At 42.0% G+C, this 249,632-nt stretch overlaps 1 protein-coding gene across 2 annotated transcripts; it reads left to right on the top strand.

Moving 5' to 3' along the window:
* Nucleotides 1–11,562: 11,562 nt before the first annotated feature.
* On the top strand, nucleotides 11,563–173,848 carry SUCLG2 (succinate-CoA ligase GDP-forming subunit beta). 2 transcript variants are annotated; one of them, XM_006265758.3, is made up of 11 exons: nucleotides 11,563–11,655; nucleotides 42,101–42,242; nucleotides 86,786–86,885; nucleotides 86,990–87,080; nucleotides 92,293–92,445; nucleotides 93,001–93,090; nucleotides 96,375–96,471; nucleotides 103,444–103,605; nucleotides 105,642–105,784; nucleotides 161,236–161,356; nucleotides 172,359–173,848. In XM_006265758.3, exons 1-11 carry the CDS (start codon nucleotides 11,602–11,604, stop codon nucleotides 172,472–172,474), a joined length of 1,269 nt encoding a protein of 422 aa, XP_006265820.3. In that variant the 5' UTR covers nucleotides 11,563–11,601; the 3' UTR covers nucleotides 172,475–173,848. The 2 variants fall into 2 exon arrangements, with proteins under 2 accessions (XP_006265820.3, XP_019355289.1); XM_019499744.2 differs by lacking the exon at nucleotides 11,563–11,655 and adding an exon at nucleotides 37,101–37,119.
* The last annotated feature ends 75,784 nt before the right edge of the window (nucleotides 173,849–249,632 follow it).

Raw genomic sequence — 249,632 nt, 5'->3', positions numbered from 1 at the left:
TGGGGCATGGAAGCCAGGTTCAACGTAGTGGACCTAGGCTGTGAGGCACCCAGATAGATAAGAGGGGGTGAAGCTGGAAAGCAGACACCCCAACAAGTGTGTGTTGGCCTTGAAGTGGCCTAATGAGGTGATAATGAGTAACACCTACAAGGCATGGGTGTGGCTAAAGGGGCAGAAGGAGGCCATGGATTTAGCCTTTGTGGCAAGAGACCTTACGGTCTGGATGAGCCCAGAAGGTTTGCTTAGCTCTCAAGAGGTACGACTGGGAACCGTGGGGTCCAAGAGAGCTGAACTATTGGAAAGAAGGGCAAGGGCATAACCTGGGACTCGGGGGCAGCCTCCTTTTTCATACTGTTGCAGTGCACTACGGTGCCCTGCTCCTTTAAAGAGCTGAAACTACTAGGGGAAGAGCCCTAGCAGTGAGGTGGAAGCCCCAGCTGCCGGTTACCAGGGCAGCCAGAACAAGCTAGTGGCCCACACCTGTCAGCAGTCAGCTGACCAGAAGCGGCAGGGCCTGGCTCATATATAGACCCCAGCAGCTACGGGGGGAAGGAGCTCTCCCAGAGCAAGCAAAGGGGAGAGGCTGGACTGCACGAGCAGCTCCTAATACTGTTGTGGGATGAAGTATTCCCCCGTGGGGTTTAAATGACGTTATAGCTGGGTGGCTTGAATTTATGTTACAGCCCAGGGGCTTATGTTTCATTTATTGTTGTATAAGACCGGTGGTTTGGGTGAGGCTATTAGGGGAAGGAGGAGGCCTCATAGGGGACCCACAGCAGCGTAGGGGACCCCAGCGCCAGAGAGAGCGCAGCACTTGGGGTGCACTGACCCCGAGTACCAGTGAGGCGCAGAGCCAGACTGGGCTGCGGAGGGCCCAGGGAGGACAAGGGGGCCAAATTACAAGGCCCAGACCAAGTAATGTTGGTACCATCTGCGAGGCTTGGGGTGTAGTAAAGGGGTGGTTGGAGCCACACAGAGCCCATAAGGCTAGGGTGCCCCAAAACACCCATTGTGACATCTGTCTTGGAGCGGGATCCACCAGGGGTCCAGAAACCCACAGGGTCCAGAGAGTCAATCAAGACCATGTCCAAGAGGACTGAAAGGCAGCCTCTCTATCATTCATACCATCAAAGATGTGGCAGGTGAGAATAGAGGGTGCCCATTGGGCCAACTTGGCAAGGTAGGGGGGCCTTGGAAAGACCACGGCCATCCTGCAGGACCCCATCCTGTGACACATACATTAGTTGGTGACATCAAGGCATAGCAGGCAAGAGAAAAGGAAGGGTACCCAGGGAGCCTGAGTAGGTCAGGAGCCGCATGGCTGCCAGGGGGTGACACGGCCACCTCTGGGAGCGCAATCCTGTTACAATCTACCTAAGCACAGAGTTGATAGATTAAAGTCTCATAAAGTTGCACCAAAATAAGGTTGTTACTTAGTACTATATATTATATGGCCCTTTTTGTTCAACGGTATTTGTTAAAGGGGAAAGTAACCAGTCTGCCTGCAGTGTCCTGAATAATCTATTTCTGCAGAAGCTGTCTTGGGAGTGGACAGCTGCTCTTTCGGTCAGAGTTGCTGCAGAGGCCAGTTTGCAGGCACCATTCAAACAGCAGTTATATTACCAGCCTGTCAGTATTCTTCCTGGCCTTTCAGCACTCCTGGGAAGTGATGCTTGCAAATTTTTCATGCAGCACAAATTCTAGCTGGTTGTTTGGGTTATTTGCTAAGGCAAAATCTTCCTTGACTAACTTGGTAATGGACTACACCCGTCTATCCATTTGTATGTCACAGGTATCAGACCTCTAAAAATCACCTGCATGCATTTTGATAGGACAGCCCCACCAGCCTGAAATATCCCCTCTTATTTCCACTCTGGGATCTCTGAAATATTTATGTCCTCAGTTGAAAGCCAGTTACAGAGCCCTGGCAAGTTAAAGAAGCTGTTTAAACAAACACCCTCCCCTTCTTGCTGTATCAGCAACAGGCTACCCATCGGTAGTAATATATAAATATACAAACATATAAACCAACTTACTATGATGTGATTTGTGATGTGCTGTTACTTTTATAAATGTTCACTTGCTACCCTTGGACAGCTAGTCTCAAAATTGAGCAGGAATGACATATCAGAAAATGGAACCAGCTGCAAACGGTGCCCTAGTGACACAGAAGTCTCATGGGGGTGGCGGGGAGTTGTTTCTAATAATCTGTCTAGCTCTATCTATCTATCTAGATAGATAGATAGATGGATCATTGCAAGTACTTCCAAAGCACAGGTTATGGACACCCAGGCTCTGCTGACAGATGTGCAGCAAGGCACCCAAAAGAAACGCCTTCTGAGATGAAGAGGAAAGGTACAAAACTACTGGAGAAAGAGTAGGACCATTGAAACTGGCTGTCATGGCAGGAGACGGAGCAAAAGCAGCAGTTTGGGGACTAAACAGACCACAAAGAGGGAGCAGGACCAGGACCTGGTGGGGCACCTAGAGCTTTGAGTACAAGAATCTGTGTTGGTTTTGGTACGGGCACTGGTGATGGCCTCTGAGTGGATTGGTGCAGACATTAACAATGTACTCTATGGAGGGCCAACCTCTCAATGGTAGCACATTCAAGCATAAGTGGAATGCTATTTTACACCTCTCCACCACTCCAGGGTCTCAATATTATAGCATTAGAGGTTTGCCCTGCTCATCCATCTTCTGCATGCTACCAGGAACCACAGACAGTGCAGGAGTTCGAATAAGTTGTATGGAACAAGCATGAGCTCTGTCTTGGCATCACTGAGAAATCAAACGATCCCCTTTCACTCCTTGCCTGAGTGATACTACCCAACCCCATGCTTCAAGAGAAAGGAGGCATAAAAATGAATAGGGATGGGGAGTGCACGCAGCAGATATCCCCATCACTGCTGCCACTTGTGCTCTTATGCATTTGAGGTTTCTCCAACAGCACATTTTAGTTTGAATCCTGCTTTACATTTTGCCATGATTTGTACACTGCTGTAGAGTGAAATAATTGCTTGTGGCTGGTGTGATCTCACGTTTAAGATTTTCATTGCTCGCATTTGTGAGTTTAATGAAGCTCTGTGTGTGTTGAACCACTTGATTCTGTCCTATCCATTGAAATGAATGGGGAAAACAGTGGATTAAGTGAAATATTTTATTGAAATACAGAAACTCAGCCAGCCATCTACACAATCCACAGAAATGGCAGCCCCTGACCCCAAACTAACTAGCATAGAACACTGCATTTAAATCAATATTTCGCATGGCAGAAAAAAACCACAATGTGCTATGCATCAAAATCTGGAACATTCATCAGAGACAAATACCCCATGCATATTAGCAGCCCTGCACTCTAGAGGTTTCAAGAAATAATTAAACAAGGCAACTCCGAGCCCAGTGACAAATCAGGACAACTTGCAATAATGTCTCACCCACCCCATAAATGAACAAATAAGTTAGAAGATGCTTACTCATTCATATCTTATATGTGACACATATGGCATCCCTAATTTCCATAGCTTTCTTGGTTATGGGAGTACTTTTCACTTGCATGAATCAGTCATAGAATAATCCAGCAGCCCCCAGATTGCACTCTACGCAAAAAAGCTCCCACTTCTTGCTTTGCACAGCACATGAGACCACAATTTCAACTACAGTGTTTATCATTGGTAGGCAGACGATTTTGGAAGAGCACCATCTTGTCTTCAGTTTTAAACCACCATATAAATAAGTATACACCACTGTTCTGCTCTGTTCTGACAGTGCTAAAGGCATTACTTCATGTTCTAGGTGATCCTGTAAAGCCCACTGTTGCCCCTAGAGCAGATCTGGGGCTCTGAGGATTTCTTTTGACAGCCCCTGTTCTCAGGCAAAACCAGTCCTTCAATGGAGTAAATGCAAAAGCCAACTTTATTACAATTCTCCAGTTATGAATATTGCTAGCAAATAAAGAACACAATATATACCTTGATATACTTTCAAGATTTAAGCAGAAATAAGCAGTCTTATTGCCATTTAGAATCTCTACCTCTGAAAATCTTAAGAAATTCTAGCAGGTGGCCAGCTTGTTGGAGACATCTTACCTAAATTGGGAGATTGAGGCATTGGGAGAGGCACTGGATCTTCATTATGTCTGCAGACTGGAACCTCTGGAAAAGATGCCAAAGGAACACATCTCAGAGCCCTGACCTTTTTATCTCCTTCCTCAAACAAAGGCTTACAATATTACTTGATGCAAACTTCAAGAGATGTGGCCAGAAAGGAGACATTCCTGTGTTGTCCTGTTGATGGAGCTAGAATACAGTGTGACCTGGAACACTTAATCAGTATTTGATGTTTTTAGACTGGCTAGTCTTTTCAAAAAGTTGTCCTTCCCTGTGACTCATTTCCTTTTATGTTACTTCCCTTAACCTCGGCTCATTTATACTAACATGGCCTAACTTGAACTTAACACAGCTAAAGATCCACTAAACTACTATAATGCCAGCTAGAAGGATCCCAGCTCAACACAAAGGTCTACACCAGGTAAAGCCCTGTGAATCGTGGCATGGGACAGGACATATACAACCTCCAACACATACCCTGACCAACTTTCCAACTAACTTCTACCCCAGAAAATTGTTTTATTTCAAGTTTGGCTTGTAAGGTCTTAAAATATAAAGTTTAGGACCATTTTGCACTATCCACTCTTCAGCTGCTTATTTGACAAATCATATGTCCTTTATACAATGTTTGGGTTGAATACTAAATTGAATCACTCAGCGCATACACTTTAGAAACTGCCCTTTCATCACAACACTATTTGCTGCTACTCTATTTACCTTTGCTCCCAGTTTCTCTTTACTCTGTTAGACATTTTTTCCCTTGAATTTAGGTTGTCTATATTTTAAAATGGCTTCTTAAAAGTCTTTGAGGGGATACAGGCACATTTTATCAGAGGCTCACCCAGCCTCTGAGAAGTCATTTTCCTCCGCTGTATCCCACAGTTTAGATCTTAACATCTTTTTGTATTCACAGTCCTGCATTGTCTCTGACAGAAGTTCAATAAAATTGTCTTTCTACCAACAATATCTAGGGTGCTCAACATAGTAGAAACTGAGTGTTATAGACCAAAAGTCATTCTCTGCTGAAAATCTTTAATTCCTCTCTCTGCTTTATTATATGCCAGACCTTTGGCAAGGGATAGTAATACATCTCTTTTATAAATAAATATACTGCTTTGACCATTTTCAGCCAATTAATTTATGTCATAATAATTGTTCATGTTTCCTTTCATATACAGGCACACAGCTGGATACCAAGATAGTGAAGTTATTACTCCCTATGGTACAGCCTTTCTTGCTGCAAATGTACATGCACAAAAAGTGGTTCACTTCCATCCTTTTCTTCATATTTAATCATAAAGGGGAAAAAAAAACTTTTCACACCTCCAGTCATTATTACCAAAGTCAAAGCGATCATAAAACCTAGCAATACAGACATCACTGTGGTACCTGTAGCCCCAGTGTGGCTGACTATGGCAGCAGGAACAAAGATTGTTGTTGTGTTTTGCTGTGTTGTAGTGCTTCATTATACACAGCTCTTTGAGAGAATACAAGGGAAGATGCTGAAATTTGGAGAAGGGGAAGCCAAAATGATATGCTTCCTAGGAGGGTGCTAAAACACTGGAGCAGGTTACCCAGAGAAGTGGTGGAAGCTCCATCCTTGGTGGTTTTTCAAGATCCAACTAGACAAAGCCTTGGCTGGGATGATTTAGCTGGGGCTGGTCCTGCTCTAAGCAAGGGGTTAGAGTAGATGTGACCTCCTGAGGTCTCTTCCCACCCTCATTTTCTATGATTTCAATGTGTACTGATAACCTTTCTGCAGTGGCAGGTAATAACCATACGATAATTGACTACATAGGCAGCTGGTAGGGGGCACACGGGGGTGCACGTGCCCCCCCTGATGGGGCCGGTGCCCCCTCTGACGGCTGACACTGATGCTGTCGGTAGGGCTGGTGCCTACCCTAACAGGGTCGGTGGCTTCTGAGGGTGTCTCCCCAGATTCAGGAGGCACCAGTCACTCATGATTGACTAAAGACAGAGCAAGCAAAATCTATCCTGCCAACCTCAGAAGCTTCTGCTCATCTGGTATTTGTTTCCGTGAACCACTCTCCTTTACCCAAGTGCTTCCTTCTTTCTATATGAAAACGATCGTGAAACGTGTTTGCCGCTGGCAGCAGGGGACTGCACAGGACCCAGGAGGTTCCTTCCAGTGTTATGTTCCAATCTTCTTGCTTCTCATTCTCTATTTCCACCCCTCCTTTTGCTTCCCATCTTTTTACTGTACTGGTGTTTACCTCGATCTATTATTTCATGCACTCACCACTGCATCTGACTGGATGCCATGACCGTTTCTTATCGAGGGCTGGACGATGCTGGAATGTGTGGGAAGAGGTGGGCGTAGGATCTGGAGAGAAGCTCAGTCTCTGATGAGTGAACTATTAGCATTGGGCACTTAGGGGCCAACAGCACTATCAATCCCTTCAGGCTCTGACCTTGTTCTCCCATCTCTGCCTACTCAGCCACCCAAGCTAGGCCCATGAAGGAGTTGAGTTTTCGTATCCTGGTTTCTCTCACACATTTTGCCTGCTTCTGGCACCATGTCTGAAATGGGTGGTATTGTCCAGTTGTCTAAGTGCTCTTCATCCTCCACAATTACAGCATGCAGTTGCAAGAGTCCTACATAACCACTATTCCCCTGAAACTTTTCTAACTTTGTCCCCTTGAAATGCCTTTGTTTGCTAATGATTTCTTTCTTGGGTTAATGACGTTCTCTATTAGCCTTTTCATTCTGGCTTTGACCTCAAGTACCACTAGCTCTCTGTCCTTGCCTTACTTCTCACATTGATAGTAGCAAGTTTTTTGGCAGGGCTTACCATAAAGTCCCACCAGAGCATGGCTTAGCATTATCATCTCTTCCACATATATAGTTAAAAAGTCGGCACAAGGAAAAGGGTGTGGAAATTAATTGCTTTTGGTGTTGTGTGTTTGACACAAATGTAATCACAAGCTAGACAGTAAGTTCCTGGCATACTATTGTCTAAAATACCTGGAGAAAGGAGGAAAATTACTCACAAATTAGAGCGGTTATATTGTCCGTGATCACAATGAAAGCAAAAAGGGCAAAATCTGCTCATTTTACTCAGAAGGATCCCATCCAAGTCAATGGAACTGATAACGTGAATAAGGAAAGCAGCTTTTTGCCTAATTCTCCTTCATTCTAAATTAGAGAACAATGTTACCCATAAAAATCTAAATGCTTTTTGCTTAACTGCTGTAAAAATGATTTTATTCCTGACATGTATCAGCATGAATTCAGATAAGTTATTTGGAAAAATTATTAAAGGAAGAAAGAAAATTCCATTCAGCTCTGCTGGCTATAATGAGTTTGTATTTGTCAAATGATTTTATGTTTAAATGAAAAGTTAATGATAAACAACCTTTTTGAACTGCTGGATACATCATTCATGTGCTGGGTCTGACAGACATCTTTAATGAAAAATGGTTTGGGAGGTAGGTCATCTATGTGGATATGAGAAAGAGTGTGTTATTACACGTTACCAAGTCCTGCCACAGTAAAGAAAAAGAAATGCAAGAACACTTAAAATTATGCCAGTTGACGATATAAGGTAACTTTTTGAAAAGTATTTTAGTATTAAAATTGCCAGCCATTGGGACTGAACAATCATTTGTATACCAATGCCTTCCAGCATGTTTCTGTAAATCTTTTTTAATTTCAAAACTGTCAGTGGCTGTTCTACACTAAACAAATCCCAGCTGCAGCAGCAAAAGCTCTGCATAAAGTCTGCGTGCCTGGTGCATGCTGAAGGAGATGTGGAGAAGGCCAAGAACAGTTTCCTGAAGTGCTATATGCATAGGACAGCTGCAGGAAGCAAGCTTAGAGAGCTGGAGGGACTGCATGCAGCAAAATAGGGACTTTGACCTCAATCCTGAAACTTGAGTTTACACTAATTCCTTTGCTGTCTCCCCACCTAAGTAGACATTACAGGATGTGGCTATATGAAAAAAGCACAATATGCTCCCTGTCACAACTGAGGCCGCTGGGAGCTGAGATATAGCCCCAACCAGGAAGGGTCTGTTGCTTCCATAGGCACCGAACAGTAACACCAAGTGCATTACACAGAGGTAATGCTGACCACGTTGAGTGCCACATCAGAATTTTTGTTGCATTGGGTTGGGTGGGGGGAGATGGGGGTTCCTATACCTTCTCTTCCCTGCCTATGCCCTGCGTAGAAATCAGTTCTTTGTGTCCAAAATTGGATATTCAACGTTTTTGTTGCTTGCTAAATTTAAACCAGCGGTGTCAAACTCATTTGTGGGCTGGATGAAGGTTGCTGGGCCAGTCTGTGGGCCGGACTGTGACCATGCACGAGAGCTAGCATGCCAGGTTGGTCTGGTGGGGTGCGACATGCAGCGCACACCCTGTGCTGTGTTCAGTGCATGCAGGCAGTCCAACCCTGTATCCTGCATGTAGCACGTGCCAGCCCTGCTCTGGGGCTTTTGCTGCATGTGGTGGGCAGGATGGACTTAGCGGCATGGGCACTGAATGTTGCACAGGGGACTGGCATGGGGTCTGTGCTGTATTTGGAGCCTGACCAACCAGACCAGCTTGCATGCTGGCTCTGCACGGCCTGATCTGGACTGGCCCTAGAGTCCATGTTCAGGGCTAGGCCGGCACAGGTGTGCCCTAGACCAACCCCCTGTGCTGTGTGCAGCACCAGGTCCAGCCCATGCACCAGACAGACCTGCTCCACATGCTGCACATGGATTGGTCTGAGACTCATGGGCCAGCTCCTAGAGCTCCATGGGCCAGATCTGACCTGCAGGTCATATGCTTGACACCCTTGATCTAAACAATTGAAAGCATACAATGTAGAGATACCTTCATTATTTTTGTGAGCCAGTGAAAGTGCTTCTCATCAAATATCAAATGTTATTGGAGCATGCAACCCACACATGTTGTCTGAAAGCTTATATACCTACTACATATACGTATAAGATTACCAGCCAATATCATTTGGGTGGCTGGATAACGGTACGCTCACTAATCCACAATCAGGAAACTGAATCTGAAATTATATTTCTTCAAGCATAGTACTGAAGGCTGTGCACAATCTGGTATAAGAAAAGGCCTCCATTCATTTTTATGTTAACTCTGAGTGCCATGCATTACAATATAATACCAGCATCTTCAGAATCTTTATTGAAACACATTATTTAACTTAAATATGGGTGGCAGGAACAAAAGTGTTCAATTTAGTATTTGTCAGTACTTGTATTTTTATGAAGTTGTAGAATTTTTGTAAGGGATGTGTAATTTTTCTTTTTTTGTTAATGGGACTCCACTGAAACCCTGATTTTTTTTTCCACCAAGCTTTTTTTTCTGTAGGAACATGCCATCTTTGTCGATGGGCCTTTGGCATTCACAGCAGAGGTCTCCTTTTCCTCTCATCAAATTCTAGCATAAGGAGAATAGGATTTGAAATCCTTCCTTCATCCCACTATTTACAGAGATTGAGTCATAAAAACAGGGATGATAATATTTACTTATTATCTCAGAAGGTACCTAATAGTTGTATATCTTTTTGAAGTCCTAAAATGAAAGGATGAGCTTTGGTGATGTGTATCAGAAAGAAAATACTACTGCTGTGAAAGGAGCCGCTGAGATAATAGATATGGGGGTTTTGCTGTACAGAGGAAGAGTTTTAGGCTCAGCACATTTCTCTGCACAAGGAATATCCTGGTTGTAACACAGTGGCATGATTTAGTATCATCGAAAATTAGGGTTGGAAGGGATCTCTCCGGTGACATCTAGTCCAGCCCTCTACACAAAACCGGACCGACCCCAACTATACCATACCAGCCAACCCTCTGTCTACCTGGGTGTGAGGTGTAGGATTTGCATCTTCCATCCAATTAGAGAACTAGGTCAATTCTCTTCTTAAAATCTGTAGTGGGGATATTAATCTCAGCTCCGGTGGCCTGCCTCTCTCTGTAGTCAGGGCTGATATTTTTAGTGAGGTCTAGAGGTTGCGTATGCCTCGCTGTAATGCTTAGTGTAAAGAGCTTGATTTTCAGAGGGTTGGTCATGAGGAGGGACTGAAAATCAGGGATCTCAAACAGGCGTCTCAGCAATGGAGCCACTCCATATCTGCACCCTGGAATCGCTTTCAGTGCTTACGCTTCGCCTTGGGACTGCAAAAAAAGGCTTTGAGCAGCCATTCTCAATCAGGGCACCCTGGGGTGCTTTGAGAGCTGGTCAAGGGTGCTGCGAGGTGCCACACGGTGTGAGCCTAATGGGGTGTGTAAACGTGATGCGTGAGATAAAGTCCTGAGATTTCAAACAGGAATCCACAGCGCTAGAAAGCATTTTGCCTCGTGATGGTCTGAGTTCTCGGCCACAGCAAACCTCTGCTAGTATTTTTCTGGAGTCAAAAAAACCCAACTGAGTGGAAGCAAAGAGGTGGCCTTGTGCATCCGTCTGGGGGTGCCCAGCACCGGTCAGCGGGGTGCACGGCATTGATTTGAGGTGGGGGTGCCTGGGCTATATCCGTGTGGAGGTATGGCATCTATAGAGCACCCTGGCACCTATAGGGGGATTCCTGGCACCTATTGGGGAGCCTGGCACCTATAGGGGGATGCCTGGCATCTATCCCAGTGAGCGCCTGGCATCTGTAAGGGAGCCTGACATCTCTCCAGGGGTGCTTGCAGTTATCTGGGGGGCACCTGCTGCTGGCATCTATAGGGGGGAGACCTATCATCTATCTGGGGGAGCACCTGGCATCTATAGGGGACGGGGCAGCATCTCTCTGGGGGCACTTGGAAGCAATATGGGGGGGGTGTGTGTGGGGGGGTGCCTGGCCTCTATAGGGGAACCTGACACCTCTCTGGGGGCGCTTGCAGCGATCTAAGGGGAGCCTGGCATCTATAGGGGGATACCCAGCATCTATCTGGGGGAGTGCCTGGCCTCTATAGGGGAGCCTGACACCTCTCCGGGGGTGCTTGCAGCTTTCTAGGGGGCACCTGCCCTCTATAGTGGAGCCTGGCCTCTAGATAGGGGCATACCCGGCATCAACTGATGAGTGCCTGGCATCTATAGGGGAGCCCAGGATCTCTCTGGGGGCACTTCGCAGCAATATGGGGGGGGGTGCCTGACATCTATAGGGGGATACCCAGCATCTATCTGGGGGAGTGCCTGGCCTCTATAGGGGAGCCTGTCACCTCTCCGGGGGTGCTTGCAGCTATCTAGGGGGCACCTGGCCTCTATAGGGGGGCCTGGCCTCTATAGGGGCATGCCCAGCATCTATTGATGAATGCCTGGCATCTATAGGGGTGCCCGGCATCTCTCTGGGGGCGCTTGGCAGCAATATGGGGGGGGGGGTGCCTGACATCTCTAGGGGAATACCCGGCACCTCTCTGGAGGTGTGTGGCAGCAGTGCGGAGGCTGCCGACACGTGTGCGGGACATACCCGGCATCTGTGTGGGCGCGGCCTGCGCGCGGGGCTGAGGCGGGGCCGGGCCGGGCCGAGCGAAGATGGCGGCGCCCAGGGCGTGCGCGGTGCGGGGCTGCGCGCTGCTGCGCGGGGCGGTGAGTGGCCGGGGCGCGGGGAGGGGTGCGGGCCGCGGGTAGCGGTTCGCCCCGCAATGCGGGCAGGCACGTACCGGGTGGCTCTGCGCTGCCCACACGCGTCAAGCAGGCCGCGGGCCGGGGGCGGCGCCATGCTCGCGCTCCCGCTCCGGCTCCGGCCCCAGGCAGCGTGGCGTGGCCCGGTCCTGAGGGACCTCGGTCGCCCACGCCCGTGCCCCCTCACCAACGGCGCCGCGGTGAACGCGCGCGCAATTTACACCGCCGTAGCCACATTGCGGCTTAACTCGGGTGACAAGCCATCTTCCCATGGTTTAGTCTGGGGTAATTTATTTCCCTTCTCTCACCCCGTCTTCACTCATAGCTTTCTTAATGCGAATGTAAAAATGCGTTAATACTGCTTAGTCTCATTTTGTGAATCTTTATTTGACCTGGGGGGTGGGGAGTTATACTTTAATTAAAACGGCTATTAACGGCTCAAAATAGCGGAAGAACTCGGTGTAGTATGTAATACGACTGATGGCGTTTCACGTTACGATGTTTTGCACTTATGATTTTTATCAATCGACGCCCTGCTTCGTCAGTTGCGACTTGACGACGCTGGATCCGACGTGACGCGACGCGACGCGACGCCGGCGAGCGAGTTCGCGGCGTCGCTCGTCTCCCTGGAGAGCGTCTGTCCGAATTTCCTCTTTAAGAAAGCGGACGAGACGCCACAAAATCGCACGGCCAGGCCTCCCGAGGGGACTCCAGCCAGGAGCTCTGCAAAAAGTCCGGCAGAGTCACCTCAGAGAAGTCTTTCCAAATCAATACGATAGCTATTTACACTATAAATGCATTAACGTAGATATAGGACTCCTCTATAATTGATCGAGTACAAAATTCCTGGTGATTTTTGGTGAAAATAGGGTATCGGGTTTTGGTTCGGGAGCCAATCCCCCGTTTATAACGTCGTTTCTTATGAGAAAATCGTCTCCGGGTTACAACGTTGTGACATAAGCCGCGGTTTTCGGGAACCGATTGTGTCGTAAGTCCCGAGGACTGCCGGTATGTACCAAATTTTACATTAGGAATAAAGAAAATTGAAATAGAAAGACCACTTAACCTTGCTGTTAACATTTGGTGTTTGCAGGAATGCATTAAAAATAACTAACCCCCTAGTTATCAAGATGTTATTTGAGCGCTGTGATAAGAAAGGCAATATATTTGTGGTTACGTTATTATGCCTGAGGCCGTTTGATTTGGGGAAACTGAGTTTTCCTCTTGGTTATGGGAATACAACTCCTGTAGGCTCCAGTGAGAGGTGTATTTGTTTAAAATTAAGGTTGTGATTAGGCCTGTGGAGCAAGGCTTGCCGGAGGAGGTCAATAATTGCCATTTTGCACAAGTCTTAGTGATATTAGGAAACAGAATTAATGGGCCTTCCTTTTCAGCCTTTAACAGACACAAAACTTCCATCAAAGTTCATGGGAATGCTGTATTCACCAGGGCAGCAAGGTGAAGCTCAAGATCTAAAAATAATGATAAATTGGCCAGATGTATTTTGGACTGATTTGCAGCCAGCCACTTTATTTCACCTTTTTTATCCGTTCGGCAACTGCACAGGAATTTTTATTGGTTCACACTTCTGAGTGTGAGCATTTTCCCAACTTGCAGCAGTCTACTCGAGTGAACAAAGCATGTTGGTAGTCAGTTCTGCACCGCTTGTTAAAACAGTACTGTGAGTTTTATTTCAGCTAAAGCATATTACTGGCACTGAACTTGTCCCTGGAAAAGAAGTAGTAGGTCTGTGTCTTCTAGGAACATCCTTTAATTAGAGGGGAGCTTTCATATTGTTCACTGTTGACTGTGTTGTAAAGCTAGAAATATTGGTTCCAAACTATATCTACTTTCTTTTCTAGTTAATTGGGATGCGATGGTGTGTATCTTATTTGACTATTGGATATAAATTGGTTTGCAAGGACATGCTTTTCATAACAGAGGTTATGGAAGTGCGGTCGATATTCATTTCAAGAGAGTGCTCAGAGCTGTACAAAACACAGCTGAAGATGTCATCCTGCCATGGGGTGCTTGCAATATAGGACCATTATTTTTCAATAAAAACTGTAAAAGCAGCCCCTGCATTTATTCCATTGAAATGATTGGGCATAGACTCAAATAGTCAAGATATTTACATGCCTTATACCTGAAATTAATGGGCATAGACTTAAATAGTCAAGATATTGACATGTCTAATACCGATTGTTGTAGGTTGCTCCAATACCTATTGTTGTAGGTTACTCATTAACCAAAGATATTATACCTGTGCATTATTTATTTTTTTATTTCTGATTGAAGCCTCCAGGCACCATGAAGTTCCAAAAATATTTCAATTTATTAAGTATTTGGATTGCCATTTCTAATTAAAAGACCCTCATATGTATGAGTATATTTGTTCTGGGACTTGAAACCAGTCACTCTTAAGCTTAGGGATTTATTTGTGGGAACATTGTTTATATAGATTGGGTGTTGTATACTATACAACCCTCCTAGAATGTTTTCCATTGTTGCCAAAACTGATTGCACTGTTTGTTACTGTATTGAAACAAGTTTTATGAGTGTAAGCGGATGGTACTGCTTCTGAAATCCTCAGGAACAAACACATTCTTCTATATAACTTTGTTTTAAAGGAGCAATATATAGTACTTGACCCTATCACATGGAAACATTGCATCATTTCTCAATAAAAAAAGGAACAAGTCATTTCTTAAATATATATTTTTTACTTTCTGCTGTGAGTTACCTTTTCAGATATTTAAGTGGACCTTTTTTTAGCCTGATTCCTTTATTTTATAGTCTTGATAAATTATTCAGTGTTTCTTCCTTTCCGGGTTCATATTGCATCAGGTACTTCAGGAGAATAAAAGATGGATCTCGATTGTCCACTGTGCCCTGGACAAGGGTGTTCAGGCCTGTTCTTATTGGTGCAATATTTGTAAAGTGCTCTGAAAAACACTCCAGAGACCACTCTGTAGCAAAATTCAATCTTGTAGCTTAACAGTACAATGGGTCCCTTTGAAGTCTCCTGTTTACTTGAATGGGAGTTGGGTTGAGCCCTTTGGGACTATGGAGTGTTTTCAAAATAGTCTTAGAAACAGTGAACTGAATTTAAACAAGGAGTAATTGAAACTGAATTATTGCAGGAGGCCCCAGGCAGGTTTCAGGGTCTTATTGCAAGGGGCAAATATGTGGAGACCACTCTGAATCTTTAATTTTACATCCGACCAACGTGGAGAATCCCCTTCCACAATGTAGGCTCAACAGGTCTTCAAGAAGGCCTCCAAATGTTATGCTACCTTGAGTGTGTTGAAAAGCGGTGGTAAAGTGACAGGAGTCCCCTTTAAAATTTTTCCAAATGTCTTTAATGCAAAACTAGGAACGTTTCAGGCTGACCACCAGACATGTTTCGCTCATGTAAGGTCTTCTGTCAACTCTAGGAATAGACTCAGCTTCCAAAAAAGCATGCGAATATCAAAACTAGATAGCAATTCCTTGTGTAACGCAAACAGACATTTGCTTCATCTCTTCTGTGTTTAATTTACAAATAGTTAATGGTTCCACCAGACATTCTGATAAACCTGTTTAGAGCAGATATGGGGACATGTTTTCAAAACGTTTGGCAAACACCACACTTTTTGCCCTAGTGAGATAATCTGTCCTTGGGAAATTAAATTGTATGCTCTGATCTTCTGATTAGGACCATACCAGCAGATCCTTGTGCCATAAAGACAATAGGAGAAAGAGGTCTCAAGTGTCTGTGGCATTATCTAGGGTCGAGCCTCACATTTCCCTGCAAAGCAGCTATGTTTTTTTCTGCTTTTATTGTGTGATTTTTGCCTTGTCTCACCTTCCAATGAATTACTCAGCAGGCCCCAAACTCCTCTGGTCTGCAACCACAATACAGACCGGCTTTTTTTGGGCAACCCCATACTGTAGTAATTTTTTGGGTACTTACAGTCGACAGGGAATGGGACTTCCACTGCACGTTTGCTGCTCTTCAGCAACTGCTTGCATGCCTGCCCTTGCCCCACTGTGAGAGCTGAACGTGGGCAGGGACAGTATTGCAGAGCAGCTTGTAGGCTGTCAGCCCCTGTTCACTGCAGGCTATGGAGAATTAGGGGCTCACAATCCCACCTGTAATTGCTGTCGCTTTTAGTTTGAGAAGTGCTGAGCTAGGATAGTCATTTTCAGCCAGGGTGCCAGGGCAGTAGGGTGCCACACAATGTTAGCACTGTTAGGTATGGACATATGATTCACAAGATAAACCCAGGGAGTTCAAATAGGAATCCATAGTGTGAAAAACATTGAGTTCTTGGCCAGAGAAGAATTACTCTATTAGTTTTCTGTAGTAAAAAAAAACAAGTGAAAATTAAGAGCTGGCATTTTCTGAGGGGTGCCTTGAGTCTAAAAAGTTTGCGAACCATTGGATTAGGTGTTTGTAGGATAAAAGCAATGGTGAATGCTATTATTGACTTGTCTACTTTTTTGAAGTGTAGGCTATGAATGGTGGTCGGAAGATTCAAGAGTGAAATTGTTTCAAGCAAAAGGAAAAACATGGTACTCTTGGCAAAAAGCTTCCTGTATTTCGTGCTTATTGGTCACTTTGCTCTGATCACCGTGTGTTTACTTTTCTCTGTGCTTGTCAATATTACTGAATTTACACGAATCCAAGATGACTTCATATTTAAGATGGGCCTCCAATATTTAGATTCCAGACATGGAACATCTTACAAATTGGAGGGTTCTCTTAAATTTATCCCCTGCCCAGTGCTATAGTGGGGGAAGCAGCAGCAGGAGTGGTGGTGGTGGGGTACACCCCTGTACCTCCCTGCCTTGTAGTTGATTCCAAGCTGAGGGGCTTTTACAACCCCCCCCCCCCCCCCAGGTTGAAAGGGGAAAAACCCTCTTCTTAGATTCATGTAAATTGGTATGCCACATGCTAACAAATATATTAGCTCAGTCTTGTTTAACTTCCATTTGGTCATGTTGCCTACAAGCTGAGCTGCAAAAAGGATGTGGAGAGGAATACTTGGGAGTTTTGAGCTTCTGTTGGGCATCATGGTCTCTTCTATGCCCATTTCTTACCCATCCTAAGTCAGGGTAGGTGTAATGGTTCCTTCGTTTTTTGAAACCCCAGAGCTTGAAAATATTCAGTATGTGACCAGAGGGAAGAGGACAAGGAGGACTTGCCCTCCTCCCCAAGTGAGTTGTCCATTACTTTGGTTTTTAGGGATATTATTTTGCTGACTTCTGGCCAACTCATTGATACACTATTTGGGGATTATTTGAACAACCCCCTGTTGAATCTCTGAACACGACTTTTGTAGACTAAGTGCATTACTGCCTCAATCTTTCTTTGCAGCTTCAAGTGTATACCCTAAGGACCTGCTCCAGCAAATTCCCTTCTTTAATGGGCTCTGCTGAAGAAGCAAGCTTCTAGCCATTTGCTGAATCAGTTAGCTTTTTCTTCTTAGTATTTTAATAAAATATGGGACTTTACCAGTCACACTTATGCCATTATTTTTGCCTATGATGGTAATACAGAAACTGGTCATTAAGGACTGATCTGTAATGAATTGTCCAGATAAAAATCAGATCAATAACTTGATGAAATTAAGGAGCGGAAACTGTAGAGCGAAAATTGGAAGTATTTCTTAGCGGTGGAGATGAAAGGGAAGTGTTGGAAACCCAGTTACTAGAATCAATTAAAAACAGATTGGTCAAAACACTGAAGAGCAACACTGCAGGATGGCAATGTATGTGATACTCAAAGGGTTTTTTTTCTGTTTGATTTCTGCTACTACTGCTGCTGTTGATGATGTCCTTAGGTAATGGCCAAATCCTGTTGATCTGTAAAAGGAGGAATCCTATTCACATAAACATTTGTTTGTGAGGACGGATTTCTTTGTGGTGGCTCTTGTTTCTTTGCAGATTCAGAGTAAATAGTAAATAGTAGGGCTTTAGAATACCTCCTTTCCCCCAAAGTGTGAGTTTTCTGGGTGAATTTACAGTTTGCTTTTTTATTTGGTGCGTTCTGTCTCTGCTGGCTCATAGACTTCCCAGATTACAACAGTGCTCCATCCTCAGCATATTGGACTAGCTTTTATTTGCTCTGCCAGTGTCCAATGGTAACCAGACAGCATATATAAGTGAGCATCTCCAAAACTCATAACGCTGTTCTGAGACTGTCCTCCTCAACACTGGCTGGATGCATGGGGAATTTTTTTCATAAAGTGACTTTTTCATTTATGCAAAGCTCTTTTTTTAATAACTTGGGGTCCATAGATCATTTTTCATTTTTCAATTCAGTCTTACGATTTTGTGGCAAATTCTACTGCTGCAGAATATAATGCCCTTGATCACAAGTTAGAATTCAAAATTAGGTCTGTTCTGTAATGTTGCTTTGGTATCTGGGTTGTGATGTTGCTCTGACGGACATGTATTTGTGCATATATATTGCATAAAATGTTTTACTTCATATTTTTAGTATTGGAAGATTGAACAGCTCTGGAAGACATAGTAGTTTAACTGTTACCTCTGTCATTTGCATCTTGTAAAATTAATGGTTCAGGCTTCATTTTTCTGCTTTTCATAGCAAAAAGGTGATTCTTGCTGTTTTCAAGTGAAGGACCAAAGGTTATATGCAAGTGCTTATCAGCTAAATGACACTGTACAAGGTGCATTGGAAACGTTGCAACTTTCTGATGTGCTTCCTTGCTCTTTAGAATGAATATGTGACTTTTTATAAAGTGCCCAAGCAATTTACAGTAATAAATCTGAGGATTTATCTTAAAGGTTATGTAGCAGGCAGAAGACTGACCTTCAGGATCCAGTGGACCTTAAATGATATCCCTTGTTCCAAACTGAATTAGGTTTTTATGATTAAACTGTAAATGAAAGAGTTTTATTTGTCTGAAAATAGATGGATACTTTGAGAGTATCAATAACAGCAACTTAAAAACACCCATTCATATGTTGTGCATTTAGAAAGCTTTAGGAACAATAAGCAAACTCATGGGAACAATAACAGGGAAAGATGAAAAATGAGAAGATATTACCAGAATAGATAGACTCAGGGGATTACAGGAAATGAGCAATAGTCTCAGTTTGTGTCAGAGCAAGAGAGAAGCATTTCTACTGTAGCTACTTTCCCTATGGTACCTACCTCCTTCTCTTAAATTCTTGGGTAAAAGTGTAGGGTTTGGATGAATATTAGCAGCGCTTTAGAGGTAGGGGCAATTTAGTAACCCACTTAGTAACTGCTGATAGTATATATTCTCTTCACTCAGTGTGAAGGTAGCTTCAGAAATGTGTAAGTAACACTTTTTTCGTTGAAGACACTCTCGGGTAGTTATGCTGTAGAGTTTCTTTAGTTGAAATCATTTATGTGATTTTTTTGCCACAATTTATTTGCCAGAGTAATTACAAATAGCTCATATTAAAATAATCTAGAATGAAGCGAGGGGGAAGGGGAAATTATATCATTTAACTCTTATTTTAAACACTAAAGATAAGGCTCTCCACCCTTCCCTAGCTATGTCATGACCCACTCCTCCCTGTCCCTCCCAGAGCTGCTTGCTTTTTGCATCCGAAAAGCTCCAGTAAAGGCCTGGGAAAGAGGTGTGACCATGTCCCCACTTTCAAAGTAAGACTAGCACACTGAGTGGGGAAACAGTTGGCTTCACCTGTTAAAATGAAATGGATTGTGAATTCCCCTTTCCACCTCCCCACTTTATAATGCCCACAGGAGCTTGGGAGCACAATCTCCATTCATCCTGGCGGGTGCTACTCAGAACTGCTCGTGTTCTGCACTGGGGCGAGGCAGCACCTTGATGCAGTTTCCGACTTACCCCGAGACCGTTCACGCTCCTGTTACAGTGCTGCACGCAGAGCTCTGTGTCACAAGGTATTTGCTAGCTGAATCATGAAACCTACTCTCCCAGGCAGATGTCACTTAGGATGCAAACAAGGGTCCACCATCCCTATCTGTTTTAGGCTGCTCGTTGCATCTTTTCTGTGCTGTCAAGTACCAGAAAGTTTCCCTCTCTTAGCAGCATCTGATAGAGAGATTCTTTTGGTCAGACCAATTTGCCTGTACCTTCAGCTGTCCAAAGTCTCAGGCATTGTGGCACATAGGCTGGCCTCCTTAACACATCCCAAATACTTCCCTCTTCCCAGGATAGCATTAGAGAGAACTTTCTGAGGAACTTCACCTTTTGTTATAAATTGATTCTATTTAATGTCTGTTTCCCCTCCCCCCCCCCCCGACCTTTGCTTGCAAAGACATTAAAATCCACCCCGCCTCCCTCTGCATTTGGATTTTCACCTTTCACATTTATCCATATGTTAAAATGGAAACAAAATTTGAACGGAAGATTTATGGTTTGGTCCTAAAGCTGCAGGTTATTGGAGACCAAAGCTTTTCAAGCTATAAAATGCAGCAAATCCACCTGGTCCCACAAAACCTAACAGCAGCAATGTTGCTTGAGCACCGGTCTTTCTTTATAGCCACAGGCATGTCTTGTAGAGAGTGCTCCAACAGCAGTGGTTGGTCTGAGACTGAGATTAAGTGTTGTGCCCAGTGCCACAAAGGAAACTGGGGCTAGAGTCAGGATGAGAATTGAGAGGGTTTTGATGCCCACTCATCCTGAAACTCAAACTGCATAACCAAGACATGTTTCCTGCCCCTTTTTTTCCCCATTCTGTAGTATGAAAGTACTTTGAAGACTTTTGATCTCCTACAGATTGTCTTGCCTGCCAACAGTTGAATGTCATCGTTGCTGTGTTCGTTACTGTACTCTCTCTTACGAGTAGGCAGTTTGAGTTGGCATTGGCTTTGATGGTGACCTCTGCCACTTAGCACCTGATTAATGTTATCAGCTGGTAGGTAGGCAGTGTTTTAAAAAGCTACTAGAAGAACACGCTTCTGATGAAGGATTGCTCCCCCCTACTCCCTCAGCTCGCTGATTAGCTTTTATTGTACAGTGAACTTCCACATGTCTGAAAGTCTCAATCATTCCAAATGCCTGAGCAGAGGCAGCGAATGTGCCTGCATTTCAAGGAAGCAAAAAATCAAAGATTGCTTTGTTTTAAACATGCCTTAAAGTACACTTTCATTTACCTGAAATGTTTGATCAGTGATGTTGGAAAGGTAGAAATCTACTTCAAGGCCAGAGTTTTTGATGATCACTGATAATACTGCCTATGGTATTCTAGACTCTTACTTTGGGATCTGATGACGGCAGGCAGCAGTGTGAATGCCCAGCGTGAATAACAGGAAATAGTAGTAAAAAAGTGACGTGCAAAAGAAAGGAAGAAACTCATAAACTTTAGTCTTTTATTCTTGCCCCACAGAATATTATTTCAGTTCATGTTTTGGAGTGTGCCTTTATAGAATACTCCAGGATGATAACTAATTTCTCCCAGTTTTGACTCGTAAGGAATTACCTAGTTGTCTTGTTTATGGGCATATTGCTGAGAGTGTACCTTGTCTTAATTCAAGATTCAAACCATCTCATTAAAATCAAGGTTTATTTAAAAATAGTGGGAGAACATGTTACTAAAACTAAAAATAGTATGCAAAAATGATGACATGTAATGCACTATGAGAAATACTTACTAAGGCCCACCTTAGCTTAGTAAAACAAGTCTTGCATATCTAGTATGTATCCAAGTTCTGTTTATATGTCCTTTCTTTCTGTATCTCTTATGTCTTTAGTACTGTGGACATTTATATCTTTATTGCTGAGGAACGTTGTACTGCTCTTACTGCTCAAGTCATAATCCCCTGTGATGATATAATTAGGTACTAAAGCGTTTATTATGATGGGACTTCAAGTAATAAAGCGCAGGAACAAACAATTCTGAACAGCAATTCTGTTTCATGCTAATTTCCTATTTAAAAAAAATAGAGAATCCAGGAACATATATGCTGAACTTTTTCTAAATTGAATGCTCTCTATAAAGTATAAGAAACTCTCAACACTTAAAAAAAAAAAAAAATACCAGTGTATAGCAAAAATGACAAACTTCTGTGATGTATATAGTTAAGAATTCAGAGGCAAGTTTGATCTACCCATTGGTCATGGTTTGGCTTAATATTTCAGAAACTTGAAATTTGGGTGAAGTACACAGCAAATCCATAGGAAGACATGCTGTGAGTAGCATAACATTTTTATTTTGTTTGTGATGATAGTTTTTCATTTTTTCCTGGTAATATTTAAATATGAAAAGCATTTCTACAGCGTTATATTTTTTGGAAAATATAATTTTAACAGTTGTAGCAAAAATATGGAAGTTAAGCAAAAATATTAAATTGCCCCTGAAGAAATTTGAAATAACAGGGACATTTTTAATTCATGTAGAGAAGATATTCCTTTCCCTTTTTGGGTTAGTAATACATAGCGCCAAAAATCTTACTACTTTTGCAAAGTATTTTCTGCAACTGATTATCCAGTTTTATATTGCTGTGTGGCTCTATTTTCATCAGATACTTCAAAGGCCTTATTTTTAGGTCAGGAAAGTATGCCTTTTTTAAAGCTTTGAAGTTGCAAATAAGCAAAATGGACCCATTTTGATTAAAATTAATTACGAATGCAAAATGGCAGGCGCCTATTGAAAGCCAGCCCACTGACAACAGCAGAAGTGAATCTGCAGTTGTGTTATAGTTTACCCTTTATCCAAGCACAGCTTGATTAAAAAACTCTGAAAATTGGTTCCTGACACACAAAGGTACTGCATGTCTCTTGGTCTTAGAAGTGTGTGGATGCTCAATACATTTCCATTATACCAATTTATCATGAACACATAAGCATTTGTTTAAGGAGTTCAATACAAATAATTGTTTTGGAGAAGTTTTCTGATTTTAATCTGACTGCCTAGCATTTATCAAGATTACCTTCAAATTCTACTTGCCCACTTAATGTGATGGGACTAGAACCTGATTTCTGGGCTGTCTAGCACAGTATCTGAAGATAAAGCTGTCTTTTGCTAGCTGTATCCTGTCTGAAGACTCATCATTCCCAGACACCCCACTGGTGGAAATCTCTATGGGAATGGCCAGAATTTGATGTGGAAAGGCTGGATGAGACACTGGACACTGACTTGGTAACCAGATGGACAGTGTGGTAACTACTCCATGCCTGACCCATAGATACTACTGGCAGTTTTATTATTGACTTTAATGGTGAAAGACTATTTTTTTTTCCAGGAGAATAACTATGCAAAAGTGTGTATATGTGTGTGTAAGTAGATTTACTGTATGGGTATCACATGACATTTAAAGTCTGCAGTGAGTGAATGACACATCAGTAGCACATTCTTGCCCATCCTTCCTCACCATGACAAAAAAAAAAAAGAAAAGAAAAAATCAAAAGGCTTGAGTTTTAAAACATGATTTAGGGGGCATCACAAAAGAGAATTGTGTGTGCTTTCCCCAAGAGATATACCTCAAATGAGTTCTATAATCTGGGAACATAACACCACATTGTGTTATTTCCAAGAGGGCAAAGGTTAGTCTCGGGATCAATCAGCTTGCAATCAGACCGATTATAAAAGAACAAGTGAGAACACGAAGCAAAATCAGTTCAAGGGAATATAGTGGGACAGAAAGGGACAATGAAGAATGGTCTGGAAAGTGAAGTTAAAAAGCCTATTGTAGGAAAATCACTTAGAGGGGGAGCTGAGGCTTTTTATTTTTGTAGAAGCAAGGAGCGAGCTGCCTTTCTTTAAATTCCAGCAAAATTTAATTAAGGCATCCTCGTATCTCCCCTCTCCCCTCCTCTTTAGTCTGCAGCAGCATGAATTATTCAGATTTTAATTGATATAATTGTTACTGAAACATTCTGGAAAACTTAGGGTACCCCTGGGTGTGGTGCTGTGGTGCAAGGTTTAAGCAATGCTCTCAGCATCTAATAGGAAACTTCCCTGAAGGAAGGCTGTCCTCTTTCAATGACCCTTAAAAATATTTTCCTGTATGGTTTTGTGAAGCCACAAGGCATTGTACATATACATCTTTAAAGATTAACTAAATAAGCCATATAAGCTTGTGCAGTTTCTCTGTCTTAGTCTATAAAGGTGCATATCCACCCTGTCTTCTGATTGTATTCAGATTAACTTGCCTCACTACCTCTCTTTGTGAAGGCAGGCTTCAAAAATGTGAATGGAGTGCAAACAGTTGAGTGTGGTATTCTAGAGCCTCCATGTCTTGGCCATGATTCTGCTGCTGCTTGAGCAGTATTACAATGTGTACGGTACCAAAGGAGATACCCTCACTGAAGCTAGCCAGTGCAGCTGCTCATCCTGCAGGACACAAACGCCTGCTAACTGAGAGCGGGACCAGCGCTACTTCTCTTGTCAGTCAACCATGTAGGATGTATGGTGATAGCATAGGAGAGTTGGGAGGGACTTTTGCGTTCTTCAGATGCCTAGCAGTTCATAAAAGATGGAGTCTTCTTCTGTCCTACTGGTGGCTCTGAGCTTACCCCAGGGCAGTTGGGCTCATATCTGCCTTTGGGTGGTAGGCTTAGTGGTGTGGCTACTTAGCCGCTTAGCACTTCCAAGCCCTTTGCTCAAGAAGATTAATAAGGGGTGTGACATGAGTGAGTCCTGTGAGGGTTAGTGAATGGGTGTTGGGATGTATATTTTGGTATACATCTACAACCAGGAATATGGGCAGAGAGATAAGACGTTACAGGTTGCTTGCACATAAGCTAATAGACCTAGTCTTTGAGCTAATAGGTGCGAAATGAAAATGTGTCAAACCTGCTAGAGTGAAGGGGGGTCCAAGAGCTTTTAAAAGTCAATATTTTGAAAAATGACCATAGAGCAGAAGCCCTAGAATGGTTGCAAACCAGGCTTAATTCCAGATTTTTGTAGCATGCTAGTACAGATAGCGATTGTTTTAGCACCTCTGTCTTTGCTATACATTTTTGACTGTTGAAAACAATTGAAATATCTGGATGATCCCTTCCAGCCATCAGGGACAATATAAAAAATACTTTTTTGGACAGGGAAGTAATAAATGCGTCTACAAGAGTGGAAGGAAAACTTTTGAAGAGTAAAAAAAAAAAGCAAAAAGAATGCAATGAATTTGATGCAGAACATTTTTAAGGTCCTATAACTTCTACAATTAAGCTTAATTTGAGCCATGTTTTAAATCTGTGCGCACTAATAAGTGGATAGATTTAAGTCAAAATGCTTGGGTGAGTTAATACTTAAGACTGAACAAATGAAGATAGAGTAGATCGAAGCAGACAAATAAATGCTTGGGAATGCTTTAACATCCAGCTGCAGAAAAAGCAGCGACTTGGCTTGATGCTGAAGGACATTATGTTGGTTTCTTATATTAGGTTTCTGCACTTCTGAACATAATGTGGAAAGCATGATCAAGAATGAAAAGGAAATTAAAGCCATGCATGCTTGAATAAGTAGATACAGTAATTCAGTGATTTCCATAAATTAGTTAAGAGAATGTGTTGTTCTATCAGTTCTTTTTAATATTCACTCTTTTGCTGGTAGGTGGGCTCCCAGGCATCAGGGTAGGTGTTGACATCCCGTTTGCATTTTGATCAAAGATGGCTTCGTATTTGTGAAATGTTCTGGACTGACAGCCTTGATTATCCACAGAACAGGTGCAGCATAAGGAGTTGCAGGAAAGCTGCCTCGTCCTGCTGCCCAAGTTGTTTCTGATTCTTACTTCCAAGGACCTTCCATATGACCGAGACAAACGAGCCTCCCTGTGTATTCAGTCCTCTGTGTCTTTTTGACTCCCATTCCCAGTTTTAATTGTGACAGGGTAATTTGAAAGGAAAAACATGTCCAGTAGTCACAGGAATAAGTATCTGATTTGTGGTCATTCACAAAACAGCTGCTGGAGGCACACTGCAGTATCTCTGGCTGCTTTGGCCTTTGGCCAGCTTTGCACAAGAGACCTACAGTAAAAGGCATTGGGTCCCCCTAGAAAGTCTCTCCAACAGCTTTTCCCTGTTTTCCCTTGCTAGGCATCCAGATTAGACAGCTCTATTGTTATATTGGACTTGCTTCAGAAAACTCTCTTATTGTGTTAGACTTTGTTTAGCAAAGTTTATTGTTTGCCTTTGTACCGCACTGTGATACGGTTATTTGTGAGCACCAAGATAAAAAAAAGAACTTGGTGATTAGTTCTTTATTTCTCCTTGCTTGAGCTCTGTCATGAGGACAGGTAGAGTAAGTGAGCAGGGCTGTGTGAAATTTCACCGGCCATTTTGTTTCGACACTGTTTCGACCAATTTCGAGGTCGCAGCAGCAAAATTGGAATGAAACAGAGGCCATTGAAATAGCCTCAAAACAAAATGAGGCTAATCAAAACGTTTTGACCATGGGCTGGGGATGGGAAGTCGGTCCCAGCTGGGCTGACTTGCCATCCCCAGCGCGAAATCCGGCAGGGCATGGGGAGTCAGCTCAGCTGGGTTGACTCCCCATTCCCTGCACTAGGACCCCATCCCCTGTGCTAGATCGTGTGGGAGGTGAGAGGCAGCCCACCTGGGCTAACTCCCCAACCCCAGTGAAACATCGAAACAGCTTTTCAATTACCACATCCTTCTCACCCGTGGAACTGCTTCTAGTCAATCAGGTTCTGATGAAATTAAAAGACACACCATGAGCAGCCAAAGAGGAATTAAGAATTGAAAATTTAATACCCGCTTTTGTTTTCAGGATCATGTGACATCACAGCAAATCTATAGATAGGCAATGTTTTACTAGACCACTTAATTTATATTATCATTTGTCTAGGAAAGCTAGACTTTAATAGTAACTTCTATTAAAATGGGTTTTGTACACAAAGTAGATGGAGAAGGGAGCAGAGTGGAATCCTGTTCTTTCAGGGCCTGTCCTGCTGACGTCAGTGGTGCAGGATCAAAACTGTCCAAAATCTGGTCTCCATTTGTGGGCTTATCGGTTTTTTGTGTGCACACGTGGGTGCTCATGCCTCTGTGGACACTCGAGCACTAAATGTTCTGTGTTCAAGTGATAAGTTCTAACGTCTGCGTTCCTAAGCACTTGACATTTTGCTCACTGACACCATTTCTCACATGACACCGTTACATTCTTTCCATTGTATATTTGGGTTTTCATGTAGATACATGCTTTTTGCAAAATCGTGGGATCCCTCAAGGATGACTGACTTGAGGCTCCAGGTACTTGGGTTCTTAGTGTCCTTTTAAAATGCTTTTAGCTTGTAAATTTAACTGTTTATGTGCATTATAATGCTTTATAATGTTTCTGATCTATACAGTTGGTATGTTCCCATCCCTGTCTATAGGAGGTCTAGCAGATGAGATAATGATGCAGTAACTTCCTATAAAAGGTGGGTTTTAGGTTGTTATTTTTTTTAAAGTCTACTGGAAATTGGTGTCTGATTGCTTCTCATGAAACAACTAAAGTCTTATTAGATATTTTAAATTTTAACAGTGACTTGAGGGTTCACCCCATTAGATTATGCTTGAGTGATTGCCTCTCAGTCTTTTTTTCCTAAGCATCCTAGAAGGGCAGTGGCTTCCAAGAAAGAAATATATAGCCAAATAGCTTTCCTCTTTCCCTTCTTCCATGTCTGCTTATGGCTAAACTAATTCCATTTTCTGGAACTGAAATGCCACTATTTCAGGTAAGCGCTTTCTCTTATTTCTGCTATGTTTGTAATCATCTTGATGTCTCCTGCCAGGATGCACCGTGATTTTTTGCCTCTCTGTCTCCACTCTGCCACGGTTCTATTAAACAACCTGAAAACAGCTTGCTTTGTACATGACAAGAAGAAATTGGGTTTTCCATTGAGTCTCAAATGCTGTGAATGACTTGTGGAAAGATCAGACTAAGCTCTAGTTTGAATTCATGATATGACTGAAAAAGCAACACACACCTGTTAATGTGAAAACTTTCTTTGGACTAATGCTATTAATCTACAACGTTGCTGTCCATAGAGGTGGACTCCACAGTGAGTTTGGGCTGTCCTTTCAGACAGGAAGGATGTTTCAGTCGTTAGGCAATCTGGGTCAAGTCCCTTGTCCATCATAAACTTCCAGTATCCTGAGACAAGTAACTTAGCTTCCCTGTACCTTGGTTTCTCATCTGTAACATGAGACTAGCGTTAAGGAATGGGTGTTTCCAAACACTACAATAGTGGGAACCATATAACGTCTCTCTTTTTTTAGCGTTTGCTGGTCCTCCGACATCTGTGTGCTGAGCTTTGAGTGGCTTTGTGTGTTTCTGTTATGCACATACAAGAGCAGGAAAAGATTTTCAAAACCAGAAACCTAGAGTTAGTCTCCTAGTTCAAGATTCATATGTCCAAACAAATGGGTGGCTTTTCAAATGCACCGAAACCCCTGAAGCTGTTGGCTTTGGTGGAAGCTGTTGGGTGCTCAGCATGTACCAAAATCTGGAAGTATGTGTTTAAATGTAGACTTAAAGAACTGACAGCCCCTGGCTTCTTTACTATTCATTCCATCCAGGACCAGGAGACGCACCAACTGCAGATGCTTCTTCAGCCAGACAAAGGGTTTTTAAACTCGAAAGCTAGCTAAGAATTTTTTTCCCCAACTACTTAAGTTGGCCTAATAAAAGATACTAGATTCACCCAAAGAACCTTGTCTGCCTAGGACCTTAGACCAACACAGCTACAACCTACACCCCGACTTCAAGAACTAAATCTTGACATCCCTTCGTGTCCCTGCTTGCTATCTTGGGCCCTACTCCCAGATGTGTACTTGAATATAGTTTTTTTTCTAAACCAGTTTATTTAAAATTGGAAACCTAGTTATAAAATAGTTTGAGAAGAACCACAAACACAATCATAATCAAACCCACGTCTTTTCTATTTTTTCCTGCGTGGTGCGATTAGTTTAGTTATTTGACATTAACATCTTGTTTCTAAGAGGTGTGGATCTGCTACTAATACTACTAATTATCCAAGTGAACAGCCTGCCTAGCTTCTGGAAAGCAGGAGTCTGTTTAATGACATATTTCAGTACCCTACTTCTTTGTGTATTTTGAAGTTGAGATGCTTATATCAACTGTAACAATTGTAGTGACAGGTCTCACTTATCCTGAAGAGTAACTATACAGTTTAGGAGTATAAAACGGTAAATTGCCCTTACTGTTTATTGATCAAAATGTCCTTCTGTACCCTTGCAAGTGTGTTGGAGTTGATTTTTGTCCTCATTTTTTTTCTTTTGAGAGATTTCATTTTACTGTACAAGAAATTGAGTGGTATAGTTAAAAAGGTAAAGGAAATTAAAAGATTTATAATTACTAATTGGAATATGCTGTTTGTATCTGCTGTCTTTTAATCCATTTAAAATAAGTCCTATTCAAAAACCTATTCGGAAAAACAGGGCTTGTCTACACATGGTCCTTTTATGCAGGATTAACCTAAAATCACCATTTTTAAGAGGCATTAACAGCACGTGTTCATACATGTGCTCCCTTAATGCACCTTAAAAATGGCGATTTTAGGCTGATCCCGCCTAAATTTGATACCAGCTTAAATCAAGTACCAAATTTAGGTGCAATTAGGTAAACCACATTAGCCCACGTGTAGACAATGCACATTAATGCAGTATGTGTCAATGCGCGTTAGCATGGCTACATGTGGGCTAATGAACTTAGCTATGCGAGCCTAAATTTAATGCACCTTAGCAGGTTTACATGTAGACACACACCTAAATCCCCTTAATGCGCCTTAAATAAAGGTGCATTAAGTTTAGGTGCGTGTAACTATGCATGTAAACATGCTCACAGTCTTATAATGTAGGTACTTTAATTTGAAAGTTTTCTCCTGCTGGACCTATAGGAAATTGAGTGGAAAGCTGATGTTAAATAGGGATTGTTCACAAAGTTATGGATCTGCTATCAACTTCAATAAGAAATCAGTAATCAGCCACTCATGCTTGCTTGGTCCATAGGATGGCAATGCCTGTTCCTGTTAGAAGGAGATTCACGGGTCCTTCCTACAGGTTCAGGTGACACTGTCCATTGCTTATTGAAGCAGAGGGCTAGATTGAAAGGTGGTGCTGAGTATGGGTGCATTTCTGAAATGGTCTTTTGGAAAGGACCAAAGATAGCTTAGACATATAGCAAACCCCAATGAATATTTTAAGCCTTTAGGTTCCATTTTACACTGCGAAGTACGCGTCATGGGTTCTTGTGCAGTAAAATGCATGATTCCTTTCCAAAAATGCACTGTGACTGAGAAGGGCAACACATTCATAATTCCCCCAGGCACCTAGAAGGAGCACGGTTTGTAGCGTTGGTCCTTTGTCAGATGCAGCCTGCTACGTCTCATGCGCAGACATTGATGCTGGCTGGTGTGGGGTGGGTATGCATGACTGCTCTGCTCCCGGCCCTTCTCAGCCTCCTTTCCACCATCATCTTTACAAAGAGGATTAGCGGCCTTCCAGTGGTTTCCCTTTGGAGGAGTCTTGTTCATATCCGAATCACAGGAATCCTTTTGCCCGCTTACTGCTCCATGCAGCCTCCTTCCAATCTCGGTCACCGTTAGAAAGGCAACGGGGCTCGCAGCAGTAAGCACTCGAGTTACAAATGCTGCATTTGGACAGGACAAGGAGCCTGCCAAATTATTGTGTTCAGTGTGATTTACTTAAACCCCCATTACTTTATGAATTACAGGGCTTTGTGCAGCTGGCTGTAGCCCTTTCCTATTCCTTTTCTGCAGACAAGAGATTTCCTACACAATTCACCCAGTGATTTCTGCCTTGATTCCTTCCCATGAACAAAGGGTTGCCTTTCAGAAACACATCCGGTCTTGATTTTTAAGATTTCAAATGACAGGTACCCCCACCCCCACATTCCCTGGTGGGTAGCTCAGTGAGTATTTACCCTTACTGTGGAGGGAAAAAAGGCATCATTTCCTATTTGAAATATTTATATACTAGCTAATATCAAGCCAGGAAGTAAACAAGAAAGTATATTTAAATAGAAGCACAAGGTAAGAGAGGTTTATACATGCACAGATTATGTGCAAAATGAATGAATGATAGTAGAGATAAGTGCATATAAAGACTGTTTCGGAAATGAGCTTGGTCAGGTGTAGTATCATTCCTTGACACCAAAGCTAACAGAAGAGTTGGGATGACATTAATGAAAACTTGGGGGGCATCAGATTGTTTTAAATAGCTTCTTCAGCATACTTACATGGCTTAATAAAACCTACTTATTTCAAAGTTGGTTCCTCTGAAAGCTGCCTCCCTTAGTTATCTTTTTTGATGCTCCTTCTGATACGAAGATCTCCTGCAGTATTGTCAATGACATTTATTGAACAGCTCATGGTGTAATAGAAAGCTTTACTACTTTTATTGACGAATAGTACACTTTTTCATTACAGTTGTCTTTGTGTATTTGTTTCCTTTCATATACACTTGGAATTGTAAAGATTGCTTTGTATTACAGGTCATAGCGCACAAACAAATCAAATAAGTTGTGAAACAGTACAGAATATGATGGATAAGCACATAGATTTTTTTGGTTAGATACCTTTATTTTGGATAAGGTATGCTAAACGCAATTGCCTCTTTTCTGTTGGGGGACCCTTCCTAAAGTTATTTCCCTCCCTTATTTCCCCCCTCCCTAGATGACTTGTTTCAATATAACCCATTACAAGATATTCCATATTTATAAACCTTGGCACCATAAATATTTGACAGATCATTTGCATGGGTAGAGCTCTTGCATACTGTGGTGCACAGGATCTATGAGCACACGTTATAGCTATATTGGCTCAGTGAAGCAGTACACAGGGGGAAAGAGAGGGAAGGAGGGAGAGATTAATTTGAATTTTGTTTGACCGACCTTAAAGTCGGATGCTTTTACCATGCCCATCTTTACTTCATGGTATGAATATTGGTTTTCTACCTAGAATGAAGAAGGGATGTTGGAATCCCATGGAAATGGTCTTTTTTGTTTCTTTTTACATTTATCCAATAGAGTGCATGAAGCTGGCTTTATTTAAACATGTTATGACAATCAAAATCATATGAGTCAAAGACAGGGACTCATAAAATAATCCCCATAGATGCATTTTCTTCTTTTATTGATTGTGAGGGTACAGACTATGGATTTAACTTGAAATCTCTTGCAAGGAGAAAATAAGTCTTTTAGATTAGCTTGCTTTTTCTGCTGAAGTTGTCATAAACTCATCACTAAGCCAGACAAGGCAAGTCTTGCATAATGCTTACATTTATCTACCACTTGGTTTTCAAAGAACTATATTGATATTAATTGATTAGTTGATTCGATTTCGCTATATACATCTTAGCTGAAAATATCCTTGTCAATAAGCATGAAGAGCAGGTATTTCTTCCTTGCCCATTTGAAATGAGTGAGGCTGAAGCTTCTGGCACTCCAGCATGATCCAGTTGGCATTTCTGATGTCAAAACCCCCAACAATTAATGGCTGAGACCTCATACCTGAACTACTCCAAACTAAAATAGAAACCCTCATACACCTGTTATATTGAGTAGGTGGGGAGGAATAGTTCATGGGCATGCGAAGGCTGACCTAGAGGTGTAAATGGGTGACTGCCTATCTGGGTTGGAGAAATTGGGTGTGAATCAGTAAAAGGGCAGTTTCAGTTGTCTTCCTTCTCACATCAACCTTTCCTTAGATGTTTGTCCCTCTTTAGCCACTTTAAAGCCTATTATTGTTGCAACCTGAGTGGGAAGGCTTTAGTTGGCTGATGATGGTACGCTAGCGGCAGGATAAGCAAATGCAGGCTATAAGGTCTCAGAGTTGAGTTCCACATTTGAATTGTGGGATGTTTGTCCAAACCTGTCCTATTAAGATTTCCCCAACATAATTTCTACAATAGTTTTCATATTTGCCCAAGGAATAGGAGGGAACCAAACCTGTTAATATTCAAAGAAATGCTGTTTAAAGATTAAAATGCTATGAGGTAGGATGAAGGTATGCTGAAAGTCTTTACATGCCTCTTTGCAGATCTTGCTGCCGCTTTCCTAAATTAATTCTAGTTTTCAGCAAGATATCCTCTGTCAGCTGCAGCTTGCCCATTGAGCTAGAACTAAATTTTACTGGTTTTGGGCAAGTGGGGACCTGGGAACTGGTTTACCAGCCACAGATAATCAGTTGCTTACCAACCAAAACTTGTTTGATGCACACAGGTCTAAAGCTGCCATTTCTGAACATCTGTGCTCATAAAATAAGACTGATCGTTTCCTACCAGAGTTTGTTCATTGGCATAAGAAAGTTGCCTAGAAATACTGCAGTTAAGTAAATAATAGTTCAAAATGACTGGATATTTTAGCAGACTGGATAATGAGGTACTTGGATTTAAATCATTATTTCAAATCCAGCCCAGGCGTGAGAAGAAAGGGTACACATGATATATGATAGTTTCTGACGGTCGAAGAACCTAAGGCTGATCCAGTTTGTTAGAAGTAGAGCTGGATAAGTATAATGGCTAGCATTACCTATTTTGTGGCTGAATGAAATTTTTAAGTTACTTAACTTACCATTTGAAAACTTTTTGTTCAGTATATTAAGACAGTTTCTCTTTTTCTGATTGTGTGTGTCTTAAGCAGACACTTGGAAGAACTCTCTTGGGACCCAAGAACTCTCTTGGGTCATTGGCAAGACTCTGAATCTGACAATGATAATTAATATTTCATATTGATAACAACTTAGAAGGGTTTTGTTCAAGTGTTAATTCCAAATGTCTTGGGGGGGGGAGGGGGTTTGTATATGAAAATGTTATCTTCTGTAAAATGTGCTCCTAGCTCTATTTCTCTCTAAGTATCTCCTTAGAGTTCTGATTCAAAAGTAGCTCATATTATTTAAGTGCTACAAATTGTGCTTTAATTTATTGCCACGTGACAGCTCAAGAAACAGGAAATCGGATAGGGAAAATATTGACTATGACTTCTCTCAGAGAACATGCCACACTTACGGAGCCCTGGGCTTTTTTGTAGGCAAAACAGTGGGAAATAAGAGATTATGGTGACAGCACGAACAATTTATTTTACTGTCTAAAAGTAGCTAGCAAATCCCTGACAATTAGATTTTGGGGAAGGAGGATGAGTAAGTGGCATCTGACTTCTCTTTCAGTTTGCCTATGCAACTTCCATCTGAAAGTTTAGTTGTACAGTTTGCTTGTATATAAGCAAAAATACAGTTTTTGTATATGCTTAGAAGAACTTGGTGTCTAAAGTTTTGTAGGACAGGGGAATTCACTTACCTGTGATAGTGTTTTTGGTAGCATAGTATGTATGCTCCTTTATTGTGGTCTCACGGGCAAACAAAAAAACCTTTGCTGTGTGCGTCTAGATTCATGTTAAGGAATGCTAATCCCGGAGTGAACATCCTGTGTGCACCAAGCCTTTTGAAAAAATTTACCTTAGTCTTTGATACTTTTCCAACATTTCTCTTTGAAGCTTTTACTTCTGTTTATTTTAGTTTCTTTTTTCTCCTGTACATTTGCATCTCAGATCAGTAAAACAAATAAAAAATACATCATGGAAAAAGTATTAATGCATGTAAACCTTTCCCTGTGGTGTCCTATTCCAACTTTGAACCTGGAAAATATTTTACAATGCAGATAAATTTTAAACTGATTTTCAGATATTACTTAAATGGGGAGTGTATTAATGCCATTCATGACCATTCTTGCAGTTCTGTTGAGGCCTTTTTTCTTATATGTTTATATAGTATGATTAAAAATGAAAACAACTTCAATATACTACTTTCTTTCTAAGATGCCCAAAGTGCCTCAGTTCCAAGTAAGAGCTGTTATATCATCTTCTCCTAGTAGTAGCATTTCTTTAGTTGGACGCCTCCAATGGGGATGTGAATGGCAGTTATCCTGCACTCAATAAAAATTTCCTATGCAGGGATTAGTTCTTGTAGCTTAAGTTTGCTTTTATTCCACTGTAAGAAAACTGTTGCCTGGATTTAGTCACAGAAAAAAGCTGACTTAAGTGGTTTGTTTTCCTTGGCTAACAAAACTTGGATTAATATATACAAAGAAAGTGGTTAGATGCTGAAGAAGTAAAGAAGATTAGAAGGTTTGGTTTTTCTTAAAGCATTAAAAGCTTCTTTGGACTGTTGAAGGAAAAGGTAATTGTTTCAGGAGGAGGATTTTGAATGTTGGGAGGGGGTGTGCTTTAAGAAATTGGATTTTTTTGCAAAAAACTCAAGAGTCTCAAAAAACCATCTTCTCAAGCAATGCCACCCCACACAAATACTTTGCACCAACAGAAGTGCTGAGGCTCAAGTTTTCTAGGTCTTGCCTGTTTTATTAAAAACATAAAATGTAGGGTGTCACATGGAAATCTCAGGGTTTTATTCTGAAATGGCCACCAACTGAGAATTTTTAGTGTTTCCTTCCTGGTTTGAAATGAAGTACCTGTGAAATAATTATATTCTTCCATAATGCTGTATAAACCCACAATGAAGAAATAGATTGCTGAGAAGTAAATTGCATACAACTCCAATGTCTCTTTTGCTATTCAGACATACTGTAGTCCATCCAGCGGTGAAACTGCGAGAGACTCAAAGATGTATGGCTCGCTTCAAGGAAGTCTCCTTGTGATTTCCTGGCCGAAGTGCTAGGAGAGGAGGTACAGGTATGGGGGAGAAGGGAACTTATAGATGAAGGAAGGGAAAGAAATCTTGAAAATAACCTCTGCTTTCCTTCCTTTTGTTTTAATCTTCCCCCTCTTTTTTAAGAGCCTTTCAAATTATTTCCATTGATCAGTGCTCACAGCCGGGTTTCCTTATACAGCCTGCTTAATGCTATTTTGCTTAGTGCTAGTTTACTATAACACCCATTTTATATTCATACCCAATTCCACTTAGCGCTCAATGAGTTTCGTTATAATGCTTACGGTCACCATCTTGGCTCATAATAACTTTTGGTTTTGCTTAATGCTATTTCTGCTTAACGCTTGGTTTTTTGGGTGCCAATTAAGAGCGCTAAGCAGGGGTTGCCTATAGTCTATATTTCATGAATGGGCAAATATACATCTGTTGCTCTGTGCAATTTACTGCTGCTGAAGGCAACTAGATCGACCGCGGTAGAGCTGTGGCATCAAGGGGGATGGGAGGATAACCGAGACCCCTTCAGGCATGTAGTATTAAAATTGCCTCATTAAAGCCTTCTGCTAATAAGCCTCAAGGGAAGGGAGAGGGTTTGTGGCTGTCCTACTGGAGAAAAAGAATGGATTTGGGAAAAGCAAGGTTTCTTTTAACGTTTTGTGTTTTAGAGCCTTCCACGTTGATAATCTCGACGTTCATGCAATGTCACTGTGTCAGTGATGTCTTTTTTTAAATTGTAGTGATTATTTAACTGCGGCTTGCAAGGCTGTGGCACTTGCTCCACAAAAAATGCTTAGGCCTCATCCCCATTGGAGCAAAGAGCTTGGGAATCACTGATTTCTGGGATTATTGTTATCATAGTGTTAGGTCTCCTGATGTCTTTCCTGCTGCAGTTTTCAGAACACTTCTGTGTGCATTGAAAGGACCTCTTTATCAGCTTCTTTTGAGTAATGAGTAGAAGTATGTAGCAAAGGCTTTAATTTAATCTTTTATTTGTCATCCCACCTATCCCAAGGTCTGAGTCTATTTATTTTAGTCATGGTTTTTTTTCCTATTTATCTTCCAATCATGTATTTATTATAACAAAACTCCCACAGATAGGAGTTAATTCTGAAAATCTTCTGCTTACTACTTCTGGTAGCATATGGTCATCTTGGTATTTTTTTTCTTTGGTCTGTAACCCAAGAGAATTGGTTCTGCTGCTTCAATTTCAAAGTAGTTTTGAAAGAGAGAATATCTTTTGAGAGTCAGTTTCTTTTTCCTCCTCTCTTTTTTGCAATTACTATCATTTTGCCTAACTTTCTCAAGGAAATAGTCTGTTTTTTTTTTTCTCAAGAGCTTCCAGGTAGCTTTTTAGCGGTCGTTTCTTCTGCACAGCTTTTAATACAGAGTCAATTCCCACTGATTTCTAAAGTGTACGGTTAATTGATGAATGTTGTATATAGCAGTTGGCTGTATTCATTCATCTTCCCAGGAGTTCATTCATCACAAGGAGTTTGTCTATTGTGAAAAATCTTGATTGAAAGCCTGTCTTGGTTAGAGGAGGATGGTTGTTCAGTACTTGAACTTTATGGTCTGCACGTGGAAAGTTGATAAATGCATCTTGCCTCTCCCTTCTATAGCATCCTAGTCTTCCCCTAACTGCCCAGGGCTTAGTTGTGTTGTCGTCATGACCATTTTGTCAGTTCTTTGACACTAAACCGTTCCCGTCTTCCTGTCTCTGTTCCTCAGCTCATTCTTGTTCATAACACCAGGATGGATCGTCCTTCGTTTCTTTAAAGATCTTTTATCGAGGCTGGTGTTGATACTAGACCAGAAAACTCATGGTAAATAATCTTTCGTGATAGTAGTATTTGTCAAGGTGCTCAGCACAAAAGCCAAAGGTTTTCTTTGCAGTAGCTTAGTTCTTAATGAGTACCTGTGCATTAATTTGGCATTTCAAAACGTTTTCTTGGAAAGTCCTTTTATATCTCTATCTCTCTCTATATAGAGAGAGATATATAGAGATATAGACATGGGGGGGGTGTCTACAACCCCCCCCCCCACCTTAAAGATACTTATTTGGAACCATGTTTCATGCTTGCGATGCCATGAGACATGATGAATGAACAAAGTAAAACCAGGTTGGATAAAACAGATATTTAAAACATTTAAACTAACAATTTCTTTTTAAAAAACTATTTTTTAAATTTCATATTGAATTGAAAAACCTACTAAATCATATATAATAATAATAATAATAGATGATAATAATAATAATAGATAATAGAAGTAATAATTAAATAATTACTTGTGTGGAAGCTAGAATTTTGAAGGAATTAAAAACATTGAAAAGGGAGGATTTGCTGAGCACCAAAAACCAGATTTTAGTGAAGTGGAAACTATCTTTAACAGCAGTAGCCCTGTCTGTAGTACGAAGAAAATATTTTCTTTTCAGTTTTTTGTGTGTTTGTTTGTTTGTTTGTTTTTAATTTAGCTGTGTTCACTAACTAGCACATTCAAATTTGAGGAACTGATTAGAATTGGAGAAAGCTTGTTTTCCTCTCCAAAACTATGAATAAAAGTTATGGTCACATGACTGTTAGTTCTAACATCTTGATGGATATGGGGACAAGAAAAAAATGTACTTGGAACAAATAATGCCTCTTTTTAATAAATCAGTTGTAATACAGAGCAAGTTTCTATAAACTGGTTCCCCCCTGATGTTTTCAGTATACTTAATATACTTTTATTTAAATAAATAACAAGTACAAGGGGGGGAGGGAATCAAAATGCTTTATTTCAGTATTTCGATTTAATTTCTTTTATCATCCAAGCTTTAAAAACATGTAGTAAATAAGCAATGAAGAAATGTTGAACCAAACATTTATGTTTTAAAACAAAGGTAAGAAAATGAATATATGCTTACACTGACTATATCATAATTACATAGATCCTTCTATAATTGCTTACATACATACACGGTGCATCCTCCTGGGTAGCAACAACAAAAACATAAACATTTATACAATTTATTTTAAAGACTATAATTAGTCGCAAATTAGCCTATCTTCATGGTCACCGCTCCGAGTCCAGCTTTCCTTAGGCAACTAAGAAGTACAAATGCAAAGCAAATTTTAAAATCAGTTGTTTAAATCAGGTTTCCTTTCCTGGTGTTTTAAATCACAATTAAAATTGGCTATTTAAAACACTTTGATCTCAATCAATCCGCCCCGGCTGAAAGAGGCGAGCGCATTTTTCTGTACCCTGGAAGTCTAATTTGTAAATTCCCTATTGAGCGAGAGAGAGGGAATGAGCAATGTCTTTACAGATGTTGTATTCTAGCTCCAGGCCTTGACAGAAAGGTGTATTTCTTCGATACAACTTGTAACTGCAGTGGGATGGCTGACAGCCAACTAGTCTGATCAAGTTGCTTTCCCTCCCCCCCCATTCTGAGGTGGTTATTGTATAATCAGAGCACTTCTTACTGTTCTGATTTTTTCCTTACTGCTGAAATAATGTTTATCATCTGTAACCTGCTAAATCCGTTTGAAGCCATGTGTTGTTATTCTTTCTTGGTGTAATGAAATAACACAATAGCCAGGATTTTCAAAGACTGATGGGCACCTGACAAAGCAAGCTGGAATTTAATTGGAGACATGAAGGAAAGGCACACACATACCACACCTTTGCATTTGCACAGACCTGCATTTTGCATACTGGGTTAAGGCGGACCCTAGAGAGAGAAGCCCAGCAGACTCTCCCTATGCCTGAAGAAGGGCACCTGCGCCTGAAAGCTTGCAGACCTTTTTTTCCAACTATCCAGCTGGTCTAATAAAAGAGATCACATTTGCCCAAATAGCCTGGTCTGTACACTTAAAATTTAGCAGAAGCGTGACTTCAGTGCACATAAAGCTATTGCGTATATTGGTGACATGGGAACAGTCATCCAATTCCCTTTCAGGGGTTTTCAAAAAAAATGTTTCCCTCCCCAGTGATTGTGCTACAGGGATTTGGGAGCCTTCAGCCAAAGGCTGAAATGCTTTCATAAAAGCTTTGGGGCATTTATATATTTTTTTTTATATTTATATTTTTTTGCAATTTCTCAGTTGATCTATAGCTTCCATGTCTATAGCTTCCAAAAGGTATCATTTTGGAACCAAGAGTTCTAGATTTTGCGTTTCTTTTGGGGGTATTTTGTACCTTTTTCTGCTGTACAGGCTTGCTCTCTCTAGGAGAGGCCCTGAGACTATCCCCTGTACTTGGTCTAAGCATTTCTGATTTTCTCCCCCTGCAGTGTTTTTGGCTCCTAGTCCAGAAGAGTTTGTGCAGGGATGTCTGGTAGCAGACTGTGCAATTTAAATTTTGTTAACCAGAAGAAGGAGGAGAAATTGAGTCATATTTGGGAAGGTTTACGTTGAGTAAGTGGCATTCAGGAGTGAAAGCAATCGGAGGAGTTTGCTAAACCGGTGTTAGGCTGCCTTCAGCGTAAGCCTGTCCTGAATGCTAACGCAATGGTGATTGGCCTCAATCACTGTTGTTCCTGACTTTTAGCCAAAAGACTACCTTTTGTTGCTTACGAAAGCAGCTCTTTCTCTTTAAGTTGGAAAACAATAATGCTGTCTGTGTGTGACATGCATAGTATATCTCGGGAAGTTTTCAAAGTGGTTACACTTTCAATTTACAGAGACAAAAGCAAGAAAATTTGGCACTACAAGCATTTATCCCGTGGTTCCTAGATGAGACATTGGTATTGTTTACAGGATTGGGAAATAGCATCCAAAGCATCACGCAGCTTCAATGGTCATGCTGTCTACTGATGTTGTTTTACTGATGCAGACTGCAAGGCTAAATTGCTGTCATTTTTTTCCCCCCTGCTAGAAGTTACGGCACACGAGGGACCGCATGTTCATACAGACAGAAATCTCCAGTCTCTTCCTTGGAGATGCCAGAAATCCCATGGTTAAACACAGTCTAAACAAAAGCAAAAAACAAAAGGTCAAACGCGTAGTGAAGAAGTCCCCAGATCATGGGGAGGAGGGGGGAGAGGAGGAGATTTTTATAGTTGGCACTAGTTTGCACACACGTGGACTTTCTCGGTTATGAAAGCAGAGACTGAACTTTCCTGGTAATACTGCCTCAAAGCCAGGGTTGAGATGCATTAAGAAAAGAGCACATATTTGCATTGTGGCTGTACGTGCTGTATACGTTGTGTGGTTTAATAGGACCTTGATCTCAAGAGCCATCCTGGCACTTTTTACCACCACTAAATTCACTTAATGTTGAAAAAAAAGGAAGAAAAAAACCGAATTCAGCTATATTTGGATGGTATCAAGTGGAGCCAGACAGGTGGCCACCTGATTTGACAGGAAAATATTGCACCAACTTTTCTCATTTTGTTCATCAGCTGCTTGCAGTAGGTGAGAAAGTTAGAAAGGGGTGTTCAGCAGGAGCCAGTCAAGGTCTTTCATTTTAGTCACTGAAAGTCAAAAGCTAGCACTGGGGCAGTTAAAAAAGAGGGTGAGGGAGTGGGACTTGTACAAAAGCAGTATAGAAAGTAGGCTCTAGGCCTCCTCTTATCCCTAAAGTGGCCTTTGCAACATGCACTGTTCTGCTTACGGCCTTCCGACAATCAAAGCTTAGGGCTGCTTTTTCTCGTCTTTTATAGTTTGTTTCAAAGGTGTTAGAGATTGTGTGTGTGTGTATATATACTACACATGCATATTGACTGCATTTAGTTGTATAAAAGCCACATTTCCCCCCACTAAAATTTTGCTACCAAAAACTGGAGTGCAGCGATTAGTAACACCCTAGAGCAGGGGCGGCTGACCTGCGGCACAGGTGGCCTCTGCCTGGGGCGCACAGTAGACCAGGGAGAGGACAAGCGGCACAGCAGCCCAAAGCAGACTGTACAGAGGAGGGGGATCAGTGATGCTCAGGGAGAGTGCGGAGCTAATTTGCGACGTGCCTGCCAAAAACCCTGGCCCCCACTGCCCTAGAGCAAGGCTGAGGCAGGATCAGGACTAGACAGAAATGTTTGAGCATCTCTGTACTTCCCCACCCGGCATCTTCTTACAGACAAGACGAAAAGGAGAGTGGAACTAATGCACCCCATCTTTTTAGACACATCTCTTTTGATTTGGTTTCTTTACAATTTGGGTGTTAAAGGAGTAAGTTCTTTTCCAATTTTTCAAGGAAACATTTACGAGCGTGGCTGTTACATGAGTGTGGCTATTATGTGGGGATTTGATAGATCCTTTAACAAAACATAAATAAAAATGTAACCAATATAGCCAAGCCTTTGAGCATAAATTGGTATTTTGTATGCCTTTGGAAAGTTTAACCCTAATTTTATTTCAGTTATTGGCTGTACATCCGCATAGAAAACTACATGTAGTTTAGTATCTCTGCAGGAGAATTATATAAAATTCAGTGTACATCAGGGGTTTTGAATTTAAATGATGCATTTTTATTCAATGTAACAGCCTGTCAGTGGTATTTTACCTAGCACAGCAATACCTAAAAACATAACTATATTTTAGAAGTCAGTTCAGTGAATTTGCACATCTGTGTTGATTGAAATGAAATACGTAATTTCAAGCCAGCTTCACCCTGTGAGCTTCAGTCTCTTCTCTAGGTTTCAGAAGGTGTTTGTCTCTTAAATGTTCAGAAAGGGCATTTTTATAAAATGACGCATATCTTACCTTTTCATCTAAACAGTTTTGTTTATTGCTAGCCGAGGTGACTGTGAGGCTTAATGGCTCAGTTGACTGTTTCATGAACTGTTCATAATGAGTGTTATGTTATTTTCCCCTTTCATTTGTGTAGGCTGTTCAATTAACCCCTCGACGATGGCTGAACCTGCAGGAATACCAGAGTAAAAAACTGATGGCAGACCACGGGGTTACAGTTCAGAGATTCTTTGTGGCTGATACTGCAAATGATGCCCTGGAGGCTGCGAAGAGACTAAGTAAGTTGACCAATAATGGGAGAAATCTACTTCACCAGATACCCGTCTGGAAAAGAAATGTCCTCCTCTTTAGTTGGTATACAGTCTTACAGTTGATGTTGATTGTAGTGATGTGAAATATGATCAAGGCCTATAAAAGTAATATTTCATGCCATGTGTGAAGAAAGCTTTATAACAGCAATATTTTCCAGTGCTTTGTTTTTATTAAATAACATGACGTCTTTAATTAACATGGTTTGTATCGGTTTTAAGAATGAAGAATCAAGCATATAACATCATGACTGGCTGTTCTGGAAATCATTGTGGTGCCATACACAGGATAAAGACTTGTGGGAATAAAGGAAAGAAACAGCTGAACTTGCTAAAAAAGAGACTTTGCAAGCAAAAGTGTTGTAATAAAGGACAGGGGGAAAAAACAACTAACATGGAAACAAATACAATTGTTTTTAAATAGAAATGTACTCATTTACAAAGTGGGTTTGTCCATCAAGGGAAAAGGAGAGACAGAATTAAAATGAATTGTCAGCACCACAGCAGGAGCCTGTGACCAAGGCCAGTAAAGAAATCCTGATGCCTTGAATCCCAGTGCTGCGATTTCACTATGTTCCCTATTAAAATTGTGATGCGCTGGCAGGTAGAATTTGGCCTAGAGTATCCAAGTGAAAAGCATCCCTCTGTCAAATGGACTTGAGATCAAACCTACACAGGAGCCGTTCTGGCCAAAAGAGCTAAGTTAAAAAATCGCTTCACTTCCCAGCATCACCAAATCATCTTGCTGGGTACTGGTTTGGTATTCAATAGCATCTCACTTTGTTTTTCTGTCATGCGGTTCCTAATGAGAATTGATAGACTGTCCATCAGTAATACACACGGGGTGGAGCCGGTCTTCTGGCAACTGCCTCTTTATCCATAAGAGCTCTTTGTGCTTCTCACATTTTTTTCACATAATGACAAGATATATAAATACATCCCTTAGTTGCGTGTTCTTAGATTTTATGCGTGTGTTTTATACAGAAACCTGAACAGGAAGGCTATTGCTGTACTAGCTGATTAAGCCCTTTTCCCATCGTGAGGATTGTATGCTTGTCAATAAACCTGTTTATAGTAACTAGAATGCCAAGTGATAGATTTTGAAAATCTATTTCAGTCGTGCATATTTACATGTTTCTCTTCTGGGCACGTTTCTCTCTTTTGCATTTTTGAATGCAAAAAGAATAAATCTTTTTGCATTGAAAAATGCTGGGATGTAACACAATGCACAGTGGGTGCATCTACACACCGTCCTACAGCACCGTAGCAGTCATGTGCATCTACATGTGACCGGCAGCTGCTTTGCCCTAGCGGCACGCTCCCTCATTATAGCGCGCTGCTATGGCAGTGGCGGCTAAATTTAACTGCGTACGGTGCAGTACGGGCACTTACTACTTCCAAAAGGAAGTACTAAAGCAGGGCGCAGTAACAGTGTTGCCAAGGTTGACATGTAGATGCACCCAATGATTCTTAAAAAAGAAAATAGTCTGAATAAGCCATTTTCTGAATGGCTTTTTTATACCAGGAAGCTGGGAAAGTTCCTGTTAATGCCCCAAACTTAAAGCCCTTAAGCTGTGTCTGGGTGCTCTCATTCAGGAGAAAAGTGGCCTTAGATCCCTGCAGCTTTTTCCTCCAGAAGGTTCAACTACAGTGATTTGGAGCCATTGAATGAAGACCATCTTCAAGGGGGTTTAATATAATTATAAATCAAGTCATGGGTGTGGCACCTGTGGTTAAATCAGATTAATTTTCCTGAGTGTCCCTGTGCACACAGAGACTAATACAGGTACATGATTGTTGCAAGAAGCTTTAGATCTGGCTTGTCTTAAAATACAGCAATTTTCTTATCAAATGATTTTTTTTTTTTTTTTTTTTTTTGCAGTGTTTAGCTTTCTGATTACATGCTTCAGATTCTTTTATGCTGTCTGCAATCTGCCTGAAAAGTGCACTTTAATAACATTAGAAAAGCATGGAACATGTGAATGTAAATTGTAGGGCATGTCGAAGGAACAGAGTACAACTGTATGTATGGGAGTTTTCTCTGCATTTCAATACTGTTGTCCCTATTTTTAGCGTGTGTCAGTTCCGCTACAAAAGAAAATGCCTCCTGGAATAACGAAAGAAAAGAAAATGCAGCCATGTCCTGTTTCAGTGGGGGACAACCTTTTTTGGCTGGCATGCCACTAATGAGCCCTGTGCCTTCCCCAAAGGCACTACCACTCTGATCCCCTCCCCCTGTCTGATCTTGCTCTGCTTTCTGCTTCCTGTCTTGTGCACTATGCCTGTGCTTTTCCACTTTCTGCCCTATCTGCCACTATGTTGCCTGTCCTGTCCTCGGTCCTCAGCATACCACACACCGTGCCACTTCTGGCACGCATGCCACAGGTTGGTCATCTCTGTTCTTTCTCACGGCAGTAACTGAAATGGTCAGTCTGAACAATGGACTATAGTAACTTTTATTAGGATTTGTTCATTGACATTTTACCAACCATCCTGTTGGAGTGGACCTCTGGACAGTAAAAAATAAATTACATTTTTTTTTTTTTAGAAAATATGTCAGCTAGATTCAGAGGTCAGGTTCTGCCTTCAACTTATAGTATTTCCACACAGCCTTACTGGGCTCTGGTCATCTGAATTAGGTTCAAGCTTGTAATGCAAACTGAAGTTTCCTTTCCTTTGTTTCTTCTCTTGGAATGATCTTTTACTGTAATTCCAGCGCTGATCCTAGACTCCGGTTCAGAGCCTCTTGCTATCACCATTTGATTTTTCTCTCTAAAAATTAGTTAGGTGGGAGTTTGGTGGGGGGAAGAGGGCTCTTTCAGACATGTTTTTAGACCTTTCTCTCTCCGTTTTTCCTGCCTGAAGGCTGGGTTACCTTCCCAGGTTATTTCACGAAACATGATTGATACTTCATAGGTGGGTAGACAGGGCCAATAAGTTTTTTGATATCTTAGTAACAGAGTCATTTTCACTGAGGTTACCCATACTCTTTAAATAAAGAGTAGTGCAAGTGCATACATACATTCTATTTGAAACTCCTTCGACTCTTCTTCTGGGCAGCTAGATAGAGATATTTAATCCCCAAAGGAAATTTTGAATTCTGTTTGCTCTGGTGTAGTACTTATTTCTCTTCTAAACGGCAAATCTAGGCTGCTGGATTTGTAATCCTTAAGCCAACTTTACTTTATGTCCGTCCTCTAAGAGCTGCTATTTTGATGGGGTCCTCAAGTTATAGAGGCAAAAATCAGCGCTCTGCCTGAACCATATGACATTTTATCAGATAAGACAAAAATTAGGCATTCTCAGTGTGTCAGCTCTTAACCTCACTCTTGAAGGCAGTTTAGTTTTATGTAGGGTTGGTAGTATAGTGGAACTACTATCATATTGCTACCTCCTTGCTTCAAAATTGAAATGTGGTACTACATGAGTGAACATCAGGAAAGGGAAAATAGAGCTAGTCTGTATAACAGAGGCAAAAATAATAGGTTGTGTCCTAATCACTTGCCTGTCCTAAAAAAAGATGAAACTTAAGTTGAATAATGGTCTTATTGCTTGCATAGTTGCAGTTTATAAATGATGGTGCTATTGATTGTGGCATGTAAATCACAGGAATATTGATCTGCTGAGAAAACTATATTGAAAATATTTTTAACTTGTTAAGAAAAATGAAATATAAAAGTGGAAACTAATTATCTCTCATAATCAAACTGCTGCATGTGAACTACATGCAGTGTTCTTATTGAACTTGGCTGGCTTGTCAACACTTTCAGCTACAAAAATGTTTCGATCAGTCACAGTGATAACTGACTCTTTTCGTTTTATATAATTGCATCAAAAGCAATGGTGAATTGCTGTGCCAATAAGGAATTGTGCTTTACAGTATGAAAACTGTTTCACGTTGAAATGAATGACATACTCCATTGATTTGTTAAATAATTAACAACATCCTCATAATCATTTTACATGTTTTGCTGTCATTGTGTCATAATCCTTGGTTTGCTAACCCAGAAGTAAGAGCGTAGTGCTGCTGCTGCTGTCTAGATCATTACATTAGAGTTGCAGGCCATCTTTGTCTGTCCTGTATCCAGTCAGCTCACCAATGCTGCTGTCATTTGGACATCACTTTCTCATGCAAGGAGCAACTTGGAATACTTACAGCATTTCCTGAATATTACTAGGCTAGATAAGCTAGAGAGAAAACATTTTTCTACAAAATAAAAAGAGACGGCCTGCAAGTTAAAAAAAAATGCCTCCAGATTGTTTGGAGGCCACTTTACAAGGTCCTTGGAGATATACTGGGTGGTATTTCATGAAGAGTTTCTGAACAGATAAGCCTCCAACCACAGCCTAGTTCAGTTCAGACTTCTGGAAAGAGAATAAAGGCATTTTAACTATTAAGTGAAGTTGTATGATTTCTGCAAAAGAGTCTGAACAGGAGTGCTGCATCCTAAAATGCCACCTGGTAACAACCTTCAATTGAATGTGTCAGGCATTTTAATAACACTTTGATTATTTTCAGTCTTTCAAAGAAAATGCACATTAGACATTTATCTACATAATTCCAGGTTAAAAAGATAAGATAGTTATCATATCATGAAATACCCTTTCACACTTTTTTTTTCCTTACTATATGGAGAAGTCAATTCAGTTCATCTGCATAAAGACAGGAAAAGCGTTTTTTTTTAGTACAGTTTCAGAGGATGATACCTTCAATGTGGTAAGTAAGAGGCGAAGACTCTGGGAGACTTTGCAGAGAGTTGTGCTTTATTCACAGGTAAATTATAGGAGTCATCTAAATGCTATTTCTTGAGAAGACTGCTTTTGCTCTTAGATCATACGGCTTTGGGTATGGTCAACAAAGATGCTAGTATTGGATTTACCTTCACTGGATAGGGGGAGCTGCGAAAAGGGCATTCTTGGTTGCGATCTCAGATCTGCAGGCCTACGTGAAAAGATATCTTTTATCCAACAATCGGCTGTCATCGATTTCTTTGTTAATTGCTTACTTTCCTTTGAAGTGGATCTTTTTACCATCTAAGATGCACATTAAATAGAATTTCCTCAGATTTTGAAAACCTGTTAATAGTACAAAAGGTCACTTCGAAAGTGTTTTGGGTTTTTTTTGAGTTAAAAGGCTGATAGTTTTTCTACCAAGATAAGCATGGCAGATGTCAAGAAAATGAGAATGACGTCATTAGTATTGACTTCAAAGGGAGGTGCGCATGGTAAGAAATTCAGAATTGGGCCCAGAGGATTTTGTTGCTTTTTCCATACTAAGCAATTCTCAGGTGGAACTGCTGAAATGCACTATTTGCAGAACAGCAGACAATTTAGCATTCATCTTATGCTTCAAGTCAAGATTTCTAAGTTTCCGAGAAATAAAGAGACTGTCGTGGTGTGCGTTAAGACTACTGCAGAATTGCTTGATCTGCCTTCTGAAGAAATTCAGTGGGTAAATAAGCTACCTCAATTACTGTAGTTTGTTCAACAGAGCACGTGCTGAAAGATTTGGAACTCTGTTGTGTGGCTGCAATTTAAATATGATTCAAGGATTAGAATACAGGTTTTGTGTGTTCGTGCTTCTGTGTCTGTTGGAGGCAAGTCTCAGCTCAGAAAAGGGAGTAGGAGATGGATGAAATATGGTCACAGACTAGAAATAGCAGCCTTAAGAACATCAATAGGCAAAAATCAAAGCCCTAAAGCAATCTTCAGGTATTGGATTTACAGTGAACACAGATGAGATCCATTGTGAGGAACGGTACCTAATGGCAGATTGTATTGTTAATTAGGTGTTAGCTGTCATTGCTTCACAAGCACCAGCTCTCCACTTCCACAAACAATATGTCCTTTTTTTCATAGATGTTAGGGATGTTAGGGTCGGAAGGGACCTCAATAGATCATCGAGTCTGACCTCCTCTTGAAGACCCCCAGGGTAGGGGAGAGCACCACCTCCTTTGGGAGCCCGTTCCAGAAAGTTTGCTTTCTACCTGTTCAATGTACACAGGAATTGTCCCAAGAGGGGATCATCTTTTATTTTCTCTTTCTGAGTTTTGGGAACTTATCAAAGTCATGTAGTGCCTATGGTCATGATGAAGTTAATACGATTGCAGATTCAGAGCTGTGTTCTGTCTGTTCGTCGCATACATGTTACCCAGCAGGGAACTTTTTTTTTAAAACCAGTGTTGAATTTAATGTGTTTAATGTTTAGAGCTTGTTGGGAGGAGTTTGCCTTCTGCAGGGCTGTTCAGGGCCATGTACTGCATGTGTGAGCCATGGGCTTGCCTATCTCTCTCCCCGCTTGCTAATCTCTCCCTCGGGTGGGGGGCAGGAAGCGGAGGCTGGAGGTGGAAAGGGGAGTTCAGAGACACCAGCTGCAACAGCAGCATGGTCAGTGGAGAGTGGTAGCCTGGCACAAGCCCACGGATAGTGTGTTAAGCTTTGCAGACTGCCAGTTGGACAGCCCTGGCTTAGTGGAATAAAGGTTATTGTGTTAAGCAGTGTAAAGATTAGACTGTGCCTCTGTAACTTTCATGTATAAAACATCACATTCAAATAAAATTAAAAAAAAAACTTTCTGTTGACTTTGTGTGAACATCTCAGAGTTGCATATGCATCACAAATAGAAACAGTTGAACCTAGTTTCTCTGAGATGTTCATACAGAAGGAGGTTTATGATAGGGTGCATGAGAAAATCAGTTCATCTCTTTATTTGTGATGCGTATGGAATGAAATCCGCCGGAGCTGCCAATCTGAAAAATATATATGCTGACGGGATTCAGGATGCCATGTGAGAGCTGGCCGACCTGAAGCTGTTACCTTTATTGGCATTTAAGAAGGATAGATTGCTAAGGCACGGATCTGCGAAGCTTGCAAACTGGGTTCTGTTCATTGCTCAACTGTGGACTTTCCTATCAGAATGATGATGGCAACATTAACTTCTCCTATGGCATGAAATTCACCCTTGCACAAAGGGTGCCACCTAAATCCTTCAGACAGGACTTAAGAGGGACTTAGATGCATAGATCTTGTCTGGCATGAGCTGTGTCTTTGTGCACACACAAGTCTCTCCGTCTGGATCTCACTTTATTTTGAGAAAGCACCTCCTGCTTAAAAAACTACGAGAAAATGTTTACCTACCGTTTAATTACACTTGTTTTTTGTCCGTATGTTTATGCTTCAGTGCAGCAGAAAATACTCCCTCACATACGCGTGCTTCTACAGGGTCTCGGGCACTGGTGGTTTCTATCAGCCAAGTGCATTCATTGCACGTGCCGTCCGCTCCTCGTAGTCTGTCATCCCACTCTTTTGCCCCTTTCCTTTGTGCCAGGATGTGCCTCCCTCTTCACATCCCCACCATATGCCCAGGGTGCTCCCTTGATTCCCTCAGGCCTGAGTCTTTCATTCTCCTTCTCCTCCCTGTTGTGCCGTGGCCTGTCTTTGCATCACCCTTTCTTGCTACCATTGCTTTTCTGCTTGGAAGAGAAGTCACTCCAAGCATCAGCAGTTCAAACTGTATTGAAAGGATAAACAGATTTCCAAGCGGGGATGGTATCCTGGAAACAGTTAAACATTTCTGTAACCTGGTTCTTTGATCAGTAGACCACTGTAGGCTTGGTTGAAGCAGCTAAACCTGCTTCCCAGATCCAGAATGTCTGTATGTCCCTTTTCCCTCACCCCACGTTCCCCAGGGCTACTCATTGATGTTTCGTGTATTCGATGAAATCTTGGAATTGATCGGATGCGGTGTTCAAAAGCCCTCAACGAGAAATACGATTGAGTGAAGTGCAAGGCACCGCATTACTCAGCACAAAATTGACAGGAAAATACTATCTCTGCTTATCCCATCTCTTTTGCCTGATGTGAGTTTGAAGTTTGCAAATCTCTCAGTTCTAAAGCAAAGCCACGCTTTCTGTACCCATTGCATGCTTATTGTATCCATCCCATCCATCTCAGGGAGCAGATCAGAAGATCTAAGTTTAACTTCCCATTCAAAGAGACTATTCAGTTCTCTTTTTTTGGAGGAGACAGTGGAACCACATCCTATGTGAAATAACTTTTTAATCATGTGATTGCTAGATTGCCCCTAAACTCACAGGCTCCTGCATTATTTTCTCTTTATGCCTAACAGCCAAAATGTTTTGTAAGTGCTATTTTAGATCCCCGATGACCAAAAGACAACATCCATCTCTCTATACAAGTTGGCAGCATCACTGGAAGTCAGTGGGAGCTGCCTGTACAAAAGAGGTTAGACATTGGCTGTACGTTTGGTATTGGGTAATCTTGTGTGGATTCTCTAGAAACCTTGGTGCTAAAGTATTGTGTCCTTATTTAGACCCTGTTTAATTAGTATAAGGGCAATAGACACTATTTTAGTTTGGCATTTCTGAGGTGGTGTTTCTTTTCAGCTCTCTACAATAATAGGATCACTTGGTTTCAGAATAATTTTATGTGAAATCTGTGCTGGAGATTCCTTGCAGATAATCCTGAAATTGAGACCACCCTTACGTCTTGCAAGTTCCCTTTCTAAACAGCTTGCTCTCCACTCTTTTATCCGCTGCTCAGTTGGCTGCGTACCTTGGTTTATTCTGCATGCCGTCTGACTTCCTTGCACAACTTCATTCCTTTCTCTTTTGATCTGAACTACTCTGTCAGGTGTGCCAATACCTTGCTAAGGAAGGAGAGAACAAGAACTGAAACATGGTAGGAGGAGGCTGTTCTTTTCTCTCTTGTATTTTTGTTCTTGAGAGAAATAAATTACCTTCCACTCCATGACTCAATAGACTTTAGACACGTTAAGCACAACCTTTCCCCCCAGTATAGTGAATGGCCCTGAAAGAAAAGTAAATGGTGTACTGTACAGAAAGAACAACTAATTATTGTTTTAATAGCTTCTAGGACTGTGTTGCTCTGAAGATACTAAAAATATATATACATTAAAAATTCCCCAAAATATATATTTTTATGGCTGTCTCCCAAAAAGCTCCAGTAGCTGTGGAAGGAAAAACAAGCCTCAATGGAGTCCTTAATACTTGATAAAAAATATGGATTTCTGAAACTTTACTGGAAGAGAGACTGGTGACTTTTCTGTCCCCTAAATCTACTGGTGCAGCCTATTTCAATTTACCCAGAAGATTTAAGAAGGGGATAAATTTCCCTATTTACACTCAAAATACTGTGACATTCCCAAGGAAGCTGGATAGCTAGAATTTTCCACTTGGTTAATAGCACCTTTCTGTAACTAATAATATAGACGTATTGTTTTGTTGTTGCCATTTAACTCATGTAAAAAGGGACTCAAATTCACAGAGGGTGGGACAGTTTTAATTTTTTTGGTTTAATGTTTTACATTCTTGAAGTTAAGTGTGAAGTAGATATGCCCGAGATAAGTTAGGACTATTTTTTTGAAACGTGATTAGCTTTGGTTGCATTCTGGGTCCTGGTATTGTTGCAATTACTATCAGACTACTTGATTTTTCCACTTAAAAAGGCACACATTGCGCAGCTGTTCTGGGGCCCAGGTGCACTGAATCCTATATAACATCAAATGACATCTGATACTATTTTTTAGCCCAGGTTTTTCCACCGGTCTGGATTTTGTGTGCTTTCAGGGGTGAAACCAGAGGGAGATGAGGGGGAGTCAGCAACCTAATAATGTCCCCTTCTCACTGTGTCACCCAAAGCCCTTCCTTTTCAGTACATTCACTGGATATCCCTGCAGCATCTTCAAGTGATTCAGCCTGTGTTTCAAGGGCCTATACAATTTGCCTCTGCCTATCGCTCTCTTCATTTCCTTTTGCTCCCTTTCTTATTCCCTTTGCTTAGCCCTAGCTTTTGTGCACTGCACCCCTTATTTTTTATTTTCGTCTCTTTTTGCTTTCTTCCCCAGCATCCCCTATGCTTGGGAAAGCCACCTTTCTTTTTTGTGTTAAGCAACCTACTGCATTTTATCTTTCCGACAGATCACTGCAAGAATTGAGTACCACTTCCTGCGCAGGCTGCCACAAAGCAGCCTGTTTTGTGACTGCGCTGCTTTGTCTGGGTTTGAGCTAGATCACAAGCTGTTCAAGGCAGAGATGTGCAGTACCCTACCTACCCTACCTGCTGTTAGCACCTGAAAAATGCATAAATATTACTAATGCTAACTCTCCTCTCTCTCTCTGTGCCTCACCTTAAAATAGTTTTCTTCTGGGCAGCTCTGTCCCCATAAAAAGTACTGTATTATGATGTTGCCAATGCTACCTTCAGCAGAGAAAACATTAGTTTCCCTCTCTCTTAAAGACTGCCCTAAATGATGAAAACAATGGCCTGCAATAAGAGTAATGAATGTAACAGCCTGTATAGTAGTGTTATTTACTCTAATGTAATTTTTTGAGGTCAGCTTAATAATCAATATGTCTGTGATCCAATTTATTTACCTCATCTACTGGGGAAAAAAATCGATCATTGAGAATCAGAGGCGTTAGGAAAGGTGCTAAAAGGTTGTTTTCATTGCAGTCTGCTTTAGTGAGGGTTTCTAAGAGAAAAGCCATGGGGAAGGTACTGTGAAATAGCTCGCGTTTGGGCGTGCGGGGCAGTAGTTGACTGTCCATGTGTACGCGCTTATTCTGCACGGAGAGCGGTGCCTCTGTGTGCCATGCTCCGCACTGAAATTGCCCAGTTGCGTCTGGCGTGTCCGCACACGGGGAGTTGGTGCAGAACAGGTTTGCCGTTGCAGGCTGTGTCCCTGTGTAGCCAAACCCTAAAAGGCTAGGGTAACTCCGCTTCCCTTTGTGGAACTGGATTTGCAAACTGTGTCGCTTCTGTTCATCTTGGAATTCTGCATTTCCTGATTTAGTTTCCTTCCCCTGCATGCACTTCCATCATTTCTCCATGTTGTTCGGTTGAGTATTATCTCACTTGGGCAGCAATTGCACAGCGGTGGGTGGGACTTTGGTCAAAACCTGAATTAAGGCAGTGCGGTATCCTTAGCAAAGCCCACCTGTGAATCTCCCGTGGAGTTTAGGCAGCACTGTTTCTAGACACCTAGGGGCCGCAGGTGAACTTTTAGTATCGAGGGCCCCCCTTTGCCACAGATAATGATATTAATAATCCAAAAAATTACCATTTTTGGGCCTCCTTTCTGTTTGGCCCCAGGTTCACTCATGCCTGTGTCCAGCCCTGAGTTTAGATGCGAAATCTTTTATTAGACCAACTAAATAGCTGGAAAAATTGTTCTTTGCACAATTTTCAGGCACAAACGCCCTTCCCTATATATTGCCTCTGCTCCTTCTCTTCAAGGTGGCGAGATTTTTCCAAAATCTTAGCATACCTAAATGCTTGCATATCTGTATGCAGAATGCATGTGTCCACAGGCAGTTGATATACTTTCAAGGGCAGATGACTGGTTAAAAGCTAATGTGTACATTAAAAAAATGTGGACATTATGTCTTGAAAATCTGACCTTTAATCTACTCCACCATAATTCTGATTTTTTCCCTTCCTACTATAGCATTAACAAAAGATAGTCTCTTAAGTTTTGCTGTCTGGCTTCTGGCATTTTCAAACCCAAACCTTTCCACTTTAAGGTTAAGCATATTTCCTTGTTAGGATTTGAAATGTAAAAGATTCTTAATATCAAGTTGTGTCACTTGAAGACTGATAGAAATAGAGTTAATTTTAAATGCTTGGTAGGAAAAAAACCCCAACCATCTGTTCTTTTTGTTAGGAAATTACATGCGAGGCACCAGTCAGTAAGTGTAAGCTCAAATATGCTTTTGGTATTTGGATATTTTATAACGATTCTTAGTCACCAAATGTCTTCATATTCAATGGATTTATAGTAATATGAATAATGGCTAACAAATCAAAATCTCATTTCAGATGTTTGACACTAATGTTGTGCTGACTTATTGTTCTCTGTGTTGGATTTCTGATCAAATTACCCCAATAGCTGCTTGCAAGTAACTCACAAAGGGCAAAAAAAGAAAAAAAAAAATCAGTTAGAAATGGCATACTGAATCTTCTATTTACTGTATGTCGTAGAGAAGGGGCATTTACAAATTTTAGATATGTTTAAGCATGTTAAAGGAATTTTATTTGTTGAAAAAAAAAGTGTTCCTGAAGAAATAGCTCTTAATGTTACAGTTTCCAGAGGCTTGTAAGAAATTCAGCACATAGACAAAAAAGCTACAAAATGTCTGTTTTTATTTATTTCTAACTTGTCATCCCATATTTTACTGTTGTTCAAGATAGTTCTGCAGCTGCAACAATAACCAGATGCGTAATTGAGAAGCAGCTGCATGAAATTTTCATTTTTTTATGCATAAAATTGGAAGCATTAGACGAGCTTTATGTGGAAGATATGGAAAACTAAACAACGTTGTATTTTGTGCAGTCTTAGCAGCTGTGTAGAGGAGAGAAATTCCACCTTCTACAATCTCTCGGTACCCATCTGTTTGAAATTGATTTTGGGGTTGATTATTAAAATAAGAAAACACCTAGGTTTTTGTTATTTTCTAGCGTAATCTGGAAAATATGCAAAAATCTGTTTTGTTTTGTTTTTAACTTCTACAGCCCTGTTGGAAGACCCATCTGCGACATTGGGTAGTAATTTTCAAACCACCTGGCTTTGCAGAGACTACCTTTTAAACAGAATGTCTTCCTGGCGGGCTCTGGGTTTCCATGCTAACACCCCCGGTGGGGCTGCGACATAAACGTGGCTCTGCCTGTTTTTAAAACTGTTTCCTGGCGGCATGTGCACACTTTCCAGGTATATGTGGATCACAGCTTCCTAATGGCTTGAGCTACGGTAATATTGAAAGAGACGTCAGATGGTTTTGACGTTCATTTCGTTGTCACTTTTATTTAACTGAATTATATAGACAAAAAGTAAAATAACGGTTATTGTCCAGGAGTCAGACTTTTAACTTTTGAGTGCTCTCTCTTCCTTGACAGCTCTATTTATTTCATGTTAAGCTTCATTGTGTTTTTTTTTATTCATCATTTATTTTCCCCAATATAATATTTTTGGCAGCGTGTATCATTTTTAAAGCAGTAGACATCGTATTGATCAATGTCAGCAAAATAAATAAACTGCTAGCGTCTCTCCCGCCTGCCCCCCCAAAGCCGTCCAGTTCCGAAGACCAGACACTTCCTTGCTCATGGGTATGATTGTATTGCTGTGTGACCTGTGTGCTAGCGGTGGAGTCAGATTGAGTAGAGTCCTGTAGGAGAACTATGTTGCATAAGGACTGCTTAGATCAGAGTATGACCATCCGTTTGGTGAGCTTCAGGGCATGATGAAAGAACCATTCATCTCAGAGGTGAGTCCTTTTCTAAGTTAACATGAGGCAAATCTTGAGTAATTTTTGATGAAACTCTTGGGCAAAATGTTGGCATCGTTGAAGTCCATGATGAAACTTGCTGACTTCCCTGGAGCCAGGATTTCGCCTCCAGTCCTCAAGTTTTGAACCAGTGGGGTAACTCCATGGACAGTGCCCTGCCACCAGGTATGTTGTGCACAAATGCGAGGTGACTAGTTTACAACCAACTTGCCCCTTTTTGCTGTCTCTGTCACATGGATCGTGAGTCTGGGCAGGGGTTGTGAAGTCTTAGCTGGGCCCTAGGTGGGCATAAAAAACTTGTAAGTTCTCACTGAAGTTCTCCCAGCTTGCTTTCTTTCTCCGTGACCTGAGCAAATCAGAGCAAAACATTACTTCTGCTGGTGTCATTGTCCTCCCGATATGGTAATTGAGATGTGTGGAGGCAAAGGGCCAGATTTTCAGAAGTGTCTGGGAATGGTACTGCACTCTTTGGATCCCCAACATGACATCCCTTGGCTTTTCAGCCCCCCACCGCTACTAGTGATGGCAACTGGATTAGCAGGCATGCCAAAATATTTGGCCTGTCAAGTTTTGTGCATCAGTTTCGTTATCTACAAAAATAAAGTTGCATAAAACCCCCATCTGAGCAGATCTTTAAATGTTTAATGCTTCACGCTCAAGAACAGCCTTGTGGTGTGGTTGGGTTCATGCTGTTCCAGTATCCTCATAAACCCCACACTTTATAATGGTTTTCAGTTGTTTTAGTTTCTGCACTGTTCAGGTTTGGGAATGTTGTACCTGGAGCTTTTAAAAACTGTTTATAAGAGCATCCTAAACACACTGTGTATCCAGTTGTACCTTCCTGGGGAAATCTCTATTTACAGGACCAGTTTCAGGCATGCACACAAGCCCACGCATAAATCTATCCCTGTTCAGGACATGACTTAAGTACGTGCCTTAAATGGGCTGTAAGCATGTTCTTTCATTAAAGTATATGCCCAAGGGATGACACAGAGAAGATTTCCTGAATTGGGGTAGACAGTAGTAGATACCCAGTTGAGAAGATGGGTAAGAAAGGGTATTTCTGAGGCTGTATTACCTTTCTGCCCTGAGGTCTTAAAGGGAAGTTTATTTCTCTGCATCCTTCTACCTTGCTTGGTCTTTTCTGGGCACAAATGCCCTCCAGCCTGCACAGCTCCTGAGTGCTTGTCTGGGGGGAATCATGGTGGAGAGACCACTGCTGCTGTGGCATTGGGAGATAGGTATGTATAGTATAGATCTGGACATGCCACTCAAATTCAACCAAAAGGTGCTTAGCATCTGCGAAGAAGTGAGGAAGTGCAGTGCTTCTGAATGCTGTGCTGTGCTGTGCAAAATGTTGTCTTCTAAACTGTCCTTTCATTAGCAGCAAAGCCCCCTCCTATATTATGATGAAGAAGTGAAAACGGCTGTATTTAAACATCCAAAGAAATATAGGGTTAATATCTTTTAAAGCATCCACCTCTGACTTTTTATGTTAATAATTTTCTGAATCTTTAATCAAAGACACGGGAAGATATTTTAGCAACAGGCCCAAGTCCTCAGGCTGCCACGCACCTGTCTTTAGAAGAAGAATACAGAGTACTCCAGCTCTGTTCAAACAATGGTTGGGAGGTTGCAGATCGGGGGAGAGTCATTTGTCAGTGACAGATATCCTATTCTTTTTGACAAGCAAATGTTGCACACAACGCAGAATATAGGTCAGGACGAGCCGCATCTGGTGGCTTTACACTGCTCGTTTCGAGGCAGACAGGATCTATCCATTCACTGCCCTTGAAGTCGAGTCTTCTGTGGTTTCACCCTCACAACTTCTATTCATTTGGCCTCTTTCTGGAGTACTGTAGTGGGGCAAAAATAGCACTGGAGACAGCTTGCGTTTTGTGATTGATAGGCACAGAACCGTCTCCCAATTTAAGGACCTGTTTCGGCACCTGTTGGGATCAATCAGAGGCTTCCCGTTGACTTCAGTGGACTTTGGATTCACTTGGTTAAAAGCATTTTGTCCTGCTGTCACGACTGCTTTGCATTTGCATTGTATTTTTTGGAACTTCTGCTTAGGGAAGAAAAGTGCCGGATGCTTCTGCTTTGACGTAGAGCAGTAAACGCTCGCTGTGCCGAGCTCTCGTGTGCTTGTCAGTACTGAACTGCTACTGCTACACCAGTGTAGTCGTGTGGGCAAAGCCCCCTAGTAAAGAACTGGCATATGCTGACATAGTAATAGTTGCCCCACGTCCCAGAATTATATCAGCCATGATGGTAAAAGCCTTTTATTGGGATAGCTGTGTCCAAGCTGGGAATTTTTCTGGCACAGGGATGTCAGCTAGGGGCTGTGGTCCTTTCCAGGGTAGCTATACCAACACAACTTAGTAGTGTGAACCAGGCCTGTGAGGGCCTATTGGATCTGGGAACCTTGCCGTTCTGTTTTGGCACTAGTTAAAATGTTAAGTGTAAAATGTGCCTTGAAATACCCGAGTTTCATCTGAACTCGGGTAGCTAGAGAGTCAGTGAATGAGGTTGGTGCCTGCCCTGATGTAACGTGAAAATTTGCTTTTGCTTGATGTGCCAAGTGTACTTCAAGGTAAGTCTAGTTCATAATTAAACTGTGTATGTAATTGTGAACAAACACTGAGCTAGTTGGTCTTGAGCTGGTAATGGGGGGAAAAACCTGACTCTTCAGGAAATAGAAATCTTTTTATAATTCTCTGACCATCATCATCATATCTTTATCGGTGCAAGCTCTGGGTTGACTTGGATTTCAGGAGTCACAATCCATCATCTTACAAAGGTCATGATATTGTCCCTTGGTGGACAGTCTGTATCAGCTATTACATTTGTAATATACTTTATTGACTACAAACTGAAAACAAGATGAATAAACACAATTATTACAGTAGCTAGGACAGCAATGATAATTTAGTATGGCATCTCCCATATGTCCTCTTTCTGTATGTTAGCCACATACTTAACGTGCTGTTCAGATGGCTATAAAATATGTTTTGTATTATAATGCCAGTAGTAAGAATCTGTTCATTTGGATTGGTAGAAACGCAAAGGGTTTAAGCGCTGTGTTGTGGCTCAGTGGAGGTGGAGGAATTTTTGTTGTAGCCCTTTGCTGTAGCAGCTGTGAAGTCCCTACCAGCCGAACTCTTCCAGATGGTGAACAGCTTGGTGAATCCAGGCTGCCTCTCTTGGAAACAGTTGATTTCCTTTTCCTCTCCTGCCCCCTCCAGATTGTGAAGATTTTTGTGGATCAGACTGGCATCAGATCCATCTGCGGAGGGGACTATTGCAGCATCCTCCCTGCTTTTGATAGCTTCTTTCTCAGTGCGAGTCTAGGGGGCCTTTGAGTTGGAGTCAAGCAAAATCTGTTGCAGGGTTTGTGTGAAAGTTAGGTCAGAGCTTATTGCCCAACATTAATATCTATGAGCAGCAAAAGTTTGGGTCCCAGCTTCCTTCAGGCAAAGAGATGAACCCATGCTGCAGAAACTGTCTTTCTCAATCAGTTGCTATCCTGTCCATAGTCCTTCTTTTCTCTTGGTGGATGTTGATGGTACCATCTGGAGTCCTCTTGTTTCCTTCATTTCTGTTTGTCTAGCTTTTGAATGTGGCATGAGAACAGCTCTGGTTTTGGTCACTGACCAACTCCCAGCAGTAGACAGACTTCAGATGAACAAGCTATGTTTTTTCAGATCTGTCAACAGCTTTTGGCAGGCTAGTTGTGGCCTACATGTGGTATATGGGGTAGATGAGACACGGTGGGGTGGCTTTAGTTTTTCTTTTCTAAGAGACTTCAGAGGATGATGTTATCCAGCTGCTGGAAGTCACAAGATGGGTGGGATTTTGTGCAATGGCATTGGTACTGCCTCCTTAAAACCTAGGCTAGTCTGCTGCAGAGATGGAGGAGATGCATTTTCTATGTGAATGGCATGCAGGCCTGTTTCACTTTCCATCTGAACTAAGATATGTGTGGCCTGTCTGCTTTTTCAGTGCTTGGATGAAGCAAGTTGTCAGAGGCTTAGTACATACTGCACAAAAATGGTGATAAAAGTAGGTTAGCTGGAATATGACTCCTACCCCTCCCTTCATTCCTCTCTTCCTCTCTCTGCATAATTAGCCATCCTTTGTCCAAGAGCTTTGGAGTTTGGGAGTGATGTTGGACAAGTCCCAAAACACCTGCCAAGATGCTTTTCACTGTATTATCTTTTTTAAGTTCATTTTGGACGCTAACAAGATCTATATCCTGCAGGGAAAAATGAAATAGTTTCTTTTCCCCTCAATCAAAGTTACAGTAGTCTCTGGTCCTGGGCTTTCAGATTCATGCTCAGCCTTTGCACGTCTGATGTGTATGAGCTCAGGGATCTGCTTTACATGACTGGGGCCTTGGACAGTATGGACTGGGCATGGCATTTGATGCTGTAAAGAACTGTGTTTGCTATATTCTGTGAAAATAGATGCCGAAAGAATACTGTCACAATCCTTGTACCTCTCTTGTTTCACTTTATTTGAAACCTGGGCACTATGGATTGAAAAATAAAATGTAAATAACAGCAAATGCTAGGGTTGTATTGAGGGCTGGTGAGCTCGTGCCTGGAATATTATGCAGTACTCCTAGATGCCATAGACCTGTTGGAAGCACTACAGGAGGCGGCAGCTAGAATCGTGTAACTGGGGAAGTTAGGAAAATCGGGGTCATTTTTTCTTAGGCAAGAGGAGAGCAAGAAGGGTCGTGATTGATGTGTAAGATCCTTGTCTGTCATTAACCTGCTGTTAAAACCTATGCTTTTGAATCAGGAAAATATGCTTCTCTGACTTTTGGCTTTCCAGCAGCTCAGAAAACTCCCACTTAATGTTTGGATCAGTATCCACCTCTTCCCCCAGATCCCTGCAGTCTGGCATAATCTTAACTGGTATTTTTCAAAGGTTAGCGTAAGTTGCAAAAGCTTGTTTTATCTCGGAGGATAGGAGCAATTTACACGTTGATATTCTGAAAACATCAGCAGTTGAGAAATGTGATCATAAGAAGCTATGATTTTTTTTCCCAGATAATCTCTTCCTAAAATGGTAGAGCAGTTTTTAGAACTCAGGATGTTCTGACATTTCCTTAATCTGCTACTTCATATTGGAGAAGGCGCTGTGAATTTAAAATATGTTTATCCACATTACTTCAAATATTTGCAGTTTAAAAAAAGTAAAACATTTCAACACACTTATGAATATGAAATGTCTCTTTATAACCCTGCTGGATTCAAATGGGAGATATTATCTAGCTGTCTGCATGATGGTATACTTTAAATGAGACTCTAACCCTCAAGAATCTCTTCATGCAAAGTATTTAGGGAAAAAGATGTCCAGGTTAGTTTTAGGGGGAAAAGATGTCCAGATGTCAGAAGTTTGATGGATTTTTTTAAATTTAAAAAAAGCTTTATTTTACTGTTGCAACAAAAATGATGATGAAAATATTGCACAGACTTACTCTGTCTGCAGCCACATTTACATGCTTCAGCCAAACATTGTTCCCCTCATTGTAAAACGCAAGATTTTTCTTGCATTACTTTTCTTGATCATTCATCTGAATAAGATGACTCGGATTTGAGTTCAAGCTTTGTATTATAGTTTTGAAATAATATACCTTTCTAATGCTTATTTAGTAGGGGTGTGCGAAGTGGGCAGTATTCAGTTCGGATTCATCCCAGTTCAGAGGACAGTAATTCAATTTGGTGATTCAGATCACTGTCCCATCAGATTAGGAGTTGGCCAAATCAAAAGATACGATTCTGATTCAGAGAATCAGCGTTTCAGCCATAGACACAGTTTTATATGTTTTTTCTACATACCTTGAGGTACCAGAGCACGGCTCGTGAACGTTGAGATGGTGGGGCAGATGGAGCATCCCACAGGAGCACAGGGTGGGGTGCCCCACATGCTCGGCAGCGGACCCGGAAGTGGACTGGAAGTACTTCCAGTCCACTTCCGGGTCCGCTGCCGAGCATGCGGGAGGTCCTCTGCCCCCCCAGCTCGGTGATCGGCCGCAGGGGGACCTGGAGTACCCCCCCAGACCCAGGAGGCACCAGTCACTAAGCCGGGGGACAGGTGGGGAGTCCCCCACACTTTCCGTGGCAGATCCGGAAGTGCTTCTGGTCCACTTGCGGGTCCACCTAGCGCACTGGGGACCCCCCACGCTCCTGTGGGATGCTTCATCCACCCCACCATCTCAGCGTTCACGAGCCGCCTGCTACCTAGAAGTACGTAGAAAAAACATATAAAGCTGTGTCTATGTCCGAATCGTCGGATCTCTCCGACTCGATTCGGAGGATTCTGATTTGATTCAGAGAGGTTAATGGGTCTCCTGATTTGATTTGGATTTGGAGATATGGCCACTGAATCGGGCCAAATCTCCTCCAAATTGAATCAGCAACAGAAGCTTCACACAGCCTTATTGTTTAGTACTGCATTATGCCCAGCGTAGCTCCAGGATTTTGACTGAAGGGAAGGAATAGCCTGATCTCTGCCCTGAAAAGTTTACAGTGTAAATATTTGATGTAAAAAAGTGGGGTCAATAAACAATACGAAGGAAGTGGGCTGGGAGAAGGCAAGAATTACAGCAATATATTTATATGGTTCCTAGGACAGGTTAAGAATTCCCCTGCATGGTCTCCTGCCCCTGGAAAATGTAACATTTTTGGCAAAAAGAAAAAAATTACAATACCTGGAAAACTGTGATTCAGAGATGTTGCCATGGTGCTTTCGAGAGATGTACTCTGGGTGTTTCATGGTCCCATTCTCCTCTGTAGGCAAAGCACCTTGCTCTAAGTGTCTGTTCCATGATGCAACATGATTTGTTCTTGTTACCGTAGATCAACGTGTCCTTACTTTTTTATTTGGGGTCACCTTAAGATGGAATAGAGTCCGATTTGTTCAGTGGCATTTCTACAATTTATCTCCAGTAAAATGTTGCATTTATTTTGTTTTCTTTTGGATAAAAGGGTAGAGCCGGTGGCACACAAGGCGTCTTGTACAGGATTAAACGTCTTGGAAAATGCTTCTCATTCATATCAACATGTAGTTGCATTTTTCTGCTGTAAATGGTAGGTTTGAGTTTAACTTCTATTTTCCATTTGAGACATTATGTCAAATGGTTTTAATAATCATAGATATGTAGATAAATTCTCCTGCTTATTTATGGGTTTTTTTTTTCTCTGTGACATTTTGCATTCGAGGTTCAAATTCAGATAGTTAGGGATATACTTACCTTTAAGTATTTGAAGGCAGGGTACAGATGCACCTTGTAGACTAACTGAATCAGATGTATATGCTTTCATGAGCAATACCTCACTTTTTAAGGTATCCCATTGATTTTAAAGGGATTAAGTCATGTGCTTAAGTAAATCGTTGAATTGTGACGTGTTTGCATGCCGTAAAACTGTTCACTACTATATCTTTTTTTTTTTTTTTACTGGAATAGCAGTGTTTTAATGTCTTACCTTGAAACCTTTATTTTCTTCTCAAAATCTTCAGTATGAGAGACTCCTGTATCCTTCCGATTCTAGCTTTTGTACAGCTTTATCATCTGTTTCAAAGTTTAGACCATACCAGACTAAAATGAAACAAGATTTATCGCTGCCCATTTTTTTTTTAAGTCTACTTCTTAAAATGTATTTTCCTGCATATATTCTATCAGTACACAGCATCACCTGGAATATTAAACATTACTTTAGAACACGTTAGTCCAATGAAGAAAGAAAAGAAAAGCTAAAACAGTCAACTTTGTGCGACAAGAGAGAAACTTTAAGGGCTAGAGTAGGAAGTAATGTGTGAGATGGTCTAAGTTGCACTGAAAGAATCTAAGTTGGTGCGGCACACACGGTGATAGTCCATAAAAGGGTGCAATTAGGGTCACATTCAAAAGTGTGTGGTGCAGTGTTATTCTGGAGCGTCTTGGATACCTGTGCATTGTTTTACCTAATTGGATCCCTTTCCTCTGGCCCCTCATCAGATAAATTATGCTCCCAGAGACCCCCATGGAGTCACTTGCAGCCATTTGCCAGGGTATAATTTATACTACTTCTTGGGTAACTCTTGAACTTGACCTCAGAAAGGAGGAGGTTAGAGTAGATGAGGAGGCAAAAATGTGAACAAAACATCATGCAAAATATTTTCCTGGTAGAGAAAAATGGGCCTATTCCATACCTGACACTTCAATAAAATCTGAAACTATTTTCTGCCCTCTAGAGAAAAGTAATAATATACTGTGGCATTCTTTGCAGCAGTTACCTCCTCAAATTTATAAGCCAGGCAGACACAATTAAGCGACTCAGCACAGGAGTTGAGAAGTGTGTGTTTTCCAGCATGCTAAAAGCAACTTGCTGACCTACAGTTAATAAAATATTAACCTGTTTTTTAATATTTGTTGGAGTGTCAGGGAGGGCACAAGATTTTGAGGATTAATAGCAGCTGCCGTTAGGGTTATGTTCAGGTTGCGTATTTCTCATTCAAACAGCAGTGCGTCTGAACCTAGAAACTCTTTAACTGGATCACAGTCATAAAACCAGCGTGTAGAATTGCCCGTGTGCAGCTGACAAGTTTGATGCTCATTTGATTCAATCTTCTTTCATTTAAACTGATAGGTATCCAAAGCATGCTGTGCATAAAGAAAATGGACACCTGAGATGTAGGCTCATCTGTTCTGCTCAACCTTTAACGTGCTCAAACATTTTTGTACTTTATTGATTCAAAAACATTTATATATTGCTGCCCATTTTGTTCTCTGCCCACACAGTTGCTATTTTATTCCTGTTTTGTTTTTTTTTTAATTCCTATTGAGCAGTGAAGCAGTGTATCACTCATGTAGAAAGCTACGCATTCCAAGTTTGCATGGTGTACGGATTCTCGTAAACCACACTTTTTCTCTCTGCCATTTTGGTATGTGTAATTAAAAAAAAATAAAAATAAAAAAGGACCTCTGGGATATTGATTCCAAGCATATTGCCGACTGTTGCAAACGGAAGGAGCAATTGAGCTCTCTTAGGAGTTGTTTGTCTTGAGCAACACCTGAATGAAGCTAACCTCCTATTTTTAGGGCCCAATTTGCTGTTGGCGGTGGAAATCCCTCAATGCCTGGAGCATCTCTACCACGACTTGTTGATGGGTCTTGAGGTAACTTAAGAGTCCAATCCTTGAGCCACAGATCCATTCACAGAAGTTGCAGATCTTTTTGCAGGAGAGAGTAGGTGAGGTTTCTTCTCTTTGTCTTTCCTCCACTCTCTTTTCTACTTTAAGGGCAAGATGCTTTACCTCGAAGTAGGCTGCCATTTGGTTGAGGTTGCAGCACCATTAGACTCTGTTAGCTGCCAGCTCCTCCCAGCTCTTGATGTCAACACCAGTTTTCTTGAGATATGCCCTTAATGTATCCTTGTAGCGTTTCCTCTGATCACCACAAGATCTCAGGCTGCAACTAAGCTGAAAATAGAGCACTTTTTTGGGAGTCGAGAGTTGGGCATCCATATGCATCCATTCAATGAAGTGGGTTCTTGAAGGTTCAACTGATTCAATGACTGGCTTCAGGAAGGATGCTGGCACTTGTGTGGTGATCCTCCCATTTGATGCAGAGGATTTTCTGGAGGCATCATTGGTGATGCCTTTCCAGGCTCTTGAGATGATGACTGCAGGTTATCCACGTTTCTCATCCATAGAGGAGAGTGGGGATGAGGACTGCATAGTAGACCTGGAACTAGATGTCTTTCCAGAGATTGTGATTAATAAAAACATGCCAAAGCAATTTCTTGAAGGAGACACTTGCACACCACATCCTGTATTGGATCTTCTCATCAATGCTCTCTCTCCAAGAGAGGTGGCTAAGGGAAGTGCTCGACTACCTACATACAGTATGTTTCTCTCAGTGGTAATCAGCATGATGATAGAGTACTTCAGTCTTCTCAACGTTGAGAGGGAAGCCCAAAGTGCAGTAGCCTTCTGTGAAGAGATGCAACGAGCTCTTCAAGTTTATCCTCAGTGTGCTGGGATGGCACATTCATCAGCATGTTGAAGGTCAAGGATGGTTGTCGAACAGCTAGGTCCCATCAGCGACCCCTTCACCTGCTACAGCTGTCCTGGCTGCCAAGCTGAAAGTCATAAGTATAGATTTTATTAAGTTTTCGGGGTTTTTTTGACTGGGTCTGGATTTTTGTAAAACTTTTTTCGTTGAGGTTGGTGTTGAGGAGCTGTTGGAGTTGCCCTTCTCCTTTCAGAAGCTCTTCTGCCATCCATAGCAAAGGAGCAACTTGAGTTGCTGTTGCCATCCAAGTTTCACCAGAGCATCAACTGTGACATTAAACAACCTGTTGAAAGAGGAGACAGAAACTCTCTTGTAGGTGGTGTTAGTACCCCTGAGTAATTCAGTGTCTTAGAGCTTATTCCTGTGTAGTCCAGAGTAATTCAACAAGCTGGATTCAAATTTCTGAAAGGAGGTAAAAGCTAACGTGGTAGAAGAGACTCCTGCGTGCGTCTACAGTTCATTGATATCTTCAATAATATCCAAAAAGATGGAGGAAATTTTTTGCATAAATATTTAGGGGGAAAACAGGATCCAACACCCTGTTTGGAAAGACAGGATTTGTAACTTGCATTGGATAAGCTCCATTCATTAGTTTGTAGTCTTGGTGCTTTGTCTTAGTCCGGTATTTTGAAATCCATTTACTTAAGAAATACTGCAAATTATAGGCTATTTCATAGACAGGCATTTTCCTGCATGACGATGGATGACTTTATGGCATATTAGATGGCATCTAATGGGTTGATTCTAGGTCCATTGACATCAGTGGAAGAACTTCATAAACTTTGGTTAGGATTTCAACTTCATCCTTTAGTGTCTTTATTTAGAAAAGATGGAGAGCAATCTGTGGATCCTGGTGGAAATCTTACCTCCTCTTTAGTCTCTGAAAAAGTATTACTCTGAAAATATGCTGAGCACTCAGTATGTATATTGTGTATAAAGCATGAGCAAATCTTGCAGCGGTTCAGCTTTTGCAAACTATAGAAATTCCTTACATAGGATTTTCATAAATGGTTAATCTCTGATTTTTTTTTTTTTTACTAGTAGTGTAAATCCCTGTTGTCTTGGAAGGATAATATATTTTAAAATCATGGGATGTTAAAATCCTGGCCCAGTTTACGTGAATAGGAATTTTGCCGTGAACTACAAGCAAAGCAGGATTTTACCCTTGCTTTCATAGCTTAGAGATGCTAGTGCCACCATTTTGTAATAGGGATTCAAATACTCCCTCAAGATAGCTCAGGTGAGGAGTTGTGATGTACTAAAATACACCTGGAGCTTTTGGTTTTCTGACATTTTTAACAATCATTTGGCTTTGAAGAAAGTCACTGCAGGAGTGTCTGAGGTCCTCCGCTTTACATGTATTGTGGTGTTTCTGTTTGTATAGTGGATTTTGAGTAGATCAGTGCACAGTATCTCTTTCTGCGGCGTGCCAGTATTCAGAACAATCTTTTTTCCTTTTTGGTTTTTAAACTACTTTCTGTACATTGCGTGGTGTCTTTTCTTGAAAATCTTGTTTCACGAGAACAAGAGAGCAGCTTTGTTTATAAATAAAGAACTTAGACATAGATGAGGGAATGAAGAATCTTTAATAAAATATTGTCCCTTTTCGACTTTAGTTCAACTGGGAAAATCAATTTTTGGTTCTTCAAGCGCAAAGAAAGATCAAAAGGAAAAACTGACAATCTAACCAAAAGGCTAGGTGTGATGCTCGGCTTCTGGTCCTATTCCCTAATGTGTTGTGTACCAGCACGTTTCCAAGCAGAATACATTTACAGCAGATAAGGGTGTTTTTGCTCCCTGCCCCCACCCCCCAATCAACTTTGTTGAGAGCCAAAAGTATCCTGAATGCAAAACTTGCAAGAGTGCTTTAGGTTAATTTTTGTGGCGATCACATTTGATTCAGTAGCATATCTTGTTAAGGTATGGTTCCGTCTCAGATGCTATGGAGGTTGGGTTTTCTGTTTTTTTCAGTGAATTATATTTTTCCTTTAAAAAAATAAAATGTGATTTAGTTTTATCAGTGCGTATTTATAAGAGGAGCACATTTAGGTATCAGTAGTAAAAGTGAGATGGAGACTTCCTAAAGAGTATTGAAGACTTTGTCAAGGGTGCTCTTTATCTTAAACCTGCATAAACATTTATAAAATGAACCGTGACACACTTTTCTTTTAAGCTAAATGTTCTCGAGGCAGATTTTTGTGTGTCACAAAATAACCGTGGACAAAAGTCTTCCTTAGATAGGTAATTTCCATTAGCAGAAACAAAGTACCAAATCTGATTCCTGAGCATTACATATTAAAAGTAAGTAAAAATGAGTCTGAAGGTATACTTAGGTGATAATTGTGATATCTGTGGTCTTTGCTAATTTTCAGTTTAGTTTGAGATAGAAATGGACTGTACACAAGAATACATGGGCCAACTTCTGGTCTCGGTTACAGCTGTGCAGGCAGTGTTCATTTCCGTAAGTTTAGAACCGTACATTTAATGCTTCTGTTTGCCTGTATCTTGGACTTTCTACTTTGGTATGCCTTGAAAAAGGGAAAAGAAGAAAGAAGGCAAAAAGGAAAAAAAAAAAGAGGCAAAAATACATATGCAGAATATTATTTTCAAACACAGACAACCTCCACTTGTTTAAAGTGATTAGTAAGTTTAGGCGGCAGCTACAAGAGCATAAAAGTATGGGTTTTCTCAGAAAGCAAATCCTCGCCACCTTTGAAATGTAGGCCTCTTTAAGGTTTTTCCAGATGGACACCAAAAACCACTAGCCCGTTTTGAAAATTCAGGCCTTATATGATTTCTAAACCAAACATCTTCAAACGTCGTGAATCTTGATGCCCCTTACTGAGGACTAACTGAAGATATGAAAACAGAGTAAAAGAAAAAATGAAAGCGAAACAAATGAACAAAAATATATGCAAGAATTTATCCAAGTATTGCAATTTTTTTTTTTTTTTGCTTCCTGCTTTGCTGAATCAAATGTGTTTGAACAGATTTTCTTTTTTTAAGTTAATGGGTAAGTTCAGTTCATAGCTAACTCTAGGCACCTGCATAGTTGCTCATCTGGATTGAAGGTAAAGTTAGCTCAGGAATAAATTTGACTTGGTGTCTCTTCTGATCTCCATAGAATATACATTATTCTTCAAAACCAAACAAAGGTAGTTTGGTTACATTTTTACTTGTTTTTAATATGTAATGCTCAATAATCAGATTTAGTACTTTTTCTGTTAATGGAAATTACACTGATTTGCTAGACATGGTAAATCTTAATTCCTGTTGCAACAGAATATTCGGAGTGATAGAAATGATCAAATTACTTAGAAAAATGTTAATAGCCATGGCATGGACCTGATCCTGTCGCTCTTACTCGTGTGTGACAATAGTTCCAATCACGATCGGGCTTTCAAGAACCTTTATTTTTCTATCTGTTCATGTAATTGCTTGCATAACAAAATAGTTCCTTGGAGATGTCAACCAAAAATTGCCAACTATGCCTTCCTGGCCTATAATGTGAAGGAAGTGACATTTGCAATACTTCACCGCTGTGTCTGGGGCAAGAAAGCAGAAGTTTGCTATGGGTCTTTGCTGGACTCTTCAGTTTCCTTTTTGTCTCTCTTGTCTTTTCTTTCTTTTGTCTTATCTTTCCTTTCATTAGGCCCAGGCAGTCGAAGGCTTTGTGAAATGCTTATTGCATGGAGCACACATCACTAATTTGGATGGCCAAGGTCAGTGCTTAAGATGTCTTGTTCTCTCCATCAACACCTTTTCTTTACTTCTGGCTAGCTCTTTTCTCTAGAGCGCTGACGTACAGGGCTATGAAACATCTCTCGTTCCTCAGGGAAATTACTTTATTTCACAAGATGGTTCAGGTTCATCACTCTTTGACTTTTTTTCTCTCTGAGCTGCCACCTCTCTCTTGCCCCCCTTGCTGTTTTTCTGGGTTATGGATACATAGAAAATGTTCTGTCCCTAAGGACAACAGTCCTTAGTCTTTGTTCTGCTCTTGCTCCGGTTTAGCCTTCATAGCCTTGGAGGGTGGAGCTTTTCATTTGCCACACAGGCTATTAATCCTCAAAACTCTAGGGTTTTGTTTTTAACTGTGTAGTAATCCATTTCTCTTCAAATACAATTCCCTGTATTGAAAACCAGGAATCTGTTGATTCTTCAGTGTTGCTTCAGGCTGCAACTAAGAAGCTAACCTCAATTTAATTCCTGCTGCTTAAAAGTTCCTTAGGCAGATGCAGACTGAAGCCTGCAAGTGTCATCTGAGTTAATATTAGAAAAACCATTTAGTGTTTGAATCGTTGTCTCAAGAAAACAACTTGATTGTGGATGTTCAGTTTCAGATGAGTGGTAATGAAGTAGAAGAAAATTATCGTGCACATTATCCCATTTCGTTTCTCATTTATCCAATAAAATTGGCTTTAAAACTCGAGTCCTAGAGGCTGCGTACCCGATTTACTTTGAAGAAAAATCTCTGTCGCTACTTAACCAAGACAACTCTGTGTTGTCACCAACTATAATATTGCCTCTCGTTATACTTTCGTAACCGTAGGAATTTCAGATTATAAAAAATAGGTAAAATGTTTTGAATTTCTTTGCATTCAAGTGAAAATTGACATCTTGTTTTTTTTAAATGTCATTTTGGGGGCAGTTATTTTAATCCAAGTCGTAAAACAGTCTGTGTGCTAATTGGACTACAGTTGAGAAATACGTTATTTTGTACTTGCAGAATTTTGAGCAGTTACTACTTAGATGACATTTGAGATGCCCTTGCATCCTTTCTTCTTACAACAGGAGGTAATTCTGGTGACCCATATCTGTTGGCAAATATGGTCTTAACTATATACATGTATATTGCTATATATAAATTTAATTGCTATTATGAAGTTGCCAGAAGACCATGATAAGGGATCTTTTTGAGCCATGTGTTTTACAAGGCCTTTAAAAGATGATTTCACAGCTTCAGTTTCCATTTCAAGGACCCAATCCTGTGTCTGGTCTGTGTGAGCAGACCACACGTCTGGTTGACTGAAGTAGACCTGCAGCAACATGATATTTCAGGTCTATTCTGTTTTATAGATCCAACATATCTATGATGTTTTAGATGAGAGAGAGATTAGAGGAAGATTTTCTTGCTGCTTATATCATCTCAGGAAGAAGCCCACACCACATTCAGGACTCTCCAATACGGACCTCACATGTGGTAGGTGCCGAAGGGACCATCATTCAGGAATTGGGCTCTATAGCCACACTTGCAGAAGTTCAATGGGCTGATGCATCACTTGGCATGAATCTGTTGTCTTGCAAGACAAACAGATGCCTGTGGACATTGCATAAGGATTTGATCTATAGTTGAGTCCAAAGATGATGCTATAGGCAGCAGGGTGGATATCATTTAAATGCATGGAAATGTACATACGTTTTTAAAATAAACATACCTCAATATCCAACTGGCAGTGTATTTAGTTAATACTACATCTAATTCCTTTCAGACATCCTATAAGTGGCCATCAGGAAGGATTTGAAGATGTCCCCTACTAATTAGCGAAATCAGAACCATGTTGTGTGATTATTTAGAAACTGCTGCCTTCATTGAGACCAATTTTCAAGTAGAAATTGGTTGATTTCTTTTAGTTCAAATAGCTATCATTCCTGGGTGACTTTACAGGTTCATCTTTAAAAGCAAAAGGGACAAACTTGAAGTCAAGAGGTGTACTTTTCTAAAGTGGTATTCTACTAACTGGTGCTGCTTGATTTTTTTTGTCTTCCCCTTACGGTGTTTCTGTACAACGTCATTCTGCATCTTGATTCCTGTCAAATTTACTAATGTAACATGTCAACACTTTCCACACACTTGTGTCATGTCGGCCACACTGCAGGTTGTTGAAAATCTGAAATAAATGTTGGTGTGAAATAAATACACAGCAGGAATACTGAGAAGAGGAAAGGAACACAGATGACCACAGACATTTCTTCTCTGCTCATTGTGTGCACCTCAAGTATCAAATGCTTCTCCAAGGAAATTTTTTCCAGATTCAGGGCTCATTTTCATACAGGTCCAGCGGTGTAGTCTACCTGGTGCAACATCCAAAATATGTCACGGTGATTAAACTGAACTGTAGGAAAATGCAGAATGCTTCTTCAGAGATTCATAATAACCATGGAATAGAGATGGATCCTGGTATCCCCTGAGCAGTTTTCAAAGAGCCGATGCTTCTTCTTTTGTAGTGATAGGTAAAAAGACCTACTAGGATCAGTAGTCGCTAGAAGCCTTCTGTAGCAGGTGAAGACTTGTGGTTTGGAACCGCTGGAGGAGAGTTTTGTAGTAGCTTCAACTCTGCCCACTATATTGGTGATTTATAAAATAGCTTCCAACTGGTGTTCACCCCACAGGAAAATCCATATTTAGTACTCCTAGGTGCTTACTGTAGTGCAAATAATAAAAATAAGTTTCACTTCAAATAGATTTCTAAGAAAACATTGGTCTTTGTGTTCATGAATAGCACTGAAAGACCAGTTGGTACCAGGTGAAGTAAAACATGGGCAGTAATAAAAGACTCCATTCTTTTGTTGAGACATTCAAATGTTTGTATCAGTTATTAAATCCAGTTTTAAACATTGCTGATATTTATTTGATCCTTTTAGCAGGCCCAAGGAACAAACAACTGTAGAGCCCATCCTACACTGGAGATAGAAAGAGACTGAATTGGGAAGGGTCTGCATATTTGTCCCACAAGGGACACATCTTCTCTATTGTTAAACTAATTGACCTACCCTACCTTGCAGCTTCCACGCTCGGCAAGAGCAGAGATAGAGGCAACAAGAAAGGAATCAGTCGGTTCTTTGAGAAGGGAGAATGAGGCACTCTTACCCAGCCCTGTGAGAGAACCAGCATTTGAGTTTAAAGTGAATGTAATAGATATTTTATTTGAGCTATAGAGTTATAGAGGTGTGTGTGTGTGTGTATGTATATGCACATATAGATGTATGTGTGTGTGTATATATGTGTATCAGCTCTGCAGGATGATGCTTTGGGGGAAGTGAATGCTTCTGTACTCACTAACATGACCTCGGTACAGCACCATTTGCCTTCCTTACACCCTTCAACCTCTTGAATGCCCACTGGCCTGGTAAAAATTGTTTTACTTCATGCACAGAGCAGACATGCTAAAGGGATGTAGAATCTGTAGCTTAAATACTAGCCTGAGTGTTTCATATCCACTTTATATACAGTATGTGTGGGGTTTACGGAAGAGCTTTTTTCTGTTTGCCTCCCAAACACTTGCAATTATTTTCAACATCTGTCATGCTGGGAACAGAAAGCGCCGGATTGACAGAAGTGTACAACTGTGTCAATATTTTACTACAGTTGAGTTGGTTTATTCTACAGGAGCTGTCTTTTCCCACCAAATGTTGTCTGTTGAATCTCTCCTTTGGACTGTGCCTTTTGTGGCTATAAAAGGCTGATGCACTTTTGCGTTGCATAGGGAAAACATAGCTCCGAGGTATTTTCAAAGTTACCCCTGCTTTGGGGGGAAGGCACACAGGGTGCCATTTGAGTGTATTCCTGCTTTTGAAGCACTATTTGAAAGCTATAGGACTGAATGTCATGCATCTCGCCAACCAGCTGCAAATATTAGAATTATTCATTTGTAATATATTCTGCAAGAGATGTTTTTGCATGTTAGAGCACATCAGTCGAAGGAATGGTCTTATCTGTCATTTAAATGATAAATGATCAAATAAGAAAAAGGGCGCATGGAGTATTTTTAACATGTATGTTAATATTCAGATCCCTGCAGTTCTGAGTAGACGCTCCTCTTGCTTTGTACACTTAGGTTGCGTTAGCATTAACAGACATTAAAGGCATTTATAGATGTGCGCAGGGGGGGAGAGTACGCTTTAATTAGCATGGCTCCACTCCAAGAGCCATGCTAATTAAAGCACCCAGAGTGTCACCTGTATCAGCATCCCCGCACTGAAAAGTGGCAACGGGGGTGCTTTAACTAAAGCTCATCGAATGCCCCCACTGCCATAGTTAAAGCACCCCCGCTGCCCCGTTGTGACACTGGAGTCTGCTGGAGAACAGTAATTACCTCTGTTAATCAAGTCTGTTGCAACGTGCTGTAATTACAGCATGTTGGAGCAGCCTCCACGCATGTGTATAGGACCCCTAAATCATTAAATTAATTGAACATTACTTATTTAATCAAATAGGAAAACCAAAAATGTGACAGAACTTTTAACAAAATCAGCAAAAAAAAGTGTGGGGGGAGGAATTAAAATAAGATCATTGTACTTGTAGTATTTATAGTCAGTAAAAAACTGTTATACTTTAAATCTGCCTATTTTATAAGCGAGTAACTTCTTTACTCTGATATTTCTCTAAATCAGGAGTTTAAGCTGGGTGGGCGCAAATGTTGCTGTGGTTAAGGAGAAGAAATCAGCCACGTGAATGTGAATTTTGAAAGGTTGTTAAAGATTTTCTGTTTCCTGGCTTACCCTGGATATAGACTTGAAATGTCTTCTCACTAAAGATAAAATTGACAAAATTGCATCCTTGGGAGTTGACAAAATTGTAGTTTATGGTATTTTTGAATACAAGAAATCCTGTGCGACAAATTTACAAATAAACATACTTTAGAGAGGAGTTCAATTCCCTGTGCCAAAAAAGTAATGTCCTATTTGCTGGGCTATAATATGTTTATGGAGTTGTTTAAAGTTTTGTTTAGCAAAATCTGATATCAGTCTCGTCCCCAAGATATGATCCGGTGATAAACACTGTTTACATTCTTATAAATGAGTGGGTATATGGACGAGTGGATAATATGTTTAATTTTGGCATTTCTAAGCGGTGTTACCAGGCTAATGGTCTGTGTTCTTGGTTCCTAATTTCCAAAGAAGAGAATAAGGACCACGTAGCACCTCTGCTTTGTTTCCAATAGCAGAAAATGCCCATGATGGGGTCCCCATGACTGCAGCCTAGGATTCCCTTGGTCATTGATATATTTATCTTTTGGACATCCCTGTGAATTGGAGAAGTTTATTTATCCCATTTTTTTCAGATGGGAACTTGGTTATAGAGTTGCCCAAAGCTACACAAGGAAGTGTGTAACAGAGATGGGAAGAGGGCCACCCTGTCCCTCAAGGTACTATCCTAGCATTTCTCTGTTTGATTGACAATTCAATTCTACGTATACACGTTACCAAGTCAAGACAGTGAATCCCCTATAGCACAGTTTGTTCAAGAGCATAACCATATGGACTGACTCCTACCTTGTTCTGTATAGGAGGATCCTCAGAGCTGTGTGAAGTCTCCCTGCAGGACAAGGCCCTTAAATAATTAAGCAGTTAGATTTTTTTGACTAGGACTGTGATTAACCATTTCACCCTGAGGCCAGCAGGCGTAGGAAGTGTATGAATGGAGAAACATTAAGAAAGTGACGGCAACTTAGCTAGATGTGTAAGGACACGGCTGAAGTTTAATTTCCTCCATGTCATTGAAACCATATGCAATTTTTTTTTTTAGTTCACAAAGATTAGAAAATTACTTTTAATTCTTACTTATCAGGCACCATATGGCTATGCTATAATTCGGCCTTCCCATGGAGCTTCATGTGCGTATGGAAAATAAAATTAATTGGATATCACACCCTGAAATCTATTATTAAGTTAATAAAGCTAACAGCTTGTGGGGTGTCCTCATGCACAGCATGATGGAATTGTATATAATAACAAGCAACTATTTATAACTCCATGAGAAAATTGAGAGAGCAAAGAGAGGTCAGGAGATAACAGGGACGGGGTTGAAGCGTGGCATGATGGTGTTTGAGTGCTTGGAGTTAAACACGCAGTGTGTATTATTGCAGAGATAATTGTGGTCAGCGTTCGATTCACTAAACAAGATTTCCTGTTAGTTTCAGAAACCAAAGTTTTTATGCGTCCTTGATTTCCTCATTCTAGGCCAGGAGAAACCAGCTTGGCCAACGTATTGTAATATGCAAGTGTTGGAGGCTGATAGCCACATTGGGGCCTAGGATTGTATGAAGTTTAGTAGCAGAATCTGACCTCTTTGTTTTTCATCTGGATCTCTTCCAAACATTTAAACAGTCCTTGTGTGACTCCATAAAACGTGGATTTTTTTTTCTTCTTTATTTTGCATCCCATAACAAGAAGGGATTTGAGATTTTAAATGATGCCTGCTTTGTAAAGAGAGAACATAAAAGTTTTGACTGTAAAGTGTAATGGGGAACTAATGTGGTATTTAAAGAGCGATGATCAAAGACAGAGGTCTTCAAAATCATCGTGCTGTGAAGAGTGTAGTGAGGCTGGTACTTCAGCCTCTACCCAGCCTACCTTTGGTGAGTTTGAAAATTGCTAGCGCAGCCGGTGATTTCAAGAAATGGTTCTCTCTTAAATACATAGCTTGGTTTGGAAACCTGCGTGTTTTTAATACCTCTTGTACCTTCTAAGAAAGAGTGCTAACTTTCTCATTCTGACATTTTTTTACACAGTATATGAGAAGGATCAGAGTCAGTTCCCTGTAAAAATGAATATTTCTATTAATCCACTGAACAGGCACAACTCTGGCAACTGGAGAGCAAGCCCAGCCACATTCCCACACCTGAATGTTGTCTGAAGCAAAAAAGGAGGAAGACTGAATTGCAGCATGCCTCGTATCTAATATTTAGTCCCACCGTTGCATCCCCACTATTGTCTCCAATGTTGAAAGCAGTGTTTGGGCTCTTGCACGTTGTCTTGTCAAGTTCTTGTGGATCACAAAGGAGAGACCTAGCTACAGGGCATACTGTATGACTACAGCTGAAGGAGCACGAATAATGCTCTGTGGCCAGGGGTACTGGGAGAACCAGAGAAAAATATCCATCACGTTTATTAAAGGTTTGAATGCCATTAGAAAGTATACTTGGGGTTTTTTTTAATAAAGTATGGTATTTTAAATGCAAGTGCATAGGTTAAAATTTGAATTTGACAATCATTTTTGGCAAATTTTACATATTCTGAATAAGGACAGGACTTCAGGCTCTTAACTTTTTGGGAATTTAAGAAGATGCTTAAGAGTTGTTTTTAATATGGCGGCTTTTTTTTAACTGTAGCCTTATGTAAAGACTATACTGGTGTAAAGAGGCAGCAGCAGTCTTGTACATCTTCGACATGCATGTGACCTCAAGAGTAGTTGGGATGGGGAAAATGGATCTTCTCTGTTGAAGATGCCCGTCGTTACAGATTGCTGAAAATGAACAAAATAGTGCAGAGGAAGAAGTGTAAAAGAAAAAAAAAAACGGAAGAGAAGCAAATGCATAGAGGGCTCATAAATATTTCTGTTAGCTTTTTAACCTGGACTCGAAAGACTAATGTATATAAGTGACTTCTTTGAATGGCTGGCATATTCTACACGGGAGGTGACGGGGACTGGTGAAGCAGGTCAGTACTGCTCTGGCCACGTGCATTTGACACATAGGATTGTCTAAAAGCCTTTTTCTTAGCTCTGAACATATTGTCATCAACATTATCATGATTAATGAGCTGTCCCTTTTTATGGAACAGCAGAGTCTTAAATGGCATACTATATCCATTGAATTAAATATTGAATAATAAAGACCAGCAGATCCCTGCGCCAAATGTCTTTTCTGAGCCGTTTACTGCTATTATTTTGGCCACGACTTCTATTTTCTGCGTTACGAAAGTAAACAAAAGCAAGTGCAGGATGATAGAGCATCCACTGCTTTATTACTAGCTCTTAGTTTATTATTGGTACTAGCTTATATTAAATTATAAAACAGCAGTGCATGCTGCAGATGAAGCTTCATCTCCTTACAGTAGTTAATATTTACCAGTTGCCTTAGGGGTGAAATATTTCTTCTTTGTACTGCTTAATACAGTAGTTTTGTATTAAATGAAAAGCTAGATACCATGAAAACCAACATCAGTAATCCCAGAAAGGTTTTCAGCAAACGGTGCAATAAGATATATTCAAAAACAAATATGCTCACAACTGTGGTTGCAGCATTTCTGTATTTAATTAATACATTATTTTTTATCTGCATTAATTTTTATCTCTCACTGTCCTTTACATCTAGCAAACTCTTTATGCAGTAAGGTTTCTAGGTCCATTTTCTGAGTGGATGCAGTCTGCTATCTAGGTTTTTGGTGGCACTGAACGTGAATACCAGGCATTGACCAGAAATCTCAGATGAGTCTCTGCTAGACTAAAAAGAGACATCATAAATAAACCTCATCAGATTTTTCATCTTCGCTTTTATTCTCCATTTTATTTCTACTCTTTGGCCCTTGTATAGGTGGTCAGCACATTGCCTGAGCGTCCCTGATATCTGACTTTCCCACCCTCAAGATAGGATTTAAATGATTCATAGGCTTCACGCAGGCCTTCTGCACAATCAGAGGTTACTGTCTAGTTTTCCACCGAGGATTCATGCTGAGCATCGGTTGTCTAATAGGTAGAGCAAGCACTTCTAAGCAACGCAAGTTTTATTGGAGCTAGTGTTTATCGTTATCAGGGTATTTCTAGTATTCCTAGTTCTCTAAATAGGAAATATTGCAGTAAATTTAAGTACAGTGGATGGTAAATAGGCACATCTTAATAAAGCCCATTTTACTTTCTCTAGTGTATATTTTTTATTTTGTTGTTTTTTCCTGCTTCAGACTCATAAACACTTTACATGCTGTGGTTGTCTCTTTTCCATTACAGGTGGCAAGTTTTTGCCTGTTTTTTCTTTGGTTTTGATTTTTTCCATATACAAGAATTGATTTTGGGGAGATCTAAAGAGCAAAGCCCTGAACTACCTTTGCAGTATATGGTTCTTAAGTGAACCAAAGGCATTCCTTCTTTTATGTCTATAGTGAGGGCACAAACATCAAACTTTGCCCCTCAGACGTTCACGTGTTCAGATGACGGCTGACTTCAGAGTCAATCCAGCTTCATCTGCATAGTTTCAAACTCAGTCTCCACCTTCGGCTCTATTGGAGCCAAGTTAAGTTTGCACGTAGGGACCATTTTAAAGACTCTGTGTTTCCAGGAGCATGACCCAGCCCAGTAGAACAATCCCTACTGAATCCCAGAGGACACCCAGCGAAGAGCACTCTTCAAAGGACTGGAAGATGAGTTCAGAGATCTAGCTACAACTGTACATTAATCCTCACTTTTGTATTGCATGAAATCAGGCTCATAAAACATTTTTAGTACCACTTGTTTGAACCAGGTCAGAAATATTACTAGGATTGCTTTTGTTTCGATATTCCTGCTGCTTGTCCTGGGATACCACACACTAAGACAGAGAGATGTAGGGTTCCTATATGCACTTCTCTTTTATACAGCTCTGTTAGGGAATATCAGTCTGCATGAGAGAGCACTTGTTCACATGACTGTTTCTTACCAACAGCTGCTTTTGTTAAAAAAAAATAAATAAAAAAAATCTTTTGCTCGCTCATCCAAACTGGACTTTTTGTTCCATCCTTATTTTCTTAGCAGTGGTTTTTTCCTGCAGTTTTTGCCAGTGTCTAGTACCTGTGACTTGTGGGTTCATAAACCCACACTGTGGATTGGCCTCTAAGCTTAAAGAAAAACTCTTTATGAAACATTCAAAGCTCCAATTTAGCAAAGTATTTAAATATACGTTTAAAGCCCAGTGGGGTTTTAGTGCATGCTTACAGTTAAGTGCTGTCTTGAGTTGTATGTACTGAGCTCTGCTCATTTTTGGCTAAAGGAAACAGGCGTTTCTTTCCTTTCTTTTTTTAAGGCAGCATAGTTAAAATGACTTAAATTTTAACAATTCTTTTTAATTGTGAAAGGAGGAAATTAGCACTTCAAGCTCAGTACCACAAGTGTTGAATAATAGTCTTCATGCAGTGAAAGCTAAGTATCTTTCTCTTCCATGCAAGGTGAGGGTAGAGAGAGGGTTGCCAGGAAAAGTGGTTAGGAAATTAGGGTTAAATCAGGACTGGCATGCTGCATGCTATGTGCAAAGATTTCTTAATTACTAGAGTAGGTTGGTAGCCTCCTTTTCTTTTTTGGTATGTGATTTTTCTGAGTAGTTTCTTATATTTTTCTGTGTTCTGCATATTATCATTTGTCTTTTCTGAAGCCTGTTTATGCCTAAGAATAATTATGCACAAGCCCATATTAAAGTCCCTAGCTGTTGCATTTTTACACAAGGTACGAATTCCCCAGCAGCAGCGCTACAGCTCAGTAATGTATAAGAGAGGCAGAATCAGTCCAAAAAGGGACTTCTTCTAGCTCCAGCATTCTGCACATCATCACAAAGAATGAGATGTTGAAAACCAGCCAGGAAAACAGGTGTGCATATTGTTGCAGCTAGGGGCAAGAGTGGTGTTTGTTCTTAATGACTGTTTGACTTCAGCACTACAGATTGCATAAAACCTATTCTCTGAACTGTATTATAATGAATGCCGCTATGATATTTAGGTAGGATTTTTAGGACACACTTGAGCTGCCTGACTCCACAACTGTTTTCGCATTAGAACAAAACTGTATATAACAACAACAAAAAAAGTCTCGTATTTTGGTGATGACAGCGATGTTTTGAGAACTGCAAACTGCAGTACAGAGAGCGCGGGCAATATACACAGCTCAAGATATGTTCCAGTTTCCAGCTCCTCCTCAAAAGTTGAAAAAAGGCATGATTAGCGCCATTGCCTGCCGAAAATCTGCTAAGAGCATCTTAACAAACGGTCCGTGACTGGTTTTTATTATGTTTGACTCAGAGCAGAGATAAAAAAACTGTCTCCTGACTGTTTAACTGATGAGCTAATATATTCTACCTGTATAAGGGAAACAGGCACGCTCCAAATGTACATTTGCAAAATAGATGAACAGCCGCAGAATGAATTTTATAACCACTGGAGATGCTAGTTTAACATCTGCAGTTTGAGTGTCCTGAGTCATTGTGGCTCTCGGTGCATACACGTAGCCTAGGTCTGAGATGGATACTTGTTGTTTAGTGTTAGTTTACGATGGAGATGCACAATTAATATGTGCAATTAAAGGTGTTCACTGATAGTCAAAAACAGAGGTTCTAGGGTGATGATCTTTTTTCATCATCGAAGTTGCCAAAGGGGAAAATTTCAATGCCAGTTCTGTGTTTATAATCAGGTCTTTTTCAGTCTTAAGGGTGTCCTCATGTGGCTGAAACAGAGGGTGTAATAAAGAAAGAAAACCAGAGTGCATGAATCAGCTGAACAGCAGAAATAAAATTACCAGGGAAAAATATCTCCCTTTCTCATTAGTGCAGCATTTTTATTAGCATATTTGGTAAGAGAAACAAATAACTTGAATGCATCTTGTTGCGCATACAAAGACCCTTTAGTAAAAAACTCAATATGAGGACATTTGGCCTGGTAATGATGGTCAGTAATATCTCCCATATTTTAGGTCAGAATAGCATACTATGGAGCAAGAGGAACTGTCTCGAAGATAGCCTTAAGATATATTAAGATGAGCAATAATACCATGCGATGAGAAGTGGCCAGTGCAGTCAGGGTTAGTATAACCTTTCAATTTAATTCCATTTAAATTTACAGTCCTGCAGGGCCTGCCAGGTTGACAGCACTAGACACTGAGCTTGTCTATTTATCCTACAGCAGATGCAAAAGGAGAACTGGCAGAGCAAGCTTTCCCGCACTGCACCATCGATGTGCTTCAGCACCGTTCCTCAGGGACCTCTTTCAGGCATGAAAAAAGCTCTTTTTTCATATCTTCCAATCCATGTCCCTTCTGTTGAGTTTGTCACAAGGGTGACAGGTAGTGCCACTTCATTTGTGCAATCCATATACTTACTATACATTAAAAGCTACCTTTAAAGAAAACGAAGGTGGCGAAGTCAAGCAGTCAAAAATTAGAGAATGCCAGAATTAATATGGCCTGTGCAGCCTTAATTCAACCCTGTTGATCATGCACATTCTTTAATTACACGATCACTTGTTTCTTTTCCCTCAGTGCCCTGGCCTGCAGGTAACAAGGAGGTGAATAGAAGAATGGGTGGCTGTGTGTATATAATAATTCAACGTCGATGCTCATGGATCAAGTGAAGACACATTTATTATAAAAAACTGGGGTAGTTAAAATGCAAGCCTGGCTACTTGATGACTTATTTTGAGAAGATTTAAGAGTACAGTATTAAGGGTGAGCCTTAACTTGGTTGATTTTTATCTGGCTTTAAAAAAATTTATTACTGGTGAAGTGTGTCGTAATGGTTATGAAAGTAATTAATAACATCAGTGACAGGTTCAGGAATCTGGCTAATCTATCATTATAGATTTTAATGAGGCTTCTAATCTAGTAATAAATATACAATATATTCCAGGGTATGGAGTTATAAAAAGGATGATTGATCTGACTTGAATTCAAAGACTGGGGGAATGAGGCATGCGAAAAGATGGCTTCCTTTGGGAATGTGGGAGAGCGGTAAGAGGGGAAGGGTGGGAGGAGTGGAAGAGGGAGAGTTTCAATTAAAAAAATATATATATTTAACAGCTCCTGCTCCACATCAGTTTGCTTACCTGGTAATATGTGGGGGGTGCTGCTTGAACCAGCTGCATCCCTTTTAATGCTAAGAACAAGGGGAGTTAAGAAGGTTGTAGGCACCGTAACCTCTTAGGAAACACATAACCTTTAGCATGCATACAGAAAGGCCCACGTTTGTGTGTAAAGGTGACATGAACTGTATTGCTTATGAATTCTGAGATTTCAGGACCAGCTCCCCGTGGGTTTCTACCCCCCCGCGACCTGTCCTGACCCATGTCTCGGAAGTGCTCAGCAGGCGTGAGGAAGCTGAAGCAGGGAACGATGCAGATGTTCGTTGTTTCACCTACCGTTTACCTTTCTTGGGCTCTCGAAAGTAAAGAGTAGTTGCTTTTTAGACATCCCCCTGCAAAATCCTGTCTGTTTGCTCTGACTGTCCTGAGTCCCTGAAGCACAGGAGCTCTGGCAAAGGGAGTGTTTAACAGACTGTAACATCTTTGTTGGTCAGCACAGTGTAAGGCACCTGGATTTATAGGGCACATCCAGACAAGTGTGCATGTGCGTTTCCTGGGGGCCAAACAGCAGTGACACACAGTTGTGCCGCTGCTACTTGTCCCTGGAGAACGCCCGTGCATGCATGCTCTGGTGCACGGCAAGTTGCCCCAGGTGGGGTAGTGGAGGCTGGGGCCAGCAGCTTTACCCGGGGTCCTGGGGGCCTCCCAGGGCTCCAGCAGCAGGGAGCCTGGCCGGCTGGTGGAGTGTGCTCCAGCTGGCCACGCTCCGGTTTCAGACACCACACGCTGCAGTCACATGCGCCACATCACCTTTTTCTAGCATGGGGTTATATTTGACACCAGGATCTCAGATGGGACTTCGACACCACATACCACACATGTGCTGTCGTCTGGACGTGCCCATAGAGTCCTTCTTCCAGAGAAGGTACCAAGCAACCCAGGCACGGAAGCGTGTCGGAGACAGTAAAGAAAGGAGGCCGCTCCTAAAGCCTGCTTTGAGATAGGAAAGCTTAAAAGCAACGTGGACCCAAAAGTGCACAGACAAGCGCAGCGTCCTAGTGAACCTCCAGCTGGGAGAGCTTGACCCTGGGCTACAAGACCCTTTTGAGACCCAAGTTGAGACTTTCCAGCAGCGTTCGACTGCTCCCTCCTACTTACGTGACCCTGCCTGAGTTTTGCTCCTTCCCCACCCACCTCCTCCTCTCTATAATCATTTGCATTACACTAGGGTTAAAGAGATTCAGGTGTCAGGCCCTACATCTTTTAAAAGAGGAGCAAATATTAATTCTCAAGCTAAGTTAGTAGATTTGTTCCTAGCTCGCAGATGAGCTGAGATCTACAGGTAGCAGGTGGAAAGTCACTCAGCGAATGAGAAGTAGGATGAGGATTTGAGAGGGGGGACCCCATTACCATACTCTGTCAAATGATGCCTTATTTATTAAAGCCCGTGTGAATTTCTTTGGTCCAAAACCATTCTTTGTTCTTATGTCCGACTTGGTACATGGGGCTGTTGTTGTGAGACAGCAGCAGTTGCCTGTAGTATGTGGTCCTTTCTGTATATGGTAGCTTTATTTTTATTTTTTTGATCAACTGCAAATGTTAATGTACTTAAATGGGCTGGCACATCATCCTATCAACATTTAATGGAAAGATATTCACAGGTAATAAATTATCAAGCTGGGTAAGAAGAGAAACCACAGTTCTCAGTGTATTGTTTTGTGATCAAGAATCCAGTAGTTAAATATATACAGCAGTGGGTTGCGAACAAGCTGTTCACTTTTGCTGCAGGCAGTACTGGTGGACCAGAGTAATCATAGTTCCCCAAAGCAGGTCCAATTTTATTGATTCAAAATAGGCTTTCATTATAGCACTGAGCCTATTGCAATCTCAAGGTGTCACAGCAATTTGTATTCACGATGCTAACAGAAAAGAAAGAGATGGATTGCAGAATACAGTGTAAAGAATGTTAGTTCCTGAGTCTTTCATTGCATTTTGTAGCTTAAATGTTGTCCATATGGGTCTAAATCTGCATGAGTTATATGTAGTATTAATACGATAGAAATGCACTACTTCTTCTCGGTTGAAATTGTAGGACATGACGCTTGACAATTTTGCCTAAGGAGGACTGCAGGCTTTGGCCTTCAACTTTGTCTAAGACAAATACAGTTAAAGAGACCTGGCGTGGTTTTGTTGAAACACTTCAGTGAAATTCAACTTCATGTGGAATTCACGTATCCTAACAGAAAAGTGAAACAAAATAGACCAAAAGTTGTGTTTTCCAGCAGTATAAGCAGAGAAATGGAAGAAACGTAAGATCTAGCAAAGAGAGGTTCAAGTGTTCATCTTATAATTAATAAAAGTAATTCTACTGCTGGGATCCTTTCGTTGTGCTGCATGGCTGATATTTACAGCTAAAACCTACACACTTTTAACAAACAATCTGAAATTGTTTTTGAACTGAAAAACAATTGGGACAAAGATCAAACAACGGAATAGAAATTGATTGAGAAATGTTAATTAGCAAATGAAGTGCTGATGGAAGGGTTACATTTTACTCTCTCATGCCACAGAACATTCCTGTTTCTACCAACATGCCATACTCTGAAAAGTGCCAAGCACAGATATTTATAATATGTATAAATTTATACTAATAACTGCACAAAAGTTGTCTTTTACAATTGCTTGTAGCTTTGTTAAAACAGTTTTGATAGATGCTAACGGAATAAATCCATGATAATTTTATTGTGTGAATATACGTTTAATAGATTTCCATACAAATGTGATTAGAATCTCTGCTTTTTTTCCAAGTTATCCTGCAAGTACAGTTAAATCATTTTATATATTCAGACTAAAATTACATTTCTTGTATGGGATAGTCTTTCCTAATGTAATCTGGGAATTCAAGCAGGAGATAACATAAAAACAAATAGAAATTTGTGTGAGCGTTTCCAGAAATCAGATCTTTAAATAAAATAGAAGTGGTGACATTAGTAGTGAATCAACTTGGTAAATACTGAATGATCAAGCCTAGTTATTGTAAAATAAGGTTTGGCTGGTTTACTTCATTTTCCAGAGCTTGGGCAAATAACTATTGAATTAAATAACTTCATGTTGGCTTCCCCCAGGGTAAGAAGAACCTGCTGTACTGTGTTCTGCTGAGCTGGTATATTGATTAGTACTTCAGGTCTAACCTTTACATAGTTATGCTTACTTTTTTAGCCTGCGTATTTATGTCTCTGATCCTTGTCTTTCTGAAGCTATTGTATTGTCCTCACGTTCTTTTGCCAGATTATAAAAAGATAGTCATTTAATTCAGCTTTCTTGCCTGATTTGTTACAGTCAAATGAAAAGAATCAGGGTAGTATGCAATGTGGAAGCTATGAATAAAATTGAGTTGGTGGCCTAAAGACCTTTGGTACAAAGCATAATGATCACATGCATAATTGACAGCACTTATCACTCAGAATACACAGCTTTCATTGTTGGGATGGTTAGTGAGTAAAACTAATCTAATTAAGTGCTTGTAGTGTCCATTAACAATGGCAAATTAGATGTTTTATCACAGCCGTCAGCGTGATTTTAAGTTTTGCTACTGTCAGTTGGCAAGTGATTTATAGTTGAATTCATTGTAATAATTTGTATGCTTAGAAAACACTGATACAAAACTTTTTTGTTGCATTTAAATTTCCTTGTTATCTGCTGTGGAGTGGCATGAATAATAGGGAGCTGGGAATATGAATGTGTTCGAATGTATGAAGTATTGTAAAGGAGAGTGTTTTGAAGGCTTAGAATGATGTATATCAAACATTAGCAGATGGATAAGCATGTGGACGTATTTTATCCTGAGAAGCTTGAAAATCAGATATTCTTTAGCATGCTAGTTTACGGGCTGTGTGGAAAAAAAGCAGACTTCCATCTTAATATAAAAATGCAATCATTTTATTCCGTGGTATTTGTGCTGACAAGATTTGATTTTTCGGTCCTCCAGCTGGAGGAGGATAGGAGCCAAGTAGGTAGCAGGATGGCAGGGAGGGAAGTGGCATTGACATAGTCACTGGGTTTGTAATTCCATGGATCGCATTGATCCAAACACTCACGTAAGGGAACAGCAGAGATTGCAGTGGCCACTTCAGCCTGGGAAGGGCACGATACCCAGTACACAGATATGGACTCCTCCATAGGTGCAAAAGTTAGTAGCCTGGTTCGATATTTGCTTGCCCTCGTGTGTGTACAGAACCACAGAAAGAACATACCCTGCTGACGGAGAATAACGCTGGCTAAACAAACTATGCAAGTTGTGTGTAACCTGTATAATAAGGCATTTATTATTAATAAAATTACTTGGTCAAAATACCCACATATTTAGCTAACTTGTGGGTAACTTGTGGTTATTCTTTTTCCTTTTTTAGACATGAAAAAATAGGAAACAACCTTTTTTAGTAAGATTATCTAGGAGCGTTGAACTCTTGGTCATTTGGTTTTCCGATGCGCTCTAATGGTATTCTAGTTATTTTTTAAAATAGATGAGTAGTTATTGTAACTCAATAAATGGCATTAAATAGCACCACACCGTATTTTTTTTTCTGTTACAGAGGCAAGAGAAATTGTTCTGAAAGCTCAGATCCTGGCAGGAGGGAGAGGGAAAGGTGTTTTCAATAGTGGATTAAAAGGAGGAGTGCATCTAACTAAAGAGTAAGTCTAAAAATCAAAGGACCTGAATCCAATAACATTGAGGCTGTTTACAGTGACCGTTTACCTAATGAATGAGTTCATAACTGGACTTCTTTCTTTTGCAGCCCTGCGGAGGTTGGTCAGCTGGCTAAGCAGATGATTGGGTACAACCTTGCAACAAAGCAAACTCCAAAGGATGGCGTTAAAGTTAAGAAGGTTAGATTATTTTCTCCCCTTAAAAGTAGAAAAACATGAACAACTACCAATTAATGCATTGTGATGCGGGCAGCACGCTTTGCCAGATCTTTGTGCCCTGATCCCTGATTGATTGTATCCCGTTCCTTTGATAAAGGGAAACAGTGCTGTTTTTGTTTTCCTTTAAGTGTTTATTCATGTCGAAGCCTGCTGAAAAGCAAGAAAACATTAAACTCCTTTTGCTATATATGATGAAGCAAATGTTCACTAAATTCTAATGTGATCTCATTAGCGGAAATGTACCTTTTGATAGGCTACTTAGCAAGGAGAAGTATTACGCTTTCTTCTTGTGGGTAACTGCTTTTGCTGAGATGTTAGAAATGCCTTTTGTAGGGTGGTCATGTCCTTAATTATTAGCTCAGAGATGAGCAGCATAGGCAGCCTTTCAGACAGGGTTTTCTTAGGCTCTCTCTGTTCAGCTTAAACCCTGTAAGAAATTAAATGTAGTATGTGGGCTGCAGTTGGAACAGTCTGACTTTCATCTCTTATTTTGCTTTGTTCAACAGAGATCCCCAGACAGGGTATATAATGAAGAGCCATGCCGTATATTTGATGCCAAGAGATAGGTTATTATGCAGACTTCTTTGGTATGAGCTGAATGGGTATGTGTGTGGGGGTGGGAGCTAGTTGCTAACGTTTTCTCTGAACCTTAGCATTAGCACAGAATGAGGGACGCCTTGCTGGACAGGTGCTTCGGAGGCCTTGCGGGAGATACCGTTGTAGCTCTTTGGTATCATTTCTATCATTAGACTAGCAAGTGGATCCCGATAGGCAGTTATTTTGTGATAACAAAAAGAAGAAACAAAATTACCATGAATGCAGGCCTATCAGAGACCGTACTAATACACGCACACAAGACGTTGCCCACCTTAAAACTCTGCTTGTAGAGTTGTGTATGGTAAAATCTCTGCCAGTGCTTTAGTCTTATTCATGCTTTGTGTTAGCTGCACTGTTTGAAATATGCCAGCAGAAGAAGCTTTGCCTTTTTGCCTGATTGCAAGATTTTCATATTCATCTAAATGTTCAGTCCTAGAAAGCAGACGTCTAATTTTTTATCGGGAATCGACAGAAAATGAAAAGCGTGTTTTTTCAGAGTGGATTGTTTAAAAGAACGTGCATTAAATGATTTTTGTGGAGGAAGTGGGACAGCATGGCACAGCTCTGCGGGCTGGGTTCATTCAGCCCACGGGCCAGAGCTGAGCACCACTGTCATAAACTAAACCAAAAAAGGGTAGGTTTTTTTAGGATAAGAGTAATTATATTGGCAATTTTATTCCGAGTTAAGAGTAATCCACATGGAGAGCTAGCTTGGTTTTTAAATATAACTGGTATACTTCTCCTATGCAGGCAAGCTCTTGTCCTCCTTTTTTTTCAGTTGGGTCACATTTACAAGAGTTTTACTCTTCATTGGTCTAAAAGTCCTTGAATGCACCAGCATCTTGGCTTATGTTGCTGGAAAATATATCTCAGAATACAGCAACAAAATAAAAACCACTAGAGAGAAAATTTGCAACATGGATTAGGAAAAAAATTGTGAACAGAGACACCTGCAAGCATATTTCTCAGGATCTGTTGAAAGCGCAGCCCAGAGATAATTTCAAACACCTACATACAGGTGATAGAAGTATACATGCAAAACCCATGTGAAAAATGAGTGTTACTGCCATCATCTGCACGAGCAGGTGTATGAGTTGAAAGGTTAGCAGGCAAGTGTTTCAATGTCTATAGCTATGGCCACAGGAAGAAGGGAAGCTTGACGATCCTTTCAAAATTAAGTTCTATAAATCAGACCTTTTTGAGGAAATGACAGTATTGTGCTGTTTCTATCTTTAACATTTCTCCTTAAAGAAATATCTGCAGTCAGAATAATTATGAAGTAGAAAATCAAGCTTGCCCTAAAAAATAACCAAATAGAGTTGTTAAAGGGAAAAACGATGTTTCTCTCCACTTCTGTGCCTGCAAAAGCAGTGAAAACATGCCTATACTGCTTAGGATTGTATTTCTTAAACAAACAGTCCCCATAGCTCCTTTCCTGCTTGGCAGCTAGTTTGTGAGGTTACATTAAGTCTTCTTATGGCACCCTGAAATTTGGAGAGTCTTGTTATTGAAGGGAACCGGTCTTTTGCTTACCATGACAACTAGTTAGAATCCAATACCTCTGACTTCCTTTTAAGCAGTAAGAAAATTAAAATTTCAAACATGATTCAATGTCAAAGGTCCTTTGAGATTTTCTTGTGAAATTAGTTGATTTAGAGGCAGTTTAGACAGCTACATGTTAAATTAGGAAAACGTGGCGTTACTAGAGTGCCTCAAAAATACTCTGCCTCTGCCCTTCCTGGATATTTCTATACGAAGCAGCTGTGAAAAACAGGATAACACATATTCACAACTTGTCTCCTCTGATTCACTAACCATTTGCATATGTCCCTCATTAATACCAAATGGAAAGCTGCTCAGTCTGGTGTTCTTGGCTCACGAGCGTTCAGGTGGCTTTGCTTGGAGAGCTCGAATGAGGTAGGATGAAGCCCCGTGGTCCTGGTACCATCTGACCGGTGCTTTTGCTCGACTCAGAACTCCAGCAATTGGCTCCAGTACTTGCGTAGACTGATGATATACTGGTGCAGGGTGTCAGAGAAGGCCAAACCCTATATACAGGTAAAACTAAACACGATGTGCAGGTAAAACTAATCTATGCTTATTAAAGTAACAAGAATAGCAAGCAGCTTATAGTGCCACCTTTAAGACTTCCTTTAAAATATCCGGGAACAGGCATCCTTTAAAAAATACAGTAGTTCTGTATCATTTGTTAGCAGCTTCCTTCATCCCTAGTTTTCTTTAGTCTGCTTTTGAACAGTGGCTTGTTTGAACTGGTCCTTTAGATCTCCCTATGTTCTAGGAAGAAAGCAAGAGAGAGGAAAAGGAAGCGAGATTATTTTAAGGGTCGAAACTCCTTCCCAGTCATATCTCCATTAGCAAATAGCTTCTTCCCTCCCTTCTGCCTAATCAACAGTGGCAAACTTTAATTTCTTAATCTCTCTTTCTTTTTTGTTCTGTAAAGATGTACAGCCTGGCTTAAGGTAAGTGCATTCTTTCTCTCGTGCTCATTAGCAGGATGGCACAGAGTTGAACTGGGTAAAACTATAGCGCATCTTCCTTATTTATATTCCTACTATTATGAAAACCCAGAAACAGTTATTCAGTGCATAGATCCTCTCAGGCATGCAGAATGTCAGGACTCTAGGAGTATTACATTAATTTTATATTTTAAAGATCTGGACCATTGGCTTGTTTAAAACAGAACACTGTTAGCCCTGAATCTGGCTGAATGTGGTTTTTGCATGAAGTAATGGCTATGCCCTGCATAACAATATATACAAAACCTTTATTTACAGTCACTCTTTAAGGCCATTGGTTTATAACCAATCGGAGCATCCAGTTGTTCTTCTTTGATACTTATTTATTACCCAACGGAAACTCAATTCATGTTTTCTACGATTTCCGGTGAAGGGGTTCGTTAGTCACCGTCACCAGCTGACATGGTTGATCTTCACCTTTATTGGTTGTCTTGGTGAATAAGTTTGAGTGTGAATGAAAGTGGAGGAGAGTGAACCACTCTATTTCCCCAAACGTGATTCTTTGGCTTCAGGGGCTTAGAGCCCCATGGAAATGCACTGTAGGGGAGCACACTTTGATAATCCTCTTTGCTGCATATGGCCTGATTTTAAACAGAAAACTGCAGCCTTGGAAATACAGCTGTACACCTACTGCCAGCACTGCATGTAATGAGAATGCAGTACTGCAGGAGATGATTTAAATGGCGTATTTACAGTAATTTGGTATCCTCATGCCAAGAGAGCTGTTAGTGAGTCTCCACAAGTACAAAAGGGCATCTAATCTCATCAATTCCTGCTACTCCTTAGTTAACAAATATGATGAGCAACAATCTGGATGGGCTGAACCTAGTTATTCCCGTACCCTTACAGAAAGGGTGCTGTCTGTGGTGCTTTTGTTGTTTCACACAGATGGGGGTTATAATTAAAATACAGGAGCAGTACTTCATTTTCATTCTCACTGCAAGTGAGAGTACACATGAATTTCAAGCACACAGGTGTAGCAGAAAGCCCCCGTTGGTATTCCATCAACTAGGCACATGAAGGAGTTCCTTAGTTCACAGTGGTGCTGGGAAGCAAAAGGATGCTGATTTGGGTCAAGCAGGGAAGCAACAGCTCTGCAACTTGCTCTTCATCTGCTTCTAGCTTATTAGTGGCCCACAGTGCAGTGGGGGCCCCAGAGAGGTATCCTAGTATCTCGTTGGAAGGGATGTGAAAAGCTGTAGGGTTTTAGTGCAAAGGTGTAGTAGCATGCATATCGCTAGTAGGAAATCTGTACAGGAGCCATTGACCTAACAGCATAACGACAAGGTAAGGTCTGCTATAAGGTCGTCCATAGGAGAGCATCTCCTGAGGAAGCAGTACTGCCAATGAGACCACCAGCTCTTCTGGGGTCGGCTGTCTTATGTCTTGCTGTATCCTAAGGCTCTATAGGGTTATGCTGCATCTTGCCACTGGTGCCCTATAAACTGCCACATTTATTTCATCCATGAAAGAATTAGAGCACCAGGATTTTCTGCATGATGTCACCAGCCATTCTCCTCCTCCTGCTTTGAGTTTCTTTCTTGGAAAGAAAAAAATGTTTCCCTAGTTTACAGTGATTACTAAATGTTCTCATTAAAAATAAAAATGCATTTCTGATTTAGTTAGTCTATATGGTGCAAATCTAACTTTCCTTCTAATGAAAATGGCCAAGGAAATCTCTGGTTTTGGGACAGGGCGATGTAAGAAAAATGCTAAGAATCATGAAACGCTGTCAGGCTAACCAAGTTGGTGGTACCTTTCACAATAACAGGGTAGCAGGTATCAAAGTAATGACTTCAGGGCAGCGTTTGGAAATGAAAGTCACCATAATATCTACTAGCAGGTGACTGCAGAGTAACATGTTGTTTTTGACTTGTTCTAATTAGGTAGAGCATTTTGCCTTTTAATATTTGCCTTGTATGGTATTCAGCACTCCCAGACGCATCAACAGAATAAGGATTATGATTGACTCTCACTAGCCAAGGACTACCCATTAAAAAGACTGACTTTTACCCCCTGCCCTCCATATAAATTTTTAGGTGATGGTTGCAGAAGCCCTCGATATTTCAAGGGAAACCTACTTTGCGATTTTGATGGACCGAGCCTCTAGTGGACCTGTTATGGTCGGCAGCCCACAGGGCGGTGTGGACATAGAAGAAGTGGCAGCTACCACTCCAGACCTTATTTTTAAGGTATTATGACTGCTGAGAAGTACTAACTTCTTAATCCTGACTTTTGCATTTAAGTATTTATAATGTCATTGTGGCTTAATAAAGAATAGATAAGCTATTCATATGGGGAAATAATTGATGCAAACAAGTATAATTATGTAAAAATTGCAAAAATATTTAATGCACATTTTGAAATTATATAAACTTCGTGACATTACTGGGCAGTGACACCACTGCTTTGGAAAGTTTCCAGAAGATGTCATAAAAATTAACAGACTAAATATTCGTCAACGCCATCTGTACAGTAATTAAAAGTGAAAACTGGTGTCAGATTGTCTTGTCAGCATGCCACCCTGAAGAATTATATAGTTTTTCGAAGGACTGTTTCATAGATGGTGTGGTAATTATAACGTACCCTATAGGCAGCTGCTATAGCCTCAGCCTTGGAGAACTTTGGCAAACAGCCATACTTTAATTACTAATTTGCAAATATATAATAAGCATTTTCTTTTTGAAGTTATTAATCTCCACTCGAATCAAATATCTTAATTCCGTTTATGCACTTTATTGTACTAGGAGGAAATCGATATTTTTGAAGGTGTGAAGGAGAGCCAAGCACTGTGCATGGCAGAAAATTTAGGATTCAAAGGACCTTTGCAGCAGCAGGTAATTTGAATTGTTCTTAGATTAAATGGAGGTCAGTTCAGCTAAGTGAGAAAATACCTCCAGAACAGATCTTAGAAATGTCGTGGTTTTGGGGTCAGGCCCAAGGTTATGTTTTGAAGCAATTATTCCTGTATTTAAACAGAGCATCGCCAGCTCTATGTAAATAAGCGTCCTTATTCTTCCAGAAATTCAGTGGAAGGAATCCATGGGGGGGGGTCTGCTGATTTCAGTGGGAGCTTACACTTGTCGCCGTCAGGCCCTGAATGCATCAAATTCAGTCTCAGGAAAACAAATCAACAGTGTGGTTCTTTTGTACAGCAAAATAATGTTTTACTTTGAAAATAGATTCCCTAAAAATATTCCAAAGGGACAGCATTGAGGTTGTCAGGCCTCCGCCTCTCATGTATGCTAAGAATGCTATGTGGCACAGGACAGCACGTGCTATCATGCCTGTGTGAATCATTTTATAGATGGGGAAACAGCATATTTAGCTTAACGTTAATAGCAGTAAACGACAGACATGTTGTTAAAAGCTATTTTTTACTTAAACGCCCTCCCCCCCACCATAATGACCAAATGCCATTTTTGTAGAATCTGTGCATCTTTAATACAGACTTTAATTATTTTCTATCCCAACTGTGCAATTAACAAATGCATAATCATTAAGTTGATTAACACACATTTGAAGAGTTAGCAGTATCTTTAATGAGGATGAATGATTATATAGAACCTTTCAGCCCTTGCAGAGTTCTGGTACTTAATTATTAAAAACAATTCATGGATGATTAAGCTGAGCTACACCACATGTGTTTCCTCCCATGCGCTCTCACCTCTTCAGGTTGAGTATGCTGGTGTATATAAGCATAATGAATAGATCCCAAAATGAAATGTCCAGCTGAATCAAAACTACTTGTTGGATGGGATTTGGAGGAGCGCCTTTATAAGCTTCAGCTCAGAAGTAGGCCAGGGAGAAGTGATAATGTTAGGTCACCTTTGTGCCCCCCCTGATCCTGGACAGAGATGCTAACCTAACCCTGTCTAGCTGTCTTTTGTCATGCTGCTTTGAATCTCTGTGGGTTTGTCCCAAGCCAAACTGTCCTGGGCTTTGACTTGCATTGACATAGGCTTAGGACAGTCATCTACACACACAGTTTGAATGACCATCAACTTGAATGAGCTTCATTTGTCCTGGGAAGAAGTGTAAGCTCAGATATTTTGCAAGTACCTAAAGTGGGACAATGGGCTTGTATTGTTTGTAGGATCCCAGGATAAAAGGCTTCGTCTCAAGAGAAATCTAATGTCTGCTTTTAGCCTAGAGTGCTGTGTGCAAGGGCCCCATTGCCAGCACAGTCCTCCTGAGCCCTACACTAGGAACTGTAAGCTTTATGGCTCTCAAACAAACAGCCGATGCTGAGATTTCTCCCTTGGCAGGATCTGTAGTACCCTTTTTGTCCTTTTACGTGATGCAGGGGGTCCAGAATGCAAGGACTTTTATAGCATTCTGGTTTTTATTAGGTTAGCTTCCTGCTATGTGCGAACAAGGGTATAGACAATTCACATATAATCATGAATTTATCCTAGTTAACGTTTCACAAACTCCTGTTATTTTGATTGAGAATGATAATGTGTTAATTTCTTTCCAAAGTATTATTTTATGCTTATTTCTTAGGTTACAATTCATGTCTCACAGTCGTGCCATTTCTTAGCAAATGGACCCCATATAAGCTGAAAGCAGGATTTGACCCATTCAGTACTGTGTAGGATTAAAGCCTGGAAAATGTCACACAGTGAACTTGCATTTAATTCACTTTCTGCAGATATTCCACTGAGCAAACTTAATATCAGAAATGTTTAAGGAAACTGCAAATATTCAGGCTTGGAGAATATTGCCGGGAGGGTGTAGGGGGGTTCAGACAGGACGTCAGAGAACAGAAATATAGCATGTTATCTAGAAGGGCTGATCAAAATTAACCAGAAACTAGTAGCAAACTAATAACATGCTGCTTGGGAGCAACCTATAGAACAAGGATCACTTTTACATACTAATAGGCAAATTCCTTTAAAATTGTCGTTTTTAATAGCATATACATTTAGAGACTTGTAGTTCTGGACTGGTGCAATAGAAATCGAAGCCATAAGGGAATTAATCTTGCAATATTCTAACATAATTTCCCAATACAAGTGTATATATGTTTTTAAATCATAAAAAAATAAGAGTGGAAGAACCCCCAGGAAATCTTCTAGTCTAGCCCATTTCTCAAAAAGTATCATCCCTGTTTAAAATGTTCCAGGCAAGTGTGTGTCTAATCTGCTCTTAAAAAACTCTAAAGAAGGAGATACCACAGCTTCTCTAGATACCCCTTGTCAGCGGTTAAACACCCTCAGACTTAAGCAGGTAAAAAAACCCCACATGTATAACCAAAGTTGCTTTTGACTGTGTTTCACTTCCTTGCTTCCCAAAAGATCCTAAAAGTTTGGATCTTAGGGTCTGGTTAATTGAAGCACGAATTCAGTAGGAAAAAAAGGGGAGGGAGAGTGGTTTTGGTGTCCCATTCACTCTACTAACCTTTCAGTCATCAGGTGGGTCTCAGGCAAATGAATTGAGGAGGGAAGATCGGTTTCCTTGATTTTTCACATTGGCAGACCTTAAAGCTGTGCCTACCTGTTGCTAGGGGGGTTTACCAGTAATCCCACCCATGGGGAGCAGTCACAGAGAGATAAATGGGCATAGAAGAGCAATGGGGGGGGGGGGGGGGGGGGGGGGGCAAGAGAGGAACTTTTGTTAAGGTAAATTGCTGGGGGGTGTTAGGAAACGGTTGCATTTTTATGTAGGCGGGACACTTAGATTTTTCCCAAGCAAATAATAAAGCAAACTGATCTGCACTCCTTAGCTCCGCATGGCTTCATAGTTTCTGAATTTACACTGATTAGCTTAAACACTTAACTTCAGTATCAGCATGCTGGAGATAATGTTTTCTTTATGAACTGTAAGAAACTTGTTTTAGCTTGTATTAAGCTTGTTTATATTAATGATGCTTTTCATTTTGCAGAAAATCCCCCATTCGTATGCTCTGAAGTGAGCCTTTGCTAAATGCTGTAAATGTCTTCTGCTACGTTATTAACATTTTTAGGTAGTGTTTAAATATGAATGTACAAATGGAAACTTAAAGTAATACATAGTAATTTTTTTAAAATTTGGCTTGAATTGTCATGTAATATAACATTAAAAGGAAACAAATGGTAAAATGGTGTATGGTAATTACAAATCATTTGATCAAATTTAGGCAGCAGATCAAATTAAGAAGCTGTATAATCTTTTCCTGAAAATTGATGCCACTCAGGTTGAAGTGAATCCCTTTGGTGAAACTCCAGAAGGACAAGGTAAGAAATTAAAGAAAACAAATGAATACATTATAATTCTTTATTTATGCAAACTATAAATTAAATTGCAAGGAAGGCCGTAGCAGCAGCTTTGCATTAATTTCATTTTGTAATTTAATTTAAGCAGCTTTCATAAATGTTCCCATGATAGAGTTTACATTTCAATGCCTTTTGTTATACCATCTAAGAACTGGAAGTAGCAGCAGCTACATGCTATGCTTGGCAAGAAATAACAACTTTTTCTTGCTTTTCATACAAAGTACTTTTGTTCACGCCATTAGAATTAGTCAGGTCATGGAAAGCACAGGTTATTTTAGGAAATCATCTTGAATATGCAGGCAAGTTACAGTCTTGAGTAAGTTTGCTAGAACAGAAAAAAGAGAGAGTCCAGCTGGACTAGCAGAGTTCACCTGACTGTATCCGGTGATAATCAATAAGCTTCCACTGTGGAAGAAGGAATAAAAACATATATGGGAAATCTTGCACAGTCTTGCTGCTTGCCTTTCCTCTTGTCACCCCGCCCTTCTGCTGTCTTGGCATGTTAGTTCCACCGGCTGACTGTCACAGCAATTTAGGGACATGTATCCATACACCTATATATATAGGTCCTCCTCTGCATTTGCCCTATTTCCCCACTGTGTCGCACATGTCCTAAAAAAGGTGTACTTGGAAAAATAAAAAGCAGGTTGAACTTGCTGTGATAGATGGGTTAGTCGTTGAATTCAAAAGAAAGGGAAAAGAAAAAAAGATTGATTGTCCCTTTACAACAGTTCATAATGCAGGACAAAAGCCTTTGATTCAAGGTCCCATTAGGACAAAATCAAATGGATCAACAGCATCTGCACTGGTAGGAAGAGTGGTGAAGAGAGGCCTTGATGTTAGGGAGGGAGGTGCGTGCCAAGGCAGAAGCAGGACTTTTTCATTAAGGACTGAGGAGGTGAAGCAGAGGATGGTGCTGGCTTCAGGGAAAGAAGATGTAGTCTGGGTGTGGCGAGGTAGGTAGAGCACATTTGGAGCTGGGGCAAGGACATGGCATGAAGGGATAGGACTCAAGCCTGAGACTCTGCTTTAACGGAGGTAAGAATAGCCAATCTCTTGATAAGATTCTGCTGCACCGTGGGTGGTACATTGTCCCTGTCTCCCAGGTACTCAGATTTAACATAGGAGTGTAGGCGCAATTATTTGAAACAACAGTAAATGCATGCACACAAGCATTCACCGCCACTTGTGGGTTACCTTCTAGTTACCCTGCTAGTTCCCAGGTCACTGGTGAGTAACCATTACCACCTTACCAAATAACTGATGGCAGTTGTCAGCCCCCTACTTTCAGAGCAGTATCTCAGATTCTTTTAATTACCTTATTGTACCATGAAATGTACAGAAATGTTAGGCCCTGCAAAGAAAGACCAGGAGAAGCTAGATAGAGGGGCTGCGGAAAGATACTGGTAAAAACTCAGAGTCTGTTTCTTACTGTCTGTTCCCTCCAGTTAGCAGGGATTAGATATGTACTTTATATGTATTTATTGTGTTGTTTGGGGAAGGATAGGTCAAAGAGAGGCAGCCATGTGTGTAGTCTCTGAAGGTCCTGAGATGCAGGTTCACCCTAGTCTTTTCTGCAGGTAAATTCCAGGTTCGCAGGCCTCCTGCTGAGAGAGCTGCATCTTGTGAACACATGGGTTTCAATCTTTTTGATGTCAGCTCCATCATTTCAGTGGATCTTAGCTGTCATAGGAAGTCGTGAACACACAAGGCGAGGCAGTCCCTCAGTCCAGTCGCATGGAGGGCTTTGAAGACGAGGATCCAAAACTTGAATTTAACCACCTATCCAGTGGGGATCCAGCCAGTAGACCAGCAATGTGAGCAGCATGCAGTTCCATAAGTGGCTTTGTGTTTAGGCATAGAGAAGTACAATAATTGAGCCCGCAGGTGAGGAGGGAGCATAATTTCTGGCCTAGGAAAAATGGCATTTTTTTTCTGGTTGTGTGTGATTATATATTTAGAATGAGTAAAGCATTCAGGTAAGTGCAGAGGAAGCAAATACAGCTAATGGTTAGGCTGTAAATCTCTTATGTGGAGGGAAAGGGTATAGAGAAAAGGAAGTTCTCCCTTTGTCCTATCATCTATTTGGTGATATAAGCCAGGTCTCTGGTTGGCCGAGGAGTTTGTTTTATTTATGCAAGTAATGCTGACCTACTTGTGGTTGAGTTATTGCTAGCATTTTGGTCTGTAGGGTTTCATATTCTGCTTTAGACACAAGATGAGAGAGACCTGTGAAGGTGGAGGACCTGGGTTGGGGTCATTACAGCAGAAGCACAGTCAACGTGGCTGATGAAATCTCTGACTGCTGTAAGTCTTGGGGAAGGACAGCTCCACCAGCTCTCTTGGAAAACTGTATTAAATAAAAGTCACAGCACTAAATAAAAGCGTTTCAATTATCTGTGGTTAATTTGTAACATAAACTGCTTTTCATTAAAAACACATAAGGTCGCTTTTATATATTTTGGCTCGCTCTGCTTAGAAATTCAAGAGTTGAATTGTGGGTAGAGACTGTAATAATCTTTTATCCAGCTGTCCAACATTTTATCCAGTAAATCAAATGCAGAAGAATTGGCAGTGTGATTGCAACTAAATTGTCCTTGACCTTCAGATTATAATGCCAACAGAATTTCACTCTTAATGACTAGTGGAAGCATTAGAATAAGAAATCTAGATATTTGTTCTTCCTTATTAAGGACTGTATTTTCTTGCTTAAGCACCAGTTTTTGAATGTTAACAGCCATTACTGTAAAGTAATATTTAAAAAAGTCAGTAGAAATAATTTGCTTACTGTACCAAGTGACAATAAAGAGATTAAATTATAATAATGAACAAGTACGAGTTTGCTTTATGACCATAATGAGCAATAAACAAATTAAGCTGAATTAGGAAAAAATGATTAATGACTAAAGTTTCTAAATGCTTCTTTGATGCAAGGGAATTTTTCTGTTGATTTTTCTGGTCCTGTTCATTTTTATTTCAAAGCGTTTTATGGGGTGGGGGTGGCGTATGCATGTATGTGTAGGCGCCTTTTTGCAAAAACTTTGGAAGCCTGTTTGGAAAATGAACCAAATCATTTCAAAGTGAGGGGTCAACACGAGAGAGAGAGAGAATCAGATGAAGGGTCTCTTTTGCTCAAGTAAGAGGCGCTTGAGAGGAACAATATTAGAAACAGGATGTATTGAGTGAAAACTTTTTGCTCTCTCTGTGAACCCTCAAGCTTAAGAGTGGTGTTGTCCATAGCACGTCACTGGTTGCTGTTGCTGCCGATGCGTGGCAGAAGGCTGGACTAAGTCCTCGTTTTTCAACCTGGGAGCTCAGCTCTAGTAGAGGGCAGGAGGAAACAGGGTTTTGAAGTAGCAGGAGATGTGCTACTGGAGACCAGAGCCTGGGCTAGCATGACTTCTCGTTCCGGTTCCAGCTTGTGAGCTAGGCCATTGCCAGCCCTTCTCATGCAAGCCAGGGCAAAGTGAGTTGTTATCTCTAGGTCAGCAGCTTAGCCTTTCTGCAGAGCTGGGGGTGCAGAAGGTCAGCGAGGAGGATATCAACTGAACTGTCATACGACCTTCTCCAGAGCCGCTTCTCAGCTCCTCTACCCTCAGAGATTGGGGGAGGAGAAGCCAAATGGTATGTAAGCTGCAGAAAGGTCCTGACTGACAGGGAATAATGGCATTCTCCCTCCGCCTATATTTTTCTGCTCTATGCACAGTAAAGAAAGCAGCAGCACTTCATTTTAAATGCAAAAAAAATACTGTGCGTCTTTACACATTTGAGGAGCGCGTTGCCATTACTTTATCATGAAAAAATACAGCCCGGCATATGAAGACAATTTATTCTTGTCAAAACAACAGTTAAGATGGGCTTATTTCATGCTGGGATTTTATTTTCCCCGTATTTGTGAATTTCCATTATGAAAGACATTGCGCCGTGTATTTCTCTTTGTTTCATTTTGTGACGCGTTCTTTTGTTAACACTCTTGGGTCACAGACCCATAGCTGTCAGTTTTTTTTCCCCCCTATTTTTTGTTCTCAGTGTAAACTGTTGAATTAACAGCTCGCAAAATCTTACACTACTGACAAAAAAAACCCCAACTGAAACGCTCCGTGAATATGAGTATTGGAGCTTTCTTTGATAGTTGTTCAGAAGGAAAATTCATTTGTATAGTCTATCATGCATGTAACAATGTGCTTTTGATGGTGAAAATTGTTTGATAAATATTAATAGGTGTTTTTCCCACTACTTTGTACATAACGTGGCCTTTGTTAAAGATGAATGTTCCATAGAAATGAGATTCTATTAATGGGACATTGAAAATGTTCGTGTCTAAGGTAAATTTGGAATGGAAAGCTGAGAGCCTCAAAACCCGGCATTTTACTCAAGTGTTGGATCACATAAGCAAGTTAAAGCTTGAAAAGGGAAATTGGTTTTGTGGGTCTCTTGTCAGTATAGGCCTTAATTCGTGGTTAACAAAAATTAATGTTCTACTAGTACTTTGGAGGACACATTATTGACTTGATGTATTTCCCATTCTGGGAGGTTCCCACATGGCACACTTGCATGTAGAGTGAGATCTAGCATCTTCCAACAGAGATTTATTACACTTGGAAACAGCTCTCCAGAACAGCAGTCGCTGAGAATAGTCTTGATCTATCGTAATTTATTCTGGTATTGATTGCGAGTCAAAGGCAGAAATATTCTTTGATTTAAAAGGCTAAAAAACTGCATTCAGGAAGTAGGACTGAGACTTTCCTGTTTTGTTCCTTTTTGTTTGGATTTTTTTTTTAATGCGAGCCAAAGAATTTCCTAATGCCTGTTTTCATCAGAAGAAATGAGAGTAGCATAGTTACAAAATTACTTAAAATAAATGGTAAAAACCGGCATTTGTCATGCTTTTCTCATTTTCTTCTCTGTCATAATTCTCAGAAACTTCCAAACCGTAGGCTCTAAATAGGCACATCAGTTGGAAATAGATGGAATAGGTACGAACACATCAGTTGGAAATGCACAGGGATCGAAACATAATAGATACGAACAGTTCTATTAGGTTTATATTAATAGCATTACTGATTTCTGGATCAGGCATTTCCTGGTGGTTAAATCCAGCTGGTCTGTCTTGAGACTTCATTTACTTCAGCCAGTTATTAATTTCTAGACATTGCCCAGCCCATTATTACTTCAGTAATGCAGTAGTCAGGTTTTGTTTTTTGCACTTGTGATTTTTTTTTTATTACTCTGTTAAGGTGTTTTCAGTGTGCAATCTATAGAGATAGTCACTCCATATGTGTTCAGGTTGCATCTGTTCATGGCAAACTAATTTTAACCCTTATGTAGGCCAGTCAGCTTATGTCTTGATAACTAGGGGGTTAGTTATTTTTGAGGCATTCTTGCAAATACCAAATGTTAACAGCAAGGTTAAGTGTTCTTTACTTTTCAGTTTTCTTTATTCCTAATGTAAAGTTTTGTACATACAGGCAGTCCTTGGACTTATGACAAAATTGGCTCCTGAAAACCATATCTTAATCCTGAAAACCATATCTTAAGTCGAAACGTTATAACTCAGAACCAATTTTCTCATAAGAAACAATGTTATAAATGGGAGTTTGGTTCCTGAACCAAGGCCCAACACCCTATTTTCACCAAAAATACCCCAGACTTTTATACTATATCAATTATAGATGAGTAATATAGCTACATTGCTATTTACAATATAAATACATTAATCACATTGATTTAGAAGGATTTCTTTGAGGTGACTTTGCTGGACTTTGTGAAGGGCTCTTGGTTGGACTTTGTGAAGGTCTCTTGGCTGGAGTCTTCTCAGGGGTCTTGGCTGCAGGTTTTTCTGGAGTCTCGTCAGCTTTCTTAAAGAAAGTGTCCAGTGAAGTTTGAACAGATGTTCTCCAGGGAGATGGGTGCAGCAGCGAACTTGTTTGCTGGGGTGGCGTCACGTCGGATCAAGCGTTGTAAGGTCAAAACTGATGTCAGAAAGTCGAAACAGGGTGTCAGTTTATAAACATTGTAAGTGCAAAACGTTGTAACTCGAAACATTGTAAGTCGAGGACTGCCTGTACTTGTACTTCTGTTTCCTGCATGCTGACTTAAAGCTACTCTGATTCATTTCTTTAAAAGAATAATTTTGGTAGAACCAAACAGTCTGCAAAATATAACCAGAAAAAAATCTTTGCTTAGTATGTATCTATCTCATACATTTGAACTAAATGTAGAACACTATACAAAGAAGATAGAAATACTATAAAAACGAGATAGAACATGCTTTTGACTTACTGGGTTTTTGGTTGTAGCCATGTTAGTCTAAGGACATAGGCAGGCCAGGTTCTTCGGGTCGATGTGATCTTTTATTAGACCAACTGAGTAGTTAGAAAAAAAGTTCTTAGCTTTTTTCCAACTGCTTGGTTGGTCTAATAAAAGATAACCCAACTACCCAAAGAACCTTGCCTGCCTTTTGACTTACAATATTTATTTAGAAAGATGCATAGCATATTATGGTTGGATGACGCACAAGATTGATGGTGGGTTATTTTTGGTAACCCATGTGAAATGTATTGTTGGTATCAATAGAAGAGTCCAGGTCATAAAAATTGTTCTCATAACTGATGACATTGAGGACAATCTAATGAGACTAAGCATAACCATCCTTTTACTACAACAGTTGCTTTTTACAGCTCATGGCGAAGTTAGCTTGATAGTGCGGCACAGAGAAGATTATGCCACCATTTCCTATGCGAGCATATAGGAAAAATATATTTTAGGGCCCCAGTTTTGCATGTACTGTGGCCAATACAAACCTCTATTGATTACAATGCAACACGAATCATGCTCTTTGCACATGTAAGTGCAGTATCCTTTGATACTTATATATCATTTTAGAGTTCTAAATTGAAATTTAATGTGATTTTTTTTTTCCCCTTTTGTTAGTTGTTTGCTTTGATGCCAAGATAAACTTTGATGACAATGCAGAGTTTAGACAAAAGGAGATATTTGCCATGGATGACAAGTCTGAGAATGAGCCCATAGAAAATGAAGCTGCCAAGTATGACTTAAAGTACATAGGACTGGATGGAAACATTGCTTGCTTTGGTAAGAAAAAAAATATGTCTGTGTGGATCTCAGTGCAGTGGTTCATAAATGGCTCACAGCAAGTCAGAGCTCTCTGCTTTGAAAAATATTCCCAAATGCTGACCAGCTAATCCATTAGATCAGGGGCAGGCAAAATACTTCCCACGGGTTGGATCCCTCCCGCGGAGTGATTTTGCCCAGCTCATGACTGGTACCTCAACCTTCCTGGACGGTGCTGGGACACCCCTTTCCTATGCCCCATTTTGAGCTGGCAGGGCTTGAGGCTGCCACTACTGCAGGCATCCCCTAGTGAGCTGGCATGGGATGGGTGCCCCAGTCTGCCTCCCTCCCCCCAGCGCAGTCCTGGATGCTGCAAATGCGTGGTGCAGTGTGGAGTTGCTGCCAGGTCCCCCCTGCTCCCTCCCCAGCCTGCGGGCTGTGCACCCCGGAGCAGGAGAGGGAATGAACAAGGGGAAGGGGGAAGGAAGCTAAGTTCCCCCTGCTTGGAGGGCTTGGCTGTGATATATGACTGTCCCCTGCCCCTGCCTCCTCTCTTCAGCCTCCCAAACCTCCTCCACAGGGCTCACAGCGCTCCTCTCCCCGTCCTGGGTGCTGTGGCCCTGGCGGTGGCCTTCAGCTCTGCCCTGGCCCCATGCTGTCGTCGCCCCAAGATCCCAGTCCCAGACACAGTTCTGGGAAGCCTCGTGGCAGGCAGGGAGTTTAGCCTGAAGCTGGGGCTGGGATCATGAGACTGTGACAGCGCAGAGCCGAGGCAGGGCAGAGCTGAGGTCCGCTCCTTGTACACCCCTGCCCGTGAAGCTTGCGCCCATTGTAGGGGCATGCGGGCAGCAGATCGTGGCTCTGACCCAGCCCTCATCCTGTGCTGTCACCACCCCACGACCCTGCCCTGTGATCCCAGCCTTGCTCCTCCATCCTGCTCCTGGATAGGATAGCAGCCTTGCTCCCCATCCCACATAGGGAGTTTTGGTGAGCTGTTGTGCACGGGGGCCGGAGGGTGCTGACCCAGCCTGTGACAGCTCACCGAAACAGCCTATGTGGCCCTCGGGCTCAAAACATTGCTCACCCATTAGGTTAATCAAAGGAACAGACAGCAACGTTGGAAATCTATTAACAATAGAGATATCTAAATGCATCAGATTAGAGGCCCTACATTTTTTATTATTAATTGTTTAAAGGGACATCAGCAACTTGCAAATCACATTCTCAGTTGATAGTGATGATTTATCTACTATTGTTACAGTCCTTGCTGCATTTAAAAATGCGTAGGGAATATAGGATGTCATCTGTGTTGAAGCAGATGTTAATAAAACTTCATGGAAGTTAGCTTCATGGAAGAAATCCCGCGATTTGAAACAACTTGTTGAAAAAATGAATATCCAGTTTAAAATATTCTTTATGCAGTTTTATTTCACCGAGGTTCATGAAATGAAACGTGGTTTCTCACCCTGGCAGGGGAATTGAGATAATAAGTGGATGTTATTTTACTGTGGTTTAAGAAATATTTTCCCCATTGCTCTGAGGAAGGATATTTAAAAACTTGCAAAAATGAGGTGGGTCAAAATGTGGTAATCAGCTGATGAAATATAATTTGAAAAGTAACACCACCTTGACTTTCCTCCTCTAGCTTCCCACTTACTCATCCTGGTGGGCATCATTGAAAACTTTCCAGACTAAGGGGTCTGTGGTGCTAAGCACACTCATTCTGGCCGAGTTTAATGAAAGCTGAACATTACTAAGTACCTCTGAGATCCAGACAGGTATTTGACTCCTAATTGTGGGTGTAGGTGCATCCTAGTTTACACATTTTGGTGCAGTCCTTTTTAAAACAGTAAGAGATTTCATAGTAAGTATTGGGAGGTGTTTTTTCTCTATTAGTCTGGCACGCTGCATTTGAAACGCATCTTGGAGTGAACAGGAAATGCATGAAGTTTTATAAATAGGTCTTTTCTTGTGCTGGTAGGCCAATTAAGTTGTATTTTCCAGAGTCTGAATTACATTTTGTGAAAAAAATAAACTTTGTACCTTTACAATTGCAGTGAATGGAGCTGGGCTTGCCATGGCCACCTGTGATATCATTTCCCTTAATGGTGGAAAACCAGCCAACTTCCTGGACCTCGGTGGAGGTGTGAAGGAAGCCCAAGTATATCAAGCCTTCAAGCTGCTCAGTGCTGACCCTAAGGTAACATGGTTGTCTTTGGAAAGGATGCTTTCTCATACAGTTCCAACCCCTGCCAAAATATACCTGAAAATATCAATGCTATATAGCCCGGTGAACACTGAGAGTAACCTACCCGGATGATGGGCTGCTGGTTAAGACACAGGACTTGGTTCAGTTTCCAGTTCAGTCTCACACTTTCTATGGGCAAGTTGCTTAGAGCTCTGTGGCTATATCCAGAAAGGGATATGGGCATTGCCAGCTTTCAGACTGGCTCTCAAAGCCCTAGATCAGGCACCTAACCTCCTTGTACAATTTGTGGGGAGAATTAGGTGCCTCAACAGTGTCAGTGGGCTGGATGGAGAGATGTCTAAGCTTAGTTAATAGGGTGTGCTCCTCTTGAGGTCTGATTCACTGCCTTGGGACCCCTCTTCTGCAGTTAGGCCCCTCTCCTGGGGCCTGGCCACAAGGGATTTAGATGCAGAACTGGTCCACCCTGCCAGCATGGAGGGAAGTCAGGATATCTGGAGAAACAGAACCTCAAGTGCCCTGTAGACCTTTGCTGGGGAAAACCTTAAGCCTCTACAGACACCTGTAGCTCTTGTCAACATGATACCGGGGTATCTGTTGGCATAAAGCATCTCATCCTGTTCCAAATATGCTGATTGATGGCTGCTATCTCCGTGGAAGTTGATGAAGCTGTGCTGAAGGACACCAGTGAAACACAGCCCAAACCACAGGGGTATATAGCTCATTTCTCTACTTCTCTACTTGATTTTTTTTCTTTCCTCCCTTTCATTTACTTTGTCTTCTCTGTTTTGTTTTTGACGTCATCTGCCTGCTCTTCTTCTCTTTTTTCAGCTGAGAAATTGCCATCTTTTGAAACTAGAGCAATGCCTTCTCCCAGCTTATTTCTCTTCACTTCTCTTTGCAGGCTGCCTTTCCTCCTCTAGCTTCCCACTCTTTTCTGGAGTGACTGCTTAGTGTGTCCCAATGGACAGATATTTTTTCTAAGAAAAGGGGCCTGCGGAAAACTCTCTGCCCTAAGGCACACAATAAATGGGAATGTCAGAGTCCATTGTAAGTACAAGGAGGGGCTTGGCCCAGCAGTTTTCGAAATTATTGCCCTCATCCATTTTTAAGTTATTAACCTCCTTTCCCTTGACTCAGCCCTCGCACACTAGTCATTGTTCCCTGGCTTTTATGTTTAAGACACCTAAAAGGCTTTGTCTGGTTTAAACGAGGCACTTCTGAACTGCCTCTCATCAGCCCTGTGATTTGACTGATTTCACTTTTATCTCCTGGCACTACGACCATCAGAGATGCGGTCTCAGTTCAGGATGAGATGAGCTGGAACTCGCCACTCGTTTTCGGCCGTAATTTATGAAGAATGCAAGTAGGATTAAATTACGATTACTGAGGATCCATCTCCCTATTACATCCCGACACACTGCCTGCACCAGGGTTTGAGAGCAAAGAGTCCTCAACCTTGGTGCATATGTAATTGTCCTTCTTTCTGTGCTACTAAAGATCATCTATAAGTTTGTTTAACTATTTAAAAACACGTTTCACATCTTTGCTCTACGGCAAGCATGTGGCAGTTTCATATTTAGTACTTCCTCTGCCTGAATAGTGTGCTCTCTATTGGTAAAGCCATGGATAAGATAATCTAATGAGCTTTCTCCAGTTCTTAACTAATATGAGCTTCAGTCAGCGAGGGTTATTTTGGTGAATGCAGTACTTGCAGTTCATAGGTGGTCATTAATTACCCTCCAACGTTTAACATAATTCTCACCTTATCCGAGAAAAGAAAAAAATGTTCTTGGGAGCTTCCAGGCCAATTAATGATTGTTAACGTCTCCAAACAGCATTGAGCCTCTGAGGAAAACATAAACCAGAAAATACCCTGAGGGTTTCTGACTGCAGCATAGCACTGAACTCTTAACTGTGCTGAAATATGGCACTGGGAGCACTGGGGACTCTACCAGAGATTTAAATCTTCCTGGGGAAAAGCAAAAGATCAAGTGTGCTTTAAAATAAGTCTCTGTGTAACTTTCTTTAAAATGTATGCATTGTCTGTAGGAAAGGAAGAATGCTAATGGGGAATAAAGTAAGCCTAGTGAAGAGGAGGGGAAGTGAAGGGCGTTCTTGTAGCTTGATAATGTGAAATGACTGTTGTCAAGGCAGCGCTTTTTAAAAAGATACCCGTCTCATTTCTTGCCGAATTCCTCCACCCCCGCCCCTAGAAACCAAACTAGACGGAGGCTTTAAAATGGAAACAACGCCTTTACAAATAGTCACGTGTCTGTGCTTTTCATCCTTTACCGGTCCTGGTTCCTGCTTTGTAGGGCTGCATGTGTCAGAGTGGCTGTTGCAATGGTTTTAACTCCTTCCTTGGACTAGTTTTCCACAACTGAACAGCTATCTATTTTTTTTTCCCCCTCCTCAGCCCTCCCCTTTTGCATGCATTCCTGTGGTGCACGTGCTTTGGAAGGAGTTGAACTCCCCCTCCTCTCCTTCACCCCCGGAGAGGGACAGAAGGTGCCTAGCCTCTTTTCACACTTTTCCACCTGCTGAAACGTCATTGCTCCCTTCAGTCCTCCTGTAACTTGGAAAAGGAGTTTGTGTTTTTCAGTATCTCAGGGCTGTACTGGGCAATCCCCAGCAGAGAGATGGGCCGTGGGCTGTTACAGCCTCTCCAGTGCTGCCTGTGTTCAACTCTTGTTCACAACCACGGACCTATTGTTATGCACATAACCTCTATACCTAGGAACCTAGACCCTGACCCCGTTCTCCCCAAAAGATTTAAGAGGTCTAGACTGAGCAGAAAGAATGGGCTAGTGGACTCATTACTTCCACGTATGGAAGGATGGGCTAGTGGACTACAGGATTTAAAACACTTGGGTTTGGATCCCAGATCAGCCCCTAACTTTATTCCCCATTTTGGGCAAGCCCGTTGATCCACTTTGTCCATCAATTCTCTGTCTGTTAAATAGAGATGATAATACTCCCCTGCCTTACAGGGAACATAAAATACAACCAGCGATGGAAAGATACTCAGCTGGTAGAGTAATGAGGGTCACGTGGGCAGTTAAAGTCCGCTCAGAAACTGCAAGCATTTCTGTTTTGCTATTAACTAAACTAACACAGAAGGTCAGACGCAGAGATTAAATGTAAAGGTAATGCTGTAAAAAGAGAAATAAAAAAAAGGATGGAAATTATTTTTTTAATGAAATGGCCTGCTTTTTTTTAATGATGCCATTGATAATAGCAAGAGATTAATCAATTCAGCGGATGCTAACAAGTGTTTGCTTGCCATACATACAGAAAAATGGTAGTGACTGCCTGATACGAACGTTTCTCCAGGAAAACATTGTATAGTGACATCCGTTAACTTACATAAAGGAGACGATGACTGCCAAACACAAGTAAAGCTTAATTTGTTTTTCCTTCAGCCATCTCGTAGTCCAAACACAGATCGTTGTTGTACGAATATGGAAGAAGCATTTTTATTCCTGTCACTTCCCTTAGCCTGTTTGCTTATGTCGACTGCATCTCTCCGTCCACCTTCATGAAGGAAAAATAATGACACTGATGTGTCTTGTCATTAAGTTGCATGTGAAGCAGAGGTCTTGGGGCGTTTCATTTTCTAGACTTCTGAGGCAGCGAACAGAATTCGGGAAGAGGAGATCATTAGCTATTTTGCAACTCACTTATTTTCCAGCTGTGGTTAGCATGAAAGTAATATGGTTTATCCAGGCTTATTATATCAGATATTTTTATCATCTGCATATCCTTCTGTCTTGAGAGAGCTGAAATGTTTGTTTCCATGAAGGTTGTGGGCCATCGCATAGCAGCTGAAGGGGGCTGTCTTTTGCTAATGTATTTTGTCTTTTGCTGTATTTTGCTAATGCATCTTGTCTTTTGCTAATGTAGCAGAGGGTTGAGTTGGATCAGTAAGAGCTTTCCAGAACGTTATAAAAATAGTAAAATTACATTTCACGCTTAAACCACTAAATTGTTCGATGCACCTGTTCTTTTTTGTGGGTGAGTGCAGTGGCTCAGTTTATGCCTGCCATGCTCAGTAACGGGTAAGGAAGACCAGGCTGGCGTTGTATCAGTATCTGTGAGGGCTATGAGAGCCTGACCGAACCCTTGTCTCCTGCCAGGGATGTGAACTAAGAATTCAAACTTCATTCCCTCGTTCCAAACTCTAATTTATGATAAAGCCGAGACTTTTGCAGTCCCGAAGCCTGTCCGTGTGGACATCTCCCATGCTCAGCAGGCGTGTGCCCCAGCATATGTTCAGAATTAAACTTCAGGGTATAATGCTACATCAACCTTTTGAGTTCTGCAGAAACAACGGAGTTAGAGGAGAGCAAAGTAGATTATGTTCCTTCCTATACATCACCAAGGAACTTTCTGTTGACTTCTACTCAGCTGTATCTTTGCAGCCAACTCATTGATGCCCAGTGTTCACATAAGCTCTGTGGCAGGGACGTACAGCACCCAGTACACTTGGCTCTGGGTCCATAGCTGCACTGCAGCCATACAGATAATAAATCAGAATAATATCTGGTGGTGATTTGAAAGCAGCGTGTTTGCACGGGTATATAATTTGTCCTGCAGAATCTTTTAATGCGGGTGGCGAGGTGAGAGAAGAGAAGAACCCAGCTTGATTGTGAGTGAGATTTGCAATTTGGTGAAGATCAAGAGCAGGATTGTTAACTAAAGAGAGAACACATTAACTGTAGCTTATTTTTATTGCTTGGCTTCTTGTGTTTTCTCACGTCTCTCATTCAGTTGAGGTTGGGCTGGTTTTAATGAATGAGAAGTATGGTTGTTTCTCACCATCCCAAGCTCTTTTGCCTGGGTAGGGAAGGGGCTTTATAAAAAGAAAATTCTTCTTTAAGAACTGGTTCAGCTCCCAGCTCTGAAACATAGGTGCTCACTTTGGTGTCACTATTCTCCCCAGTTGCTGAGACCAGGGAGGTCACGGCCAAGCCAGGATTCTCCCCCAGTCCTGTGGGTTTTACAGACGAAGAGGAATCTGCAAACTGCTGGATTCAGAGTGGGCAAAGGAGCTTTGTTCATCTCTAGGGAACAAGCCTTAGCATCCCCAGGTGGGAAATACCATGTCAAGGTTTAAAGAACCGATAGTTAAACAGCCACAGTAACAGGGACCATTACAGCAGAGTAGGATGTAGGAGGATAACCTGTTGGTCATGCTCTGCATGTGACCGGCAATAGGGTTTCCCAAAGTTGTAAGGATGCCAGATCACAGAACATTAGTATCCGATGACCCTCCTGCCATCTCCCCCAGCATCCAGTATCAATATGTATGCAGCGACGGCAAATAAAATGAAAGGTAAATAGTGTTCAGTTCTAGGTGCATTGCAGTGCGTTAGCATCGGATGTGTTTGAATTGTCAGATTGCTTGTCATTTCAGATAACTTAGAGAGCACTGTATTCTTATGCAGTCGTTAGGAACCCTTTTGCTTTCTCATTCAAATATCAGACACCCCGTCCACACCTCATTACCCGGCTGTTCTTTGTACAGCATGAAAAGACTTTACGCTTTGTGTGTTTTCTGTCTCACACAATAGGGTGAAGCATGGGATGCAGCGTTAAGTCCTTGAAAAGCCACAGCTGGAGAATTGCTGTAGTGAAAAATGTCCATAGAGGCTGCATGCTAAAAGTGGGGGATTTCCTTGAGGGTAAAAACAATCCCTAATTATTTAATTCTGGGTTGGGAGCCAAGCTGTCCTGAGTTTAATCTGGACTCTGGCAAAAACCTTGCCCTGTGGCCTGTCACTGAGGGTGATATATTAAACAAAAAAAATGGGGCGTGGGGGGGACTGTTGCTGTGCAGCTGTGCGTGACCGTCATAAGATGCCTTTCGTGTTACAGAAGCGTTGAGCACCCCATGCTTGCAGTAACTTCACCTAAAAGTCAGTTATTAAGCACCTCTTGATAACACCAAGTGGGTGTCTAATGACAGAGGTGATTCGATTAGCAGGCTGTCTTGAAAACTTTAGACTTCAACCTTCGCGTTTTGTCGTTCTGTTGTCTGTAACACTCGTCTGCCTCGGGGGGATGCTGTGAAGATTAATTGAAGATTACATTTTACGTGAAAGACGTAAAGTGGTATCCAGGTGCCAGGCTACGGCTGCTGCTTCATTTCCTGTTTACAAAGCGCATCCCCCCCCCCGGGCTTTGCATGCTGAGAAGCACCCTAATCGTGGCGTTGACACCAAAGTCAGTCGGCTTCCTGCTAATGAATTGATGCGGTGCATTTCATTTGCTTCAGCTGCTGGATTTGGTGATTATTAATAATAATTCTGTGTCCCTGGGGGTGCAGTTGAGCTCGGAGCCCATTTTGCAAAGATCTCTGCAAAGACCCAGCCTTGCTTCCCCCAGAGGTTCCAGATCAGTGACTGAGCTGGGAGGGAAGGCATTGCATCTCCTTACTCTGTAGTGCAGATGAAGGTATAACACATTAGCTCAAGAGAGGTTTATTGGAAAGGGGTGCTAGGATTTGCTGCCTGTGATGAAGCGAACAGAAATAGATCATTTCGTTTGGACCCACAATAGAAAGTGTGGAGGAGATTCTCAAATGGCTGTTAACCGTTTTGAAATTCTGGATGTGTTGGCTCATGGGGATTTTGAGAGCATCACGTTCTTATCATAATGTCCTAGTGATTAGGGACAGAAAAGACCTTTCTGATCCCCAAAGCACGTTGCAAGGCTTGAAAAAGAGTTGCAAGGAGTGTGTCCTGTTTTCTGCATCAGAGATATGCAAATGTCTTAGCTTTAATTGACAACAGTAGGGCTGCTTATGGGTGACGGTGTCGTTCCCTTTTCCTAGGTGCCTTAATGCAGTGGCGCTCAACCTCTGGCCCATTCTCTGGCCTGGGGATAACCACAGGGCTGGATATGTCAACTGGGGGAGCAGTGGCAACCTTAATTGTCATGGCTTCCAGAGCCACAGCATTTATAGCTGCCACTGCTCCCCCGCTGCCAAGTTACAGGACCCATGGGGGGCCCTGCAGGTCGGATAACACCACCCCACGTGCCAAATCGTGCCAGAGCACAGGGTTGCCCTACTGTTGGATCCAATGCATGAGGTTGGGTTGGAGAGCAAGATTGTACCTTTAGACCAACCCCATGTGCTGACCCCAGGCTGGGATGCAGCCTGTGGATGGATGTTGTCCACAAATTGGCCCTGTACCACCCATCTGGCCTGCCCCTGCCTTAGCGCTTTAATTTAGTTTCATCTGAGCTGTATCTGTGAGAAGTTGCTTGCAACAGAGGTTAATAAAATCCTGTCCAAAATTAATTTATAAGAATCCTCTAGTCTTCTTTCACAGTCCTAGCATTAGAAATACAGACTTTCATCTCATCTAGGGTTTTTCTTCTTAAAAGAACCTGATAGCTTATTGCCAGTATTATTTATGGAAATCTGTGATCTGACTCTTCTGCTTCAAAAAAAAATATTTTTTTTTAAAGATAATTGGAATATCTATACACTTCAGTGGTTGCTGTGAAGCACCACTTATTCATGCCCAGTTCTTTCTGGAGAAGGGGATTGCAGGTCCAGATCGTTGGTCTTTGCCTATGCCCCACTCCCACTGTGGTCCTCAAAACCGGGGCACAATCAGAGCAGGGCTAGCGAGTTATGGCCTGCCACAGGATTCAGGGTCTCTGAGTCCTGATGGATGTAGCTGGTGGCAACAGGGGATGAGCAAGGGCTGTGCAAATACAGGCCTTGCTCACCTCTCTACTGTCCAGCCCCAGCTATCGGTCCTGGGACCCTGCTGCTGCTGCCACTCAGGTGCGGACCCACACCACCCCCACTAGAACCACTGCTGCTGCCCTTCACCCCACAGGCCTGGTCTGGGAGGTGTGGATCTGGCTCAGGGCCTATAGTAAGTTTGACCCTCCCTGGCCTAGGCATATTTCTGGGTTCCACATATTGAGATTTCTTTCTAGCTCAAATAATAAAAGTTGCAGCGAGTCTTGTAAGCTATGCACCGAGCATGTCGGGTCTTTTGCCGAATACCTGGTAGCAGTCACTATATATTATAGCGCGTGAGTCTTCAGTGCCTAGTTAAAGGCAATGACATGCCAGCCTAATAGATTAGAAAAGTATTTGATTCTTTATTGTACTTTACAATTTGCTTAGATTTTTTTTAAAGGTTCATTTTGACTCGTATTACAATGCATTAAATGTGAGAAGTGAAGAGGTTTTTGGGTACCCTAGTCAAGTTGGTAGTTCATCCCACTGGGATGAGTAATTGATTATGAATCTTATTACAGATAATCCATCTTGCACGTTTAGAGGGCAGGCGAGACTCTAATCAAATTATAAGGTCATATAGGTAGGAAATAAAGCATAATTAGAAGTCTTAGATTACCTTGGTTAGCAAAGTTATTCTATAGAGAAAAGAGCATTTTAATAGCCATTAATATGAAGTGCTTGGCTTGTTAAGGCTGTCAGAGAAAGCGTTTGTTCCTTCCATCAAAATGAAGGGTTTTGGTCATCTCGCTCTCGGCTGTCCCTAATGGAGATAAATCTAAAGTGGGAACTTATATATATCAAGCTGGGTAGGACATGATGTTCTTCTGACTTCAGTATTAAAATGAGCAGTTTGATTTTTGGCATTTTAGAAGCCCTCTCAGTAATTTATACGAAATCGTTGCTGAAGAATACCCCTAGATCTTGGCATTTCTGTGTCCAGACACTCTTCCTTTAAAAATGTTGGTGATATGTTAAACCTTTTTACTCTTTGCAATTTTTTTTTTTTTTTATAAAGCTAAGAATCCAGTTCGGCAAAGGTTACTAAGTGAAAGGACTGTGCCTAGAGAGAGGTCTGCAGTCTTAAGTAAAGCAAGGGTTTTTATTTATTTTTTTTAAAGAGGTTTTTATGATTGAACTGAAACCAGGTATATCACCTTCCTGCGGCACCTGCACAAATCTGGTTATCACGAGAGTGAGATGGGAGGCATTTCTGTAGAAATCTGGCTGCTGTACTTGACCCTGCAATGAGAATGATCTCAGGACAACTTTACACTCTTTTTATATGTGGTGTACTAGGAATGGCTGAGAGTAGGTAGTGACATTTTAGATCATTGATGAATTCTGTGTGTCATCTAACAGTGAGATTGGGGGAGTGGGGCAGTGTGATAATGTGAAAACATTATTAAGGATAACTTTTTAAGAAAGTCTAAGTAATAGACTTTAGTCTAATAGACTTTAGCTCTAGTAACTGCCAAGGCTGTGAAGGAAAAGACCTATTATTAATCCATCCCAGCTACCGTGCTAAATTCACGTCTTGAATTCTTGAAAGATCTGGTTATGTATGCTCTCTGAAAGAACAAGATATTACTGAGGGGGTTTCCTATTCCTCTCCACTTCTGAGAGGCGATGCCTGTCTCTTCTCTTGTCTCTCTCTCTCTCTAATTTCTCTCCTTTACTCTCTAGAGTTTCCCTGTTAGAGTATGATTTACTCTGTTTCAGAAAGAAAGGAAGCCCTTTTATTCTTTTATTGAACTCCTAAGTTCAGTCAGTTTGATCACATTTTCAGGGTAACTTCACTCTAATTTGGATGGCAACTTTCTCAGAGTCAGAGCTTCGTTTTCTGAGAGTATGCATTTATATGCACTTCCAGGATCATCCACTGAGAATTGCCTTTCACAACTGGAGGAGTTTTCTGTAAGCAAAGTGCTTTGCACATGCATATCTGTTAGCGTTCCCATGAGGCAGCCATCACATATCCTTGCTAATTATTTTTCATTCAGTTTATCTGTGGTTTCTTCATTAATCGTTATCTGTTAGCACTCTAGTATTTTGCAAACATCCTGTTTTTTCTCAGCTAGAACTCCAATAGGATACTTTTTGTGCAAACATTCTGGATGTCTTGTTCTAGCACTTGGAGACTTAAGTTAGCAAACATTATACCAAAAAAAATCCACTCAAAGTATTAACCCTTAATGTTTTGGATTGCATTTTATCATTTGCTGATGATATAGTCATACAGTCATTGATCAAATTCCTTTTTTGTGCCAGGTAAAGTCCTAGGAAGAATTCTGTGTTTTTGCAAATTGTTTCTTTTCTGCCAGGACTCTCAGCGGATTTAAGTGCGTTTTTTTTTCCACCCCTCCTTTTCTGTGAGACCGCATTGAGCTATGATCTAGTATATTCTCCTTCCATATTACAGGATGCTACTTTAACTTGCTATGGATGCACTGTGCAATGTATTAGGGAGAAAAGTGATTTTAATGTCTTTATTTGATAAATGGAGTGTAATATTATATCTCAAAATGATGATGTTGATTTATGCTTGAAAACTATCACATTTAGAAAGATAAGGCATGGGTCTTTGCTAACTACGATGGATGAGTTCGTACAAGGTTTAAAATTTAAAAAGTTGATATTCACCCCAATTCCTTTTCTTTTGTGTCAGATGAAATATATTTCCTCAGTAAACTAAGTGTCTGATCCTATTTCTAGGAACTCCCATTGACTTTAAAAGCAGCTGTATTTGATGCTCAGCCTGTCTTCATATAGACGATAAGCTTTGGGGGCAGATGCTGTCTTTATTCTGGTTGTACGCACAGTACCCTGGGATGCCAGTCCTCAGCTGATGACATGCAGCATTATGGCAAAATGCCAAGTATAAATATTAAACATATACCTTCATTGAAATAATTTAAAAGATCTTTAAAAATCCTTCTTATTTAGCAGTTAAGAGTTTAGACTTAATGCAAAAAAACCCCACAGATTTTTAAAAGCACCCATTTAATTCTAATCCTATCGAAGTGATAGAACTGATTGGAAAAGTGGAGTGCGTTTCCCGGAAACTTTGGCTTTTTTCAGTTAAAAATTATAACCTTAGAATTTTTAGGCAAAAGAAGTTTTATTTTGTAACAGCAGAAGTAAGCATTTCTGAAGGAAAGAAGACTTATTCCAGTAAAAAAAAATGTTGAGTTGAAAACTTGCTTTCCAAATAGTTTTAATGGAAATTTTTCAACCATTTCTAGCATAGTGCTTTTGCATATCCCATAAAAGAATGACATATATGAGTTTATAATAAATATATGTAGAGTTAAATGGTAGCTATATAGTCTGCAGGCAGAAAGATTTTACAGAACCTTTCCACAGAGGGTTCACATTTGTGGCTGATGGAAAGAACAAGATACTATCTTCCAGTCATTGATGAAGATATTGAACAAAACCAGCCCCAGGACCAACCCCTGGGGCACTTCACTTGATACCGGCTGCCAACTAGACATTGAGCCATTGATTTCTACCTTCTGAGCCCAATGCTCTAGCGAGTTTTCTATCTGCCTTACAGTCCATTCATCCAGCCATTACTTCCTTCGGTTGCATGCAAGAATATTGTGGGAGACCATATCAAAAACCTTGTTAAAATCAAGGTACACCACATCCACCGGTCTCCCTGCATCCACAGAGCCAGTCACCTCGTCGTAGAAGGTAATCAGGTTGATAAGGCATGACTTGCCTTTGGTGAATCCATGCTGTTCCCAATCACTTTCTCCTCCTCAAAGTACTTAGAAATGGATTCCTTAAGGATCTGCTCTGATTTTTTCCAGGGACTGAGGTGAGGCTGGCTGCTCTGTAGTTCCCTAGATCCTCCTTTTTCCCTTTCTTAAACATGGGCATATTTGCCCTTTTCAAATCATCCAGGACCTTTCCCAATTGCCATGAGCTTTCAAAGATGATGGCCAATGGCTCTGCAGTCACAACTGCCTTAGCACCCTCGGGTGCATCCCATTTGGCCCCACGGACTTATATATGTCCAGCTTTTTTAAATAGTCCCGAACCTGTTCTTTGCCACTGCCGGCTGCTCACCTCCTTGCCAAACAGAGCTGCCCGGTGCAATAGTCTGGGAGCTGACCTTACCTGTGAAGATGGAAGCAAAAAAAGCATTGAGCACTTCAGCCTTTTGTGCATCCTCTGTCACTAGGCTGCCTCCCCCATTCAGCAAGGGACCCACACTTTCCCTGATCCTCCTCTTGCTGCCGACATACTTGTAGAAACCCTTCTCGTTCCCCTGGAGTAGGCCAGGCTCTGTGCTATTTAAGACTGATTTCCAGCGAGTGAAGAAATTTACTTCTCATTGCAGCAACAGTCAAATGTTAAAGTGGCATATTTTGACTGTGTGTCTGGTGGTTTGGGAAGAAAGATTAGGTCTAACAAATAATGTCATATTTTTCATTTTTTCACTTTTTTGACTGCAGCTGCAATTTATATTAATGGTTCAAAGATGACTGATGTCTATATTGAAATATTTGTATTATAGAGTTGTGAGGGAAGCAGAGAGAAATATTTTTGAGCAGGCTTTAATTTCCTTTTCCTCATAACTTTGAATTATAGTGCAACTGTGCTCCTTAATTTTTTAAGAATAGACTTTTCTGATTTCACTTAACATTGTGCATATCAGTATACACACAACAACATACAGGTGCAGATTTTTAAAGGAAACTTCAGAATTCAAGCCAACATCTATGTGCCTGTCTCTCAGGCACTTTTGGTAATCCCAGACGTACCCACGCGGCAAACTAAATGAATTTAGTCAATTTAATTTATTTTCTCAGTGACCACCATATGCACACAAGGATAAGGATAAATCTACACATGATTTTATATGGTTGTGTATACTGTAAGAACGAGCTATATTCCCATGGTGGTCACACAGCCTGTTTCACTACTTAATACGGCTTCTTCCACAATCAAAGCTAAGCACTTTCCAATGGCGTATACGCAAAATGGACTTGGAGCCATTATTTGTCACAAGCCATCCATAGACCTTTAACATGTGAATTAGACCTGTGAAATCAGCTACAGTTAGGCACAGCTGTTCATTTGCATGCACGAGCTAGCTGAATATGTGTATGTGGTTATATGATAATTACACATGCAAAAGATGCGTGCACTTTGTTAAAAAACCTAGCCCTAATTGTTTCATGCGAACATGAGCAAACCAACGAGCTGATCTGAAGTTTCTCACATTTAAGCTGTGAAAGACTGAAGGGGAAGAGGGAACACTTGTCTGGTGTGCATGAATACAATTTAGGAACTTTTGAGCCAAGTGTAGCCACCGGGCCATTAGAGGTCATGATGGAGCGTAGTCTCTTCATGCGGAGAGAAGCTTAGCAGCTATACCAGAGTGCTAACAACAAACCACATGCTAGAGACACCGAATTTCATTTCCTACCGGCTGAGGTTGTGGCTATAACTGGTGTTCCATTTACCAAAAGGAGAAAAAAAAATCTTTAATTTAGTTTACAAACACATGGCAGATTGAGTTGTATTCACAAATGAACTCCAACTGAGAATGTTATTAAGCATGAGAGTTAATACAAAGCTTTATTCTTTTTGACAAGGCAATGCCAACTGTATGCGATTAAAGCAGAAGCTTTAAAGTACATGTCCCCCATTGATCATAGATTTTGAATTAATAGAGAGATGGAGAAAAAGTAAACAATTCTTATTGAGGAAAGAGAGACAATTAAATGCTTGTGGGTTGTAGACTAAAATAAAGCTTTGAAAAAAAAGTTGCCAACAGTTTGTTTATTTTTTAACTAAATCCTGATTAAGTTACCCACCTAGAATACTGTAATAAGTCTGCCCAGTCTTTCAAAAACACAAGAAAGAAAAAATCAATTATTGGGGGAAATGAATGAATGTGCAGAGTCAATATTTTATAGCAGGTGATGAAACTTGAATGCCTGATGCCCAGCAAATCATTTGATTTAAAGGTTTGGGACTGCAATGCATGACTTTTCATTGAAGAAATATAAAAGAGCAAATTACTGTTCGCTGGAAAGTCACAGAAACCTTATCAGAATTGTTTAGTTCCTGCTGGTCCCTGGAGGTTTTCGTCTTCAACCACTGATTGAGTATGTGCTCTCTGAATTGTGAAGGATTTGCCTTTCATCAAAACTTTCATGGGGCCCTTACACATTTGTTGCTGGAATTTTGTGTGTTGCTTTGCAAAGAAACTCAAATATACTTTTGTTTTTACTTTGTCTTACATAGAACAGATGTAATTGCTGAAATGTAGATTTGGTTTCTGTGTAAACTGCTTTTATTTTATCCTTTCAGTTCAATTTCAGCCCATATCCCATAACATTGCTAAAAATCCTTTACTTAATTTTGTTTTGTTTCCATCCAAGAACACAGCAGCACTGTTTCCAGTTGGTATCAAGTAGACATGCATGTTCAGCCCCTTCATGTTTTCTCCATTGACTTATTACTATTTTTGTCCCCTCTTCCTCTATATATAGGAGTGGTGAAATACATAAACTCCATGCCACCGAGTTGTCTCAGCGGGAAGGTGTGTAGTGAAAGCCAACCACATCCTGGTACATTCACCATCAAAGGGCATTTTTCTATGTGCTGTGGGACATGGCACGGCATGTGAATTAGCAACCCACACTAACCAAAAGTGCAGCGCGTGGCGTGTATCAGTGTCACCGCGCATCCCCGTGCTAAAAAAATGATGGCAGGGCGCTTTCAACTGAAGCTCATTGAACATGTTTTGTTTCGAAGCTGATACACATGACATGGAAGGTTGCCGGAGCACATCAATTTCCGTGCTGCAACCGATTTGATTAATCGAGTCTGGTCCGACGTACCGGCTTTTCAGAGTGTCTCTGTGCAGGTGTATAGGAGCCCAGAGAGTAGTGCCTAATCCTGCAGGTGGCCCTGTGCAATTCGGGCAATGAGACGACTTTCAAGTAATGTTATTCAGCCTACATAAGGCCCTACAACTTTTGGGGATCATAATGCAACACAAATTATGCCCCCCAATGGGGTATGTCTGCAAATGTGTGGTGATTTATGGAGCACACAGACCTAACCACCAAGAACCATTCATGGTGACAGAAGGTTTCTTCCTTCTGCTCTGTAAATCTCAGATACACTCTGTTTTGGTTTGAATATAGGGACCAAAGCATGCTATCAATTGAATATATAATACATATTTATGTTCATAATATTTCCCTGAGATGAATAGAATTAAGGATGGTTTATAATGGAGATATATGTTGCACTTCATTGTCATTACAGATAAACAGGGATCTGGGTTTTCAGTTTGATGTGGAAAAATGCGGATTTTTGGCTTTAAAGGGCTGTGAGGGCTGTGGGTCGGGAGCGAGGGGCACTGCAGGACCAGGGATCTTCAGCTTGGGAGTAAGAGGCATTGGCAGGGGCAGGGCATGGGCATATCAGAGCTGCTCAGTGCCACAAAGCAGTGGCGGGGGACAGCCGCAGCTGGACCTGCATGCTGGTGAGCAAAGGGGGCAGGAGGAGCTCTGATTTTTTCATGATAAAAAATGAGAATCAAATGCCAAAATATATAGGTATTTAGAATGGATTGTATTATAATGATTGAGGCACTGGTAGGCTTCCAAATTGCTTTAAAACTAAATATATCAATAAAACATTGTGTTCAACTGATACATACATACATACATACATATATATATATAAGCATTTCATTTCAGTAACAGAAAAACATGGATTTGGGGGGTTTTCAACAAGAGAATTCGGGATTTTTAAACAGAGAAAACCAGTATCTGTGATGATAAAGCATGTTGTACCTCTTCTCTTTGGCTCCTTGCTTGATGATATTTCATGTCTCTATTAACTGCGCCTGGCTGGTTTCAGTCGACCTGTTTTCCAGACAATACACACCGTAGTGTTGATGATCAGTGGCTCTTCAACAAATCTGTGTTATTCTGCATCTTGACTTTATAGCTCAGGAACGAACCTTGGAACAAGACTTAAGTTTTGCCACCGTACAAATCGTTGTTAGCAATTATGCTGCCGTTTGATATTGCCAGATGCCCTCATGACACTTCTGTGATTATAACCAACTAATGGTAATATATCAGGCTTTTGTACTTTTTGGAGAGTTAAGAATAAATTGACAAGTAAATCTTTTCTGCTAAGATAAAATGCCTAGCCACAAACGCAACAACATCTGTAGATTGCAGAAATAGATAATGTTTGCAATTTCTCAATGTGTTGGGGCTTAAACATCTGAAAGCTATTTGTCTTCATTAGAAGGGTTATCTGGATTGTATGTTCAGAGAATCTGAATATTTTATGTCATATAAAGATGCTCATTAATTTAATGCTGAAGAGGAGAGAGAGGAGACAGTAGTTAATTCGTGATCTCTCTCACTCTTTAGACTCATCCCGCCCCTAATGTGATCCACAGTGTGTTCAGCTAGATCTCTTGAGCCAGCAGCTACTTGGCTCAGGAGGTCCTGAGCTAATCCTGAGGATAATACAGGACGTGAGCACCCAGAATTGTTTGTTGAGTGAGCTGTGGAGAAGGGTTTTAATATCAAATTTCACTGTGCAGAAATCAGTCCCACATTTGCTGTATCCTGCAATTGTCAAACAGGGCGATCAAACTCACACATGTAGTTTGGGCTTCAGTAGCTCATCTGATAAAGGACGGAGAACTTGCATATGTATGTATCCTTACTCATTTAGTAGCTTTTGGGATAGTAGTCGTAACAAGATCAATCAAATGCCTTCTCCCTTAAATTAATTGCCCGACAGCTTGCCATTAAAGGCATTTTTTTTGCAAAAATCTATTTGGTGTAGTAAAAGATACCACCTCTACCACGAGCTCTGATTCCTTATCCCCTAAATTGATAGAGGTCTTGGTTATTTATTCATTCGTAATGTGCCTGATTTGCACTGCCCCTTCTCCTCCTGAGTAGTTCCTCGCCCCACCAATAGTCTTCATGCTGCTGCTTTTACCAGGGCTGCTTGTGGCAGAAGGGACTACTTATCCAAAAGGAGAGGCATTGAGCAAGACCCACAGTGATAAGTTCCTTCATATCTTTCAAAAAATACAAGTGAAGAGAAATGCTCTGATTTAGTACAGGTAATCCTCGTCCTCCTCCTTCATTTCCCCGTGTGTTTCTAAGGTAGATTTTTCACAAGTGGCATTCTCTCAGCCCTGCAGCAAACCATTAAAATATCGGGGCAATCGGGTGCACTTTTTCTGTACAAATTTTACTGCTTGTTCCACAGTAATTTAAGTCTGTGGTACCTTGCATGCATAATAAACCTGGAGGGGGGTTGTGAAAGGAGTCAGATTTTTACCTTCCCTTTTAAAGCTGCTTTATTTAAAAAAAAAAAAAAAAAGGATTTGGCAGGACAGAGCTGCTACGGAGGCTTGGAGTAAAGCCCTGATTGCCCTGTCAGTCAGAGCTTGGAGGAACTTGGAACTTCGCAGATTGATGCTTGACAGAATAATTAGAAAACTGTCACTTGAAGTAACTGCTCTAGTGTTCCCTAAAGAAATGCGCCTATGCCAAATATGCGCTGTCCAAATCTAGAGGTTAAATGTTCAGTAAGACAAAACACAGCGTGTCACTAGAGAAAATTACTTTAAACACGTTGCGGAAATGATGCTCCACCAACCTCTACACAACGACTACACCGTTTATTGAACCCACCTGCTTTCATCTCGCCCCAGCGTTCAAGAGCTTTTGAGCCCTGTGCTGTTAGTGTGATCTTAAAATGTCAATGCCTCTCTAAACTATTAAGCAAAGTAGGGGCTTTGGGATTTATTTTTTTGTTGTTGCTGTTTCAAGTGAAAACATTTCTAACACTGCTTTTCGCTTCTCTGTAGGCTCTTAACACAGCCGCCGTCACTGCTGTATCCGAGTGCCTTTCGCTAGGGTTAGAGTCATAGAAAAGTTAGGGTTGGAAGAGGCTTGGAGTCCAAGCCCCCTTGCTCAAGGCAGGATTGTGTCCGTCTAAGCCAGCCCAGACTTTGGGATGTGACTTACACACATCATGCAGGCTAGTGTTTCTGTGGGTCTTCTTTTTACTTCTTTATTTTTATACTGTAAATGCTGCTGTGTCTTAGCTGGCGATGGCAGATCTGAGAAGTGCCTTGTGGGGTTTTAGCAGAAAATGGCAAAGTTTGCTGTGGCTCTTAGCTCGTGTGGGAATTGCCCCTGTAATCTCAAACTGGCTCCCCAAAAATCTCTGTGTCCTGGACGGAGGAGCTTAAGGACCATAACTGTTGACCCAGCGCTGGTTTGTCCTTGCTCAGTGTCTGTGCAAGTGGCTGAATCTAATTGTGCATAATTAACAGAATGAAAAGCAACTTGTCCAAGGTGGCGGTGGGGTTCTTCCTGTGTGTGCTTTAGTGGCATTACATACCCAAGCATGCTTGGAAGGACATGCCACCCAGTTTCCTTCCTGTGGTTACACATGCTACATATAAGATGTTAACAGCAAACCTGTAGCTTATTTCCTTGGGCAGGTAAAAAAAGGAAGTCTTTGCCAAGCGATTTTAAATCCAGGTATTGTTTATGCCATATCCATACTCCTCTATGATAGCCCTTCCATAAGGTATCTAGCCCCTTGTCTAGGCAGGGCAGATGCCTGGAAAGAAGTATAATAAGCTTGGCTTGTGTAGTCACAGTGCTAATATTTAACCTCTGCAGTCCAACCTAGGGTTTATAATTTGATAGCATTGATGCTGTTGGGAGTGTTTGCCCGGTCTATTCATGAATCCTCTGCTAACGCAGTGTGAGGTTAAGGCGGCCATAAGAGTGATTTATGATACGAGTACAGTATGTCTCCCTTCCAAGTGATTAACAATATTACAAAGAAACTTTGCTCGGTTTTTGACCCACATACTCAAGATCAGTCAATAATTTATGATGAATTTCCTTCTTATCTGTAAGCCACAAGGCCTGATCCCGTAATGCTGATTCACGCACCTGCAGCTCTGCTCGTGAGAGAGCCCGAACGGGTAAGAGTTACTCGTGTGGAAGCGGTGGAGAATCATAAGCAATATAAGCAGAGACTTCAGTTCTCTATTCTTATTTTTTTTTTTTTTTGAAGCAGCTGTATTTGCAATGGATCTGTCAATCAGCAGCAGAAATGTCTTTCATTTTGAGAACTACAAATATGATTATTCCTCGAAGCTCAGTGCCTATATAAATTTGGTGGCTTGAACTAACAATAATCTTGAAGTTGTCTTCTGTGAGAGCTAGCTATGAAATCTCAGAACTGTCATAGGAAGCAAAGAGCTCTGTTTCAGCACACAATTAAAGCCAGACTTTCTTCTCCATGGCATCAGTTCCTCTACCTCTGATAACACCACTGATATCACAGCACTTAGTGCTGACTTGCCCCAGCCTAACTCAAATCAGAGGAGGCCCTTAATAAATATAATCAGTTCTTTTCCATGCAGATTGATCTGAAATGTTTTTTATAATCCTGTTGGCATGGAGATGTTTCTTCAGTTTATAGTTTATCATCACTCTTCAGGGTTTGGCATTTATTATACCTACCTCCACAGATTACATGGAGCACACGTGTTCATTTTGACAGTTTGGGGACTCTGTAAACTCATGAGCTCCCCTCTTTTTTATGAATAGAAGTTATTCTTGTACCCTTCAGCGTGGATCCGAACGTCCATTATGTAGTAGAAAACAGATTGTCTGGGGGAGTGAAAGAGGGCCGTCAAGGAGTCATCAGCATAGGATAGCTCTGCCTTGGAAGAGGGTTGTTGCAGACAGAGCCGTGAGCTTCCTACAGTATTCTGTCAGCACTCCTGAATTGAATGGGGTTGCCCTTTGGAAAATCCCAGCAGAAGGACAGGGAAGGGGGCACTGACTGTCCAAAAGCTTGCAAAGAAGAATTTTTTCCAGCTATTTAAGTTGGTCTAATAAAAGATACCAGATTTACCCAAAAAACCTTGTCTGCCTATGTCCTTAGACCAACACAGCTACAACCTATGCCTATAAAAGTGGAGTGCGCTCTAAGCAACAGGAGAGAAATTTCATCAGCATAACTAAAGCCTTCAGCAGAAAGGCTGGAGGTGAAGATGGACCTGGACGCCTTTCATGGCTGGTGCAGAAGTCTGAATGTTCCCGGCAGGGGTGTGCCAGGAGAAGGGAGTTGCAGCCAGAAGTTTATTGTTTTGCCTATACCTGTACCTGTGTTTTGCTGTGTTCCTTGATTTAAGTGTTGCGTGCTCCCCAAAGGATTAAAATTAAGGTAGCATAATGGGAGTGTATGCATGCAGGGGGTAGAAGAGGAAGAATGCAGCAGGCAACTGGAGCAGCAGCTTTGGGTACCGCCTTCGGGGAGAGCTGGGAGAATGCCTGAGCAGGCTGACTTAGCAATAGCATCTGGCCTTCGCTCAGCCCCAGCTAACTAGACATAGATCAGGCCCAGAGGTTGGGTCCAATACTAGTGACTTTATTTGGGAGTTTGGGGAGCCCAGACCAGTGACTTTATTTGGGCGTTTTCCTGGCTATAACAGATGTGATAATGATTGATTTCACAAGCCACCATATACATTTTGAAACACAGCATAAACCGCTTTTATACGGACTGGCAGATGCTATGTCAGTGACAGAATTGTTTCTATGGAAACCACGTTCCTCCAAAAGAATAGCAACAAAAAGGCTAAATAAATGGCAGAAGATATATAATGATGTGCAATGCTATAACTTTATTATTGCCACTTCTTTGGGGGACCCCGCCGAATGCATCCGTCTCTGTCTCCCGTGAGAGCTATCACTCCCAGCTTCTGGCAGTAAAGTCCTTGCAGAATTCCACCCTGTCCCATATGGATTTATATTCTCATTTCTTTTCTCTCTCACATACGCCTATTTTCCACACATGTTCCTGACACATTTTTATCATAACAAGTTCAAGTAAACCTCTCCTTATCTTGCTGTTATTCTCAGAGTTGTATCATAGCTTTCCTACCCTGAGGTATTGTAAAAATGTTCAAGCTTTCCCCTCTTGTAAATATTTTTAAAGCACCATGGTGAATTTTGATGTCAGTAAACATGTGGATGGGGACGGTTTATCTTTTGAAAGCGTTTCTACTTAGGATTCAATAAATGGGACCAGAGGCATAGACACTTGGTTCTCCCCATCCATAAAATGCCTATGCCGTTATAAATCGAAGGAGTGTGATGAAGAGCAACCAAAGCAATGGTGCGACACCCTGCAACACCCTTGCAAGGATCTTCAGGCACCCCAGGGTGCTGTGGCACTCTATTTGAGAATCACTGCCTTAAAGTTAGGTAAGCTCACACATCTTTTTCAGAATAAGATGTGATAATCTCTTACATGCAACGGTATCAGCCCCATCTCTGAATTTTGACAGTGGACAGGCAAAGCATAGAAAACACTGATGTGAGAAAAGCATGTCGAAGGACTGGAGCACCAGGGCCCAAATTCTGATGTCAGCTACATCATTACTAAACTAGAGTGAGCCTTGTGGAGTGAGCAGAGTAACTCCAGCTTTGCAGCTGATTTTGCAGTCTGCCTTTACACAAGTGCTGTCACTCAGTACAAAAGGAATCAGAACTCATGGCAGAGGTGATATCTTTTATTTAGACCAACTAGATATTTGCAAAAAAAGCGTTTATTTGCAGGTTTTCAGGTGCACACACCCTTCCGCAGGCATAGGAGAAAGCAAAGATGGTAAAATTTCTCCTAGGTGGAAGTGAAAATTTGTATTTCGCAGGAGAGCTGAAGGTCTTGTAAGATCTCCTGGTTGGAATAGTTCATGTTGTGCAAATTAGGCTCAGATAAAATAACAGTCTGTTTACCTTGATGTTGTCTGGTGTCAGGATGTTGAATCGTATTGCCTTCTGGTTATGATATTTCATGTTTCACAGGAGGATGGTGTGATGGATGCTCTTCTGGTCACTCGGTGCACATCACTCGGTACACATCACTCCACACCTTCCCCATCCACATTTTTATTCTGACTTATATTAATACTTCTTGCCATTTGATATTTTTGGGTTCCTCTTTCTCACAAACCTGATAGCCCTTCACAAAAAAAAAAATCTCCTTCCCACAGGTACCAACTTTATTCATACAACAAAATGTAGCTTACTGAAATAACTTTATTCTTACTAAAACTCACCTGTGAAATCAGCAGAGTTCCTTGCATGCTGAAACACGTTCTTGAGTCGGGGCCTGTAACCTTGGGTGTATCTGAGTGTTAATGAATTTAATACATCAGCAGCTTAGAAGAGGAATATAGGAAAAACCTGATCTTCCTGCTTGCAGAAATAGGCAACTTTTAGGATTCAATAAGTTATTTTGACACCTAATATTTTCTTAATCCAGTTATCAGCACATCTGTAGCAGCAGGCAGAAGACAAAGGTAACTGGAAAGGTGTAAGAGGTTTAGACTTGTATCTTATACCAAAGACCAGATTTCATACTGGATGTATATTTGAAAGGCATGAGAGCAGAAAAGGAGGACCGATGGCTTGGGAAATCGCAATAAGTGATGCTGATACCAAAGGACACCAGTAAAACCACAACACCTATTGCCATCAGCCCCTCCCTGACTCTGATCCAGGCAGGCATCCACTTAGCCTTGACCTAATGTGCAGGTGGAATAACTGGAAGAGAGAGATCTGCTGTCTCTTGGTCTTCTGCTATGAGCATTCGATCATACAGCTTCTCTTTGCTCTCTTTGGATGCTGACTTTTCTTAGAGTTAATATTTTATAGCTGTTAATCTCTGTTTGCAGACACTATTACTGAAAGGAAGGGAGACATTATTTTGTATGCATATTAATTTTCCAATATGTTTTTTTTTCCCCTCCAACTAACATCAACACAAATTGTGCCTTATCTTAAGAACAAGTCTCTTTTTCGGTAGTAAATTTTCTAATTGAATCCATCCAGTTGGCATTCTGATAGCTTGTCAGTTTGCACATGTTGTCTGATAGGGTAGCCCTGGTTTCTCCCCAGCTCATGCTAGTTGTGTGCCAAAATAAATGCATATGATAATAACCTGATATTGTGTAGAGTCTTTTGCTAAATGTAATGTCAACATTTTCCTGAATCTGTTGTGGTATTTTCCTCAAAGTAAACAGCTATGAAATAATGAAACCCTGCTTTGTTTTTCATATTCATGGACTCTGCGAACCCCACAGAGGATTTTCTTTTCTTTTGAATTTTGGAGAACGTCCCCCCCCCGACCCATATGTGCTTTGTAAAGCAAGCCCTATTAAGTTGAATACTGGAAAAAGAAAAAAAAATTTAAAAATTTAATACCCATTGCTAAAAAATACATAAAAATTGTGGGAGGGGAGAACAGATGCCCTTTAAATGGGTCATTGGCTGCCAAGATCAGGTGCAGTTTGAATTAAAAACATTTGGATAATTGACCTTCTGAGTGAATATATTAGAATAGATTAAATTTGATTGACCATATAACAATTTAAAGAAAGAAGAACACAGGGGGGTTTTTTTTGCTCTTGTGTTGCATTGTCTCTCTGAGGGGTTTAAGCAAGCTTTCCTGGGCATTGTCTCTCTCTTAAAGACTAATAACAGGATTTGAGGAAAAGAAGGTAATTTTACATGCTGTACAGTTTTGGTTTCAGGAAAACTCACTTGTAGCGTGTGTATAGGTGTTAAAATAAATGAAAGGCTATGACCAGCTGAGTCAGAGAGTGGCATTGTAACAGTTTGGGCTGGATCCTGCCTTTGGGTCTGGCAGGTAGAGCAGCACTGATTCTTTGGGTTCACTAGTCAACCAAGCTGGGTGCATTATTATTATTATTACCGATATTACGGTAGTGCGTAGAGACCCTCAGTTGATACCAAGCCATCATTGCTTCAGGGACTGTACAAGCACATAGTGAGAGTCTGTCCCTTCTCTAAGAAAAAGTTCAGTCTAAACAGACGAGAGAGAGCAAGGACAAGAAGAGAAGGGAAGCCAAGGGGAAGGGATTTGGCCACACGCGTGCAGTAGAGCTGGGGTTGAACTCCAGATCTTCTGAATCTCACCTGCTGCCGTAACCTCCCGGCCATGCTAAATCCTGCTACCGGATGTGACGTTTCCTGGGCTTTGATTTTCCAAAATGGTCTTTTTCTGTGGGATGTATCAGAAGCAGGAGGGTGGTTTCTAGCGCTCCTGCTGAGCCCCATTCAGAAGGGTGCAGGTCTCCCTGCTTGAAGGGCTCAATAAAGCTTCTGTTTAATAGTGTTTTGGGTCACTGTTTTGTCAGGAAAGAAATGTACAGAATTGATGGGAAAGGAGATTTTATTCATTAGTGCCTCCCAGGCAAATAAATACAAATAAATATGTGTATTTTGTAAGGGAGCAGTGAATACCTGTAACAAAGTCATTTCCATTTCATCCCATCTGTCCACTCTAGTGAAATAGTGACATATGAAGAGAATAAGGTTATTTTTTGAGATTTTAATGGCCAGAAAATTTACAAGCTTGATGCTTAAGTGCTAACAATTGAGGCGTTAAGGCATTTCCTGGGGATTAATGACTGGCCAGGAGGAGTTGATGGTTTGAAGCATAGCTGAGGTCCATTAACCTTAACTGGTCATTAATCTCCAGACTGGTGCTGAGGTCATTACTGACGTTGTGAGATAACTTTGGGGCATTTATGTTGGGCCGGGGTGGGGGTATCTAAAATATACTTTAAGGTCTGATTTAAGATGGTTTTTGATCCTGGAGCATGCCTCATTCTGATGGGTTTTATGTCATGCAGGTTGTGTTCATAGTGGGTTAATCAGGGTTAATAATTTCATATGCCTAACCCCATTTTGCCAGTCCTTTCTCAGACTACATTAATTTTGTAAACTAGCTCGAGATATGAAGGTCATTAACAATTTGTAGAAAGGAGAACGCTCAGTATGTGAACCATTGCACTTAAACCCAGACCAGGTGGGGAGATGGCACTGTCGCCTGCATGCATGTTTTATCGCTTCGCCAAAAGCAGATCTGGCTGCTGGTTAGTGCCTTGTGTTTTGAAATTAGGTTCAAAGCGCAGTGAACTGTTCTGCAAGCTTCCTCACTTCCTTACTTTGTGCCCCTGGTCATAGCTTTCAAAATACATGACCGTTGCCTTCAAATACCCCATCACGGCATTGCCTATACTTTTCTGACCTGCAAGGTGGCATTATTGTGTCTGTAAAACCATCTGGCTTCCAGTTAGTTAGAATTACCTTGTACACTGGAAGGGATTAAAATGTTTTATTATTGACTGTTGGGTCTTACATCACATTGCAAATCAGACCAGTGCTCTTGCTACTGTTTGTTTGCAGTTTCTGGTCTTCAAATGAAAGACATAAAATAAAACCAGCTGGCATAGTAGATACGCGGTGGTAATTAAAAGCAGATGTTTCTAACAACTTTGAAAAGGTGCTGCTTTTGCACGCCATGTGTACAATAACACTTCACACCAAGCTTAGCAGCACTTAGTGCTTATTAAAGGGTCCATCTCAGTTGAAAACTTTCCCGGTCTTGTTTGATTTTGCTTTTTCCTACCTGTGTAATAAATACCACCTGGAGGTAAGAAATTGGGTGAATTTTAGAGGCAGACCATATTTTTCTTTTGTTTCCTTTCTTCCTTTGAACACTGCCCTATCTGTAGGTTTGTTCGGCTAGTGGGCTGAAGGGTTCCCTACCCTAAGCCTGCGGCAAACATTACATGTAAGACGTGATTAACTATTACTGAGCTGAAAGCGAAGGTGTCTGTGGACCTGACACCTGCTCCTGAACACCCACCCGTTTAAATCTCGGGAAGTTTCTCCGTGGATTTTGGCGAGCGTCAGATCAAATCTCGGAAGACGGAAGTCAGTGAGAAGCCGGGTTGGTTTGCTTCTCTCCTTAGCTCAACAAAGAGGCACCTTGGCTCCATTACACATGGTGTGATGCAGCCAGTTGGCTCCCTGAGACCTTCGTGCACCTGGAAGATGCCTCAGAGACTGTGGTCATGGCACAAATAGAAAGAAATGTCAGTGGACCATGAGTACGGCACAGTCGTTATCAGCACTTTTCAGGAGCAGACACCAGAATTGTCCCTTTAATTAATATATACCTCATTTCCAAAGGTTAAAAACACAGATATTCGGGGGATTATTCATAATACCTGCTTAGAAGCTTGCAACGAGAATTTTTCTCTTTACTGGTTTTGTCCCTTTCTATTTGGCAAACATTGATTTCCTTCCCTCCCTTTGTGTTTCTAATGGACCTTGAAATTGCCATAGCCTTTTAGTTTCTTCTTGAGATACCATCGTCATTAATATCACAGTAACTCTCCTATTTGTCCGTATGTTGGCATCCAGTATCTAGAATACATACCCAATTTGAGTGCATGTTTCCTTTTGCTGTACTTGCTTGCAAAATACTCCTTCCCTGTTATTGTTACAGTGCCTGTTCTTATCCTGTATTAAATATCCTCCATTCTACTACTTTGGTTTCATTTGTAGCATGTGCAGAATTTGGAGAAGAGATTTTGCATTTCATGGACGAAAGGGCAGTTATGCAGGTGCAAGTAGTGGTGTTAATTGGTATAGCTCCCTTGAAATCAATGGAGCTATACTGATTTAAATTTGACGATGATCTGGCCGTATCCCATTATTTGTGGGAAAACCAAATGTAGTTTTATTCCTGCGTGAAACACAAATGGTGCTTTAACACATTCACTATGTGATTTCTAGGATGCGTAGATCCGATAAAGACAAATCCTCATTTTCTTTCTGGGATTTAGATTTGAAGGTTGAAAGTGTCCATTATAATCATAGTCTGACCTATGAAACCCATATCTTAAAAGTATCACCCAATAATATTTGCATTGATCCCAACGTGCTGTGGTTGAATTGGCCCGTGTCTTTAAGAAAACCACAGGTTCTTTCGACTTAGGGGCGGGCAATTATTTTGGCTGAGGGGCCACTTAAGTTTTGGCGAGCTGTTTGAGGGCCGCACACATAAAACTAATGGTGAAGATATTTTAACAAAATTATAGATTTAAAAAAATGTCATATGCTAAAAATCAAACATCTGCTATAAAATATTTTAATTTTATTTCAAAAAATATTTTTTGTCCTGATTTATGGGGCTTTTTGAGTAGCGTATATAGAGGCATAATAGCTCAAAATAAAGTCTTACTCCTGTATATTGAAAGTTAGGTTAAAGAAAAACAAAGCAGCTCGTTCATTGGGAAGAGTGAAACCTCTGATGTGTGTTAACCAGGAACCAAAGTCAGGAGTCATCTCCGTTGTTGCACTGCAGAGAGGGCAGTGCTGCAAAGTGGTCATCAGTCATCGATGAGCTCTGTTTTGATTTATTGAATTTCATCCCAGAAAAAGTCTGCTTACATCTGTATGTTGATCCAAACAGCACAAGCATCTTCTGGGCACGAACCTTGATTTTTGGAAAGTTCTGTTCGTTGAAAGAGGAGTAAAACCTAGGAAGCGGCACTGATTTGAGTTGCCCCGCAAGCAGTGCATCACATTACAGGTCAATAAGCTCGAGTTGGAGGTCACATCAAATGTGAAAGGTGAGGAGACCAAATACAGGCCATCGTCTGTCATTGGAAAATCCTTGAACTGGCAAGGAAATTCAGCATGCAAGTCAAGTAGTGACGACGTGTATTTTTTCAGGTTTTGATCAGAAACAATAATCTGCTGCAATGTAGGAAAATGGGTGAACTCCTCGTTTCCTGTGACTTGATACCGAGCAAGAAGCCGCTTCCCTTGCGGTCTTGAATTCAGTTAGTTTGCGTGGCCCATGTTCTCAACAGCGAAGGCAAAATCAGAGAGCCAGTCCACATCGTTTGTGTGTGGAGAATCCAAACTTTTTTTTTTTTTTTTCACGTTCAAAAACAAACCAATTTTGGCTCTCAGTTCCCATGCTCTTTTCAGACCATTACCCAAGCTAAAGCACCTTATGTTGGTATGATACAGAACACGTGTGCGCTCAGATTCAGATTTCTCAAGCATGGTTACAATTTGCATGAGCTCGAATGTAGTCAACCACTTTTGTAACGTGTCCATGGCAGTGCTTTGTTTTAGGACGCTTTTACAGAGGAACTCATGATGAATAATGCAATATAGAAAAATAATTTTTGTTCTGGATTTGTTTCTTTGACTTCCTTTTCAGCAATCCAGCGTGTGTTTGCCTGTCAGATTTGAGCTTCCATCAGCAGTCACACTCGCCAATTTTTTCCATTCCTCTCCTAATTTTGACATGCATTGATTTACTGCCTCCAATAAATCTTTTCCAGCCGCCGCATCTTTCATTGACTGCATTGATGCCAATTCTTCTGGGAGCTCAAAATTTTGGGTGATACCTCAAGTGAAAATCAACAACTGGGCTGTGTCTTTGACATCACAACTCTCAATTTAAAACAAGAAATTATTTACCTTACCTTCAACTGCAGATCCAGATTCTCAGAGGTATCCTCGGCACGTTTCTCAATAGTTTGCCTTGACAAGCAGTTGTTCTCAAACTGCTTTTTCTTGTGTAAGCACAAAATCACGGCAGAGTCAACCATATTCTTTTATAAATTTTCCTTCGGAGGATGGTTTGCTGGTTTTGGCAATTTGCATGCAATCAACTAGCTCGTTCTTGTCATTCCATCCTGTGCCATTGATGGGTTTGTGAAAAAACACTTTGCTCTTCCTGCATTCGAGCAACCGTCTCCTCAGCTTTCTTTGCTTTTTCTTCAGCAGATGAGTTCTTGTATTTGGATTCATGCTTGCTCTCCCAATGCCCATTTCAGTTGTGTTCTTTAAACACTGCCACACTATCTTTGCAAATGAAGCACACGGCTTTTCCACTCACGTCAGTAAAGAAATATTTAGAAGTCCATTTTGTGTTGAATATTCAGCATTCAGTGTCAATCTTCCTCTTTGATGAGCTCATTTTCAAGTTGGGCTCTGGGAGTTCGGGGCACCTCGGCACTACCACAGACTCCTGAGCGGCAGGTAGGCAGGACACCAGGGGCCGAGTGCAGCTCACCCAGAGGCGGGTGGGCGGATGGGCAGGCAGACGGGGCTGCTTTACCCAGTGGCCTCTGCAGCCCCAGCAGAGGCAAGAGCCAGAGCTGCCGCCTGCCCCCATAGGTCATATTTTGCCCGACCCTGACTTAGAGCCTTTACTTGCTGGCGAGTGGATCACTTCCTTTTGTAAAGTATTCCAAAAGTTTCAGAGGATGTTCCCTTTCAGAGGATAGCACATTATATCCAGCTGGAATTTTTTCTAGCTTCAGTTTCCATTTGCGGCCTGTTATTCCATGAGCTACCAGCTATCTTTCTCTGTGCAGCCAGAAGTTACCTTTTAACCTTCTCTTCGGTAAGTTAATTGGTTGAGCTCCTTATGTCTCTCTGTAAAGTGTTTCCCAGACCTTGGATAATTCTTGTGGCTCTTTTCTGAACTCTCCCCTTTCTTTTCCACCAGAAAATTGTAAAGTAAGAACACCCGAACTAAGCACAGCAGGGCAGTCATTCTTTCACCCATGACATGTTCAGAGATAGGTGGCAAATCCTGCCAACAGTAGAGAGGTGAAAGGACTGAAACAAGCATTGCATTGTAACATTAAACTCCTCTGTGTGTCAAACCCAGACAAGAATACAGGAGAAATTGACACTTGCACGCACAAAATTAGAATCAAGGAAGATTGCGGCATAGTCAGATTTAAGTCAGAGAAATTTTCTGATTGCATAGGTCTAGACACTATTCTGTTCTTTCATTTCAAGTGTAAAAAAGGCCTAAAAGTCTTCCTTTTTCTGGTCCAGCTCGTAAAGACTGCCGTCTTACTAAAGCATTTTAAAATGGAAGACTTTACCACGAGTGAAAGATGAATTAATCAATTTAAGCCTAAGGCAAGACAAGGTATGTGTCAAGTTACAAGTTTTTTGGTGAGAAGCTGTCTGCTGCTGTGGTTGATGTGTGCAAGTTGCATAGCAAGCTATGCAATCAAATTGAAAACTTAAGAATAAGTGCATGTCCAGGGTTGAAAACTGATGAGACCCGTCTTTCCTGGCATCGCGCCCTTCTAGAAAAGATTTTTTTGCTGGTGGAAATGAAAAGAATTAACAAGATGCAAGCAACAATTTTAGCATCTTGTCACACCGTAGGCAACTGCTACCTGGTGCTTTCAGTTGTTGGGGAGAAACGTGCTTTCCAACAGTCAAATGCCCCTTGGTTTCTCTGAGGCCTGTCTGTGATCGGCAGCTCATAACCAGTTCCCGGCTGTCTGGCATGTTTAAGGGCTTTCATGTTCTAAAATGGATTTTTGTTCAAAGTGTGTAAGTGCCAACATTGTTGTCAAGTAATGGGTAATACATGCCGTGACCCAGGCTTCCATTCACCTGCCCATGCTAGAACCGAAAAACAGTGCAAGAGCAGCAATGTTGTTAACTGTGCCCGACAACCACTGTGCACTCGTGGTTAGATGTGTAGTGGGGATCTTAGCCTGTCCCTCTGTAAAATGTTGAGGACACCTGAACTCTCTCTTCAGGCGCTAAGAGCCCCCATGGATCTGTTTAAGAACATTGGGTCAAACCATTGGTCCTTGTAACCGAGCATCCTGCCACTGACCATGGCAAATAGTAGCTGCTTCGGAGTGGTGATTCTTAACCAGGGTGCCACAGCAGCCTGGGGTGTCTTAAGATCCTTTCAGGGGTGCCTTGGGTTACTAAGAAGTGTTAGCACTGTTAGGTGTGCATGCATAATTTGCAAGATAAACCCAACAATTTCAAGTGAGAATCTGTAGTAGGGGTGGGCAATTTATTTGGTCCTGCAGGCCATGTGGGGAGTTTTGGGGAGTTTTGGCTGAGTCAGGACCCCCTCCCCCTGCTCTGCAACAGGGGCCCTTGCATTCTGCTGGCTCTGGGGCTGTTCTGTCGCTGTCGGGCATCCTAGCCCAGGCTGCCCTCCACACCTGGGCAGTGTGGTACCAAGGGACGCAGCACAGGCCACACAGAATCCATCCAGGGGCCATATTTTGCCCATCCCTGATCTATAGTATTAAAAAAAAGGCCTGCTTTTCTTTTCTGAGTTCTTTTCAGCAGAAAAATGACTGTATTTGTTTTCACTTATTTTTGACAATGTAAAAATAAGAACTGGCATTTTCTGAGGGGTGTCTTAAGCCTAACGGGTGCATTGCTTTAGAGGGAGAAGGTACGAACAGGGTACACATCTAAAATGCTCCATCCCGTATCAGACCCTCCCTGGCATCAGCCATCATTAGGGATGTCAGAGGATATATCGGCTCTATTCAGTCATTCATTCGTAGGACAATATAGGACATACAAGGTTTGCAATTCCACAGTGTTGAGCGTGACAGAGGAACTTGGATTTAAAACAAAGCAAGGAAAACCTTTGTGAAAGTCGCTATCTCTTTAACTTCAGAAGAGCTGAAAAGCTGAAATGCTTTTAAAAGTGGTTTTGTAACTTTTGCACTAGCTGTAAATTGTAGGGAAAAGAGGAACATTTCTTAAAGTGTATAGCACTTCTTCACCCTTTTCTTCCAGATCCAGCATTTCTAGGAGTCATCCTCACAGCTGCAACTCTGAAGAAATCAGTGATGTTGAATTTGCTGATGTCCTGATTAATCAAAACCAAAAATGTAAGGCTGTAGACAGAATATAATGATGATTAACTGGGGCACAGTTGTTTTGCAGGCAGGGAAATTACATGAGAGCTTGAACTGCAGAAAAGGAGAAAACTAGGAAATGAAATCAGGAAGAAAATAATGAGTGGGTGCTTGTTTCAAGAAGCGCTAAAGCAGTGGACACTGTTGAGCTGTGTGTCTTCATCCTTGTGAGCCAGACCCTTTGGATGGCATTTATAGTCCACCACCTTCCTTGGACTATATTGGCTTGAGTATGTGTTAAATAGTTGGAAGGCTGGCTTGAGTATGTGTTAAATAGTTAAATTGATGATTAAACTACGTTTACAAACACCACCACCACAATGGATTCATTGTGGTCGTAATAGCCTCTCATTTATTTTATTCTGCATGCTATTCCATATAGGAACATAGGAGCAAAGGAATTGTGCCTTTGGATCAGACCTGTAATCAGTTTAGTCCATTATGTCTCCAACAGTGGCTGTTAATAGATGCTTTAGGAGATGGTGCAAGAAACCCTACAGCAAGCACTGCAGTTCCGGAACAACAGCAACTTAAAATTAATGTGTTTAGTCCATTAACATTTTTAATTGGCTTTTCAAAACATAAATTCTTCATGTACTTGGCATGAGTCAGTATATAGTGAACCATCAACACCACGGGAGAATTATCTCAGTAAGAATGATTGCATTTTAATTTACATATAGTTACTTTTGAGGAAGGTAGCTGGAAAAGAACAGTCTGGGTGTCTGAGCAAGTAAATACTTTAGATACTGTGTCACACACAGATTTAACAGAGGACAAAGTTAGCTGTGTTGATTTTTCTGCAAAGTATCTCACCTGTTCCCTGCTCTAATTCATCATACAGCGGCTGCTCTGTATCTTGGGAATTTTCTTAATCCGTTTTCCTTTTAAATTATAAAAATGTACATTGTTCAGTCGCTTCAGTGTTGACACATGCATTGAGATGGTCTCCCTGTTATCCAGGCTTTGATTACTTGGGCTTTGCATTCGTGGTGCTTTTTGTCAGTATAATTCAGAAACGGACAGTTCGCCGGTGGTTGTATAGGCCTTCCATGGGCAACAGCAGGGGAGGTTTGGATCCGGTTGTTAGATTTCTTCATGTTGTTTGGATAAGGATCTCAACGTCCATTGAGTCAGAGTGGGTGAAGAGGGGTATTAACATTTGAGATTTGGAATATTAAAAATAATAATAATAGTCATGCCTCCAAGTTTTCTGTAAACTTCCAAGGAATCAACATCCCAACAAATATTGGGGGAAAGCCCATCGTTTTTGCTGTTAACAAAGATGTACAGTGGATTTGTTTGGTTTTTTTTTCCCTTTTAATTTCTTTAAGCCAAACATTGAAACACTGCCCAGCCATTTGTGGAAAGAATTGAATTGGTCAGCTCAAGTTTAGGGGCTAATTCAAAAGAGTTTGCCAGTTTGTGGCTGGCAAAGGATTATAAATGAGTCTATCTGTCAGCAGCAGACACTGAAGACAAATGACAATGTGAGGCTCTGGTAATGAATGTATTATCATCTGCTGTTATTCAAGAATAATTCAGTCTACTTCTCAGAGTTTGGAAGAATTCTAAAAATTGAATTGTTTCCCCTCCCTGGTTTTCATCAGTCTGCCAAAAGTGTCCCTTCTGTAGTTCATCCCAATAATATTATACTATAAATAAGATGTTTGATTTTTAAGCTTTTGTATTAGGCCGTTGGACAGAATTCGTGCAGCATCTCCATAGAATATGTTGTTTTTTGCACCACCGTCAACCTGAATCAAAGTGAGTGTCCAGAAAGAAGTGGCATTAATGCTATTCTAGTGCAGGCCTCTGGCATGTAGTAAATGTTTTTGTGTCACTGTTTTATAAGGTGTTTTTTTTTCTTGTGGCAGAACTTCGCATCGGTCAAAAATGTCACTGATGTGCAATATGCCTGCATATTCTTATGGATAAAATTACTCCTTTTGAGTGCAATAACCTTGTACATATGGTTGTAATTTTTTTTTCTGTTTAAGGTCAGGAACACATCTGAATGCTGCCTTTATGTTCAAAAACATACTCGAGGAGGGCATAAACTGTTTTATTCTTTTCTTTCAATTCGTGCTGTATTTCTACGAGGCATTGTCCATCCCGTCTCCACCTCCCCTGTTCATGGCAATGGTAGTTTGTTGTGTTTGAACGTTGACTCCTAACAGTGTATTTGAAAGCCGAGATGAAAGTAATACAGCACAAAAAATTGCAATATGTATTGTCTAAGCTTTACCAATCTTTATGTAAAATAATGAAAGTACTTCTGCAAGTTATTTGTCTTGCTGTTGTATATAATAATACTTTTCAGGACAAAATCCGTTGTTAGGAGCTAGTTTCAGTGACAACGTTCCATAGCCTTAAAAAGTTACCTTATTTTTAGAGAAATCATTTTAACCCCTGGCCTTTATCATTTTTCCCCTCTCAAGCAGGCACTTTTCAATTAATAAAGGTTTGGCATTTTAGCAATGAATACAAATAGGAAAGTCTGCAATTAATAGATAACCTGAAACAATAGTTTTAATAGCCCATGATTGAGTGTATTTACTATGTAAGGAGATTTTCTTATTTAAAACAAAGAATAAGTGAATGTGTTTGAGATTACCACCAAGCATCGAGGGTATGGCATTGTTTGGACTGAAAAGAGCTGCACATGTGTAGATAGTTGATAATTCAGATAATTATTCATTTGTGTGTTACTGACTATTTCATAATGGGAAAGGGGTACAAGTTCTGATTTTGTGTTTTTATTTTGTCTAAATTAGATAGGGAAATGATTAATTACAGAGCTATATTTCTTGTCAAGTGGTGAATAAATATGTTTAGCATTAGTATAGCTGTTTACAAACAAGAAACCCACATTGCTTGCCAACGGTTTGATTAAAAAATACGTTCGATTCATCACAAATTCTCTGTAGGAAAGATCTTTACATTTGTATAGTTTGGCATATTGTAATTAAATGCTTTTTAAACATTTTAATTAGGCAGAAACAAATCTAGAGCCTTTGCTCTCCTCTTTGTTAACACTCTAAACATGTCACAAAGGTAAGAGCTATTTAAAATGCCAATGGGCACGCTTGCCCTTTGTTTAAGACCCCTTTTCAAGAGCACTACTTTTGGTAACCCCCAAACTTGCATGTGTGATTGAACTGAAACGGGACAGCGATATCAATGAATGCTTCAAAATAGGAGAGAAGATAATCTGACCATTGGGGTACTTTGGTTTGGGTACTCAAAAATTATGAGGCTATGAGTTGATTCCTCCCAGAGAAAGTGAGTAAGAATGCAGGGGAAATGGTTGTGCAGGGATATGATCAGTGTATGTTAATCACCCATCTGTTTCAGTGGGAATGGGATTGGCCCCTGCATTTTTTGTCACACCTTTATATATTATATGCAATATATCTTGCTAAATATAGTTTGCTAAAAAAAAATTTTGGCTATTTAAGTTGGTCTAATAAAAGATATCAGATTCACCCGAAGAATGTTGTCTGCCTATGTCCTTACACCAACGTGGCTACAACCTACGCCCCTATATGCAATATATGACATTTATAATATTTGCAATATATAACCTATATACTATATGAAAATACATATATTGCAATAATATTTATTACACAAATTTATTTAAGATATGACTGTATATATTTCTTGCTCTCTGTACCTCATTTGTTTCCTGTATTGCAGTCTTTGGATTATAGTGCCTATGATTTTCCATGCACAGATACAGAGCATAACATTTCGGTTCCTAGGTCTTGATACACCCTCTCTGCATTAAGCCAATGCAAAAATTGATATGTATGTTTAGGAAATAGTATGATAGTACAGTTACGAGAAAATCTTCTAAAAACTGGGGAGCTTGAGCCGTCTTTTCTGATCTCATCCAACTGTGGAAAAGAAACGTGGTCCCAAGAAAGATGATAACCTGCAGATTTTTCTTTTATCCTCCGAAAGTGTAAAACACTTCATCTGCTTTGACCTGTTTATCTGGTTTTACTCTCAGGTTGAGATAATGACCAAGTTGTTTAGGATTGCACTGAATTTCTTTCACAAATGTACTTGGTATTTATTTATAACAACGATTTTCTTTTCGCAGTATATTTCCTAACCATTTAGATTCCTAAAACAAGAAATTGCCTTGGATTTTGTTCATATTCTTAAAATCACTAATACGATATTGCGTGATCCTTGCAGAAAATTTTGGTCTACAAGTAGCCTGTTCTTTAAAACATTAGCACTCTAGGGCTTTTGGCATGGTGATTTGGTAGCTTTTATCATTGATTGTAGGTTTACAGTTTTTCATTTTTCTCCATAGTCATGGTGCGTTTCAAGCAGTATGGGAGGTGGTGTAGTTGTTGGTGTTTAACCCCTGTTCTGTGTGCTGTTTATGTACTTTAGGAGAGATTTTGAAAGCCACTTTGAAGATTTGGATACCTAGATCCTATTAAAATGTATGTGGACACAATTCTTATTGGTGGCTTTGGAAGTCTCAGCTATGCATGTCAACCGCGATCCATCCAGCTATACCAGTCTGTCATGCAGACTTTTACCAGTTTAACTGCCCACCAGGGATGTGATGTGGGGTGACATTTAACTGACACAGCTGTCTTGACAAAAGCCCGTAACGTGGGCACAGTTACACTGAGGTAAAACTGGTTAGTCTAGCTTATTTTAGTTGGAGTAGGGTGGCCGGTGGAATAGGCTAGGTTGGCCAAAGAACGACTTTAATAAAAGTAACGGCAATGGTAGGAATGTTTTGCTGGTACGGTCAAACTCAGCAACTGAACTGGTAACACCTTGGTGTTGATCTTCCCTGAGAATGCTTGTGTTTGCCACCATTATCGACACTACTGCAGTTATTTATATGTGGAAAGAAGAATCTTATAAGTGATTTCTGAATAGTTTCTTACAAATATAATTCACTTATCAGAGAGCAATGCTAAAACCTAAGTTGCTGCTTTTTAATACAAGTGTCCAGGAAGTAGAAGTTCCCTGGTTGTATTTCTGTAACCATTTCTTTCACCAAGTAACCAAGGTCCCTTATTGGGCGTGTCGACACAAGCTTTTACATGCACCTAAACTTAATGCGCATTATCTTAATGCCCATTAAGGCGATTTAGGCGCATGTCTACATGTGCACACACTAATGCGCTTTAACATGGGACTAGCTTTAGTCCCAAGTCAGTCCACACACCCAAGTCAATGGACACACACTGTGTTAATGCGCATTAGTGAGTCACACATTTGCTAATGCTGTTTACCTATTCACCCCTAAATTCAATACCTGCATAAAGCAGGTACCAAATTTAGGCTTGCATAGCCTTAAATTGCCATTTTTAAGACACATGCGTAGACACATGCCCTTAATATGCCTTAAATTGGGCTAATGCTCATTAAATGCGCACATGTAGACATGCCCATCAAGTAGTGTAATATAATTCAGAAGGACACCTATCCAGAGTTTTATTGCTTATGAATTTGGTCCAGGATTTAAAAAGCAATCAATTATTTAGACACATGCCCTGTTAATTTGAAAGTGTACGACTCTCCTAGGTTGCCTTGAAAACCTCAACCTTGATTACTGTAATGCTCCTTTATGCTGACTTATCTATGATTGTTTTATGCTTGTTCACGCCATCTGTTTCTTAATCTAGCATCGTAACTTCTTTCCCAGTTCAAATTTGCTGATCATATCACTTTTGGACTGCAGCTAAAGCATTGAACTTTTGGTTTTTATTGCAAGTTGCTTTGACAAGTTCATGAGGAGTAGTTGATAAATCACGTTGTGTATTTATCTTCTTAAGAAAAATGAATCTTTCCCAGAAACAAAAATGCAGACACTGTAGAGGAAGGGATTCCAAACAAATAAAAAGCAGTGGGCAAGATCTTCTGCTGGTCTAAATCTGCTTCATTCTGACTTCTGGCAGCTGAAAAGCTGGGGAAGTCTCTTTACCTTAGTGTCTGTCTTTAAAAGGTTGCTAAACCAAATTTAATGATGATCTGCAAATGGCAAGAAATTCAGAAAGCCTCCAAGAGCCCCTTTGTTAAGCCTGTGAATCATCAGTCACACAATAGCATGATCCTTAAGCTTAGCACTCTCGTGTGACTATTATTACCAATCATTAATTTTTAATCTGTCAGTTATTCAATTTAAAAAAAAATTAAACTTACTTTCCTGTAATCTTCCCAGAGATAAAAATGATCATTCACCTTTCAGATACTCTGTTCACAGTGGAGCATATTAAATGTATGTTGCTAGAAAGACTGGCCACCCCAAAAGATGCATGTTGGGACAGAAATTTTTCACTCAGAGCCAGCTTGTGGCTTGGTACCAGTCCCTGTAGGACATGTTCATACCACATTCTGCTTCTGAAGTCCCCAAGATCAAAGTGGCCTATGCCTACCATCTGTCCATGCCTGGCTAGAAGAGCTGGCACATTGGAAGGGCAATGTGAAAGCTCTACCCACTCCTACATCCTTGTGGGACCTGCTTTCATCTCTGCTGCAACCGATGGTACAGGTGGTTGCTCTGTGGATTTGGGGATGGGTGAGGAGCACTTGTAGTTCAAAGTGTTGCCACACAAGCCAGAGACTGGTTAACCCTAAAATTCCTTCACAGTTGCACAGAAATCATAGGGATAGGTCCACCATGAATTATAGGTGCATTTAGCTGTTAATGCCTAATTCCAGAGAAAGCAAGGAATATGTCACATGTAAACACAGAGCCTGGGGTTACAAGTCTGTGGCCCAGATCACTAGGCAGGGACAGCCTTCTGTTTGCACAGTATTGCTAGGATGATAATGCTTGCACAAAGGCATCGTGATAGTGAATAACAGGGACATAGGACTCCAGTGTCACTGTTATGTATTTTGAGGCAGTATTTTATAAACTTTTTGGTAAAATATCACTAAGCATACATATTGCTAATGTGTAAGAGTTGGCTGATAGCAGTAATTCATAATCTAATGAGCACAGTAATTTGGGTTTTTGATGACTACAATGTTACTATAAAAAATAAATTTTAATTATTTGCAGGTTTTAGATGTTTAACAAAGCATATGTGATTCAGTACCCATGACAATGCATTTTAAGACTTTAATTAAAGCTCCTCCAATTTAGAATTCTTTTTCAAAAGTTTCCTTCTATAAATAAAAAATAGTGTGACCTAGATATGAGCTTCTGTATCTTTACCTTCTCCAGTGCACAGGGAATACTTGTCAAAGATGTTTCTCAGGTGACGCAGTATTAATCTCCCAAGTCTCTTCGTAGCTGATGAATAACCATTCCTCATCTGTTCATTCTTATGGGAGATAGCAGCATACAGTATCTACATGCTGTAGATAAACTCAATATTTACTTATCCAAGGTATGTAATCAAATATACAATGAAGATCATTTGTGGTAACAGTTCGCCTCTATAGTTATTCTCTTGCCATAGAATTTGAAAGCACAGTACTTGGACCAGTCCTTCACCCAAAGGAAAGTGTGGAGTCCAACAAATAAGAAAGTAGAAAGTAAATGTCCTCAGTTCTACCAAGTTTTGTGATTTTTGTCGTGTATCTGACAATACATAGGGTCTGTCTTAAGGCTCCAGCTCCTGAAAACCTGTGACTAGAGGGGAATTTCAGGTTTCATTTAAAATACGTTGAGTTTCTAGCCTTTGTGGAGCCAAGAAAACCTTGATGCCTGGACTGAATCTGTCCCGAAGATTTAAAAAGCTGGAAGGAAAATAAAACGAACCCAAATGTTGATATTTTTTAAATCAGATGATTGTGTAGGCAATCTCTAATATTTCTGTGGCTGAACTTGTAATTTTTTTAATGCTTAATATTTGCCAATGAATTTAGAGTCCTGGGATTTGGCCCCAGGTCTAGAACCCTGCATCAGCCCATGAAAAATGACTGCAGTGTTTGAGGTAGGAATCATTTTCACAGGTTTATAAATTTAGACAGGCTACACATGCAAAGTACCCTAGTTACTTAAATATAAGACAAGGATTTTTTCTGCAAGCAACATAGGGGGAAAAGCTTCTGGTCTTACATATGCATACAAGGAAAGCTCTACTAATGGGAACCTACCACAAGGATAGGTTAGTGCGGCCTATCTGAATAAGATATTTGGTAGTGCCCATTGTGATCAGTCCCCCCTCAGCACTGACTCTTTTTCAAGTCATAGTGAGCCACTATATTGAATTCATTTTTACTTTCTCTTCACTCCCACAGCTGAGCTGTGTCTTTCTTTCCCATTTCCAATGATTCCTGTTTCTTCACCAGCCTTAAAAGTCTGGCAAACATCACCAAACCAGGCACCAAATAGGACCCCAAACAGTTCACCCAGAATCCCTTTGTTCCCCCGTCTCTCAGCCCATTGCATAAGGTTCGTGTAACCCCACCTTCCATGAGATGGAGCTGGACCAGTTTGCCCTGCACCTCACCTGCACATAATTTTTTGGAGAATCCTAGGACCTGTGACAAGAACACTCAGTTCCAGTCATGAGTGGAAGGCTAATTAGCATGTGGCTCCTTTGTGAGGGGTACCTGGACTACACACACATACTGAGCAGTGCTGAGCTGTGGGGTCACCATGGCTTGAAACACTGTTGACTGTGCTGGAGCCCAGCCCAATGAACTGTGTGGTAAATCAATAGCCTGCTAGCTTTGGACTAATATCTTGCATCGTTTGTAATATATGTAAGTAGGTATAAAAGTGTGTTTATGGAGACCCTGTACTAAAGCTTTCATCAGTTTCAAAAACAGATGAAATACAGAAATTCTGGATTAACTAAATTACTATAGGTATGTTTATTTCAAAGCATCGTTTTCAAATTTGCCTCTCGTTTCCATGTGCTCAGGGAGGGCAGGGTCTGAGAGTAAGTGAGGGAAGAGAAGAGGCTTCAGGGGGAAGAAGTTGGGAGGGGTGGAGATGAGGGGGCTACCTGAGCCCTTATTTATTTTCCCTACTGTAGCAGGGGGAGGGGTCAAATTGAAGGCAAACCTCCAATAATTAGATTCTGTACCTGGAAAATTATAGCAAATGTATACATTTTCCATATACAGGATTTAATTATTGGGGGTCATCTTATATTCAGGGTTGTCTTGTATTCAAGTAAATACAGTATTGCAGAATAAAAATGGCCAACCAGTAGCAAAGGTGTTGCTTGGAAAATGTGGAACACTTTTTTAGCTGGTTTCTATCAGCTTTAGTTTGAACATGTGGCATGTCACACATAGGGTGATACATCTTTGCTGGGTCCTTCAGAATCCCAAGGTGCACTGGTTCCTCCCTCACCTCACCAGCCACCTATCTGGAACAGCAGTCCTGGCCGTGAACATAGCCTTTAGCTGTCAAACGCACCCTTCTGAGGTAGTAGGGGGATTTCCTCTACCCACCCTCCTCTGCCTCTTCCATGACCCTAGCCAAAGTAGAAGAAAACTCTCCGCAGGAGGAGGATTCCCTTACCCTGTGCGGGATGGAGGTGGGGGGAATAATCCCCAAAGGATAGTCCGGTGCACAGGATGCCTCTTCCCTGTGAGGCGCACAAACCAGGAGTTCCCATTCTCTCCCTGTGCTGAGCAAAGTGCAGGGAGAGGAGAGGAATGACCAATTCCTAGTTTTACTTCCATATTTGGAATACATCTCTAGATTTGACTTGGTTATCCCGATTCATGGATGGTACTTCTAGTTTTTCAGTGAAACCATAAACTTTGGTATATAAACTAAGCAGATGGCTGTGTATTTTTGGTAAATTTGCTAAATTGTATTAATGTACAAGAATACATGCATTTAGTAAAGCTCATTAACTTGTAAAATTCATCTGATTGACTATCCTTATACTGTACGGAGTGTACCCTCCACTGGTTCCATTTTATCACAGCATTAAGATACTCCAGGCACTGTCTCTTTGGAAGATTATTACACTTTACAAGTGGTTAAAGTCACTCAGCCCTTAGCCTTATAACACGACATAAAGCATGATGAAATTGTACAGAAATGCACTCCTGATCACAGCATATTGCAGAAAGAGTGAGGCGGTTCTCTGCCTTTTGTGCCATGATGCTTAAATAATGAATCCTTTCCTTATTTTCTCTCTCTTTTTTTCACATAACTGACTATTGTTTAACAAAACAACTTATTTGATCTTCAGATATATTAAAAATGCCCAAAACAGCGCATAGTACAATTGCATAAAGGAATGAATCTCAAGGTGCACTGGCAAAGTGCAGTGTGATAGTGGATTAATTTTAATGTGAAACTTTTGACAGCTGTGAAAGACCTGCTTGCCATCAAAATACAATACTGTCTAAATTTTCTCAGGAGGGGAGATTTTGGCGTATGCACTTATTTTGAATAGTAGTTTTACACAACCAAAGAATACATATTACTTCAGACCTTGAATACCTGGCTTGCACTTGCTTGATGGGATGTGGGGGGGTGCATTTCTTACTGCCTAAACCCATGGATTATTCCTAGGATATTGACAGATGAAACAATTATATCTACCAAGTGCTCCTGATTTAAGCACTTTATATCTAACTCTTACATCTGTACACATCTGTAGCAAAACCATAGCAATTTTAACCCTATTTTGTTCAGCTAAACTGTGACCATTACAGGATCATACAGACACAGATCATAATAGATGATGTGTGCTTCTGAGCAGCCTTTGCCCTTCCCATTTTAAGTTTTTCATACCTTAAGTGTAGGCAAGATCTAACCCCTAACTGTTATATTGGCTGATTTGCTTTTGGGTTTTCAGATTGAAAGTTTGTGCTTCCATACCAAAACCCATAGGTCCTTTGTAAATGGTATAGATGAGACAAATTAGATTTTGGAGTATTTTCTTTCCCCCAGTCATATTGCAGAGGCTCTCATTAGGAAGCTTCTTCTGCCACATGTTGATTTCAAGTGTGCAGTCATTACATGAAACGTTCGGTGCAGTTCATCCTCAGAGCATTATAAAGAGGCAGCATCCCAGATCAGATACTTTTCCAAGAAGCAATCTGTAGTCTCTGCATTTTTTTCCTCCCATCCTGTGTTCTAATCGGCCCTTTGTGTAATTTAGGTTTTCTACTAAAGAGTTTTCTGTAAAAGTGGCATCAAGGAATAATGATAACATCAGTGTTGTAACCAATCTGCCAGGACTTAACAAGGGGCATCTTGTAAATAAGTAAAAGCGTCTGAAGTTCTATCTTTGTGAGAGGTTGCTCGCTGAGAAGCAGATGTTGCTGTTGTCACTCTGCTGCCCATCCAGCGGCATTTGAGAACTTTATAGTCCAGTGAGCATAAAGCTCAGTTCCTGTTCCAGAAGCTAGGCAGGCAGTTGTGTAGAAGAAAAGTTTCCTTGAGCTGTTATCAATATGGAGCCTGTGACCAAGAGTCCAGCAGTCCTGGGTTGGTTTGTCTAGAGCAGGGGTGGGCAAAATGCAGCCTGCAGCCTGGATGCAGCCCACCAAGCCATTCTGTCTGGCCCGTGGGGCCCCTAAAAAATTCACAAAATTAATATTTATCTGCCCCCGGCTGCCTGTCACGCAGCCCTCGATGGTTTCCCAAAACTCAGTAAGCGGCCCTCCGCCCAAAACAATTGGCTGCCTCTGGTCTAGAGATACCGTGGGACATATGCACACAGCCAGCTAATTCTTGAATCTCGTACTTGGTCATGGCCACAGTGGAAATAAAGGAAAGTTCCATCAAGAAGATATTCCAAACCAGTGTTGTTGTGCAGCACACAACGTCAGCATGTGGGGTTTGTCTGTGGACTTCATTGTATGCACTAGGCATACAGTGTATTAAAAACAAGCAGTATTTTTATCAGGGGACAAGGCAATACACTATGTTTATTGAGCACATAAAAACACTCAAACACCACATATACATCCACACACACAGTTCTGCAGATATTAAGATGTTACCAGTCCTTAGTTGCTCGAGTCAGCTTAGTGGCCAGCTAAACTGAGCATGAGAGGGGAGCTGGGCCTCTGTCAGATGCGTTCTGATGCTCCGTTGTTGTTGTGCAGAACAGACCCAAACCTTCTTTATTCTCGCCCACCTTTTATAGTAGCTGTCTCTCATGCATGTCTGTGGACCTTGCTGTGTCAGGGTCTTTACGAGCTATAAAGCTGTTTTTCTCTTTTTCTGCAGTATCGAGATGATTAAACATCGTTTTTGGTTTTTTGGGTGGATTTTTCTTGCTCTGGGTTTTGCAGTCTTCAGCCACTGAAACAGGAGGTTACTGCAATCTTCAGCCTTGTCAGAACAGGAGGTTACTGCAGCCTTTGGCTGTTGAACTATGAACTATCTTATCACATGCATACCACATTCAAACAGAAAGAGAAAAATAAGAGTGGCGTTACACATAGGCTAAGCGGAACAAAATAAAATGGAGTTTAGCTTAGGCTAAGTTATACAAACACTTAAGTAATATAAGAATAGAATAAATGCAAGTTAGTTAAAAAGCTAAATGATATGACAATAGAATGATTATGAGTGGTTATATGAAAACAACATCAATTTTAACTTGACAGTCTGACCCCGTGTATCATCCCAACCCTGCAGACCAGTTCAATCCGGTATGTAGGGCCATTTCATACAGCCTCCCCACTGGTCTGGACATTTAGTAGCAGAGGAGCAATAGCAGCATTAAATGCCAGGACTGTGGAAGCCCAACGTACCATCCAGTCTGCAAGCCATGGATTGATCACCAGTTCCAAACAAATACTCTTGGGAATTAGGCCTGATCCAAATATACACAGCACATAATTTCATGTGACAGAGTGCTTCATCTCTTTCTCACTCCATCAAAGGACTGCTTAGTCCACAGCAAAAATCCAGTAAGACAATCAGACGGACACACCATTGAATTCTTTCACAGTCATTCCCACCCCAACAAATAAGTTCTATTTTCCCTGATGGTCAAATAAAATGGCACACTATTCCTGCCGCTCTACCACAGCTGGAGAACTAGAATAGAGAGCATGGCCTTGAGGACTGGCTCAATGCATGAAATTCAAATGATCCATGAAGTCTTGATAAAGTAAGAGTGATATTGTAGCCATGGTAATCCAGAACTTGAAAGAGGCAAGGATTTCTTAGGGCGATATCTCTTATTAGACCAGAGCTGCGTACCTGGGATAAAGTTAGGCAAGCTTTCAAATCCAGGACATTGATGATTGTCTAACTCTATCCTAACTATGCAGTTTGTCCATAAAAGGTATCACCTTAAGAAATTCTTGCATCTTAGATAATAAAGTCTTGGCAAAGTGACTTTGCAAGCGTTTGACTGGTGAAACTGTGAAATCCTACACTTCTAGAAATCACTAAGCAGTCCAGAATATCTAATGCAGCCTTACATTACTTAAATCGCATGGTAGCTTGTCAGTCTTCTCTTTAGCCAGTAGGTTGCCCAGCAAAGAAATAGGCCAGCAGTTCCTGAACTGTGAGTCATGACCCCAAATGGGTTTGCAACATCAGCAGTTGGGGTTGCAGGGGTGGGAGGCTGTGGGTTGGAAGTGAGGGGCCATGCTGCAGAAATGGGGCCATAAATATGGTCATGCTAAGGAAAAGTTTGGGAAACACGGGCATAGACATTTTATCCAGATATCCTCATATCGTGATTCATTCAAGAAGAGTTCTAAACATGGCAAGATCATTGAGATGCTGAGTGGCTTATTTATTTCTAACTTTGAGTAGACTAATCATCCAACTCCAGCCTTCAAGAAAATATGTTCTCCTTCTTCCTGTACCATTCAGTCAGTCGTGACTGGCTGGGGAATCTGAGTGATGTCCTACATTTCCACCAAAATTCTCCCCCGACGAGGCAGAATTATGCAGGCTTGATGAATGTAAAATCCTGATCTATTTTACAATAGTAGAAATCATTAAAAAGTGCCTTAATTCATATTTCTTCACCTGGCTGCCAGCTTTCCTGTTTCCCTTCTTAGATGATTCACCCTATTTAAATTTATCACTTTCAGACTTTGAAAGTTCCTTTCCAAAGAAGCAAAATAACACTCTACATCATTTGTATAAAGTAAAATGATATGGCTTGGCTTTAAGTAGAAGAAATAACCCTGTTCTTTTCTCCAAGGGGATTTTTATATTCCCTTTCCACATTGAATTGCACTGTCCTCTAGTGGATATCTCGAGCAATTGTTTTCATGTTGTTATTTGTTTAAATTTGTCATGCCAGTCTGATACAGTATGTTTAATCTTTGTTTGTAAATGGACTATAGATGTGATCTAATAAGAAAAATATAGTGGGTTTGAGTAAGATTTCAGTGTTGGATAAGACAAGTTACATTTAAGCTGCAGTCAAAATAGCAAATTTTCAAGGCATTCATAAATGTTCATATCCCAGCTATCAGTGGGAGCAGATAGATACAGAGCAAAGATATAAATGTATGATTCAGCCTTTTATTACACAGATTTGAGTATTGCAGATAACGTGCTTATCTCGATTCTGGGGTAAATTCTATAAATCACGAATAAATTGGTGTGCAGTCCTGCTGCAGATATGAGTTAACTGTAATATGCATCCATCCGTCTTATATTTTTCTAATTTTAGATAATTTATGTGCCAGTGGGGTAGTTTTGAATATAGTACGAGAGACCACTAAAATTTCATTGACACTTCATTTCAGTGCTGCTGTAATATTTTAAAATGTTGTCCAATCCATCGTTTTACCCCATAGAATGCTAACTTTTTCAGAGTTCTACAGAAAGAGATGCCTTTTGATAGGGATCACCCAAAATCCATAATAGGAGATATGGCTAATTTTGAAAAGAAAATGATTTTTTTTAAATATCTTCCTCCCTCCTCCCCCCTTTCTAACATGCATATTGCAGGTCTTAACCAGGAAAAAAAGGATTTGTTTTACTTTGCATTTTAATCATTATACTGTTGGCTTGTGCTTTGCTTCGACTTGTTTTTGCAAAAAATCTAGTGCAATTAGTACATTTGTAGATCTGCATCAATATGTTGTTAATATACCATGTGCAGAACCAAAGTAAAACACAGATCTATGTTTTACCATTGATTGTTGTACAAAGGTTCAGTTGGCTTCACCATTCACATAGGGCTTACACAGCTCTTGAGTCATAGGTTGTGATCTGTAAGCCCTATCCGATGCTGGCACAGAAGTAAATTTCCATTTAAACAGGGCTTTTTTAAAGATAGTTTTGTGATTGAGGCATTAGATGTGGGCTTCAGGAGATTAGGTTTCAATTCCAAGCCTGCTACAAGTTATTTGGGAAAGTCCCTATGCCTTTTGTATCTGAGTTTTCCAATGCTTCCTTTCTCTCACCTTTGTCTTCTCTATGTAGTGTTGTCTCTTGTGTTCAAGCTGAAACAACTTTGCTACATTTGAATTTTTCCCGTCTTGTCTGCACGTAACTTTTAGAACATAACAGCTGCTGAATTCTCCCAGTCAGCAACTCCCCATTTGAAACAGCTCCAAATGTGCGTGTGTCCATATCCTTTGATTTTTCATAATTACTGGTTTTCCTCTAGGATGTCAATAGATAAGGATGTCAAATGAAAGCCAGCTTGATCTCCTAAAATGTCCATATGTAACTGTACCATCGAAAGGCAAGGCAGTTTAGCAGCATGGGTGTGTTTTTACACTAGGAGCTTGTACCCCAAGCTCCATCTCTTCATTCCTTGCACCATCTTGAAATATTATGTCTCCTTTCTGCCAGGTTTCCTGTTTGTACCCTGGAGGTAATAATGACACTGAGCTTTCTCAGATAGGTTTGGTGTTTCCCTTTTTAGAAGTACTCGACAGGCATTAGCTGTTGTAGCAACGCTAATAATATTGCCTTCAAAAAGTTAAATACTTGTTCCACCAGCACTGATGGAGGGGGCAGCAGAAAGGCTTTCCGACCCCATACAGAACTGGGCACGTCCAAAGAACATTTTATTTCACATATCTCTAAACTATAGCAGTTCTCTATAGGTGTTTTGTCAACTGTAGTCTCACAATCCATTATGGCTAGGGACCTACTCAAATTGCGATTTCATGATTTTCACAGAAACGGCAAAAATGGCAATTTCCATGAACGCTGTGAAAATGGCAATTTCATCATTTTGCATGGAATCACCGGGAAAAGAAATTGCTAAATGTACTAAATTTAATAAAATGCTGGGTGCTTGTGGGAGCTAGCATCTTCTGTGCCTGGCATCCTAGCCTACTGGCACGAATGAGAGAGCAGCCAGGGTGGTAGCCACTCCTTCCATTGCTGATTGGCTGAGAAGGCTGCCTTTTGTGCAGCCCTGCCTCTCTCCACCAAGCAGTGGTGAGGGGCAGGACCATGTGAAGGGCAACTCTCTTCACCAATCAGCAGCAAGGGGTGGGGTCGCACAAAAGGCAGCCCTCTAGACCGATCAGCAATGAGGGTTGAGGCTGCCGTGATAAGCCCGCAAAAATGGTGGCCAGCACTGTCATTGGCCTGCAAAATCACCCATCTGCCATCTTGATTTGGGTAGGTCCTGAATTATGGCAAAGGTTTGCTGTAGCTAAAATGAGTAGATACATATACAGGGCCATAGTTCTGGAAAGTGGCCTCTACATTTCAATGTACATCCCAAATCACAAGAACTGAGCAACCCACAGTTTCAGTTGGTGTTTGTGAGATTCAAGGGGTTCAGGCCCTAAGAGTTTGCAGAATCAAACACAAATATACATTACATCATTCAAATTAAATTGATATGCAGATTTTGGTACTCCTGTGTCTCCCAGCATTATACACCCAAAACCAAGTGTTCAGCACGTGATTTTAGAAATGCAAATTTCAAAGCCTGTTTAGGTCACTGAAGTGTTTCACTTGAAGCTCTGTCCCATTTGCTGGGATTTTGTCAGGTTTCCATTTTTTTTAAACCAAAAAGAAAGAGACGATGACATGACCGTATGGGCCTTTGTGCTGATTCTAAGGGCAGCACGACTTGGCTGATATAGTGCTCTTTCTACTTGGGCAGACCTATCTGTGGGTGAGGGTCCTATCTTTGTGATGCTCCTGGGAGCACTGCTGTCTGTCTCCATGTACATGTCGCTCCTTTATCCAAATGCAATAGTCTGGCTGTCCAGAGCAGAACAGGTTCCCTAAATATAGCTTTATATATCCTGGGATTACTCCTTCAAGGAAGATTATCAGTATTATACCTGTCAGATTAAAAACAAAAAATAAAAGTTGGCGAATGTGCATCATCCACTCTTCAGTTTATCAGTCCCAAATTCTCCAAAAACTGTCACAAATCCAGGTGGCATCCTTGAGAGCTTGACTTTGCTTTTTTGGGATCCCTCTCTCTTTCTCTCTGAAAAATTCTTGCTGTAAACTTGAATTCACACTGTTGAATATGTATCTCAAAGGTCCCATGCATCGCTTACTGAAGCAAAGATCTAGAATACAGTAGGCAGAGAATCCGTTCCTGATGCTCATCTGCTCACTCCCATTGCTTCAGCATCTCCGTTTGACTTCAGCTTCCCCAAGTTCTGTAGCTCTCAACCACAGACAATCCAGACATGTGTAGAACAAGATTAAAAAGAAAGCATGAGAGATCTAGGCTCTGATCCTGACACACAGTCTTCCTGGGTTAGTTCAGGCCAGTGATTAAACCTTTTTGTAGGCCTCTGATTTCTCCTTCTAACTTGCTACTGCAGGGACTTGATTCTCTCAAGTTAGTAAAAGTCTTTGAGATCCTAGCGTGACAAAAGCATCTGGCTGGATTTTGCTGGCACTGTCCTTTCAGATGTGTAATTCCACTCTTCTACAGTGTCTGCATCTCTGACATCATAAATAGGGGCCTACTTAACTCAGGGTTTTGCTATTTTTGCAGAAACCATGAAAAACAGCAATCTCTGCAATCATTGTGAAAAATGGTATTGGCCGCTACTCCCCAGGAAATCAACCAAAAACAACAACTTAATAAAAATAAGGCTTTGGCTCCCCAGCGGGAGCCAGCGGTCCTCGCAGCTCGTCCAAAAGGGGAAGGCGCTGGCTGGTGGGGTGGCATGAAGGGCAGCAGCCAAGATGGCAGGTGCCTTCCTGTGCCTCTCCACCAATTGGTGTTGAGAGGCAGGGCTGCATAGGACAGCCAGCAGTCAAGATGGCAGCCACCCCCTTGTCCCTCTTCCCTCTAGGGCCTCTTCACCAATCATAGAAAATGAGGGTTGAAGGGACCTCAGGAGGTCACATCTAGTCCAGCCCCCTGCTCCAAGCAGGACCAGCTCCAACTAGATCAGCACCAAGGAATGGGACCTCTCCGCCAGTCAGTGCCGAGGGGCGGGACTTTTCCACCAATCAGCATCAAGAGGCAGGGCTACCGTGAAATGACTGCAAAATCACCCCTTCAGGCCGCGACCAAGCTACGAAAATTGCTTTCTTTTGCTCCGAGTTAGGTAGGTCCCTAATCATAAAGGATCTGACAGAATTCAGCACAAAGATAAAATTGCATTAAAAGAGGCCAGAATACTAAGAAACAAAAATATCTTGGCAATAAAGTCATGCTGTCGCCGTCAGTGCAAAGTGTTACAGAATCCAAGATGAAGACACCAGCTGGGTTATTGACAGCGACCCATCTGCAAGATCGTCCCTTCTACTAATCCTCCAAGGTTTTACTCCATCTACCATTGCATCCCTTTAGGAATGGAAGGAGGAAGAGTCGATCGATGCGTTTAGGTACCTGGAGGTGTAAAGATAGTCTGTCAGATCTCAAGCACAACGAGCTGTAAGCAAGGGCTTTGGCGATGTAGCTTTCAAATGACTGCTGACATAGTTTTCCTGACATTTGCTCTGCAGCTCTTCAGCTACAATAGTGGCTCAAGCTTTGGAGCAACAGGTTACAGCAAGGTCAGAGAGCAATATCAGTAATTTTAGAATATTGTTTATAGCCAGCTGTGGGTCCGGGTGTTTGTGTGTATGTGTATGTGCGACAGACAGACAGATATCTGACATTCATAATAGCTGGGGAGCTATTACAGGAGATTAGTTCTTCCTTCTGTCACATGCCTAGATAACATTAATTTGTCTTCAGTAGAAGTATTTCACACAAAGAATATTAGCAGCTGCTTTGATTTTAGGGATCTGAGTATTGCAGTAATTATCTTCTTGAATTACTTCTCTCACACACACACGCGCGCACACGTGCACACACACACGCACTTTATAAAGAGATGCTTACAATTATTCACTGCTTACATTAGTAAGATTCATTGTATTCAAGAGAGCTCTTTATTTTAACTTAATATTTTTTGTCAAGCTATCAGAAGTATTCCCTCGCTACTTCTCTAGTTGCATTGTTTTGTCTGCACGTTTCATGTATTGGTCAGGTAGTTCATTCTTCTCCCGAAATCTGCACCTGATACTTCTTTTTCTGTTTGTCAGGAGCAGAGCTTTATCCTGTATTAAATGTCTGGCGCTAACATGCATCATTGTCTGAGTCAACTCTAACTGTACTCCAGTAAAAATGAAAAGGGAAGAGAAATAGAAACTTGCAAGGTTCAAGTTTTCTGCCCTCTTCCATCTTTGCCATCATATACAATATTCATATTGTTAGTGAAGAATTTGGAAGATGCTCAGCAGACTAGAATCCTGCAACTGTAGACAGCTAGACGGCCTGGTTATAGATTTTATAAATGGGTTTTAGGCGAGCAGAATGCTTTATGGATGCCCCTTCTATTAATTCTTAAGTGTATGAGGACAGAATATTGTGATTCATTTTGGGAAGGCCTCAGTCCTTTACAGAGAGGAAGACACATGTGGGAAGTTCCCTAACAGGCTAATAGATACTGTATAGCTGCACAGACTGAGCGTAACGCAACAGATGCACAGGAGCGGTCGGTTTTTTTGGCCATGGATGCTCTTGGTCATTTTGAACGTAATAGCCTACTTGTTCTTTTCAGTGATCTGGGCAACTATAGTACAATTATTGCATTTAAAATAGTAGAACTCTATTTTTTTTTCTTTTTCAAGTCTTAAATATGTAGCCTTCTTGAATGTTTTGTCCTTCTTAAAGTTTAACTAAAAAGACATTAACTGCATATCACAGTTACATTCTTTAAATAGATGGATCAATACACATTTTACATTGCATACAGCCTGTATAATGTTATCGATAAATAGATAGAGATACACACACAAATACGTGTGTGTGTGTGTGTCCAGAAGTCTGTGTACGTATGAAAAAAATATTACATGAATATGTAATACTGATGTTTTGGGGCATTTGACATCCCAGCAGTGACAAAAGGCTGAGTTGTTTCCTGTAACACCTGAGTGCTGACAGTCTTTTCATCTTCCTTCACTGATGCTTTCCAACATGAGGGATATGGAAAGATGGACTGTATATTGTCTATACCACTGGTAATGATGTCTTCACATTACTGTTTATTGTTTTTACTTCATTGGAAGGGCAGAAAAGAAGTTAAAGCTATCCTTGGTGGAGACGGCAACTCTACTGTCAGCGTAAAACGAGTTAACTTGAGATGTTTTCAGCTAGATTTCCCTGTTCAAAGTTACTGAGATACAGAATCATCTTTCAAGGCGTCATTTTGCATGGAAACATTAACTGTTAGTTATTAAGAGGCTCTTCCAGGTGACCGTTCTTCGATGCAGGCAGTACGCATGGCTCTTAGTATGCATTTTATGTTCCAAGTGTGTTAATATGCTCTTCTTGCCTTATGCAAGGGTAGTTTCTTTTCCCCACTGCACAGTTTCCATGCACATCAAATTCTGTAAATCCCTTCATCCTAATACAGTATCCGAATACTCAAGTTACTTCAAAAGACCATCGTGTAGAAATACAAGATCTAGTCAGGCCGGGGAAGTGAGTATAAACAACGTTCACAAATTCCAGTAGAGTTAAAGCGAATCTCTGCATCATTTGGACTGATCTGTTGGCTTATTTATAAGATTACAATAAAATCCAAGATAGAATTCTCCGCCTGATTCAGTTTCTTATTGATTGCATCCTTTTAGACTCCTCTCTAATTTAACAGAGTATTTTTATTAAAGCCAGGCATACAAACATCAATTATCCAAGCTGCATCTAATTTCCTTCAACGTACTTTTTTTCTCCTTTAGCTGCCAATGGATTAGAAGACCTGATTAGAATTCAGCTTGAAAACTGAAAAGCAGATCTTTAAATGAGAATGCCTGCATTGGGAATTAAAATATCTGTATTGGGCAGAAAATCCTCTTCCTTATCTTTAATAATGTAAACACACTTGCTTAAGTTGATCTGTCACATGCTTGGCGCAGCGTCCCTAAATTAGGAACATACATTAGAGAAGACAGAGAAGCATCTGTCACATGCCCTGCTGTTACAATGCAAAGTTACAATACCTTCTAATGTCACGGCCCTTTCTAGATATTTGCGTAAGTATTTTTCTATCAGAAAGATTAACATGCTTATAGCTTGACAGGCTCTGTTTTTCACCTCTCATCACAAAGGTTGTGTACACAAAAGCCTGCATCTGTAAGTAGGTGCACGAGAGAGAGAACTTCTAGGCTTTTTGCCTTTGTGGGTTTCTACAAGGGGAAGGATTTGAACAATAGAAACCCAGCGGAAGTAAGTAAAGCATGCTAAACATCATCCAAACACCTGGAAAGAGCTCTAAAAGAAAAGATTGTGAAAGAACAACATAAGCAAGTGGAAAGGTGGCATTTAAATAGCATTGTTAACACCTGTATCTAAGCTATGTGGAAAAGAGATGAGTGAAGGATGTATATTGACATTGTGAGTTCAGTTTTTTCCTTATGACATCTAGTGTATTCTGCACGCGATGTGGAGCTGCATATAATACTGCATGCATAACTCATAGTTGCTCGTGTGCATACCATACTTAAAAATGCAGTGACTCTCGCCTCGTGTATTGAATTACAGCACCTGCCTTCTCAGGAAGGTGTTCTGATGTTGGGATTTTTCAGGAAGGCTATCAGAATGAATTATTAGGTTTATAACATCAGAGATGGGCTTAGCGCTTTAGAAAACACATCGTGGAGACAGGAGACTGCCCAGAGGCTCCTGGAGAGCTAAACTGCATGACTCCTATGCCAATAATAAGAAAAGAGGTACGGGGAGATAGTATCCTAGCGGATCAATAATAGAAGGATAGGTGAAAGAAGTGGGTTTTTAATGGGAAATCTGAGGGGAGCAAAGGGGTCTGTTCAAAGCATAGGCAGATGGAGGCTGGTCTAGGTGTGTAGGGCAGTGTGATGAAAGGCTGTGGAGATGAGATTAGCAGAAGGTGACAAGAGAGGTATTAATGAGCTGGTTCCATTTGCCATCTTAATCTCATTAAAATTATGCCAAGGTTAGCGTTCCCCTGTGCACTATAAATACAACATATGCTCATAATAAACAATATTTTTGTGATATTACTGAAGGATACTGTTGAAAAAAATCCTGGTAGTAAGGGAAGTATTATTGTTGCTGCTGCTGTTTCAAGGATGTGACAGATGGCAAAAAAAGTTAATAATGTCAAACCTTTGATCACTCTATATGAGGGGGTCTTCAAGAGGAGGCTGGACAGATTTTTGGCTGGGGTGATATGACCCCAGCACCCATTCCTTCCTGGGGCAGGGGGTCAGACCTGATGATCTGTTTAGGTCCTTTCCGACCCTAAGTACTATGATAGTACTACAGGATTACAAGGCACAGTAGTTAATTATAATGTTTTGCCAGAATGAAACATTTAACCGAGTTCTGTAGGGGTAGGAACATGCACAAATGCAGGAAGTTTCCTTGATGATGACATAAGCAAGGCTTGCGTGGACCTGGAGCAGAATTCAGGGATGCTGACTTCCTTCACAGCGACTCCTGTCTTGACTCAACACCGCTTGCAGTCAAAGTGGCTGTGGGTGGAGTTGTGCCTGTGTTTGAACCACGCTGCCAAGAGAAACAGCAGACAGCAGGACGCTGGGTCTGTCCATGGCCTCGTCTTGTCTCCTCCCATGCTTTCTGGATGCGGTCTCCCCTCCTTAGTACCAGATTGCAATTATGAGACCTCTTTGCTTTTGATTACCTCTTCCTTCCAACACCACAAGGACAGGCCACGGGAACCATGAACAGCAGCGAGGCTGGGAAGGTGAAAACCTCCTCCCTGGGTGGCTGGTAGAACTTGAAGTATACTGGCGAGAAGGGCACATCTAATGAGTGAATGGGTGATGAGGTATAAAAACCCATTGCCTATTAAGAAGGGCAAATGTTTTCACAAAATTACATTATCTGGAATGATAATCTTGTCAAATTAACATATATTCATTACAAGCATAATTTTAGATGGCTATTATATATTATTATGTACTTTAATAGATCCCCCCCAAGGCACATAGTTGAGTTTTACAGTGTACGTTGCAAACTTGTATGTGCTGATGGCTTTGGATGTTAAGATTTTAAAAAAGGGGGAAGGGGCCTAGGGACTATCCACAAATGTGTTGTGGTTATGCTGTGCAGGATAATTTAATTGTAAACTGGGTGCAGGAATTTCAATTCCTGAAGTTGATGAATAGCTGTTTCCAGTGGGTGTTATCAATTAATCTGTTGTAATGAATTCTCTTCATCACCTACCTTCCCTTGTTAATTATAAAGGATTTTCTTTCCTCTATTTATCAAGTCAGGACAAGTATATTACTTTTCTGTCTGTGGTACTTCTAATAGAGCATGTGTGCACACTTTCATTAAGAATCCACATGTTAAATTTCATTGCTAAGGAAATTCAGATGAATTGTTTGCTGCAGAATACAGGCACTGCCTGAGAGTGAGTGAGTGACCATGCATGCACATGCATATGTGTCTGTAAAATTCACACACACAGAAAGTAGTCTCTTAAAATATATCCTATCCCACGATGGTACTTAAATATCTGAATGATATTGACTTTGGTACATGGTTTGTAAACTATTATAAAATTAAATTGTGTACTCCGTGTTGGCCTTTGTACCACTGGTTTGGGAAGTAGCACCCCAAAAAGTGACTATTTCTGGTTTTCTTTTTGTAGGTTGAAGCAATACTCGTCAACATTTTTGGTGGGATAGTGAACTGCGCTATTATCGCCAACGGCATTACCAAAGCATGCAGAGAGCTGGAACTGAAGGTGCCTCTGGTGGTCAGACTGGAAGGTGAGTAGTAAAGGTTTGGGGCCATGGTATGCTCTCAGTTAAATGGTGCCCTGCTTTTGCTTTCTTTCCTCTCTCGGCTTCATAGGAAGGATGCACAAACTAGTTTAGATGAACTGGGAATAGACCCCACTCCTCACCCACAGCATGACCTGAAGTTAAACTGATGGTCTCATCCTCCAATCCTTATTCAGGCAAAACTCTTCAATGAAGGCTGCAGCCTTTCTAAAGCCTCACCCAAGCCAGAGCACCTTTGGTTTCAGAGAGAGATGGCTTTGGTTGCTCCTGCACTTGGTCCCATAAAAATGCATATCAGCTGATCTTTGGAAAATGCCACTAAGCTTTTCTCTATTCCTAGGTGCTTGTGGTAGGAAAGAAAGGGTTGCTTTCTTTCCTAAAAAAAAGGGAAGGGTCCTGCGTCCACTGCCGTGGGTTTCCTGCTAAACAAATGGAAGGAAGAAGCCTTTTCTTTTTGGCATTGTGAGGAAAAACTATGTTGGTTTCCTACACCCTTTTTCAAATCAACGTAATATTCATATATCCATCACCTTTCTCAGCGGAGAAGCACGTTTGGAAAGAGTTAGCAGCAAGTGTTTTTAAAGACATTTCCCTAAGTAACATCAATATCCATGCTATAGTGATATTTTTTTGTCAGCAAGAACATTAATTTACCTCAACACAGTTACAGCAACATATAAAAACATGAGAGGCAAGATTACTCTTTTAAGCATCCTACTAAATTCTTCTCTGCCTGTGTCTCTTTGATAGATCAAAGAATGCAAATCGCTTTCCTGTAAGAATATTACCGAGCTTGGTAATTCACAAATTTACGGTGTAAACTGGTTCATATTGTGTACCAACCGTATGGCGTTACAAGGGTGTAGCCATCCTCAGTCATTTAACTGTGCTACAAATGAACTTTATTACCGTGTTATAGCAAGTTTTAGGGTGTTTTGCAATGATCTGTAGTTTATTCTGTTTGATGAAATTGTTTTTTCTATTTTAATGCCTCGTATCGACTCTAAAGCTACTTCTCTTTATTTGCCTCTGTGGCAGTTGCTGGTGCTGACTGCCAGGCTTTGAGTGCTTGGGAGAGAGAGCAGTTTTGGGGAAAGGGGATGGCCAGCTCTGGAATTGGTCTGCCACGTTATGAACCTTTGGCCTTCAGGATATGAAAAATGCCCTACTTCTGGATTCTGCTTGGAGAGAGGTGATGATGGAGGGTGTCTCCAATTAAGTCAGCAGTTGCCAGTAGTCCTGGTATAGTTGTACTTGAGGTTTGTTCCCCTGTAAACAGAACAGCCTGAGACTGGAGTAGACTTTTACATGGGGGCAGAGGACAAGACAAGGAGTGATGGTCTGAAATTGCAGCAAGGGCAATTCTGGGTTCAATATTAGGAAGCACTTTCTTACCATGAGGGCGGTTAAGTATGGAGCAGGCAACCTAGAGAGGCTTTGGAATATCCGTCCGTGAACGCTTCTAAGAGCCAGTTAGACAGACGCTTGACTGGGATGCTTTATCGATTCATAGACATTTGGGCTGGAAGGGACCTCGGAAGATTATCGAGTCCAGCCCCCTGCCCAAGGGGCACAAAGTCAGCCGGGATCATAGTCAGTCCTTGAACAGGAGGTTGGACTAGAAGTGACATCCGGAGGTCCCTTCCAGCTCTGCTGTGCTATGATTCTGCCCGGTTAGTCTCTAAGGTGCCACTTTGCTATACCTTCTGCATGATTCTGTGACAAATATATTTCTTCTCTGGCCATTGGCATTGTCCACCACAGAGTGGCTGAAGTTACTCCTGGTCCTGAAAAAGGCAAGGAGGGAGATGGGGAAGGGAAGCATTTCATAAATATTTCTTCAAAAATTTTCCACCCCAAAAAATAAACTTGGGAATGTCAGCCAGCTGTAGCAGGAGGTGCTGCAGCCTCAGCACGGCAGAGCAGGTGCATCATCTCTCAGGATCTTTGTGGGGAAAGAGTCCTCCCTTCGGCCTCCCCTGGCTATTCAGGCTGGGTATGGAGGTGTGCCCCAAAATGTGCACCAAGAGCCAGACAGTGCATTTCTAACCAGCCGACCTCATCGCTTTCGCCTTGCACCAAGCAAGTGTGAAAAGGTTCAATGGTGAAAAAGCACCATCTGTTCTCATTAAAGGAAGTAGCTTCCTCTTCCCAAAATGTAAGTGCTACGATACAGGGTTTCTAGGGCTTCCCTCTTAATGAGGCATGTCAGCCTCATGGAGCTCTTTGTCTCAGCGATGTAGCTAAATTTCCACATTCCCTGCACCACTGTGACTTGCAAACCTAGTGGATGTAACATAACGGAGGCTGCAGTGTGTGGCATACCATTGCTCTGTCCTGTATAGTTTCTTATACTGTGCTTTCCACCAGAGTATCAATATCTTCCAGCAGTGCGTGTGCAACAGGAACATCTGTCAAAACCATGTCTTCTAGCAAGTAGTGGGGGGCAGGATTGCAGAGTGTCAAACCAAGCCACTTGGGCTTTCACTGCATGCTGAAACTTTGTCCAGCCACCTAAGGAAGAGCAAACTAACAAAATAATTTAGGACTGGTGAATCGGAGAGTAAGTTGGGAGAAGATCAATTCTAGGAAAACCTCGGTGCCTGATTGTCATTCTTCATTCAAGTCTTGGTATCAGTTTGGCTCTCTGATATGAGAGCACCATCAATTTTCTTCGCTTAGGATCCGTTGCTGCCTTGATTATGAATTGAAGAATTTTTGTAGCGTTTGAAAGGAGGTATTTCACAGGTGGTCGTTGCCTTAAAATCCATCCTGAGAGCACAAAGAAAAGTCATCTCATCTGCTGGGGATTCAGGGAATTTGTAATTCCTCTATTCCATGAACCTGTGTCTTGAGATGATTTTCACTGCCTTTTTCCTGCCTGCACTGGAGGAAACTGCCAAGGCAAAATCAGCCCTTCGGGTAAGCTTAAAGCAGGCATGGGTACTACACTCCAGAACTGGCGCAACACTGAGTACTCTGACTTTCTCCCCCTCTCATCACCATGCAGAGCACTGTGTTGCTCCTGCATTGAAGGGACTCTCCTAAGTGCCTGTGAAACTCCTTTATATAGTTTCTGTCTGCTCCCAAAGTGAACCCTTTAAGACCAGGTCAGACTCGGCCCAGTTGCGTCTAGAACCTGCGTCTTGAAGAGTTCTATGCATGGCTCAGTCCACAGGCCTTTCTTGAGCTAAGGACAGATTGACAGCAGTTCCCTGCCCTCCCCTTCCTGTGCATTATTGGTTTTTAAGATTTATGTAACGTTTGTGTGTTGACCAGTGTGTTGGGAAGTTGGAACTGCTGCTATTTCTTTAGGGGAGGGTGCCCAATATAATACCGTAGTTCTACTTGGCATGATATTTCGCTCAAGCACAGCCTTTAATCCCTTCTGTTTCCTAGTTTTACTACTTGAAACCCACCAAACAAAGCCCCTGTGATGATTGCAGCCTTCAGACATTGTGCTTAGACAGTGATTGCATGACTCTCCCCTTCCTCTACTTCGTTAATCCTTCAGCTGAGCTAGACTGACTTCGTTTTTTAAATCTTCCTCCAGAAGTCTATTCCTCCAGCCCCTTAATCATCTGTATAGCTCTTCTTTGAACTTCCACTGGTTTATCTGAGCCCAAAATGATTTTAAATTAATAACAAACATTATAAGCGCAGTAAAGGCCACCTGAGCATTTTAAACCATTACCGGTCCTCTTTCACATTTCCTAAGAAGAGAGACCGGCACTGGTGGTTTTTTGTACTCTGTTTCATACGTTTTCCCAACAGAAGCCTCGTGATTATTCCCATAAATCTAACAGATTTGTGGCCTACGCTTTGAGGACCCACATGCAATGTATTACAAATGTCTTGATGAATAAAGTTTTAATCAGTCAAATCTGTCTTGATTTAGCAGGATTTTGTGGACAAATCTTTGTTCTCAGCTGTATAATAATTACAAGCTGTTTTACCAGTGGATAAAGAAAGGATTACTCTCCTCTTTGAAAATGGTAACTTTATAATTACATGTATTTACTTGCCTTATCAGAAAAGAATTCACCAGCTGAGATGCGGGATTATTTTTTTGTTTAAAAGGCTCATGGGTGACTGGAGAAAACGACATATTCTGGTGTTTTATCTTTTGCAGGCATAGAGGCCTTGCTTCTGTTGGGAACTTGCAGTAGTTGTACTGGGTTTTTTTCCCCTCTTATTTTTTCCCCTTTTAATATTACAGTCTATTTCAACAGCGTTCTGCATGAGCTAACTGGAAATGTTGGTGTAAAGCCAACATTTGTCTCATTTGTGTGGCCAAAAACATTGAGGGTTGGGGTTTTTTGTTTTGTTTTGTTTTTTTGTGGGGGAAAGGCGGGTTGTCTTTAAAGGATTTAACTCTCTCAAATAAAATGGACTTTTCTTCTGTGACTTTCTGGTTCAAAATCTGTAGCATACCACCTCTTCCCCTCAACAAATTAACCTCTTGCAAATGCGTCTATAAGACAAGAGCAGAAGAGGAAAACTCTGCCCTTGTAGGAGGCCCGTGCTCAAATGCAGTTAGGACCACATTTTCAAAACTGCCTCTTAAATGTCCATATCTAAAGTCACCCATCCAGATTCCTAACTGTGCCCTTAGTGGCTTTAGCATTTTTGCATGATCGGAGTTTCAGATTTTCACGGTCAAAAAAACTTTTAACATACTAGTTGAGTGTTTGGCCAGTTCACATATCTGAATACCACCCTTTGTTCCATTTTTGAGCACCAACTATGTTCTCATTATAGAACTATGCACCCCCAAAAAAACACCCCCCTCACAGAACACCTAAAATGATATGGCTAACAAGGATACACTGCATTACATACATAAATTTAGGAGAGCCCTAATACAAGCTCCGTTCAGATGTCCTGGTTTTGAAAATTTGGTCTACATCCCAACATTGATTTTCATCCCACTTATGGGATGAGAAGGAAGAAACAGAAAAAGCTATGGGGAAAATGAGAGTAGAAAATAGAGAAAAGAGTACATGCAATAGAAGTTAAAAGGTCTCTAAACACTAAAGTCATGGAGTAGGATCTCTTGTTGGCCATATTGGCAAAGTCTACCAAATACAAACAGCGTTCCTCTGGCAATAACTTTCATCTTAATTTAGTGTTGACTGGTAATTTAGTGAAAGGTTTTGTCTTCTATTCCCAAAGACCAGAGTCTTTCAGATCTTCAAGATCATTGATTACTGACTCATTAATTGTTTGTGAACTAATGGAAAGGAAATGCCCTGGATTTGTGCTAGCTAGCAGAGGCTCTGGCCCTTTATTATTTTAATTGCACATAGATCGTTGAGGGTGAAATATTGCTGATATAATACATGGTCGGAGTGGCTGGGCCATGATTCATGAGTCTTTGAAAGACAAAATCTGATTGGTGAAGTATTTCATCATGCTGCTACAACCAAATGTCCATTACAGAAGGATGCAATATTTTTCATACGATTTCTCTTGCTCTCATGCACACAATTGTGCACGTTTTTTTCCTTTTCAAGCCTTACTTTCATCAAAGTGCTCAAAAGGTCTGCTAAAGTTTTGAATCCTTCCTGACCCTAACCTCTCAAAATGGCAGCACATTCTGTTCCTTGTGTGTTTTTTTTGGCCTTATAGTTGTTAATGTTAATAAAATTGCTGGGTTTTTTTCATTCAACCATATAATGCTCCTACATTCCGCAGTTGTTACTGCTACAGTTTTAACAGTGTATACTGATTTCTTTTTTACATATTACTAAAAATGCAGCCGTAAAACATGTTTAAATAAAATAATTATATGCAGGTTTTTTGAGTTAGCATTACTTAAATAAATTGACTCATTAGTGGTAATGAAGATGGCAAGACAGTAGAAGAGAGAATGTGAGAAGTGACATGGCACGCGCAACAGACCTTCCAGGTGCAGGATTCAAAGGGAGATATATGCAATTGTGTGGAATTAACCTGAAAAGATGTGCTGGTCAAAATGCACCTAGCTGGTTGATGTGTAGAGTATTTGGGGGGGGGGGCAGTTTGAGAAGGATAAAGAGGAAGATTCATTTCCCTCCCTCCAAGAAGGCACTGTTTTATACCAGCCCACAAAACCATGCATTTTCACGGCAGCTGTCTTGATTACAGTGGAAGTGAAGGGCAGGTTATTTTGCTAGCCTGTGTATGGAAGTCTGTTTACAGTTCTCTGACACCATCCAGTGGCAGGAGGTTAATGTTAAACTGCTTCAACGGAGGGTTGGGGGTTTTTTGTTTTTGCTTTAGCTCCTAGCATAAAAGCTGTTTTACACAGGTTTTCATCCTGTTTCCAGTGCTTTCTGATGCTTCAAGTTTTAAAATCTTCCTATGTTTCTGGACTGAGGGATTTGATTCCAGTTCTGTACTTTATCCATCTGCCTAAAACACATCTACTGTTGCTTAGATAACGAAGCAAACTGATTTTCTATAACTCTCCAGTTCCATGTCCCGAGCACGTGGCTGTTTTGTACTTCATACCAAAATGTGGCACTCTGCTTTTCTAATTGCAAGGCTTTTTCATTTTTCTATTTCCATCGTTTTGCACAAACCCTTCCTCTTTCCTTTTTTTGGCAGCTTACGCTTTATATTGATTATGTTAATATACCTCAGTCAAGTTGCGTATGGAGCAATCAGTGTGCTGTGGCATAGATCTAGTGTATTGCTCTTTTTCTGACCTATCAGTAAATTAATATCAGCCATTTATTGGGCACATCTACACATGCATTTAAGCGCAACTAAATTTAGCATTAAGCAATTTTTGGCAGGTGTCTACATGTACAGGGACTTGGGACTAAACTTAGTGCCAAGTCCCTGCAGCCCTGCCATGTGCCTCTAGTCACTGGGCAGTGCTGTCCCAAAGTTAGTGCCGCGTCGCATCTACATGTGCAGTAATGCACTTTAACTAATTAAATTTGATACCGTATGAAATTCAGGCATGATTAGCCTCATTTCAACATTTTTAAGATGCATTAAGGGCATGAATGTGTAGACGCACACCTGTAATGTGCATTAAATTAAGCTAATGCACATTAATGCGTTTTGTATAGATGCACCCACTGAAGAGCAAAAGTCAGTTTTAAATACTTGGTTACTGCAAGCAGGGAAAAAAAAAAAGATCTGTTTAGGAAAATTGCCTGCAGGACTTCTCTAAGTGTTACAATATATCCAAGGCCTCTTTCTGTCAGAGATTTCAGTCACTGCTATGTTAACTTTCCATACAAGCTACCAGCATCCTTTCAGTGTGCTGCTTCCATGCATGTGGATGGAGAGCATGGACTCTTCTGCCAAGGCCTTTAAAACCAGGTACCTTGCTCGTCTTACAGCCAGCTGCCTCTTCAGTCACAGAAGTAACCAGACCTGCTGCTACAGAGATGCCTTTGGTCTCTCTTAATGCAACAGGAGTGAACCCTGGGTGACAACGGGTAGTCCCATCCGGCAGGATAGAGCTGTCATCCATTGCCATGTACCGTATAGTTTTAGATGGTTTTGTTAAAAGTACCAGGTTGCCTTTAAAATCCTGGGCATTTTGGAAAGTTGTATGAATCCTGAGCCTGCTTACTGCATGATTAATAATTAAGAGTATAATTAGAGTATAACTGCAAATATAATTAAATTTCAGTTTGGTAGGCCTAGGAATTAAGAAGTAATTAAACATTTTGACATGGCAAATGAACGAAGAATTTGATGCAGGGGAGGGGGTAGTGTCTACTTTTTAAAAGGAGCAGTTCAACAGGTCTTTTGCTGCTGAATAAGCTAATATTATAAAAGACTTTGGCTGGCTGGCTGTCCATAATACTTTATTCGCACTCTGATTGGTGGTCTGAAACAACCAATCAGAGTGCTCCAAGAGCATTCTGGACAGGACCCAAAGGGGGTTGTGGGAGCGGGCCTGGCCCCAAAGCGGTGTGGGGACGGCTGGACACCCCCCCCCCCCCCACTTCCGTCATTCTTGACGGGCAATTTGCTAGTAATAATAATAACGGCCCTGAAGTGTGAACTCCACCTACCACAGAAAATACCCGATTAGAGACACTCATGTAACGCATAGCGCATCGGCCTTCAGGAGCGTTGCTTAACTTAAAGACATCCACACTTTTCACTGCAGCTTTATTTTCCGCAGGGGAAGGCTACTCCTCCTGTTATTTTGGAGGAGTCAGGACCTTCACCATTCACTTTCCTTATTATAACGATGTCCCTAGAAAAGAATCTTGTGCTGAGATTTAGGAGAAGGAAGCCAGTAAAGGAGAAACTTGGTGAGAAAAAAGTGTATTTGGAATCCTACAAAATTGTTTAAGCATTTTAGTACAACTACAATATCCAGGTAATTTAATTTGGAAGTAAAAAAATCCAACGTTCTTTAAGAAACTGTCTTTTTTCTTGGCACAGCCTGAATTACAATTTATCTTTGTATTCTGCAGCAGTGTCCTGGCATGTTCATGGGTGGTATGAAATAGCCTTCAAAATGACTAGCATCCTTGCACTCTCATTTAGGATTAGTGCTGATGAAAGGGCTGAAGCTGCATAGATTATTAAATATTGAGATGATGTTCATTATGTTCTAATGGCAAAGGGGAGAAAGTAAAGTCAAAATAGCGTTTGCCTTTCATCAGGTGGCTTTCGTGCTGTGTTCATAAGAATAGTTCATTTAAATGTGCAAAACAGAAAAGGGTCAAAGAGCCAAAGTGTCTCTTGAAAGAAAGAGTTTGTTTTGCAGAGGTGTTACTAAATGAAACATGGGTCTGGACCTGCATTTGTTTCGTTCAGTTTCTCACTGTGCTTTTCGCCGGAGCTCAGGCGGGTGACTCAGACGGGAGGTTCTTGCGACCTGAGAAAACGATAACGTGCTTGCAGGCTGCGGGAAAGAATGGAGGGTGGACGGGAGAGTGTAGAGAAAGCAGCATCAAAGAAACCTGTCTTAATTGGAAGGGATATGAGAGAGAGTTGGAGAGGGAGGGACCTGAGAGTCAGTCACCGAACAAAAGGAAGAGAGGAGGCAAGAGAAGTGGGGAAGGGAGTCAAGGTGAGGAGTACAGTATAGCAACTAATACATAGAATGCATAAATATGTAGATAATTATACATAGCTCATATAAACTTACCTCAGAAGTGAATTATTGGAAAACTTTCAGTATTCCTCAACTTTTTAACCAAACGAACGATACAGCTGGCAAAGAGTGATAAGTTACTAATTTCTGTGGCCTGAAAGTTGCATTGATGACTGTTGGAAGAGGCCGGTAAGTGCTGTTGAACCGGCTTTCCACGGTTCATAGTGAGAGACTTTACTGGCTGCTGGAACCGGGAAAATATGGAGGTTTTCAGGTTAAAATCAATGTTGTCACTCTTAAACACAGTTTGGGGAAAGGATTACTTTAGGATTTTGTACCTGGCAAAATCAACGTAGTTCTTTGCTTTTCTGCTTAGTTGATTTAATTCATGCACCTGTTTGACAAGTGTTGGAAATGGAGTTCAGGTTTGCCCCACTCGCAAAGGGTGCAGGAGATGCTTTTAAGAGACAGCTCCTCAGTCCCTGAAGGAGAGGGAACCCATCGCTTTGATCCCTAGCGACTAAAGCCCTGGACGTGCGCCTGAGGTTACTACAACTCGAGGACGTCAAGGGTGAGGAGGTAGCCAGTGGGACAGGGTGCAGCATTAGAGGACACCAAGAAATCAAGGGCTAGGTTTAAATCTATTTAACCTGTAGGCCTAGATTATGCCTGGGGTCTCTGTAGCTGTAGCATATGAGCATCTCTGATATATGAGCCAGCTCAGAGTTTGACCCATTGTCAAACCAGGCTTTCAACTTCTTGCTTCACACATTTCTGCAGCGGGCCGTTCTGACCCAATGTTGCTCTCTGTATCTTGAACAGAATGGTAAAAATGCGAACCTGAACAAAAGAATGGGCTAGCTGCTCTAGTTCACACATTTCTTAATATAGTTGTGGAGCTTCGGCTACTTCAAAGCATCTTTTAGGTTTTATTTGCTTCCCTTGCCCTTGCCCTTGCCCTTGTTCAGTAGGAACTCGACCAACTTTTTCTTGTGTATCATAAAACGAATCGCGCTTCTTACCGAGTGAAACGGACGGTGTTTTCAGTTTGGTGTTTCCGGGAGATGCCAAATATCTTGCCTCAGACCAGGTAAGAGACTTCAGGGAACAGGCTACGTTCATGCAATCGCTGTGCCAGAACATTTCAAAGGGCTCGGCCCTCTGTCGTATTAAAAAACAAAGAGCTGTGGGATATGAGTGACAATCAGTCATCTCTTCTAATTAATCTGCTCTCATTTAGCTATGCACTTGCTTTTTATAGGAATTAGACAGTGTGAAACACACACTTCCCTGAAATGTCTCTTTTAATTTATAGCCTTTTTCATGACTGAGAGTGTGTGCTCTTTCAGCCAACCTTGAACGGGGGCTCCAAATGCAGTACTCTCCTTTGAGCAGAGGTACGGAAACACGTTCACGGCTGAGGGACAGGCAATATTTGTGCTTCTCACCTGCGTCAGCTCTGTTTGAGTCAACATAGGTGAACATTAGTTATCGTTACTTGTTGTGATTAATTGTAATATCGCCATCTTGTGTACATTTCTTTTAATATTCAAAGCATTTGATGAACGTAAAAGACCCGAGGCATGGCGTGCTGACAAAGTTGGCGATGTCAAGTTTCAATTGACATTAATAGTCACCTTACTTTTTGATGTCAGTGGTCTTCTTTCCACTGACCTCCCTGGACAGCAGATTGCTGCCCTGGTCCTCACAATATTTCTGCAGTGTAATTAGGTATTATTCGAGGGAAACATCAGAGCCAGGATTGGATTTTTAGGTGTTCTTGCCTTCTGCCCCCCCAGCACGGTCTGCTAATTAAAAGTGAAATGCTGTCTGTCTGGTACGAATCATTCAGCACATCGACAGAGGCTTAACAGAAGATGTTTGTAACATTTATTCTGTAGCTAACCCCTCCATTTTCTGTCTTAGGCACGAACGTTCATGAAGCCCAGCGCATTTTGAAAGAGAGTGGGCTACCCATCACTTCTGCGAGCGACCTGGAGGATGCAGCAAAGAAGGCCGTAGCTTGTGTAGCAAAAAAATAACTCCTTAAACGTATTTGCCTGCCAAGAGCCTGTGATTTACAGTGGTGACATTCCCATTATTGTTTCAGAGAGAATTCTTAGGCGGTGTCTTTGTTTCGTATTGCTAGATTTAATTTGACATATGTGACATGCGCAGTCCAGAATGAGGATTTCCGTATTTTGAAATATTTTATTCAAACAAGTAAGTCCTTGATGAGCATTCAAATTGAGAATGATAATAAATAATTAACATTTAATTTCGCAGAGTTTTTCAAAATAGTGTAGCTGATGGGCTGGTGATCAGCTGTAACAGTCCGTTACTATCATGGTCGATGTGGCTGTTCCCAAATGCAAAAAATAAAGGTTGCATTTTTTTTTATTTTTTTTTTTAGGACAACATTTTAGTTTATTTTTAATATCTTGAAAGGTCAGCAAACTAAACCCTAATAGCTGATTAATGTATTTTTATGAATATCAAAAATCCTATGCGAGTTCACAATCTATATTTTTTATTGAAATATTGAAGTGGATTTGTTTTATTCCTTAGAAAAATGGTGCATGTATCGCACACCATGCCTTAAGACGATGTCTGTTTTCAGATGCAAAAAATATACCTCACGTTACAAAGAGAAGTTGAGTTATATTCACCTGTGGTAGAGAAAGGACTTTCCATTCTTATACTGTACGTGTTAACAAATGAGTTTTTAGCTATGGAGAAGGAAATGGAGTACTTCAAAGTGTAGGTGTGCCATACAAAATCTATCTGCCAAGAAGTAATGGCTGCTAACTTTTTCAAAATAAACGCATTGCGAAAGGCAGTGCCAGTCTGAGTCTTCAGCTAAGGGTGTAAAATCAGCTGCAGCACGCGGAAGACGTTGTCAAAATAGTCCTCTAATTTCAGCGCAAGAATTTTGATTTGCTCTGAATTAATATGAAGCACTTTTCAAGTTTGGTTTTTACAAACATTTGAATGCTCACGTTTTAGTAACTCAGATATTTAAAAGAAGCAAATGGTAGATCTCAGTGCTTGAATATCCACTAAAATCTGTTTTGATTGTATATTCATTTGTAACATTCACAGTTCAAGCTGTTGGTTTTTTAAGCAAATCATTCATTCAGGGGACAGAAAATAATACCAGTGACTTGCATAAATAACCAACACAATGCAAATCTTAGACCAGGAATTATTTGCTGAAATTCATGAATGATTTTGAATAATGAACAAATGAGAACATGTCATGATCTGTTCCCAAATAATTTGTCTGGGTCAAATTTGCCTAATCAATTATTCAAAGTGAATTATGTGCTCAAATGTAGTCAATACTGTATTTTATTTGGGGGAAAATGTAATTTAATTTCTTGTTGACATTTCCATTAAAACAGTTACAAATGAAATCTTTGTACTAATCTCTCATATGCTCACATGCATGTGTATATGCGGACACATGCATATGTAGAGACATGCACACTTTGTGGTTAGATTGGCATCAGAAGTTGCTGCAATCTCTCCTTTTTCTCAACCTGTTATCCACGATAAAAGCATATGGTCATTAGAGAGATACCAATATGAAATATTGTGCATGTAAGAAAATTACTCACTGATTGAAAGAGAGTGAAGAACAGTCCATTTTAATGAGGGTGTGATGAACTGCTGTACAGTGAGATTCATTAAAAAAAGAAATGTTAACTTTGGACAATAAAAACACCTCACCATGCCACTATAGTCTAAGTATGGGAGAATAGAAGCATTTCTATGGAGGAACCAATAACATGATATGGTAAAGATTTTTTTAAGATTACTCTGTATCTAATATATGGTATCAAAGTCAGTAATTATATGTGTACATGCAGGTTAATCAGCTGATTATCTACCTCTGCCCGCCTTCAGCTGCATGATCAAAAACATGCAAAAAACAGTCCAGTTCATGGCATAATTCAGATCTCCCTCTTGTGCAGTTTTAAGCCAGATCAAAAAAGGGTATTGAGGTACCATTCTGGGGACCTAAATCCTCAGTGAGTTCAGTGGGGATTAAAAGCTTTAAAGCCCTTTTTTAATCTGGGTTTTTGGGATTTGACCCTAGGGGGCAAAAACTCCCACTGAAATACATAGATTCAGGATGAGCAAAACGTGTTTTTGACAAATTTACCAAAAAAAAATAAATCCCAGTTTAATTGCCAAGGGGTCATGGCCTAACACAATTTCATGTATGCTTTAGGCTCCAGTTTATAGTTCCCAGATCAAGAGGCATTTTTACTGCCCCAAAACACCCGAGGACCGCTGAGTGGCCAGGCTGCCACTAGAGCATATTTAGAGGCCTAGTTAAGTGTGATCTGTGCACTCCATTGGAAGCTGAGCAGTTGTTTTGTTCCATAAAAGTCACTACAAGTGCCACTTCAACAGCTTCTTATTGCAAATGTTCCCCAAATCAGGTTTCAAGCATTGTGCAGTGCTCAGCCAGTCTGGAAAAAGCCAGCTGAGAGCATGTACAAGCCAATGTGTATGTAAAGCAAGCCGTGGTAAGTCACGCTCAGTCTTTTCTGTGAAGGGTTTATTAATCCAGAGGTCTTGACATTTCAAACTGAAGGCCTGTAGGTCTCGTCCTGATTGCAACTATTGCACCTCTTAGGCTGACATTGCGGTCAGTCTTTTGACTAGAAGTCTTTGGAGTTCTTCCAGCAAAAAAGCTGTGAGGTGGCAGCTAATATTCTTAACTCACGTTCACGTGCCTTTTTGAGCATGAGAATAGCTTCTATTATGCAAAATTCATAACCTTACAACAATATGTTGCTGCAAGTCGAGAGTCAGGCAGGGATCCCAGCCAAGTCATCCTCATTGCAGAAGTGGCACAGTATCTGTCCTTCCAATAGCACCACTACTGATTTTGTTCATCTCCTGTTGCAGCAACTAGGCTGTCGCATTTGGAGGATTCTCTGGCTTGCGTTCCTTTTTAAAATGCACGGGAAATGTATCTGTCCACTTTTCACCACTACTGCTCCCTAATCTGCAGCCATCACTTGTCCACCATAGGTGTAGCAACTTGCATAGAACCAGGAGGGAAGAGTTGGGTGAGGTGCCAGAAATTAGTCTGTTTGCCCAGAGCTAAAATGTTAGCTGTGGTTGCTGTATCTCAGTAAATTTCCCCTCCTCTTAATCACCTGGACCAATTCTATAGCCTCATGGTAGTATTGGGTTGAAATTTCAGTCTCATAACATTTCTCCTGAAGCCTAGAAATAGGTTGGAACAGATGTGTTGGCTTTCAATGCCCAAAACTTCATGAGCAGGGTATATTGTGACTCCAGTTTCTGTAGCTAGGGACAGAAATTACACATAAATCAGTACAAGTGATCAGAAACCAGCTCAAATCTGTAACACAACAGAAGTTCAGTGCACATAAACCTCTTTCAAAATGGCTGAAACCGGTTTAAGATAAACTTGGATGGATGTAGTATCAGACTGAACTGATTTAGGTTAAATCAGTTTGTTGAACTTTTGTCTCAGATCCCCTCCAGATTCAAGTTAACTCAGCCCCCCAGCATCCCAGGATGCTTTGCATCTCCCCTGGAAGCCTCTCCTCCCTTGCAGGGTAGGCGGGCTAACCTTGGCCCAAGCTGTTTGCTCCAGCTCAGCAGGGTTGTGTGCTTTAGCGCTCCCCGGCTTCTGGCCTGGGCCACTGCAGGGATGTGGCTGCATTTCTGGAATCAACAGTGAATGTCTGTTCACTTGCTTATCGGTTCAATCTACGCAACTTAGACTAACTTGCGAAGATTGAATTGATTCAGCCTTGGGTTTTTTGACTGTCTCTACTTAGCCTGGGAAATGGACTATCTGATGGACACACAGACAAGAACTGAGGAAGAATGGAAGAAGGACGCTGAAGCTGCATTTCTTAAGGTGTGTTGCACTCCCTCCTATCCCTGCCTCACATACACGATGGTCCCCTCTGCAGCACAGTTCAAATGATTAAGCACCAGATGGGAATTTTGAGCCCCGAAGGTACCTTTGGTACCACCAAATCCTTAGGAAGGCAGAGTCCACCGTGAAGGTGGCCAAGAGATTGATCATAGGATCCTAGGGCTGAAGGGACCCTGAAGGATCATTGGGTCCAGCCCCCTGCATGAGCAGGAAAGACATCTGGGGTCAGATGACCCCAGCCAGGTGACCATCCAGTCTTCTTTTGAAGACCTCTAGGGCAGATGATTGCACCACCTCTGGGGGGAGCTTGTTCCATAGTCTGGACATCCTAGTTATAAAGAAGTTTTTCCTAATGTTCAGCCTAATACTATCTTCCAGGAGTTTGTGGCCGTTGTTTCTGGTTTTCCCCCAGGGCACGCTGGTGAACAGTTGATGGCATGTTATAAAACAGTAAGAGCTCCCTGTGAGTCCAGTCCAGCTGGGAAGTGGGCAGAGCAGGATACATGGGAGTGGAAATGCTTGGCTCTTACTGGAGATGGTCATTATGTGTCTATACATCTTTTTTTCAAAGGGTGGTGTTGCTGGAGAGACAAACTTTATTCTTGAGAGAAACAGCTTTTAATTTAGTTACCAAAGAATGATCTGCAGCTGTCAGGAAATGAAAATCAGATTATGCAAACTCAAGACTTATCCCAACAACATGAACAATGTTATTGCACTGCATAAAAGGCAGAGCAGAGAATTAGGAGTATCTATCAACTTTAACATGTTTAATTGAAAAGGGAACAGGTTGCACCAACAATTTTTTCCCTGCTTAATGAGGCCCATTCATAAGTAAAATAACAGGATTTGCCTGTCACCCAGAGGAAATCAGTGTATGTATATTCATACTTCGGTGCAAAACTTGTGTTGATCACATTTATTTAAAACTTTTTTCAGCCCAGCTGTAGTCAGTTTGATGTCAGGTTCCTTTCATCAAGAAGCAGATGCACCATTGGCAGAATCCTGAAATTTTCACAGCCTCATGAAGTTCAATATTAAGTTTAAAAAAAGAAAAAGAAAAAAAAAAGGGAAAAAAATGCTAGACCTTCACCTGGGTTTTCTCCTGTTACGTTATTCATCAAACAGAGACAGCTGCTTAGACGCGAGAGAAGTTGATTCACTCAAGACCTTGTATTCACCTCCACTCCAGACCTGGACCAAGTCATGATTTACCTATTGACATTTCTATGTCCTGCCCGTTCCTGTGGCTTCTGAGCATTTGAAAATGCAGGTTGTCCTGCTCTCAACCATTGTACATGGCTTGTGGGGAATAAGAGAGCAGGAGGCTTCTCAACACAATATTGGTCAAGTCTAGGGTCCAAAGTCAGCAGCCATCAAGCATTTGTGTAGGCTGCTTTGAAGGAACATTTGAAGGCTTTTCCTACAGCCCAGCTAGGGCAGAGGGTTTGCAAAGGTGCCAAGATGCTTTTGTCAGGAACCAAGCCGCTCAAAGAAGGAAAGGCGGATGAAGCAGTTTGGGAGGAATGACTGGATTGTGAGGAACAAGGGAGGAAGGTCACTTCTTATCGTCCTGGGATTGGCAGCAGGGCAAGGAGAGCCCACCCCCGTATACGATGGAGTTGCAAGTGGAGATGTACTGGAATGTCCTGCCTGGTTTTCCCCTTCCTCTGGGTATTTCCATGGAGAGATGCAACTTGGCTGGTAACATGAAAGCTGGATCACCTCTTGCAGAGGTAGGCCTCTCCCCTGAGCAGGGCAGAGCCTCCCTGCCACCTGCAGATACCCCTGTGGCTTCATGCTAGCACATGCTAAGCAATGCTTCCTTCTCAGCACAACACGGTTCCCAAGATTTCCCTGCCAGGATCTGTTGAAGGTGGAATTTTGTAATTACCTAAGGGGGCTTCACCCAAACCCATGCGAGTCCACAAGGTTTTTCTCATGAGGCTAGGAAGTTATTTACCATACCCATTCCCCATCTCTGCCAACCCTTGGGAGCTAGGCCCTGGCAGGAGGGAGGACCATCTCCATGGTCAAGGGGAAAAAGAAATAGTACAGTAGAGTCAACCTCCCTCTCCTATGACCCCCTAGATGGGACACGATTGATCCGGGCCCCCTCTCCCCTTTGTCGGAGCTCAGGGTTGTGATGGCACGTTTTGACACTGGGCTCTGAATGATATGAAATGATATGATTTTGAAACCCAGCAAGGCCGCACATAAGGGAGCAAATGACAGAAGTAGGCTATTCTGTGAATTAAATGCTGCCGGGAAGTGCAGCATGATGAGACTCGGAGCCTAGATTCTTGACCAGCACGAATCTCCCGGATGAGTCCATGTGCGTGCGCGCAAACACACGCACAAACGCACAGCAGTCCAGCCTCTGAAAGGTGACAGTGACAAAGTATCTGTGAGCGAATCTGGGAAAGCAAGGCTCAGAGGGATCAAGAATAAGAGGTTTTGCATCACACTAGAGATAGAGATGGGAAAATGAGAAATTTGAGCTTTCTATTATAATCGACATAAGGAATTGCAGGGCAGCAAAAGGCCACGCAGCCAAACAAAGCTGTTCCCCTTAAGTTTATTTCAGATGTCTCATGGCTTTGTCACTGCGTCCTTCAAGACTCTGTCTCTGTAATTGCATGTGGCAGCCTCTTTAGAATTGGATACTGAGCCTCCTCTTCTCAGCCCAAAGCCCAGGGGATGCGAGAGGGCACTTCAGCAAATATTTCCTTGTAAAGCCGCTCCGTTCCAGACCCTTGGAGCAGCACAGAAACTGCCCTTGGGCTTGGGACCAGCACTCCATCAAGTCCCATTAGTAACCAGTCCCAGACGATTCAGGAGAAGGTCCAAAGATCCCATTGTGACGTAGAGCATTCATGGAGCCTTGTATTACAGTAGTTTTGTATTTGCACAATGGAACGGCAAGTGCCGCAATCTAAACTGGAGCTGGGCGCCACACAGATATATGGTTAAAAAGTCTCGGCCACAAAGAACTTAACATTCAAATATAGGACATTCAAATATAGGACAGTTATAGGACCCAAGGAAGTTAGTGCCTGCTTTAAGTCTTGAAGCACAAAGGCTTATCATATTTTATCCAAACTAGCGTTACAGTGAATATTCTTATTAGCCACACAAGTGTCTGATCCATTGAAAAATAAAGTCTTCCAAGCTTCAGAAAAGGGGTTGGTGTTTCTAGAGCTATGGAGGCAGCTGGAGAGAAAAGGTAGGTCTATTGGTTTTCTAGTAATGAGAAGGTTTTCTCCTTTCAAAACAAGCAGAAAAGTAAAACCCATTGGAGTCAAAGTTTGCTCTTACTGCAGTGTCTTCCACCTAGTGCAAACTGGATCTGAGGCAAAGATTAAACATGTCTGTATAACGCAAGCTGTAGAATAACTTTCTGAGACCTGGAAATGGCGACACATGATAAACTGTATTCCACGTTCTGTACAATATATCTTTAAAAGCTGTATCACAATAAGGGCTCGTTTGCTGTGCCTTAAAATATCTCCCTGCTCTCCAGCCATCTTTATTGCTCTAAACCTTTGAGAGGTTAAATCTGCCTCTGCCCAAAGAAATGAAACCTTTCTCGTCTTGCATGTCGCTATGTGTTTCCACTTCCCATGGCCACTTGCTTCTAGTAACAGCCCTTTTCCTTCCCCAGCTCTGTTCTGTGGGTTGTTGGTGACACAGTTCACAAACTAAATGGCACTCGGTGTCCTGCCTTTGACTTTCTGCATTCTTACCCAGAGCGACACCGTCTTGACACGATCAGGAGCATCGTTTGAAGCATATTAAGAGCTGTGTGGTGTTAAATCTCCTGCCGTTGCAATATCCTTGGCTGTGGGGGACCCTGTCTAGTAAAAACAGGCAACAGGAGGAGGGATCCACGCTGTATCTCAACACAAAAATAGCAGCGACATTACTGAGCTTCCAAAGGCTCGTTTTCTCTCTCCCTTCCACTGACAAGTGCCGAGCAAAAGGTAGGATGTGCAGCAACAGCAAACAGAGCTGGGCTGCGTCCTGGAAAGCCACTTTGCCTTGAATGCAGATGGGTTCAAATTTTGGGAGAAGAGAAAGAAGAGACAAAATACTGATTCCTCTGTTAGCTCCAGAAATAAGGCTGAAGAACTCAGCTGTTCTCTAGGCACCTGTGAAGCACTCGGCTCTTGTGGACCAGAGAAGCCACCAGGAACGATGGGAAGCTGGTAGGTACTGGCCCTTTGGAAAGGTTGGCCCAGCAGGCTGGTATGTTAATTCCTTCGGAGGGAGTGAGAGGTCCCTCTTCTCTACAGTTGAGAGGAGGGCATGCTTTTCAGACCTCCGCCGTGCTCCCTTGCAGAGTTGTACTCATCCAACCCTACCGAGGTCTCCAATATACCCAAGGAGCCACTCCGCCTCCCATCAATGAAAAAAGCCAGTGTTTCTCCGAAGAAGCCAAGCTTGTTGCAAAGCTAAGATAATTTTCCTACTCCTTAGAAAACCGTTCTCTCCTAACCTGGCTGCCCACTGATTTCTCTCCTCTATACATCCAGCCAGAGTCCGTGTGTGTGAGCTCTCCGCTAAACTGTAAACCCATTAGTACCAGCAGCTTCCCCTACCAGGATCCCAAATGCTTTCCCATTACTTATGAACACTCTTCCTGGTGCCCTCTTAATTTGTAATCTGAATACACATCTGCAAAGCACAGTGTAAATGATGCAATAAATTGGTTTACGTTTAATTTTCCATTGCTATCATCTATAGCCCAGTCGGGATGTTTGACATTGCACACCTCCAAAGCTTGTCCACCGAACATCTGGCAATCAGTTCTTAAATCTGCTTCAGAGAATATTTATGGCAGGAAGGGAATCGTCCCAGACATAACGAATGCCACCTGCAACAGACTGAAGCTTTTCTTTATTACCTCGATGCGTACAAGACTGGCACTTTCAGGCCTCTGTCCAGAATTCGTAATGCTCCTTCATCAAACAGAAAACACAGAGAACAACGGCATGCTAAAACCCAGGCCGTTCAGTTCTGCACGTGGATGGTTTATCCTGAGGACTTCAGTCTTATTCATTTCCTTCACATTATCCGTCTATTGATTGTTCTGCTGTCCTCTGGATTACACCCTTCGTGGAAATCACTGTTTGCAAAGCTAGTGCTAGTTCAGGTGCTGTGTCTACTGAAGTCAGTCTGTTCTGGTGTGACAATGGTGACCATTTTTTTACCCAGGGAGTTCCCAGATCTACTTACTCTTCCAAGCTTGCCCTTTGAAAATGGTTTGCTTTCTTTGCCAGGACTGCGACTCCCATGCCCGATCCGTTTTAATTTGTCATGGGTAAGTGCGAGGTCTTCAAGTGGTTTGTTAGAACGCCATGCGAGCCGCTAGCCCCGTCTTTCCCAGATCCCGTGTAGATCTGAAAGCAAGACAGCAGGAGAAGGGAAGTCCTTGTTTGCAGCTGCATGGTGGTACTTTCATGTGCAGTCCCCTTTGTTCAGCTATCTGTTGCTTGTGCAACAGAACCGCCCTCATGCTGTGCATGAGCCTCTTGTAAAACGGGCCTGCAGAGCAGGTAGTTCAGAACAAGTATGTGTTGCCTTTGCAGTCTTCGGTACCAGCTGTGTGGCACCATTGAAGCTTTTTCCCCCCTAGTCTTGAGCTTGATACAAAGAGCAGGTGGCTCACAATTAAACTGAATCTCAGCAGCTCATCAGCAGTAGCTACTTCCAGTAGTTTGCAGTGAAACCATAAGGTCCCTTCCAGCCCTCCGACTCCATGAAAACTCCCGTTCCCGATCATGGCAGAGGCTCAGGATTGCTGCATTGACAAGAAGCAATCCCAGTCTCTTCACTCTGCTTCGTCACAAGGTTTCTTAGGCTTCGCAGGGCTTCTGTCTTTCTATAAAATTGACAATAAGCTTGTTGTTTCTTCTTTAAACTTAATGGTTTAAGCTACTCAGCTACTCCTTCCAGCCCATTATTTCATGCTGCATATTAACTAGAATGATTAATATTTTGCTGGCCAGCAATAGGCCTAACCTTTCCCAGCTGACTTTCAATACCTACTATAATGCAGTTTTCACTGGATGGACAAGGAACACTTCTTGAAAGCTGTCTTTTTAATGCATCGCCAGTCTGGCATTTATCATCATAGCTGCAATGGGCTCAATCTCAAATTCATGTCAACCTCATAACTCTATTGAAGTGGATCAGACTTGCTCCTTTCTACACCTGCTGATGACTCGGTGCACTAATGACATCAAGACCATTTTCTAAAGACAGGTACATTTAACAGCAACTTCAGCCACCATTCACTAACACAGGTTAGCTTGGGGAATTTTCAAACCAGCACAAGCAAATGAAACGATGTGAATAAATAGGAGACATTTTTGGTGACATGAAAGAGCTTCAAGGCTAAGCTTAACTATGCATATTCTCAGAGTAGATATTTAGCTTGGCCTCAACAGGTCTTTATTTTTGCTTCAGAAAGAGTTGTTGGCATGAAAGCTAAGACCGTTGTTGAAAAAGCTGGTCTTCAAAATCTCAGCTGAATAGATGGTGTTGAACATACTTTCTTCTTTCCTGAACAGTGCTCTGGGAATCTGCTGATCTGACTATTTCTAGAACTGAAGAAATATCTAAAACCAGGGGAAATTCTAGCCTGGTGCAAGGCATATCTCATTAGTTTTGTGAAAAGCCCATTCCTGTATAATATACCCTATCAATGGGTTTGCCTAGACATCCCCTTGTCTGGTACTGAATTACCCAAATCTAAATCAAACAGTTATTAAGTCTGACGAGCAACATTTCTGTTCATAATGCCCTAAGGGCTACATTTCCAAGGAGAAGCCTTTGTACAGACTCATTGCTAGTCTGACCGCACCTGTGAAATTTACTTTGTGAAATGAATTATTTCCCATCCTTTCCTATCGCCAGGATTCTTCTTCAGTGCTTTTGGGTGCTGTGTGTCAGCATTTGCTATTGAGGGCTGGCTGAAAATTTTATATTGTTTCTGATGAGAAGCTAGGTTTTGGGTTAAATGAAAACTTTCCCAGAAAATATGTGTTTTTTCAAGAAAAAATGGAAATTGAAAAACTTAAACCTCATATTTTTTGGTAAAAAATGTTAAGTATTCTGATGTTCAAATTGAGAAAATCAAGACATTTTTTTCAACCACAAAGTTTTCTGAGCCTGTATATTTAATAAGCAATCACCATTTTCTAATGAATATTTCAGTGAAAAAGTTTTTGTTGGAATTTTCTTGCTGCCAGCGCTCACGCTCAGCTTCCGACTGGTTCTGCTCTTTATCTGTAAACCAGACAGACAAAACCAAACACCGACTAGGGCTATGCGAAGCGGGCCCTATTCGATTCAGATCCAGCCCAAGTTGGGGACAGTGCTTTGATTCGTTGATTCGGATCACTGTCCCTGATTCGATTTGGGCAAATCCAAATCTGAAGATTCGATGCTGATTCGGAGAATCAGCAGTTTGGCCATAGATGCAGCTTTAAATGTTTTTTCTACGTATCTCAAGGGTACCAGGCACGACTCATGAATGCTGCGATGCTGGGGTGCATGGATCGTCTCACAGGCACACGGGGTGGGGGCCCATGTGCTCAGCGGCAAACCCGGAAGTGGACTGTAAGTACTTCCAGTCCACTTCCGGGTCTGCCAGGGAGTGCACTGGGGACCCTCCCATGCCCCCCGGGCTCAGTGATCAGCCACAGGGGGTCCCCAGGTGCCCCCCCCAGATCCAGGAGGCAACAGTCGCGGAGCTGGAGGGACGTAGGGGGGCCCCCCGCGCTCTCCCTGGCGGACCCAGAAGTGGACTGGAAGTGCTTCCGGTCCACTTACAGGCCTGCTGCCAAGCACCAAGTGCTCCTGTGGGACACTGCATGTGCCCCCACCATCGCAGTGTTCACAAGCTGCCTACTACATAGAGGCATGTAGAACAAACATTTACATCTGTGTCTGAATCGCCAAATCTCTCCAAATCGATTCGGACCGTTCCAATTCGATTCGGAGATATTAAAGGGTCCTCTGATTCAATTTGGAGATTCAGCCACCGAATTGAGCCGAACCTCCACCAAATCAAACCAGGGACCAAAGCTTCACACAGCCCTAATACCTACCTGTTCAATTAAAACTGTGTGCATTAGATATGAATTATTCTCCCTGTCATAAATGTGTATGTGTTGACCTATAAATACACTTGCATACATAAAATAATGGTAAGTTATGCTTTACTAAGCACCCTTGCTATTTTTACTGTAACAATGCAGACTCCAGACTCCTCTCTACGTGCCATTGAAGGCTAAAAGCTTGACTGAGCTGTTAAGTCCTGGGAAAAGAGGTGGCAAACAACTGAACCACAGTAGGAGGATCTCCCAGGTTTTGGTTCCTCTTCACCCATGAGAGGGGCTGTTTTCGGCCATAGTGGCTGGCAGTCTTCTCAGTCGTCTCTTGATGAAAAGTCAGTGCCGTCGAAACTTGGATGGATGCCTGCGATTATAAACTAATTGAAAAGCTTTAAAAATGCATCACTTTAATATTACTTCTCTGTTTAATCTTTCCTGCCCCCTAATTAACTCCCTTTAGCATTTTTTCTTCAGTCTGGTTTTCATACTACTTTACTTCGTATTAGATGATGTTGGTGAAACCAAGTGTCTTATCAAAATCTGCCACACCTGGCAGTATTTAGTGACCCCCCCAAATGGGCCATATGCGTTGTTACCTATGCTGCTATCCTCACAAGGTGGGTGCTGCCAGCTTTCCCAGTGGTTCGAGCATTTACCCCCCTCAACAAGGATTATACCCAAGAAGGAGGTTACGACGAGCGACCGTGGATGTTGGCTCGCAGCTGGCAGTGTTTGTGGCTGAACAGGGCAGTAAGACTGAGTAATTGGATATAGGTTGTGCCAGTCTGTCCATCTGTGGTATTCTCATATCTCCTGTTCCCTTTACAAAAAATCCAGCACTATTGATTTCTTAAGAATTTCTCAGAAAACAGGAAGAAAACAGGCTCCTCGTCTCTTGGCCAGCTCCTGGCCATTTCTGGCTCCACTACAAAGGTATTATTATTCAGATTATGGTAGCAATTAGGAAAGTCAAGTCAATGATCAGAGCCTGATTTGTGCCTAGCATTGTCCAGACAAGTAACAGAAACACATGCCAGTTCCTGGAGAGTTTACAGTCCAGGTGAATTCCCCTCTGAGGAAATAAATCGTCTGTGCACTCACAGCCCACCCTCACTCAACCCTACTTCTCTTACCTCATCTTATTCTATCCTCCTACTTACTCGCTTTCTCTTCTGCCTGGTTTCCAAGCCTCTGACACCACTTTCAGTCATGAATGACTGCACTTGAGACTATTAAAATACATTGGTTTAATACCAGGGTGTGAGAGGGCACTCAAGGCCCACTGTTTCTTTGCACCTACTGCCAACTTCCCTTATGTACTGAGTGATGGGCACAGTTAACTCGTCTCTTCCAAGTCCAACCTCAAGGCCTAGCTTTTGTAATTGTCTGTCTCCTGACTCGCACTCCTACTTCTTCCTTGCCCATTCTCCCTCTTCCTCCTCATTTATTTATTTGTTTTATTTTCCAGGAGCAACTACAGATCCCAATGGAGGCAAGAAAGGCCTCGTTGTATCAGGTGGTCTCAAGAGAGATGTCTCCCTGAGGAACGTTCGATCTAAGCAAACCAGACAGACAAAGCAATGGAGAGGAAAGAGTCCTAGAGGTGCAATGACTTGCCCAAGGTCATGCCAGCAGGTCAGTAGCAGAACTGGGAATAAAGCTTGCGTTTCCCATGCACCAGAAAAGAGCCCTTGTTCGTTGGGCTGTGCCAAGGTGCCACCCTGAAGCTACAGCAATGGACAGTTTCTCCCTGGATTACGTGTTATAACCTGATCATTTACATGTCATGTTTCTTTTTGTATCCTGCAACCTATAGGAAGTGCTGCAAAGACAGATGAGTAGACCACTAAATTACCCAATCCTGTGCTCTGCCTTAGCCCTAAACATTCACAGCTGGGCAATGTTTTCATGTTGGAGTCATGGGTGCTTTGGGAGCTTTGTCCAGGTAGGGACTTCAGGATGGCCCCTTACTCAATAGAAATCATTATTTCCCCTTGTCCCTAAAACTGAGCTACCTGCTAACACCATAGGATGCATCAGATCAATTTCTTCTAATGCCTTCAATATTTGGCTGGGATGATGTAGTTGGGGCTGGTCCTGCTTGGAGAAGGGGGTTGGACCAGATGTGACCTCCTGAGGTCCCTTCAACCCTCAAGGTCTATGAGTCTAATTGTTCAGAGTGCCTCAACTCCCGCTAACCAAAGCCTGCCCACCGGGGTTCTGCAGATGGGGTTATTTTCGTGATGCGTGTGATTTCCATCATTTGTTTTTTTACTCGTCCCACTTGCCCCGTTTGGTAGGAAAGCTGAGACTGGCCATTTGTTTAGCTTGCCCCTGTGAAAACTGAGCAAGAGATTTAGGAAAACAACATCTAAAGACCTCTGTCTGTCAAATGTCAGTAGTCCAGAGTAAAAGGCTTAACGCTGTAGTTATAGGATCCAGCAATTAAAACAGTTGATGCAAGTACTTTTATTGAAGCATATATTACCATTTGGTCCAATTATTCTGCCATTAAACATTAAGAATAATTGAACCAAATGGTGCCCAATAGAAAGAATACATCTGCTCAGATGAATTCCTGCCAAAAGCAATGGGAATTTTTAGTACAAGCGTTTTCTCAACCAAGATAACAGTATTTCTCTCTCTAACTGATAGAGCTGGGCTTTTGAACCTCGTTTATGATGCACAAATTGGATAATTTGTTACCGGTTCAAACAGTCTATCATAAAGAGGCAGTGTAAATACTCCTCCATTAGGAAAATATCGATAGCTTCATCAATTATTGACTATGTAGAATGTATATAGGTATAATTAATAGCACAAACGATCAAAGAAAGCATATGGAGAAACTACTTATTTGCAAGCAAAAATAGCACAGAGAGGGCAGGAGGTATTTTCAGAAACTTGAGAATCAAACCCATTTTTATTTCACAATATTGTTGTTTATCTTGAGACGAAAAAGTGAAAACCTGGCATCAAATTATAGGAAGGAGCATAACGTAACCGAGAGTGTCTAAAATAAAAAGGTGGGTATGCTTCACCAAATGTCTGCAAAATGAACCTGATCTCTGGGTATTTTTTATTTATTTTAAAAGCAAATGAATATATCACATAGAGCAAATATATTGTTTATTATGCTAGTGGAGGATCTCTGAAATGCACTTCTAGCAGCTAAGACATAGAAATGATCCTTAGACCACCTCTGACCCGAGTACGTTTTAAAGCCCGTTTCAGGAGGCGTAACCTTTCGATGAACATAAACATTTTGAAGAAACAGTGCCCTGTTGGCATCACCTTCTAAACTCCTAGCAAGAGCAGCTTGTAAATATTTCTAAATATACCGATGACTTGTTAAAAGCACAACAGTCTCTTAAATATTCAGTAGCTGCTAATGATAAATGGAAATGAGTGACTGCTTTTTTTTCCTTCGGTCCTGAGTGAAATTGGAAAGCGAAGATTCCTTGTGTAGCCTTTGGGTAAAAATGTGAAGTGTTAATAACTTGTGCTTTGCTGTAATGCGTGCAGGGAAAATAACAGGACTCGGGGACCTGTAGTCTGTAGGCTTGGCACAAGTTAAAGCCGTAAGCCTAAACAGACCCTTGACAGAGGTAGAAAAGAGGCAAGCAACCTCAAGTTTCAAGACCACCGGAGTAAGGAATAGGCAATTTCGAAGCTCGCTAGGTCAGTTGACTTGTGTCGAGCAAGAGGCCACAGAGGCAAGTTCTGCGTATTTTTGGTAGCCTTCGGGGCGTAAAGGAATTAAGTATTGCAAAAATAACCCACAAGTAATTGCTGCAAATGTTAATGAGGGTGAAGTAACATAATTAACTTATGAAAAGTAGAAACTGCAAAATAAATGGGGTACAGGATTGAGCGAGTAATGTGAATGGTAGGTGCTTTGTAGTGCTTTCCTGTCCTTTGCTGTTGGATTTGGATTGTCGGTAAAGCTATGTTATTATATCAGTCCACCTCGTCTGCGTGGCTCAGGGGCACTCAATCCAACCGTAATATCTACTGTAGCTGCCGAGAGGCGAACCCTGTCCCGTAACCATATGTTAAATAACTCTGATGAATATTGATAGTCCAAATTACAAATTAGGTTACATTTTTCATCCATTTTTCTTGGGCAGGCTTCCTGGCATCTCTCATACCTCTGGGTAATGCTGCTCAGACTTGGAAGCTAGATTAAAAATATACACATTTGCTTAGACACATAAAAAAGAAATCTGCGAGACAGCTGCTGGTTGCAGACCGTTAAGAGCCTCCTTGTACACTGCTCATAGATAGTCCTTTTTTTTTTAGTTCACATTTATAAATGAAATGTTCCTGACACTGGGATTGTTTCTAACTCTAATGCTGAGCGAAAAAATGAGAGGTTGATAGCTATTTATTTAGTCATTGATTCATAGAACATCAAAGCCAAGAGGTCTTTGCTTCATTTATAAATTTGAACTAAAAAATGAAGAAGATAATAAAGCTCTCAAAATGACAAAGCTTTCCAACATCCCATAAAGAACAGACCAATGCACCCGGAGAAACTGAAAAAGGAAAGATATGTATCCTTCCCTAGAGCTGATTGGAAAATTAATTAAGAAATGTCAAAGAAAATCTTTGTTGGAAATATTGTGGACCTAAATACCTGGTTTTCACCTGGGAAGTTTTGAACTTAGACAAAAGAAATAGTTTCATTTCAAATTGATTGTTTTGGATTAACTTGTTGTTTCTGCCTTCTTTAAGAAAAATAAGTAATGAGACGCTTGAACCTGAAACATATTTTTACTTCGTTTGGAACTGTTGATTCAAATTAAAAAAAAAAAATACTTCCCTGTGGCCAAACCATTGTTTTCCTTTAGGATGTGGTTGGTTTTGATGGAAATGTTTCTCTCTTTCTTAGCACCTTGGAAAAATGAAACCTCATATATCGATGAAAAGTAGGAGATGTTCAATTGAAGGTGTTGAGGATGGTAAGTGGGGCCAAGAGAGAGTTGATGGGATGTAGAAAAACTTGGATTCTCTTCTTGCCTTTGACCATGGTTGGGGTAATGACACTGAATCCCTTTGTGCGAGAAGCAATATATAGGAGCTGGTCGTAGCAGTAGCATTTATTACTTTGTGAATAAATGCTGTTGTTCAGTTGGGTTTGCCCATGAGTTTAAAATGTTTTCCCTGGCTGTACCTATTTCTTTGAAGATTTTGGATGCCTGAAATACTTTTGGTTTGTTGAACATTTGATGTTCCTTGTCAACTGCCAAGAAGGGCAGGCAGGTTAAGTGAAATAGTTATTTACTGCCCAGTATTTTCACACTTGCAAGTTTTCCCAGAGCAACCAATGGTTCGCCTCAAAACTCCAAAATGTATTTTCCTTGGTCCATTTCTGACTAATCAGATTAAATCACTTTGTGTATGATAGTGATGTGCAATGCGCCCGGGCTTTTCAGGAGAAAGCACTCTTTCGGAGCAGATTATTATAGTAGCAGAGCATGTAATATATACTAATGTTATGAAGCATTTCGATCTGCAGTGCACCTTTGCCAATAGAAATTCTGCCATTGGTATTCTTTGTACAGACTGTATGGTTTGTAAAGGTAAGGAAAGCCTTAAACTGTAATTTAGCCTTAAACAAAATGGAAGAGGGCATTTGTGAACATGAAGTGCTTTGCCTGTTATCTGAATGCACCTGTTCATGTGCTACAGTGGCCCCATTAGGAAAGTTACAGCCATTGCCTAAACTTATATTTATTCATTTTAAAGGACCTTGAGATCCTTAGCTGAAATGTAAATCCTAATCTAAGATTTTGTCACCCATGTTACTGTGAGGCCGGAGAATAGGTTCATTTTATTTAGCTGATGCTCCTTTTTTCAAGCGCTTTGTGGGAAACTTTCTATGACAGCTGGGCCTCGTTCTTAGTAATAGCATTTATTATTTTGCTAACAGGTACCACTGTTAGTTCTTCCTTTTCTTGCAGATGACCTCAGAAAGTTGACTCCTCCAACCATTTAAGAGTAGATCCATCAATATAACTGCAGTCTTTCAGACTGTTTGCCCCCTCTGATGGACCATATAGAGGACAGTCAGTATATGCTGGGCTGTCTGATCTCCTTTGCCACAGGACCACGATGGTGAGTTTGTAAGGCCCATTTTATGTTTGATTTCATTGAAGGCTCCATAGCCTGATCGCAGCCGATTCAGGTTTACCCATGCCTTAATAGAATATAGAATACATGTGGTATTTAATGTTTTGTTATTTATATGTTGTTTAATGTTTTGTATGTAATCTCTAGCCTTGGGGGGTTTTAAGACCCAACTAGACAAAGCCTTGGCTGGGATGATGCAGTTGGGGCTGGTCCTGCTTGGAGCAGGGGGTTGGACTAGATGTGACCTCCTGAGTCCCTACCAAACCCTCATTTTTAGTGATTCTATAGTTAATATTTAATGTTCTGGATATCTTCACTTCATCAAATCGAAAGTATTCGTTACTCTTAGAACGAAATGCTTTGATTGTCCCAAATCAAAACATTTTTTGAAGGTTTGAAATTTCAGTTTAGCCTTCTGATGTGGAATGAAAATAAATTTTAAAATATAGGAATATCCCATGAGAGAGAGATTCCATTCACTGATCATTTCTACACCCAAACGAAGGATACTACTCACTTACTTTGAGCTCAGAGTTTGCAGGAGTAGGAGATTTTCTGTTTCTGTGCCTAAGGTTGCCATCGGGAAAATAAACCCTCACTGGGGCATTTGTGAGCCCAAGCTCACTTGCATTTGGCAGGTATTCAACTAGACCGTGCTGACTGTATAGGGTGCAGGACAGAATACTACAACATTTCCATCAGCTGACTATAACCCGTTTAAGCACGAGTCATCCCACTGAGATCAGTGCAGCTCACTGCATATTTAAAGTGAACACATGTTCACAGCTTTGCTGGATTGGAGACCAGCAGAATTCACAATTATTCCCAGCTAAACCAGGGGTGCACACAATCAAAGCATATTCATTTAAATCTTGCAAGCAAGCATTTGTGGATAATGTTTTACAGTATTCTATAATGACCTATGTCCGAAAACTGATTTATTCCATATATCTGTCTTTAATTCTGTGGGTAAAATTCTCCTGAGGTCCTGGTTTTAGTTATGGGAAGCTTACTGGTAATTCTTTGGGTTCTCCCATCCCTAATGGGATATGAAGATATATACTTGATCTACTCAAGTACTAATCAAGGGTTGAATGACTCTCAATATCATTCCTGCTCACTTCAGACTGAGAATATATCAACGACAGAGCAAAATGGCGTTTCTCAGCAATGTGTCATAATGATTGGTTATATTGGCGTCAGAATTTTGCAAGAAATACAGGAAGTTCAATTCTATTGTCGGGAGTGCTGGCTCACTGGGAAACATTTGTAACTAAAACTGTTGTTCATTTGCAGAATCTGTAAGAAGAATGAGGCCTTGACTGGAAATATGCTGAAAAGCTGCTGTAATAAATTTGACATAATATTCATGACATGGATGGATAGCTCATTGTTCACAAGGGCTGGTAAATAAAACCGGTGGCGTGGACCTAGAATTACAAGGGGGAAGAAACATTGTTCTACAAGGCATGCTTCAAATAGGAAACCAACTTTGAAACAGCCATATATTTTATTTGTGCTTAAACTGAATAATAACAAAGGCTTGCTGAAAAAAGTTATTGTTCTTTGGAAAACACATTTGGTCGCTGTTTCACGTGAACTTCTAAGAAAGTTTCTGACTTGGAAACAAAAGCACAAGCCTACTCTCTTTATTGATGTGCAGTGTCCTAAATATTCGTTTGAAGAGTGTTTAAGCAAGAAGTATAGAAACCCCAATGCTTGTAACAACGGGACGTATGAAGTAGAGCGTTGTAGCAGATGGGCAGGATGGTTTTGTTGCTGTTGGGGCTGTTTTCGTGGTTCTGCCAGCAGATGCCTTCCTGACGTGGGTCATGCCCTACACTTTCATTAGTGACTACTTTAGGTGCCTTGCCACTTGGGTGCCCAACTTGAGACATCTTAAAGTAACCTGATGTTCAAAGGGCAGGTGCTGACACTTGTCTGAAAATGGGGTGGCCCTAAAGATGTCTGTCTTCTGCTAAACCATAGGCCCTCTGAGAAAGGGATGCTGTCTTTCTCTGTGTGTACATAACGTGTGGCACAAAGGGGCCCAAGTCATGGTTGGATGCTACTTCATTAAAAAAATGCAGGAAAGACTGAAAGAGAGAGTTTGTCAATGGGAATTGCACCCATCTGAAAGAGGTGAGAAGTCGAGTTGTTGAATTTTGGACCATTACTGTATAACATTGGAGTGCTTTCTTGTGAGAGAGCGCACTGGGGGTCTCCACCGTATGTTGTGGTGCACACAACATGCGCTCTGTGCGCTCCTAGACTCTAGCTCGTCATCTGAAATGCAACGCGGTAATTCTGGAGGTACGTAAAGCCAGATTGTGTTCTCTCCCGTCCTGTTATAAAATACAAATGGCAAATTATTTTTCAGGTGACGTAGTTTGGTAGACAAGCATCTGCCCTTAATCTCGTTCTGTTATCTCAGGAAGACTCTTCTACTTCATAGTAGAGGAGTGTAAGCTAGACACATGCCCTTTGTGTCTCCCCTGCTGAGCTTGCTGTACTGGCTTATGCAGAGCTTCAGCTCTGGTTGAACTTGACTTGCTGCAAAATGAGGTGGTGGAAAATGTGTTTCCTGTCTCTCTGCTGGGCCCAGGGAACCAGCATGCTGTCCTGAAGATGAGGTACCGATACCTCTCCTAGGCTCTTCTAGTAGCCAGGGGTGGGTGACCTACAGAATCGTCTCCCGTTTCCCCTCACCTGTGCTGCAGGAAGGGGGAAACGCTCTCTCTCTCAACTGCTAATTGCTCACATACACCAGAAGGCGCTTTCAAGACTCAGGTTGGCAAGCCTTATGTCTCCGGTGTGCACAGAGACCTTATCAAAGCTGACTCCGTGCATCAGAGCTGCTGCTGTGCACCACATCGGCATTGCCTCCTGTGTCACGTACTCCAGTAGACTGTGTGCTAGGTGCACCCATAATACCGGCTGCGTAGCACTTCGAGCAGGCCATAAGCTTCAGGGAGATGTGTCTGTGAATGCCATTGAGGAACTGTGTCCAGTTTGTGCTTAAAGTTTAGGGGTCTTTTGGTTCATAGAGGGTGTTTTTCCCTTTGTTATTCTTGTATGTGGAATTAGGAACAGACCAGTGATAAGATGCAGCCTGCTTTCTTCTCTGGTCACCCTGACTGCCTTTATCTTAACTCTTCCTGCAGTAACTCACTGTTCTTCCCAGTTTGCACAGAGATGACCATCACGAAAGGTCCTTTCTTCCTTCTTCCTATGCAGTCCTAGGCATGGGCACCCTTTGCTGACTGTGCTTCTTGGAAGAGAGAGTTTGCCATGGCTGCAAGCCAGTCGGACCTGTAGGTCTTGTTTGAACCAGCATTGGAAGTCAGCCTACATACCAAAAGCACCGTTTGCTGAACCAGTACAAGCTCCTGGTAACCCCTTTGCTGAGGTGGTGGTTTGCTGAGGTGGTGGGGACGTGCAGTCCCTAAGAATGATTTGGAAAACCCATCCCGATCTCCCCATCCCTGATGCAGCTGCTGGCATTATGAGTTTTTAATGAGAAGAAACACTGTCAAGGCTCATACTAAATGCTGTGGCTACCCTGCCTGACGCTTTCTGAAGGATGTGGGTTATAAAAAGCAATCAGTTGGCTTGGTCTCTCCTTTAGACTCCTCCGCATCTTGCACTGTTTACTTTGAGAGAAAGCAATTAAAGCAAGAAATACTAATTAACCCTTCAATCTTCCATCTCACGCATTCGTATGGGGCTGACCCCATTTGGCTGGGGGGGCAGGCGGGTGAAAGCCATCTCACAGGGACAGAAGCAGTTGATTTTGCCACAGGATTTCAGAGTCGCCCCCATGAAATCTGTGCCGTGGCTGCAGGATTTGGTCTCGTGGTGTGCAGCGCACAGGACTGCGGATAAACGCCGGCAACCAACCTCACCTGGCGTGTTGGGTAAGTCACTCTTGGACATCTGACAGCAGGGCCCCACGTACGAAAATATTCCCTGCACTCCACAGCAAACCTGCCAGCCTGTTTCCTCTCACCTCATTGTATTTGACACACATGTTGATGAGGGGCTAAGGGGCTCTGAAACATTCATCAGCCTGGATAGAGCATTATTAATATTCCAGACCTGTGGCACTGTGCCGCTTTGACACCGAGTAAAATGAGGCAGTAAAAAAGAAGCTTGTTTTTTCCTGTTTATTTCTACATTTGGGGATTCAGGGTGAAAAGCAGTTTTTCAGCTCCCAGCAAAATATCATGGAAATAGCCAGGCAACAGGCTTTTGTGTGGGTTTGCTTTGGATATTATAACCATTCATTTACCTCTGTCAAGAAGTGAAGCTCATATTGTCTCTGAATCAAGCCCTCACATCATCCGCTTTTACTCCTGGGTTGCAAGGGTGTTCTCATTTGTTCTGTCGCTGGTGCCGAAGCTGAGCGTGCCTCGAAAAAAGCCAGCGCGCAGCGGTGGGTGAAGGTTGTTTGTGATGGGATCCAAGTGAGATCTACTAGGAACGATTGTTAGATACAGGAGGGAGGAGGTGAATAGCAATGGCCTGTCTGCCATACATCCAGCCGCTCTGCAGGACCTTGTACTGTGGACACTGCTTTTGGAAATCTCACCCTCCACTCAGCTCACCCTCGACTTTCCTTTGGCTCCCAGGGGTCCCCGATCAGAGCTGAGGTAGGCACCGACCATCACAGTTTGATCCCATCTGATGCCCCTGACGGCTATGGAGCAGATGTTTGCAATTAGAGTATAAACCAAAGGAAATTACTTTGGCCATAATTCCCCTGTGTTTCCTTGCATCCCCAAATCCCACCAAATTCCCTTCATGCTATTTGCAGTGCAGGCCTCTGCCCAGCCTTGTAAAAGACCCTCTAGATGGAAAATCAAGAACCCGTGGGTCACCACTGAGTAATGGAGAGTGAGGTCCTTGGTGTAAATGTTACTATTTGTCTTTGCATAATTGCCTGAAGGAAGAGCAGGGTTTGCAGTCCGGGAAATCTAGACATAGGCGAAGAGGATTTTCATATTATTAATGTCCTGCCTTGCCTCTAATTTAATTGTAATCAATTAATGGCTCAATCCAGGGCTTGTTTAATCATAGTAAATGAAAACCTTTGAAGGAGGAACTCGGGGCTGAGATGGGAGAGATGTATTGTTTGCTTGCACATCCCTGTTTTCAATACGAATTCACAAATGTGGTCTCCTAGGACTGCATCTAATAAAGGATGGAGAGACAGAAAAGACAGTGGCTGTGAGGCATGGTCTAACGTTGAGATAGCAGCCTCTGGCATGGACTGTCCCTCTGGTAAGTGCTTAGTCTCCCCATACAGCATACACAGAGGGTATATATAACTACCCAGAACTTAGGTTTGTATCCAGACCATTACACCACGGAGCCATGGTCCCTTGTGCAATCTCATTTCTGCACTGGACAGAGAGAGTGCCCTGCTTGCAGTCCTCCATGGCCTGCTGGTTAGGGCCCTGTGGTCGAGATCTGGGTTTGAATCCCCAAGTGATCCCATGGCTGGGCTATGATGTGAAAGGAAAGGAAGACGCCACCCCAGCCCCGCTGGGTGTGTTTTAAAGAAAGTGGTACCTGCAGCTGCAGCTCAAAAGGACTGAAGTCTGGTCAGCATGTATTATTCTGAGTGCACCGCCCAGCTCAGGCCCCTTGAGGGACAACGGAGCAAATGCTTTCCTAATGCCTATCAAGCTTCACCAGGCATGAGATGCAGAACTAGCCTGGGTTGTCCAGCCTGGGGCAGTGCTGGACATCACAGAGAGATACAACTCTGGGCACCTGGGATACTTTAAAGCCAAAAAACAAGGCTCCTTTTGGAGTTTTGACAGCTCTGGGGTTAGACAGCAGCTGAGCTGGGATTTGACAGGATCGCAGCTGAAGGCTCCTAAATTCTGCCTACGTCCTTTTGCAAATCTGGAATATCGCTTGTTATACATCCTGCTAATGAAAATGAACAGGAATGTTACTTAGCAGCACATTATTTGCACGCGTTTCCCCTGCCACATGCCCTGTAGGACAACATGGAAGTGGATGCTTTTTCCTTTGGAAATGTATTTTTTCAGCACCCCTTCTGACTGCTTCGTATGTGGTTGCTGAAGGGTTATGCTAACCATTGCAGACAGTAATTAGTTGAAAAATCTGAGTACAATTCCATCGATGCACAAACAAAGGCTACTATACCAGCTACCTGAGCAGCATGCACAGGGTCATCATTATTTTCTCTCTGTAGCATCACATACACTTTGCATACCCCTACGAGATGGGAGAGATCTGCATTTTGCACTTGAACCAGCAAGCTGCCTCTGTAGGGATGAAGGTCACCTTGTGACAACTAAGAGCAATTTTCTGAAGGAGTTTAGATCTGTGTCCTCTTTCTTTATATTATTCTCATAAGCTGCATTTTTGGCATCACTTAGAAGCCGGGAACATATCAAACCTGCATGTGTCAAATGCTATTGACATCAAATACCTTTCATCGAGCCCCAAGCCTCTTGGCGTCTTTTGAGCTCTGCACCCAGGAAAGTGGCTTGTCACAGATGATTTTTCCAAGTGAGGAAGCATGTGGCATAATGAGACAATGCAGCTCCAGCCTACACCTTCCAACCAGTTTCCCTACTGCTCAGACTCCAAACATGAGCCTGCATAGTAATGAATCTATAACAGAGCTGTGGATGCAAGGCTTGTACACATCCTATTAACAAACCCTTTATGTGCCCTCATTACAATGCTGCAAGTGCATCTCTGTCCACACACCCTGCTTTTACCAGCCGAGATTATTTTAAACACCGTAACATGGGCGTGTTGCTACTCCTATAACTTCAGCACCCAATGCTCGGTTCTTTTCAAAGACCTGGGGAGACCCCTGAGAAACTCATGATCTGCTTAGTAATTGTCCCAAGTCCACTGGAAAATTTTACAATGGGAAGCCAGTGTCCCATGAGGCTTTGTAATGAAAAAAGTAGACCCAAAATGTTCACTGGTGGTCAACGGGAAAACTCCCATTGGTTTTGGTGGGACCCGGTGTTGGCCGTAGGGGACAGATGGTGTTTCTATCCCGTCTAGATGAGTAATAAGGCAAGGAAGGGACTCTTCTGCTTCTCACCTGAAGAGCTATTGCTAAGCAAGAGCCTCATTCACCAAGTACTCAGATACGTGGTGAAAGTTGGCTCAGTGAATGGAGATTATGCAGGTATCCAAAGTACAACAAATGCCTGGTTGCTCTGCTGAATCCAGTGTCAGATTGGAGTCGTCACTGTAGTTGCAAGGAAGCATGTGAAGCATTGCCATTTCAAGTACCTCTTTACCCCTTTATGCTGTCCAGACTAGGGCCCAGGGGGACTAGCCCCCACCCGAGTCTCTTGGTGTGATGTCCACCATCCCCTAGGCCATCCTTGCTCCGTGTGAATGGTCATGCCAAAAGCAGCGTGGTCCAGAGGAAGACCATAGACCTCGTGCGTCACCAGCCCCTCATTGCGCTGAAGGAGGAGCTGGTTTACCTTACTGTATTCTGCTTCTGCAGATGATATCCCTCCCATGCTGAACAAATGAAACAACATTGTGCGACAGAGTGATATGCTAAGACCCCAGGACCTGTGGAGATGCCGTGTTGTGTGGTAGGATCTAGACACGGAAGCTTTGCAGGCCAGTCTCATTACTCTGAATCCCCGTGACGTTACCAAAAATTAGGAAAAGAAATGGTTCTGGGGGTGAATGGTATTCAAAGCACCGCAGGCTCTTTCCAGATCTGACGCATCTTGTTATACAGAGCTTAGCAGCCCTGCATTACCTCGGACCAGACCCAGTTGCACGCCTTTGGACCCTTAGCTGCCATCAGAGAGAAAATGGATAAGTGGAAAGTATAAAAACACAGGGCTGTTTTTAAAGCTCATTTTACAAAATAAACCCCATTCCCCACAAAACCCATTTTCCACTGTATTGTGTGTTTACAGAGCATTTTCAGGTAAGCTTACATTATAAAACCTCATCTCTCCGAGAGAGACATGCCGAGTACCCAGGCACACACTCTAAGATGCACCAGGGGTTAACTGAAAAAGGCAAATAATTTTATAGCTCAGACAGACATCAGTACCGCAAAACCTGAACAGCATATCTAATAGGGACTTTTTATATTTCATTCACACTTTTCAGATATTCTGCATTATGGTTTTCTTCCTTCCCTTGATATCTGCCCTAAATAAAAAAGGTTAGGCTGAGCCCTCAACTTTCTACCATGGTCATTTTCAATGTGACTTCACTTTTCCCTCTTGTCCTTCCAGGGAAATCATCATAGAAATGTTGAGAGAGGCTGTGTTTCCCTCCTCCTGGAGTCTGGGGGCCCTACTGTAAAAGATGCTTTAGACGTGTTTGGGCTGGGGATTCAATACCGATTAAAAACAATATCTGCTTAACCGGTTATAATTGTAATGGTTAAATGATTAGTCGGTATGGCAACCCCCGGCCTGGCCCACGTGGGGCTGCTCTGCCCTGGTCTGCTGGGTGCCCCTGCCTGACCCAGCACTAGCGGGGCGCTTCCAGCCCCCTGAGGTGCGGCGGGGTGCCCCGGCAGCAACCGGAAGGCGACAGGGCAGGAGGTAGGGAGGAAGAACCGAGGAGAAGGGAAGAGGGGACTAGTACCTAATGCTCTGTGGACCCCGATGCAGCCGCTTGCAGCCTCCCTGGTGCCTGCCATGAGCAGCCCAGGCTACGTGGAGGTCACAGGGGCCTGCTCAGGGTCCGTAGAGCCTAGCTTTTAGGTACTAGTGGACAAATTTCAAGTTTTAAATACCCTCTCTCCTTCTCCCCTCCCCATCTCCTTGCTCCCCGCCCCTTCTGCCATTCCTGCCCCGTCCCAGTTCCTGCTGGTTTCCCTTCCCCGACTTCCCTACTGTACCGTGCCCCGCCTCATGCTAAATGATAACCAGTAAGCTATAACTGGTTATCACTGGGCTTATTGGTTAAATGATTAATCATCTAACCATTCACATCCCTAGTTTGGGCCTCGTTCTTTGTAGGTGCTGAACAACCGTTGTTTCAACAGAAATTGGATGTCAACTGATAGTCACCTCAGAAATTCCTAAAAAAATCCTGTAGGTTTCTCTCAGATTGGTTGTGTTTTTTTCCTGTCAAAAAACATGCTATTTTTTCAAAAGCAAAAATTTCCAAGAAAAGTTGCCATGAGCTATTTTTTTGTTCCAATTTTGGGTTGGAAATTTTCCATGAAGTTTTCATTGAACTTGTTTTGGAAGTTGTTGAACATTTATCTATTTCCCACACTGCCTGGACCTACCCACAGACAGGATTTTGGTAAGCGAAAGAAAAATAGCAAGAATAACAGTGGTAAAATATTGGCAGAAAATATCAAAGAAGAGTTTGCAACATCATTCATTTCTAACCCAGGTAAATGGAGATGCCTTCCAAATGCTGAAAGCCATCAGGTCATTATTTTCAACACATGTGAGTAATGGGATTGTCTTGAAAATGTCTAGGTTTTCAGTGCCCACTGAATTTGGGGCAACGTGGGATCATAGAGATGAGTTTCCTCAGGCTATGGGCTCACTGTCCCACCATACTGAGATAAGCCACACTCAATCTGTGCGTGTGGCTTCTTGAACAAGAAATAGTGCAGCACTGTGGACGTGCCCATAAGCTCTCCCCTCGCAATATAGCTGCTCGGCAACTCTCAGGTCCTCTGTGACCCATAAAGTTCTGCCCTGCCTACATGAAGGAAGCTAAGACTTACACCTGCTCATTACCGGACAAAAGAAATCCCCCCCTAAGTATGGGCAGCATGAAAATTAGTTGTGTAAACCTGAATGACTGATTAAATGTTCTGCCCTCATATTAATTGTATTCTGTGCTTGAGGGCTTCTCCATAACATTGCTACACAGTGGGTGCGTCTACACGTGCACGCTTACTGCACAGTAATTTAGGTTACTGTGCAGTAACTTAAAATTACGGTACAGTAGGGGCTCATGTCCACACTATGGTGACCTATGCCGACTTGAGCATAAATTTGCTACCTGCATGATATAGGTAGCAAATATATGCCCAAGTAGTTATTGCGCAGTAACATGTGTAGATGCATTACTGTGCAATAACACCGTGTGTATGAACTGACTTGGGACTAACCTTACTCCCCTAACTTTGGTCCACTCATAGTGTTATTGTGCTGTAATGCCCGTGCGTGTAGACACCGGCTTAAAAGCCACTAATTGCACAGTAAATTACTGTGCAGTAAATACACATGTAGACCCACCCAGTGTCTTGGACACAACTTTGAATTCATTCTAGTCATTTTTGTAAGGTAACTTCCCTGTGAATGTCACACCATCTTGGGCTTTATATTTTACAGTATCACCCAGTTTTTCTGTGTTTTTTCTCCCTTTGCTTCCAATGTCTCTTGGTTTCATCACAGTCATAGGCCACTTGATGTGCTGAATTTATACAGTCATTGATGGCCCACCATGACTTCCTTGTTAAATAGGATTATGAGGCACTTAAATGTACTTAATTATTTTTGTGACTGATAAAAATAGAACCTGGTTTGAGGGGCTTCCAGGTATTTATGCCCGTGAAGACCTACAAGGTGTGATTGTGTTGCATGCAGTGTCTTAGCAGATAAATAAACACGTTACAAGGCTCTGGCAAAAAGGTATTTGTCTAGGATTATATTATTGAAATGATAGGATTATAATATGGATTGCAAGAACTGATGGGAGGTGACAGCAGGGAGCAACTGATGGAACACACTGAGAGAAAAATCCTTGTGCCTTAATAGATGAATACGGTCTTGTCATCCCATCAGATGACTTTTAAAGTCCTATCAGATAGAGGTATTAAACTGTGTTTGTCGGAAGTCAGGTAGAGCAGGCTGGTTCAGAGACATGAGCTTTCATCGGCAGCAACCTTCACCGTCAGAGACCTTTGCAGGGGAGCGCTCAGTCTCTCGCAGAATCAAAGCTCGACTGCAGAGCATCTGTTTGCTGGCCTCAGCCCTTACTTGCTTTCATAGTCGCTTTCCAAGCAAATTGATACCCTGCCTCATCTGCCATTTTCAATGCTGGTTCATGTTCATACCCTGCTCTCCTTTGTCCTACATATGGGGAGAGCACAGAGGTGGGGGAAGAAAGCATTTTTATTAAGAACCTAAAGTGTTTACATGAAGCTGGCATTGGTTGACTTGTTCAAGTCCGTGGGTGCTATAGCCATGTATCACAGGCTGGGAAGGGCCTTTAGGTAAAACTATCTTTTTGTTCTCCGTTTGGTCCAAAATAATAGGTCATTATCTATGACTGTTGCTCCCAGACATCATTAATGAAATAATAATTTGTTATGATGATGGCGTTTTGTTAGCCTCAATTTGCACATGACTACACAGGAGAGAATCAGGCCTATCGGGGGTGTATTTATATTCAGGGCTCTTTCCGGCTGCGTGAAATGTATGCCTTCACCTGGAAGATGTCAAAACTAGACATGCTGTTGTCATGCATTTCCTGTATAGGCCATTACACAAATAATGGTATTTAAAAAGCAGCTGTGCTCTGGAGCTCTGCTTCAAGGACTTGTTGGATCAGTTATTATTAAAAATGAAGAACAATAGATCTGTGTAATAGACTTGTGCTGTGAAAGCAAGTTGCCCCACTTAATGTATTCATAAAAAGCTCCAGTTGTGGATTTCTCTTTTATACAGGTCAAGCGGGGGCAATCACTGCTGAATCAATGTATCTAACTCCTTCAATGTCCACATTTGCAAAGAATACATTCCTGCTAAGATTTCTATCAGCTTTTTTTGATTGCGTCTCATCAAAGCAAATTCACATAAGGTGAGCTTTTAAAAGAAGCGATTTTCCGCTCTTCTTGACTACACGAGACATGAAGAAATTAATGAAAAAAAGCGATGCCTGTCTGGCGCGGAGGCATCACAGTCTTATTCCTGCATAAATTCTCACAGGTCAACTCGAAAACAGTTCAGGGTCAAAATCTCATCTAGTCACCTAGATTAAAAACTAATTTCTCTAAAGTATATCCTATATTGAAGCTTTTTCATGCAAATAAATAGCCAGGGGGCTCATTTTTTCCTCCTCTATTAGTTGTGCATGTCATGAATTTGAACAGAACATTTTGTTCTGTACTCTAATTACATGCATTATAAGGAAAAATCTATTCCTTGCATACATATCATTAGGAGCAGTTCTGAAGCTCCTTTCCATCAGGGTACCCGTCATGGTGGCTCATCCTAATATTGACAGTTTAATCTTTTTGTTTCATACAAGATTAAAAGTCGTATGGCTGCCATTCCTCCATGGAGCAGGCGGCGAATCCAATTGGAGGCAATCCGTGTCTAAGTGCCATTTCTGCACTGAAAATGGACTGCAGCTTACAAAATATATTAGATAATTATCAGTCGTTATGGAAAAAATAATAAAAAAACCCTACGTTGATGAAAGAGTAAATAAGGCGATTTTTATTATGTTTTTTAAAAATGGGTTTTACTTACAGCTTTGCTGCAGCATATGCATTTGCGCTCTTACTTAGGTGCTGTGTAATATATTCATTTAAGCATAGTTGTTAGCAGTTTCAATTTCTTTTGCTTTATCTCATTATGGAAGGAGAAGGAGACTGGCTGACCAGGTGGTCAGTGACTTCTGGAGCAATCAAAGTCATCTTTTATCAAAGGTAAGCAATATCCCCTTGAAAGATGCTTTGGGTTTTAATAGACATTGCTAAATATTAGCCTTTTCCCCTTGTTTGTTTTCTGTTTAAAATGTATCTGATTTGTTGTTACAGGACAGGAGATATTTGGTTTAACAATCTGCCTTTGGAAGAACAGGCCTCAATTTCCAAAAGTGATTCCTAGTACTTCAGGTCATCGGCTTCTGGCTGTTTGATGCAAGAGACTTTAAAAGGGTGTGAGTTTCCCACCAACACGATCTCAAAATCATTCCCCTCAACATATAGCAGAACGGGCGCCCCAAATCACTACTCACAGGAAACTCTGATGAGGGTAAAATCTTGACGTCAGTTCAGACGGGATTCAGTCTGGAGAACGTGCATCGTCTTAAGTGAATACGAGGAAGCCTCGTGAAGCCTGGAGGACGATTCCAGATTTGGCTGGGCAGTTATTGCCCTCGTGAGTATATCTGAATATGCTGTTGCCACTGCTACTGTCTAATCCATCGCATAGTTGGATCATTTCTGAAACTTTAAAAATATGCTGCTGCGAGAACTTAAAAGTAAAATGTGGCTGTACGAGCATTTAATTTTGAGACTCTACTGTGATGGGAACTCGCAGGTGAAGGGTTTTGTGGTATCGTTCAAGATTATTTTTTTAATAATATCCACAAGCTTTCATTTTACTTAACTAAACAGTGTTCCTGAAGCTGGGCGAAACCCTGAGCTGAACTATGCAGCGGGGGTTAGTCATTGCTGCAGCCTCAGACTCTGTCGATACCTAGGTATTGAATATGCCTCTGAGAACAATTCGTAATACTAATAATAGTTAGGCCATACATCATTCTTTTGGTTGATAGATCTCAAGAGTTTCATGAATGATTTAAGAATCGTTGTTTCTAATTTACATATGGAAAAAGCAAAGCACAGAGAGGGGGAAGGTGACTTTTCTGTGCAGTATTGGCAGAGGGGGGCTAGCACAAATAGCGGGAGCTTGGGTTGTTAAGGAGTCTCACTGCTGCAACCCACAGGTGTCTGTGCTTGGGGAGTGTTACATGGTTTGCTGCCTGAACAAAGTAATGGTAAAATATCCCATCAGTTTTTAAACAGGGCGGTGGTTAGTAAGGATCTGACCCAACCTAAGTTTTAGTTGGGGGGAAAAAACTTTCATTTTCCCATTTTCCACTGCAAACATCTGGCTGTTAGAGGAAACGTTGCAGCTGCTGTTGTCTTCCACTTGGCGAAAGCAGCCGGAAATGGGCTGTTCACATATTACCCCCACCTGGGAGTGGCTGTTATCGAAGCAGGATCATTTTTGTTCCTTAGCAGAACGGCAGCCCTTGAGTAAATGCATTGTGATTGCATAACTACGGGACGAGCGGGCCATTTCAAAGGAAAGGCCCTTTCTGACATTGTTTTCAGATTGACAGACCACAGCCATGAAGGGCAAATATTGGTTTCTTTTAAAAAAGTGAAAGACTTTATTATTACCACGTGGGCTCTGCCATCAAGGGAACAGCTCCTTAGCATTTGATTTTGAACTGCTCCTCAAAGCTATTTTGAGTTTTATTGCAGGCAACGCATTCTTCACTCACAGGATAATTTGGTTATAAGCTCCGTAAATATTTGCCTCAACATCACAAGGTAATATTTAATTGCTTCTCTGAGCTTGGAATCCTAAAGGCTGGACCGCCTTCTTCTTGGCTGATATTTTCAGTGGTACTGGTGATTGGGGAGCCTCAATTTTTGGGCATACAGCCTGAGGCACCTTAAAGGAACCAGACTTTAAGAACATTTTGTTATGTCTCCTCCTCCACAGAAAAGCAAGCCAACTGTTTTCCTCCTGTCCGGTTGTTTTTAACATGACCCCCTAGTTGAGAGTAGTGTGATATCACGATCACAAACACGCCCCCCTAGTTGATGGTAGTGTGATGTCACAATCTCACAATCACAAACATGACCCCCCACGCCAGTTGATGGTAGTGTGATATCACAATCACAAACACGACCTCCTAATTGACGGTAGTGTGATATCACAATCACAAACACGACCTCCTAATTGATGGTAGTGTGATATCACAATCACAAACACGACCTCCTAATTGACGGTAGTGTGATATCACAAACTTTAACTCAAGGCAATCCAGAAGACCAGGCAGCGTCTTCTTCACTGGCCCACCATGAAAACCAAATGGCTTGTGTGAGAGTCTTTCCTCACCTGAAAAATGTATGTCAGTGATGAGTGCACTGATACATGGGCTCTCAAGAGATTTGATGTTCGCCTCACCACCACGGGCCATCATTATTATTTACATAAATTTGTACGAGGAGACGATTCTTGTCTGGTGGCCGCCAAAAGAGCCTGGCTCTCTGTTGGGCCCACATCCAGTCAAGCACTTATGTATGTGTTTAAACTTGTGAGCACCTCACGCAGGCCAATGGCAGAGGCACTCATGGGCTTAAGTGCTCAACTGGATCCAGACCAAAGTGAGATTAATGAGTAATGTGGCCAAGAAAGAAAGAAGGAGTTCTACTTTGACACACATGTTCCTTCTTACCCTCTTTTTTCTTTTCCCCCTATTTAGGACCCAATCCTTTCATTTGTTACAGTGGCTCATCCTGTTTTGCTTGGTTCTATTCTACTGCACTTGTCCCGGTAGTATTATTTTGTCATTTTGAGTTAAGCCTCAATATCTTTAAACATCTGGCTCAGAGCACCTTCGTATAGTCCCTGGAGCTAAATGGTGAACACCTGTTCTTTTTGTGTTCTCATCCTTTCCCCATGTGCAAAATGTGCACTGAGCATTGTGTGCATTTGGGTTTGGATTTTTATGTACATGTATATGTGCAGAGATATGGACCATATCTGTATAGATTACCTATAGATGCATCGATGTGTACCTGTATAGATGCACTGGGGGGTGTTCTCTCAGAGACGGCGAAGAGCAATGCTTGCAGAAATTGCTGGTCACTGGGGCATCCAAGAGCGCTCAACTTCCAGAACGAAGGATGACTCACAGATGTGCCTGCAACCAAAGCAATTGCACTGTGGCTACAAACTCTTCCAAGGGCCTTCCTTTATCCACCAGCCTCACCTCTTCACCCCCTTGAAGTCTGTCTGGCTTCTTCCTACACTAGAAATTTCCCTAGCTGTAGCTTTGGATGAATGGCTTCTATCTTCACTTCACTGCTTTGTATTTTGGCTTTTTTTGAATAGCACTTAGATGTGCTTGGACCTCTGAATGGGTGATATGATAAATCTGATAAATCCAGATCTCTCTCTCACCCACACACACGCTCTCTTTCAAATGACAATATTTTCTCTTAAGATCATAGGAGCAATTAATATCAGCAAACGGGTTCCTTTTAGTAGTATTGGTGAAGGCAAGCAGCCAAAATTGAGATGAAATCACTTGAAAATAGCAACCCTGGAGAAAGTCTTACTGGTGGCTTTAAAGGGCAAATCCTTTCTTCTCTGATGTAGGCTCCATAACTTGTTGCCAGGAGTAAAATTGGTGTCTATCGTGTCTCCACCTCTGTTGCCTACTCATGATTGTTGTCCCAAATTGAACTAGATAATATCCCTGTAAGCCTTCTGTTTGCAAAGCTCTGGTATTCAACCTATGCTGTGCTGCCTTGATAAGGAGCAAACGTCAAAAGCCTGCTTCATCCAGGGTAGGATTCAAACTCACGTAGGGAGATGACGACTCCAGTCTATAGTATTCCCTTTAATGGTTTCTGTCTCTCTGAAAGCTTCTCCAGCCCCTCCGAAGTGTAGGGAAGAGGAAAAAGATTAATTCAGAAGCAGGCTTGGTGCTTTCTTAAATTGAAGGCCCAGGTGTTTTAGTGTTATGTGTGTATCACTGCACATTAAATTATGTATATAATTTATACCTGCAGTTTCTGTAGTTTCTGTGTAGAAAAGGCCATTTTGGACATCCAGCTGGCCTCATATGTACCACGTCCGCTCATGCACGCGATGCACAGGCATTTCTAAATTCAGCAGGAGCGGTGTATTTTTAATGCAAAAGATCAATGCTGGCTGGGATGAAGGGTTTTTTTTTTTTTTGCTTAATCTACATTTAGGTTTAAAAGCCAGTATTTTTCTCATGTTCTCCTTTTCTCCCAGGCTGTCCAATCATATCTTAAGATTCATGGAATAGGTGCCAAATGTGGACTCATTTTTACAAATGCCCCTCTAAAGCCCATAAATTAGACATATCTCTTATTAATCGCAGACCTCATATGTCGTCTTGCCAGAAGGATTCCTATGTACTTGGGAATCTGAAGTTGAAGCATAATAAACCCTTCAACTGTTTTTTTATGAATTAGGAATTACTGGGGCTATAACTTTTAAGAGAGAACTGAAGTTTAAACTGATGTCCTCAATTATTTAAGATTATTATATAAAGTGTAGTGCCAGTAATTATTGTAAAATTAGAAATGAGACTAAAAGAATATCTAGGTGGTGTCTGTGTAAGACGCATAGTTAATATTGTGCTGTTCTAAATATCTTCAGGGCGATCATCTCGAGATTCATTTCATAAAACCGATAGCTTTTTTTCAAATTTTTTAAATGGAAAATATTCCATCACCTGCTTTTCTAGTGAGACCTCGTTAAATTTAGATATAGTGTACCACCTTTTGGGATATGGATGTACTAGTCGATTTTATTTCAAGAACAGAGAGTTCTGCAAATGTCCTTTAAGATTTATCTGCCCTAGATATTGTGTTAGCTTTTGATTGGCTTCTAGACTTCCTGAATTAAAGATGGCTCAGACCGATAAACTTGGCCGGCACAAACACTTGGAGATTATGAGATTCTATTAGACATCGAAGTAAAATACAAATAAATTCAAGCTGACCACTTTGCTTCTTGTTTACAGACCTCTGCATCAAACGCTTCGCCAAGCCCTGCCACACATAACTTTGTTTCAGGAAGAACAATTTATTCCTGAGAAAATTGCTGTAGCCCTTTTGGTTCTGTTACTAGTATGAAATCCAGTCTGAGAGCAGATAAAGTTTCAACCACTCTTCGCTCTGGTGGTGTAGTTTATCAGCAGTTTGGAACAATATTGCACCATTTTAGGAACCCAGTTCAGTCTTTTTATGACAATGAGGCATCAACTGTGCATCAAGGTGTTTTGCTATTCTGTGACTTATTTTGCTATTTTACCCTTTGATTGGCTATTGCACTCTCTTCTTCCTGCTTTTACACACCCAAACAAAAGAAAATCCTTTGGAAATTCCTGAAACAGCACCCAATCTATAGGTAAAAGCAGGGCCAAAACCTTTGCTATTGCCAATGGGAACTGCTCTATTGACTGCACGCAGCAGTGCCATTGATTTAAACAGGACCGTGCCAATTTACATCAGATGAGGGTCTCTACCCTAGAAGGCAAATCTCAAAAACCTACCACTCAGCTATTACCCAAGTGGGTGGTGGCGTATTTGAGTTTGCAGTGTTTGGGTCACATTGCAACATGAAAGCATCTCCCCCTCCCCAAACTCTTTGTGTTTTAATTACCCTGGTGATCTTCACAGTCTTCTGTTCTCTCTCTCTGTCTTTTTCTTGAGTGTGTTTCTATAAAACTGGCTGTTTTTCTAGAAAAAGAGATCATGGGGGAGAGGTGGATGATGCCAAATCGCAATTGAGCTGCCGTTTATCATTGCCATGTACTGCACCTTAAAGGCGATGCCGAGTTGCTTCTCATCAATAGGGGAAGGGATGTTTTCATAGAAATCATAGAGATTAAGGGCCGGATGGGACCTCAAAAGATCATTGAGTCTGACCGCCCTGCTCTGGGCAGGAATACTGCCAAGATCGAATGATCCTAGCAAGGTGTCTGTCCAGTCTCCTCTTGAAGACTTCCAAGGTCGGGGACTGAACCACCTCCTGGAGAAGTCTAGTCCAGATCCTGGTCACCCTTACCGTAAAGACGTTCTTCCTTGCATCCAAGCTGAAACCATCCTCTAACAATTTATGGCCATTGCTCCTTGTCCTCCCCTGCGGCACCCTAGTGAACAGTTTTTCTCCCAGCTCCTGATATTCACCCCTTACATACTTATAGACGGCCACCAAGTCCGCCCTCAGTCTTCTCTTCCTCAGGCTGAGCAGTCCCAGATCCCTTAGTCTTTCCTTGTAAGGTTTGTCCTCCAGGCCCTGAATCACTCTTGTGGCCCTTCTCTAGACCCTTGCGAGATTCTCCATGTCTTTTGTGAAGTGCGTCTCCCAGAGCTGGACGCAGTCCTCCACGATGAAAAAGTGATTGCAGTTAAATTGGTATTCATTACCCTGTGGCATAAGTTGTGCAGCATTATTTCCATGTACTTCCCTCCACTGCATTTTATCTTTTATTGGAATTAACTTTCTATCACCAACAGCTTCCTCAATGATTAGCCCAGCTTGGACAGAACTAGTATCTCTTTCTTCTTAAAATGGAATTATTATGGATGTTTTTTCAGCATGTTTTGATATCAAGAGACCCTGCTGGATTAATTTTTTTTCTAGATTATGAACCTCCCGGGAATCAGGAGTTTAGTGTTGTGTGTTCTCCGGGGAACATAGCCATATGTTGGCCTTTTAATATTCTGCAGTGTGGGTGCCCGGTGGTGTCTCTCCGCACCAATGCATGGTGGCCAAAAAGGAAGGAATGTAAGCAATACACAATTAAACTGATGAGCTTGATTAGTGCAGTGAAGCCCAGAGCTACTTAAAGAGGCTGGGTGGAGTTCTGATATCAGATTTATGTCAATGATACTCCCAGGTGTGTGGGTCTCTCAGTTCAAGGAAAAGACTGTAAAAGGAACAGAAAGATTATAAGAAAGGAAACTGATACAAGATTCAACTATGTAATTGCTCTCAGATATACTGTATATGTGATTGCTTCATTGTGTGGCCTTTGGCATAAAGGCAGCGAATCAGGTCCCTACCTGGCTATTGCTCAAAGATGCTCCTGTCCAATGAAACAATTGAGGCTCCAGCTGTGTTGCCTTTGGCTATCTGCTTCCCTTACTGGATCCACTGAATTCAGTCAGATTCAATTAGAAAAGGGAAATGCAGCTATGCACGCCGCCAAGCTGACAGGTTGGGACCTTAAATTTGATCCAAGGGATTTGGGAAGGATTGTTCAAAGAGTGCAAAGGCTTTAGGAACCAGGCATCTAGTGGGATTTGTGCCCCTAAATTTCTGAGATATAGTCATTCCAAACCAGATATGATCTGATGAAGAAAGTCTTCCAGGAACTAAATAACATTTAGAAGTCACCCCTTTTTCGTAACGGACCTCATCTGGCTTGTAATAGGAATCACGCTTGGTTAGTAGACCACTGTAGTTGTTACACTTTTATCGTACATCTTTATCATGTAAGCTTCAGAGGACAGTAATTCAGTTTAATAGAAGGCCCTCCTTCTGTTTCAACCAACAAGGGAAGTGATTAAATGTAATAGAAGCCATGGTTTCTGAACAAATTTATGTGGTGTTTATTTTTTTTTTTTAATCTACCTCTAACTCATGGAGAAATGATGGATAGATGTAAAACAAAAAGAACAAGCATCCTTACTTTTGTGATCCTCGAACCAAACTGTGCTTTGTTCCATCTCCTGGTTCTGCAGCTGCAGTTAACTAATAAACCCTATTCCCAGACCTGCACTAACAGCGTTTGATGGGGCTGGTGCACAAACAAAGATGTCTTGGCAGAATAAGGTGTTGTACGAGTGGTTCAAGAAAAACGGCCTTGTCAGTTTTAGCTCCGTTGGAACAAGGGGGAGGGATTTTCGTGTTTGCCGTATGGGAAAACAAACAAGCAAAAAAAAAATCAGGAGCGAAATTGGACTGGCTTTTTTTCCCGGTTTGTACGCCAGCCTGGCAAGCAATGCGGTGTAATATATTAAAACGTGGGCACAGGGAAGAGGAGGTGTGATGGTGCCCTTTGAAAGGTCATCACTCTTGGTGCATTGACCAAAGGGAAGGGATCCATTCCAGCATTCCCATGGCTAAGGACTCTTACAGGATGCAAAAGGATCTGGATTGGGTTTCTTACTCCATCCCATTGCTCTGGTACAACTCCCTGTGTAATGAGAAGCAAAATGCTTCTCAGAGGGCACGTCTACCCAAGACATTTACTGCAGAACTGCTTAATTAGCTCCACAGCAAACTTCTCAGTGTCTACACATACGGCCCAATTAGGCCTCAAGAAACTAATAAGCTCCACAGCAGGTTAGTATTTGTGAATAGAAGTGCTACCGTGCTGCAGAGTTTCTTCATGCACACCAACGCACGTGCAGACACTGATTGGGCTGCCTGGGGCACAGGGGTGCTTCAGTGAGGGGGGGTGTCTGTCACCTAGCCCCACACTGGAGCACCCTCATGCCCCAGCCAGCCCCTCCACAGCACATGATGCAAGGTCGGACCAACCCCAGACTGCCAAGCTGACCCCCTGAGCACCCTGCGAGCTGGGTCTGCTCCAACCTTGCTCAACATACTGTGGTCCCAGGTGCATGTTCAAACAACACACCCAGGAGCAATAAACTCCAGCACAATATGTATCAGGGTTTATTGCTGCATGCTACTAGCACATATAGATATGCCCGGAGAAAACTAGCTGCATTAAAATGAGTAGTGCAATATTTTCCAGGCCTGCCAGTACAGACGTTATCTGATATTAATGCGTTCACTATTATATTTATTTCTAAAACACCCAAAGTGTGTGATGAGAACCACTTTTGCCTCAAAGAGCACATAAAATAAAGATAAAGCCAGTAAAGGCCAGTCTACACAGGGTGTGTCTACATGTGCATTTACTGCACAGTAACTTTCTGCGCAGTAAGTGGGTTTTTGGCCGGCGTCTACACATGCAACCGTTACAACACAGTAACTCTGTCTCAAGTCAGTCCACACATAGTGCTACTGTGCAGTAAGGCATCTACACGTGTGTTCCTGTGCAGTAACTAATTGGGCATAAATTTGATACCTGCATGATGCAGGCATCAAATTTATGCCCAAGTTGGCGTAAGTCGCCATATTTACTGCACAGTAATGGCATGCACATGTAGACGCGCCTGTACTGCAGAGTAATTTTCGGTTACTGCACAGTAAATGTGCACATGTAGAGGCACCCACAGAGATTTTGGACTGGTGTTGGTTAGTGGACCACATGCTCAACCAGGGTAAATCCACTTAACTCCTCGACTTCAAAGGAGATGCTCCAACTTCCATCCCCTGTTTGTAAACAGCCGGAGGAGATAGGTAATCCAGAGGAATACACACACAGACCATATTGCGTATAGCCAGTCACTTGCTGATAACTTTCTAAAATTGCTCTCCAGCATTAATTGAAATCATAAATCCCAATCACATTCAAAGCATAACTACCGTATGCTATTGGCTCACTTCAGTTCTTAATCATAGTCTTCTGGGGAATTTTCTTGCTGCTTTTTCCTTCCCCCAGGAACAGCCATATTTATTATTGCAGTTCAAATACCTGGAGATATTTCAGTTGAAAAGCCATATAACATCTCTCTAAGCATGTCAATACGTGTTCAGCTTAATATGAATGTCTGTGCCGTTCCCACCAGAGAAAAGTAAAAAACATCAAGGAAATATATTTAACTTGTTTCTGCACAGATGCCTGCAGATATCTTGCATCTACAGAATATTTAAATTCTGTTTTGTTAAGACAGGATACTTATATTATACAGTGGAGCAGCCAGGAGGTTATAGTCTCCACTAGACAATTTGCCAGACAAGAAAGATGGCTTAGTAGCGATGTTGACAGCTTTATTCTTGTGGATTTGGCAGAAAAATAGGCAAAAAGATTGCAGAGGCGGTAGGATAGAATACAACATGAAAGTTCAGAAAAATATTAACTGGTTGTAAAATGAGTGGGTGGATGCACTAAAAGAGCTGGCATTTCAGTTATATAACAACACTTATTACAGCATTTTTATGGCCAAATTATGCTCTTTTTCTGCAGTGTATCTTTGTGTCTGCTGCCTGGTTCCAAGGGTGAGGTACAAAATGTTTATTTGGCAGGAGAGAAGGGCCAGAGGCATATATCATTTTTAGCTGAATCATTCCATTGATCCCAGAGAAGATTCCCTTGACGATTTTACTCCTTCTCTAATATATTAGGCATTGTGCTTTTACAGATCTGCTTTTATTGTCTAGCCCAACCACTTGCATCAGACCCATACAAATATTCATGATGTGAATGCAGGCTGCTAGTATCATATGCATGCTGATTTGGTCTGGCAAGAAAAGAACTGCTTTGAAGTCATGTATTGGGGCCATTGTCCTTTTAACTAGAAAATGAGACAGGACTATGGGGTGTAGTCCTTTCATGATCCTTAACTGAGAAGCCGCAGGGGGTGCTGTGGAGTCTCAAAGATCCATTTGCTTTCCTATATCCTAAATATACCGGGACAAACTCAGATGCAAATCTAAGGGTATGTAGTAACCATTGCAATAGATGTCAATCAAAGCCCCTCATTATGCAAGCAGCAGTAATACAGGCTGTGGTGCAACTCAGCACAGTCACCTAGACTCAATGCTGCTAAATTGAGACTTCTAATTTCGGGAATTTTCATAGTTTCATAGTGTTTAGGGTTGGAAGGGACCTACACAGATCATCAGGTCCGACCCCCTGCCCCGGGCATTTGTTCATCAGGTCCGACCCCCTGCCCCAGGCATTCGTTCATCAGGTCCAACCCCCTGCCCCGGGCATCTTCATGCATTATATCACAGTGGTACCTTAGACTGTAGCTGAGATGAGTCCCGTTGTGTGCTAGCGGTGGCAAATACACCGTGGCAGACTATCCCCACCTCAGAGAACAATGGGTAGAGAAAAGCATTGTTATCCTTCCATTACAGATGGGCAATTAAGAGATTAAATGATGTGCCGATAGCCACACAGGGAAACCAAGGCAGAGCTGGGTACTGAATGCACATCTGAATCCCAGTCTATCAGGCCTCTGTTTTCTTTTTTCCAACAATATAGAGGCTTTCAGAAGTGGCGACATACAGCGACTATAAGGATTTTTTTTGGAAGCTCTACAGATAGTTCTATACGACAAAACAGATTGATGGCGTCAAGTTGGTGTATTTTTCATGCCAAGTTGTCAGGAGGCAGGAAAAGTAACTGAAAGGAGAGTATGAGATGGTTTAAATATAAGGAAAGACCTGATTTATCTTACACTCTCCTGTTATGTGCTCTCGCTCGCACGCCCCACTGTCAGTCCCCCAGTGTGTGAGTTGTGCCACGCTGGTCACTCAAAGTCAAAGGCAGAGTTGATAGATAAATTATATGTTATTTAGGGAGTGTGCGGTTGTACTGTCCTGCTCAGCAAAGTTACAGCTCTGGGGAATTGGTGGAAGACGAGCATGCAAGAGCCTCTGGGTATGCCTACCCTGTTAGGTAGGGTCATCCTCATAGCTACCATCAGGCATGACTTGGGCAGGTTGAGGGCAACACTTGAGGTCAACCCTGGGTAGCAGTGTGGATGCATCCTTAGTCAGTGTAACGTCAATGGGGTGAGAGCTGGGTGTAAATTATACCTGTGCAGAGTTATTCCCTTCAGCTGTGAACGTGGCCGAGTCTGCCTCTCCCCTCTTCCAACATATTACTCAGGGCTGCCCCTCCGAGCCAACACGCAAACGTCACAGGTGCTCTTCATGTCTCTGTTAAGTACGAAGCTGCTTTCCAAGTAAGAGATGCTGCTTACATATATTTCTTTAAATAAGAAAACCCCAGTTCATTACAGCTATTCAGAAGTTTGTGTGTCAGCGTTCGCGCTTCCTGTGGTATAACCCACGCACTGAACACATGGGTGAAGGATGATGATGGCAAAGGATTTAATCACCTCCTTCCACACCCTTCTCAACCCGGTCGCTGTAAAAAGCTGCTCTCCTGACACCGCCTAGATGTTCTTCTCAGCTACCCTGTGTTTTTCTAATTCAAGGCTTCAAACCTTATATGGGAGTTTAGTAAATATACTACAGTAGAAGGAGGCAGGAGATAAGAAATAATGGATGAGCTAAAGGATCAGTGACCAGACATGGGAAGAAACAAGATAACAGCTACCAGGGGAGAGAAAGAACTCAAGGAACAAACCAGGGGACCGGAGACAAGCTATAGTTAGAGCAGCCAGTGCTCGATGCAGAGAGAGACTGAAGAATAGCTAAAGGATTGGCCGTAGCATCGGAAGAGGGGTCAGAAATGATTCCCTGCCACTTGCCAACTGCACTCAAGTGACTACAAGGTGAATAGGGCCTCAGAGACCTGCGTCCAAGACTGACCAGTAGCACTGGTCCCTCAGATGTGGGCCGAATGGTCAGTGCACGTTACAGGCAAAGCAGACTGGATAATGCATTGGATTTTCTCCTGTACAAAAATTGACTTTTTGGCAAGAAGCCAGAAGTCAAAACATGTTTTTTGTTTTCCTGTTTTCTGACATACACATCGACACTTCCCAAGGAAAGCAGTCCCCTCCTGGAAAAGAAGTATTGATGAGAATATTGTAGTGGAAGAAAACCTTCCATAGTGTACCGCGACACACAGCTACAAAGGAGAGACCAGCACATGGAAGTGCTTTTCCTGCTGCCCGTATCTCTGTTTGGTGTCATTGCAGAAAACCATGACCTGCTTTTTGATGACCATTTGCTTTGTCACCTGGACCCAACATACCGTCAAGTAAATTTTAACTGTCTCCTATGTATGCTATAGCATTATTTATCGTGGCTGAAAGACTTCTCATCGCATAGGCATTTTATAACACATTTTTACAGGTATACCAGGTGTGATTTGGTTTGCAAAAGCTTCATATAAAATGTCTGTAGAATTTGATTACACTGACATTTAATGGGTCATTGTTACTGGGACAGGACGTACATCAGGAAAGCAGCAATTTGGACGATCGTATGCAAAACTGCCATGCCTGGTTACAGAAGATGAGAGGGTTTGAGCTGCTGTAGGAGGTGCAAGCTGACCTTGGCATCAGACATTTTAACAAAGCCTCTGTTCAAATTCCTCCAAAGGAAGCCCTAAAAAAGCACTACAGAAAGTCAGCCATGTTTAGGCATTCACTTTATTCTGCTCTGTTCTGTCCCACATACCCGGTATCATTTTCAGAGGTGTCCCAGATCAGCTGCTGTAGGACCAACACAAACCCTTTGGGAAAATACTCTGCAGGATTCACGACAAAGGAAGTGCTACTGAAGTGATTCACAGTTGTCTACAAACTTTCCAAGGGATGCTGGGACAATCTGCTCATTAGTTCTATAAAAGAAATGATTTCAGTGTAAAAGCTCCCCTTTTCCTTTGGGTTCCTTCCAGAGATGAACTTCCTCCTAGGTGCCCCCAGAGAGGTCAACCAGTGCATGAAGAAGGTGCCTCCACCCATAGTTTTCATCCAAAATAACCACAGTTAAAGAATGCTACGGCTGGAAAGTCAAGCTCTCAAGAGGTCGGAAATGCAAGAAAGAAAGGTTGCTACCGCAATTTTAATTTGGCCCTCTCAAGTGTGCTTTATGAGATACTCATTAATTATAAAATCACATGCTGTATTTTCCACTGGATTTCCACCTCATTTAGTCCCACCAGATTTGATAGTCAATATTTATTCTAAACTTTTCATTCACTGTAGGCTCCCAGTGTGTTATTTAGCATGTCCTTTTCAGAAGCTGCACTGAATTCACATCTGTGTTAATTTGCTCACAGGTTTTTCTGTGCTGCTCTCATCACAGGAACCGTTCTCTACTAGCATGAATGTTGGGATGTCGGCTGACATTATTGGGATACTGAGGCACGTGTATGGAAGTGATCAAAGCAATCTTGCATGATCCCTTTGAGAAACCTAGAGCCTGATTTTTTGGACAGCTTTAAAGGCGAGTGAAGCTGCCAGTGCTCAGCACTTTTGCTAAACAGACTTCAGGTCTTAGGTGAGCACCCAGAAAAGGAGAAATGGGCTGTAACCATCTCTGAACTCCAAACTATCTGATGTGTCCAACATCACATAGGTGCTCTGGCAGGAGCAGGGGTAGAGTCCAGTTCTCCAGGGCAGTGTTCAACCCTCTTCACCAAGAGTCCATCCTTTCCCTTCCTGCCAAATACCCCTCTATAATGCAACACGCCCCTTCCCAATTCCTGCCAAATGCCCCTCTATAATGCAACACGCCCCTTCCCAATTCCTGTTAAATACCCCTCTATAATGCAACACGCCCCTTCCCAATTCCTGCCAAATACCCCTCTATAATGCAACACACCCCTTCCCAATTCCTGCTAAATACCCCTCTATAATGCAACACACCCCTTCCCAATTCCTGCTAAATACCCCTCTATAATGCAACACACCCCTTCCCAATTCCTGCCAAATACCCCTCTATAATGCAACAGGCCCCTTCCCAATTCCTGCCAAATACCCCTCTTTTCCGTGGCACTACAACATTGTGAAAGGTTGGGTATTTTTTTGGTCAAACCTTAATTGACCTTCCTTATTGATAGTCCTGCACTTTTACATACTTCCCTTTCAGTGATGACGGGAATGCAGCCTTGAGTTGTGCTTGGGGTCCCGTATTTTCTCACAAACAGCATGACCCAGGATATAATACACACCTTGTTTTTGAAAGGCAGAATGAAGGAAAAAAGATATTTTCCTGTAGTAAGTAAGTGAGTAGCAGTAGCAAAGGAGCCAAGTCTGCTTTTATCATTCTGCTCCCTGTGAATTGCTGCAGATTTTTCAGTTTCACTCATAAGCAGCAGTACCTGCTCTTACCATATTCCTTGCATATAATGCACACTCTGATTTCCAGCAGCTGGTTTTACATGAGTTGTATATGAGAAAATAGGGTATCTTTAGGTCTGACCACTTTTCTCCTACTTTCTAGAGCAACTGAATCTGCTTGTCAGCTCCGGTGGCTGGTTAGTCATTGGTGTCTTTGAGTGCCACGGGAATGGGACAGGTTATAGGGGGCAGAGCGCAGGCGAGGATCCTGCAAAATGGAAAGCAAACCTGCAAAAGGCACAGCTGAGCAGTGTGTTTCCTATACTGTGCCATTCATACAAAGACAGGCTCTTTGAAAGATCAAGGCATTTTCACATTGTTGGCTCTTTGTAGACAAAAGGGATACTCTTTTTGTGATGTCTGGAAGAGGGCTAATGTTGAGTTACCCTGCTGCTCATGATCTCAGCCTTGCAACACAGAATAACATTATTGCTCCAACGACCTCTAAGCTGTCTTTAGGTTATTGATTGGCTAATAGGGAAAATTGATTTTTAACAGACTCGCAGGTTCTAAGACCCGTGCACAGTTGTCACTTCTGGTAACTGTATTTTTAGTCAGTCAATCCATCCCGGCTGCTGTGAAAGGTGAGGATGTGTCAAATGGTCTGGCAGGAGCACAGACACTGGAGACACTGTCCTTGCCAACCCATAGAAACAAAGTGATTTAATATTATGTTGTGCCAATTGCATGTACACTGCTCTAGGCAGCAAGCAGTTGGCAATAAATAGCGTCTCAATAGGAGCAACGGCTAAAAGTAGCAAAGGATGCATTTAGGGAGAATATCAGGAAGATGGCTGGGAGGTCCAGATGCTCTTCCCCATGTCTGGCTTCTCTGCTAGGCCCAGAAAGAAAATGACTGGGGTCTTGCAGTTATACCTGTTGCAATCTGCTTTGTACATTAGTCCCTACATGCGACAAAGGCAGGATTTTTGTCCTTATGTTCTCTTCTTTCCTCTTCCAAGTCTGTGCGCCTAGGAGCCCAGCCCTGCAAACAGTGATATATAATACTACATGTTAGTCATGCAAGCATTTACTTCAGTCGAGCTATTCATCTGAGTTCAAGTTGCTTATTGGTACGTTAGGTTTTGCTAGCCTGCTTGGTGCCTTACTCAATTAATCTGAGTTTATTGACTCATGTGACCCTGTCTCAGCCAATAGATTTACAATCAATTTTGATTTTACAATCAAAATGCCAGATCCCATGATGCTGTCTCATCTTATGGAGCTGTATTTTGCAATCAGGTTGTGTTGTATGTTAATGTACCACTGAAAGAAGGCAGGAAGGTTTGGGTTGAGCTTGGTAGTAAGGTGGTAGTTCCTCGAACTGAGCTATGGTGTAGATGTGGTGAGGCCAACATTTATAAATGTACTTGTATGAAAGGGGTTTAGGTTGTAGCCGTGTAGGTCTAAGGACATAGGCAGACAAGGTTCCTTAGCCTGACGAAGGGTTTTTGAACCCGAAAGCTTGCTTAATAAATATTCTCCAACTATTTGGGTTGGTCTAATAAAAGATATCAAATTCATCCAAGGAACCTTGTCTGCCTTGTATGAAAGATGCAGACAAGGTTCTTTGGTTGAATCTGATATCAGACCAACTTAAATAGTTGGAAAACAATTTAAAGATGTATAGAAGTGACTCCTGATTTGGGGTGCCTGCCCCCTGACCCTTTCAATGCATCTGAAATAGGCACCCAAGAAACTGCTGGACCCTTTTGCTAATCTCAACCAAAGCACCAGTATGTTTTATTATAACTACAGAGCTTCCATAGCCACAAATCCGCTATGAGATTGTTTCCCTTATGGATCTACCTGAGTCGCATTTCACTGAACGAGAAGCACAAGAGCAGACTGAGCAAAGGCAGTCTGATGCAGTGCAGCCGGGTGCCACAGATGAAAAGCAGCAGAGGAAAACATGTGAAATGGATGAAAATCCTTCAGCGGGCTGACGGGGATGCTCGGCACACATGCTGCTGGGAAAGAGGGAACGCTTGATTCTGAGTTCACAATAGCAAAACTGCAGGGTGCCGCGGCATATGATCCACAGATAGGGTCATGCCCTCTTTCATTTCTCTATAGACGCATGCTGAAACTTTCATTCTGGTGTCCTTCTCCCATTCCTTCTTCCTTGCTGTTCAGAATCCTAATTTACCCATTTTTTTTTATAGTTCCTCATCTGTAATCAGGGCTGAATTAATGCATTGGCAAACTAGGCACACGCCTAAGGCCATGAGCTGCAAGGGGGCCCGGGCCTTCCCTCCACGATGGTGGCACGAATGGCCCCATCCACCTCCCATCCCTTCCCTTCCCTTTCTAGCAGCGGCTCCAAGCCCTGCTCCCCGCAAGCGGCAGTGCCAGGGTGAGGAGGGCAGTCTCGACCAGCCGGGCTAGGGCCCACTGAAGGGCTAATCTGGGCCTGTCTGTAATGTGTGAAGTTCTAAGAGTAACAGAAAGAAAACAAATTAGCAAATATCTATTAAGTATTTTCTGGGCTGTGGAGCATATCTAAGCCCATAATGCATAAGCTAGGGGTCTTCCACTGAAAATCAGGAATCAAGGAACCGACAAACACAATAAAGCACCTACGGAAACCTTGTTACGACTTTAACAATATATTTCTTTTCTTACTTCCAGCCATTCTGGTTGTCAGTCTATAAATTAGGCAACTTGCTGTGACCTTATACTGAATGCTGCTACAAATCAAGTTTGGATTGTGTTTGATTGTTCCAGCTGATTGCAGCCCATGCTGAGCAAACCCCTATACATTTTGCTAATATGCTAGAAATGATGTAAAAAACCCCACCTAATTTATGCAAGGGGAAGAAAGCACAATATGACCTCTGAAGTTTGACATAAAGGTACCTGGACCTTGTTCCAGGAATAATCCCATTGATTACAATGGGCCGACAGTCTACTACTGCTACTCAGCCTACCGCTGACGGACAGAATCTGGCTGTCCTTGACAGAAGCAAATCTGAACCTTACCCAAGCAGACCATCATGTAGCTAGACCCTGACTACAATAACTGGAGAAACAACCATCCCGATCCAAAATGGGCCCTTTTAACTCGTTATCTGCATTTCTTTCTTTCATTTTGCTGATGTTTATTGGTATTTTAAGCGCTTTACATCTGTGCTAGAGTGTTGCCCCCTGTCAGAAGCAATCAGACATGTAATAGATTGTAGGCAACTTAGCTGAGGCTAGATAAGCTCGTTTTTCAAGTCTGCAAAAGGCATCAAAAGCCCGCTTTTAAAGGACAAGCTGTTTACACGCTGTTTTAGTTTGTTCTCAATAATTTATTATCCATTAATGTCTTTTTTCAATCTTGCTTATTCTCAGTGGAGGCAGTCAAGTTTTATCGTAGGGCATGTTTAGCGTAAGGGTGGGGAGAAAAGAAATGTTAATGGCTTATCCATTAAGGCCTAGAATTTCACAGACCGGGATTTTCACAGACTTTTTTTTTTTTCTTCTGCTAGGTTGTAGGTCCTTCAGTTGGGCGTGTTGAAAATAGTCAAAGGTGAAAATTACAGATTTTTAGAACATTTTTAGAACACTGAAGATTTTAGACAAATCCAGTAACCCAAACTCTCCTTCTTAGGTTGCATTAAACTGCGCGTGGAACTTTTTGAACGGCAAACTTAATTGATAAATGTTAAAATGGCTGCTTGGATTGGAGCTGCCTGGGGAGATGTGGTATGCTACAACCACTTCCTGGTAGTAGAAGTATCCGTGTTTACTCTATGGTGATATAACGTGGAGTTTATTTTGGAAGAGCTTATGAACTTGCCTGATATGGGTGCATTAATGAACTGGATGGTCTGATTTGCAGCTGGATCCACGTACCCAGGGCCCTGTATCACAAAACCAGTCTGCGCATGATATCCTGATGTGCAGTTCATTCACCCCATTATTATTCTTTATCTTACAATAGTGCGAAGAGGCCCCAACCAAATTTACAGCCTCATTATATGCAATGCAATACTGTTCTTTCCCAACAGTCCCATTCAGAGCAAGCCTTGGAGGTGCAGTACTTACTTCCGAGTGTATCGGCTCAAGGCATGGGACCAAACACACATTGCAATGTCTAACTTGGCTTCCCTGACAGTTAAATAGGCCCACATAAGTTAAGAAATTCCTTGTTTGTGATACCCGCTTTGTTGTTCCCTTAGCCACCATATTTTGCGCGCTACTTATTAATAATTAGGCAAGCGTCGTGCTGCAGTGGGTTATGGATCGTCCTTGTACCTCCCGGATATAGCACACAATCATTTTCAAGAACTTTTGTTTACGGCTCAGTTGTTTGTGTGAAGTTTGGGGCCTTTAATTCTTCGTTTTATAGGTCAGTTTTAAGAGTTCACACACAAAAGAGATACATCTTTGTTAGATCCGCTCTTGAGTTTAGGTGCCATGATTTTAAATCTCTAGCTTTTTATTATCTGTATGTTCCCCATGACTCTTGGCGTTCCTACAGGGAGACGGCTAGACAAGCTGAAACATCCAGGCAGTGCCCCTTCAGGCTTCCTTTCTGTTGTCTCCTTATACCTTTATACCTTTGGCATTTAGATCAAGCCAGTTTATGCATCTTGCAGCCCCAAAATCCCTTATGGAAAAATTTCAATTCTGCTCATTTATAGTTCATATTGATACAATCGTGCTCTCCCCTTTTCTCCCAGGACTCGCAAAGCCCTTGCCATTGCTCCGGCAGCATCTGTGTTAGTAACCCTCTCCACCCACATCTGGTGAGGATGATCAGAAGGTTTATACATAATGCAAGAGTAGGTGTTGCATTTGGGATGTGGATTTCAAGGCTGTGTTTGTACAATCAAAGATCCACAGGTGCACATGAAGGATTGAAGAGAGAAGCCACTGGGGAATCGACTGAGCAGATGTGTGGGTTATCATTTTAGAGAGCCTTTTAGGAAGTTTTAATAAGCTGAAATTAAAGCTGTACTGCCTATTAATTCTGTACCGGCTTACTATATCTGCCAGGTCATGTAGGAACAAAGTCGCAATAAAAATACCTCCCAGTAAATCCCACTTTCAGGTAGCCCTGCAGAGAGGTTTGTAGTCTGGGATACGTTGGTGCTGCAGCAGTAAGTTTTAAGTTGGAGTCATGACGCTCTGTTACCCCACCACGTTAATTAAACGGGTAATACTGAACAGCTTCATTTAAACCCCATGTATATTTTTTCAGCCAAAATAAGCACCAAAGCCTGTGGCATTGCTTTCTGCTCACCAGCACACAGGTTGGGACTAAGAGTACTCTTTAAAGTACATACCGCTGACTTCAAGGGAACGCAACATTTCGTCAAAATATATTTATGTATTCAGGGCCAAATTCTTTGTTGGTAAAAGTGGGTGAAACACGAGGAGAACAATGGAGCCAGGTCCATTTATATTAGAATTGAATTTTGCTGACAGTAGATAGTACAGCATGGCGAAGGGAAAAGGGAAGGGTATTATTTCCTCTCTCCCTCTCAATCCTTCCAGCCCTTTTTGCAGGGGGAAGACATGAAACCCATGTCAACAGCGAGCAGCAGCGGTCACAAAATCGAAAAGCCCTCCTTTCTCTATGCCCCAAACCCTGTTTCCCCTATGAACTTCCATGTCCCTACACAGGTGCGCCAAAGCCTCAGACTTCCACAGCGGCCCATCCAGAGAAACCGGCTGTTTCTTATGTCTGAAACAGCCCGAAGCTGTTGCTATTTCAAACCAAAGCAGGTACATTCAATAATCCCAGGCATGGCACTCATGAGAGTGAGGCCTGCAAAAGTTATAATCACCATTTTCATTTTTATATAGTACAAAATAAAAATGAAAGTTGCATGCAGTGTAGCCCCTTTTCTGATGGTAACCAACTTCCATTCAGACTGTATCCCCCTATTGCACATGGACCATCGTGGGGTATTGGAGGAATATTTGGGGTGAAAAGGTGCTGAGTATGTTGTGTACAACTTTCATTTTTATTTTGTACCATATAAAAAACAGAAATGGGGATTATAACTTCTGCAGGCCTCCCGTGACTCAGTCCACACAGGTCCCAATCCTGCGACTGGGCCTTGCAGACAGAGCCATACACGTGTGCAAGGCTTTCTTGATTTCTGTTAGACTCTGCACAGGCTTATGGGGAAGCCATTACAGATCAGATAGTAGAATCAGGGCCTTAATAGCTTCATAATTAAATAAATCCCAGCTGTGTGTCAGCTTTGGCTAAATCTCCTTATCCCCTTACTGAATCTTTACGATCAGCTGCAGCATGTGTGCACAGCCACCCCTCCTCATACCTAATGTGCAACCTGCCTAGCAAGAGATTTTCTGTAATATTTTCACATCGCAGACAAATAGCTTTTTACAAGGCTCAATTGTTGTAGTCTGGGGCCTGAATTCCTTCCACCCCAGTGCAAGTCCCTGCACTTAACTGGAGTTACTTCCGATTTGCCATGCTGCTAATGAAACTTGCCATAGCTGGGGGATTTTTTTTTTCCAAGCCACGCACAACCCACAAGCTTGTAATAATAAAAATGAATGTAGCCAAACAACCTCTAGAGGGCTCTTGAAGCTTACTTTGGCAATTAGCAACCACCTGAAATAAGTTTGGCTCTTCTTCTTTAAAACGGACTTAATATGGTTGAGTTTCTTTATAATGGACAAGAGAAAAGGTAAGACTGACTTGCACACCTTCTGAAAGATGTCTTGGCAGATCAACACGAAAATATTTTACCAGACAGGGAGTCCCGTTCAGCTTCCCTTGCTTGTTTTGTAGGAGTTGCGCTGGCAGTTCTGGCTTGGACCCATTTTCTAGTAGGTCCTACATACTTAACATGAAGGTGCTTGTAACAGGTGAGGTGCCCAAGGTTGTCAGGATGCCGTCTAGTGGCTGTCTCAATCCTGTCTGGCTCTTGCCCCTGCCTCCCAGGGTCCCTGCACTGGTTCCTTGCATGTCTCGTTGTAAGATTTGATGAGGGGAGACTGCTCTCAAACGCCAGTAAGTCTGCGGTGCTCTTTCTCGGTCTCTCAGCCCTCATTCTCTTAGGTCCTACTTGCCTTGAGGGCTAAAATTCATGACCTCCCTCCACCCCTATAGTCACAGCCATGCCTCGCAGATGTTTCTCCATACACTGTTCTGTCCTTTGTAGACCCGTCAGCCCTCTTGGCTTTAGCCTCCCTTTCCCCTGCCTGCAGACCTCTAGCCCTGGCCCACTGATTTGGGCCCGGTCCCTGTCGGGTCTCTGGGACAGCCCTTAGCCCTCTGGCCCTTACCCCAGACTGGGCTGCTCTAGTCTAGCTGAGGATCAGATGCTGTAGACTAGCCCTCTAGTCCTTGACCCTGCCTAATGCTGAGTGCCCTACCAGGCACTCCTCCATGATCTTCAGACTTCCCCTGTATCCACAACCCAGTCCTCTGGTATACAGCTTAAATTACAACATAAATACCAGACACTCTTCCCAATTAAAAGTCTCCCTAGCTCATGGGTTGTTGCCTTACTCAGGCCATCAGCTTCCCTTCGTTCCCCCTGGGCGGCTTCGGGGAACAGCTCAGGTGCCTGCTACTCGCCCTGCTCCAGGCATCTCTCTCAGGAGCTCCTCGCCCCACCTCAGAGACTGGCTGCTCTGCCCCAGGTCCTGGGTTTATATGCAGGGAAGCCACACCCCCCTTTTGGTCACATGCCTTCCCTGGCTCCGCACAGGGTTTTCCCTGTCAATCAAGGGCCAGCCTGGCCCTCCACACAGCCAGCTGAGCCTATTGCATCCTCTTAAAAGGGCACAGTTCCCTCCCCTCCCCTTCCCTTCCTCCCAAGTAACAGGGTACAGGTGCCCTGCTACAGTGTGTAAATTATTACCCCTAAGCACATATCCTGGTCACAGCTTATGAGGAAAAAACGCAGGTGTTTCTTTTCCTTTCAGAGAGAATCGTGTGTTTAGTTTCAATACCTGAATAATGCATTGGAAGGTGCTGCCCTTAATTTCATCTGCAGCGAAATGACAGCTAAACATTCAAAAAGCATCGGATTTACCTTGTGAAATCCCATTGCTCGCTTCTGTTTATGGAAGCAGAGCTCTTTTTCACACTATGGAGAGCTTTGGGGGTTTATTCTTGATTCTCAAAGAACAAAAAAAGCCAAAGTAAGAAAAGGGAAAGGGGGGAACAAAAAACTAACCCAGATTCTTACCTCTCAGGTTGCTCTTCTCATTTTAAAGAAACCTAATGAATTATTTTTTGTTTGAATGATTATTGCACTGGTTCTAGACTATGTAGTTCTTGTAATTAAAGAAGAACTGGCAATTAAGAGGGAAAAGGCAGTCAGCACTGTAATCTCTGGCAGGCAGAGGCATCGAGGCAGCTGCCAGTGCTACTGCCTGCTCCCCAGTCAAGGACCCAGATGCCTCTAATAATATTTCCCACAGCTCAGCATCTGGGTCTTTTAATGATGAACCAAGCTCTGTGCAACTTGGGGATTTGCTTCACTGCTGGAAGAGAGAGACAAGGAGAAAGAAATGGGGTTGATTTACCGGTAATGATTTCTTCAGTTAAAAAGTCCATTGTTATAGTGTTGTCAAACTTTTCTCATCGGGGAAAAAAAAGACCTCTCCCCACTGCTACAAAAATGGTTAAAAAAAATACAAGTGCAAAGCTTTTAAAGTTTACCTGAAAACCTCAGTAAAGTATCTCTAAATCGATATGGGTGAGAGGTGCTACTTGCAATGAAAATGTGAATAATTACTTCATGCCTCAAGTGCAGTGAAGTAGTGCAGACTTTTTAACTATCCATTGGGTACAGACCGAAGTAACAATTTTTGCCTATTCAAGCCACGGAAAGTGGTCTGTAGCTATGACCAAACACAAGAGTATGGCTGTAGACAACTTCAAAAATGACCAGTCGAGGGAAAATCTGAACCCTCATTGCATGAGGGGTCAGATGAAGAGGTTTCAAAATACAGCATCTTCTGTAACTTGTGTCTGCGCTGCCTGCCAGCCTTGAGCTGTTTTGAGAAAGGGAGGGGGGAAAGGGAGCGGAGTGTGGGGGCTCCAATTCAGCCTCCCCCCTTTCCAGCGCTGACTGGAGAGCCCCTAGAATGAATTCCCTCTGCTCCCTTTCCTCCCTCCCAGTCTGAAAACAGGGACAGGCTGGCAGGGGCCATTGCTAGAGGAAACCGGCTGCAGGCTCAAAGCCAGCAACAGTGAACTTCTGTTTGGTCCAAGGGATCGTTGCAACTCAGAATGTTTCCTGCAAAGCATTGTCCATTACAGCAGCGAGCTGCATTTCTGTGTGCACCCATTGAGGCCTTAGGGCATGTCTGTGTGTTCATTAATGAGCTTTTGCTAATGCACATTAAATGTAGTACCTCCATTGTAAGTTGCTAGGAAAAGGCACATTAGCCTATTTTAATCTATTTTATTTGTGATGCTTTAATGCGCATTAAAATAGGCTAATGTGCATTAAAGTGCACATGTAGACATCCCCTTAGGAACTGACCATCAATCAGATGACTGAACATTAGTAACGCGTCCTGCAGCTAAGAAGGGTTGAATGCGTTCTTTGTTCCAAAGGCTAATCTCTTTACAGATTGTAAGTGAAAAGAAATGTGTAAAATATTTATGCAGTCTAGTTTCTATCAATGGCCAGTTACAGTAACAGTATGACTCAATGTCTATTTTCAGGAAAAGTTTTCTTTGTACTTCAGACACCACATGCCAATCAGCCCGCTAAGCCAGCTTCTCAGCAACTGTTAAATTGGTGTCACTCCAAGATGGGCAAATTTACAGTAGTTGAAGATGGTCTTTTCCACTGCAAACTCACTCTGTCTGACCCAGAGCCAAAGTGGTGAAGTCTATTTCTACAGAAGTGCTGATGAGCGAAGACATCCTTGCAGCGCAAAAGCAGCCTGTAGAACCTGGCTCCCAATGCAGCAGCTGAGTTGTAGCGCCAATAGTGTCCTCACTTCATGCTTTTTGTCTTTCCTTGTTTGAAAATGTCATCTAATTATCTAGAAGAGCCACGAAGAATAGCAGCGAACAAATCTGAACTCTGCAAAGCACAGATTCTGTCAAGGTGAATTCGGGCTGTACTGAAAAAATGGAGATTTCCATTGACATTAATGCAAATTTCTGCTTAAAAAGCAAGAGTGTGAGTGGATTATCAATACAATGGGATGTGCTAGAATATCCCTTTCTGCTTCGCATAAAACTGCTGTGCTTCAGTAAGCCTGTATGCGGCTAATTCCTTCCCTTAATTCTTAGGGAAACATGTGGATTTACACTGCAGACATTCATTGAGAAACTCATTTTCTTCCGAATCATATGCAAGGGACCAATTTAGAAACATCCATATCAGGGTTGCTTTCTTTTACGGGCTATAAATAGATACAGCCGGGGAGGGGAAGTGGGGGAATCGTGTAACCACAAAGTAATAACACGACCTGCAGATTACAAGTTAATTAAAGTCGAAGCAACCAAGTGCAGTACTTGAGGAATTATTTACCTCTTGGTGTGGGGAGCTGAGATTTTCTGACGTTTCTCACTAATGCAAAATAAATTAGCACTGAGAAATCCAGCCTGCTCGAACCAAAGAAACAGCGTGGTCTCTACCCATATCTTTCTTTTCCTAACACCCCTGATGACAAAAAGAAAACTGGAGTGGAAAATGGCAGTAGTCATGTGCTAGCTATCTCTAAAAGGCACTTCCCATGTCATTTTATGGCCAGTGTCAAACTGCAACAGGCCGGCAGGACTGGCCTGAATGCTCCAGCTCCTTAGCAGGTGTTGATCTTGACTCCCAATACTAAGTGCATCTCACTGGTGCATTGAAGCAGGTAGTTCTTTACTCCGCCTAAATGAAAAAGAGGAGGAGGAATGGCAGCCTGGAGAATATTTGAGTTGAGTTTTTTGTGTTGGACTGTTCTTTTCTGCTTTAATAGGCGCAAACCCCCAGAAGCTGCTGAATTTGGACGTTGTGTAATATGTGGATTATGATTCAGAGCAGGATCAGGATGGCACCTACTCAGACTTTGCAGAAACGATGGGGATAAACTATCACCCAGATGACCCAGATTCCCTTATGGAGGCACCAGCAACCAAGGTAGCATCTGACTTTGTTTTTTATCTGCAACTTTGGTCCACGCATCTGCAGACTTTAGAGGCAGGTCCAAGTCTAAGTCGATTGTACTGATTTGCTACAATGTATTGCAAGGTGGGGAAGAAACATTTAATTGATTTTTTTTTCTCTGCAATTTAAATAAGCATCAATGTGAGCAGAGGACATTAAATAGAAAGTACTTTTTAAACTGATTTTTAAAAATGGGAGAGTTTATTTAGACGTTTGTAAATTGTTAACAGAAGACACTTTACTGGACTGCAATTCCTGGTGATTAGCTAATCTCTTTGACGTTGCCTGACACACAAGTCCAGTCATTAAGGAGTTTGTCTTTTAGGCCTCACTTCAGAAAAGCCAGTAAACTTAATGTGACTTAAATCTGTACTTATATGCTTCCCAGACTGAGGATGCTCTCTTGAATTGTGATGTTATCTATTTATACCTCTTGTCTTTTCTATCCTTATTTATATCCTGTGAACAGATGAAAATGCTCAGTCCTAATAGATCCCTCTCTGCAATTCCTAGAATGAAGCTGAGAGAGTCCTTCTGGACAAAGGAGGTAGAGGGACAGCACTGTACATTACTTACATTAATCATCCACAGCTGGATGGTTTCTGCCGCTCTTTCAGCCATGCCCTAGCTTTGAACTATCGCATGGCATGGCTAGCTATGAGGCTGAGTGCCTTTCAGTAAACCCTCTCTGCTGCAAATATCAGAATTGCATAAAACCAGACAGTGGATACCAAAAAAAAAAAAAAACAACACTCTATGTCCCAGTTTTATTTTAAAACAGAAAAATATTTTTGACCCAGGCCTGCTTTAGGCCCTGACCTTTTAAATCCTAATGGGACTACTGGCAATAGGAAAAAAGCCCCCATGCACAAGTGCTTTGAAGAGCTGTGCCTTAGACATGTGATAGCGCACTCTATTTAAACTTAAGATCTTCTGTCATTATACATCGCTCTCTGCTGGTAATTATGTATGTGTAGCATGTTCGGCTCGCTGCCCAACAAAAAGCATTATTAAGAAACCAAATGGTTGCATCCCAAATAACCATAAAAAATACATGTACCTAGAAGGTCTAGCTATATCTATTCTACTGCTGAGATCAGTTTACAGCAGCTTCTCAAGCATAAAATAAGAATGACCATCGCTACTAGCTGTCGTTAGCGTCACCACAGACCATTTCAGAAGAAGCTATGGGGTTTCCACACACTGCTAAAGGTAAGTTTGACATATATTTTACCAAGCAATTTCAGCAGGATGGTAAGACTATAAAAAAGCTTTGTCTAAAACAAAACCAAAGTGCCTTGAGATCCTTTCAAGGGTGCCTTCCAGTGCTACGCCATGTTAGTACCGTTAGGTGTGCAAACATGATTCACGCGATAACCTGAGAGATGTCAAATAGGAATCCACAGTATTAAATATTAAGTATTAAATATTCTGACCTGTTGTGGCCTTTCTGAATTCTTTGCAGCAGAAAACCTGCCATTATTAGTTTTCCGTAGTCCAAAAAGGAGTGAAAACATGAGACGGCATTTTCCAAGGGGTGCCGCAAGTCAAGAAGGGTGCTTCGTGTCTAACAAAGGGTACCTTGAGCCTAAAAAGGTTGAGAGCCACTAGTATGGAAGATGTCATTTAGCAGAGATGATAAACAAGAAAGAAAAAAGGGACATTTTTTCCTGAAAGCTTTTATTTACTTCTCAATTTTCAATATATTTAAAAAAATAAATAAATCCAGTGAGATTTATAGCTGTTCCCCAAAGGCAAACATTTAGTTAAAGTGCCATCTCTATTTTCCTTTTTTAAAATTGAAAGTTGCCAGTAAAGGAGATGTAGATCCTTGGCAAAATTCAAGAGCAGGTTGCACAGATGCTTTACCTGGGATGGTTTGGTCGGGGATGATCCTGCTTTGAGCAGAGGCCTGGACTAGATGGCCTCCTGATGTCTCTTGCAGCCCTGCTTTTCTGTGATCCTGTGAATTGCAGATTTGGAAACTATTTTTCTGTCTGTGAAGGTGGAAAAATAATGAAGCGGTAGCTATTAGCCTTAACGCTTCCTGATAGCAAATGAATCTCACCGGGCTTGGTTGGTGTAAGGCACGGCAGCTACCGCCCAGGCAAAGCAACTCGTCTGCCGGAGCGAGTTTGGAAGATGGCTCTCTCCCTGCCATCCCAGTACGTTCCCTCTTGGAGGGTTCAGCAGCCTTTTCCTTTCTGTACCAGGGGCCAGGAAGCTGGATCTTTCCTTCCCTCGGCCTTCTGGAGCCGCGTCCCCTGCTTGGGTGGCTTTCGAAGGGCTGGACAGGTCACCCGATGCTGAAGCATGGCTTAGTGATGGAGCTGAAAATGCAAGGTTGGGCATCCCTGCCATCCACTGCCCCAGGTGACTTCTTACAAGGCAAAAGACAAATAGGGAGAGGAAGGGAGGTTGAGGTGGGGCAATCCCTCATGCCTGGCTTATACTTGGCAGAGACAGGACAGCTCAGTGGAGACTGCAGCAGCAGTGGGAGAGCAAGCCCAGGTGAGTGATAAAGTTGGGAGTTTTCTAGCATATGAGTCAAGCTCATCCCGGCGGGGTTATGTTTGGTTAGTGATCTCAGCCCTCACGGCTCGGATGCGAAGAAAAGAGGGTCTGGATTGGGGGCGAGAGAGGGATAATTGGCTCAAGCGCCAACAGGAAGCAGGAGGAAACAGGTGGAAAAAAGCATCCTTCTTGAAGGGAAAAAAATGCTGGCCTTCTGCATTAGGATTTTTCTTTGCTGTAGGTCTGCAAGGCAAGTGGAAATCACCCTTCTCCCTCCTTCCCTCCCCCCTCAGTGCAACCAGACAGAAAAATGAATGTCAGATAAATGGCAAGGAGCCAGCAGGGCGAAGGACCCGGCCCTTGTCCCGCTGAAGCTGATCGAAAAAATGCCTCTTGACTTCAACACAAGAAAGATCAGGCCCTGTGTTCACAGCTTTGAAGGGCCCTATTTGCCACCGCTTGCATTGCCAGTATCCAGTTCATCGGAGAGCCCTGGGCATACTTGGGCAGACAATGCGATGGGAAGGTAAGAGTTATCCTTTGTTTTAAAAATCACAGTGAACGCGTGGAAAGCTTCCATTACAAAAGATTACGAGGCTGAATTTACTGTGCACTGTAAACTTGAGTCCAGTGATCAAAAGCTAATGGAAAAAAGAGGCTTTTTTTTTTTTAAAGAGAAATAAGGAATTAGCATAAATTAATATAGCACCATATGTACAAGTTTCATTAGATAACAAAGGATCTAATCACAAAAGTATAAATATTTAATTTAATTCTAGCTGGTGCTAGCATGCAGTAATCCAGCTGAGCATAGAAATACACATTTAGGAAGGAGGGGGGAGAAAAGCAATATGCTATCTCAGTTCATAGGAAGGTCAGCATGTTCACTACTGTTTGGCCATTCATTTTTCTTTGCTTTCCAGTGTGCACACATGCATGGCTTCAAGTCAGTCGCAGCACTTTTCCCAGGGGGCAGTGAGTCGGTTGTCAGCAGTTTGACACAGGAATTGCAGTACAGATGGGGTCTGATTTACAGCCCACTGAAATCATGAAAAGGTTTTCTATTGACTTCAGTGAAAGCAGGATGAGGCCTTCCCCAGCCTCTGATGAAAAGCCAGGAGCATACCTACTTCCTATGGACTGTGGTGGACTCATATTCCAATCTTAGTACAATTTGGGGGCAAGGAGAAAAGTTTCCAAGCATCCTATTGGTACTTTGTGAGTGTGTGTGTGTGTGATCCTTATGAGTGCAGAAAAGCGGCTGAAGGTATAAATTGACTTGGACTTTCCATTTGCGTTTGTTCATACAGTATGTTTGACATTAATGATGTGACTGAGTTGCTATAATTAAGATTAATTTGCGAAGGTGGCAGCCAAGTTGAATCCTTTACCTTTCTTTTCTAAATTAATGTGGCACTGAGTAGCATGACATACTCCACGTTCTGCTGTGCACACTTATAAATTAATCCCCATGCCATTGTCAATAAGCAGATGGGGAATATTTGCGTTAACGGGGTTTTTTATTCAGCATTGCAGAAATGAGAAAACCTCCAAAGGAAGTGCACGGCAATTCAGTTTCATTACTTGGGCCCCATACACAGGTGGATGCCTGCTGGATTGCATTGACTGTCATTTGTAATTGCCTGCGTACAAAAGTTAATTGATTTAAGTTGTAGGTGTGTGCTGCACCTTGTTTTTAAGGAGGGTTTTATTTACAGAGCTCTATAATGAGGTCCGCTGGTTGGGTTTCATTTAACAAACGATGTAACTATATATATGGTGGTGTCTGTTTATATATGTGCATATTATAGCTGTCTATAGGAGGAGCAGGTGTGTAGCCGTGCATTTGTTGAGTGTTTCAGGGTGTGCGCGTGCGTCCATGCACCCTCCAGATTTTGGTTGCTGAGATCTGTAGTCGTGTGTTGGAGGGCCGCCCTGCTTGGTTTTATGTTTTGATTTTTGCAAGGGAAATAGGCAGTGAGCAGCTGAAAGAAATCCGTTCCCACTATGCAATATGTCAAAGGCCCTTTTTGTCAATATATCCAGTCATTTTATTAATAGATTTTTTTTAAAATAGCTTCCTGTATATTAGGTTTCAAGAAATAACCCTTTTCATTGACCACTCCATTCTCAATTGCAGCTCCTTCATTAGTGTGATAAATGGCTGTTTAAAAACTAGAGAAAAATCATATGCTAAACCATGGGATGGAGACCAGCAGAAAAAAGCCCATAACAGTAAGTTGGAACATCTCTGACCTGAACTGTGGGTCTTTTCTCGCTGAAAAAACAAGCAAAACAGAGCAGCTTTATCAGTCTCTCCCCCACTGGAACGAACAGGATTAATGTAGCTAAAAAATTACACAGCAGCTTCCAAAATGTACCATATGTTTTTGCTTTAATTCAGCATGAGTTTTGATTGCTTCTTACCACTGGATCACACCAAATAATGAGCACAGTATTACCTGCTGCAGCTTAACTGCTAAGCACGGGGTAAGGAAAAGCACCTTCATGGGTATTAAATGTACTGTGTATTGGTATCCTTCCCTGGACCAAATAGCCACATTTAATACCCAGGAAGGTGCCTGTCACAGGTGGAAGAAACATTTTGTGGGATAAGGCACTGAACTGGAAAACAGGAGATCTGGGTTCATGTTCCAGCTCTGCCACAGACTTTCTGTTTGACCTTGGGAAACTTTCTCCCTTCCCCATCCCCACCATGCACCTCCTCTTTGGGGACAGGCACTCTCTTATTCTGAGTTTCTACTGTGCCTTAGTCCAAGGGAGTCCTGGTTTTACCTGGGGCCATTACCATAATGATAATCTTGATAATGAATGGCTTTGCTAGTCACTTTGAGGAAGAGATCTATAGTGGAGCTCTACTGGTGAGTACCAGGAGAGTGATGGGATGCTGAGGAGTTGACTTTCCTGTTAAGTTGATCCAGGAAGGAGTGTTTAAACATAAAAGTCCTGTTGTTTCCTTGGCATTTGTTTCTCTAGTTCTTTGGGAAAACAAGTTAATCTTATTGTCTGGGGTTGGAAAAGCAAGACTTAGTGTGATGGATGCAGCAATGCAGAAGACTGGCCTGATGCAGTCCGATGGGAATGTTTCCATTGATTTCATGAGGCCCTTACAAAGACCAGGTGTGAAGCTAACACTCGTTGAATGACGTGTGCACTGTGAATAAGCACTAGGTTATTCTTGGCAGTTCTGTATTTCAATAAACGCATCTCCAATTAGGAGGGTCAGCGCTATGCAAAGAAGGCAACTGCGACCTCATTGTCTACATTTCCGAAGGCTTGTCTATTAACTGATGCGTTTTGCTCTCGCTACTTAAAATGGACCTTTCCACCTCCAGACGGCAGAGTGTTGTGTACTTTGCATCCTCAGCTGAAATGGTTTCAAACTAGACCCTTTGGAGAATGATTATGTCGAGAGATCTCGTTTGATTGCCCTGCCTGTGCGGGCTTATCGAATGTCAATTCTGTTCAAGTAACACTCCTGACACTTGATGACTCTCTGCCAGGTTACATGTTTGACAGCTGTTCTGGGGTGTGTTTTCCCAGGCACTGGCCTGATGAGCCTCATAAAGCCAATTGCAGTCAGAGACAATTAATGTTACCCTCCTCAAGTTCTCATGGAAAGGGTAGCATAATGCAGAGGATCAGCATGAAATCTGTGACCTTTGGAAGTGTAAGCTGGAGATGGAAGCTGAGCTTGGGTCAACATAAGCTGTGTCCAGTTAAGCTCTGAAGGGATAGTGAGGAGATGGAGAATTACACATTTCATAAAAGCAACATGAGCTTTTCTCTCTCTCGCTTTTCCAAGCACAATAGATTCAGGTTACCCTGATGAAAATCAGCTCCCATCAGCTACTCGAATCTCATGTTTTTATCTGGTAGCAATACCTGCAATTAACACCAATTTTAAATTTATCTACACCCTGTGGGCTTGATTCTGCTATTCTTTGTTGTACTGGATGTGCTATGCAAGCAGGCCTGTTGGGTCAAATCTTCAAGCTGTTCCATTGAAGCAAATATTGATTTGCACTATGTTGATTTGCACCTCCAGATTTGCACTATGTTGATTTGCACTATCTGAATCTCTGGTCCAGCTTATCTCAATATAACCATAAGGAAACCAAAGTCACTTTGGATTCTTGTATGGGCAGGGCAATGGTTTGGTCTCATTGTATTTCGGAAAAGAATTACAGATGAGCCATACGAACTTCAGAGCAAATGATAGAAAAAGTTTCCTAACTGTGAAGCAGTTGAACAGGCTGCCTAGGTGAGCTGTGGAAATTCCCTCCTAGGAGATTTTCAAGAAAAGGCTGGATAGGCGTTTGTCTGGGATGGTTTAGGAATAGCCCATCCCGCACCTGGGCAATGACGAGGTCTCTTCAGTCCTAAGTTTCTATGGTTCTCCAAGTCTCCAGGGTGATACAGCCATGCTTCTTGTCATCCGCAGGAGACAAGCTCATGCCAGGGTATGTTGTCTCTGTATCTTTTGGTTTCGGGTAGCTGGGGCGCCTGTACACATCACGGGATTTAATCCACCTTAAATGAAATAGGTTTATGTGTGTTTGCACATAACGAATCCATGGACCCGACACTTTAATTCGCGGCGAGCCAAACTAAACTACGTTCGAGGAGTTTTACTTTAATGCACCAGAAAGACTTTTAAAGCTTCCAGAAAACCGGCTCATGCAAACAGTCGTGCCGTAGCAGCACAAGGAAGGGCAACAAATGGGATGTCTACAAATGCCCCGTGTGGCTCTCTTTATTTGCACTTCCACTTCCACCCACTCTGCATTTCTACTCATTAGGTCTGACAGGACAGGATTTCACTCAATTTGAGCTGCTTTCATCACAGCTTTTAACTTATTTTTTCCTGCAGCTCTCCTGTCGATTAGAGAGATGCTGTTACCCCAAGCCTGTAGGGAACCAAAGCACAGAGAGGCTAGTGACTTGGCCAGGGTCACATAGGATGGCTTTGGTGCAGCACTGTCCCAAAATTTGGCCTTGGTGTGCTTTTAAACAACAAAAATTAAACAAAAAGTGATGGAAATTTTTCTGATCGTTCCAAACCTTTCTAATTACCAAAGCTGCTTCTGTGCACACTCAGCAGTGAGAAAAGGAAGCCCAGTGCAGATACCGCAGTACCTGGTCACTAGATTGAGGCCTTGGTTTGACCATCACCTGATCTTTAATCTCATAATATCCAAAATACAGGCAGCATGCCCATGGATCGAAACTCTGCACAATAGCTTTACAACCAAAATCAACACAGTCTACCATCAGGGAGCCGGGGAGGGGGAAAGGGGTGAGATAAACCAAGTGCCTTCACCTTCTCAGGTAAAATTTGTATCAATTAAAAATGTTGAAAGGGTTCAGGAGAGGAGGTGAACTTGTTTCTATGTGCTGTTAATATCCTGCTCAGCTGGGCTCCCCGCAGCATGGCCTAGGCAGCAGCTTGGTGTCCTTGGGCCACAGATGTTTGGTTGTAGTGTTGATGTCCAATATGCCCAGCCATTGAGGCAGATGGCGAGCAGGAAAATATTTCTGAACTTTTGGAAAATATACCACCCCTGAGCCTGGCAAGGGAGACGGCTGAAATTGGAAAATAATGTAATAGAATATTTTATTTTCCACAAAAGGCCTTAATGCTGGGAAGAGTGCCATGTCAGGGAGGGCCGGCTGGCTGCCTTCGTGCTATTCTGCTCCGCTTAATAATGGCGCGCTGTTTGCAGTTCTTCCCTATTTTCAACTGATGCAGAGGTTTGTAATTCATCTCGCAAAGAGACAGCAAGTGATATCGATGGTAAATATTTGTGGATGGATGGGGGGAAAAAATTAAGCCAGGTCTGAGCTCAATCTTGCTGTAGCAAAAGCATTAAAGTTGTCTTTTTTCATCGTATATGACTTAATGATTGGTTCTGTCCTCCTCGGAGACACAGCCATCAGTCCATCCATCATGTGTCCTCCAGAGAGAAGGAGGGGGACAGGAGAGAGAGCGAGAGAGAGCACCAAGATCCAGCAAAACACTTAAGCATTAACTTAAAAAGGAGCAAACGAGTAGTAATTCTCTGACATCAATGGGGCTGTCTTTGGGTCAAATAGCCCTGTTGAAACCCACAGGGCCACAGGCAAGTTCAGCACGTGCACAAGAGCTTTTCAGGGTGCAAATAAGTGTTTTATGCATTTTTTTTCATTAAAGGAAGATAGATTTTTTGTCCCATCAGTAACAAGAAAGTTTAACCTTTTCTTTGCCTTTTCAAAGGACGTGATCACAAAAGCCCCATGCTATTAAAAGAACTTCCAACTTGTCGGTTTCCATCGCTTTCTTTTTATTTAATTTTTGTTGTTTCAAATCACACCAAGGCTGAAGTTTGTCCGTAGAGAGGTGCGTGGGACTCCCGGGGGCTTCTGAGTGCTCTTCCAGGGCAAGGACTCGGCAAGCCACAGATGATGAATCACTTGGTCATTGATTTTTCGCCTCCTTTTGCGTTCGCAGAATGCCACAGTCGATGGGTGTAGGTTTCAAATAAAAGCATTAGCGCCATTGAGCAGACTTGATATATTTGGTCAAGACAGCTTGCTTAGGGGAGGCTGCTAAAAGGAGGCTGAGCCCAGGCGGCTGGGAGCACCACTGAATCTGACAGCGTGGACTTCTGATGCATTCTCCAATTCAGCTTACAAGAGTAGTCACAGCTAAAGCCAACTGAGTAATATCTTAGTTTTGTAGCGTGAAACCCACACCGGGCATATTTTTAAGGAGGTGCCACGGGCGAGTTTTGCAGTCATAACGTTTCTGTAGCACAGTGGATTGCAACTAAATACCATTTGCAACAGAAAGGTTTAAGATGAGGAAATACATCTGAACCATTAAAGAAGCACTCAGACTGGAACACTGTATTTTAACCAGGTGTTTATCTTTGCAAAGCATCAGTTTGCTTCTATCCTCAGCAGAGCAAACTTTGGGATTGTAACATAGATCACACAGCTCTTTGCAGGCTAATGCTTTTATAGCCATAGATAATAGCAACGGGAAGTACAGTCAGCTACCTGGTCCATTCACAAACCTAATGATTACATGCACTAAATATCTGTGTTGTATGTAGGTACTGCAGTCCAGGCTGCCTGCTCCACAGCCAGCATCGCTATAGTGTCCGATCAAGTCATAGACATCTGTTGATTTATCCGCCCAGTGACTCTAGGAGGTGTCACCCCTTTTTATGAATAGTGAAATGAGGCAGGGAAGATGCGTGCAATGCCATGCAGGGCTATCTGAGCTAGCTCTGCACTTGCCCACTTCGGGATCACATCAGTAGGACCACATGGGTGCAACTTTCTCCCCAGGAGAATTTACTGTAGCAGGGCAATCCTGTGTCTGAGTCTGCAGCTAGCGCTATCAGCAACTACTCGAGGAGTGGATGTACGGCATGGTGTGCTGCTGTGTCCTTGTGCCCAGTGAGACAATGGCCCAGATTATTAAAGATATTTAGGTACCTAAAGATGCAGATAGACAACCGTTATATACTGCTGAGAGCTTAGGACCATATCTGCAGAGACACTTCTGAAAATCCCACCAGACCCAATTTAGGTGCCAAAGTACATTAAAAAGCATTGCCTGAAATGACGTCTTGGTCATCACTGGTTACTGAAGGAGGTCTGCTGAATCCCATCCCAGTGCCTTAACCTTAGCAACCATCCTTCTTACTTAGGATAATGCTTACCATGTGAGCAGGTCCCCTTGAAGGCAAGTGCTTGAATGCCTTCTTGAATTGGGGGCACAATAACCTTTCCCAGATATTGTTGATCTGCCTTAATTATTAAAAACATCTCCATGATGTTGACAGTAGATATAAGCACTGCTACTAACACCGTTTAGCCAGAAAGAGCGAAGCCATACCACTATCTATGATGAAAGCCATGCGTCTGAGCATTCACTTGATATATGTGTAAGTAGATTTATACGTTATATAAATTAGTGAAGACCTTTTTATTTTTGTTCCTTTAGCCTTAAAAGGGGATGCTTACATGGGATAATTATTTATAGGACTCTGCGTGTTATCCATTGACATTTAGAATGTAAATTGATTTCTGCATTATTGTATCGGCAATTAGCAATTTATGTTCTGAAGACTTAGCGCACGTTATTTTTAATGGACATAACACTTAATGTTCAAGGCTATTTTTATCTCAGTGTGGAAGTTTTTACATGTGTAGAGAAGCTGCCGATGCAGTTAATGTGCAATTGTGGAAATCCTCGTGCATCCAGAAGAGAATAGACGCTGCGCCTTCACCATCTGTTCTACCCTCTAAAGATGAAGCCGACAACATCATCTTCACAATCCGCGTCTTGAAAAAGTAAGGTACCGAGTTATTTAGATTCTAGTCTACAAGCTTTTTGGTCTTTTTTTCCCTTTATATTGCAACAGGTATCTTTCTCTCAGCAAACGCAGCATATGCAAGTTGCTATCCAAAGAGATCTTATCCTTCCTCGCAGACAGAAGCCCAGGCTAACACCAGTTGTTCATCTTGGTCTCCTAAGTGCTGTCATCTTAGTAGGCCCTTGAACCACTGACCCATGCCCATCCAGGTGGGTCTCCAATTTGCAATAGAGTGCCACTGATGTCCTGAGGGCACTGCCAGTGCTGCCGTATGAATATTCACAAGGCAATGCATCTGGGAGCAGCAAGAGCTGGGCTTTGTTAATAATATTGCACGCCACCTACGACTCTGTCAGCCTCATTTCCTCACAGAATTATAGAAACGGGTCTGTTTGCTTGTGATTCCAATGGTAATATAAATTTAATGGCTAATATGAAACGGGGAGAAAGGGAAGATTTGTTCAGCTCCCGAAACCTCATAGACTAATATTGCCATCCAATGCCATAGAAGGAGCAAGGAACTTAGCAACATCGTTAAAGTGCTTTGCAACTCTAATATATAGTGACAGAAATGCTTAAAAATTTATGCACTCGTCAGAAAGAACTCATTTCATTTTTTCCTCCAGCCCGATTTTTCATCAAGGGTGGCGAAATTGTCAGGAAGGAACGAGAGTGAAAAATAGATCCGCAGCAGACACAACAGTTTGTACATTAAAAGGCTGGCTTTCCCGGAGGTAAGGCCTCCTTTACCGCTCCGTCCTGAGGCCATACGGGCTGAGCTGCAGGTATATTCTTAATATGCTTGCAGCCCTCCCTGTTCGTGGGGGGCTGCGATCTGTAAAGCTGACAGACACGTAGCCGCCTGATAGAGCTGGCTCTGCACTATATAAATAGATGTGGTATTCCCATAGGCCTGAGTTTGTTCCTCAGTTCCCTTGAGGCAGGTGCAGAAGGTGTCCAAGCTGGGAAAGCGGGATCGAGCAGCTTTAAACAGCCTCTGCCCTCCTCGTGTTCCTGAGTGTATGTTACCCGGCAATACCGTAACACGAGCAAAGCTGTATTGGGAGCCTTGCACGGGTAGATGTTGGCTATGGGAACAAGCCAGGAAACAGCCATGGGCACAAGATTTTTGAGGGTTCAGATCCATGAGGATTCAAAGCTTTATGTAGCCTGGAGAGGTCACCGATGTCCTTCCAGCTCACAGATGGGATTAGCATCCATGGAAGGGGAAGGGCGGCACGTTACACTTCAAGGTCCAGGACAGACATTGCATAAACGGGTTTGACCCAAATCAAGTAAGTCTGATGCTACATTCAATCAGGTTTATCTTAAACCAGTTTTACCCATTTTGAAACTGGTTTATATGCACTAAACGTATGTTCTGTTACAGGTTGAAGCCAGTTTCTGATCACGTAAACTGGTTTGCATTTAATCTCTGCCCCTCGCCTAACTGTGGATTAGAGTGATCCCCACTCTTAATCTCCTGCTTATCTTGCTGGGATCCTATGACCCCTGCTGACTTCCTGCCCTCGATGACCTTCTGAGGTCCCTTCTAATGTCAATGAAGTCTATGAAGTCTCCTTTTTATCTCCAATTGTCCACCCTCAAATAGTGGACGAAGCAAAATTCACCTGGACCTACCACGCTCAGTCACATTCAGTTCAGTCACCCCACTCAACCCAGTCCTCCGCTGGCTTGCAACTGGGGAAAAATTTGCAAAGCCCCTAAATGACCTATTTCCCACTTAGAAAGCAATATGTCCATGCTGCAGTCTGCAGCATAGTGCTGGAAAACCTGAGATAGCTTTAAATGAGCTGCCTTGGGTACTGCAAATAGCAATGGCAGTACAGAGCTCCGTGCTGAGAATAGGGGTTTTAGAGCCAGCCTGGGTATCTCCACATTATACTGCCGTCTGTCTGCAGAGGAGACCTACCCTTAGGCCAAAACAACCCTTCAAAGGGTCAAGAGTTCTTTTGTCAGTCTAGTTTAAACCAGAAGGGAATCATCTACACCAGGATACTGCTGGTATAACTTTGGGGGTCGGGGGTAGTGACCCTTTGAAATGCCCTCCAGGCATAGGAAGATGATTAGAAGTGGACTGCTAACGGCCAACATCCCTTTTGGAAATGGCAGTCAGGTTTGTGACTCGCTTATGTGCTGCTGAGAACATGTACCCCTTGCATTGCTTCCCCAGGGAAAGGGAATGCAAAATGCAAGACAACTAACGCTTTCCACTGGCATGAAAGATTGCACGGGGTTCATGACTATGCAGAATCAGACCCCGAACTTCAGGACGTCTATTCAAGTGAGTAAGAGCCATCGTGACATCCCCCTGGCTTTCTGTCACAGTCGGCTGGATGCAGGGAACTATCTGCTCTTGCTGAGTTTCCTGAGCCTCATATATACTTAAATATTCAGGATCAGATTTTCCAAGTAGGCTATGGGATTTAGACACACACTTTCCATTCATTGAAATGGAGGATGTGTCTGGATTACCCAGTCTGGTTGAGGAAAAGAGCCCTGATTTCTATGTATTATTTATTGACAATTGGCTAAGCAAACGGAGCTTATTAGCAGTAAATGAAAATATGATATTGCAGGAACTGTCACTTTAAACGATACTCCATTATTCATGCAATGATGTTGCAACCATCTCGTTTTTAATGATTATTTGTTTTACAGTTGTACCGTGAGACCAGAACTAAGATCAGGGCCTCTGTAACCCAGGCTCTGCCTAAACTCAGATTTTAAAGTTTCAATAGATTGAGTAGGAAGGGGCACAAGGAGAAAGAAAGGTGCATGCAACAGGTCAAACACCCGAGGTTTTTTGAATCCAGGAGGTGTCCAGTCAGTCAGGCCACGCTCGTCTCCTCTTTCACAGAGCAGCATTTCATGCCCTGCTAACTCCAGCCATGCGCTGCACCTGCTCCTCGTGCAATGCTGTACAGCTGTCTGCGTCGTTTGCCCTGGTCAGGCTGGTACAGGGAAAACACCTGCTGCTTCTCAGTGTGATTCTGGCCTAAACATTGTATGAGTGGAAACGTCATTTGTGCATGACGCCACCTTTTCGTTAGCAAATTTTCTTAACCAGGTCTGAGAAAACGGGGTGCAGCCTCATGGTTTATGGATCAGACACCTTCGGTAAGGTCTGAAAAAGAAAACCTAGAGAACACCCGTATCCCCCATATGATGACCAGCCTGGAAAGTTGCACGGGGTCTGGATTCAGACAGTCCTTGAATTGCCACTTACATTATCGCAGCGGCCGGGGCTCCTGTGTCTCTTCCCCATAAAAACGTGTGCTCTCTGTACTGCACACGTGTGTCCCTGTACAAACAGCATTGCTCTCATTCACGTATTGGAGCTCTTGGGTGAAAGACCATTACCGAGGCAGAAGAAATTGTTCCCGGTGTTCTCTTAAGGGAGCCGTCAGCAAAGAAAAATTGTCATTCCTGAGGCTCTTTGCCTTACCGGTTCCTACCAAGAGAGTCTTAACCTCTTTACTGCTATGTGGATATATGCTGCACGTCAAGGCTTACTGCCCCTCTGGCACTCGGTGCTGAACGCCAGCCCTGCCACGTTGTTGGCCCCTTTTTGGAAATGTAATGCCGTTGTGGACACGGGGTCTCATTTTGCCGAGCCCGGACGGACAGGAGGCTGCGCTCCTTCGCCCAGCTGTGGAGCAGAGCCCCTATTCATTACCATCCCTCTCGCAGGGCTGCAGGCTGTGAGCTTGTCTGAGATGACGAGGAGCAGAGCCAAAGAAACCCATCCTTCAGGTGCTTCCTGCAAAAACTTTGCTGCCTTTTTGCTCGGCGCTTTCCTTCGGTGGTACAAACCCTGGGGTGATTCGTGTGCCAGTCTGCATCAGCGGGACTGCACCGCTGGCGTCGAATCTTGCCCTGTGAATACCTCGAGGGACGCAACCCAGGCTGCAGTGCACATCCCTGGCTTTCGCCTGATGGGTTTTATCTTCACAAGACACCAGGCACGGCTCGTTTCTAGGTGGGGAGCTGAGGCACGGGATGGACTCACCGCCTCACCTGAGCTCGCCCAGGAAGGAGGAGCTGAACGTGAACCTCCTGAGTTCAAGTTCAGCATCTTCTCCGCTAAACCAGTCTTCCCCCGCAGTAGTGGTCACGCACCTCCTGACACTACAGCACTTGGAGGGATCTCTCATCCCTTCACCCAGCTAGGACTAATCTGGGTTCATTTGTATGGGGTTTTGCAGTGCTTGCTTTTTCTCTCTCTTTTTCTGCACCGTCCCTGGTGTCAGCACGTACAACTCTCTTGACCCCTTTTTTTCCCCAGGCCTCAGCCATGCTTCCTGGCTAGATATTCAAATACACAGAGGTTTCTTTGCATGTCAGATTCCCAAATGCCCCTTTCCTCGATGCTGAAACAGGCTCTGATGCCTGAAGCCAGTTTCTACTGTATGCACATTCCCCTGACAGCAGTCTCTCTCTCCGAGCGTGCAGTCGTCAGGCACTAATGTGTGGTGCTTTCATTTGCCCTGCGTGTGCTGCTCTTCGGGGGAGATGGAGCGAGTCGCAGGTGCAGTTCATGAGAAGCACGCTCCTGGGCTTATCTTTTTTTGGTTCCTGGAAAGGCCAAGCCTTGTTGCAGCCTCCCGGTTTTCAGTACAACTCTGGAACAACACTGAGGCCTCGTTATAGCTATTGTATCATATCATTATATGATAATATTATATCATTATAACTTAGGAGTCTCCAGCACATACCCAAAAACTGCCTGTTGGGTGCCCCACAACCACTCCAGTCCACGCGTCTACGCCGATCTGCTTTCAGCAGCATGGGGCTGCTCCGCAGGGTTGCTCTGATTCAACCCTGGGGAGTGCAGGAGCTGATGCACGCTAGCTCGCTGAGTGTCACATTGGGGATCCCAGGAGGTCTTGATGCTCTGCCACCCAACCTTAGTGCTGTATTGCCAGCTATCAGTATGCAGGCCCTGTGATTTCATCGGAGTCATTACCCCCTCAGGTCCCCACCCTGACTTCTGAAGTCCAGAAACTCCTTCAGCTGAACGATGAATAAGTAATGGTCAAATCCATCTTGATCTTGCATGACTTTGCAGCCTTCTAAAAGACAGCTCCAACGTACATTTGAACCACCACCCTGAAGATGTGGCTCCAGGCCCTGCACAGAGATGGCCTTTCTATTCAAAGACGATGGTATTAGCAGGCAATTAAATTATGGGCAGAGCAAGGATGAGGTAAGAAAGAGCAGATAATGTTGGAGCAAGCCAGCAGCAGTCCTCTGCAGGCTCTGGTCGGGCATTTGGGAAAGGTTATGGAGTATCACAAGGCGATACTCTGCTCTTTCTTCCCAAATGAAAGCGAAGAACCCATTACATTGCCACCATGGTACAAAGAAGGAATAAAATCCCCATCCCCTGCATATTGCCCTCACCAGACAGGAGAAGACTGGGAACTATTAGTAACATGAACCATAATGGTACTGGCTGGGCTGATCCTACGGGGCAGTCAGCCTCCTGAGAGCAAAACTGTGCAAATTGAATGAAAAGAGGCAGTGCATTAACTCTCAGCGAACCTGGTCTGGGTGTGCAGTGGGTGGAAACCCATTACTTACCCCTCTTTGTGCAAGAAATCATTGACCACCAAGCTCCAGCACAAGATGGGCAGGAGGAGCCCCCATTCCTCTGGGAGCTGCCCTCAGGGTGAAGCAGCCGTGCCTCAGCCATGACCCAAGGCAGAGGTTGCATGCTATCGTCCAGCCCCAGGGCAACAAAGAAGGCAATGCACTCACCGTGCAGGGTGCCCAATAAAATGACCTAGAGAACGGAAATGTCAGAGTGAAGGATCCTCCTAAAGTTACCGTTTTGTGCATTTCTGTCGTGCTTTCTACTAGAAAAGACACTACATAATAACGTGAATGAATGTGTGTGATGTACTTTCCTCCAAATGTTACCATGAATGGTAAAATCAGATTATTGATAAGACCTACCTCATACCCCTGATTGGAAAAAAAAACACAATATTTTTCCCCCCATTTAAATTCGGATTGCTCCAAGCACAGGAAAGGAAGAGCGTTTCTTAGAGATAATCTCTCTCTCGCTCTCCCTTTCTCTCTCCAGCTCTCTCTCAGATATCATTGTTCAGTGTCATATCTCTGCTTATGCATGGGGCACGTGGGAAGAGAACTGGGCTCCAATCATCGCCCAGAAAAGAAAGAAATCATATTAATTTCCATGGTAATAGAAAGGTGGTGAGGTTGCATTTTTCACTCCATCAGAGTTTCCGCGTTTAACTAAGTGGTCTTTTTCTATCTCACTTAGAAATCACGTCCCAGATAGCAGTAGATGACAGGGACTGAAATCGCAAGACTATATGGTTGAGTACTTTATCATCTACCGGTAATGAAATGGCTCTGGATCTCCTGGTGGGAAACTTTCTGGTTATCGAGTGCGACTCTTCAGAGCGAGCTCGGTGATGCACCAAGGAGCAAAGCTGGGGCCGTACAGGGAAGTCCAGGGTGGTTGAATGCAGATCACCATGCGTTGCTCTATTGTGAAACAGTCATTTTTGGAGCAGGGGAGAAAAATGCCTTCACTATAAAATGGCTCCTGTGTAGTCCATTTTCGAAAATGAAGTTGCCCTGTTTTGCGGTCTGGGTATCTTTGTGTCCTTGTGGTGGCTGATTCCCTTTAACGGGAAATAAAATGTGTCAGTAGTTAATCCAAATGTCACTTCAAGCTTGTCAGCAGGAAGCTTATTGCAACGTTAAAGGAGTCAAAATAAATGGAGTGCCAGGGAGAATAGCCTGGGTGTCAGGTAGGTGAGGGAGAAGACTGACTGCTGGGCTGGCTTGCCCAGGGTATAAATAATTAAGGAAGCGCTCTTCTCTCAGCCCACGTGCGATATCCTTCACTTCATCTATTGTTCCCATCGCTGTTCTCTTTGTACCTTTGCTTGCCCTGTTTTTGGTTGTTTTTATAACGCCGCACAACGAGCGCAATCGCATTTTGATCAGCCGGAGAGACGTGTGACAGTTCGGTTCCGCCAAGGATATTCCCAAAATAAAATTTATTTAAAAAAAAATCCTTTCTTTCTGTCTCCCAGCAACTTCCGTACGATCGCTATTGCCAGACAAAGTCCATAAATCATCCCTAATCATTCAACAGTTGGGCTTTTAAGTAGGGCAACTATATAAGCACTCTCAAGTTTTGAACAGTGCTGTGTACCAATGCTAATTAAAACTCAAGTGCTTGGACTGACCTCCTGTAATGGGACAGATTCAAAGTGGGAGTAAAGGGGCCTAGCTATGCTGGTCACAATGGTGCTCCTCTTTTAGTATTGACTTAAGATCTCTCCCTTACAGATCTGCATTTTAGTAATTCACTACCTACGGACTGGATCATGCCTTCCTTTTTCACACTAAGCAGTCCCCAAGTTGGTTTCTCTGGGACTATTCCAGTATCAAGGTCCTGCACAGCATGAGTCAGGACGGTAGGATCTGGCCTTTGGTGTGCAATAGGCTTTTTTTTTCAGCCTTGAAAAATAGGTATTTTCTTTACTTGCATTTCTCAAGGACTGAAATGTAAATAGGTCTTTGTCTTCATCTCCATTTTTCTCGCTCTTATTTTAATGGCTGTGATAATGGATGAAAACTGCCATAGCCTGGGAATTAATCAATGCAATTAGCCTCCTCTGGCAATAATAATAATCAAGGGGTTACGACAATGAAGCGATCGGTGCCTAGTGGCCTTTCCCAGGACTCATAGCGTGATAATGTCAGATTTTTGAAGTCGCGCTCTTCTGTCAGTTCTCTCCCTATCAAGCAGGTGGTGAGTGAAAAGTTATTCAAGGATGGTGTTATGTACCCTTCATGAATTATGCATCTTAAACAAACTTACATGATCTGAAGCACTCAAGTGGAAGCCTTTTAGCTAGAAGCAGGCCGCTGGAGAGCTCAGCTACAGATCTCCAATGATGGTTTAAAATAGCTCGCTGTAGTAAGCCTGCTCTCATTCTCTCTTTGACTCAGTGGCCCATACTTCGCTTCATTTGCTTATTGCAACTGCAATGGTGCTTTTGAAATCCCTCCAGGAGAGACCCATCTTACAGCTTCCACGATGGTTAAAAAGGCTCTGCTCCTTTCAGTGTGAGCTTTGTGCTCTGATATGGCTTTTTTGTTGTTTTTTTCAAGAAAAAGAGCACGCGAGAGAGAGGGATCCTGCAAAGGTCACTTTTTAGCCTTTGGTGAAGAAAAATAATAAGTTCCATCAAGGGAAGGGAACCGTGCTTTGTCTTTATGGAGTAGTTGAAGTAGCGCTTCAGTTGCTGTGTGTCATTTAACCAGCATGTTGCTAGCAACATTATTACCGGGCACTAATTAAGAGCTTTTCTCCATCTGAGACTGAACTGTTTGGGTGCAGTTCTTTTCTGGTCATCAGTGCTTTTCTGGTCAATCAGCTGCGTAGAGGGTTAAATAGCTCACTTCTGCTCGCTGTGGCCTACCACTCCCAGATGATTCTTCAAGAAGAACTTAATTCTCTCTGGGCGCATCTACATGTGTAGTTATGCATGCCTAAACTTAATGCACCTTTAAGGCACATTAAGGTGATTTAGACACAGGTCTATGCATAGACACGCTAATGCACATTAAGGCACATTAAATTTAGGCCGGCATAGCTAATGGGTAGCTGCACTAATGCGTATTAACACGGTGTGCGTCCATTAACACACAACGTGTTAATGCTCATTAGGTGTCTACATGTGGGTTAATGTGGCTTAGCTATGCCAGCTTAAATTTGGTACTTCCTTTACTCAGGTATCAAATTTAGGTGGGATCAGCCTAAAATCGCCATTTTTGTAATGTGCATGGGTGGACACATGCCCTTAATGCACCTTAAAAATAGTGATTTTAGGCTAATCCTGCTAAAAAGGGCCACGTGTAGACAAGCCCGCTGCAGATCTGGGATGCAGTTAGACCACTTTCTCCAAACACTGTGTTTCCATTTCAGACCAAACCAAATTGTCAGACTTGCATTTGATAGCGCGGCACATAATGTGCCATGGGCAGGCCAATTGTAGAACAAGACATCGTTCAGCGGGGTGAGGATATCTCAACCTGGCTATCGATCTGGCAGCTGCCACTCACTCCTTTCCATCACCTTTCCCCATTACTGTGTGTAGTGAATGAGAACGCCTGCTTAACCAGTGGGAGCTTTGCCATTGACTTTAAGGAGCATAAGACCAAATGCCCATTCCCTTGGCCTTCACATTCAGAAAACCAAACCCAATGAAATGGGATGCCTTCTCGTTCTGAAGCAGAAGTAGGAGTTGCTCACCAGTCTTGCATCGAACCTTTGAGAACAAGGCTACAACCGTGCCCTGCCTCCTTGTTCAGAGCAGGACAGTGGAAGGGCAATGCAGTAGACCCATCCTCAAGCTTGGGTGCAGCTTGAGCAGCACCATCCCTCCTTCCTTACACCTGGAGCAAGGGGCTTGTCTCAGAGCTTCACATCCGAGATTGCAGTCAAAGATAGTAGCGCTTGTGGTAGTTTCTGTGCCTG

The sequence above is a fragment of the Alligator mississippiensis genome, chromosome 12, assembly GCF_030867095.1.
Source record: "Alligator mississippiensis isolate rAllMis1 chromosome 12, rAllMis1, whole genome shotgun sequence".
Lineage (NCBI taxonomy): Eukaryota > Metazoa > Chordata > Crocodylia > Alligatoridae > Alligator > Alligator mississippiensis.
Note: the sequence above shows the minus strand (reverse complement) of the source record. Positions and strands in the feature narration are given on the sequence as shown.

Excerpts from the sequence above, each read along its gene's own strand:
- SUCLG2 (XM_006265758.3), top strand. The coding sequence starts at position 11,602 with ATGGCGGCGCCCAGGGCGTGCGCGGTGCGGGGCTGCGCGCTGCTGCGC. Across the intron at positions 87,081-92,292 it reads ATGGCGTTAAAGTTAAGAAG|GTGATGGTTGCAGAAGCCCT; the intron begins GTTAGATTATTT and ends ATAAATTTTTAG. Across the intron at positions 93,091-96,374 it reads AAGGACCTTTGCAGCAGCAG|GCAGCAGATCAAATTAAGAA; the intron begins GTAATTTGAATT and ends GATCAAATTTAG.